The sequence below is a fragment of the Alosa alosa genome, chromosome 1 (genome assembly GCF_017589495.1).
Source record: "Alosa alosa isolate M-15738 ecotype Scorff River chromosome 1, AALO_Geno_1.1, whole genome shotgun sequence".
In the NCBI taxonomy this organism is placed as follows: domain Eukaryota; kingdom Metazoa; phylum Chordata; class Actinopteri; order Clupeiformes; family Clupeidae; genus Alosa; species Alosa alosa.
This window is the reverse complement of record NC_063189.1, coordinates 7,672,996-7,906,423: the sequence shown is the minus strand read 5'-3', so window position 1 is coordinate 7,906,423 and position 233,428 is coordinate 7,672,996. Positions and strand designations below refer to the sequence as shown.

The 233,428-nt window shown below is 41.7% G+C and overlaps 12 protein-coding genes across 32 annotated transcripts in view; 3 read left to right on the top strand and 9 right to left on the bottom strand.

Moving 5' to 3' along the window:
* Nucleotides 1-17,196, bottom strand: part of stag1a (stromal antigen 1a) — a 40,319-nt gene extending 23,123 nt beyond the window's left edge. For both annotated transcript variants that reach the window (XM_048245910.1, XM_048245919.1), the window contains exon 1: nt 17,044-17,196. The gene's annotated coding sequence lies outside the window, so the exon portion shown is untranslated. The remainder of the gene's footprint in view (nt 1-17,043) is intronic.
* Nucleotides 17,197-44,825: 27,629 nt separating this feature from the next.
* Nucleotides 44,826-48,842, top strand: slc35g2a (solute carrier family 35 member G2a). 2 transcript variants are annotated; one of them, XM_048228917.1, is made up of 2 exons: nt 44,826-45,130; nt 46,144-48,842. In XM_048228917.1, the coding sequence occupies exon 2, from the start codon at nt 46,170-46,172 to the stop codon at nt 47,418-47,420; it is 1,251 nt and encodes a 416-aa protein (XP_048084874.1). In that variant the 5' UTR covers nt 44,826-45,130; nt 46,144-46,169; the 3' UTR covers nt 47,421-48,842. The 2 variants fall into 2 exon arrangements, with proteins under 2 accessions (XP_048084874.1, XP_048084811.1); XM_048228854.1 differs by having other exon boundaries at nt 44,826-45,134.
* An 897-nt stretch (nt 48,843-49,739) lies between these two features.
* On the top strand, nt 49,740-67,047 carry nck1a (NCK adaptor protein 1a). Of its 6 annotated transcripts, none has more exons than XM_048261436.1 (5): nt 49,740-49,830; nt 53,791-53,869; nt 55,586-55,812; nt 64,674-65,398; nt 66,325-67,047. In XM_048261436.1, the coding sequence occupies exons 2-5, from the start codon at nt 53,859-53,861 to the stop codon at nt 66,517-66,519; spliced, it is 1,158 nt and encodes a 385-aa protein (XP_048117393.1). In that variant the 5' UTR covers nt 49,740-49,830; nt 53,791-53,858; the 3' UTR covers nt 66,520-67,047. The 6 variants fall into 6 exon arrangements, with proteins under 6 accessions (XP_048117393.1, XP_048117424.1, XP_048117401.1 ...); XM_048261444.1 differs by having other exon boundaries at nt 49,759-49,834; XM_048261451.1 differs by having other exon boundaries at nt 49,759-49,834; nt 55,582-55,812.
* A 14,523-nt stretch (nt 67,048-81,570) lies between these two features.
* Nucleotides 81,571-93,662, top strand: hltf (helicase-like transcription factor). Of its 2 annotated transcripts, none has more exons than XM_048247231.1 (24): nt 81,571-81,589; nt 82,445-82,667; nt 84,904-85,070; nt 85,187-85,317; nt 85,394-85,485; nt 85,616-85,687; nt 85,804-85,995; nt 86,123-86,238; nt 86,336-86,397; nt 86,479-86,517; nt 86,687-86,785; nt 86,877-86,962; nt 87,573-87,716; nt 87,823-87,961; nt 88,350-88,485; nt 88,688-88,867; nt 88,951-89,063; nt 89,466-89,517; nt 89,644-89,773; nt 90,137-90,259; nt 90,382-90,494; nt 91,846-92,026; nt 93,098-93,178; nt 93,320-93,662. In XM_048247231.1, the coding sequence occupies exons 2-24, from the start codon at nt 82,458-82,460 to the stop codon at nt 93,464-93,466; spliced, it is 2,805 nt and encodes a 934-aa protein (XP_048103188.1). In that variant the 5' UTR covers nt 81,571-81,589; nt 82,445-82,457; the 3' UTR covers nt 93,467-93,662. The 2 variants fall into 2 exon arrangements, with proteins under 2 accessions (XP_048103188.1, XP_048103180.1); XM_048247223.1 differs by lacking the exon at nt 81,571-81,589 and adding an exon at nt 81,898-82,093.
* Nucleotides 93,663-93,669: 7 nt separating this feature from the next.
* gyg1a (glycogenin 1a) lies at nt 93,670-100,847 on the bottom strand. The gene is made up of 7 exons (XM_048247241.1): nt 100,705-100,847; nt 99,854-99,989; nt 98,991-99,165; nt 98,643-98,805; nt 96,015-96,141; nt 95,183-95,405; nt 93,670-94,716 (listed from the first exon to the last, which is right to left on the bottom strand). Exons 1-7 carry the CDS (start codon nt 100,709-100,711, stop codon nt 94,549-94,551), a joined length of 999 nt encoding a protein of 332 aa, XP_048103198.1. The 5' UTR covers nt 100,712-100,847; the 3' UTR covers nt 93,670-94,548.
* A 3,316-nt stretch (nt 100,848-104,163) lies between these two features.
* agtr1a (angiotensin II receptor, type 1a) lies at nt 104,164-107,002 on the bottom strand. Its single transcript, XM_048255430.1, has 2 exons — nt 106,705-107,002; nt 104,164-105,879 (listed from the first exon to the last, which is right to left on the bottom strand). Exon 2 carries the CDS (start codon nt 105,832-105,834, stop codon nt 104,728-104,730), a length of 1,107 nt encoding a protein of 368 aa, XP_048111387.1. The 5' UTR covers nt 105,835-105,879; nt 106,705-107,002; the 3' UTR covers nt 104,164-104,727.
* An 8,650-nt stretch (nt 107,003-115,652) lies between these two features.
* rab3aa (RAB3A, member RAS oncogene family, a) lies at nt 115,653-124,044 on the bottom strand. The gene is made up of 5 exons (XM_048259734.1): nt 123,946-124,044; nt 119,596-119,823; nt 119,263-119,381; nt 117,988-118,112; nt 115,653-117,822 (listed from the first exon to the last, which is right to left on the bottom strand). The coding sequence occupies exons 2-5, from the start codon at nt 119,821-119,823 to the stop codon at nt 117,632-117,634; spliced, it is 663 nt and encodes a 220-aa protein (XP_048115691.1). The 5' UTR covers nt 123,946-124,044; the 3' UTR covers nt 115,653-117,631.
* A 152-nt stretch (nt 124,045-124,196) lies between these two features.
* pde4ca (phosphodiesterase 4C, cAMP-specific a) lies at nt 124,197-157,646 on the bottom strand. 8 transcript variants are annotated; one of them, XM_048234213.1, is made up of 18 exons: nt 157,565-157,646; nt 157,191-157,254; nt 156,186-156,412; nt 134,780-134,977; nt 134,126-134,167; nt 133,372-133,408; nt 132,758-132,831; nt 132,618-132,667; nt 132,194-132,306; nt 129,513-129,606; nt 129,128-129,300; nt 128,896-128,994; nt 128,536-128,700; nt 128,343-128,442; nt 128,044-128,198; nt 127,810-127,932; nt 127,474-127,656; nt 124,197-127,281 (listed from the first exon to the last, which is right to left on the bottom strand). In XM_048234213.1, the coding sequence occupies exons 2-18, from the start codon at nt 157,233-157,235 to the stop codon at nt 126,784-126,786; spliced, it is 2,376 nt and encodes a 791-aa protein (XP_048090170.1). In that variant the 5' UTR covers nt 157,236-157,254; nt 157,565-157,646; the 3' UTR covers nt 124,197-126,783. The 8 variants fall into 8 exon arrangements, with proteins under 8 accessions (XP_048090170.1, XP_048090333.1, XP_048090248.1 ...); XM_048234376.1 differs by lacking the exons at nt 134,126-134,167; nt 157,565-157,646 and having other exon boundaries at nt 157,191-157,549; XM_048234291.1 differs by lacking the exons at nt 156,186-156,412; nt 157,191-157,254; nt 157,565-157,646 and adding an exon at nt 154,213-155,167.
* Nucleotides 157,647-158,069: 423 nt separating this feature from the next.
* Nucleotides 158,070-161,392, bottom strand: mpv17l2 (MPV17 mitochondrial inner membrane protein like 2). Of its 3 annotated transcripts, none has more exons than XM_048235010.1 (6): nt 161,226-161,392; nt 160,695-160,965; nt 160,320-160,481; nt 160,057-160,133; nt 159,833-159,959; nt 158,070-158,669 (listed from the first exon to the last, which is right to left on the bottom strand). In XM_048235010.1, exons 2-6 carry the CDS (start codon nt 160,885-160,887, stop codon nt 158,578-158,580), a joined length of 651 nt encoding a protein of 216 aa, XP_048090967.1. In that variant the 5' UTR covers nt 160,888-160,965; nt 161,226-161,392; the 3' UTR covers nt 158,070-158,577. The 3 variants fall into 3 exon arrangements, with proteins under 3 accessions (XP_048090967.1, XP_048090880.1, XP_048091051.1); XM_048234923.1 differs by having other exon boundaries at nt 161,183-161,281; XM_048235094.1 differs by lacking the exon at nt 161,226-161,392 and adding an exon at nt 161,089-161,166.
* A 794-nt stretch (nt 161,393-162,186) lies between these two features.
* On the bottom strand, nt 162,187-166,475 carry ifi30 (IFI30 lysosomal thiol reductase). Its single transcript, XM_048250655.1, has 7 exons — nt 166,246-166,475; nt 165,712-165,891; nt 165,542-165,607; nt 165,360-165,452; nt 162,820-162,972; nt 162,662-162,730; nt 162,187-162,559 (listed from the first exon to the last, which is right to left on the bottom strand). Exons 1-7 carry the CDS (start codon nt 166,366-166,368, stop codon nt 162,494-162,496), a joined length of 750 nt encoding a protein of 249 aa, XP_048106612.1. The 5' UTR covers nt 166,369-166,475; the 3' UTR covers nt 162,187-162,493.
* Nucleotides 166,476-174,827: 8,352 nt separating this feature from the next.
* Nucleotides 174,828-206,662, bottom strand: pik3r2 (phosphoinositide-3-kinase, regulatory subunit 2 (beta)). 2 transcript variants are annotated; one of them, XM_048254546.1, is made up of 16 exons: nt 206,483-206,662; nt 196,102-196,851; nt 184,081-184,173; nt 183,548-183,631; nt 182,909-183,049; nt 182,358-182,556; nt 181,610-181,695; nt 181,384-181,489; nt 181,028-181,126; nt 180,667-180,847; nt 180,271-180,396; nt 179,855-179,997; nt 179,457-179,633; nt 178,586-178,657; nt 178,221-178,394; nt 174,828-175,946 (listed from the first exon to the last, which is right to left on the bottom strand). In XM_048254546.1, exons 2-16 carry the CDS (start codon nt 196,418-196,420, stop codon nt 175,757-175,759), a joined length of 2,190 nt encoding a protein of 729 aa, XP_048110503.1. In that variant the 5' UTR covers nt 196,421-196,851; nt 206,483-206,662; the 3' UTR covers nt 174,828-175,756. The 2 variants fall into 2 exon arrangements, with proteins under 2 accessions (XP_048110503.1, XP_048110510.1); XM_048254553.1 differs by lacking the exon at nt 206,483-206,662 and adding an exon at nt 197,978-198,074.
* Nucleotides 206,663-208,013: 1,351 nt separating this feature from the next.
* Nucleotides 208,014-232,371, bottom strand: mast3a (microtubule associated serine/threonine kinase 3a). 3 transcript variants are annotated; one of them, XM_048244200.1, is made up of 28 exons: nt 231,813-232,371; nt 229,787-229,818; nt 229,163-229,195; nt 227,061-227,143; nt 226,805-226,877; nt 225,509-225,584; nt 224,492-224,643; nt 223,945-224,020; nt 223,294-223,503; nt 221,802-221,903; nt 221,575-221,707; nt 221,248-221,309; nt 220,988-221,073; nt 220,453-220,661; nt 220,203-220,341; nt 218,510-218,642; nt 218,217-218,382; nt 217,967-218,068; nt 217,739-217,861; nt 217,512-217,621; nt 217,023-217,201; nt 216,234-216,358; nt 214,366-214,563; nt 211,863-212,083; nt 211,599-211,721; nt 211,353-211,489; nt 211,035-211,219; nt 208,014-210,832 (listed from the first exon to the last, which is right to left on the bottom strand). In XM_048244200.1, exons 1-28 carry the CDS (start codon nt 231,849-231,851, stop codon nt 210,012-210,014), a joined length of 4,128 nt encoding a protein of 1,375 aa, XP_048100157.1. In that variant the 5' UTR covers nt 231,852-232,371; the 3' UTR covers nt 208,014-210,011. The 3 variants fall into 3 exon arrangements, with proteins under 3 accessions (XP_048100157.1, XP_048100173.1, XP_048100164.1); XM_048244216.1 differs by lacking the exon at nt 229,163-229,195; XM_048244207.1 differs by lacking the exons at nt 229,163-229,195; nt 229,787-229,818; nt 231,813-232,371 and adding an exon at nt 228,251-229,147.
* Nucleotides 232,372-233,428: the final 1,057 nt, after the last annotated feature.

The window sequence follows — 233,428 nt, the reverse complement described above, 5'->3', positions numbered from 1 at the left end:
GCTTGTCTGTCTTCTCTCCAAATTGGCATTCGAGCTCAGCCTCAGCAGTCTGATTTTAAGACTATATTGCCTGAAGACTCTGTTTTGCCTTACAGAAATCTGCTCTTTCTGGACATTTCTTAAACAGCTAGCAGAGAACAGCAATGTTAGGATTGCTCTCCATAAACACAGTTAAAGTTAATCCCTCTCTAGCCGCGGAAGCTAATGGGACTGTGATTATACTCGCTCACTGTGGCGTTAAGCAGATTAGAGTCACCAACTCTCCTCTGGATGGGATACCAGTCAATCGCAGGTTAACCAACAGCCGAAGCTGCTACCCATTTCCAGCTGGGTGGACTGAGTTAGCGTAGATAAAGTACCTTGATCAAGGGCAAAACATGCAGTCTCAAGTGAATGTGCTGGGTTTTGAACTAAGACCCATTAGCTCACTCTGTCCACAGTAATAAATTAATCATTAATCTCAACGCCCCCCCTTTCATTACTACAGTATTTCTTCTACTGACCAGGGATGCGTTTCCCAAAAGCAAGTTATTAGTTGCCATTGCCCCCATTGCCAACCAACTAAGTTGCTAACAGGTTAGCAACTATGCTTTTGGGAAATGCACCCCAGTATAATCTGAAACATGGACGTTTCACTGGACTACTAGCATCTCAATCAGGTAAAAGCTGTATCTGTGTGGACAGAGATGGCAGCTTACTCTAACAAACCTGTGTCATGGACAGCAATGGTAGCTTCCTCTAACTCAGTGAACTAACTATGAGCATGTCCCTTGAGCCTGAGTCAATGAGGGAAAACAACACAGATCACATGGTTGACTTCCCCTCCTTTAACAGCCTTGTTTGGGCTCTCTGACACCCGGATTTACACACATGGCTGGTCAGGGATGGGGGCAGACGCACGAGAAATGGGGGAGCGCGGCAGTCAGGAGGGAATAAAAGAGGTCAGGGAGACCAGAGGAGAACCGCGGGGGTCAACCCATTCATCGACACCTCACTGGCACAGCAAGCAGGCAAATGCAGCCTTCAAACAGCTGAACTCTGCAGTATCTTGGTAATGGGGCAAATGTGTAGGAATGTGTGTCCTGAAACATGAACATGAAGGTTTTTGGGGGGGGTTTTTTGTCAGAACATGAGGCCATAGAAATGTGACAAAAGATGACACCTGAAGCTTGGCCAAACTTTGTTGCAAAGATGTAATGGAGAATTCTACAGCAAGCTATGGGAGTAAAGAGACTGACTTGCACTTAAACAAAACCTCTCACAGTCTTCAAAACAATGATCTAGTCTCCATCTCTCCTGTGTGTGCAATGCATCATACTCTATCTGTCTGGGCAACGCCGAGCGAGAGGCTGTTTTATCACTGGCTCATGACCTCTCTGACAGTCTGAAGTCAGACTGCGGCTGAAAGCTGTAATTTCAGCTGTCAACTTCCGCTTCAAGCTTTGCAAAGGATGCCATACAACTACCAAAGCCACTCACTAAGGCCCATTCTCTAGCTGCCGCGTCTGAAAAGATATCTGAGCCGACAACTCTCTGAACTCAAGTACACTCACCTCGAAACAGCAAAGATAGAGAGCTTTCATGTGGTACAGAAGAACATTTACTCTGTTCTATCTGATTACCCAAATCGAAATTGGTGTTGGCAATCACAGCAACTAAGAATGCAGGTCTTTGATTGTGTACATCTCCCAGACACACTCCATTAGATCAGTCATCTTGATCAATGAATCTGGCATATTTCTTAATGCCATAAAATAAAGGCTGTTCACTTGCAATAAAACTGAGTGAGATAAAGATAGCATGTAAATAGAGGGTGGTGACACTCTTTCCTTAAACAAATAAATGGTGTAGCTTATGTTTATCAGCTCCTTCCATATCATGTTGCTTCATCATTTTGCTTTCAAATAGGCCTACATCAAACAAAGAACACTTCCTTGTTGAGTTTCAAATGATATCCAAATGCTCATTCAAAAGATTTCACACTCACTATCCCCCCCCCAAAAAAAAAAGAAAAGAAAGAAAAACAACCAAACAGGAGAGCTCAGCACACGTGTAGGGCCCGTGGAGACATCTGACAGATAGATGGTGTACTCTGGCAGCCCTTCACACCTGCCGCCAGCCTTCCCTCGCCTCGCCTGACGCTGCTCGGCCAATCCAATCACATGCACAGCTTATGACCTACCCACCGTCACCATGGCAACGCCTGCCTTCTGCAGTACATGTCATGCATGTTAAGTGCCTTACAGTACAGGGCTGCGCACGCGTGGAAGCAAATCTCCCCCCCCCCGTCTTCACATATGCCAACATGCGCGTACGCACACACACACACACACACACACACACACACACACACACACACACACACACACACACACACACACACACAGAGGGAGAGAGAGAAAGAGAGAGAGACACACACACGATTGTGGAATAAGTCTGCAACCGGTCACAAAAGACAATAGAGATAATCGTGAAGCCGATGTGAACAAAGAATGAGGTCACAGATCATATAAGCCGCTTTCAGACATGACGTCCGGACAACGTCCTGATATTGGGTCTGGATCTCACGCGGACTTAAGTATTCAAACATGACCCTCACGCACAGACATGGCCCGGGTGGGTTCATACCTGAGTAATTAGTCTGGGTGGTTTAGGTGAGGAGGTTGACGCACTGTAGGCTACTGTCGGGGTATGGTGCACAATATAGGTTAAATAATGATGATTAATAATGCTAATAAGGCAAGTTCAAATTGTTGATACGAAAAGAAGGTCTGAAAAGATGTATTTTATTTTCCTTTAAAAGTGCAACGTGTTTCTGTGTCTGCCCCACTTGCCCAAAGATGCACTCGCTAGAAGATCCTGTAGATTGAAAGTTGCCCTTTTAAGACCGTCTTTTCTTTCTCCAAGTTATCATCCACATCCAAGTGATAGCCAAAAGCCTGTCTAATGAAGGGTATTGTGGCTATCTGGCCATAGCCCACAGTTAAATTGTGATGCAATGGTTGTTATCTTGGCTTGCTTTTTGACTGTATTCTGTATTTGACTCTAGTGGATGTGTGCCTAACTGCAGTAAAGTTGTTTTATTATTTTAAAGAAGCTTTGTGTTATATGTGCAGGTCTTTTATCAACATTGGTTTGACACAAAGTCGTCCCTCGTAGCCAGTGCTAAATTGATTTTTCGAATGTGTTTAATATCAAACGTCCATTATAGAACCAACTTTATTGCAGTATGTGTATAACTAGCCTACATTGGAACTTGCTGTCCTAGCAAATTAGTGCCTTATCACCTTATAAACCTTATAAACTATAACCATAACCTTATAAACTAGAGTTGGGTCATTCCACATCAATTCAACCAGGGCCAACGCACTTAGGTCTCAAAAAATTCTGAAAAAATATTACCCAGGAGACACACTGCTAAATTACTTTTATGTAAGATCAATACTTTCCAAGATACAGCCAGTTTCACGGGGTGAGGGGGGTGTCGATTTTGTTCGGCCTCTTTTTTTTGTCAAAGTTCACAAGCCCATAGCGCAAGAACTAAACCATGTAGGAGGCTCAAAATTTGCATGCTGGTACATAAATAGGAATAGTATGTAGCAAAATCGTCACGTTTGGTCTGGATGATCCTGCATGGTCATAGCTGTCCCTCAAAGTTGATCAAAAGTTTATTGGAGTTTTTGGCTGGGCTCTGTTTAGGCCTTCTCTGACCCAGTTAAACAAAGTGGACACTCATCAGCTTCGCACAACAAAGGTGTGAATTTATCCGCATCTTACCCTTTTGTGTTCAGACATATGTTCACTCGCATGACATCCAGTAGTCCACTTAGTACTAGGAGGCAGGTAGGGTAAGGCCTGGGTGATGTCTAGGTCAAATAATGCGGACAATTGTGTTCATACATATAGCCCATCCACGTGACATCTATATTGTGTCCAGATTCCAGTCTATGTCTGAAAGGGGCTATACTCCAACAATTCATAAGCCTATTCAGAAACAAATCCTGTGGTTTATCAGATTGAGGAAATGACGGCAAAGCATAAAGAAACAGAAATAATATGTTAGTGAGCGTTCCTCTCTTATGCTTACTGAAGACATTCTGAAGAAATAACAATAGACTGTTGAATCAAAAATATACCATATTATACCAAACATTCCACCATTACATGATTTTCACTATTACATGATTTCTATATCAATTTTGCAAATGTAAATACAAAATTCTTTGTTAGGCATAAGTTATACAGCATTATGGCAGATCAGAGTGGGTTCCTCTGAGTCTATTGAGGAAAGAGAATTCCATTCTTTAAAAAATAATTAGGTTGGCTCTATGCATTTTTCACTTTGAGTGTTTCTTTTCTGTGGTCCCTAAGGATGTCATTGTTTGATGATGTGATGAACGATGGGAAGCATCAGACATGATGAGAGTTACAGGCAAAAAACTTTTATTACAATAGCGTTTCTAAGCACAACACAGCTTCAGCACAGCAGTCCGATCCAATGATTGCCCAGGCATTACAATCATTACACATGTAAAAAGTAAAGCGCACTGCTTGAGTCTTCAGAGCTCGTGTGACTTGACGGCTGAGTCAGCCTTCTGCTTTTATTTGTGTGTGTGTGTGTCTGTAACTGCAGTCTTATCCTGGGAGACCGTCGGTGCCGAGTAGCTGGGATAGCGCAGCCTAAAGCCTGTTTCATCACATCAGCGAAACGATGCGAGCAGAGAGCTTAAAGGCTCTCTAATGGTCCACACACAGATGGACAAGGCAGCCTAAGAACACAGTCACTTTCTCATTTTAATCTACCCCCAGCATGCTGCTTTTGTGGAGGCTGCTTAAGTGTGTGTGTGTGTGTGTGTGTGTGTGTGTGTGTGTGTGTGTGTGTGTGTTTGTGTGTGTGCGTGCTTGTGTGCAATTGTGGGAGAGGTTATGTCACAAAAAAAGAAAATCCACAATAGAGAATCCGCAGTTGTATAGTCTTTTTCCCTTCTGATAACATCCTTTACACACACCCAGTCTTACAAATTTGTCTTTTTTTACACCTCGACAGATTCTCTTTAATGACCCGAGCTTCCTCATTCTAACGCTCTCTCTCTTTCTTCTCAGTGAGCTCACAGTCTAAGGTGCTGGGGGGAATAATGACTATAGTATAAGGATTGATCACCCACATCTCAATGCTGCAATTCCTCCACAGCAACAAATGTGAAAACCCTCTAACACAGAATCAATTTAAGGTGGGCAGATATCCGCACACCACATGCGGCCAACTTGCAAACAGAAGCAAAGCAAATTGGACCACTAACTTCACAATACTGGCAGTGAACAAAATGGCACCTTTCTGTTTATGTTCTTTTGAATTCCGCTCTTGAAAAAATAGGAAAGGAATGTGGTCCAGCGAAGGATCCACTGTGGGTATGGATTTAGAAATGCTCCTTTTGAACTTCCAAAGAAAGTCTGTGAGGACCCAAACATGAGTCACACTGCAGGGCCTACAAACCATCTAACAGCTTTGGTTACAGCTGAGATTACATGTTTAGGAATCTGGAATGATGCAAAACATAAGCTAATCCAATTGATTCAATCTGAACTACAACTATCCAGACAACTATCTAACACATCCACATCAGTTCCTTAATTCATTGAAATAAATCAATGAATTATATATAATTCATTGACTTGTAAATAAATATAAATATATATGAAATATATGTCTTTGAAAACAAATGGTTCCAGTAAATAAGTGGGAGTAAGTGGAATTACTCGGGCTGCAGGGGATTTCTGATCACCTCAGTACTGTTATACACCAAGCTGTAAGGATGCTGAACTCTCTCCCTCCTCTCCCCCCTCCACCCTCAGCTACATAACATCCTGGACATTGGACCCACAATGGCCGCCTGCACTACTCCACTTGCACACTTGAACACTTGCACACTTGTACACTTTACAACTTGGTGTTGTTGTCCTGAAAACACAACACTTCTGCTGCTCTTACATAACTTGCACCACTATGCCACTTTCTTTATTACTCAGGTCAAACAGAACTACCCAAGCCTCTTATTGGCCTGACTTTGCACTAGTTTTTTATTGACTGTCTATGCACAATTTCAACAAAATTTTGCTGCTCTTATTTTTTCATTATTATATGTGCCCTCTTATTTACTTATTTACTTACTTTTTTGTTTACTTGAATGTTATGTTTGTCTGTGGACTTAAAATTGGTAAAATATGTCTTGTCTTCACCGTGGGATAGTGAGAAACGTAATTTCGATCTCTTTGTATGTCTGGAACATGTGAAGAAATTGACAATAAAGCTGACTTTGACTTTGACTGTTATACATGCACATAATTCTCTTAACTCATGGATACTTTTTATGGTATTTAAAAAAAAAAGAAAGTATGCATCACACAACCACACAGCTTGAAGCATTATGAATATCTTCTACCAATGAAATGATGCATGTTTTCTATGATCAACAGCTGCTGATATGAACAACTAGAAATGTTAAGCTTTGTTTCTCTAGCCTGGATGGCTGAAATGAATTGGCTAGGAGACTGACCCTTTCAGTGGTGTGAGTGAAAGGGCCCATTCACCTGAGAGAAAGGAATCTCATTCAGGGGAGTGTGTGTGTGTGTGTGTGTGGGGGGGTGGGGGGTCGAGAGCTGTGGATTGGTCAGGAAAATGACTAGACCAGCATTCGACAGCAGGGGACCTGACACAAAAGGGTGATGCTGGATAGCAACAAGAAAAACCTTGAGTACCCTGAAAAGATAAAGAAATGCAGGGACTATGGACTCGAGTTTTTTTTTTTTTTACTTGATGTAGTGTTTTTGAGAATCGATGCAGTCACAGTGTTTTTGATAACTGATACAGTATCACACAGCTTAATATTACAGCTGAATTGTATCAATACAGTTGATACACTTGAAACTCTTATGCGACGTATGGTATTATTATTAAGCTAGTCCTAGCCTACCCATGAAATGTACCCATCTTGTCACAGTCAGCTATGATGGCATTGCTGGCTTGTAAAACTAGCATGCTAACTGTCTAAAAGAAATGCGAACTGGCTTCTTTTGCCAATTAAATCTTTTTTTTTTTATTATTCATGTGGTGGTCCATTCTGGCCCACATAAGTAGGCTTGGCTACATACTGATCTGCCTGATACCAAAATTACTTTAAATAATTCCTGTACACTGTAATGTTATTACTGCATACTATAATGCTAATGTAAAACCAAAACCTGAACTATCCAGAATATCCTAAATTGCTAATTGTCAAAACTCAACTTCAATTGTCTCAACTCAACTTCAGCAGGGATGGGCCTGGTGAAAATCATAGCTAAAAGGTTGTCCAACTTCTACTCTGTGCTCTGTAGGAATCCCCATTGTTTCTTGGTGTTTTATGCCCCCAGCGTTGTCTTCAAGGCAGCGCTGCCTGGAAGGCACTAGGGTTGGGCATGGGTTAGGGTTAGGGTTGGGGTTAGGTGCCTTTAAATCAGCGGTGGCAGCGCTGCATGGAATGCGACAATGGGTGCATAAAACACCATCGAGCAATCCCCATTACCCTATCATGTAGTACTAATGTTCCTGTCAGTTTTTTCAAAGGCTGCTCACACAAAGAATGTGTTTGGCCTTGTGAAATCTATCTATCTACGTATCTATCAAAATAGGTTTATCGGAAATACTTCTACAGACTACAGACTTCTGACTTGATTTGTTTCTTGTTATTTAGGGCTATTTTCTTGTTGGCCCAAAACCACTGACTTTCTACTTATGCACATTTGCAACATTATGCAACATTTTAATGGTGTTAAGGCAAAGGACAAGTTCTTGTCTCAAAAAATTATTTTCTTTGTCTCATGAGAAATAAACCAACTTTTAATGATATCTCACACATTTCTTCTAATGGACTTGTAGGAGAAATAAGCCAAGATAAGAATAGATTGAGGGAAAACAGTATTTTGGACTTGTATTGGACTACGGCTGAGACAAAAGGAGGGATAATATTTCTCTAGCTCTCCTTTTATGGTCAGCCAAGTCCAAATTAAGTTGCTTAAGTTACTTTCCTATGGGATGACATAAAAATTAAAGCCTGCCAGAGGAGAGCTCACATTAACATCAAAACACAAAAAGCAAATCGTTTGCAAGTTGAAGTTGAAAGAACAAAACAGCCCACACTACTATATATTCACTCCACAATGATTCCACCATGATTGAGTACAGTATTCCCCAGTGTTTCCAACAGGTTCTGTTTTAGGTTACCCTATGTCCAATAGTTTTACTCACATCATTTATGATTATGATATAATAATAACAATGTGACAATGCCAGTCAAATACTCTTTTCCCTCAAGCTAACAGCTAGTCTAGGCTAGCGCCAATATTATGAGGCACACAGTCTGATATGCTTCAGCTCTGAAAACAGCGCTAATATCCTCCTATGTCTGGGAGTAATCAGATTGCTAACATGACATATTTAATATGTCACATGTGCTTATTTGGCCATTTATTATGTACATTTGGGGTTAGCCTAACTACTTTTCTTCAGTAAAAAAGATGAATTTCTGGCATGTCTTGATACGTAGTTTCAAGTGCAAATGCTGTTTTTAAATGATTATTTATCATCACATTCAGCACCAGTCTCACCAGCTCAAGCCCTTACTCACTTGCAATAAATTATGAAAATACCAAGTCAAGTCAAACACTCTGTTGTGCCAACAGCCTTGTAAGCAGTGAAGGCTACACAGCCCTCGTGCAACATGCTCTTACAAAGCACGGCCTGCTTCAATGTTCAGACACCATGTTTCAGAGAAACAGGTGGTAAATGACACAAGTGAATGCCTATGCTATTACTGCCTAAGACTAAGCAGAAACATACTCTCTCTTTCAGCTGGCAGTCGCTGATAAACTGCAGTCCCATACTGTACTGTCATGTGATGATATGATCAACGGTGTGTTTGCATATGAATCAGAAGAGTTAGTCAGGGAGAGAGAGACATGGATACTGTATGTTGTGACAGAGGGGCAGATGGGTTGTATTATCAGGCTGATTCCAGTTTTCTGTCAGCTCTGGTAATGCATAGCTTGCCACAATTATGCACCTAGCGTGTCTTGGCAACCCAGCTCAATTTTTGATTAAATCTAAAATGGAATAACATCGAGGTTATGGCACAGAAAACATCTTCATGGTGTCATAAAACATAGTGGATATTAAACCATATATGACCAGCTGAGTCCAAAGAGTCTAAGATTTCAGGCAGACAGCAAGGGGACCCAGCTATGAATGAACTAATGAATAATAGATAAATAGTTGCGCATCAAACTGCTGCTGGTAGCTGCAGATGTTTGACCCGTATGTGGAGCCGCACAGTCGACTGGCCCCCCGCCCAGGAGGTGTCTCATCAAGCCGACTTGCCTCCAAATTCATTTTTAATTGCCACTTTAGCCAGAGGCCCAAGTCAAGACTACACCCAGAACTGAAGAGAGACAGCGAATGCCTGTTGGACTGCATCACGTCAGCCCCCACCCCCTTTTTTGTTGAAATGCTCAGATTGTTTTGTCCTATTCCTTTTCCCCTTTGCCTCTCTCTCTCTGTATGTCTGTATGTCTGTATGTGTGTGTGGTAGCTATGGGGCAGCAGCTGGTGTGTGTGTGTGTGTGTGTGTGTGTGTGTGTGTGTATATGTGTGCAACAGTCTAATAATCAGTTGAAGACTAAGGAGCACTGCTGGGAAATGGGATTTAAAGCGTCAGGAGAGCCGCTGGCTTTTATTTGTGTGTATCACACAGGCGCAGACAGGACCCATCTATCTTGTGTGCGCCAGCACGGCCCAGGCCTTCCTCTGAGCCGTTCACACAGAGCCCAGGCAGAGAGCAGCCGCGAGAGGCTCCAGCAGAGCACCACTACTCAGCATGGCTGCTGCCACGGAGTTCTGCACAAAATGGAGACCAGGAAAGAGGAGGGGGTGTTGGTGTTCCAGTATCTGCTGCAAGGATAAGCGAAGCAGTGTGTCAACACAGCACTGATCTCCACACTTTGCCCTCGTATCACCACATCTCCTAGCTCCTTTATTTCACTCCGTCTCTTTCTCTCTTTCTCTCTTTCCTTCTCTCTCTTTGCAGCATGCCTTTCAATTCTTGTTTGACATTTGCTCTTAACACCAGGCAGGAGTTTATGGCAAGATAACGAATGTGCACACACTTGCACACTTCCCTATACGATGGCACACCGAAGAAAAATAATTGGAAATCTCTCAGCTGACCCCAGAGGGCTGCGGAGATGTCAAACTGAGCTGCTGCTGGTTAGCCTGCCTCTTCTCCCCACACATATCAGTCTGCTCTCACTCAGTAACACTGAGCCGGCCAACCAGCCCCTTAATCTGTTAAACACTCTCCAACATGATCCCACAAGGTTACCTCAGAGCAAATGCACAGCCATAGACTTAGCATGTCAGTCACTCGTGCCCAGATACCACATACAGGCTCTGCTGGGAGTAGGTGTTTTTTTTTCTTCACATTTTGGCCTTTGATCAATTAGGTCTTGGTAAACATTTATGATTAATGAGCCAAAGCATTTTTTTTTTTCAAATAAACCAGGGCCCGCATCCTGATAATGTTAGTAATAAAATGCTGGCATGACTCCTGACAATGACCACATTTATTAAGCTTGCAAGTCGTTCTTCATTTATAGCCTCCGGCAAGCAGACCCAGGCTGTCTGAGAAAACATCAATGCAACTCATCCTCTCAAGAACCCAAAGTTGAAGCTGCTTTTTTCAGTGCAGACCATATATAATTCAATATCCTATTTATCTTGCTGACACTTTTACCCATAACTAAACTAACAATACTAGCAGAGAAAAGAAACTGGAATCAAACCGAAGATTGTTGTCTGATTGATCAGAGAATTTGGTGATTGATAAGAAATGAACTCATTTCAAGTTCCCAGATCCAAGTCATTGTGCACTGTAGGGAAAACAATTTGTTTGTTTGCATCAATTCAATAGAGCAAATTCCTGTACTGCACAGGCTATTTGTGCTGATCACTCTTGCTCAGTCTCCTCATTACTTTAACTGAAGCGCGAGTGCTCAGGAGGACATCAAACACAATCACATCAGCCTGCTGCAATTACACACCCAGGTAGGACTGAGGCAAGGCTGCTACAGCACATCTGAGCAATGCTGCATGAAACTCTCCTGCAGGGTTCAGCTCTGCCTGATTCAACAGTTTACACTGGTCTGCACTCTGCAGCCTCACGGCCGACGGCTGGGTAGGGAACACTCAGACATCACCTAAGAGCTCTGGGTTATATGATTTCTTACTGTGTCTCCAGGCAAAGACACGCACTGCCATTTTATTGACGCTTTGAAGAAAAGGGATTTATGACCATTTCATAGCCACGATAACATCTCTCAGAGGAATTGCTACAAACTAAAGAGACGGTCAGACAGAACTTTTTGAAGCTTTGATATCAACAGTTTACAAGAGTTCTACTGACTCACACAGGCTGATACTTACGTTTAGTAATACAAATGTAGAATTATTCTACAGTAGCTTTTACATTCCTATTGTTAACATCTACACTTAACTGCATTCCAATCTCATACAGTAAAGTAAGGTGCTATGTGTGGAGGTTATCATTTACAACATTTTAAAAGCTAGCATGCAAACTAGCTAGCGCAGAGTGGCTCTCCTGTTATATTTCTTTGGGCCATGTGTGGCACTGTGTTAAATACAACATTCAAACTGCAAAGCCAGTCCGGCTAAATAGTTAGATCTGATATGATCACGCCACTGCCAACTGCTCTCTCTCTCTCTGTCTGTTGATTTTGCAGCTATGATAAGGACGAGGATCAGCAGCCACTCATAATTGCCCAAGAGCTGCCTTGGGTCTGTCAAGGATGCAGCTCCTCATACTAAGAGGAGCGACATCAATGGATCATTTATGTTATGGTCGGCTACATTTTACTTATTACCAATGTGGCACTGAGAACTGTGGGATTTTAAAGGCTTTGAATACTAGAAAGCTCTGGCAATATCTGTCCAGAGTGTACCACTGCACTACATAACATATGAATAACATACATTCATCTATCACCATTCATTTATTATAGACTATGTGCATTCATAAAAGTCCAGCATCATAACTGAGGTAATGTTGGGCACCTGTAAAAGATCAGCAAACAACAAGTAGCAACGGAGCATTTGGCAGTGGTGGATTCTATAATCTGCTTTGTAAGTTAAACAACACATAATATAAGCAAGGATCCAATTTACTGTTTCAAATGAAAGACTGCATAACATATACCCATACTGAATCAAATGAAACACTGCATAATATTTAGCCATACTGTTTCCAATGAAACACTGCATACTGTTTACCCATACTGTTTCAAATGAAAGACCACATACCAGTTATGTATAGCTTGTTCTGTGTGCGGGGGAGCCCAAGCAAGGCTATTTAAAGCTGTGTTTATATACAAGCATGCAAGTCACAAGTAACCAGCAGTAGCACATTCAGTATGGAGCTCATACCAGGCATTTAAAAGCAAGGTCATTTCCATAGCTTCATGTGAAACCTAGTTGTAATCCACTGACTGATTTTAGATGAGTAGTTTTGGACTTTGCCTATTGAGATTGGGTTGGCTAATAACACATTCCTTTTATCACCATATTAAAGGTGAAAAAAGAACAAACTATAAAGTAAAAGCTTGACATTTATTGTTGTGGTCCTTCCACTGTACCCACATGGTTCCATAGTCTAGATGTCTAAGATCAGGAAAAATATACTCTGCGGTTTGTAGCTGTCAGATTACTTGACCTCTGTATTTCTGGCAACTGGGTTTCTACACAGTAAGTTTTATTTTAGATGCTTAAGTTGTCCTTGCTGTGTTGTATCTTTAAATGCCTCCAGAATTGCAATCCCTCTTTTGTTTCCTATGGAATGTCAGAGGAATGTATCTGTATAACTCAAAAGAAAAGCTGCACTCCTGGGTTGCTGCATGACATTACATAGTCATTACACTGTACCTATACCCTGAATTATACCCAGTGAATTTATTTATCTAGAAGAATCATAACAGACCCTACATCACAACTACTGGCTAGTTCATCATTTGTAGTGTGCATGTCTGTAAAGTGAGAAACAGCTGGCAGGAAAAATAACAGACTCAGACAATGGTGGCAGATAATTTAGAGTGTTTGTAGGAGGAAGGGTGCTGACGATGGCACAACCAAGTGAACCAATTTACCTCAGAAAATAACCCCCACACACACACACACACAAACACACACTGCTGTTCTCTGCTGAGCTGACTCATCAGAGGGCTTTGTGGGATGATGACAGTAAGCATGAGGGCTTTTGCAAAAAGAAAAGTCCACAGTCACAGTGTTACTGTGTAGGCTACCTGTACCTCAAAACATCAATACTGTGACATGGCATAATATATCTCCGTGTCATATTGTTGATATGTATCGATACAGAAGCTGCTGTATCAATACGACATCAAAAAGCAAAAAGCGTAGGAGACAAAAGAAAAGGTCATTTTAAGTTTTAAAGTTAACGCTAATAATACAAATCTGTGGGCCTGAAATGAAGTGTCTCTACAGCTGTCGTTTTGTGAGGTTTGCTCGCAATACTCAGCCTTACTACCTTTAGCCTGCATCTCTTCTCATCTGAAGCTTGTGTTCACTTTTCCAGGGAGGCTCATGAGAGAGAGACAGTGCCGATAGAGTATGAACACATTCCAGTGCTGGCTTTAAATACAAATTGGTGCAGCAATCAATAGAGAGGTGGCTGGATAATGCTGAGCTATTGCAAGACTGAGTTAAAATGGTGTCCTAACTGGCAACAAAAACATGTGGGCATACACTGATTTTATATCTGAGATCTTACAATAGGTTGCAGACAAAAACACACACACTCACAGAGAGAGAAAGAGAGAGAGAGAGAGAGAGAGAGAGAGAGAGAAAGAGAGAGAGAGAGACATGTGTGTGTGACACTAAAGATGGCAGTGACAGTGTAATGCTGAACAGCTGGTCAGCTCCACAAAGACCCAAACTCAAGTCTCACTGGACCTGAAGGAGTCCTTGTTGCATCTGCCTGCAACTGGAGGCATTTGGATTTAGCAAGGCAACCTTAAATGTGTGGATGCACACACAAGTCTACATCTTACAGAGGCAGAAAAAAAGAGAAGGTTCTACCGTTGACAGTGGTTTGATGCCATATGTTAGATGGAATGAGCACAAAAGAAGGATTAAACAAGGTACCATCGACAGCCTTTTAAATTGAGCTTTCAACAGGCAGACAAAAGCACACAAAAGTAAAGCCTGCATTTTAATTTGACAGATAAACTCAGTAAACTTTAGTTTATTCAGTTCCGTTTTCAACAGCTCATATTTTTCCCTCTAACACTACAGGAGAATTACTGCTTTTAAGTTTAGTTCATCATCAACCCCGAGCTGTATGCTCCTCATGGTCCACAACCTGTTCAAGGAACGCTCGAAAAAATACATGGACAGTTCAAGCTCTGCACAGTTCAAGCTCTGCAAATGGTAAACAAACATAATGGTACTTCAAAGCCCAAAAGAGGTGTGTCATTTGATTAGCTGCTCAGCTCATATATCAACAACATTTCACAAAAACAAACAAAATTGATGGCACAGTGTGTTTGGAGGTCTTCCAGTTTAGGCAATGCATTGACTGTGACTATGACTATCTAGAAAATATTTTGAATATGACTGTCTCTACATCTGCCACTGAGGTTTCACTGTCATTGTTATCACTATTCATATGAGACAATTATGCAGCTCAGCCCATCAAAGTCCAAGTCTGGTGTTTAGTCAAGCAGGGCCTGCTGCGCCCTGTGGCCATAGCTTAAGTCACATGGCACTACGACATGGAACAGAGTAGCCTATAATGTTGGAATGTTGAAACGTGTTCAAACATACCTCCTTTTTCCTGATATAATGCTACAGAATGACTTCAATTCATGAATTGGAATTTAAATTGGCTCCGCACCACAGGAAGTTGAATTTGAATTGGAATGACAGGAAATGGAATTAAATTCATGGCAATTCAAAGCAATCCCACAGTCACACAACAGACATGTGTAATAACATACATTCAGTGTTGGGAAGGTTACTTTGGAAATGTAATTAGTTACTGTTATAAGTTATAAGTTTTGTGTTTGATGCATTCATATCTGACATATACAGTGAAGCTTCATTGTTAAACACTATCCTTAAATTATGTATATGAATTTCTTAGAATTTCATTGAATTGCAATTCTACTTCCTTTAATTCGAATTTGAATTGTAATTCTAGATCCTGTTTTTGACCTCAATTCAAATTCTAGAATTTAACTGGAATTTAGAAATCATTCTCAATTAAATTCTGAATTTTGCACTAGCCTGCTTACCAGACCATGTGACACATTTAGAGAGTTGCACATCAGATTTCATGTCTGATGATTCATATAATATGTAGGCTACTTAATGCCAAGGTCAAGAGTCAAGGTTAGGTAATAATTTCAGGGTATGGATTACTCTATGTGTTATTTTTTTTATATCTGTAAGACCAGGGGAATGACATGTTTGTCACTGTGTGTCTGTGTTCAAACTTTTACTGTTAAACTGCCAGATCATATTTCTTTTGAATCAGTGTCATAAGACACTTTCTCCTCCTGTCAAATTAGTAGTGCATTTCACCAGACTACTCCCTATCTACTTAAAAGATGTCTGTGAATGCTCAAGAGAAACAATGCTTTGTCTCACTTGTTGTGCATCACTGTCAATAAAACCTTTTTGCTGTGTCTCCATTCATACGAGGTAGGCCTAAAAAATCATCATCACCAGAAAGTTTTGAAAGTGGGATACTAATTTAAGCAGCTGTAGCCTACATGTTTATGTTATCTTGACAGGGCCTATCTGAAAGAAGTGAATGGCTGAGACTCATTTCACTGTTGATAGAATTTTCCACTAAAAGCCAGAGAAAATAGGGTGCAAACTCTTTTTTCGTGTGACAAAATAAAGGAATTGTTTTATCCGACGGATTATTTAGCATGGTACAAAGTAGTTGTAATTTGTTAGCGTCACAATTTAGTTTAATAACGAATTGTTTATAATCTGTTGTGTAAGAAAACAGTAAATGTAAAAAAAATTAAATAAAAAAAAAACATACAGCATGACCAGCATAGATGCACTTAAGCCAATTAGGCCAACATCTTCCAGTTACAGTCAGACCTACATGCGCTGTCTTTCCTGTAGCCTACCCAACTGCGCAGATTTCCCGGGTAAATTTACCATAAACACGTAATTTTTTTTGTGAGAGCAAAAAAACTGTATCCAGGTAACATTCCAAAAACACAAAACAAACCATGGTAACCATTATTTTCAGTTCCAGAATGACTGTTTTGCCATGGCAACAAAGTCAACAACTAGGGTATACAAAAAAAACAATGATGTCGCTGCTTAGTTTATTTACATTGCCACAACATGCATGAAAAAATGCAGTTAACAACGTGATTGGCTATTTCATATTGTTCAATCGTTATCGGTGATCAAATGACGCTACTTGAATATTAACCTTTAAAAATCGGCTGCCGAAAAGGCTTATCTCCAGGTATGCTTCAACACAACGTTATATAATTTACGTTAGCTAGCTAGCTGGCTAATCGACACTGTTCAATGCGGCTCCCTAAGCCAGACAAGGCAATGCATAGACTTCTATTCTTGCACGCCTTTCACTAACGTTGGCTAAACAAACGTCTCATGCCTAGAATTTGATGACAAGACAGAGAACACACAGAAATGATTATTGCTGGCGCTATACGCACAGAATGTTAGGGTCGGACGTGTTGCCAGAGTGGCCCGACGAGAAATCCTCGCAAATACAGATAATGTAACGGGGAAAAAGAAAGCATTCGCTCTTTCAAGCCTCCATGTACCCATCCCCCACCAGCTCTATCTTTGCCTGTCCTCCATCTTTAATCTGTACCCCATCAAGCTTTCCACAGTACCAAAAATGCCCCAAACCGAAAAAAACTTACCGTTGTCGGTCATTGTTGTATTGATTATCGACTTTGGAGTTAAAACTGCAAAATATTATTTTTAGTTTAAAGATTTTTTAATTGAAATTTGGACCGAGAAATGGGACCGCGCCTTTCAGAAGAGCAGCAATCCTAAGCCGCCATCTGGTGGCATTTTCCTCAATCGAATGGCGCATTTACAGACCGGGACCAGAGTGCCCTCTGGCGGACACAAAGTAGTATAGCAGAGGAGCACCCCGAGGGTGGGGGGCGGGGGATCCTAATAAATGATCTGTGTCCTGCACATCATATTTCTTTCTTTCTTTCCTTCTTTCTTTCTTCTTCTTTTTTTTACTCTCATCTCATGAAATTAATTTTAAAACCGTGAGCTTGGAGTTAGACCTGAAGTTGGAGTTTTGTCTGGTTTAGCTGTTTTGGCCCAAGGCCTTAACATGAGAATAAAACGAGAGGGGGCATGTGGTAACCTCCAGCGTCTTAGTCCACAATTTTTCCACACATCCTTTGTCATCGGCTATTTTATCTTAATTAATGAAATGACTAGATGGACACAACTTGCGTGTCTTTTGGGAGAGGGGGCATATAGCCTGTGAATTTGCTAACAGGTGCGTCAGGGTTACCCAGGCTAGTGGGGGGCATTCACTGTGAATGCAGATGGGAAGACACTCCAGACCTATACCAATTAAATTGAAAATGAATGAATATGGATTGCAACATATCATCGCATTGTGCACTTGTCAGCAAGAGCTATAGATTTGTCTGGCAAATCTATACAAATTCATGAATTGATAACTGTCAGAACATCAAGTTATTCATAAAATATCAATGCGCACCACTTCTCATAACTTTTAATCATCCATTCCAAAACGTTTAGGATTGGTTCAGCCCTAGAGCCTCAATTGTCACTGACCCACAGCAATTGATTAGAACTGTCTTGTGAGTATGACTGTTAAGTCCACACATCAGGAGCTACATTAAACTTTCCATAGTTTTTTTTTTATATATCACACAGAATTCAACTGATTTAATTTAAATTATTTTAGTCCTGTACAATTGGTTCTCAGAATTATAACTCTAAATGGGTGTTCCACAGACATATAACTGAAGAAGAATCTGACTTTCTGACTTTAAGTGGGTGTTCTACAGACATAAGAACCACAAAGCTCTTATTTGGGGTCACGTGACCTGGTCTTTTCTGAAAGCAGATATCAGAAGCCAGTGGGGAGGGGTGTGTGTCAGTGTTATCTCTGAGTGGCCATGTAAAAATCCAGTGCCCTTGGTCACCTTTTTTTCCATACATGGCCAATTTTCTCCCATCATCTTTACACGGACTGGAACTGTGCCTCCAGTTCCTCAACAGATGTAAATTAACTTAAACTCTGGTGCAATGCATCAAATGGCAACATTTATGTTAAAAAATAAATTAAATTAATAAATTAAATTAAACATTTCTACTTTGCTAGCAGGTGTATGTGTATTTTTCACAATGGCACCTACACAAATATCTTTATCAGCACAAACATTGCTTGAAACTAAACTTAATTTCAAAATTCAGTAAATTTCTAGTGGGTCAGACTGAATATGAATAAGTGAGAGAAATGGTAAAGTGAGAAAATTGGGTCAAATAAGCTGGAAAAGTGCCTGTGTTTGCAAATTTGACAGAAAACCAGTGAATATATGGAATATGAGTGATTCTCAATAAATCATTATCAATCAAAATGAATGAAAACAAGTTTCATGATGCAGAGTCAAACCTGGTTATAACCCAGTCCGTGTGAAGATCATTAAGAGGAAGGAGGCCTCAGTTGCCTCAATCTGATGAGCTCCTAAAACAGGCCACAGGCGTGGAGTCACTCTGCATCCCTCTGCTCAGATTAACAGACGCAGCATGAGATCAAGTATATACTTCTGGTAAAAAAGGTGATGTTTACAAACATGTTTCCCTTTTTCCTTTATCATCAGTTTTTCTTTAGTCTCAGCACAGTAGCCTCAGCCTCATTCCCTGTTCTCTTTCTTTTTATTTTTCTCTCAGCCTCTCTGTTCCTCCCTCCATCCCTGTTTTTGCCTTGCTACTGCATACCCATTAAATGGTAATGCCCTTTACCTTGCTTGACTGGGTGCAGAGGCTGCAGTATCTGGCCCTTGAGTTTTTTTTTAAACCTGCAGCAGAATACTGGTTGGTCCCAGAGGGACAGATCTTAATCTGAGACATACATCTTCCAGTGGGAACCACACACACACACACACACACTGCAACAACATTATCTGCACTAAATTAAGGCCCTATAGTCCAACAAAAGCCATACTTTTCTGTCTGAGTCATATGGGCCTTATGTTTAAAGATGAAGTCAGCAATTGTGCAGGAAGTCGCATTTGTTTGTGTTTATATTTAAAATTATTATTTTTTTTGTCGAAATTTTAGTTTAGTTGCTTTTGTCCAAAACAACATATATTATATTTTAACCAAGGACCAAATGACAAACATCAGAGAAGTAGCTCACCCCTCCCTTCAGTATTCCCAGAAAAACAGGGTTTTGTTTTTGTTTGGGGGATAGGCTGCCCCAACTCTGTTTGTTTCCAGTTTTCAGAGCCTGGGCTGCGAGTTTTTACATACAGTGGAATGGGCAGCTAGCAGATCGTGAGGAGATGATCGCTGAATGTGACAAAAAAATGTATTGGCTTAAAATCACTAATGATAATACCAATAAATACCAATTTGCTGCAGGTCCCGGTACCAACCATGCTTACCTCTCGCCTTGACTGCTTTAACAGCCTTCTAACGGGCCTCCTGGCTTGTGCAAGTGAAACCGGTAAAGATGGTCCAAAACATGGTGGTGCAGCTGGTGTTCAATCAACAAAAAAGTGCACATGTCACCCCGCTGGAATTCCACTGGTTACCTTTAGCAGCCCGCATGCAATTGAAGTCACTAACGTCAAGTCAAGTCAAGTTTATTTATATAGCGCATTTCATACACAGAGGTCATTCAATGTGCTTTACATAAACAAAACCAAACAATAATAACAAATAAAAAGCATAGAAAGGCAATATAGTCAAGAATAGTTAAAAGGTTAAGATCATAATAAAAAGAAAACATAAAACACAAGGTAAAATATTTTAAAAATAAAGGATAATTAGTAAGCAAAAAACAAAGGCAAAAGTAGTAAAAAAAGTAATAAAAGATAAAGTAGAATAATTATCAAGGCAGATTCAGAATTTGAATAATGCTCACTTACAAAGTGATCTCTCAGTTTGCTCCCACTTACTTAAATGCTCTCATAAAGGCTCAGCCAGGTCATCCCTTGCTGCATTCCCCCACTGTCTGGCACTGCCTCCTATACACTAGGCACATAGGCAATCCAGTATTTGAGACACGAAACGCGGCCCATTGGTTAATTTTCTTGACGGACATTGGGCTAGTCCAATGACATCTCTCAGCCCTCCCCCTCCCCTCCCAGGGTTATCAAATTTTGCCATTTGAGCTGTCTGACCGCGGAGAGAAGTGAGTTTCCGTCTGTGAAATTGTGAAAATGGATAGTAGGCCTAATAAACCACAAAAGCGCAAGGGGGGCGCACAGAAGCTGCGAGACAAAAGGCTAAAAAGCCTACAAATGCACTTCCTCTCCTCTCCTAACACATCTAAAAACCCAACACGCCTAACACGCTCTTAGCATGCACTTCCTCTCCTCTCCTAACACATGTAAAAACCCAACACGCCTAACACGCTCTTAGCATGCACTTCCTCCTCTCCTTCTAACTCCTTAGCATGCACTTCCTCTCCTCTCCTTCTAACATGTAAAACCCAACACGCCTAACACGCTCTTAGCATGCACTTCCTCTCCTCTCCTTCTAACATGTAAAAACCCAACACGCCTAACACGCTCTTAGCATGCACTTCCTCTCCTCTCCTAACACATGTAAAAACCCAACACGCCTAACACGCTCTTAGCATGCACTTCCTCTCCTCTCCTAACACATGTAAAAACCCAACACGCCTAACACGCTCTTAGCATGCACTTCCTCTCCTCTCCTTCTAACATGTAAAAACCCAACACGCCTAACACGCTCTTAGCATGCACTTCCTCTCCTCTCCTAACACATGTAAAACCCAACCGCCCCTAACACGCTCTTAGCATGCACTTCCTCTCCTCTCCTTCTAACACGTAAAAACCCAACACGCCTAACACGCTCTTAGCATGCACTTCCTCTCCTCTCCCAACACATGTAAAAACCCAACACGCCTAACACGCTCTTAGCATGCACTTCCTCTCCTCTCCTTCTAACATGTAAAAACCCAACACGCCTAACACGCTCTTAGCATGCACTTCCTCTCCTCTCCTTCTACAACTATGTCCTTTCAGTGGGACTTCAGCTTCTGCACTGGCAGTCTGGTGTTGGCAAAGGTCATTTTTATTGTAACATTAAGGTCTCCTTTGCAATGTAGCTTGAATGTTTTGTCATATCAATGTCATTTTGTAAATGTCATGTAAATGTTTAAAGAAGAAGATGTATATAGTCAATTCCAGAAGAGAACATCCATCTACATTACACACTGAATAATAGACAAAAAAGCCAAAGCCACCGGCTCCCCAAGCATAGGCCTATGAGGACCATATGGCGATGTAACAGACCGGTTTGTTAGGGACAAAGAGGGGGACTGGACACAGAAGGTATGAATAAGGGCTTCTGGGTAGTAGTCCACAGTGAGGCGACAAGACTAAAGCAATCACAAGCCTATGAATGGATTACTATAGACCTGTCCGGAATAAGTCCCGCCTCCGAAACATCCGTGTCCACCCAACTTCCGGTCGTCAAATGTCTATCGGAAATAACATGGCGTTTCGAAATATCGTACCTGTCAAACTCTGTAGGTGGCAAAGTAGAAAAAGCTGGTGGGCCGATTGGCCTACATACTTCTGCCATCTAGTTTCCACTAGATTTTTTGATTGTCGGTGCCGTTAAAGTAGTAAACGATTATTAATGCTAACCTGGAGCTAGTTCTGATGTACGCGGGCGGAGGAGGGCGTTAGATCTTGCTCACAACGTGATGGTCATTTTCACGTGTGATTCACGCGTGATTTCAGTGGTCTATAAAAGTAAATTGTTTGCAAGGTTGAGCCTCTTTTCAACACGTCTTAACTTTAGTTTGACTGTGCTGAGAGTTTGTTGGCTGTTATTGAGATATTGTTGAGATATTCGATTGCTTGTTGCAGATATATATATATATATATATATATAATATATATATATTATTAGGGCTGTCAAAATAACTTCGATTAATTTCGATTCATTAATTTGAGAAAATAACGCAGATTAATCGATTCCGTATGACCTTTGACCCTGAGCCGTTGTAGTCAGTAACCTTTAGACTGTAAAAAGGAGTGAGAATAAAATGTGCTGCCTAGACCATTGATTGGAACATTTACTTTTAAAAAATGGCCTGATGGTGTTGATTAAAATAAAAATCCCTGCAATGTCTGCAGCAAGGAATTTGCATATCAGCGGAGTTCATCAACTCTAAAGTCGCATATCAATACAAAGAAATAGTATTGACATTGAGGGGAGTGTTCATTTATTTTCATTGTGTCCCCTGAAATACCTTGTAAATTAAAAGAAATTTCTTCCCGAAGCACTTTTGAATTTATTTCCTCAACATGTTAGGTCATATCATAGATTATTATGGCCATTATTAAAATAATAATAAAATAGTTTTTGAACTTTAATGTCACTAATGCTGATTATTCAATGATTCATCTGAATTTAAATATTCAAAATACTTTCACAGCAAATATTATATATGCGATTAATTTAGATTAATTAATCACAGAGTATGTAATTAATTAGATTATTGTTTTAATCGATTGACAGCCCTAATATATATCATATGGTATAAATCTAGTAGTATTTTTGATATATTACAAATTACATAACCCTTAACTTATAAACACATATAAGTTCATAACCCTTAACTTATAAAACAGCCACGAGGGTTGTGCTAACCAGCACGAGGACTAGTGATAAGATAATGATAAGCAGACTAGGAGTCAGAGGCAGAGTCATATTGAGTCGATAGCTTTATTTTGCATGACCTTGATCAGAACAGTAACATTTTCAGAATGTATTAACAACCTATCAAACATGACGATTTCACGCAGGGTTAGTGCCACCTCTGTAGACAGGCTCTGGTGCCACGAACTCCATTTCAGTGAAGACAAACTATGAAACATTGCCGTTGCTATGCAACCTTGACTTGGGGAGTCGCGGCGTCTGAAACGTGCGTTAACTTAGTGCTTCTTACTGATATATTTCTACTTTAACGGCACCGACAATAAAAAAATCCAGTGGAAACTAGATGGCAGAAGTGTGTAGGCCAATCGGCCCACCATTTGCCACTTAGAGAAGTTTGACAGGTATGATATTTCGAAAAGCCATTTCCCATAGACATTCAACGCCCGTACGGCTGTTTTGGAGGCGGGACTTATTCCGGACAGGTCTATGGAAGAAGAGAGAAACACAGTAAGATCTTTGGAAATCAATATTATGGGGGAGACGGTCCTACAGTCCTGACGATGGTATGACAGAAATGCACTAAATCTGGTTTAATATATACATTTCAATTTCACTAAAAAAAAGGTTTTGATGTGGCTTGCCATATCAGTCATAGCTATGTTATTAAACCTTTCATGATGATGGCTCAACGTGTTTCATCTCTCTGCCCAGACCAGGTCCTCTGTCTCTGTGCAAGACAGTTGCAAAGTCTACCCTCTGTTTTAGTTCATCAAAGGCCTGAATTCTCTCTCTTCTGAGACTACTCTAGTGCATTTGAGCCTCCCAGGGGACATCCAGACAGTCTCTGGATTTCACAAGGAAGGTGATTCTGTACCTCCAATCAATTTAACTTCATCATGATGGGATTAACTGCTAAAGCAACACAATGTTGTTCTCTACCTGAAATTACAGCATCAAATTCATTTTGATGCTACACTGACTTAGATTAAGGAGAACAGAGTCTCTTACTACTGTATATACGTGCTTGGAACACCTGGTATTGCGCTATAATGTTTCTCCTTTCTCACCTTTGCTATTGCATTTAGAGTTGGGTTCTCCCCCTTAGTGTTAAATGGGTTCCCGGACCCGGTACACTGAAAGTTGACAAAAAAGGGAATTCCGATATTTTTAAAGTACGCCTTTAAAAGACAAACAATGATATATTACACAAAACCAGGCCTGTTTCAGGACCAGTCTGATTGTTCGCTCCACAATCACACTCACTTTCACCGATACAGAGTGCGTGCCGAACCCATCTGTGGCGCTCTGCTCTTTTTGCTTTTGTGAAGGACCCCTCCACATGAAGGACCCCTCCACATCTTCACATCCCATGATGACTTTTGCTGGCGCCCTGACGGCTGTGAGTGACTCTAACCCAATTACACAGAGGCTGAATTTATGAGCTGTAACAGAGGGAGAGAGGGAGAGAAAGAGAGAGAGTGAGCTGAGAGAGAGAGAGAGAGAGAGCTTTGTTTCCCCCATCACAGCTGAACAGAAGGGAATGGAAACAATGAGTCACATTGAGGTTGATTGTGAACATTGCCTCTATCAAACCACACATCCTCATGTACACTGCCTGTCCATTATGGTGTGATACATCTTCTCTCATCCATCTCATATCAGGGGTTGCAACCTTTTCTCTTAAAAGGGCCATTTTAAAGAATCAGTTTAAACATCCCTATCTTTATTAGCCTCAGGCATATGGCATTACTCACCATAGTCTGCATATGCTGTATAATATTTTCACAAACTGTTGTGTGTTGGGACAGCTTGAAGCTTAACGTAAATAAAAATATTTTATAACTTCCATTTTTAGAGAAAGCCAGGGAGCCACTAGAGAGGAATTAAAGGGCCGCAGGTTGCCTACCCCTGGTCTAGATGTATATGAGCCTATAAAGCACTATCTGTACATTTTGTGGAATTTAGTCCAAAAGATTTAACAGTAAGTTCATGATATAAACCACACAATGAACGAAAACTGCAGAGTGTAAGATAAAGGCTTCTCATGGGTGTCCATTAAAGAGGTCACCCCCTCCCCCAAGACTATTAAGCACATTAGAATACCTTATGCATGATGTAATGCAATGTAAAAGTGATTGTAATGCATAATACACACCCTGTGCATTACCCATAATACCCCACCCACAATCTACTGTGTTGCCAAACTTGCCACTTTAATTCACCTTTACTAAATGCACTGTCTATAGTAAAGTTCAGTTTGTTGTCTACAGATAATTGAGATTAAGGTGTCTAGTGCTTGCAGGTAAATGTGTGTTACTGAGAAAATCAGCATGTGTACATGTCTGAGCTGGCGTGCCACGCATCAGAGAGCCCATTTTGATGCAGAACGAAGGTGACCTTTGCGAGTTGTGTGACAAAGTGATGATAGTGGGTGATTCACCCTTTTGGCGCGGCTGCTCCTCACGGGTTGTAAATCTCCAGGCTTCTGGCTCCCCCTCCGAACCCAGAGGCATGGCAGCCACCTCGGCCACCATCGCACCCCATATTTCAGGAGACAAGTCTCCCCAACATGTCCTGTCAACGCCGCAGTGAAGATTGCAGAGATGCTCATAGCACTGTGGAGACATGGGTGCTGTGGTCTATGGCTGTGCCAGAGAGGGATGCTTTTATCCACCACAGTCCCCCAACCCTGTGGTGGGAAATGGCTCAGTTTCATACTCAAACACGGGGGCAAAAGGTGGTTTAATGGGAAGAGGCGATATGCTTTAATTTGCTCTTTTATAATCCTACTATCCCCCTGTCATGTGGAGATTGCGAGACTTCATCATCCACGCTAGCCAGCTGGCAGAAGAAACTAGAATTTACAGTGACATTTTCAATGAATGGGCTTAATACCTTAGGTTAAGATATTCCTACACACAATTTAATACAAAAACTGTACTAAAACCCCACTTCCAAATCCAAATTAGGACAAAATGAGGATCCAAGTTCTTGCTGCTACAAAAAAATAATATTTTAATAATAATATAATATTACACAATATAGCAACATTGTTTCCTTGAAGTTGAAACCAAATCCTTGATGCAACCTTTATATTATGTAAAAAAAAGTGTGTAAGTTTATTGACATTAGTTCAAAATGGTGACATTTTGAAAATCATTGCAGAGAAATGTGCTCACAGCCACTTACTGTAGGTAAAAAGACACAACTTGGCCTTATTGTATTCTTAGGCATATGGGTCTCTACAATGAAAATGAACTCCACTTCTCAGACATATGGAGGTCACCTCCAGAACAAGATCTAAATTTGACATGGACCATAATAGTCTGATACTTCTTCATCATTTCTATGTCAGAAGGTCATGTCTGCAATAAACACTGATCACTGTGGTCTCCATAGCAACTTGACATGAGGGATATAATTACACTGAGTATGTGTCCTTGTAGAAAGTGTTACCCCCACAAAACAACACACACACACTCCCCCCCTCCTCCTCTGCCGTTGGCTCATCATGGGCTCTCATGAACAGGAAAGCAGGAACGCAAGACGTCTCTGACACACTGGCCCTGGCATGCCACTGATCAAAAGTGGATCAGTCACCGCATAATAACACAGGGCAACATGACAACATTCAGAATGAAACTCGGCACAATATTCACCAATGAATGATGCTGACGGTAATGCTGTGGTGGATATGGGAGAGCTAAAATGTTTATATTGTGCATCTTACATGTTATGATATGATCTGAAATCAGACATTATTGCAATATTACCCTGGTTGCCTAATTATATTCATTATTCTTCTCATCTATAATGGAGACATTTGCCACGGACAGGTGACTCTAAACACTGAAAGGGTTATTCACCAAGAGTTCATAGAGAAGTGCAAACAAACAAACCAACCGTGTGGTATCCAGATCAATGTCATCTGCCTCCACTGATGGAGCCCATTGGGCCCTGCATAAATGGGGCACATCTGGCTTTACAGCATAGGCAGACAGACAGTCCATCATCACTCAACATTGTATTACATCTGTCATTCTGTTCACAGGCCTTGAGCCATACCTGGATCGTGTAAATATTGTATACTGTCGTTACTGTTGCTATAAATTTGTTAAACTTTTGAATGTTTTCATTTTCAAACGTCTCAGCGCGTGGACTCTCTTTGTTACAGTCTGAACTTCAATGGCTCCAGCACCTGTGGTCCTAAAAGGCAAGTCAACTTTATTGTCAATTCTGCTATATGTGCAAAACATACAGAGGATTGAAGAAAATACATCATCTAAAAAGCACAAAAATCAACAAGTACTTACATACTACTAGATACTACTTACATAATACTACTAGAACTACTAGAGATGTTTTACTGACTACTTTTTTATACAGTTTTATACATTACACAAGGACAATATAACTATTCTTAAGAACTGTGGGTTCCCATTAGAACAGGTTATCCTTGTTGTTATATTTATTTATTTTATGTATTTAGTATTAGTACTAGGATGATAGGACTGTCTGTTACTGTGATAAATGGCTGTAGGTTGTGCTTTCCCCACATGTGCTCGAACAGGTATGGTGCAAGGGAAGCATGCCAAAGGAGTGTGTATTTGTTGCATGTCTTTCTTTTCCTTCACTGTCTTGGACACTGTAACAATGCAAATTTCTCCTTTGGGAGACAATTAAAGGATTTTCTTATCTTATCTTAAACTAGATGTACCGCATAGCAGTACAAAATATGACCGCCGCTCAGTCCTGTACATCCTTTCCGCAAAAATATATCACACTTCAATTTGTCTCCATCTTTTACTCCATCCCCCACTCTTGAAACTTTTGTGTATGCTTGTTTGGCATGCCTGAGTGTGTGTGTGCGGCTGTAGCCTACTGGTGCTGAAAAGGTGTATAGATTGTAGAATAGCCAAAGAAGATGTAGCATTGTTATAAAACCTTTAGAATCTCTAAACAATCACAAGTAGGGCAGTTCATCACAGTTCATCCATTGCAACTGGATTGATGAAAGGTCACTTACACCTGTAGGCTACATTGTATTTGGGAAAAGCAAAAGGTATCAGCATAATGTTATTTATGTATTTATTTATTTATTTATGAACAAAAACATCTCTGTCAGTTCCATGCCGTTTTCAACAGCTATCAAAAACAAAGGTCATTTTTGGATGGATGGATTTTTTGTGAATGTTTCTTCTTCTACATAAGATTTTAGTCATCTTTAGTTCATGTGATACTTTATTGTCAATGCACAAATTAAGTAACAGTAGTCTGAAACGTTATTGTTAATGCACAAATGAAGTAACAGTAGTCTGAAACGAAATGCTGTTTTACATCTAACCAGTGGTGCAAATAACTGACATGTCCAAATGGGCCTTGATGAAATGCGTCGCTAGACTGTTCATACACATTTTAACGGGCCAAAGTTGAAGAGCTGTTGTCCGTTATTGCTCGTGCAAATATAGGCTGATTCATGTTCCCTTGCATTGTGTAACTGAGGTCCATGGCTAGTCTGGCTTTCAACAGACCAAGCTCAATCTTTTAAGAAATCAAAAAATAAATAGCGGGCAGATCAGGCTGGGTTCACCCAGCCTAGCCCATAAGCACCCGATATTGTTTAATTAGAGGGCATGAAAATGCACTCTACTGTTATCCGATTTCTTCTTATTACAGTGCATGAAAATGCACTGTACTGTTCTTCCTAGGCAACTTCTTATTACAGTGCATGAAAATGCACTGTACTGTTCTTCCTAGGCAACTTCAACAACTTCTTCTTCCGCTTACCACTTTTTCCGTACGCAATTTCTCTTGAACAGTTTAACTTAGAAACTTAGTTCAAACTTTGTAACATAGGTCTTCAAACGGACCAAGCTGCTATGTCTTTTCAACTTTTATACTTTTTAAACTATTAAAGAAAAACTTTTTAAAAATCCCCATAGACTTAACATTGCCGATTGTGACATCATAATACGGCCGTTAAGCAATTAGAATCCTATGGCAGGTGTTCAGGCCACCTGCAGCCTCAGGCTTTAAGCATACAATCTGGGTCAATTAAGACTACACATCCTATTCAACTGTTTCCTCTGCCCAAAACTGTTTCAAAATAAAAGTCCTCACTACAATAATCCACTGTTAAACAATGTAACCCATTAAACTACTGAACTTTTTACATTCAACTTAAAAAGTAACATGGTTAGCATAGTTGGCATGCTAACATGTTAGCATGCTAGTTAGCATAGTTAGCATAACTACTAAAAATTATTAGCTAAGTTAGCTAAGTAACATGGTTAACATAGTTAGCATGCTAGTTAGCATAGTTAGCATAACTACTAAAAATGATAAGCTTGGTTAACTAAGTCACATGGTTAACATAGTTAGCATGTTAGCGTTGCTAGCATAGTTAGCATGTTTAGCAAAACTGCTAGAAAATGTTTCGCAAAACTGCTAGAAAATGTTAGTTAAGTTAGCTAAGTAGCATGGTTAGCATGTTAGCATTGCTAGCACTACTATAAAACATTAGCTAAGTAGCATGGTTAGCAGAATTACAAATCTTAGCATAACTGCTAGCAAACATTAGAGCCATTCCAACTATCAGTTATCGTCAAATATCTACCTATACACAGCCATTAAACTATTTGAATATCAACATTAATTAAACTGCTAGAAAACGTTAGCTAAGTAGCATGGTTAACAGGTTAGCATTGCTAGCACTGCTATAAAACATTAGCTAAGTAGCATGGTTAGCATAGTTAAAAATCTTAGCATAACTGCTAGCAAACATTAGAGCCATTCCAACTTTCAGTTATCGTCAAATATCTACCTATACACAGCCATTAAACTATTTGAATATCAACATTCATTCAACCTCCAGTCTGTCAACAACTTTTAAACTATTTACCTTCAACTTTTAAACGGTCTACTTTTAAACTATCATTAAACTATCTATTAAACTAGCTGTCTATCAACAACTTTTAAACTATCTACTGTCTATCAACAACTTTTAAACTATCTACATTCAGCTTTTAAACAGTCTACTTTTAAACTATCAACTTTTATTAAGCTATGCAACCACCATGTCTATCCTAGCATCACCGTAGTAACCATCTCTGTATTATCTGTTTTAACTATACATGATATTTTACATCACAACTTTAGCATTTTCATGCACTGGTAATTCCTTGGAATTGCATTTCTAGTTATTTTTCTTCTACGTATTTGTGCGTTTAATTCAGCTTCAACCGTTTGACGTAAAAACTTCGTTCAAACTGTGTTGCGTAGGTCTTACTTAGGTGACTTCAGCTATGTATTTTTCAATACTAAAAATGTCCCCATAGACTTAACATTGGCGATTATGACATCACAGTAGGGCACTTAGAATCCTATGACAAGTGTTCTGGCCACCTCCAGCACTAGCATAGCATGAACTCTAAAATATATGGTTGCTACAAGCGGCACATCCGTGCATTTATTTACTTAAAGTGAACAGCTTGTTATTTTATGTCAGCTTACATAAACAAATAAAAACTCAGACGCCTAGCCTAGTCTCCATAAACAACGTCTACCCACAAAACCATGCCTGTCACAATCACAGACCTACAGTAGGCTACACAAGTCAGACGTAGGCTAGCGTACCCACAACAGATTCTCACCAGGTTGGCAAGTCTCTGCAAATAGTTTCCACTACTTCTTGAGTGAAACAAATGCAATCATCGATACTACTCAATCACAAAAAAACGAAATTTCGCGTCGCTCTCATTGAGGTTGAATGGAGACGAAATTCGCCCTAGTTGGGCGAAATGAAAGCGAATCGCCGAGGCCAAAGTTTAACTTTATTTAAATGAGGACCATTCGAGAACCAATCAGGTCCGCGTCTTTGTGTTTGGAGGCGGGAGTTACAAAAAAGTCTGACCAAGATGGCGGAGACTACCTGAGCTGTAACACAAACATTTGTATGTGATTAGAATGTTTCTACATGAACATTGGCACTTGTATCAACACGAATTGTGGTTTATTTGCCACACGAACTTAGTCAGAGCACATACACCACTAAATAGACCACTATATATGTTAGTTTAAGCACTCAATCTTTTTAGCTAGCTGACAGGCGAAATGCTAGTATTTTAGGACATTGGATTGCATTGTAAACCTAGCTAGACAGCTAGGCTACATGCTGCAACACAGGTATGAAATATATTATGTCTTATTGACCTTGTTGTTTCTATGAACATGAATTGTTGTTTATAGGCAACATAGTCTTAGTCGAGTCATAGAGACCCCTGGATATCTTCATTAAGTACTTAAACGTTTGAATTAGCTGATTAGCCTAATTAGCTCGCTTGCCACCACTGGCTAGACACTGCAGTCAAAACAAAGATTGTTATGGCTCCGCCTTAACAATCTTTGGTCAAAAGGTTAGCAGTTTCGCCGTCACGCCCCCGAGGCGAAATTTCGCTGGCCGAAAATCGCGAGGTGTTTCGCTGTGTGGAAACACACCGTTACTCACACATGAGAAGTTCGCTCCCCCGAGTTTATTCACCAATTCATCAACAATGCAACTGCATTTTCAGGTCGCTGTAATCCACAAGTTGTGCAAGAACATCCAAACACATTATTGCAACATTATTGCAAGTTAAATCTAATTAAGTACTGTCTCTGATAGGCCTACAGGTTACATTACAGCGGCCCTTGTTCTTGTACAAACACAAAAACAAACATCAACAGAATTTGCGTAGGCATATTGAAATAAAGTGAACGTCCACTAATGGATAAAACATCCACGAACAAACGCTAACCATTCTGATGACGTAGCGCTTGCATTTTTAAAACATGGCCGTGCCCTAGTGGCGAAAGTCGTTATTGACATGTCATTTTCCAGTGAAACTACTTGAATTTCGGGTTTAATGAAAATCCATGTATCTTCAAAAATGAAAAAGCAACCAAAAAATGGTCACAGTTCTCACATGCTTCATTTCCACTTTAAGCATACAATCTGGCTCTATTAAGACTACAGATCCTGTTTAACTGCTTCCTCTGCCCACTTTCAAAATAAAAGTCTCCACTACAATAATTCCCTATTAGTCAAGTCAATTTTATTTATATAGCACATTTCATACACAGAGGTCATTCAATGTGCTTTACATAAACTTAATCAAATTAATCAAATTAATTAATCAACTTTGACTCCCATCAACTGTTTCCTCTGCCCACAACTGTTTCAAAGTAAAACTCACTACAATAATTCCATTTTAAATAATTTAACCATTTTAACTATCCAACTGTTGTTCAGCCTTTCAAACTGTCAGTTGTCATCAACTATGACTCCTGCCAACTGTTTCCTCTGCCCACAACTTCAACTTCAAAATAAGTCCTCAATACAATAATTTGCTATAAAATAATTTAACTATTTAACTATTCGGCCATTCCAACTGTAAGCTGTCATCAATTATGGCTCCCCGCCAGCTTTTTTCTCTATCTGACCTCCATCTTTTTACTTAGATTATATTTTAGACAATATTCAACAATATTTCAACAGCCATTTTTGCATTTTCATGCACTCGTAATTCCCTGGAATTACATTTTCTAGTTTTCCGATTGAGATATCCACGCTCTGGCTATTCTAAATGCAAAAATGCATCAGGGAGTTATGACAAAACTGTAACTAACAAACTAGATCCTAATAGAAAGCTGTTAGCTTCCCTAAGCTACAGGTAGGCCTATTTACAACATAAATTGTCAATAGGCTATGCTGGCGATTAACAAATAAAATCTCCTTTGAAACCAATGGCTTCATGCCTTACAGTATCAAAGCGGACTTAAATTGCCATATCGCGGGCTTAAAAGTTGTAATAAAATTCACGCAGCTCCATGAGTCAAGGAAAGCGCGAATGAAGTAGCCACTTCTAAATGTGACCCACTACACAGTAGCTTAAGGTGTGTTGCTAAAGCATTGTTTGGATACTTCACACACACGTGCTTTTTAATTTCACAGACTACAACTACCAAGCTGGAATCAAAGCACATTGATTCCCCTCTCACACCCTGCACGCACTTAAAACAAATAAACCTCAGTCTCACGCATGTATAGGCAAAACTGTATCAGACCGGTGTAATGTTGGTAAATCTTCCATTGCACAGAATGATTTTTGTAGCACGTGCAACAAATGACAGTCGAAAGATACAATTACAGTGCTGCTATCAACTTGCTTGGTAGGCCTATAACCGCATTTATAGTTTTCTACAAATGCAATCAAATTGGCCTCCATCACTCAACCAACGCTAACGGTAACATTACCTAGGTCCTTATTGATATTATATGATTAACGTACCTGCAGTAAAAACCAAGCATGTCCGATAAACATCCTCAGATTTATTTTGGCTTCAAGAAGAAATAGGAATTACATTTCATGTGAACATCGTCCTATCCATATTTTATGTTATCTGCGGTACAGTCCTTGTAGGAAGCGTCCATTGTTTTTCCAACCCACTTTTAACTTCCAACAACATTACGTCTCACTGCAACGATGCGCCATCTAGTGGACAAACGACTACTTATCGCCAATACTGGAAATGCAGCCATGATGATGATGATGATGATGAATATTTATTTTGGCTTTCTTTTCATCCTAGGCCTACTGAATTTGTAATTATGTATTGGCTGTTCTAATACCGATAGTATGTGGGTGCCTGTGTGTGTGTGTGCATGTGTATATGTGTGCACCGCCATCTACAGGGCAATGAGTGTACAGTCACTAAATGTACACATAACCTAATTTTTTTTAGACCCCCCTATGGATGAAATTCTACGAAACTTGGCATACCCCCAGAGAATGCCAGGTCAATCATACACATACAATTTGGTGCAGTTCTGAACATCTCAACTGAAGATAGGGGCGATTAAAGCAAAATAATATTGCATTTTCATTTTTTACCGGGGTGCAAATCACAAATGAGTAATTATGGGCCAGGTTGATGTGGGCCCTTGAGACCAACATACCATAAAAGATTCTTCATCCTCAGTGCCACGGTTCAGGTAGTTTTTTAGGAAAAACTGCTTTTTTTGCGGGCCCAGCACGGGGGGGGGAGTGGCCCCCGGGGACGAAACGAAATATTTCCGTAAAAGTCTAGTGGGGCTACATACCCACCAAATTTCATGTGCACCGGTGTTTCAGTGTCCCGGGTATCGTTGACCAAAAATTCAGGAAGTAGATGACGAAAAAAAAAAAAAAAACTTTGACAATCATTATATGACCATCGGACATAATAAGGGCAGCAAGGCATGTAATAGCTTTATTCACAATGAAGTGCAAAAGATTGTCAATAGTGCAAGGAGAAGATGTATTGATTTTGCAAAGTGGCTGTTTGTGTGAATGTGTGTGTCTTTATGTTGGGGGGTTTGTTTGTCCAGCCTTCCAGTATTTGCAGAGGTGGGAGAGTCCTTTGCATTATATTGTGCTAAGCAGCCCACGGTGTGTAGAGAGCTGCAATCATATTCTTGCATGTTCAGTAAGCAGAGACTGTGGACAAACCAGCGCCCCCCGACTAATCAATGTTCATACATAATAGAACACTCCAGCTCTAACAAATATGCAGTGCCTAATGTCCAAGCATCTGAGTCCTTGTCTGCGTTCAGTGCTAACAATTGCATAATCAACATTGGCCAAGGACAGCGTAAGAGTAGTGAAACCTCAACCTCTTCTATTTTTAATGTCAGACGGAGCACTTCTGGAAAAGCCCACTGCCTCTCCCCCATCCCCCCGCACCCCCCCTCCGTCTCCTCCTCCTCTTACTCCTCCTCACTCTCATTTTCACTCTCACAGTTTTTCTCTCGTTTCTCTCTCCATCCCCCTGACTGCTGAGGCGATAAAAAATGAATTAGGGGGAGGAGGGGGAGTTAGTGGGTGGTGATGGTGGTGGGTGGGGGTAGAGAGTTGCGCCGTTTTCAACCAGGGGATCATAATGTCCAATCATGGGGCACATCTGGGCAGTGTCATCCTTCAAGCGCTCAGCGTAAAGTCCCGCTGCCCTGAAGCACCTGGAGCATCATTTCACTACGAGGGCTTTTCAAGTGACATTTGTGGGGCTCTGAGCTCTCCACTCATAGGTAGGGTGGGCTAAGAGGGCCCAAGAGGCAGGATGGCACTGGAGGCTGCGTCCTCCACTGCGGGTAGGGCTTTCTTCACTGCACAGACGCGAGGGTGTTCATGTGGCTGCTATTTTTACCTCACATCACTCCGGCGCTTGTAACCAAGGACACGCTGGACTCAACATGCCTCTGTGTTACTGTAATCTCGCTTATTTGTGTCTATTGACTGTCTGTTGGCTTATGGTTTTGTAGAAGCATCACCCACTGGCATTAACAAAGAACTGTTTTATATGCCAAGTTGCAGGCACCTTCTGCCATATTCAGCTCCTCAAAGCTTAGAGTGTGTGTGTGTGTGTGTGTGTGTGCTTGTGCTTACATGCTTTGGGGAGCTGGGGGACTTGCCTGTCCTTCATTGTTCCCTTTATTTGCTGTGTCGCTGGCTGCCCTGTCAGCTGAGAGGGTTTGTTGCTGTATTGTTCAAACCAGAGTGCATCTGGCACTTGGGCAGCTGCTCTGCGAGCCCCGACTGGTGGTGTCTGCTGCAGAAAAACACTCTCATTGGCTGAGGACTGACACAATCAGGCTCATCTGGAAAGCCTTAAAACTTGCTTATCAGTCCAGATGGAGTGACAGCAACCAACCAGAACGTCATAACAAAGTCAGCAGTGGTCTGGTTTGTAGTGCTTTGTTTTGCCAAATCATCTTGACAGGGTTTAAATCCACATGATAACTCTTTTCTATATTATACTGTGAGCATGCTAAACCATTTTATTAAAACGCTTTTAAAAAATACTAGACCTTTTCTGCTGCAATAATTGATCTTTAAGCTGCTTAGTTATTCTCTCTAGAGGCAACTAAGAAAGTATAAGTATAAGTATATATACTCTTTTGATCCCGTGAGGGAAATTTGGTCTCTGCATTTATCCCAATCCGTGAATTAGTGAAACATACACAGCACACAGTGAACACACAGTGAGGTGAAGCACACACTAATCCCGGCGCAGTGAGCTGCCTGCATCAACAGCTGCGCTCGGAGCAGTGAGGGGTTAGGTGCCTTCAGCCGTGCCTACTGGTCGGGGTTCGAACCGGCAACCCTCCGGTTACAGGTCCGAAGTGCTAACCGTAGGCCACGGCTGCCCTAAGAAGTACTGGCACATCCAGTAATTGCCCATTGATCTGGGTTCTCACAGTGCCAAGTATACTTAATTGAACCACTCTCTGTTTATAACACACCCTCCAACACTTGTCTCCACTGACTGCTGATAGTTATTGACAAGCAAACTGGCCATCGCACCAAATCAATGAGGGAAGCCAGTACAATTCTGTGCAGAGAACTGTGGTGCAACTCATGAGAACGGTTCAGTCTGAAGGAACACACACTACCCCTGTTAATCCTGTCTGTGTCATCTTTTGAATTAATTGACCCACTCTGTCTTTGAATTAATTGAGCCACTGTGTCCCCCCCCCCCAGAGTTAGAGCTCTGGTACACATCCACACTGTAATCACTGTTGCTCTTCCTCGTCCCAAGTCACCTCTCTGAGGTGCAGCATTCGGAGGATCCTCGACACACGACACGACTCTCTTGTGGGTGCGTGCTGGATTCCTCTTTTTTTTCCCTCTCCTGTTGCTCCCCCTCTGCAGTGCAGTGCTGCTGTTATGGGCTGTTTAATGATCCAGCCGTGCCCACCGCTGCCGCTGTCTGAATATCTACGGCTGAGCCGGCTCACTCTGTTTACCCTCAAGCGTTCATATTTTCAAGGGTCAGCAGCAGCAGCACCAAACCAAAACATGTCCAAATCTATCAAGTTTCAGGTTTCAGTCGGGGTGTTGTGTAGAATATAACACCCTGCTGCAACTTGCTTTCGATAAGCCAGTTAAAAATGCATTTTAGGTGTTGGATGATAACACATGCCATTTAATGTGTGATTCTAAACTCCCTTATGTGCGTCACTCATGGGGGCAAGGCGAACACATTCTTTCTCTAAAAGGACGGTGGGTCTGCATATCTATGCCTATTTATGTGCACACACCACTGGCAACCACAGGAACCCTCATCCAGCACATGGTGAGAGGATGTCATTTATGTATCAAGTTGAGTGATTGAAAGTTAATGTGATTGACGGTCGTCTATAAACTTAAAAACGTGTATCCATGAGTCCATGTTTTGCCATTGTCCACAGGAGTGGTTGGTTAGACCAAGGGACTCTGCTTGGGATCAATGGTAGAATACAATGACTGAGCCAGCTGACCAGCCTTAATGTAGTCTTTATGTCAGATATGCTACAGTAAGTGCCTTGGTGAAGAATAGCAAGAATTGAAGACAAGAATCTAGCTCTAGCTATTGTCAGGGATGGGCAAAAATACATCCAACTGTATTTTAAAATAAAATATCAAATACCTTCATTTTAAGTGTATCAAAGTAAACTACAAAAAACGGTTTCTGGATCTCAATATCATGAGATCACAAGTCTGGGCAAATTACAAAGTCAACAGTCAGAGGCTACATTCATAGTTTTGCACTTTTATGTTATCACATCAACAAAAGTAGGCTATTGGTTTTACCTAAAATATTTGGCAGTATTTTTACACAAAAATACACATACAAGTATTGTGAGTATTACAAAATACGCCATTAAGCCATTCTCTACAACAAAATAAAATGACAAAATACTATTTTGTATTTGAAATATTTATTTTAAATACATGTATCAGAAATACTGCCCATCTCTGGCTGTTGGCTGCAGCCACTCAAACTAGGAAGTAGGCCCAGAGCTGGACCGCCCTATACGCGCACTACGAATTAAATGAATCAAGGCTCCTCGCCTCAGCCTTGCATCAAGTTAGTGAGAGTTATATCGTTGATGGGAAGATGAGGAAGAACTATCAGGGCATGAGAAGAGAAAAAACTCCAAGTGAACTGCAGGGACAGCAGTTGGGTAAACTTGTGTTTCTCTTCAGGTTTGATGTCAACAAATAATAATAGCTGGTCTGCTGACTTGCATATCTCAAGTCTGTAACCTAGGCAATGACATTAAGTTAATTCACTGTTGTTTTTTAATGACATATGAGTAACAGGTTATGCAACTATTGGCAACTATTTATTCTAACTAATCAAAGAGTAAACATCCTGATTTACATCCTTATATTCTTATGCACATCTCATTTCCAAATAATAGCCTACAGACATGGACACAAGTTACTCTCCTTAAAATGAAAGGCACCTAAATAGACTTAAACACCACTAATACAATGTAATCATGACATTAAAGGTAGGTATTAAAAATGTAAAACAAAAAATAAATGTGAAATATTTAAATGACAAAATATTTTAGGCATTATGTAATTATGAACTTGAATGAATATGAATAAAACTCCAATGAATATGAATAAAATATTACAATGTATATATTATAATGTATAATGTTGTAATTTATACGTTATAATGTTGTTTTACATTTATTGTGCTCAAGAGCCAGCTCAACTTGAAAGAAAAAAATAAACATAGTAATTCAATGATAATTGTGTGTGTGTGGGGGGAAACACAAATGAATATGGGACTAATGGTCACGATGTGAATGATTAAGCATCGACAATATTCAATATATAGTGGCAATAAGGTGGTAGGGTGCCCCCAAATCAGGGCTTGGGACAGCCTACTGATTGTTTTGTGTTAGTGTTTATGTCAATATCCAATTTGACTGTTTTGCTATGTTGCCCACCCAAAATTTCGAACTGGCCCTGCACACAGGTGATTTCACCAAATAAAACCTCAGACCGGTTGATCCTTTGAAGTGATTTTTTCTGTGCTACAGTGCAGCTTGCATACCATACTGTGATGCAGTATGTCAGTATGCTCTCTATATGGCAGAGCGATAAAAGGCCACCAGCAGCGTCTCCCTTAGATTGGTTTTCTTTAGAGGTCTCAGGAAGCAATACATGCCAAAACAACTCTTCATCAGATTAGAACACGTGCTTCTGCCTAGTCTGCCTAGAAATCCATTTTCAAACAGACGGCCAGAGGAGACCTTGGTTCAAGGTGTGAGATGGAGCAAACGTGTACTGCATTTCATTGGCTCTGCACCTGTACTCTGTTAAATGACAATAAAGTTGAATCTAATCTAATCGAATGCAGACTACATCAGAAGAGGCTATGACCTGCCTGATACTGGCAGACATAATTACTTCAGTCTGACATCATTCTTTTTTAATGAAGGCCATGATTTGGCATGTTTTTAAACAGATTGGTTACTTTTAAGTTCACTCAAGGTGTTCATTTTCATATATATATAAAAAAAACAGATTCACAACAACATTCACAATTAATTATGTTTTCTTATGTTTAATAATCTAACAGGACTAATACATATTTATGGAGAAGTGTCCATTCTCAAGTTAATGCATAATACCTTTTAAGAAACTAAAATGAATATGGAATACCTGTCTTTCATGCACATTTTTGCATTTGCAGTCACTGTGAGAAACACAACAATGCATGACAGTGTGCCCTGCTCCCCATGCTTTAGTTTTGAGACACAACCAGTGTTCAGGTTCAGGTTTTTTATACTTTGTATTAACATTTACACCATGATTCCTGTTTTGTATGCTAATAATGTCATTGGTTACAATGCTTGCAAAAAGCCATTAAGAGCTGCTGAAAGCATATGAATCATTTTGCGGTGCACGCCACATACTGTATATCTTTAAAGCTTTTTCTTCATTGTTCTGATTCAGTTTTAGTTTGACTGGTGTGCATGGTGGACTTGCATCGTGCTGAGAGTTGTCGGCACCTGGGCTTTCAAGAGAATTTACACATTTGTACACACTATTGGCTGCGTGGACAAAAAGAACGGCATGACGTTTGATTTGGAATCAAGCACAGGACATGAAAAGCAATTATTTTGTGCCACCGCTCCAGACGCCACAATTAAATTTCAGCCAGTACACTCCATTTTCCTCCAGTCCTACACTGACAGACTTTTAATGGGAAGTTGCAGAGGTAGAGATTGTCCCCTGATTGATCACCTCCCTACTGCATTTAGTGTTTTAGAGGAGCTCGCAGCTTTTCAACTGTCGGTCAATGGGATGGCGAAATCTGAGACGGCTTTATTTTCACTCCAGTCTCCTTTGTTCCGCACAGCTAAGATGAATACGATGCTGTGTGAGGATTTACAGCTGCTAGTTCATGTATTGGAGGTAATGGGAGGCTGGGAGAAGTCAATAGAGAGAGCGAGCGTGTGCCATGGCCTCACACTGCTTCTCATTGATGATGCATGATGGGCATTTGCAGCGCGGCTCTTTTATTTATTCTGGGCAAACACTGCAGCGCTATGGAGGGCCTGGAGTTTGACGGATGCTAAAAGTAGCTGCCACACACTCTGTCACCACACAGCTGCCCCCAGGAGCTGGCTGGAACAGCTGTTTGCATCGTCATGGAGAGTGTGTCTTTCCCCCCTTTCTCTTGGCTGAACTACCACATCATGCCATGCCATCTACTGTAGTTCCTGTCAAAGTGAAATTCTAGGCAATGGCATATTAACCGATAACAGGACATAAACAGTAATGCTCTTTATGTAATATAATGTCCTAAAGAACAGACTGCACATACTGTATGAAGGAGACTCAGAATGTTTTATGCGGTCTGTTGAGTGTCCAACGCATTGACCTTTTTATATCGGTGCTCACACTTAATGCCTGTTAATGGCCCGGAGCATATTCATGAACAGGGAAGGTTTGGTGGAGGCATACAGATGAGCTTATTATGGGATGGCTGCTGCTGATAACACTTGCATCTGAGGTGTGACATTTGGCATCTTGTCCCTTTGAACGCTAGTAAACAGTCTCATAGAAGTATAAGTATACTCTTTTTTTGTTCTCTGCATTTATCCCAATCTGTGAATTAGTGAAACACACTCAGCACACACTAATCCCGGCGCAGTGAGCTACCTGCAACAACAGTGGCGCTCGGGGAGCAGTGAGGGGTTAGGTGCCTTGCTCAAGGGCACTTCTGCCATGCCTACTGGTCGGAGTTCGAACCGGCAACCCTCCGGTTACAAGTCCGAAGCGCTAACCAGTAGGCCACGGCTGCCCCAATGGATGACTGGATGACGAGTCCCTTTGATTTTCATCATCACACAGTCTCAGGGTCTCAGGAGCAGGCAGTCTCAGGAGCAGGCAGTCTCAGGAGCAGGCAGTCTCAGGAGCAGGCAGTCTCTACCTCAAAGGAGTTCAAATGAATGTCAAAATTGAATGTGTTTCCATCTTTCTCATTTCAGTCCATTCAAGAGAGTCCTCCCCTCAACTCTAGGTTCTCTGCGGTGCATATACATACATCACATTATTGATATGCACATGCCCAGCTGAGTGAGCGCTAGCCGGCCGGACTGGGGCATGATCAATGAGGGGCCGCATACACTTTTGTTGCCATGGAGCAACAGTGACTACCTCAAGACACTAAACAAATTTCCCTCTGATAAGCACTGCTATGGCCATAAGTGATATTCAGCAGAGCTGAAGCCCACAGCGCTTTATCTCCGCCTGTAATAAAATTGTGTGTGAGTAGTGAGTGTGTGTCGGTCTGCCATCTCTCTGCCCCGCCTCTCCTCCCTCTGTCAGCTGCCTACTGCTAAACTCACTTTTATACTACTGGGAAAACATTTTCTCTTCACACTCAAACACCCTTTAGTAGTTAGTGTTTGAAATCCACTGCCTCCTTTGCCTTGTGAACAGCACTGTTTCGTCTCTGGCATCAGTCCCCTCGGAACAGTGTGTAATTAGTAGTTTGATCAAATGGCTTTTAAATGGCTTTTTGTAAAAAAAAAAAAAAAACAGGCTGAAATGTGGAAAGCAAGACACCTGCACAGCAGACCCAGTGAAGCATCCAGCAGCAGGGAGGGGCACAAATGAATCACTCTCCCTGCTGCGTGAGTCACCAGCATCAGTACTGCTTCACTGGCTGACCTGATCACCTGATGGATGTTGAAGAAAATGTATTTTGCTACATGCGTAGGTCTTGGGATGGTTGGGATGTTGACTGAAGATGATATGGTTCCACTCAAATAACACCCATCATGAATCAATAATTTACACCACATCCCAAGTACAGAGGTATTAGACTGATGTGTTTGTCTTATTAATGTTAAATTGATTGTGTGTACACCTGTCAATAAAATGTTGACTTTCAGCAGAAAAAAATGAACTCTATATCTGTAGTAATGTAAAATATACCGCTCTTTGGACAATTCTGTTTTCCCCTCAAAGATTCAACCCATAAAACATGTATGATTTCACTTCAGCTGAGAAGAAACTTGGTTTCATATCCACAGAGGTAGTGTTCAGGGTTATGTAAGCACAGCGAGACTCTGTCCTGTTTTTTTCTCCTACAGCAACAAGATGTCAAGAAGGGAATATTAGGCCTAAGTGACACATACACGTAAGAGGTTGGAAATACGGGACGGTTGGTAATAGCTGACGTTACGATACATATTACAGTAAAAGAAATATGTCAGGGAAGCCATAAAAGACACCAGCAGCTGTGTGTAATGTTATTAATATAGTTCAACTGCAAAAAGATTTTAGGAGTTTATTTCCTCCACACCATGAAGGTACGTGTTCCCATAATTTGGCAAGGTCGCTTTATAGTGGAGCCCTAGCTTTACCTCTGCGAGATCCATCCGCAGAAATGGAGAAAGGAAGACCTGTTATATTTGATGCTGTAGGCCCAGCATGACTTCATCTTTTTCATGCTTCACACTTCCTCTCCCCTACGTGCTGTATTTGCCAGTGACCTTTGCAGAATAGGATATAAATGTTGCTTCACACCCACTTTCTCCCTCATTTGTCTGATGGATCTACACCTGCGGCAGCAGGGATCTATCATCTAAAGAAGGCACAGAGGAATGGCACCCGGGAGAGCTGCTCTAGGAAAGTGTATCGAAAGGTGTACTTACTGTTATTTCAGGATGTGGTACTTTCTCAGGCAAAACTGATACAAACACCATGTTTAAATATTTAGATATTTTGGGGGATTGTAATCTTTTGACGTTATATAATTGCATCTAATGCTGGGATACATCAGCGCTTTCAGTTACTTATTTTCTAATCCTCCTCACTCATACTGTAGATCAACACTTATTTCTATGTCCCACGTTGTGGACAATGTCCTTTGTGACAGACTGTTCCACTGATGGCCATTTCCCCAGCTGCCTATTCAGCCTGTCTGAGCCCCATAATTAGCAGGGATGTTCGGAGAAAAGGCAGGCCTGCCACCAATATCCCTGCCATTTGTACAGCTGCTCCAGCATCTAATTGTTCATTCCACCCAGGGCAGCAACAGATGTGTAGCACCAGATAGCAGTCTTCACTGTTTCAGTCTTGTACTTAATGTGTATTTGTGTGTGTGTGTGTGTGTGTGTATGTGTGGTGTGTGTGTGTTTGAGAGTGAGGGAGAAACAAACGCAGTGTGTGTGTGTGTGTGTGTGTTTGCTTGAGTATGTGTGTAAATGTGTGTGTGTGTGTGTGTGTATGTGTGTTTTTCCAGGGGCCTAAACAGGGAGCTGCGTAAGCAGAACAGTGACATGGATGAGCTCTCTTCCTTTGCTAAACTCAATTAGCCCCTTTTGCTGTGATATCAGCTCAGAACAATTGTGAGAGGAGGGTCAGCAAACATGGGTGGTCCATTAACAAGGGAAATGAAGTTTCACACAGTGCAGTACTGATGGCTCATGTGTGTCTGTAGAAATCAGCAGGTGGGCCGGTGGTCTGTTAATAACATTGAGGAGAGAACATGCAGCTGGTTAATCAGTGCTCTTTCCATGTGGATTCTTTTTCAGTGTCCCAAAAAAATCATCAAATTGTAGCCTTACATAGCAAATGGCATGAAGGAAGACTGATTCAGAATGCTGATTAGGCCTATAATACATTTTATAATCCAATTTTGTTGAGACTACGAAATATTTTTTAAGCCAATAATCTTAAAACATTGGTCGTCAGAGTTAATAACGTTGAACCATAGACCTATCTATTTTCATCTATACTTTTTTAGGGAAGATTCTTTTCTTAGTTTCTTTACTTAGTGTCTTTCAAGTCCCTATTCAGGTTGCCATGGCAATGTTCCTGCTGTGGACACATAGAATGCAACAAAAGTGTGACTGGGGTTTCTTCCATTTCATGAAATTGTTCGAGGAGCTAAACAGATATTATTTGCTTGAACAATTCAGTTGAAAATGTAACCGTGTTATGTATTATATAAATGTTGTCTTATTGATGTTCGATTCGGAAGCAACTTATATGATCCTACATAGTTTGTGATTTGCCCTATTTGCAGCAATTATCCAACAACAGCCATTGGTTGAAATTATTTGACTTGATCCATACATATGCAAAGCATTTCATTTTCCCATTTCCATCACACACAGCAGCAGGCTACATATTAAATTGCCCTGGGCTGGGTGTAACAACTCAATGCAATCAGAGTGGAGCCATGGTGCCTCTATTTTTGGGTGAGAGCAAAAAAATAAAAAAATCCAGGACTTGTGTGTGGATTCTTAATTTAGTTAATTTGATAGTTTAGGATGTATTGCTTTATTTTGGTGATAAAATTAAAAAATAGTGATCTAGACTTCAGGAGTTCAGATATTAGGTCATACGTCTTCTAATGTTAACACGTGTACTTGGCACACACCCTCCTCCCTTCCTCTGCGCACCAGCATTAGTGACACAATCGGATATGTTTTGAGTAAAGATTGACTGGTCAGACCTCAGACGACGCGCATCCTCTTTCAACTCGACCAGCAGATAGACAAAGCCAAGAGAGAAAAAAAGGTACGGCAATTGTGGTCAGGGAGTAGATCGCCTCTCCAAAGGACCGCGCTTTCCGTATTCAGAGCAGAAGAGCGACGAACGGAGATGGCTCTTTCAATAATCCATTTAAAGCCCAGCTTGCATGTGTGGAATTTATGATACCACCATAACTGTTGCCAGTGGTATTCGTTTTGAGAGTGTAGGTAAGTGGTCTTTTTCGATTAACTATTGGTCCACAATTTGTGTTAATCGACCATTTACACAGGAGGAACATGCCCTTGTAAGATGTCAGAGCTGTCTCGCGCAATGGAGAGGACACACAAGGTTGCATCCCATGAAGCCGTCTGTGCTGGCGCTGATTTCTGTCTTCCATTCATAAAATACGCTGTTGTGATTAAAAGCACCACTGTGATGCCACAACATTTTTCCTTTACCCAAATGATCATTGGGGATGTAGACATTTGTCACCAGAAATTTACACTCGATTCAGGCCATTAAGGTAAACTATTATCGACTACTATGCTTTACGTAATTATCAGTAAAAGAGTTTTCCCGTTGTTCTGATTGGGTAGTGTACTGATAAGAGATGTTGGATGTTTTCTTACGTCGTGATCTTGTGTAATCAAAAATATGATTATAATTATAACGCCTAACCAAAAAGTGGTCGCCTGCCATTAGAATATTTTGCCACGTTTGATAGCCCACCATTGCTTAAAAAACCTCAACACTGCAAACGGCCGATATTGATGAGGAAGTCTTTCTCGGATACTACAGCAGGTTATATATGGTAGGCTATATTAGGATTTTTCTTGTTACCACTACATCAAACACGTCAGGAATTTTAGTAGGCTAGATGATGCAAAATGTTATTCTTGTTCATAACCTACTTTCAATGCGCATGGATATACGATAGCTAGATAAATTAGTCTATTAATCTAACTATCGTACCAAATTTGGTACGATAGTTAGATTAATATATATAGAATGTTATTGAATTGAATCTTCATTGCACCAAATTTTAACAATTGAGAGATTGCTAATAATTATGACAGCCCATCAAGTTTAAATATAGGAACAGCGTCATTTGCCATCAGCTGTAAGGACAGGTAGTGGGGCATGGAGCAAGAGGGCATTCGAGTGTAGCATGCTTTATCCTATTCTTTAACTCCAGTGCCTTTTAGCCAGTACTTAACACTGTTTCTCTTCTTCCAGAGATAATTTTCGGTCGGAGAGAAAAAATGGACCCATCTCCCAGCAAGCAACTGCTTGGCTCCAAAAAAAGAGTCAAGATTCATCCGAACACAGTCACAGTCAAGTATGCCACCCACTTTCCCCAGCCAGGGGACGAGGGTTACGATGATGCACCCTCCTTCGAGGATTTTGGCACTTTCCTTGAGGAGACCTCGGACAAGAAACGCCTCACCGAAAGCAAGCAAAGCAGGACTTTCTTTGGTGCCATCGGTGGCCAGTCTAAACCTGCCACAGAGCCGAAGGACAAAGGGGTGGGAGGGCAACTGGCGAGTTTCGGGGAGGCGTCTGTGTTCGCCTCGCGGATGACATGGGCCGTCCTGTTTGGAGCGGCCCTTGCCCACGGTTGCGTGGCTCTCATTACACGCCTGGCTGCTGACCGCTCCAAAGTGCCATCCCTGGAACTCCTCTTCATCCGCTCCGTCATCCAGTTGCTGTCCCTCGGCGTGGTCTACTACTACAAGGAGGCCCCCTTTGGGCCTGAGGGCTACAGGCTGCGACTGTTCTTCTACGGCGTCTGCAACGTCATCTCCATCACATGCGCCTACACCTCCTTCGCCATTGTGCCACCCAGCAACGGCACCATCATGTGGCGTGCCACCACCACGGTCTTCAGCGCCATCTTGGCCTTCCTGCTAATCGACGAGCGGCTGGGCACGACAGACGTGGTAACCGTGCTGACCAGTGTGTTCGGCCTGTGCCTGGTCATGATCCCCAACATCCTCGGCGAACACATGTCCCTGGGCTTCTGGAAGGAGGCCTTCGGCTACACCATGACAGTGATGGCTGGCCTGACCGCCGCCCTGTCCATGATCATCTACCGCGCCATTAAAGAGCGCGTGAGCATGTGGACAGCACTCTTCACCTTCGGCTGGACAGGCACCGTGTGGGGCGCCTCCACCATGTTCGTCCTCCAGGAGCCCATCATCCCTCTGGACGGGGAGACATGGGGCTACCTCATCGGCATCTGCGCCTGCTCCACGGTGGCGTTCCTTGGGGTCTACTACGCCCTCAACAGGTTCCACCCGGCACTGGTCAGCACCGTGCAGCATCTGGAGATCGTGGTGGCCATGTTCCTGCAACTCATCGTGCTGCACATGGTCCCGTCCGTTTACGACGTCATCGGCGGGCTCATCATCATCATCAGTGTCATCGTGCTCACTGGGGTGAAGCTCTATTGGGTTGGGAAGAGCAGACGTCAAGAGTATGAGGAAATCCTTGACTCACAATTAAATGAGTAGAGCCTGTCTTCAGGCAGTGTGCTAAGCTACTGATCTGTAAATGAACAGTGTCTTGAATGTGAAGAGCAAAGATCTATTTATTTTGTATTGTCCTGTTAACAAGTGCCAATCATGTGATGACTTCATTTTGCTCTAAATGTACTTCTCAAGAGAAAGTGACAAAGTCATTGTCATCTTTCTAAAGCACTATGCTCATACCTATTCCATCAGCCAAAATAGCTATCTAACAAACATTTGATGTTTTCATATCACAACCTTTTATCAATTAAAATGCAGTAAGGGAGAGAGGCATGTCATGAGCAGGATTATGTACTGAAAAAGCAACCTTCAAAGGGAAGAATATCAATTCTTACAAATAGATCATTCTGTCTGTCTAATGGCAGGGTATGATGGCATAATTGCTGTTCAGACTGGCCTTGTGGTAATGATTGACCCCTATGATTGCATTGGATTAATGAATTTCACTGTCAAATTACCAACATCCTGAAACAAAGTGTGGTTCAGTTTATGTACTGGCTCAATATATCCCACTCTCCTCTATGATCAGATATGCCATTAGTCAACATATCCTGTTAATACTGATAGGTATTATCATTCTTTGACTTTGTTCAGAACAGTTTTGCTTTGCAAAACAGCATGCTTTTCACTGCCAGTATTACAACAAGAGGAAGAGGAACCTGCACATGTCTCTTAGGACCGTTGAAAACAATTTGGGCACAGTTTTATGTGAGATAAAATTGGCCCGTTCAGCTACAATCCAACAATCCAAAGGTGATAAATAGAACCCTGAGTCCCTGACGGAAAAGAAACTGTGGAGTGTCAAATGCTCGGGGCATCCCCAGATTATGAGTGGACTCTTCAACTGCAGAGATGGTCCAATTTTAGCCTGGGGTCTAAATAGGAGTGATTATGCCAAGAGGACATGCAATTGGTTTTAACCCATTGCACTATAACAAAATGTTCTGAGCGATAAGGATTGAGACTGGAATATGCGCTGTTATATCAAATGAAATGCTTCAAATGATGGGTAGTAAGTACTATCCACCATATTGTTTTTTTTTTTATCTTGTGAGTTAGATTAATATATACCTCTGGGTCTACAGTAATCTTTACACTGCTTGAGTTATTCTTAAATTAAGTAATGGCATCATTCGTTTACTATGAGGATAATGCAATCACTAAATGTGTTTTTATTCATTTCTAAATATCTTTATGACTGCCAACTGGGCAAGACACTGATTTCCCAGTTTGACTGAAGTATAGATAGAGTGCAAGCCTTGTCTTTGCTGTTTGATGATTTGCATGTGATGTTTTACTGTGCAGTGATATCTGTTTTGGTGTACAGACAAATCCATGAAACTGTAAAAAAAAAACAGAGTAAAAATGTAAATTAACAAGTAAAAGATGACAAGCAAATTGAAACAGTCCTCAGTGTTTCGGTTTTTGCCGCTTTTGAATGTATATTTCATAAATTCTTATTCATTCTATCCTGTCATTATTTGATGTCAATAATTTCTATGGTGTCCACAAGATGGCAGACATGCTTCAAAAAGAATCTTATATTTACAGTTGTGTGCTGGTGACCATTTACAGGTGAAAGAAAGCTATAATCAGTCAACAGAGTACAGAGAATTCCGTGGAAATTATGTAATATAACTTCAGACTGCAAATGTACAGTAGCCTACAATAGGTTGCTGTATCAAGCAGCATATTGATTTCAAGAAGTCTGTTTGAGAGTGCAATAATGCAAAGTGATTTACATATGTCAATTACAGCGGATTACGGATTACCCCGGGGCACAACGGTGGAAGCCAGGAATTGAACCCAAAATTTTTCAGCCAGATGCAACATTGAGGGTATAACACTAAGTTTGAAATCTCCATTTGTAGTGCAATGTAAAGACCATAAAAAAGTTTTCATTGCATGCAGTAACTCCACATTAATTATAAAAAGTCATGAAGTGAAAATGCTAAGAGCTGGAGTGAACAATCAGAGGTCAATCAGAGGTAAATGGATTTCATGGGGAAACTAGTGGATAATAGCTAATAATGATCAATTATTTTTCATATTTCATAAAGTGGGAACATATCAGTTTATCAGTTACTACTCATTTTAACAAGCAAAAAAGTATTATCCTAAAGTAGTATTATGTCAACATATTCTCCTGTAGGCTATGTTGAGTTTGTTTGATCGACAGAAACACTGGCAAATTAGATAAGGGGCACCTGGCTTCTATTGACCATTCAGGCGTTCTTGTGGGTGTGTTTCTGTAAGTCAGTTTGAGCAAGTCGCGCTAAGGAAAGATATAAGTGGGGATACAGAAGCTGCTCTACTCGTCTCGGTATCACAGAATTTTCAACTAACTTTAACTTCCGTCTGGAAAACAAAGCAATGCTTCCAGCCTGATTCAGTAAGTATGTTTTTTATCATTTTGTTATCCTTACTATATTGGTGTGATTCCCTATGTTGTTTGTCAGTGCAACCTATAGTTGCCAAAACAATAGAACAGTGCCAAAGTCGTGAAATAGCCAGTAGGCTATGTTAAAGTTCATCTGGCCGCTAACACATAGGCCTACATAGGCTAATCGTGGATATGTTCTACATGTTCTATTGACTATTTTAACAGTCTAGTTTAGAATGGCATTAAAACTTGTCACTACACCAGACATAATTTCACTGCATTTCTTACTTCCAGTAACTATATGCATGTGACAATAAACTTCCTTGTATCCTTGTATCCTCGTACACTGTGGCAGTTGATCTGCTGTCATTGCTGTCTTTGGGTAGTCTGTATCTTGCGCAGTGATTCCCCCAATATAAAATGTTGATCTGAATCATGCAGGAAATTCACAAGACAGGCTTTAATACTAATTGAAAGATACATGCTCACAGGCTTTATTGACTGAGAACTCCTAATCGCACTTCCTCCTACATGGCTTTTCGCAAGCTGTCAACCACATAGCCTATGGCGCAATAGAATCATGTGGCTTAATTCTCATCTTTTTTTGTTGTTGTTGTTGTTGAATATTTAAAGAATGGCAAAGTAGTTCATACAGTAGCCTACCCTACCTAGTTGGTCTGCTTTAATGTCTCCTTGGTATTTTTTCCATTTCAAGTACATTGTATTCAAGTATTGTATTCAGCTTCTTGAGGAAGATTGCCACATTCAAGTCAAAGAGGAACTTTCATTTGGGGTAATCCCACTTAGAGGTTTCACATATGAATATTGCAGCAGTTCATTGTATTGACTGAATATGATTTATCAGTTTTCTTTGTAGTGTCCAGCTCTTGATCATTGACTGACATACTCAGAAAAGACAAGCATTCTGCGAGCACTTGATTGTCCAAACACTTGTGCAGCTCAGCGTTTTTTTTATCCTATTAAGCTTTCTTGTGACAGCCAGCTTTTTCCTTCATGCATGTAGCATGCTGTCATTGGAATGCGACTTCCTTTACTCTGTAGCAAGTTGCAACACATCTCTCTTTGCTCTCATTCACAACTGTTTCTTTTGGGCATGCTCTCAAACACGTGGGTCACAGCACACTAAAGCCCTTTAACATCAGAGCTCCTTTAACATCAGAGATCAAAGTTTTTATCTTCCAACAAGACAAGAAGAACTGAAAGTTATCAGAGGAAAAGAGAAGGGAAGGAAATGTTGTGCACCAGGGGGTTGCACCGTAATTTCCCAACTATTAGCCGCACCTTATTCATTTTGCAAAATTTCTTCAGCTATGAGGTTAATACACGGATGGGCGCAGTTAATATAGTATTAATATGGTTTTGTTTCTTTTAACTTGCATAAAACACTGTCCTGCGGCTTATAATGCGGCTCATACACAGGAAATTACTGTAGTGGTATGTTTCAAGAACATATTCAAGGGAGTTTTTTGCAGAGGTGGTGAAGTCAGTTCTTAGTGAAATTTCCTATTGGGGACTCGCAACTGTTTTAATAAGTAATGACAGGTAATGGTTGCAAAATATACAATTGAAATCATTTCACCGAAGATGCTTTGAACAGTGTAGAATATTTGGTCATGTTTTCATCCAGGACCTCTGCACATACAACGCAAACCATTCTACATTGATTCGCTTTATTGTCACCCTGTGAATTATGGCCATTGCTTCTTGAGGTTGTTAGATGGCAGTTGCTTATTACTCTGCAGTGAGTTTCCCATGTCCCTCAAGTGTTTTCCAGATGGACCTCTATTTTCAGCCATGTAAAATCTGGAAAGTTTTGCGTCCTTGGAGACTGAACATCTTTCTCACAGTGTTCCCTCTCCCTCAGCTGGCTCGTCTCTCCAGCACTGCTGCCTCTTGGAGCCATAAAGATTTATATGGATTTCTGCTTGTTGAGAGGTTGTACTACCATGACGGCTTCACTTTGACCAACATTTCCCAGAGATCTCAAGAAAAACCGTGGAAGCAAGATCAAAGTTGATTACACTAATAAATCAGCACTATTATGAAAGCATCTTGAAATAATTGAATAAAGAAGAGGGTGAAAACACCAATGGGGGCAAGAAGTGCTTTGTTATAAGCCTCACTTACCCCATTTGCAACCTTTTTGTTTCTCCCCCCCCCTCCACTTTTCTCTGCCACAATCCCATGACCCTGGGTTGTTGTGGTGCTTGCTTCCCCATTTGTGACAGGAGGATTGGCTGCAGTGGAAATTTGGAGGCAGGAAGAAGGGGTCCTCAGTGTTCACACAAATTGAGTCAGGGCACACATGGCCAAGTAATTGGAAAATAGCCGATTCAGCTGTCATGAGATTTGGTGGTGACATGACCCACCAGATGAAGAGGCTCCCTCAGCTTTGCTCTCCCGCTCGTAGTGCTCAGAAACCTCACCCACGGGACCCAGCCTCATCCGCATGAAATCTCAGCGTTCAAGGGTCAAAGCAATGTGGCTGGCCAGCTGTTGAATATGGGGGAAAAAAGCAGCGTGCTCATTGCATAGTTTGAGGAGCATCGTAACTTTACTATGTGCTGGTATCACATTGTCATCTTCTGTTGGGAAAACCTCAGATGAGGAAGGAGCGGCGCTCTCATACCACTGCAGTGTTAAGAAGTTGTCTTTTGGAGGAGGAGGGGATTTTCCATAGATCTGAAATGTTTGTCTTGCTTTAGTTCAGGATTCTTGCTGTTTCCTCCCACTGCTGACACAGTAAATTGCCACTGCATGTGTGAGTGAGCAGAGAGGAGTTGGGAGACACAGTGTGGTTCTCATTTTATTCATCTAAAGGAATCATTTTTGACAAGTTTTTACTTACAAGAGTACATCACGTTAAAAGAATAAACTAAAACTGTTAATGTCTTAGCCTGTTGAGTTCAGAACTCAGTTCTTATGTAACAACTATACATCTTGGTTTTAAATGTTTACTCTTGACAATCTGGAGGTTCCTTTAATAGGAGTAATAGGAATTATGATTGTTTTGGCGTCAGAAAGTGTCTTACCAATAATTATTTCTTGAGCGGGTATTTGGCAGTGTTTGTCATATTCCCTCATCAGTCATTTTGGGTGTGTTGAATGTGAAGCCAAATCTCTCAGATGACCGCACAACTGGCAGGCCCTAGCTGTTACGTCCGAACAAGTGGGCTCCCACGAAAACAATGTCAGACCCTTGTTCACCCCTTGGCACAAAGTTGTTCACAGTGGGCTTACCGCCTAGGCCTGGCTCAACAGCACCTGCTCCTGCACTGAGGAAGTGCACGTTTAGCCCTGAAGGTGCTGTTGGTTGGTTTTTACTGTAACAGACTGATTCAAAGACTGATTAGGTGTGACATAATTACATAACCCTACAACAACAACAACATAACTCTGATTGACTGTATCGAGTAATTTCTGACTTGCGCAAGGTACACTATGCAAGATTTTCACCTTAATATAACCTCTACGAAGCCAATATGATGGTAAACAAACTTGTAATAGGGGAATCGTTCACCATAGGGCATAGCCATAGAGCATATCCGTAGCAGGTTGTTAGAGAACCAGCAATGCAACTTCAAGTTAAGTCAGAATCATGAAACATTACCTTGTCAGTAGATATAGCTCTTTGGAGATAGTTTTTGCCTGTTGTTAGTCCTTTGCCTCCACAACAAAAGCATTTGCATTGTGCACAGGGGAAACAAGCCATGAGAAGTAGCAAGTGGCAAAGTGACTCTATTGTGACTCTAGAGTCGCCAAAAATACCTGCATACAACTGCATAGTCTTACCTTTAATATTTACTAGTGCTAAGTTTATTGTCTGATTTAATTCCATCCACCATCAAATAGCTGAACTGGAAATGATGAGGATTATCGTATATGTTGTCATTGATCTCTACCATGCTGTGAGCGCTTTGACTATTTTCCCGTCATGTTTATTTGTAGGTGCAGTGAGTCCCGAATTTCCTGTGGCTGACAAGATAACACCTTTCAACTTGGCACATACTACATTGATGTGGTGCAGGTTGGTGTTTGCATAGATCAGGCAGATAATACTATCAAACAGATCTGTATTTCTGTGACGGTTACCATGCAGCAAATGTAAATTATATCGTTGAACATTTGCACCGTTAGTGAAGAGGAAGTTTTGAGCAGATTAAATGGTGTTATTTTCATAGGAAGGGTCATGGTTACCCTCAGTGTATCCATTGTATAAGTGTGTGCTTACTTTGAGCTAAAACTCAGAGAGGAGATGGGAGCAGAGTGAATTATAGGTTAAGGGGGAGCTTTTTCCACGTTCCCGATGACCCTCAAGCCTCAATGTTTTTGTTTGACCCTGGCCTCCAATGGGTCTCAAGTCTCAAGTTACCCCTATGCCTCTGGCTTCTGCTTCAGAGCCTCAGTATAGAGAGAAATGGTCTTGTCTCCTTTTGTGCCCAGAAAATGGATCATCAGCATTTTAGCCATCTTTCTGAGTTGGTGCAGAACCATGGAAAATTGAAATCTGCATTGTAAAAGAATGAGGAATGAGTAGGCAAGTGAATGCAGATGATTTCCTCTGTGCACAACAGTATATTAATCATATCTTAATGTGAGACAGAATCGTAATAGTCAAACACATGCAGTTGAAAATTATTTCATGTTAAAGCGATTATGCAGAAAACTAAAGTTCAGCATTTAATTTCAGTGGTTTTAATTTTTTAAATCTCAAACACATTGGGCCCTATCATGCACCCGTCGCATAGTGGCGCAAAGCATGACACAAGGCTTATTCTTATCTTACACTCAATAAAGTAAGGATTTTTTCGCCATGCCCTTCACTTTTATTAAACCTTGCACCCAGGGGTGTGGCAATTAACAACATAAGGTGTGGTCTGGCGCATGATCCAAAAATCTATATCTTACACCCTTTAAAAATCATTACGCTACTGACCAAGAAAAACCTGATTTATAGAGAAAGGCGCATCACAAGCACAGCTGAAGACGCACTGTCATGAGATGTAAGCAGCAACTCCTCTGCAGGATAAATATCAGGATTTTTATTCAGTTATTCGAACATTTTTGGGGTAAGTGTTGCTTTTTTCAGGCTATGTTCTCGATGGTAACCCCTTATCAGTCAATAGTGAAAATAATTAACTCTGTAGAACTGTTGTTATTAACTATGAGACCATTCATGAAGTTAGTTTCACTTTTCACTCAGCAAGGTTTAGTGGAATCCCTGTTACATATGGTCTCGCATGCAAGCAGATTCCTTCAAATGCGCCGCTGACTATCAAAATACTGATGCGCTGTTTGAAGTTGTGCTTCTTGCTGTTAAAGGGATTGATAGATGTCATTCTCATTGGTTTAAAGGATGTTAGGCCCAAAACACACCCATGACTGATTAAGAAACATAAGAACACACCCATGACTGATTAAGAAACATAAGAACACACCCATGACTGATTAAGAAACATAAGAACACCCCTTTTGCGCCCGCCGCCCAGCGTTTGATCTCAAAATCACACCATTAAATTCGTGATTGGGGACTGGCCACGCCTTTAATATCTATACATTTTGCGCCTCTGACCATCTGTTTCTGATCGCCAAAATAGGGCCCCTTGATTTGTATCAAGAGTGGTATGTTGTATTAATAGCTCCATCTGCTGGCCATGTGTATAATCTGTAGAGAAAGTGATGTATTGATTGTTGTTGTTGCCAAACACATCATCCATCTTCCCCTCTCTCTCTTCCCAGACAGGATGTCAGAGGAGATGATCGTCATCGCCAAGTTTGACTATGTAGCCCAGCAGGACCAGGAGTTGGACATAAAGAAAAACGAGCGACTGTGGCTGCTGGATGACTCCCAGTCCTGGTGGCGAGTTCGCAACGTCACCAACCAGACTGGGTTAGTGCCCTCTAACTATGTGGAGAGGAAGAACAGTGCCCGGAAAGCCTCCATTGTAAAGAATTTAAAAGACTCTCTCGGTAAGCATCCTCAAACTGACAGCTCACCGTCTACCTGTATAGTAGTCTTTATGTGTACGGCTTGAACCTCTCCAACTAAATGCTAGAACTTTCACAATATTTCAGGGAAAACACTGAGATTGCAAGTTATTTCAGTATCTTAATTAGTCATATGTTACTGTAGGTGCAACTCTGCTTTTGTAGAAAAAAAAAGACACAGTCATAACACACCCATTTTGTTATGGTTGTCAGTTTTCCCATAACAATGTGCTGTGTAAGAGAGGGTGGCAGCCAATGCTGCTACTTGACCAGAATAATGGTTGAATCAACAGCTGAAAGATGCCTTAGCTGGAAATCTGAGTACCTCCCCATTGTAATTTTTCCTCAAACGCCAGCTGCTGTTTGAGCCATGTTACAATTGTCCCAAAGTGGTGCTGGAAGAATTTAGGAAAATTGAGAAGACTAGTATCCCTCTCAAACCCCAAGTGCTGGTCCAGATGATCAAATTAAATACCAAGCAGTGTTTTGCATGAACTGTGGGAAATGGTGGTTAAAAGTATTTTATATCATTTGGACAATCCTTATGGACAGGAACGCATGTCACTGTATTTTTGAGGTTGTTGTCCTGGCCTCTGAAGTGTAGCTCTGGCTGTTGACATTAGTCTTGGCCTCGTCTAGCTGTATCTCAGCTCAATTTCATCTCACTGAGACAATAGGTCTGGCTCTTCTCAATGCACTTATGTTTCCCTCAGCCACTAGGATAGCAGGCCAATCAGCAACAAGAGGGGATGGTGTTAGTTTTGAAATCGCAAGTGGCTGTGGTAAATGGTAAATGTAGCAAAACCTATAAACATTAAAAAGTTGTTGTCAGAAGAATGTGTAAATCTATACAGCTTGACTGGGTCTCTAAAACCTATAAAAATTACCAAAAGTACATTGTTGTCAGAAGAATGTGTAAATCTAGGAATACAGATTTGGTAGGATTTCAAAGTTATAATGCAAAGTCTATGCCCATTATGCGATGCTAGGATTGGAAACATTTCTGAATGGAGAGTACCCAGAATTGAATCTCTTCTCGAAGTGAAATAAAGTGTGCAATACCAGGCTAATAAATGATGGCACCTTTGGGTAACACAGCACAGCATCTGGTGCTTGGCCATGCCTCTGTTTACAGTTAGGGTTTGTCTGTCTGACAGTTTCCTTCTTCACACATGGTAAACAGTGGAGGATTGGATGACCGGGCCTCTATCCCCTGTACAAAAAGAACCACGCTGTCCGTTATTATGGACTCACCTCCAGTGTGAAAGATGATGGGGCCTGGATGGCTTCCCACTCTTTAAGGGGCGAGTGGAGCCGCACATGGAAGTGGCTCTAACTCCCCCATAAAGAAGTATATACGTTCACAGTAAACTGTTCACGTGGAGTACAGAATTGGTTAGTTAGCCAGTTCATATTATTTTCAATTGCATTGTACATCTCAGATGAATGAGTGAGTCAATTTACTCTTTTAAGGCCCTTCTGGACTGTTTTTCCACTGTTCCAATCTTAGTCTAGACCTGTTCATCTATTTGTTATTCATAAGACATTTTTATATGTGGTGATATGATATGAACAGTAGGCTACTTAATGCTTTGTTTTGAATGCTTTCATTGTTTTGAATTAATTTGTCGTCATGCCAGCAGTGGTCATAAATGCAGGATGTTTCAATAAATAGTCATGATAAATCATAATTTCAATGTTGAGCAAAATAATTGTGATTATTATTTAAATACCATAAAGAAGCCCTATGCATGTGGCGCCCTAGTCACTACTCTACACCCTCCACGTCAAACCTTAATAAACCTCACTTGCAGTTAGTGGCATATTAGTGGGAACAAGTTGCCTTTAGGCTGACACCGTGCTGTAGTCTGTCTGTGTTTTTGGTGTCAATGACCATGGCTACTCATCCCTTTCACACCCCCACAGGAAACGCAGTCCCTCATTCAGGTGACCTCCCAAATTACAGCCCTGTGTGGCAACCAGGTGCCTTGAAAGGTGTAATCCAAGACCTGGCTCTCTTCAGACATGGCAACAGCAGGCCATAGTGCTTGTCATCCCATACCCGTATGTTTTAATAGAGAACGGGATGGCTTACGCTTTGCAGTTTGCCTTTTTTTAACGCATGCCTGATTTCACTGGGGAACTGCAACAAAGGAATTTACCTACTATTTACTTACTTGACTTGCGAAACACATAGTGGCCACGTGGAGATAAAAGTTTGAGTCAAGTGAAAACTCCAGATTAAAATTAAGTCACTCATGTTGCCCTGCCTGGGGGAAAAAAACAGGTGTATTTGAAAGTACCAACTTTCAGGCACTCACATTCCATCGGGTGAAACCAAAACCCAAGCGTCTGCCACACCGTTAGACTGCTGACGGACATGTGGTTGCCGTAGCAGTGACCAATGTTTGACAAGTGTCCCTGCAAGACCCACAGAAAGTGTGTGGGCCCCAGGCAGCAGCTGGAGAGCTTCAAAGGAACCCCCCCTCGCAGTTTCCCATTGGCTGTCTGCAGTCATGTAGGCGGGGTGGAGAGCTGCTCCACTAATAGCTCTGGACTTTCAGGAAGTTCTCATGAACTAGTTGCTCCGCTACAGGGAGAGGGAGAGAGGGAGAGAGAGGGAGACGGACGCAGCTCCAGAGCCAGGAATGGATATGGCTAACCTTTTTAAACACTTCTTCCGTGAGTTCACAGCTTTTACGTTCTCTTTGGACAAACAGGGGTGGAGTGTTTTGTAACCTAAATAGTAAAGGAAGCCTATAATTGTTCCGCTCTTACAGTTTCACTGGGCTGTTCCAACGAAGCTAAGTTAGGCTATTGTCCTGTATGGGCCTGTGGCTGAGTGTTGAAAGTGCCAGAAAGAATTCACATAGGCAGACTTCAGAACAGCTGGAGGGATCCATTGCGTTGGCTTCAGTGTAGTTTTGTGGAGATGAGATTTTGTGTTCTCCTAGGAGAAAGCCTTTTTTCCCCCGCCTCTTGCATTCAGCTGCAAGTGGGTGGATAAGGATTTCAGACTAGCTAAAGCTTGTAATTGCACGGCAGAGACGTGGTAATCAGGAGCACAGACAGGGCTAAGGCATGGCTTTCTCTCACACATACAGCACTGTGTCCCAGCCTCTCATACCTCTGTGCAGTAACATATGTATGTAAGAAACACACAATTATCTTAAAACAATTAACAATAATAATCTGTTAATAATCTTAAGGAGTTTTTTGCCATTGTTGGCAGATGTTTACAGTTGGGTTTGGGTGTTCCTTTTTGATTTGTGGGTGGCTTGGTTGTGTGTCTGGATGAGCAACCATCTTTCTGAAATGTCACAACACACTAAATGAGTCCACTGCATTGACACACATTCTAAAGGGCAGCTTTACTGCACTCAAATGTCACAGAAACGCCTGTGCAATTTTCATTTGATCCATTTTCTCTTTCTTTGCCTTCAGGGGTGGTGAGGAGTGGCAAGGGGGGGGGGGAGTGGGGTGCCTGTCCTACTGAGAGAGTGAGAGAGGGGGTACACTCCCCCAGGGCAATCTGGTTACTTTTAAAAAATCAAAGCAGTCATGTGTTGGCTTTAAAATGGCTTCCCTTAGTGAGGCTTCAGCCCCCTCACCACACACACACACACACACACACACACACAGATGCAGTACATACACAAACTACTATACACACACTAATTTGCCTACACACACACACACACAGAAAGAGAGAGAGAGACACACACCACCCTCTGAATAACTGCTATCTACCTCCTTTCTGGAGGAAAACGGAAGACCTCTAATTCAAGACAGATTTCTAGGAGCTCCCATGGAGAAAGGCAGGAGGAAACTGAATCATTGGGGTGTGTGTCCTGCCTCCCTCTTCCTAGTTTTCTTTATGGGACTCCCCCATGCTAGCTGTTTTCTTCTCTATCAGTATCTGCTCTCTCTCTCTCTCTCGGAGAGTGTTTTAGTTCTCACTAAGCACTGGGAAGGGCGTTGGAGGCTGAGGGTGGAGGGGTGGGGGTTGTGACTTGGCAGAGAGAAGCAGGAGGAATTTTAGGACAAAAGGAGCGTTGCAAGGGACATTTTCTTTGCTAACCCTCTACTCTGGCAAAAGTTCCTCCCTGTTTGTATTTGCCTTTCTGTTCCACTTGTTCCACCCTCTCCATCCCTCTTTGAGTTCTTGGACTGGAAAATCTAGATTACTGGGGGAGAGGAGGGAAACATGGCTGCCACTTTTGAGGGCCTGCCAGCTCCCGGCCCAAGCACTAGCATAGCGTCAGAACCCAGAGGATCCTTTGTGCTCTGGAAATGGAGGGTGGACCAACTCCCAACACAATAGCAAGATGTCATCTCCCCGAGTTCATTTGAATATGCATTGCACATTTCAAGCCATTACAGAGTCATGGGTGTTTTCGTGGGTAAACTAATCTAATGGACATTTGGTCAAACGTACATTTCACCAGTGAAATTCGGTGCATTAGTAGCAAGAGGGGCTGATTCAGTTGTGAGCGCCCCAAGTCTTAGAGCACTCTCATAAGCCACATGTTGCCTCCATATTGATTGGGAGCGCATGCACTCTATCCAGTCCATGGTCATCTTTGTGTTGTAGCGGACCCTGGGATCTGGAGCGGGGTCTCTGAGTGTGTGTGTGTATGCTTCATGATGTCATTACTAGAGTGACCTCAACTCAAACAGGAACAAAGGCGGGGGCTATCGGGTTGTGTTTGCTTGGGCCCTTTTCAGAGCGGTGGAAACGAAAACGCTGGCTCGTCGCGGGTCACCTCACATCAGTAATCTGGCCTGGCTCACAGCAGAGTTGGGAGTGTGCTGTGCTGTGAAGCGCTGTCTGATGTGTGGACTTCACAGCGACTGTCCACCCACCCCCAGCCCTCCCCTTAACTGTTTAGGTACAGTAGGGGAAGGTAAGTCAATCTGAAGGCAGCAGTTTGGAATTCCTTCTCCATTCACTGGCCTTTAGTTGTAGGACGTGCTTCATTCCATCGCAGGAATTAAGGCACAGCATAAACAATGTTCTTTTCATTCTAATCGTCTTGTTGATTATTCCCAAACAATGACTTCTGTGTTTACCACTGAATGGCTTGGTTTATTAGTCCAAGATATGTTTTATAATTAGGAATTTTAGAAAAGATGTTTGGGTATTCGGTGCCAAGTGTACGTCTTGCTGTTCCAGCGGAAAGCTGGGAAATGAACTTGGGGAGGCTGAAGGGAAGCTGTTAGTGTAGCTGACAAAGGAAATGAAACAAAAGGAAGTTCGGACAGTGTGTCTCCTGTTGGGTCTTGGAGTCGTGTCTTGTGGGGTGGTATGCAGGCAGACCCTTGAGTCAAAGCTAGAACAGCTTAGCTCTGGGATTCCCCTCATTTTAAGTCATTGACAACATTGTTTTGTTACAGTGATTTGATCACAGAATGAGGGAAAACAGTTCCTCTCAGTGGTGGACTACAATAAAGCTATATGATAACTATAAAAAAGAGTGTTTAGCCGTTTTAGAATGATCACACCTATTTCTTTGTGTGTGTAAATACAATATCAATATTTTGTTTCTACTGCAAAGAAAACAAAAAGATTCCTGAATTACAGGGTACTAGTTCAATATGAGGAAGACGGGAAGGAAATGTGTCCTTTTATCTGCCAAAGCAGGAAAGCACTGTGCAAGGTCATCTTACATTAAGATGGTGGGGCATGAGATATCCACCGCTTCTGTAATTAGCTTCAGGAAGTGTGGCTGTCAATCATCGGCATGTTTGCTTTCTGAAAACAAGCGACATAAATGGCTGAGAGCTGTATATTATTCAGCACTTAGAGACGTGGAAGCCTATTACATACAAATTCCACTGCTATGTTGTTTTGTCAAACAAATGCTGTCTTGTTTAGTTCATGGTGGATTGGTAAGAATTAAAAGTAGGTCATAGCTGTAGAGTCTTGGCGCTGAATTGGTATGGTTCCGGATGTGTTAATATGATTCAACTCTACTGCTTCTCTGAGGTCCTGTAATTGAAAGTTATTAATTATAGGTTGTCTAGTAAGACACAATAGTGTAAAGAATTCCATAGAATCTCTAGAACGTAACTACATGCATAGCTGTTATTTGTGGTTTTGATAATTTGTGCAAACAGCACCTGAATGAGGGCAAAGTCCCTCTAGTTCAGTAACATGGCCCTCAGACAGGCACACTCTCTCTCCACCTCATTTATTCACTGTGTAGTAAACATCATCATTTCTATGTGGAGGTCTTGTTTACAGCCCCACGGGCTGTGCAATATCAACAACTCTTCCTTGAAATGAGGTTTTAATGACTAGCGCAAACGATTGAGAAGACTTTTGTGTCTCATCAACCGTTCACCCTTGTTTTGGAGCGTCTCCAAGCTCTCTCTGTCAGCTGAATGGGGCCCCTCTGCTGCCTGGCTGTTGTCCGCTCCTCCATCTGGCTTCCATTTTCCAACGGGGGGTTTGTGTCTCACGCTGACAGGAAACTTTCCCTCAGAAGACTCTCCTCATTTGCTACGTCTTTCAGTTTCGCCCTAACCCCCCGTTACAGTTTCGTCCAATACACTTCTCAACACTTCCTGGCTGTCCACATCATTTTGCATCACGGAGCTCACTTGATTCTGGAATATTTGAGTCAAATGACATTCTGACATTTATTCATTCAGACTTACAGTTACCTCACATAGCGATGTACAGGTTGTTTTTCTAGCCTTCTCTATTGTCCTTGTGAACACTCTTACTGGACCCCCGCCCCCTGAAATTAGTCATACATAAGCATGATTGTGAAAACCTATGCACAACTGTTGGTGGGAGAAAACACTTCGGTTACTTGGGTGACAAGCACAAGCAATGATTGTGACTCACAGCCAGTGGAGTGCCATGGTAACAGTATGCCTCTGGCCCTTACTGGTCGAAACGTCTGTGAAGACATGTACTTACTAAAGCCTATGACCTAAACTCTCACCCCTACTTATGCGAACCAAAATCTACTGTTGTGCAGGGATAAATAGGAGAACAACAGTGAATATTAATGTTCCTGGCTCTTCCTGAGTTATGTCTGACAGTGAGTCTGCTGAGGTCCTGACTCCTGAATATAGCCAGTCCACATCTAGTGCTAGCAGGGCTGTTGCTAGTCAGTAGTCATTGACCTTTTGTTTGGATTTGTAGCGTGCTTGGTAAATTAAGTTTTCTTCATGCACACAGTGTTTTCTCTCTTTTGAGAGAGTGACTATTTGCAGCACGTAGTAGTCCACACGTCACAATTTCACATTAGAGGTATGCCTAATGTGGACTCCATTTGTTTGAACTAAAACAGTACTTTGTGATTTTAAGACTGCACTTCCCAGCTTGCCCCTGGACTCTGAGCTCTGTTCGTTTCAGTAGAGTTTGTGTCTGTCTGGCTTTGCCTCCTTGGAACACTGCCTGTCCATGACACCTCTCCCTCTAATGATGTGTGCATTAGTCATCCACTGACGCTGTTGTTTTTCAAACTGCCTCCCTTGGAATTAGTCTATGAAACCTCTCCTCTTCTTCATGGAAAATCAGACCTCAATGTCCACTGCCGTTTACCCAGCATGTCTATCACTGTTGTGTGCTATGTGTGTGTGTGTGTGTCTGTGTGTTCATGATAGAAATGTTTGATCGTTTGCTTGGTGATGCATATGACCGTGCGGCTGATATTTAGCACCTCTCCATCTTGGTCATAGTTTGTCAGCAAGTTGCAGGTGTGTTGATGCAATCCTGGTCTTAGAAAAAACAGTGCATCAGCACTAGTGAGAGTGAGCTGTTGACTCATCTAACCTGTAATAACTGGATGACCATCGCACACATATATGTTGATGTGTGCAAGAGCTTTGCTGTTTATCATTTAACATTGCTGTTGTTAAGAATTCATTAAGATTTAGGCAACAAAATAGAAAACCTAGCTTGAAAACCCATATGCACACACACCATTTTAAACTGTTTCACTTAGAAGTCAGTTAACAGAAATGTATACTGTATGTGTTCTTTTGTAAAGTAAAAAGTGTTGGACGAGTCATTGTTTTAATATAGTGCAAATATAATATCCATGTCACTGCAGTTTTGATCCTATAGACACTGGATCTGACACTCTACTGATACTGACTGAGTGGCAAGACCTCTGCCCTTAAGCCATCATTTTAACTAAACTACTCTGTGATACTGTATTACCTTAATGAACTTCTGGGACCTTATTTGCTGTTAGGGTTAGTAATAGGATTGGCCATCACTCTCACTGAAACGTTTGTGCGTAGGCCATTCTATTTGTCACCTGTTTTGGTTGAGATATAAAAGAGCTACTCCATGAAGCCCCGCCACTACATTCAGAAGATAAATGTGATTAGTACTGATGTTGCAGAGAGTTTGTGTTATAAGGCCATGGGCAAGTAAAAGTGGCGCAATAACAAGGCTCACAGATTTCCTTGACACTATCATATATTCTGGTCTTAAATGGGTTAACATGGTCTTAAGATGTTAAACTCTGTACATGAAATACATTAGGTAATCTGTACAAATATGTTGGGTAAAGAGTACATGTACATGCCATGCCTATCACCATACCTATATGGTATGGTGATCTGACCTAGAGAGGATCGGGAGTAGTTTCTTAAAGCAAGCAGCTAAGACTGTCCCAAGGATTATTTGATGAGAACTAAAACAAATATGCATTGGCTGGCTTCAAAATTATGTAAACTCCAAGAAATACCTGTTGGTGAAATACAAATTGTCAAATTGTTAGACCATAGTTAAACGATATGAGAGATGGGGAAATAGCGCAGGCATGTGAAGCAGCATAGTTGCGTTCTCTAATCATATGTACTTTGGCCTTCAGGCATTGGGAAGGGGAAACGAAAGGATGGAGGGATGAAGGACTCGGCCTCCAGCGCAGACGGCGACATGTTTGCAGACAACGGCGAACGCCTGTACGACTTAAACATGCCCGCCTTGGTTAAGTTCAGCTACACGGCCGAGCGCGAGGACGAGCTGTCGCTGGTGAAGGGGACGAGGGTCATCGTCATGGAGAAGTGCAGTGATGGATGGTGGCGAGGGAGCTACAATGGCCGCTCGGGCTGGTTCCCCTCCAACTACGTGACGGAGGACGTGGACGGGTCGGCGGGCGGCGACCTGGCCGGCTCGCTGAGGGAAAAGCTCGGGTCGGTGGCGCCCATGACCAATGGTAGCAGAGTGCTCCATGTCGTGCAGACGCTCTACCCTTTCAGCTCCAGCAACGATGAGGAGCTCAACTTTGAGAAAGGCGAGATCATGGACGTGGTCGAAAAGCCCGAGAACGACCCGGAGTGGTGGAAGTGCCGCAAGCAAGACGACCAAGTCGGCCTGGTGCCTAAGAACTATGTGACGATCCTACAGAATTCCCATCCTGTACCACTGAGTGCAGGGCCCCCCACTCCAGACTGTGACAACATTGGACCCTCTTTGAGTGGGAAGTTTGCAGGCAGGCAGTGGTACTATGGCAGGGTCACGCGTCACCAGGCAGAAGTGGCCCTCAACCAGCGAGGGGATGAGGGGGACTTTCTCATCCGGGACAGTGAATCATCGGTAAGCAACACACTTCTCATTTCACATAGCTGATCAAAACAAAATGGGGGTCGTCATGGGTTGTCTTGATGACTTACTAAAAATACTTTACCATGAGCATTACATTGTGCCTTCAGACGATGCAGTGTATCCCTGACATTCTCAGCAACTGTCCTTTCTAGGTATTTCTGCAGGCCGTTCATTTCAGTACGGTACATTTAAGTTTCCAAACATTCCAAATTGATCCAAATGTATATGCTTGGTCATTATTTTCACACACAGTTAAGGCCTGTTTATATTTTAAGAACAATGATTAGACTAATGGACATTGCCCACAGATTCAATTTCATGATGAAATAAAGATGAAGATAGATTGAGAAAAGGCTAGAATATACCTTTAAGAGAAGACATATTAGGTTTGTTAATTTTCCCCTTCCTCCTCCCAAGTGCATCCCTTATCAATGGCTGGTCTGTTTGTGTCTACTTTCAATGACATCACTGCTCCCCAAGCAGCCTCTCCTTTATGAATTGCACAAGTGCCAGAGAGAGACAGCCATTCCTTGCATAACAGACTTTCTCAGAGTCACAAGGTTACCATGAAATAGTTTAGAGGGCACCTACATTTTTATATTAAACAGTTAATATCAAAATAACATTTTTGGTGCAGGCATGATTTATCCTTAGTTGGCTTATTTAGAGGGGAAAAAATCACTAAACACAATAGTCTAAAACAAAAGATCCGCAGAGAAGGTGCTCAGGGTCATTGTGTCATATTTCATGTCAATGTTAATTTCACTAATTTCATTTAATAGTGAAAGTTGGCACTTAATCCAAGACTGTTGCTGCTGTCAGTGATCTTTTGTTCATGCTAAAGGTACCCTGAAAACACTATTGTTAAGAAATCCTCTTGCACTTACCATGCTGCTGTGTTTTTTTGTCCTTTGCAGCCAAATGACTTCTCCATTTCCCTGAAAGCACAAGGCAAGAACAAGCATTTCAAGGTCCAGCTCAAGGATGCATTGTACTGTATCGGGCAGAGAAAGTTCAGTTCTATGGAGGAGCTGGTGGAACACTACAAAAAGGCCCCTATTTTCACCAGTGAGCAAGGGGAGAAACTGTACCTCGTAAAACCCATGTCCTGATCCTGTACTTCACCTAGCTCAACTCTTCTCTCCCTGGCTGTAATGAACGGGGATTTCCACCATTTTTACAAGATGGGAGAAACAGACTCTCCATTGGACTGCCATCTGTCAGCATCCAATTGGATGACATTCAGATATCCCCAGTCCTGTTTGGGTTGGGTATATGTGTGTGTATGTTGACCTGTACTGCAAATATGTTTCTCTTAATATATGTCTAGTTACTCTTCCCTCAATCTGAAATCAATCATATTTCCATGTGAATTTGTTTTATTTATCTGTGATTGAGTATGAGCAATTTTCTCCTCAGTCTTATTACTCCTAATTACACCTTAACAGCAGAGCCAGTCTGATCAAATAATGGACTCACAGACCCCCTGCTTATAAATGGACATCTGAGTGAGTGTATCTGCTAGCCTGGGTTTTCCCATGCTGCCTTGCGCGCGCGATTTTATTCACGCTGCTAGGCAGCCTGGATTCTGTGGACTTTGTTTTCACCTCAACGAAGGAACCAATCACAGAACGGAGGGAGGGCAGCAAGACGATGACGACACACCAAAGTCGTTATGAGCTACGTACAGACGCATTTGATAGACATTAAGTGGCCCAATAAACGGCTCTGGGCATTCGTAAACCACGTTTCAAATACGAGAAAATTAATGTCTAGTTCCCAGACCCCATCTCAATGGGATGAGGTCTGATGTTAGCCAGGTATCTGCAGTGGCTGTTTTTGATCTCAAACCACCATCTCACATGAACTGTTAAGTTAAAACCTTTGTTCTTCTATGGTTTCTGGTAATCTTAAGATGATCTATAAATAGTTTTTAGATGTCCTACTGCAATTACACTATTTTGTTACAGTTGTGGCCTACAAACTTGTGCTAAACCAAATCTTAATCGCTTTCCCATGATCTGCACAAGACAGCTAATTATATAGATGTTGAGGAAGTTGGCATATACTGTGAGTGTATATTTTTATTGGTTCTACATTTGTTAGATGGAGGGTGCCCACAGAATATGGTTTTCATGTGCTGTTGGGTTTGTCATGCTTAAGGATGGTGTTAGTGCAGACAAATGTCTGGTGTCTTCGGGTATGAATGACAGAAGGAATGACTTTGGATGTCTCTGACAATGGTGTTGTACAATGCTCGTCAGTCTTTTCTACATGCACCAATGGGTTGGCAGAACCATGCTGGTGCTGTTTTAAATCAATGGTTGGTGAATTCACAATCGTTGTATAAGGCCTGGTGACATGGGAGGGGCAAAGTGCAGTGGAGTATTACCTGCTCAGTGGAAGAAACTGATTGTTTGAGGATAAAGCTACATTATGAGGAGCAGCTGAAACGCTGAGGGTCAGTGGCCAAATGTTTTATGAAGGTAATGAAGTCATGCTTTTAGAGGCAGGCTTATGTAAACTGCTCCATGTTACTGTCATTCAACATATCTTAAATCCACAATGAACCAAAGCACGCCAGTCCGTTTTTTTACTATCAGAAGCTTTAACATTCAGTTTTTATGTCCTAGATGCTATAAAAGTAGCATCTATTGAAGGACACTGTTTCAATGCTTAGTAATATTGGAGTTGGAAAAAAAAAAAAAACTCACTGTTGAGAATTTTGCAAGGGCACAGATTGTTTTAAAGCTAGAATAGTGTAACAATAGATTTTATATTTTCTAAGATATAGACATGACAAAAACATGGCCTTAACTTATTTTAGATGATTGTATTAACCAGTTATGTAAACTTTTAGACAACCTTTGAATTGCTTTTAATTTAGCACTTTCACAGATTGTGTCTCTGTATTACATTTCTCTTCCCTCTAGTGTCACTGATACAATGGTGTTTTTTTTTTGGTCATGTTGAGATACTCAAATTCAATAGCCTACTTTGTATATGTCACATTCTATTAGACAGCAAATCAGCCCAGACATTTCAGTGAACCTCCCAAAATGAAAGGGATTATTGATACTGTGAGCAAAAATGCATTTACCTTTGATGCTTGCATATAAGTGTGGTCAGATCTTTCTACATGCAATGTCCAAAACATTTTCCTCCTACATTTCAGATTAATAAATTATATCATATTATTTACGACATTTATGAACATGTGGCATTTTTTTTTTATTGTTAATAAAGCAGTTGAATGAAATAACATCACTGACCAGGTCAGTCGTCTTTCATCTCTCTCTGTCTCATTTCACCACAGTAAAGTTTACCACAATAATCGAGACCCACAGACTGCTTTGTACATGTTTTGTTTTTTTTGTTTACATTTTATATCTCATCCTCAACCTCTCACACTAACGCTCAACGGGCGTCAATGGGATCCTTTCCAGACTTCAGCACAAATTCAAGTTTGCTCAGGTTACTAAGTGTAGAAGCAATTATTAATTTCATGTGATGGGCTAACTCAGCCACAACAGTCTACATTTTTCAGATAGCTTACCTGAGAGAACCACATGTTATCTTTTATCTATCACCCCTGATCATAGCCCTAACGATCTTATCATAAATTGGAATGAAGTATACTTATTCAACTGTGAAACATAAAGTTTTAACTATTTTTTCTGCATTTTACCCATCCGGGGGCACACACACTTAGAGCAGTGAGCTCACTACGAGCACACCCACACGAAGGGGTTAGGTGCCTTCCTCCACCTCATCCGTGGATGTGGGAGCGCTGTTCAATCATTCCTCCACCCACATTTTTCCTACCAGTCAGGGATCAAACCGGCCACCCTTTGGTCACAAGTCCAATGGATTAGTTGCACGAAAGGCTCTCGGTGAGCTTGTTTGTTTCCTGTGGAGCCAGTTGTGTTTGAACCTGGCGCTATTCTGAAAGTAATTAGTGCCTACTATTAGTGTCCTTCTTTATCTTAACATGCTGATTCTCTAGGTGCCCCAACCGGGTCCATGTAGACACTAATTACATTCAGAATAGCGCCAGGTTCAAACAAGTTGACATTATTACAGAGTACCCAGAGAAAACAACAACATGTGTGGTCTCTATCGATTTCTATCCGAAATAAAGCTTAATAGCACTTCATCGTCTGTTCTGTCGCTAGGTTCTGTGTAAGGGACCGTATACAAATTACCGTTTTGGTAGATCGGCAATAGACCTCTGAAGTTCGCCTACAAAAAAGCTGCCATCCATGAGATCCGGTATCTTGCGATTTTTCCCATGGGAAAATAACATGGGGGTTTTGAATTATCACACCTGTTAAACTCTTGCGGGGATGAAGAAGTCTGAAATGCAGACGTTTTGCTCAACACACTTTTGTCCTCTGCCTTCGAGTGGCTTCTGTGATCTTCGGTAGGCCTATGTTAAGACGGCAAACTTAGATTTTTGTTACCTCAGAGCTAACTTGCAATGCAACTTGCCATAGGTAGCTTCAATTAACACCCGGATCTCCTTATATGGGCAAAGATGGCAGATTTTTTTTTGTAGGCGAACTTCTGAGGTCTATGGCACTAGGATGCAAAACGTTGGCTATTTCTTGAAAAACTATTCACTAATATTTTGTTTTCAATAATGATACGCCCAATCCCCTCTACCCCAAGGAGCAACCAACACCTGTCAATAAGGTCAGAGAGGCCAAGGATAAATAGAAAAAGGTAACACTTTACTTGACAGTATCGACATAAGAGTGACATGACACTGTCATGACACATGAACCCTAACCTCTAACCCTAATCCTATAACCTAACCCTAACTCCAACCGAATGACACTTAATGACAGAAATGTTATCATAAACGTTTATGACTTGTTTATGACACATTCATAAACAAGTGTAACCTAGAAAAATATACAGTTTTTATTGAAGTTTATAAAAGTATAAAAAATATAATCTCCGCGACAAGGGTCATGGCTGCAGTCCCTAGTTCCGTGTGTGTGTGGGGGGGGGTGTCCTGCCATGCTCCCCCACTCAACCCAATCACCACCCAGAGTCCTCAATGTTGCGCGAATTAAGGCCCTGTTTACACGTACATGGTTATTTTGAAAAACTGAGACATTTCCCTTCATTTGTGCCTTTTGTTTACATGCAAACGGAATGGGAGCAGCTAGCTGGGGCTATGAAAAGCACAAAGCAATGAAGCAGGCTATAGATATTTCCAGTGTGGGAGTAGCTAGCTTGTGGCTATGCAAAACACAGAGCAACGAAGCAGGCTAGTAGATATTTCCAGTGAAATGCATGCCTAACATGCTGCTAATATCTCGGTCTCGTATCACCTGGTGACAGTTGTCATACTCAAATTCTAGTCAGAATATGAGTCTGATACTGCTCCATTGGGATGTGATTATGGGCCATGTTTCAACTGGTACAGGTAAATCCCTGGGAAGAACACCCAAACCATCCTTCTTTTCCACAATTGCCTTAACATTGGAAAACACTGTTTTCTGAGTTCAAAGTTAGGCTGGCATCCAGGCTAGCAATTTACTACAGGTCACGATTTCCTGAAACAACAAGCAGGACTCAATTTCTCTGACAAATATTGTCACACACATAGCTTCAAGACTGCGTGCAAACACTTCAAGTATGAACCCAGTGTGAAAGAAGATCATGCTCACATCATTCCTCAGGAAGACATTGAGCGATCAAAGACTATTGTTGGCAGATCTCCCTTTTTCTGCTGTCTTCCGAGGTGTTTATGAAGAGGCTGCAGTAGCCATTACCACAGAGGAGTCACCGGAAGAGGACATCTATCACTGCCCTGGGATCAGAGTACTAATGGATAACTACATGGCCATATTTCCCATGTGGAGTGGGATAATGTTGGGAGACTTGAGAAGACATATGGCTGACATCGGCAAAAGGTGATTTAGGGGACTACAGGAAAACAATTGTCATGTGGAAGGATGGTTCGGAATAGTGAAGCAACACATCCTGCGGGGAAAAAGCAGATGAGACCAGCAACCTTTATTCACATGATGTACACATTTCTGCATGGAAGGGAGTCACCGGAAGAGAACATCTATCACTGCCCTGGGATCAGAGTACTAATGGATAAGTACATGGCCATATTTCCCATGTGGAGTGGGATAATGTTGGGAGACTTGCGAAGACATGTGGCTGACATTGGCAAAAGGGAGGAAAAAGGTGATGTAGACTAGAGGACGACAGGAAAACAATTGTCACATGGAAGGATGGTTCGGAATAGTGAAGCAACACATCCTGCGGGGAAAAAGCAGATGAGACTAGCAACCTTCATTCACACGATGTACACATTTCTGCATGGAAGGTACATAGAGCACACAATGCAGCATGACTTGCCAGATCAAGGTACATAGAGCACACAATGCAGCATGACTTGCCAGATCAGCTCATCACTAATCCACGGACATAAAGTTTTCAGAGGAGACATGGGCCAAAAAGAATGAGAAACCTGATGTGAAAGTGGGCAAGTCCAAGTACTATATTGTTCCTGACACAATGCCTGCCCCTAAACAGAAAAGGGGACAAAAGGAGCACAAAGGCAAAATAAGAAGTGTTGGTAACAAAACTGATACAAGATGCTCAAACAAGCTCTCAGAACTCCCTTCCAGCCCTGAGAGAACACCAGAAAAGGCCAGTGATGGTGATACTAGCAGTCATGATGAGAGCACTGATGCGGAAGGTTCAGATGTGAAAGTGGACAAGTCCAAGTAGCCTACTATACTGTTCCTGATACAATACCTGCACCTAAACAGAAAAGGGGACCACAAAAATGCAAGAACACCAGAAGAGACCAGTGATGGTGTTAGGGCTGTAACGATATGCGTATCGAAACCGGAATCGCAACACTCATATCCAAGAACTGTGTCGTGATATGAAAAAGCAGAATCGTGACACAATCGTAGTATGTTGTCCAAAACTAAATAAATAAATCATAATTTCATAGCTCTCGTAATTTTCATTGTAGACTATGAATGCAACTTTACCAAACAGTATAGAAGTAAACCCCCTGTCCTTGCCCCGCTCTCTCTCTTGCTCTCACACACGCGCTCAATGGACAATATTCCACTGCTTGGTTGAATTTCCCTTTGTCCTACGTAATTAAGAACGACCATTATAGTAGGGGGGCCTATGTGTCTAATTTGGGGGCTTGTGGGATTCACATGTTAATTTTTGGAGAGTATTATATCTTTGTTCTAGGGGTTCTTAAGAGTAAAAAAAAAAACATGTCTCCATTTTTTTTTTAAGGTTTTGAAGGACCCAAATCAAAGGTCAAATTCAGAAAAGGTCAAAATTGGTGTTTTGTCCATAAACCTCACATTGCTGGTATTATAGCATAGGGTTTGGTGCCAAAAAGCAAAGATATTCTACAAAGTAGTGTGCAGAAGTGGACCACATAAACAATACAACATTTTTTCAGAGCACAAAGTGCAGAGATCTCTGTTAAATCAAGTTTAATAGACTTTTACATAATACCAGCTGAAGTCTGTAAGGCCTTCCGAAGCCTATGTAAGTGTGAAGAAAAGAAAGGGTAAAGGATCAGCTAGACAAACAGACAGGTGTGTGTGTGTGTGTGTGTGTGTGTGTAAGAGAGAGAAAGAGAAAGAGAGACACTACCAGCATGGACGGATTATGAACTTTCAGCCCCCTGGGCCCAGATGTATTAAGGGCCCCCCCACTAATTGTTGCGGGGGACATTTTTAAAATTTATTTGATGTGATTTCCTGTATTCTGGTGCATTTTGGGGATGGCCAATACTTTATTTCAATCAGATTCATAGCCTATGTGTTGATATGATGTGTTGATATTGAGGCAATGATTCCATGCAATGGCTTGGGCCCTCTGACTCCTTGGGCCTCTGGGTTTGGGCCCGGTAGGCCCGTGCAGTAATCCATCCCTGACTACCAGTGACAGTTGACTGTTGATAGCTGGCAGTGATAGAATTTAGAACATCGAATAACTTGAAGCACATAGTGCTCTGTTCTTCATGGTTGGTGATATTAGTGACCTTCTAGCCTTCTACATTTGAGCAAGCACATTTTCATAGTTCATGGTGGCACAGTCTAGTTTCTGAGGTGTGTCTTTCTGTTAGTCAGGTGATGGCACACATATTCTAAAAGAAACAGATTTTGGGCTATGTATCCAGTGGCAGATATGTGGGACTGGTGAATGACCCAACACTAGAGACATATGCCAAATTTCTTGTTTTTGTCCATGAGAGAGTATGGAGATGGGTATCACAGATCACCCAATGATTACATTGTTACAGTGCAGTTATTTTACAACAGAACAAAACATTTTGGCACAGGAACAGCTACAAATCCACCTGTAACAGTGAGCATCTGCAGCATGCTAAGATTCACTACTAGAAATCATGTGAAGCAGGCAGGACTCAGTGTCTTCAGAAAAGACGCGGTAGACCATCTTCTGAACCTGCAGCAACACCTGCAACTGCATCCATCTAGAGGGACACTTGTTCAGCAGCAGCTGCTGCCAGCATAGATAAGTGCTTCTTCTGTCAGAAGCAGACAAAAGAGCGTCTTCATGAGGTGTCCTCTTTCAATGCAGGCAACCAACCAAGAACTATAAGTAATATTTGGAAGTCAAAGTCAATTTTAACAGGTAACCAGTGTAAAGATGCTAGGATGGGGGAAATATGTTCATATTTTTGTGTGTGTGAGCAGCTGCATTTTGTATAAGCTGTAAGCTCTTTAGACAGGTATTATTACAGCCAGCATAATAGCATTGCAATAGCATTGCAATAGTCTATCCTTGAGATGACAAAACATTAATTTCTCGGCATCTGGTAAGGCATCTGGTAAGGATAAGGACCTTATCTTTAACTCCCAGAAGAAGGCATGTAGCCGAAACGTGTTGGAGTTTTTTAGAAGGTTAACTTTAGAAGGTTAACTGTGGGGTGTATCAGGGACGAGCAAAAGGAGTACAGGAGCCTAGTGGAGGACTTTGTGCAGTGGTGCAAACTCAATCACCTTCAACTAAACACTTCAAAGACCAAGGAGATGGTGGTGGATTTCCGAAGGTCTAAGCCCGCTCTGCTACCAGTCTCCATTGATGGGGTCAATGTGGAGGTGGTAAGCCTACAAGTATCTGGGTCTCCATCTGGACAATAAACTGGACTGGTCAGCCAACACTGATGCACTCTACAAGAAAGGACAGAGCAGGCTGTACTTCTTGAGGAGGCTGCGGTCCTTCAATGTGTGCAGCAAGCTCCTCAGGATGTTCTATCAGTCTGTTGTGGCCAGCGCCCTCTTCTATGCAGTGGTATGCTGGGGAGGAAGCACAATGAAGAAGGATGCTGGGCGACTTGACAGGCTGGTAAGGAAGGCTGGCTCTGTAGTGGGAACTGAACTGGAGTGCATCACTTCAATATCTGACAAAAGGACCCTAAACAAACTGATCAACATCTTGGACAATGAATGTCATCCGCTCTACAGCACTATCAAAAACCAAAAGAGCTTGATCAGCTGGAGACTTCGCTCACTGCCATGCACAACTGAAAGGCTGAGGAAGTCATTTGTTCCTAGGGCCATTGAACTGTTCAATGCCTCACTAAAGGGAAGAGGAGAGATAGACTAAGCAGAGAAGTCTGTCTGCCTCTCCACCCTCTCCATGTCCATGTTTTTTGAGTACTGACTGCCCACTACTGCTTACTACTGTTTTACTACTATTTTACTATTGTACACAGCCTAATGTTTTCACTACTGTTTTACTGCTACACTGTTTTTCATGTTTTTCATGCTATATTAGCACACATGATCAATGGCTGCGGTCAGGCTTCTGATACAATACTGAATGAATGATTGGCTATAACCCTATTACCTCAACCTGTTCTTGCACTGAAATAGTTTTTTATTTTACCTTGTCTACATTATACTTTCCTCTCCTATTTGTCTTTATTATTTTATTTATGCTGGTCTCTAGACCTTACTCTTGCACTGTTGCACTGTTGGACTAATGTTGGACTACTTTTTGCACCTTCACCATGACACTCACTCTCTTGAGCACCTTGCCAGGCACACATAACTAAGGACTATGCTGTTTGCACCTTCACCATGACACTCACTCCCTTTAGCACCTCACCAGTCCCGACCCTGTCACTACAAGCGTCTTATGCTTGATCACCCTCAAGCACATTGGACTTTCTTAATTGAACCTATATAGTGTATTTAGTATTTAGTTTTTTTTTAGTTTTCTTGCACCTTCACCATGACACTCACTCCTTGACCCTTGTCACACATAACTAAGGACTATTATGTTTGCACCTTCACCATGACACTCACTCTCTTAATTGAACCATATAGTGTATTTATATTTGTTTTGGACTTTCTTAATTGAACCTATATAGTGTATTTAGTATTTAGTTTTTTTAGTTTTCTTATCTTTCTTATCTTCTACTGTCTTTATTGTACAGTGGAGTTTAGTTATCTGTTTATAGTTATACTTATGTTTACCATTTCTTCTGTAAGTGCATGTTGTGTGTTATGTCTGTATGCTACTGAGACCCTTGAATTTCCCCTTGAGGATCAATAAAGTATCTATCTATCTATCTATCTATCTATCTATCTAACATTTTTCAATAGAGAGTGCCTTGGAGTTTCTTGATTCTAAGGACTTCCTTATTTTTTAAATGTTCCTTAAATGGTAAAATTAAGTTTTGGTGATCTGTTTTATGTGATTATTTAGTGCTAGGTCCTGGTCAATTATAACTCCTAGGTTTTTAACACTTGTGGATGAGGTCAGTGGAAGATCACTATATGTAGCCTGTGATGTGGATAGGATATCCCTCACCATGACTTCTGTTTTTATCTGAGTTCAAAAGCAAGAAATTATTAGTCATCCATGTCTTTATATCTCTTATACGTGTGTCAAGTTTGGCTAATGGTGTTAATTCATCAGGTTTTATGGAGAGGTATAGTTATGTATCATCTGTTAAACAACAGGGGCCTCAGGACTGAGCCTTGAGGCACTCCACATTTTACCATAACCTTTACCTGGGTAGATGGTTTATTATGGACCTTGTTGACGGTTAGGAAGGTATGATCTAAACCAGTGTTTTTCGACCTTTTTTTGTGCCAAGGCACACTTTTGACACTTAAAATGTCCCACGGCACACTAACACACTAATCCTGTGTGAAGAAAAAAGAAACATACCATAGCCTAAAATTTCAAATAATACACAGATATGGCCTTATTATGGCTTCTATGCAAGACCTGCTCAATATAACAAGCACCCTCTGTTTTATTTGTAGGTGACTATATCTAATTTAATTGTTGTTTCGAACTGGATATGTGATGATTCTGTGAATACTGGATATGTGGCCCCCGTTGTACAATGCCTGCATACCACAAATAGTGCAATCATACAATCAATGAGAGTATGTGGTTATAAATTCTTTGATGCAACAGTTGCTTTTCTGGACCAGCGAGTGACATTTGAGTAATTTTCTGCGGCACACCTAATGATCTCTCACGGCACACTAGTGTGCCCCGGCACAGTGGTTGAAAAACACTGATCTAAACCAAGCAAGTGCTTAGTCTTTGATGCCTATCAAATTTTCAAGCCTAAGTAGTATGTCATTGTCAATGGTGTCAAAGGCAGCGCTGAGGTCCAGGAAGACCAGTATCGATACAAGGCTAGGTTTTTTGAGGGAGGGCTTAATAACAGATGTCTTAAACGACTGCGGTACATGCCCTGATAGCATTGAATTATTTATAATCTAGAGCAAAACATTATCCAGGAAGGGGAGAGCAGTCTTAAGAAGGTCAGTAGGAATAAGGTTTAGTAGACTAGTTGTAGATTTTGATGAGGAAATTGTGGAGGTGAGATCTAATATGTTGTGTATATTTAAATGAATTAAATGTTGTTTGAGGTGTCATCTGTGATTCTGTGATTTTGCTATCTTTCAGCAATGGAGTATGTGTTTTTGGTGAAACTGATTGGTTATTGATCTTATCTCTAATTGTTTGACATACAATCATAATACTGACATACAATCATACTGTTAAAAATAAGAAAATAACTGTTTTGTGAACTTTATTCAACATAGCCAGTGATTTAGGCGAAATGTATGGTGTTAATTATAGTGAAATAAACAAATTCACAAAAATAGGGTTAAAACAGGTAAAAAAAAATGGAGACATAATTTTTCTTCATGTTCAATGACCTCTAAAGACAGTCCAACCACTCTCCAAAAATTAACATTTCAATCCCACAGAAAACACATAGGCCCCCTGACTATTAACCGTATGTTATTTGCACACCTATGAAGTAGATCCATTTTTTTGGCCGTATCACACTTGTATATTAATCCGCCGAACTCCTTGTGACGTTTAAATGAACTGTCACGTTGCATCCGAGTTGTAAAATGCAGACGTTCAGAACATAGCAACATTGTGTGCAAAATACAGCCCTTAATCTTTTTGATTTGGGTCTGGATTTCCAGGCTAGGTTGCCCCCTCTTTATTTTCCAAATGTCACATGTGAGATGTCACTATTAGTTCCCCACCAATCCTGTTGTAATCCAATTCTATGTATTTTTTTTTATTATTAAGTGTGCTTGCTGCAAAGCAGCACACTTATTGTTCTTCTTAAGTTTTATTATTATTTTTCCCATCTCCCTAATTTTTTGTCAGCCCTAGCGCCTAGGCCCTTTGAGACAGAGACACCGTTCCAACTTTAAAACATCCGGTCAGTACCGGTGTAAGTTGGTCGCGAAGATGACGTCAGGTGGGCGTGCCGTTCATCCGCCATATTGGATTGAACAGAAAGCGAAACTAAATTTTCACAGGTCACAAATTTGGTCCGAACGCCACGAAACTTGACGTACATTATCCTTGGACCAAGCCTCACAAATGTTAGCGGAAGGATTTTATTTGATGTCGCCTAGCAACACAGCCTTCAGAGCAAAGATTCTAGAACAGGGCTTCAGAGAGACACGTTTTGAGTTTGTGGCCAAGAACCTAAAATATCGGTTTCCATGTGCTGGATAAAAAGCGCCCTTTATGAAAGTAAGTGTTTTATACAGTTAACGTTACAGACATAATGAGTCATTGTAGTGGTCACCATAAATGTGCCCCTTCTGTTATTAGAATGCTAAGCGGAGAAGCATGCTAAGCAGAGATTTAGTATCATTCATTTCTTGTGTGGCTAGCTATAGGGAGGAGATGTATGTTGCTAATTGGGATTTATGTTGTTTAGCGTAATGCCATGGTCATTTGATATGAGATGCTTGCACTCGTAACTTCGTCACGTGTAACTTTAGGACTGCTATTTTTTTTACTAACAGTAATTCACGAAGCACTTTAGCCCTAAAAGTACAGTAGCACCTACGTCTGTGACAGCTTAAGGGAACTTGCATTGTAGGCATAACTAAGGGATGCAATAACACCACCAACAACCAAAACTAGCCTACTCATTGTCAACATGTACATGAAATGTAACGTTTCATGTGAATCAAATTCAAATGTTTTCTTTGCAAACGTAGGCATAGGCGTATGGTGACAGATTAATTTAATAATGCTGCTGTGTGAATCACGGTGAGCGTGCAGGAAGTGGCCACTTCTTAATGGGACCCACTGTATGGAAGTGGGCTAAGTAAAATAGAGATGTTTTAAATAAGATAAGGTTAATCAGAATTCTACGATATGCCCGCTTGACAACGGCAGAGATAGAACTGGCCTTTGGCCATAGCAACCATCCATTTAGAACGACTGGCCTTCATAGCAACCAAAGATCTGAGCTGTGTTGCAATGTGAGGCAAAGTATAGAACGGTCATGAAACATACAGAGACAGGTCAAGAAATATAGTGTAGACAGTAGTATACAGTTGATTTACAGACGGTGGTTTAGAGTAATATGAAGTATTCCTTTATTCTGAGATAGGCTACATCAATAGGCTCTCAAAACAACCCCAGGCTCACAAAACAATCCCAAACAGACATAAGGTCTTTATAGAGCAAATCCATATAGATAATTTGTCAAATAAACCAGTAAAACATAATTTGTGGGATGGAATTTTTAAATAAATCAGTGAAAAAGTATCCTGACAAACAAGCAGCTTTTTAATGCCTTGGTCATATTTCATAATTTCAATTCCTCTGTAGGTTACCTGATAGCCCAGTTTGAGAGGCGCAAGACGCGTGACATTATGTATTTTTTGCAGCCAATCACTGCTGTAATTTTATTTTATTGATTTGATCTCAGTCATAGAAGCTAAATTCGAAGACAGGCCAAAGGTAAAATCCAACGAATCACATTCAACCCGCAAGGCAATAGTTGAATAGAGCTTTTGAGGTATTGCCACTGCTCAAACACTGAAAGGCACTGTTAGAATGCTTGGATCAAGCCAGGTTCAGCATAGCGTATGTCACCGTCTGCTCACGTTGGTGACTGGACCAGGGCAAGCACACTTTCGCAGTTCCCGCCGGAAATGCAGTCTAGTTATTTGTTGTGCACCTGGCGCTAGAATGACAGCCACTAATGATAGCTACTTTCCAAACTTTTGAGTAATTTCTTATTTTAAGAAATTAACATTTTATCACAGTTCTAGCAAAATACCATCCTTTAATATATCTGGGAAATTGGCAGGCTAGTTACCTAGCTAGTTCGTTTTGAGCACACGTGATTTTCTACATGCAACTTCAAAAAAGTTATAAACAGCGGTTTATTGTTTTAAAACCTACCTGGTAGTAGCCTACATGTGTTAGCAACTTCAGCACTACAATGGCAATTATCTTTACAGGTAAATTCTGTGTAAAGCCAGAGAGATGGGCTCTGGTAAAGCACAGCTGAGCTAACAGGAAAGATAGCCTCATCCTTGAAATACATATCGGAACTCCCCCTATTGTCGGTCCCGTATTTCCGCCGTCTTGCGTGTATATCACTTAATATCAATTTCTATACAAACCAAGACGGGCGGTTTCCTAAAGAAACGCAAGAACCCACACAATATGTGTATCTAAATTAGATATGTACCAAAAATGACATTTTACCCTGACTCGAAGAGCTGTGTGTAGGGTAGACTGAGTACAGTTGAGACATGTGTACAGTTGAGACACCTTAAATATCTTGCTTGCACAGCAACCCCAAGTTCTGATTCTATGCACATGCGTATTAGTGCCCTCTTTGATCATGGCAAACGACAAAAGTAGACATTTGAACGACAAAAGTATCTCCCATCCAAGGATATCGGCACATGTTTTTTTCCAAAGTAAGAATTTCACTTCACCATGCACCTTCGACAATGAATAGCTCATTACACTTATGTTACTGTTAAACGTAACTGGTATCATTACAAACATTATTCTGTGTCCTAAAAACTGGCATATTTTATGGCATTGTGTCATGTAAGGTCGTTGCAAAATCTAGAGAAATGTGTGAGGTGGTCAGCGGGGTACAATTGAGACACACATTGGATTGTGTTAGGCTACTTGAACATTCCATTTAGGCTACTGTTCGCTATCTGTTCCTGTGTCACATTTTGTTCATGAAGTTCCTTTTAACCAACGCTAATTTAAATGAAATGAATGAATTTGAACTACAAACACTTTGCAATTGCTATGTTTTATTTATTAAACTTTCCAACTAAGGGTTAGTTAACTATACATCATTAAAGATGGGTGTCTCAACTGTACCAGGTGGGTGTCTCAACTGTACTCTATAGGGTACAGTTGAGACACAGTCAAGACAAAAAATGCACCTTATGTTTATGAGCTAATTGTGGAAAATATAAACTACTTATGGGTATTATTGATTTATAATATTTTAGTCTACAAGCTAAGGAAATGGTATGTGGAATGTTGTGTGGAAAATCACTTCTTTTCATTATCTATTTTTTGTTTGATTTTGTGTGGGCAAAAAGTGTCTCAACTGTACTCAGTCTACCCTACACATCCGCTTGGATGGAGCTCCAGTGAAATTTTAATTTTATGACGAGAATTCTTGGTCTAGGCTAACCGTTCATGAGCCGTTGAAACAGCGTAAATAGGCGACCAATTAGGCCAGCACTATAACTCCAAGCGTGGTAAACAAAATCGGATATTTCAGGCAGTAAATGCTCCCGTTAAGAACCAAATCAGATTTTGTTCAAATCTACACACCTATGGCTACTGAAAAATGTAAGGTTCATTTAGCAAATGTTATTTTGAAGTGTTAAAAAACATCGTTGTTTTTAGAATTTACGAACCAAACTGGTGATAATCGGGGGTGTTATAGTCAGATCTCTCGTTTATTACTCTATGGAAATAATGTTAATATAAAAGATTTACTAATTTTAGTAATAAGGATATGAAGAAAACTGTTATGACTTTTTCCTCTGATACTGTGCATTGCTGCTTTTTAATGCAATTATTTAAAATTAATTCACATATTGCAACCACGGGGTTAAATCATCTTTGTGATTGGTTACTCAAAGCGGAAGGCGGGTATCCATGTGCCCTATGGTCAAAACAAAGCCAGCATTGCATGCTATATTACGAGTTGTAGGTTACAGAGTACACAATAAGTTGTAAATCAAACTGTATACGTTGACAAAAACTTAAGTGGTGTTCGATGGTCTGCTGTCAACTGAAAAGATCACAACATCTCTCATTCTGACGTTGTTTCAGCAGGCCTGAAGCAAGGTAAGTAGCCTAAGTTAACGTTAACGTTAGCTGATTAGCTGCTAGCTAAAATTATGTTCTGCTGCACTGCACGCTACTACTACTGCGAACGTTAACACTTCTGACTTCTCCATGTTGTGCCGATTTAATTTGACCACTGGTTGCCCGATAGCCCAATCCTATGGTGGAATCTTGATTATTCAAAAGTTGTCGTGCAATGGGTATTAAATGTTCACACATGCCCTGCCAATTCTTTTAAGTGCATAACCTCTCATAGTGTTAACATGCTGTCATCTCAACGGTGTATGCTATTTGTCAGAATGCACGTACATTGTATGTTTGTTTCTTAGTTTGCATGCTTCTTTTGTGCAGAGCCAAATGCAACATGCAGTCTAACTTCAGACGATTTGGAGGAATAGGATTAACCTTTATAGATTTCCTGGACGTTGACCACACGGAGACGGTGACCCTGTCCCAGGCAATACAGAATTCCTCAGAGGAAGTTTCAGCCAGCCAAGACCTGGAAAACGAAGCAAATGTCCTCTTTGGCAATATTCAAGGCACCGTAGTGGGCCTGCGATATTACACAGGGGTGGTAAGTCCAACTGTGGTGGTGACGACCTTGTAACCTCATTAGGTGACGTGATGAATTTTGAACAGACTAACCTCGAGTAAATGCATTGCAACCTGTTTTGGATTAATGTAATAAACTGGAAATTCATTGGAAAATTTTAAATAACTAGGTCACATCACAACATCCCTTCATGTCCACATCAGCAAGATGCCTAATTAGAGACAAGAATCTTAGAGTTGATATGCTCTCATTTGAGAGCAGGAAGGTACTGATTTATCACAATGGGCAGCCGTGGCCCACTGGTTAGCACTCTGGACTTGTAACCGGAGGGTTGCCGGTTCGAGCCCCGACCAGTGGGCCACGGCTGAAGTGCCCTTGAGCAAGGCACCTAACCCCTCACTGCTCCCCGAGCGCCGCTGTGGTTGCAGGCAGCTCACTGCGCCGGGATTAGTGTGTGCTTCACCTCACTGTCTGTTCACTGTGTGCTGTGTTTGTTTCACTAATTCACGGATTGGGTTAAATGCAGAGGCCAAATTTCCCTCACGGGATCAAAAGAGTATATATACTATACTTATACAATGTTACAACAGCTATAACATAATTGCCACTGTGAAGTTAATGGCATTAATTATTTCATTACAATGGCACCTGTCAGTGCACATTTTGTTGGAAGGAGGAAAATGGGCAAGCATAAGGATGTGAGAACATGAACCAAAGTGTGGCATCTCTGTCAGAGCAGCTCTAAAACGGCAGCTCTTATCAGATGTTCCTGATCTGTGGAGGTTAGTACCAAAAGTGGTCCAAGGAAGGAAAACTAGTAAACAGGGTCATGGACGACCATGGCTCGTTGATGCGCATGGGGAGCGAAGACTGCCCCAGTGAGGCTTACCTGGGAGAACATAGCACGAAGATGCATTGTAGGAAGCACTGTTATGCTTTTGGGCAATGTTCTGCTGGGGAAACTCAGGTCCTGCCATTCATGTATACGTTCCTTTGACATGTACCACCTCCCTAAACATTGTTGCAGAGCAAGTACACCCCTGCATGAAAACTGCATTCCTTAAAGGAATGCACAAATAGGCTGACACCAGACATAATTTCACTGCATTTATTACATCCAGTAACTATATGCATGTGACAATAAACTTACTTGTATCCTTTGATTTGAATAGTTTGAGTAACTCAACGAGTTGAAGGTATTGACTTGGCATCCAAATTCCCCAGATCTCAATATAATCGAGCATCTATGGGATGTGCTGGACAATAGGTCAGATCCATGAAGGCCCCACCTCACTTACAGATAGGGATGTAACGGTATAAAAATTTAACCTCACGGTTATAGTGACCAAAACTATCACGGTATTTCTAAAAGTGTGTTCAATATGTTCAGAAAGCACTGATAGGCCTACACAAGCTGAAATAGTTTCAAAAAGTGTCCCGTTTAACTGGCTATGTGCTTATAGCTTAACTTACCCTACCATAACTTGGAGTTTGCTATTTCTGTTATTTGGATCCAATGAGTGAGACCAAAGTAAGCGTTCAAAATAAAACTTTAGGCCACTGTTTTCTCCTGATAACGTGAGTGGAATGGATTTAATGTGGACGTGAACATAAAAAGACGCAGAGTGGCTACATGATACAGTGAACATTTTGCGGTTAAAATGTTACAGGTGTAGCCTAATCCGAATTGTAGTTAAAACCATCAATTAGACAGAATCAGTAGGGTACCAGTTTTGTTTCATTGTACCAGGCCTACTGTATGTCAAAATCAGGCTCGGATGAAGCTGGGAAGGATTAAACACACGGTTTCCACACCGCGGTAATCAACAGTGATAATCATGATCTTTGAAATGAAAACGGTAATTGTTATCGTCAACATTTTTATCGCGGTTTACCATTATACCGGTAATCGTTACATCCCTACTTACAGGACTTAAAAGAACACGCCACCCAATGTCAGTAGTAATATATGTTCTTACCTTAACTTTCACGAGTTGAGTCATACCTCTCCCATGTCGGTACGTGCACTCAAACGCTCTGGTGTGCGGCGCGAATGTGTTGGCATGTTGCTATGCTAGCGGGCTCAGACGTAGCCATAGAGGGAGGAAGATAGCACTAATCAAAAACATCCACGTTTTCCCTACTTACTGTAAATACAGTTGCACGAGTAGTTAATAAAAATTTGTAAGGTCACACAAGATATATATTTAATATCTAGAAAGAACATAACCTTAAGGGTTTTTTTTTTCTGTTCCAGGTCAACAGAGGAGAGATGGTCTCTTTGGTAAGAGAGCCTCAAAATCCATACGACCGAAATGCAGTAATGGTTGCGAATGTGTATGGAAGCCAGGTGGGACATATTAAGAAAGAGCTTGCAGCTGCAATGGCTCCCATCATAGATGGCAAGTTGGCGAAGATCGAAGGGTATGTTTAAATTTGCATTGGGGCATTTCTGACATTGACATTCTGATATTACTCATCTTCAGTGGTAATGGCAATCTTAACCCCTAGTAAATAGTATGTCTTTCTTTATTTCTCAGGGTAGTGCCCTACGGAGAAACAAATAAATTTTCAATGCCTGTCATACTTTCCTTCTGGGGAAAAGAGGAAAATAAGAACAGTGTCTTAAATATGCTCAGCCGTCATGGTTACAAGCTTGGACCCTCATCAGGTACATTTAAATAATTTATTTTGCTTAAAACAATAAAATAAAACTGTCTTTATGCTGAGGTCATTTTTGTTTTTAGGTGGTAAGGCATACCTGAGTGGCGGTCAAACACCCCAAGGATTTCTTGCACCTTCCAAGAGACTGAACGCCGTTCCTTTGACGCCTGAACAGGTAGCCTGGCATGAGTGGACGCAGACCAAAATAGTGTGGTCACCATTAGATTGTCATGTGCGGTTGCTATTGTTCTAGACTGTTCTGTGAACCAAATTGCAACCAGGCCTCTGCTTTGAACTCTCTCTAGCTGAAGGGAGCCTTTGACAAACTGTTTGATGACCTGATGGAGGACAAGACGCGAGAGATGGAGCCAGCAGAGGTGAGACGCATTCCATTTTTTATAATGCCAGTGCTGCCAGTAACTGACTTGAACTGTACGCAGGTACACAAGTGAGGGAGTGGAACATCTGACCTGTGCTGTGTCTGTCTTCCCAGGCGGTTCATACTCCCCTGCTCCCCCATCAGAAGCAGGCTCTCCACTGGATGACCACACGGGAGAACAACAACGACTTGCCCCCCTTCTGGGAACAAAAGAGCAACCTGTACTTTAATGTCCTCACCAACTTCGCCGTGCGGGAGAGGCCAGAGAGAGTCCGCGGTGGCATCCTGGCTGATGACATGGGACTGGTCAGTGAACACATGAACAGGAAAACAACTCCTCGTCCAACCACCTAAGATCATTGATTACAAATGCACTGGAGTAATCAGCACTCCTGATCATGTTTTTTTTACGGATTTGAAATGTCTGTCTCAGGGCAAAACACTCACCACCATTGCACTGATTGTGTCCAATTTCCATAATGGAAAACCCTTGCCGCTAGAGAAGAGTGCTACTTCAGATGGACATTCAAAGGCATTGCAATCAAAAAGGTAAGATCAAGCATGTTCTTTTACATTTTTTCTGTAGTGAAACATGTGTGAACAGAGATAAGTCACTGATGCTGAAGCCACGTGTTCATTTTCAAAGACCACACGAAGATCCTGCCACTGTTGAAGATGTAGAGCAGTCAGCTGTTCCAAAGAAGAAGGGTAAGAGTTCCAGCCCACATTTTTTTATATCTGAATTAAGGCATTTTACAGTTTATTTACTGGCTCTTCTTTTCCCTGCAGCCAAGACGACCAAGAAAGACAAAGCTTCCACCAGCAAAGGTAGAGCTGGTTTGTTTTTGCATTTAAGGTATACCGAAGAAGTGTCAGAACTGATTACTTCATGCTGGTAGCAAAAGTCATGCTGATACTTGGGTCTTTCAACTATTTACAAAAAAAATTAAAAAAAAAACATCTGGGCATTGGTACGGTGTTCTGCGTTGGCATCTAGGCACAGTTCTGATGGATGATCTGGGCTTCGCGGCAGCACTAGGAGGCCTCACCTCGGACGGAGGCTCGAAGAAGAAAAAGGCAAAGAAGAAGAGCTCAGGTATTCTATAACATGCATCCTGTTTTTGTGCGTATTGAATTGTGCACAGTTGTGTAGCTTTTACACTGCTGTCCCTATGATCTTTATGCAGCTGTGGCCAGTCTCCCACTGGAGAGTAGCAGCAGTGCCAGGGCCACCCTGATCCTTTGTCCTCTATCTGTGCTGAGCAACTGGTTGGTATGTATGGGCTCAAGTATGGCTGACCGTCTCCAAACAGCCAGGCCGGACATAAGGAAATGGAAACAGTCCCAGGCATTCTTATCACATGCTGTTCTTGACCATATGATTCTGATTGGGTGATGGAAACATTCACAGGTCCACTTAAAGCAACACCAAAGAGTTTTTTTTTACCTTAAAATAATGTTTCCAAAATCGTTCCAGTGGTTCATCAACTTGTAACAGGGTGACCTGCACTTCGCGGCCCTCTATCGGCTATAACTGCACTAAGTAAGTTTGCCAGATGGGGTTGCGGATCTGTAGTTCGATGGAATGAGACATAATAAACTACAAATTTGACTTGCGTCTGATGCCCAATATATCGTACTTTCATAAATCATGCAACATATTCTACGTTGTCTGTGGGCATCATTATTTGCAAAGCCGGTGCTGGATAAACAAATAGCGTGCGTGCGACAGAGGGAAAGTTCTTTGGTGTTGCTTTAAGTGAACTCACCTATTCGTCTGTTGTTGTTGTTGTTCTTATTTGGATGGACCAAACATCAATTCATAAAATTACGGATTTCAATGTGCAAAGGCCTTTATGCCATATTGACCTCTGCCCTTTCAGGACCAGTTTGAGCAGCATGTGAGGGTGGATGTGAAGCTGAATGTGTACCTGTACTACGGTGCTGAGCGCTGCAGAGACACAGACTTCCTGGCTGGACAGGAAGTGGTTCTCTCCACCTATAACATCCTCTCTTCAGACTTCAGCGTGAGTTGCTCTAATTAAATGTGACTCCTGCATGAACGCGTGTTTGTTGGTCTGACTGTTACATGACGAGTCTGACTTCTTCTCCTGGTCATGTGACCTAATGCAGAGCAAGGCCAGCAGCCCTCTGCACAAGGTGAGCTGGCTGCGGGTGGTGCTGGACGAGGGCCATGTCATCAGGAACCCTAACGCTCTCCAGAGCCGGGCTGTGCTGAACCTCACCACAGAGAGGAGATGGATCCTGTCAGGTGAGACAGACCCTGTGTGTGTCTGTGCGCATGCCTGCATGCATACGCATTGTGCACGCAAGCAAAAGTCACGGACAAAGTGTCTAATGTATGAGCTGTTGTGTGTCATGTGGGAGAATTAAGCCAACCAACCAGTGGTTATAATTAGGATCTTAGGGTATTAAATTGGTATTAATTGGTGTTACGTTTTTAAATTTGCTTTGGTTAGACTTTGCCTTGATTTAAATCAGGACTCTTGAAATGGAATCCGATGCGGTTGTTGATCTGTGAGCGTGACTGTTTGTCTCTTTCTTTCTTTCTTTCTTTCTTTCTTTCTTTCTTTCTTTTTTTCTTTCTTTTTTTTCTTTTTTTTTTTCTCTCTTTCTCTGTGTCTGTGTGCGATGGACAGGCACTCCCATCCAGAACTCCCTGAAAGACCTGTGGATGTTGTTGTCCTTCTTGAAGCTGAAGCCGTTTGATGTGAAGGAGTGGTGGAACCGTGTCATCCAGAGGCCAGTCACACAAGGGGACAGCGAGGGTCTGCAGTACGTACTCACAGGGTCCACCCAGACAACAGGACAGTTTGGTCACACAAGCTTCGATTTACTCACTTTGATTTCCACTGAGCTCCAGGTGGTAATTCAGCCAGGGCTGATGTGATCATTTATTGAAAATAGATAATTTCTGAGAACTTTAGACTGGACTGGGCGGACTGTGGGTAAAAGCATGTCTCTGATTGGTGATTAGGAACCTTCAGGCGCTGGTGAAGGGGATCACCTTGCGGCGCACCAAAGCCAGCAAGGTGGCGGGCAAGCAGGTGGTGGAGCTGCCGGACAGGAAGGTGTTCGTCGAGCATGTGACCCTGTCCGAGGAGGAGCAGCGGGAGTATGACCTCGCCAAGATGGAGGGCAGGAACGTCATCGGAAGGTGCGCATAGGCCCTATGCATGGGGTATATAAATGGATTCCTTTTTTAGGGTTGTCTTGAGGCTCATCTTCTTTGTTGTGCAGGTATGTGAAAGAAGGGACCGTTTTGACAAACTATGCAGATGTCTTGGCCATTCTGGTTCGACTACGGCAGCTCTGCTGTCACCCTCGGCTGCTGGGGTCATACGCCGGAACAGGTGGGAATGCTATGGCCATCACAGTGCTGTTGGTCAATGTTTGGAGATCCAAAGATTTCTGTTAGGGCTGAGAAAACTAAAAATGAATCATAGAAATAATTTCTTCTGTGCGATATACTTCAAGACTTTTGTTGCTGTGGTTTCACATTCACCCCACCTAACCTCTGATGGATTTGATGTCTTCATAACCTTCAAGCCCCACCAAATGTAATTACAAGCAGCAATTTAAATTTCACACCCATTAGCATGTACTGGCTCGCATTGCCTTGTGCTGGCCGTCATCACGTGTGTGTGTGTGTGTGTGTGTGTGTGTGTGTGTGTGTGTGTGTGTGTGTGTGTGTGGCGGTCTGTAATCTGTATAATTAGCCGCTGATGTCACCCTTGTGTGTCTGTCCATGGCAGGCGAGTCGTCCACACCCAGTGAGCTCCGCGAGCGCCTCGTCAGCAAAGTCAGGTGCGTCCGCCTCCAGCACCGCACGTGCTCCTACTGTTCCCACGCACTCATGCACACTCCCCTGGTATTAGGAAATGGCCCTTCTGAGAATTTGGGGTTTTGACGTGGGTGTGATGTGTGATCCAGGCTGGTGCTTGGCTCGGGCTCGGACGAGGAGTGCGCCATCTGCCTGGATTCGCTGCGACAGCCCGTCATCACATACTGCGCCCACGTCTTCTGCCGACCCTGCATCTGCGAGGTCATCCGCTCTGAGCAGGTGAGAACACTGACGTCCGTCCACTTCTGGGCTCCTCTCTATTATTATCACAGGCGCCTTCACACTGATGTCGGCGTGATGTAATTGTGATGTACTCTCTAACTGTCTCCACTGCACCAAAGTATGCACCGATATTTGTGAATCAGTGAAATAATAGAAAGGCCTATTTATTTAACCTAGTAGGATCCAGGATTCTGATTTTTTTTTTTTTTTTTTTTCCTAACCCTTGAATTTCCCCTGAGTCAGAACCCTTTGACTAACTAAAATCGACGCTCCTCCCAGGGTAAGGCTTGGCAAGTCTGGAGAGTTATACCTCTGGTTTCAGTCTGGAGATTTATCCCTCTGGTTTCCTCCATGTTACAGGAGCATGCCAAGTGCCCCCTCTGCCGATCCCAGATCAAGACCCGGGAGCTGGTAGAATACCCAGGAGAGGAGGAGGACTCTTTCTCAGCCGATGGCAAAGACAAGTGGCAGTCCAGCTCAAAGGTAAGGCTGCCATGTCCATGCTGCGTCTGTCGTAAATATCCCTCTGGCGACAGGCGATGTCTCCAGTGAGGTCATTTGAGCCAGTTATGATGAGCAGCTGTGATGGGATGTCTGGTCTGCAGGTGAACGCCCTGATGAGCAGTCTGCTGGCGCTGCGCGGTGAAGATGGCAGCATCAAGAGCCTGGTGGTGTCCCAGTTCACCCGGTTCCTCACCCTGCTGGAGGTGCCACTGAGGTGCGCTAGGGTTTTCCCTCTGATCATAATTAATAACCTGATCCAGCTCAATATGTGGAGCGTCAGATCTGAATGGCTAAAACATTTGTGTGTATGTGTATACCCTCACATGTGTATGTGCAAGTGTGTATGTGAGTGTAGGACTGGGACCTCTCATCATGAAAGCAGTGAATGAGTCGCTTGTAGGGCTGGGATAAACGATTATTTTTTTAAACGATTAATCTAGCGATTATTTTTTTTCGATGCATAGATTAATCTAACGATTCATTTTTTCAGTTCGATTTCGATTCGATTATCTCCCCATTAATTGACTAATAGCAATTTATACATGTTGATTTATATATCTGAATGAAAAAAACATGAATTCCTTAACATTGCAATATATATTTATTGCTCTTAAAATTCCAAAATAAAAGACTAAAGTAATGCATTCTTAGTCAGAGGTAGCATTCAATAAAGTTCAGTAGAGTAGTGTATAGGTCTAATTGAGTGCCTGTCACTTCAAGACGTTCGTTTCCTTGCAATTGTAACACTACGCAGTTAAAAGACTGCTGATGTATGGATGCAATTCATAACGTAGTTAGTTAAAATAACAGTTTGTACTTCTCCTTGGGACAAGCACTTCTTGGAGTCTTGGAAAACACTTTTCCATTTACATCGGGATTTTGCAAACATTCAGTGTCCGAGTCAATAAAACAAGCCCTGAGTAACGAAATCGACAAGCAGCTGTATAAGCATGCTAAACTCAACATCCAAACAGTATTCTAACATTAGCTTTGAGATGCTGCTTAATTGCATAACTTAACTAAGTTTAGTCTCCTCAATGAACTATGTTGTGATAAGACCTTAGCAGAGTTAACTTGACTGCAGCAGTTTTGGACAAATTTGCACAGCATGGTCATGATGCTAAGCGGATTTAATAGCAATTTAGCCAGCCGTGTTCTATGCAATGCTTCTATGTCGCAACAACAATCCTTCAACATTCGTGCATATTTTGTGTTAAATGCACATGCAGAGGAGGGGCAGCGGACTCGTTACGAGAGAGAGCGGACGGGGCAGGGAAAGGCTGCGTGCGTAAAAAGTGCAGCTCAATGAAAGGATTTTATCTTATCTTTAATTTTTAGTACAACATAGAACATCAATGTGTGACGGTCTGTTTTGATTTTGTGGCGCCCCACCACAGATTAGTCAACGTATGGGAAACACTGAAGGTGTAAAATTCAAAATATTTGGCAGCACGCGTTTAGGGTCTGACAAATCGGCGCCCATATTTTGCGTCGACGTATTTTTTGTATTTCGTTGTCCCAGCCCTAGTCGCTTGTCATATTGCCCTCTGAACCCTGTGTTGCAGGGAGCACGGTTTTACCTTCACACGGCTGGACGGCTCCATGAACCAGAAGAGCCGTGCCAAGGCCATCGAGGAGTTCCAGGATGCCTCTCCTGGGAGCCCATCCATCATGCTGTTGTCGCTGAAAGCTGGAGGCGTGGGACTCAACCTGACCGCCGCCTCCCATGTATTCCTAATGGATCCAGTGAGTGCCCATCGAGAAAATGTTTAAAGGTGTTGGTAGTAGTTTTTGGTGTGGAAGAGCTAAAAAATCGTTTTATTTCAAGAGGGGGAAAAAAGTGTTCTTTTGCTACTCACCATACCACCATGGTATGTTATTTCTTAAATATGGTACATTTGTGGTAAGGGAGTGTTTTTTTTTTTTTTCCTTGTTCCTTTTTGAAGAATGAAGTCTGTCATGGCCTCATGAAGTTCTCCTCTTCACCATGAGGGGGTGATAAAGGGTCTCATTTCATCACATGGCCATTCATCACTCATTCATCTTTCTTCTTAAGAAGACATTATGTACATTTGGACTAAAACTAGTGAGCTGCCTACCCAAAAGTATCCAAAAACATTGCAACAACTTAGTTGGCACTGCCATTGCCAAAGGTTTGTTAACATGTGTCGTGGAAAATGTCCGCTTCCATAATATAAACACTTATGAAACCCATGATTACAACCCTTAAATCATGAAAATCCAATACATGCTAACTGGTACATTTTAGTTAGCGATGTTGTAGTGTTAAGGCTTCTTACATTTTTACAGAGCTGTTTTAATTGATCCTTTATGATCCTTAATCTGAAGAAGATACCAAAAAGAGTTGCTAAATGTGGCAATTGCATATTAGTTATATGCTGTTCATGGATTTGTTGGTTCCTTTTTTCCTAACTAATGGGAGAGGGAGATGGTAGCCTGGATAACGTCAGACCTCATCTCATTGCATTCATTTTCTCGTATTTGAAACGTGGTTTACGAATGCCCAGAGCCGTTTATTGGGCGCTGTGAATGTCTATCAAATGCGTCTGTACGTAGCTCATAACGACTTCATATGTTGTCATCGTCTTGCTGCCCTCCCTCCGTTCTGTGATTGGTTCCTTCGTTGAGGTGAAAGTGTGAATAAAATCGCGTGCGTAAGGCAGCATGGGAAAACCCAGGCTAGGGAGATGGATTTCTAGGAATTTATTTATTTTCTTGCACTAAAAACACTACTAGACACAAAAACTCTGACAAGCAGTCTTGTCCCCTCAAACTGTGTGTGTGTGTTCATCCCAGGCTTGGAACCCGGCAGCAGAGGACCAGTGTGTTGACAGGTGCCATCGGCTTGGCCAGAAGAGGGATGTGGTGATCACCAAGGTGATTTACAGGCACACAATGACAAAACAATGTGTTGACATTCTACACCTGTCATGACATGTGATGTGTTCACATTTTGAGTTGTAGTTTTATGTTGTGTTCCTGTCTGACTTGGAATTCCTCTGGTCTCTTGTTGTGCAGTTCATTGTGAAGGACTCGGTTGAGGAGAACATGGTGAAGATCCAGAAGAAGAAGAAGGACCTGGTAGAGAAAGCGTTTGGAGCGAAATCCGTTCAAGACAAGAGGCAGTCGCGAATCGACGACATCAGGGCCCTGATGGAATTATGATTTTGTTTCTTTCCGCTAAAAACAGCATCAGTAACTTTTCTGTAATGAAAGGGCAGCACAGTGTTCAGGATGTCCATTTTAATTGTTATGCTCAGTCTCATACCAATTTCATTCCGGCCAGCGTCGGCCATGTTTACAACCAAAATGTTTCTGTTCCAACACAGTTTTGTTAAACATAAAGCACACATGTAATACACCAGGGCCTCAGTCATTGCTTGTCTTTATTTCAGAGCTTGCAGATGCAGGGCTTAGTTAGGGGGTGGGTTACATTACCAAACAGTCATTACCACACAGTCACAGAAAAGACAAACCAAGGACTGAATTGTGAGAAGACAATGCCTTCACCCACACGCTGGATGGGAAGATGGAGTGGCTGTGTGCTGGGAGGCGATTGCATGGTGCAAAGGACTACTTGAGGGGTGTGCTTGAGGCAGAAGCAGCATGGTGGCTTCCTTGTAAAAAGTACCAAGTTAAGGCACCTGTTAAACACGTGGAAAAACATCTAGGACATTTGTATCATCTTCTAGGACAGAACAGCAAGGCTTTCAGTCAGTAACCTTCTCACCCCAGTGGGTGTTAGTCATGCATACCATGTACAAAATGGCTACATTATGTAGACATAAGCATTCAATGTATTAATTTAGGTTCCTAGACCACTGGAGTAAAAAAAAAAAAAAAAAAATGCAAACAATTAGTTGAGGAGTGTTGTTTCACAAGATCCCACTGTAGGTGCTGTTAACAACAGAGAGAGGTACATTTCTAACTGACATCAATGGGTTAAGGTTCATCAGATGTTTAAATTGTGCATCACAGTGTGAGGCGTCTGGGATGAAATCTAAATGATGAGAGCTGCATAGTCGTGATGAGCCAATAGAAACATGGCGGGAAGATTCAGTCTGTTCTTATTACACTGTTGTGCCTATTTAAGGTTACAAACACCCGACCGAAGGAAAGGGAGATGGACACATGGATCTCAAGACAATTCTAACACTGGAACTTGAACTCTTCATTTATCCTGCTGGTGGAATCCTCCATCACGCCACGCTTTTAAGACGGAATCTGTAGACCACCACGTCCTGTCCCTACTTCAGGAAGGAGTCAAGCTTTCTCTGAATGTTGTCGAACGAGTCCATTCCCATGTAATCTGCCTGGCCCTGTTCCCACTGCTGTTTACGTTGCTGACTGGAGATCTGAGGGGGCGCGGGAGGCTGGAACACATGCACCTTTGGGGTCACGTCATGGACGTCTTCCTGCAACACAAAATAAAGACGGCGCTCAGAGTTTGAGCGGAGTTCACTTTGACGAAACATCCGCAGGGACAGTAAACGTTCTTGACTCGTGTGCGTTAAGTCTTTTTCTCAATTCCGATAAATTACAGAGTAGAGCAAACCAAAGCTTCAGTTTAATCACAGATTTGCAACATTGAGGTGGACATTCAAGCTTTCAAAATACCATGTATTTGTTCCAACAAATTAATAATATCGCTAATTAGTGAGATCACCTGGGACGTACCCCTCTGAATGTATACATCACATTGGGTATGATTATAAATGGAACACAATGCGAGACTAAAATCTAAAAATGCTGTAAAATACCACTGCCCTCTGTATTTGAAGGATTACATGCCCTTTTGAGTGTTATAAGCCTTTGCAACCAAAACAAACACAGTGGGCAGATGGCCCACATCCAAAACCAGTAACCCCAGTGCCCACTTACCCCTGCTTCACATCCAGAGTGGAAGGGCTTGTCGCCGTACTCCTCCTTCATCAGGGGCAACACTGACGTAGAGAACAGCTCCCACCACTGCAGCAGGTAGTCGGGGTGCAGGGTGGAGGGGTCCTGGGAGTGTCCCTTTACAGATTTGCTCTTGGTGTCAAAGGTGTGGTTCCATGGCTTCACTTTGCCAAGGAAGTGAACTACTTTGGCTTCATGCCCATACCTGAAGGGGGAGGGGGATCAAACAGCAGGATTACGTTCACTGTTCTTACATAGTGTAGATGTTTTAGTCAGAAAGTTCTATGATAACATGTAATATATAACAAGCACAGAAGTGATACATGATATTGGAGTAGTGAGTGTCATTGTCATATTATGAGTAATTAATCTGTACTACAGTGATTAACACTACCACAGCGGCCCATTGACAAGAGGGCAAGCTTTAGCTTTGCCATGGTGGAAAATACAACCGCTGTCCAGCTCTGTTCAAAAGGACATTTAGTCTTAAAATAAACCGTGCTATTTTAGGAGGCTGGTATCTGCGTAATGGATGCTGAGGTAGAAGGCCAAGAACGGGGGATTTTCACCTCCCCCTCAGCTCAAGTTACAGTGTCACTGTGTGACCTTCGCTTTATTTACCCAGGAAAGAGGAAAATGCCTTGATACCACATGGGAACATCAAACTTAATGATATGGCCAGACACAGTTTGTAATCCTACAGGTTAATCACAAGCAATGTGGCAAAACTGCCAGGGGAGAGAGAAAGTTGATCAAAGACCTCAGACCTGAATGAGATGTCAAGATAATCAACTACAAAGTCTGTGGCACTTACTGTTTAAATGCCGGAAGATAGGAATAAATGGCAATGCTACTGAGATTGTAGATGAAGGGAAGGTGCTTGGATATATCTGCTGTTGCCCAGTCACTGTAGTAGCTGTTAAGCACTCCTTGGTCCCCACCTACAAAGACAGAGTAAAACAAAAGGCTGTCTTATTGGCGGTCTTCATGTTGGTGTCTCATACGCATCTTCTATCGTCGCCAGAAAATGTTAGCATCAGCAATTTGGATTAACCCTTTGTATTTCACATCTATTAGATTCTTGACATGATCAAAGAGGAGTCCATTAGGGGTTATTAGATTACCAGTGAACTAATCAGCTTTAGCACAATCCCCTTTATCCTGTAAGGAGTGATCATTTCACAGAGAACACAAACAAGCATCAAGATACAAATGAAAAGGGGATAAGGTTCATTTGACTTAGACTAAACTCTTTTCAACATTTAAAAAAAGATTACATCAGATAGATGGGAAATTCTTTGTGTAATCCCTGGTGGCTTTTACTGGTCTTTCACACCCGTCGGTGTTGTGCGACACCACAAAGGAGTCATCATACAGGAAGTGCTCTGGCTCTTCCACTGCTACCACAACTAGGACCATGGCACAGTGACCGAGTGAAGAGGCCGCAGTAGCATTTCTAATGTAACATATACAGGGGTCATGCTCCTGTGCCAGGGGCCTGGCTGCTAGCAGTGGATGTGTTACCTTATGTTTGACAATCACAAATATGGCACCAGCTGCTCAGACATAAACCACCTACGGTAAATGTTAAATCTATCAATAACAAAGATGCCCCTCACCCGCCAGCCGTCTATACATTGAGACATACATAGAAAGATAAGACTGATGTGGAAACACGGACCCTTTAAACTTTAGACAAGAGCTGTGCAATATGTGGGATGTTGCGACAGACACATGCCTTCTTGCACCAGTGTGGTGCCAAAGACTATATATTTGCACTGCCCCTTTAACAAGAGAGAGGTACACACACACACACAATGTAAAACATAGTTTATCTTAAAGAAATCTATACATTAAATAAAATCTATACATAAAATGCAAAATACAATGATCTGTTAAATGATCTGTGAAATAGTGGTATTGTCAAAGGTTAATGGGGTAAATGTCATAGTTCAAGTGTTGTACTGGCCCAGCAGATAACGCCACACCTTAAGGTCCCTGTGAAAGCATTTGTAGCAATAACTCCCATTACATACTCCTGGTCAGTTCTGCCTGTGTAGCTTTTCTGTGATCCCTTTTAACCAGTCCAACTACATATGCAGGCAGGACATATCCCAATCATAAACATGTATCGGAACTCACCCTATTACCGTCGGTCCCGTATATCCGCCGTCTTACGTGTATGTGTCACTTAATATCCATTTCTATACAAACCAAGACGGCGGACTCCTAAAGAAACGCAAGCATCCACACAATAGGTGTATCTAAATTAACTATGTACCAAAAATGACATTTTACCGTGACTCGAAGAGCTGCAAACAGTGTTGTAAGGTACACATTCGCTTGGAGCTCCAGTGGAATTTTAATTTCATGACGAGAATTCTCGGTCTAACCGTTCATGTGCCGTTGAAACGGCGTAAATAGGCGACCCATCAGGCCAGCACTATAACTCCGAGCGTGGTAAACAAAATCGGATATTTCAGGCAATAAATGCTCCCGTTAAGAACCAAACCAGATTTTGTTCAAATCTACACACCTATGGCTACTGAAAAATGTAAGGTTAATTTAGCAAATGTTATTTTGAAGTGTTAAAAAAACATTGTTTTTTTAGAATTTCCAAACAAAAGTGGTGATAATTGGGGGTGTTACGATAGAAAGGTCCGATTGCTGCTAAATATGATTTACCTGAACCATTCAGAAAGCCTGGAAGAGGGCACCAAGGCTGTGAGTAAGTGTGGATTCACCAACAGCAGCAGGTCATAGAGGTGTGTGTGGGACAGCCAGTTAAAACCACTGAGTCAAGCATAGAGTTAACCTAAACCACTGAACCCCCACTAAAATAACTTTAGACCCTAAACACACAGCCACTTGTGTTTGCGCACCAGAACTGCTGAAGAACATACTTGTAATAGTGGCATAGGTATTACTGTAGACTGTTTTTTTAAATTGGAACACAGACACTAACACCCATTGTCTATTCGAAGAAGCAGGCTAGTTTTAGCTGTTCCTCTGTAATGCACACGTCAGAGAGAGAACCATATACTTGAGGCAAAATTCTACATTCAACAAATATGCAACCACATACTCTCAGTCTCTTGCATGCCAATGCTTACTGACATTTCAGAACGGATTATCTAACCTCAGCTTTAAAAGAATGTGAGGGAAAAAATATACTCTCTTAGGGAGTCGGCTACTGTTGCAGCTACGACAAATGATACACCCTGCACCTCAAAAAAACTGAGTTTTCAGGATCATGTGTGAGGTCAACTTGGACACATGAGCTTCAGATAGACTACTGCTGTAAATAGAATATCAAGAATATATGGAAAACATATAGAGTATGTCTGAAGGTGTCTGCTTAAAACATGACCTGACACCTACATTTCTGTTTTGAATATCAACTTGTAGAGAGGAACATGTGACCTTACTTTCAGATACCTACCATCAAAGCTGCCTTTCTCCTCACAGTGTGTCAGGAGCTTCCCATAGGTGTCCTTAGAGGGCCGAAACACAAACACACCAGAGTTGAAGCAGTCTGGCCATCCAGGGTCCGGTGCAGCAGATAGCTCCTCCCGCTCAAACAGCTCGTCTATATTTGCCAAAACCTTGGAATAGGAAGAACAGTCACACCCCTGTCCTCATGCCTACAGTACAGTACAGTAGCCTACATGTAGTAGCACACATACAATGGCAAACAGCAGTGCAACAACAACTGGAATGAAGCCCACTTTTGGTGCACTCTATAGGAAGTGATGAGATACGTGGATTTATGCCTTATAGTAGTACTAACCAGTGTGTCGGCGTCCATGAACACGCATTTGGAGTATTGTGTGAGATTCCAGCAGTGCAGCTTTGTGAAAGTGATGCCCAGATCAGGCCTCTTCATGAGGGAAAGGTGCGCCATGTCCCCGCTGTCCAGCACATCCACCTGCACCACCTCGTCAAAGAGCTTATGCAGCACATCCCTGTGAGGAGAGAAGAGGAACTACATTGCACGCTCCTTGATTCTGATCGTTAATGCATCACTGGCCACTGCTGATTTTATGTTTTTGCAGAATCCCATTCTGACCCAGAATCCCATTCTGTGCTGGAAATACATAATAAAGTGAGCTGGAACCAATTAGTCTGCAAACCAATCGTTTAATACAGGGGTTCTCCATTTTGTTTCATACCAAGGTCCCCTTTGGGGAGAGAAACATTTCCGAGGACCCCCTCTTAACCGTAACAATTAAGCATTTGTATTCTCTGAAGTTGTGGCCAGGTCCACTATACCGCGTTTTCAGGTAGGTGTGTAACTTGGTCTTTTGTCAATTTTGGATTCTACATCACTTGTCGACATGGACTGACTCAAACATTTCTACACATCAGCTAGCTAGCTGACAAATAAGCCAAGATAAGCAGCAGTAGGAAAGGTTCTTAGTGACCTGAGTGAAGTTTTTAAAGTTAAATGTTAATGTGGGTTGGAGCATCTATATGTGTCTATACAGAATTTGCTCGTGTTATGGGTAAAAAGGGGCATCATCTGTAGATATTAATTTTTAAAATGATAAACTTCAACTGTGATCATTTAAAGCAAATTACTTTGCGGACCCCAAGGGTTCCCTAGGCCCTACTTTGAGAACCACTGGTTTAATACATGAGAGGGAAACATACCTGGTGGGTTCTGCAACATGTGGGCCAATTAGAACAACCAACTTTCTTGAGGTGTTGTGGTTTCTTAACGATTTGCCGAGCACCATTGCACCTTTGGCATAATTGTCGTTGGTTGCAAGGGTTACAAATGCCTGGTCTGCGGAATGAAAAACATTTTGAAACACATTTGTAACAGACATTTTTGTAACAAGTCCGTATTTCATGCTTCTTCCTGGATTGCAGGTTAAACGTGTGATATTGCGACACAGTCATGCTTGTTCCGTCCATTAGCCTACGTTCCATATGGCTGGAACGTGTGGAACTTGACGGGGGTGTTTCAGGATCTGCAGGCTCATGAATGCAGTAGCCTAGACTAGGCTACAGCCTGTGCAATCGACACAAGGGTAGCCTACATGACAAACTCACTTTCGCTAATGGAGCATTGGCGAACTTCGACCATTCGAAATCCATGCAGTGATGACATCCTGACCTATAAACATCACTTTATTTGCTACATTTGCGATTAAAAAAAAAGGAACCACATACCAATACCAACACAAATTAAACGCCAATGAATATCTTGTAAAATAGAGTGCGTAGGCCGGTGCATGTCCGCAAATGTCAACACAACTGTGGCATCTCTATATTCCTGTAAAAGCACACGATGTTCCCTTAGCCTAATATCTGCTAGGCAGCACAGACGAATTCCCGGATCTTAACTTAGCTGTTTATAACATAAAATATTGAGGATTTGTGTGGCTCCACCGATGTGTAGGCGAAATACCAGATGTTGCATTAGCGTAAACGGGACTACAATAAAAGCTGTATTTAACACAGCAGAGAAAGTGTGAGATTTCGTAGCTTTTCCGTACCTGCCATGATTCCTTTACCAGACGCAGGACTTCAGGGTACTAGTTGGCTGAAAGCGCACAGTGCAAGGAGAGACAGCTAGTGGTAAAAGGGGTTTATGAGCACTAACCTTGCTGTTTGTGATAAATGGGTCACATGACCCTTGGCAGCACACGCCCACAAAGATGTCCTAACTTCCTAATGGCCACCGTACACCAAACAACTTTGACAAGATTTGGGAAAGATTCTACTACTTTTAGCCTAACACAGGGTGCGGGAAGCCCTGTAGGCTGTGAAATTGATTGGTTAGTAGTTTTGAACAGACTATGTCAACAGATTCCTTGGTCTTACGCTTATTATTTAACTGGGTTGCACTTTGTCCATCTATTTGTCCATCTAATTGGTCAATGTTGCATCTGTGCGTGCAATTTAAAGCCAATGGATGGCTGACCACAGTAGGCTTAGTGGAGGCTAAACGCAGTTTGCCCAACTCTGAAATTTCAGAAATAGTTTATCTACCTCTTATTCGAGTTTATCCTCTCAAAAGAGTAAATTCACCAATTGCAACTTCTAACATTTAAAAATCATACTGTATTATCTACATTCACAATGTATAGGTCTAGGCTCATCAACCACCGGTTATTGTTATGAACATTGGACAATAGCCTAACCTCCACCATCATCAATGTTCTGAAATAAATCCGATACCGCATGGCGCAGTCCACCTTATACCTTAATCATAGAATTTATACCTCTTATTTTACCACTACCCCTGGCTGACCATGAACCTTAGCTTACACCATTCTTACACTTTTTGTTTGGCACCCCCCGATAGCCTAACGTTCAGTGTCAAACAGTGAAACAGTCTATGCAAATGTCTTCTTTCTGATGGCATAGTAAACTGCCCCCTAGCGGTGATAAAACTGATCTGCACCTAACAGTGAAATGTTGCCAATGATGAGTCCATCTAGATTTTGGACAAATGCCAGAAATGCTACCCTCCATAGAAAAAAGAGTTTGCAGAGGCACTCTGAGGTGTGAAGGAAAAAGTATAAAAAGCCTTTAATTCATCATGGCAAGAACTGGTTAAAAGCACATGGGCCTACGCGTTGCGGCCATATTGGCCTTCATCATCTCGGCTTCCGTACTTTAAAATGGTTAGGATACTTTTTACTTTTATACTGTAAGTACATTTCAGGACCTTTACTTTGTTATTTTTACTTGAGTAAAGAAGTCAAATCAGAACTTATATTTTTACTACAGTCTTTTTTTACACAAATATACTTGAGTGGAAAGTGTCTCTTTTACCATCTCTGGTGGCCCCACAGATGAAAGCAAACCATCTTCGGTTTCACGTGAGTGTTTATTAGGTCCTCAAAGGAGATTTTCTATTAATTTTAACTACTAGTAAATTATTAAAAGTTTAGCAATTTATTATAGCTAAAGTTAAGCAAGCAATAGCCTATACAGCTGACCTTCTTTCTTTACATGAGTTGAGCATGTGTATCAGAAGATGAATGAAAAGGTGAAGAAACTGAAGATCTAAAAAATTAAGCTTAGAGAGAGGAGTGGGAGTGGGGGAAATAGTAACAATCAACAATATTCCAAAACAAGCACTTGTAATCACAAGCTGGGAAATGGCTTTGGCGTTGCCTTTTCCACATGCATAATTATTGTCCAAATAAAAGGAAACAAGGAAAAAAGGAAAATGGAAACAACCAAATTTTGTCCAGAATCATTATCTCTATACATGTATATGATACAGGGGTGTGTAGGGGGTACTTTGGTGGTGGTAAAGTAGGAGATTTGTGCCTGATAAAAAAGGATCTTGAAGAAAGGAGGCTATTAAAACACCCTGTGGCTGGACGGGGCAGCCGTGGCCTACTGGTTAGCACTTCGGACGTGTAACCGGAGGGTTGCCGGTTCGAACCCCGACCAGTAGGAACGGCTGAAGTGCCCTTGAGCAAAGCACCTAACCCCTCACTGCTCTCCGCTGTAGCAGGCAGCTCACTTCGTCGAGATTAGTCTGTGCTTCACCTCGCTGTCTGTGTGCTGAGTGTGTTTCACTAATTCACGGATTGGGATAAATGCAGAGACCAAATTTCCCTACTTGACTGGAGCCAATTTCCTCATGAAAGAGGACACTGAGGCCAAGGCACAGCTCCAATCCTATGTGGATTTATTTACAAACCGGCTAGATAATTTCTGAAGAGCCATGTTGACTGACAGGATTTTTTTTTTTTTTTGAAGCTGTTATATTAAGGTAAAAAAAAAAACTTTGAAAATGTGATAAATATATTATAATATATCAAATAGAAATCTCTTTTTCATTTAATCATTATTAACTTGCACTATTAATTCTTTTTATATATTTTTTGTCATGTAGCCTATTATTTTGTTTAGTTGTAAATCACTTGTTTAATTGTAAAGCACTTTGGCTTAACTTATGTTGTTTAAAAAGTGCTATATAAATCGAATTTGATGATTATGACAATGACTTTGTCACAAAAATGCAACACCACTGAGTTAATTCACTTTCACTTCAGTGGGTTGTATAGGCAGCTCATCTGCATACCATTTTGATTATGGTGATTTTGTTTTTAGTGTTGTCAAGCCAAATGGGTATTATTATTTTGACACATTTCTGAATGTTTTGAAACAAATATAGACATTTGAGAATATAACATTTATTACAACACTTCACCTTGGTTATTACATTTTACATCTTGGTTATTACTGCATTTCATTGGCTCTACCTGTACTCTGCTAAATGACAATAAAGTTGAATCTAATATAATATCATCTTTTTATCACAATCAGGTTTGATTAATTGAAATTTCATTTTTTTTATAATTGGACTGTAATTTAGTTTTAAAGTTTGAAACAGTCCATCAAAGATTCAAAGCACACAGCAATCACTTGGTCACAGTGGATCACAACACATCAAATTGACTTAATCTGTAACATCTGACAACAGTCCAATCTATAAATGCCTTTACTAAAACACAAAATTAATTCTCATCATGAACTGAATTGGCCAAGGTAAGTTAGGGGTGGAAGTATAGGCTGACTGGTTTGAATTTTGTTTGTTCTCTTATGGATGTTTTAGAAAGTAAATGTTTGTGATGGTATGTCTAGTGGATGAAGAGATTGGATGGATGACACAAAAACAATATGAACTCATTGTGGGGTAACATGAGCATTGTGGTTCAACCTCAAATATAATCACTTGACTGTCTGTCAACATATACAGAGTTAGTTAATCTGACAGAGCTAGGGGGTATTCCAAGTATGTGGTTTAGTGACAAACCTGGGTAAGTTAACTCAGAGTAAACGGTAAACCTCCTACAACAAGAGCCCTATGGCATTGTTTTGTTAGGAGAATGAAGCCATACAGCTCTTCTATTAGGAGATTTACCCCTTACTGAGTTAACTTACCCAGGTTTATCACTAAACCACGTACTTGGAATACCCTACTGAACTCAATGATTTTAAAAGCTCTAGGCAACATGAAACAACCCTGACAATAAATGCTTAATTTTGTTTGTTGACTCCATCTGAATTATGTTGAATTACAAAGCACAGACTTGCAGCAATATCATTCATTAATAATCAATGTCATAAATACTTTGCAGTATTGCAGAGTAAGTTGTAGTATGATGATGGAATAATTTAATTCATTTTCTTCAGCTTACTTGGTCATTTTGTCAGTTAACTTTTTCTCTTCAAAATCAAATCAAGAGAAAAGATTGTGTAATAGTTCACAATCACAGAAGGAACTTCAAGAGTATTTTTAAACATCTGAACATAAGATATTCAGACTCATCATACACAAATATTTTCAGTGCCTTGTTTTACTAGTAAAACATATCTTAAATACATAATATGCACATCTGTCTCTTTCTGCAGTCTTTAAATGTCCCTTAGTTAAAACAATCTTTTAGTGCACCAAAACAACAGTGTGAGATATTTGAAGCAACAACATTGTTTTTCAAGTGGTGGGCTCTGCTTTGGCACAGCATGGTGCTTGTTTTCCCTTCAGCCTGTTATTTCTTCTCCACGCAGTGCTCACTTCGAGACAGAGAGGATGTTTTGGCAGCTGTGAGGAGCAGGCTGTTGGAGCCGCGGTATGACAGGGTGCTCATCTTGGTGGACAGGCTGGGGTGGGACTGGGAGGACACCGGCATGGCCTGGGCGCACCTCAGCAGCCTCAGCAGGCTCCAGCGGAAGTTCTTCCCCACGAAGCCGTACAGGATGGGGTTGACGCAGGTGTTGAAGAAGGCAATACAGACGGTGAACGGCATGGCCGTGTCGATGACGTCCAGCTTGCGGCAGTCGCTGATCACTTCCAGTTGCACCAGCAGGTACAGCAGGTTGAAGACCTGGTGGGGACCCCAGCACAGGAAGAAGGCCATCACGGCCGCCGCCAGCATATGCAGCACCTCGTCGCTATGGCAACGGTTGCTCCCCTGGATGCTGACCTTCGGCCCCTGCAGCGCCCGTCCGATCAGGCAGTAGCAGGTGAGGATGACTCCGAGCGGCACGAGGAAGCCCAGGACGCCCTTCATCAGGCTGAGTGGCACCAGCAAGCGGTTGGACTCGTCGCCGCGGATGGCGCAGACGGTGATGTTGTTGCCCCGGATGTGCACGGTGCTGCGCGTGAAGGCGGTGGGGAGGCTGAGCAGCAGCGACACCGTCCACACCAGGATGCAGGTGAGCCGGGCGTAGCGCACCGTGCGGTAGCGGCGCGACTCCACCGGCCGCACGATGGCCAGGTAGCGGTCGATACTGAGCGCCGTGAGGAAGAAAACGCTGGTGTAGAGGTTGAAGAGGACCAGCGCGGCCGTGGCCTTGCACACGAAGCTGCCAAATGGCCAGTGGTAGCCCATGGCCGTGACGGTGGCCCACATGGGCAGAGTGATGAGGAACGTGAGGTCAGACACGGCCAGATTCAGCACAAATATGTTGGCCACTGTCTTCATCTTCATGTAGTAGTGGATGACCGCCACCACCATGCTGTTGCCCACGATGCCAATGACAAAGTTACAGCTGTACACGACAGGGATGAATGTAGAAATGAAGTCGTGAGTGCCTGTCATGTTGCAATCGAGTGTTAGTTCGTTTGAGTTTTCTCTCTTTGTAGAGTTCTCCATCTTGGGTGCAGACCCTTGGACCAGTAAGACTTAGGAATAGGCTTCCTGTGAGGAAGACAAATAATCATGCTGCAGATCTGAAACTACAAATGTCAGAAGACAAATATCAATCAAGGACAGATTGCACATGGAACCAATCCCATATTGCTTGCTTCAGAATCAGAAGATATTCTACTTGTCTTGCTTCAGGCTCCAGAGACTGCAAGGTTGTTTTGAAGATCAATTCATATGTTTAGCTAAAGCTTGACAGCCAAAGCTTGTTTAGAATTAAATGAGCATAGATCTCTAATATAATTCTTAGTCACTTCATGTGGTACTACATCATTCATAGTGACTCGATTGAACAGGACCAAAGCCTTTTTGAAGGATATTACTCTCAGGTCAGGTTAAAGTCTCACTGAGACTTTCCCAGACAAAGTGCACACTCAAGGCTGCAGTCACGGTAGTGCTGAGAAGAGGCGGATATTGGTGCAGTCGCTCAGATTATTGACCTAAAACAACGAGTCTCCTCTACCATAATGATTTTAACCAAAAACCCAAGCCAGCCATATCACAACATTGACTACAACTGCCATAAATCTGCTGGACAGTTATTTCCGGAGAAACAGGTTCACTGACTTAATCTAATTAATTCATATCTGTTCTTAAAAATCAAAAGGCACATAAAGTTGTTGACTTAGTAAATAAATCACATTGTCAGATATCTGTCCAGACTTTTTCCTTGTCAATTGTTTTGAAATGAATAACACCCTAAGGAAATTACAGTTTTGAAGCAGTTGTCAGAATCCACATTCAAGTAAAACTGACAAAACATTCAAAGTCACAAAAACAGTCTCGACATTCCATCAAGAAAGCACTGGGAGTCCTTACCTTAAAAACTGTACAGAGAGACACCGTTCACAAATGCTGAATGCTGTGACAAGCAAGCCCAAATAAGCAGTATATGCACAGAGATTGTTCAGCCCAAACCAAGCAGGTACCAAACACAGACATTATTTACTTGATTCAGATTATATGTCCTCCCATTTTCTGAGTAGTTCCCACGAATCAAGTGATACCAAATTCAGTGTCAACTTTGCCTTCAGATACCCAAAATACGCCTCAAATCCCTGCTAGTATTCAGTATCAATGATGTTTGACTAATGTACTTGAACTTAACTTAACTGGTACACAGTGAAGTGCATATCTGCCAGCTCTGTTGTACAACTGCATCCTCTTGGCTACAAGCCCTCATCATACAGCTCTTATAAGCATGAGGCCCCACGGAGGGGGCTGAGGACTGAGGTGATTGGCCAAATCTACTGGGGGGGGTGGTGAGAGAGACAGAGCGATAGAAACGGAAAGCCAGGGAGCATGGGGACAGAGTGGGAGACAGAGAGAGAGAGAGAGAGCATGAGGAGAGGATATGAGGGAGAGGGAGATTGCAAACAGAGGATGAGAGAGTGAGAAAAAGTCTCAATGAGAATGTTACCCTTTAGGGAGCAGACATTAAGGAAGATTGGACAACTCTGTCTTGGAAGACCAATGTTCCCCAGTTGTTTCCTAAAGTTGTTTCCTAAAGGAAATAATAATTAGTCATATAGTAGACATGATAAATATGACTATTTTGATGCAAAATGTGGAATTACTTAGTGTAGTTATGATTTATTATTATTTATCTGATTTTATGCTATTGTATATGAACGTTTTATGTAACTTCATAGAGATAACAAGGAACATGAGTACCAGGAAAGTTAGAGTTACTGGACATCATTTAGTAAAGGCCTGTTTCCTGTTCACTGGCCTTGTTTCCCATATTATACCATGCAAGTGGACATATACCAGAAGTAGCTCAGTTGTACATCAGCTGATGTCTGAAGGGCTAGTAAACATTTCACTAGTGAGTCTATAATACTGCTGTGTGAAGGGATGACGCGATCCAGTTGTGTGACACGGATTTTGTTCCCTGTGCTTGACGTTGTCTGGTGCAATAGATGACTCAGTTTATTATGTTAGCAACAAAAACATGGCATTTCTGGTAAACATGCCAGCCACTGCCACTTTAGGATCCCAGGCAGACGGTCTGGGAAGACTTGCCTGTCCCCTATGACTCAGTGAGTGCTTCTTGGTGCAGGAAGCAAACAGTCCTGGCATGTCCTGTGAGAACATGAGAGATGTCATGAGATGTATTCTAGCAGAAATTCTACAAGTACAAAACAGCATTAATTTAGTCTTAGTCAGCCAGCCCTGGCCTCTAACCTCTCTGCATACAAAGCAACATAAGTAGCCTACTTATTTTCTGATAGCTTTAATATGTGGATGCCCGTATATATATATTAATTCTCTTAATGAGACAAGAAAGCACTTTCCTTTCATCTTCCGAGACAGTATATTTGTATTGCTGATGTGTTGTTTAAAGAGCAAGGAGCAAGAGGGCAAAGACATCATGTGCCAAGCAGCTGTGCTATTGGAAGAGCTTTGCTGGTCGGCACTCTGTGGAAGCTAAAGCAGCACTAAGGAGTTCTATATCCATGGCGTATGCAAAACTCCATACACACAACCCACCCACAGCACAGCACAGCTGACACTGGTAAACATGTGTCTTTCAGCATACAGCTTCTGATGATGTGAGAGCTTTTGTTATGCTGTATTTCAGTGTGGGGATCTGAACTAAAGAATTGCATACTGCATGTCTCTGCTCATGACTATATACTATCAAAATTAATTTTGAGGTGATACTAGTTGCTTATTTCCAAAAGTGACAAATTGTTGCATATTGCTGTTTTAATATAAATAAATGGAGGAAGATATCAATCATCCCACAATTAACTGTACATAATGTGCCAAATAAAAATGTAGTTTGATCAATCTGTTTGCAAGCTTTGCTGCTAATATAACATTTGTTCTTCACACTTGGGACATTTTTCATTCCCCATTGTCCAGTAATTATGTTATCTAGCATAAAATCCAACATCCTATTTATATCAACTCCACCTCCCTGTACATGGGGAGTTTTGTATGAAAGAGGCATATCCGGCCGTGGGAGATTTCAGCCTTTAATTCCAGCTATTGTAAATCACAGGAGGAGTTAGCAGTGTCAGAGCAAAAATAAACAACTGTAGGCAAGAGTGCCTTTTTGCAGGTCCCAAGAGACACATGTGAATAAGAGAATGAGAGAAGGGAGTCATAAAGGACGTCAAGCACAGTAAGCCCATCCAATGAAATGTCCCTATTCAACTCATATGAATGTATGCTTACGTTCTGAACACTTATCGCTCAGCATTGCCCCAAATGTGGACTATGTGGTATACATTTCATGTTCAATATTTACTCAAACAACAACTGTTGCTACACATAGGTTCATGGGGTACTGAACGAAAGAGTGAGCGGGAGCAATGTTTCACGCTAACCACATTACTCTCACACACTTGTCTCAACAGAACTGTAATTGAATGATCTCTTGGCAAAAAGGTAATGTTGCCCTCTGGGTGTGTGTTGATAGTGATGCCTGCAACTTGCCAAGGCTGGAACGTTATTACGGCCATTTGTTGCACTTTAGATCTGACTAACACCTTTTTCAAAGTTTGGCTAAACTTAGTTTTAAAAGTCACAGTCATCAAGGTGGAACAGAAGAGCCAGTGACTAGAAATCCATGGCAGGGAAAACCAATCTGTATTTCATTCCTACATTCACACAGACACCAGTGAATGCAAGGCTTGTTGCTGTCACCGAAGAATGATATACAGAAACTGGGTCTATTATGGACTACAGCTAAAACTGTTGTTCTGCTTTGATACAGAACAAATGGTGATAATCTGTCTCCCAGACCCCAAATGTGCAGATTTTATGATGTTACATAAATCTGATGACCACAGGTAGCTAAACTGTGGGGGCAAAGGAATACACACACGTATGCCCCCTCTCAGCGTCCTCCAGTCTGAAACAGCCTCTCGGGCAGCGCTCCAGACCTCAGCGTAGCCCTTCCCATGGTGTAGACCCCCGGACAGAGTGGAGCAAGACGGACCCCCAACCTGACCAGCAGGACACACACTACCAGCCTCCCGCTGAGACCCAGCTCACATTCACACGCAGCCCAACATTTATTTATTTACTTATTTTTTACTGTTCTCAAGTGCACAAACATGCCTCTTTCACCGCAAGCCACAGGAATAGGATGGAATTGAGATAGCCTGCGCTTATTTTTAGTAATTTTCCATTTGATCGATAAGAGAGACCACTGACTTTGTAGCGATGCTTTGATTTGAGGCCAGCATTGAGACCCCTCCCTTGCCTCTCTGAGAGATAGATTGAGAAGGTTTTGGTTCGTTTTTGGTCTTCCAAATGTCAATACAACATGATTTGAAAAGGGCATTGCTGAAAATGGCAGGACTCTGTAAGGCAAATGGTTCTTTGAGCTAACGACATCATCAGATATCAGCTTGAAGAGTAATCTAAACATATAAAATGATTAAATAACCCTTAGCCTAAAGTGTTCTGATATAAATCCTGACTCTGCTGAGCCACCTATTGGGGCACTTTGCTATTGAAGCCATGCTCTTGTCCATTGTGTCACGACGGAGTGCTTACTCTCACTAAAAGTTCCCTTTGAACATATAGCCTATAAAAGGCTTAACTCTTTGTGCATAATGGCTAAAGCGACCATGTTAACCTCGCCAAGTGTTTGATTTGGATGGATGTAGGCCTACTCTGCAATCTGCCCTGAAGTCATCACTTAGGCCTGCCGCCAGACAACGAGCAGAGCCCCCACCTCCTCTATCTCTCTCTCTCTCTCACACACACGCACACACACACACATGGTCCCCTTACTGATAGCTATTCTAATAGAGGATGGTGTCTAGTTGTGTAAATAGAAGTGCATGCTGTTCTGCATGATTTTGAAGAGGTTACTCAAGTACAGTAAACCACTGCATACTGCATGAGATTATTTGTTCACACAATATTGTGCCATCCAGAGCACAGATGTCGTGCTTTGGTTTCATATGGACTGTTGATAGATAGATAGATAGTTTACTGTAATACAGAAAGTAGTCAGCACCACAGGGTAGCTGTGAACTATTAAGGCTAAGGGGTGTGGAAGGGAGAGCAATTAAGGTTAACCCACAATAATTTGTTTATTTTTACATTTACATTTTTATTTACATTTATCCTCATCTAAAATAGTAACCTTTTCAAAACCTACAGTATATGTACTTCATTACATACAGTATACCACCAAGAAACCATCACATGTGCATATGTCCAACTCAGACTACAATACAAACTAAGGGCCAAATTTAAATAACGGGCAAAGTGCAAAGTCAGCCAATGAGCAGCCAAGTGTCTCCTGCCTAAACTAAAGCTATAGCGTGTGTGGGAGCTGCAGAGCATTGAGCTGACCTACCAATGTTTGCACTTGCGATTGTGCTCATGGTATTTGAGTTAGCAAATAGATTTTACATAGTTATTAAATTAGTTGTAGAGTTTATATTCTGCACTTTACCCTTCATTTAAATCTGAGCCCTTAGTGTTTTGACCAAATGAACAATTATTATCTGCAAGTCTCAACTGACAATTAGGCTTATTGAGAACTAACATCTGAATAGCTATGCATTAAACATAACATAACTAAACAGTGTTTAAAGTTAATCAGATCCCAAGTGCTTGTGCTCAATGGTCTTCACAAAGTGTGAGAGGTGTTCAGCCTCCTCATTGATATTTATTTATTTTAGCAGACACTTTGAATCCAAAGCAACTTACATATGTATTACATTACAAGGACCATTGTCCCTGGAGCAACTCAGGGTTAAGGGCATTGCTCAAGGGCACAACGGTGGAAGCCGGAAATCAAACCCACAACTTTTCTGGCTACATGCTAGCCCAGGTCTTTAACCACTACGCTACCACTCATACTATCTAAATCACTTCCTGAGAGACCTCACTGACCAGCACTCTAAAAAAAAGTCAAACCTCCCAAAGTCGGCACACTCCTTTGAAATCTGCAATGGTCGTCCCATAGGAACACAAATCATATGTCCAAATTCTCTTTCCACTAAGATAATGTTTTCACATGTAATTAATGTTGGTGTATGCTCTCTTCCCTGGAGTTTTCTGGTGTTTATTCTATGTTATTACATACCAAGTTTTTCTCAAACGCCTCTTAACAGGACTGTGGGAATGAAAGAGTGTTCTCACTTCTACCTCCTCATCAGTGCTGAGCTTACCCGCATGCAGGAGTACAGTTCCACTTCTCCCCATAGTACCACTTCATGCTAATAATGACATCAGTTTTATTATCTTTTATTGTTTGGCCAGGCCTGCGTCCAAACATTACATGTGCAACAGTCTCCTAAAATATAATCTGCACACCCACTTAGGCCCTAATACAGAAACTCATAAATTCCATTTTGTGAGGATGCCTGTTTAATGTGTTGACACACACACAAACACTTTAAGACTGCAAGCAAATCTCCGAGGATGCCCTGTCTGCAATGTTTGTATCAGTAGCAACAGACGGAGGCAAGAACAGTCACTGGCCCTGCTATCGTCTGCCTGTGCTGGTGGAGGTGGATAGCAGTAACGTGACATAATGACACCCTATTGCATTTAGGGAGGCTTCTGTGAGTGACACAAGACACTGGACATTGATGAGAAAAAAAAATGTTCATCACGTAGGCACTGCCAATTACTTTGAAGGAAAACGCATCAACCCTGAATTTGACTGCATTAGCTCACATAATGGACACACTAATGGTGGAAAAGAAAGCCTGTATCTTCAGACAAGGCCCCCCTATTAATGCTGTATAGACAACTTATGGTTCTAGAGCCTTATTATGACTATAATGGCTCTCATTGTAGAAAACAGACCCACTCGTCATACTTTGTCCAGCTCAGACTATGGCAGTTTCAAGACCATACTGTGGTAAATAACTTTATAATAACCAACTGAGATATTGTGTTTCTGATGTCGCTTATGCATCTGAGGTTATCAGCTGAGGTGATGTACAGTACATTAGGATAATAACCATATGGCACAATAACACGGTCATCTCCTTGGTCCCGGTGCCTGCATGGGCTAATAATTCTAGAAATCATTTGCGCCATCCACTGGCCAAAAAACTCACAAGCATCAAAATATCCATATGTCCTGAATACCTGAAAGTTCCCATTTTCAAACTCATGGGTAGTGTCTGGAATTTCGGAAATGCTTTTCTGATATCCTATCAGATACACATAGCCCATTGTAATAAAATGAAACCAGTGAAACCTGTATTTTAGAGATTGGTTTGTCCCTAACTCCGTTAGGTAAATCCATACATTATGAGCACTACATCCACAAGGAGCCCTCAGCAGTGGGGACAGGGACACTGATGACCACTACTGTATGTATAGGAAATTGAGAAAAAGCCAATGTCTTGGCTTCTCTGTTCAAAATATTGTGTTATTGTAATATTGTGTGTTAAATATTGTATTGTGTTACATTTATGTTTCTTTTTTCTTTCTTTCTTTTTTTTTTAAATGTATATTTTTAGTTTTTTTTTCACCTTTAATCCGTTAGTGAAGAGAGTGACCGGAAGCAAGTGGGAGAGAGAGAGATGGGGTGGGATGGGGAAATTGGTCGGACTCCAACCAGGGTCTCTATGAGCACGTGGCACTTGGGCCACACCGTCCCCTTTTCTATCTTTCTTTGGGAAAGTATAGAAAGAAATACTAATCCTAACTCTACTGCCAATCAAAGTAAATATAGGAATTCCACCATTCAAAATATAACATCAATTCTCAAAATAATGTTTTCCCAAGTCTTCCTTTGCTAAAACATACCAGATGTATATGGATCACAATTTTGGGTCATTTAAAAATCTGTGTTGTCAAAGTAAAAACTACCTTTTTGGCCATTAAACTGTAAATCAATTGGAAATACAGTGTAGATGTTGTCAATGTGTAAATAATTAGTGTAGCATGAAATGGCTGATTTTGAATGCAATATACATTAGCGTATAGGCCCATAATGAGCACCTATCTGTCCTGATTCCAATGGCACACTATGTTGCTGATCTCAATTTGTTATTTTATGCTTATGGAATTTAGCAAATGCTTTTGTCCAAGGAACTTACAAAATATACCCATAGTTAAAATTAATAGTAAACAGTTTTTTTTTTTAAAGTTGTTAAGCCTGCATAAAGCAAATTAGTAATAATAACAAATTAGTATGATTATTGCTGTTTGTAATCTACATATGCATTTTGTATTGTATTATTATTATTATGTATTATTGTTATTTTATTATTTGTAAAGCACTTTGGGTCAGTAATGTTGTGTTAAAGGCGCAGTCAGGGATTGTATTTTGACTTACTTTACTTTGACATAAAATGATTTGACTTAAAATAAGTATCTTTATACTTAATACAATACAAACTATTTTTTGATGTTAATATAAGATCAACACTTGGTTGGATATCAGTTTTTGCAGTGAATAAGATTATGGGCAAAAGAACAGAGTCAATAGAGTAAGACGGGGGGTGTAATGAACAGACAAAAGGTGTTCAGACTACATAGAAGAACATTCTTAACCCTTAAAGGAGTACCGTCACACTGGTGTGACAGGAATGTTGAGAAATGAACGTTCTAAAGAATATCTGGGTTCATTGAATTCAACATAGAATTTTAGAACCTTCAATTGTTGCGGAACTTAGAACGTTCAAAAACCTACACCTTTAAGGGTTAAGACACAGACCAATGCTGGAGGCATGTTCCAAGCATGGTGGAGGAAATGTGATAGTCTGGTGGTGTGCTTCGTTGCTGGTAAAGTGGGAAATTTGTACAGGATATCATCTTGAAGAAAGGTGGCTATTACTGTTGATTTAGGTCAGTTTCCTCCAAAAAGAGGAGTGTCTCAAAGTCTAGCTCCAAACAGAGCAAGAAAGACGTAGGGAAAAAGCAGTCAGCTGATATTCTGTCTACAATCGAGTGGAATCAAAATGTCTAAGTGATTCCAAACTTTTGAGCAGCAGTGTGTATAGCCAAGCCAATCAATGTCAAAAGGACTTGCTGTCCAGAGATAGTCCCAACCAAGTCTAAGTCAGGGAGAAGCCTATGGAGGGCCGATCAATGAAAAGTCTAAATGCCAATGAACAGGCTCTGCCATGGCTATATCAGTGGCATCTATTAAGCCACTGAAGGCCACCCAGGCTATCTAAGGTGCTTAAAGTGTTGCCTTCACTCTGGGAGCCCATCTGGCGAGGATTAAAACTCTTTCCTCTTTCTCCTTAGAGTGTAGTAGTGGAGAGTGTATAGTACAGCACATTTGTTTTTATACATTTTATCTTTGGGAATGTTTTGATGTTAATGAGAGTACTATCACACTGGCATACGTCCTCTACATACTAGAAACCTATAGAGCTGTAGTGTTGCGTGACACTCATGACATGGACATGGGTGTTTTGCGAGTTTATGATATCGGAATTACCCAACCTCGCCCAAATATATCTATTCAGTCAACACAGCTAAAGATAAAGTATGAGAGAAGCCATGCATTTTTTGCAGATTTTGTACTTCATTGATTTTGTGTGGTTGTGTCAGTCATCTTGCTACAATAAAAAATTGACAAACATCATGATAAACAACTGTCTCTGTCATTGCTGCAGTGAGGACCTTCTGTGTGGCGTCTTGTCCAATTCGATAAAAAATAATTACATTTTATGTTTTATTTAATTTAATTAAACCAGTGTTCTGTCTTTGTCAGTGGGCCAACAACCACATTGTTTTTTTGTTTTTTTTATTAAATAAGGATGTTCTTCAACAGTGTAATAGTTACTTCAGCAACAGTCATCTTACCCAAGTGATATTGTTTTCTTCTTTTATTTCTTCCTTCCAGAAACCTGAAGATACATTACAGCACATTTCACACATACAACAACTTCACCCCCCAGAAAACGCATTATTTACAGAAAGGAAGACGGCATAGTCAAACTTCAGGGAACTAGGGCAAGGCATGTCTACAGCTGTCAAAATACACCACCAATACACTAACACAGACCTAACGTGATGAGCAACGGACACTCTTGGCAGTTTGAGCAAGCATCTCACGCACCAGCATACATTTACGGTGGCCAAAGACAGGATTATGAAGAAGAACCCAATGAGACATTTTGCCCATTTGGTAGCATTTGATCCCTGGGACCTAACTATTTTTGGTCATAACATTTTTGTCACCAGGTGAAACCAGCTTGTCTTTGGAATGGAGAGGAAAATGGAATGATGACAGTGACTCACTTGCTTTGCTTTGTTTCAGAGTTTGCCTTTAAATGTTTAACATGGTGTTATTTTTTGTTCTGTTCAGTTTGGGGAATCCACACTCTTAAAACAATGTGTTTTCAACGTAAGTTGTGTTATTTTCAACACAAATTGTGTAACAAATTTTAAAAAAAGAAAACAACACAAACTGCGTTGTTCCTATCTGAACACACAGATGTGTTAAAAGAAGTTGTTGTTTTCAACACATTTGTTGTAAGAGTGCACAGAATTCTAGAAAGTTGCAGCCACAAAGGATCAGATGTCCTTAAAGTCCTTTCACAACTGTAAGAACACGCCCACTGTCGTTTTTTAAAACATGAGTGCAACTTTACACAGTGAAAATAAATGCATACAAATAAATATGAATATCAATAAATACATAAATAAATAAATAAATACTTAAATAAATAGAGTGTAGAAATACTGTACATAAAAATATACGGATAGCTTTTGTATGCCACAAGTGATATTCTCATCTGTTTAGTGTCCCTATGCTCAGAAGCTTCCATTTCACCTGATGAAGCTCAGCGAGCAATTAGTCAAGTTTCCAGCGCTGACATGAACAAATAAAACCCTGACACGATTTCCATACAAACAGACATGGGTAAGGGAACTACACACATACAGACGGGGACCTTTGGCAGCTGTGCATCAAAACGTACAGTCTGCACACCCTCTGGGTCTTTGTGTACGCCTGGAGAATATGGACTCATCCATGATCCTCAAGTGCCACTCACATTGTCACGTGATACATCCTAACAGCACAGAAAGCTCCACTACAGGGGCAGACAGAGGTGTGGGTCAGTAAAAGCTTTGGATAATTATTCACATAAAAAAAAGCAAGAGTAAACAAATTAACTCTAAAGTCGTGCAGCATTCTCTCACACACACACACACACGCGCATACACACACGTGTAACACATTAAACCCATCTCTTCTCAGTGTATGCTTATTTTTCAGTGGCCTTTCCATACTGTATCAATAATATTTTTCTTCATCTCTTCATCTACTTCATTTTGCACATTTATATAAACTCCTCTACTTTACAGATAAACTTTTCAATATTTTTTGCCTTACTAAAGAAGTAGGTTAAAAAAAAAAAAAAAAAAAAAAAAAAAAATAGGGAGAAGAGGGCGCACAGCAGTTTAAAAAATTGCTCTGGTAACGTGTAACTCCATGGCCCAAGGCCAAGACAGAGAAAACAGAGAAACTGATTAACACCTGTGGATCTGCAAGAGTGTCTGATCTCTCATGGAGGAGGAGTATGTAGTTCTGGCATCTGGTTGGCTACATACACAGACCTGCATTCTCTACTCCCGGGCACGCTACTAAGCTTTCAAATTCCAGTTTCCAAAAATAAATAAATAAAAAAGACAGACAAGTTTCTATGTATGTAGAACACCTAGGGGATACTGGGGCTGAACCTTACCCAGCCCCTCCAACCCACATTTCCAGCACAGGCCTGGTCTTCAGGTATCAGATTGGGGGGGGGGGGGACTGGTTGGAGATGGTGGTGGTGGGGCATTTTCAGCAGGCGCAGTCCGAATGGCTGCGCTGAGGCTGTTCGGTGAGACTTGGGCCTTGCTTGACCCCTGCGACCGCGGGGTCGTTGCCATCGAGGCTCTCCGACATCTTGTCGCAGATGACATCAACCAGGCGCTCAAAAGTCTGCTTGACATTGATGTTGTCCTTGGCACTGGTCTCAAAGAACTCAAAGCCTGAAGGAAAGACAGCCAAGGAACGGTTTAACACATAAAATTATACAGGAGCACCCCCAATGACATTCAGGAAGCTCATTCCAACAGAAAGAAGAATTACATGCAGTAGTACCTCTCTCAACATCAAAAGGCCGACCTCAGCCTAAGAACATGTGTCCATCTCACCTAGCTGTTCTGCCAGCTGCCTGCCCCTCTCTCCAGCCACGATCCTCTCGTCCTCCATGTCACACTTGTTCCCCACCAGCAGGACCTGAGCATTGTCCCAAGAGTAGGTCTTGATCTGGGTTGACCTGCAGAGACAGCCAAAAGTAGCATGAACTGAGTAATTGAGGTCTGGATTCTTTTTTTCCCCCTTTATAAAATCTGTTCTTACATCTGCAACTTTAACTCATTGAGTGTCAAAAACGTAATATTATGTTTTTCCTTCCCATGCGTTGAGTGCCAAAAACGTAATATTACGTTTGTAGCTTTTTTTTTTAAATTACGAAACTAGACACTCTAACACACCTTATATGTGATTTTGGGAACTCTGTCATGAATGGAAATTAAATATATGACGATCGAAAACTCATGAAAACGCACAATCTGGACATTTTATCATAACACGGTTGCCGCTTTGGGTCGAATCAGTGACGCATGCACGTCAGGTCAAAACCAGGCCATTTTCGTGGGTCTATCACTAAGAGGCAGTCTCGCCAGGTCTCGCTGATCACTTCCCGAAAAGTTTACACAAGTAAGTAACAGGCAACACTTCATATTTCATGAAAGACGTTATATCTCCATTTCTAGAAAAAAAAAAACAGCGATTTTGATGAAAACTAGCCACTGTTTAGCTTGGGATTTCTCAGGAACAGAGGCGTGTAGAAATACACGGTTTGCACCCACCGAGAGCTTAAAGTCTCACCTTTTAAACGAGCCATTGTATGTGTTCATAGCTATAACACAGAATATGCTGTGTCTGTACAAAAATCATCAACAATGGTCTAGATTGCTGACACTCTAGGACAAAGCTGAAAACAGCTTGGCATTCAATGAGTTGTCTCCCTCAGAAACACTTTACTCGGATAGTCCACCCACGGAGACTTGTTGTAGAACAATGACTGAACACCACCTTAACCAAATCCAACCCCTGGCCTTCATCATAACCAGAAACTTAACAGAATGTCAACAGATAGTTTGTTAATATTGTGTGCATATGTGGGCAGACTATCCAAGTAAAGTGTGACCTCTCCCTTTGGTAAACAAGCTCTCCATAAAAGCAATCCCTTGGTCATTGTGCAGAAAATTCTATCGTAGCCAATTAACACTACAGCATGGAGTATACAATCAAATGGCTAATGGCTACCCTCGCTGGCAGGGATACTATTGACCTAACAGTGAGCAAGTGTCACATTTGAGTGGTGGCACTAAAGGCCATCATCCAATCATTGGTATTCATACCAGTCCTGCACAGCGTTGAAGGACTCCTCATTGGTGATGTCATACATGAGGATGAAGCCCATGGCTCCCCTGTAGTACGCGGTGGTGATGGTCCTGTACCGTTCCTGACCAGCCGTGTCCTTCAACACACAAGGTCAACACTCAGTAACACTGCTTGGAGACTATCAAACTAATGGGTGTGCTATGTCATAACAGGTTTCATGACGTCTCACACAATCACCCCGCAAAAGACAAATCCAATGTTTTATTCCTCAGTCTTAGATATTTATTGTGCCAGACGGCAGTGTGTATTGTGCAGCATATCTTAGGCAAAACACAGAGACAGATACTCACCCAAATTTGAAGTTTTATTCTCTTGTCATTCCTGTAGATTGTTTTCACCTTGAAGTCAATTCCTACAGTGCTTACAAAGGCAGGGGTGAAAGAGTCGTCTGCGTAGCGGAACAGGAAGCTGGTTTTGCCAACACTACTGTTGCCAATGATCAGGATTTTGAACATGTAGTCAAAGTTTTGGTCAGCAGACTCCTTCTGTCCATAGCGTGCATCTGTAGCTGAGGCCATCTTTGAAAGGGAATAATGAGGACATTAAGACACAAAGGTTAATTTTTATTCAGATATAGAACCTTCAAATACATCTTTAAACAAGCAACAGAAATGGTTCTCAAAGAAAGCTTAGAAATGTATTATTTTACCACAGTTCAGTGTTATACAGAAGTAATATGGCAAACCAGAATGTCCATTCTGTACAACACTATGCTGCTGTTTCCTACAGATGAAATACTAGCAGATCAGAATTCAACACTCCAGAAACCTCCGTCAACACCTCCCCCCACACCAAAAGACACTGAGCCACCCCCTACAGTACACCCCCATCCTCTGGTCTGTTTCCAAAAACCAGATGAAGAATGAATGCACAAGAAAAAAACTGCAGGTCTGAATGGCATCAGCTCCAGGGTCCTGAAGGTCTGCACTGGTCAACTCTGCGGTATTCTACCGCAGGGTTTCTCAAACTTTTTCAAACGAAGGACCAGTTAACGAATAAAAAAGAAATGCACGGACCACCTAGCTAAAAAAAAAAAAAAAAAGCCTACTATTAGCCTACACAATAGGCCTACTCACTGAACCACCTTGATTATTGTCTTTGCACTTTGGTTATTGTGTCAGAGGACTCATATGATTTAAACTGGCATATCTTACATAGACAGTGTTGCAGAACTGTTTGGATTTACATTCATGTTGGTTCAATATTGCAAACCACTCATCTATATTATATCTTACCAGGTCTGCTTGCGGACCACTTGGGATAGCTTGCAGACCACCAGTGGTCCCCGGACCACACTTTGAGAAACACTGTTCTACCGCACCGATTTACCCTTAGCTTGAGCAGTGGTGGAGTGGAGACTGAGTACCGGGGAGTGGTGGGCCAGTTTATGGCATGGTACAGGAAGCACATCCTTATGGTATATGTAACCAAGACGGAAGAGGTGGTTGCAGACTTTAGGAGGAAAAGTACTAATCTGACCACAATTTCCATCAGTGGGAAGGAGGTGCAGGTGTTGGACAACTACAAATACCAGTGGGTTCACCTGAATAACAAACTGGACTGGAAGAGCAACTCTGAGGCCGTCTACAGGAAGGGACAGAACAGACTCTACATCTTGAGCTTAGGTCTTTTAATGTGTGCAATTATGTATATGTTCCATCTGTCTGTTGTTGCAAGTGCAGTTTTCTATGCAGCCATCTGCTGCAATGGCAACCTTGACAGGGACAACAAGGAGGTGGACAATGTGCAGACTTTTGCCCATCAACAGCCCCCTCTCCCCCGGAGACCACCCGGAAACCAACTGTATACTACTGTCTACACCGCACTATTAAATCCTGTCCTGTCAATACTTTGTATATCATATTGCACTTTTGGTTAGAAACAAACTGCATTTCGTTGTCTTTGTACTTATAGCCTCTGCACAATGACAATAAAGTTGAATCTAATCTAATCCGAGCCGGGAACCAGACAGAAGTAGTATAGTATAAAAAAACAGCAGGGCATGCCGACAACACACTACTCCTACAGGTTGGTTGGATAAGTAACCAAGGACTCTAGGTCAGTAGCCAGTGGAACAGTGTTGGATGAACTTGATAATCATTAAACGTCGTACATAAAATGCTTAGAAGAATAAAAGACATTGGAAAATATTGCTGTTAGTTAACAGTAGCTTTAAGAACAGGGACAGAAGCCACTGAAAGGTTCCGTAACAACAGCATCCCTTTAACTAAGATATGCGTTGTGAAGAAATGGTCAAGAAAATTGTTCGACTACGAAAACAGGCAGAAACACTGGCTTAGCTAACTAGAGCTTCATGTGCACGGCCCCTAAGACACTTAGCTAACGTCAGCTATAGGTTAGGATTTGTACGTTAGCATATTTCCAGTCATTTAGATATCGCTACCCAACTTCTCTGGCAAGATGGCTTCGACCATGCATAAGGCCATCCTTAAAAATATTTTCGTTTGCCGTAACCCGACCGACCCTGTCAATTTAGAACCGACCCAAATATTTATTTTTTTCCCCCTTTTAGTCCGACCGACTTGCCGGTTGTAAACTTGCGTTAATACCGACCGATTGTTTTTTTTTACTCTAAACAACCAATACAAATGCAATAAAATAATATTTCTTTTAGTAAGCCCAAGTATTGTGAATATAAATTGCCTACATGCAAACGTGGCTCACTTTGCGTGGCTCACTTGGCGTCATCTCTACACCATTGGTTTTACGCATGTCACACTATGGCCTACGCTTCGTTTCATTCACACAAACTGATAACGCTTTTACTTGGCACGAAGTTCTGGAAGAACTGTGGCCAGATCTTTTCTCATCCCTTCTCCCCCTAGTCTAGCGGTGACCGTGTCGGAGTATTGAAATTGGTTGTGGTCTATTCAGCATTTCTCGAAATATGGGTCCGCAACATGGAGACTGCTGGTTCGCGGAGTCGTGGAGTGAAATTAGGCCCGATGCTTCATCTGATAATTTGCTGCGCAGGTGATCAAGAAACCGCGGATCGATGAAAAAAGAAAACAAACGTTTCTGTTATCGATGTCATTAAACATGGAGCCCTACAATTAAGTGGTGGTATGAGCATTCATTCAATGCGCGTCTGCGCGAGAGAAACTGAAACTAATCGATAACGTTGGTATCAAAGCTCTGCTTCAACCTGTTGGAAGGCTATTTATTTATTTAACGAAACTTAATAGAACGACGTTGTTTTTTGGAACTTCCTTAGAAACAGAGCAGAGACTGTATAATATACTGTATAGCATTGAGTATTGTATAGTCAAATTTCAATATAACGTGGCCAAGAGCTATTGTAGCCTTCTTTCTGGGTACATGTAGATGAGCCCTATGACCCAAAAGTCTGCCATGACCGGGCCTCAGGTCAAAGAAGTTTGAGAAAGGCTGGACTATATAACCTGCATCAGAATGATGTTTGCAATGGTGCGCCTGAAGGCACGGGTTGAAGACCCAGTCAGTTACGTCACGATATGCACATTTGTGTAAATTCATTCCTACGTAATCACCATGACCAAAATTGAACTTTTTTTTTTACTTTCAATCTTGAAAAAAAAAAATATTGACCTACCTACCGACCCATTTTTATTTTTTTTTGGCTGTTACTGCAAACAAAAATATTTTTAAGGATGGCCTAACGGTTATGTTAGTTTCCAAGCATCAAGCTGCTCAGACAATCGTACTACTCGCTGCTAACTAACGTTAACGTTATCTGGGGCAGTCGGAGCAGGGATAACGTTAAGTTAGATACTAGGTAATGTTAGGTAGTTCTAGCCATCAGCTAACGTTAATGTTACTGACCATTTTCATCCAAGCCAACTGCCAACATTATCTAGATAACGTTAGCTGTCAAACAACAGACATTTAGTATCTAATGATTCCAGTCATCTAAACACTGATGAGCGTCCGTCAAAATATTAGAACTACCACCTGGCCACTTTTAAGAAATGTTAAGACCACCGGTGAGTCTATAACGTTAACGTTATGTTGACGTAAGACAAGCCATACAACGTGATAAACGTCATCCCTCAAAATTAGCTTTAATGAGATGTATACTTGTTTGTTTTGTACTTTAACGTTAACTGTACCAATTTATTGATTCAATAATTAAGAAGAGATAATGTCAAAGACAGGCAAGTTAACGTTAGCTGGCTAGAGTAGGAGCTACAGAGGATTTAACTTGTTAGTTAGATAGCTAACGTTAACGTAGCTGTAACGACAACGTTAACGTTAATCGTCAATTCTACATAGAATAAATTCCAATCAAGCGATAACGTAACAGAGTAGAACTAGACTACCACAGTTATGTCCACATACGCCCTTTGCATTTTCACCAAGAAACATTTAGCAAAATATGTGGGACACGTTGCCTGAATTGCTTTAGCTTAACGGTAACGTTACGCTATCCAGATACTAGCCTCCCTTGACTTAGCTACATCTAGCTTCTAAGGAGTAAATCTGTAGTGCTATGTAGTACAGCATCCTATGTCAAATGAAGGTTACTCTCCTTTATTGAACTTGAAATATCTTACATGATTACATATGATGCTGTAACGCTCAGACCAACACATGACTTATGAATGCATTGCTTGAGATGTCAAATAAGAGACATAGCTTACGGTTTTAGATATTTTCCCCCTGATGCAGCTCAGATACAATCCCCACTTTAGCACCTGCAGAAGCTTTTGCGTCACTTGACTGACAGTTGCTAGAGAGGCGTGGACTACTCACGATGTGCAGAAATCCTATCACGTGCTGAGAGCTTAGGGTGACGCTATCATATGATAGGCCCAAAGTCAGCTGCTCTAGCTTGTTTTCTCCTACATTGTTATTCTGTTGAACATCTCATTTAAATATGACATAAGTCATATTATGCATAAAGAGTCTTTGCTTTTATTGGCATAGAAGAACGAGTACAGTAACATAAATTACCAACATGTAGTAAACAGTTGTATTTGGATTGTCAAGACTGCAGCAGATTTTAGACCAGGGTAGACATGGGGACAGCAATTCATGGTCTTGGAACAAGTTTCCATCCTACTTTACTGGAGTATCTTTCTAACAATGACCTGAAAATTTGTGAAGGTGTCAAGCACACAAAGCAACTGGTGGAACTGTAAAAATCTGCCCTGTTTTGGCCCATGATGGAATTCTCAGCATTCAATAAAATCTACACACATAACAGTATAACTGACAGATTTATATATATAAAAAAGAATAAATACTTAGTATCAGAGTGGTTAGGATATATAAAATAATCAACAGCAGACAGAAAACACCTTTTTTACGGAAAAAGAGTCAAGGATATCCCTTTCATAACAACAAAGTTCAGAGCTCAGTTTCAGGCGTTGTACAGGTAGTACTGAAAATCCCACAGTGCCACAATTAAAAGCTGCAATGATCATTCAAGGCTTATATTAACAGTGATGAGATATAACGTTAAGACAACAAAAAGAAACACTGTTACATAGGCCTATTAGGCTACCTTGACAGAGCAGTTTTGTTCATGTCATGTTTTCTACACACTTACCTTGCTTTATTTCTGTGTGAACATTTCAACAACAATGCACAATTTCGCTGAGAAATAAAAAGCAATGTCATAGTCGTTTTATTTTTTCCAAAATGAGCCTTAAGATGTATAGCCAATACTTCATAATGTAGCCTGCTTGTTATCATACGTGTTTTAGGTCCTAAAGCTGAATGATCAAGAGAGCATTTATCTTTCATCTGAAGCTACATGTCATTGTGTAGACAATTAAGGTATATGGCTGTTTTAAACAGAGGTCAAATATAATTTGAACACACAGATATTATCAACATTGCAGTCATTGATGGAAATTAGCCAGTGGCAAAATGGAAATTACAGTACAGTTTGTGTCATGCTTGCTTGGCACTTGTACTGTCATTGGCTATGTCCCTGTGAAGAGCAGAGTATTGATCAATGGCCAAAAGGGATAAGAAAAAAAGTCTGGCTCTGAAAACAGCCCTTGCTTTAGTTTTACGCCTTTGCAATTAGATTTATTCATATAACCTTGTATAACTTTATGCTTCCAATATAGCTTCCAAATGGATGCATAAGGAACTGAATTGGTACTACCACCAATTACCAATGGTCATGTCTCTTTTTTTTTTGCAGATAGATACAACCCTGAAGAGAAATGTGAAAACCAATTTTCCCTGAATTTTCCAATACCCCTTCCAATATTCAATATTCCGTATAAAAGAGCCTGTACCCATTCAAGAGTCTACAGAAAACATTTTAATGCTAATGTTGTAAGAGGTGTATAAGAGAAGTGCTGGTTATCTATGGTAATTGCAACCGTTGGCACCATATAAGTGTAGTTTGGCTCCAGCCCTATCTAGCAGGGTGACTTTTGGCAATGAATAAAGATGTAAAGTGCTACACAAGGAGTCAAGCTGATTACATGATGGTAAAACAGAGCACACAGAGCATAGTTTTTTTAAATAAATCAAAATAAAAAAAAATAAACAGATCATAACATCTGAACAAGATGAAATAAACAAATAAAATCATACAAACACACACTTCAGAGTGTTAAATATTAAGAAGAGATTTGGTTTGTGTGTCCACTTATGCAGGTCTTGGCTGAGTTAGCAGCACAATGTGCAGGAGAAATGTCCATAAACGGTCTATGGAGGTCAAATCATTTGGTTCGGCATTTTATTTATGGTGTAAGTCCAATTCTTAACCACTGGGTGGTGCCACACACACAGTAGAGCTCAATCACAAGCATGGCTAGTCAGTAAACTGAAATTATCACAATACAGGACACCACTAAGAGTGGTGTTAGAGCCGCCACAACATGACAGTATCTGTCCTCCTTGTCCTGAGTTTTGAGTTATGCTCAGTTTTGTTTTCTATGATCAGGCAAAGCTAAATAAGTTTGTAGTGTTTTGATCAGTTTTAAAACCCCCCGTGTTCAGATACACACTGACCAGTAAAAAAAAAAAGAAGCAAATTCATGCAAGTCTTTTACATCACCCAGTTATCTCAGCAGACTAGTATAAAATGGTTAAGGTTCTGATGGTGTTATCAGGTTTATTACTTTTTTTTCTTTGTAAGCTGTCACGGAAAGACATTTCATCAGAAATCCTTGCTGTGTTCAATAGACCTTGATGTGGCTTATTCACACACAGCTGTACTCATCAACTGTGTGAAATATAAGCCTTATACAGTGGATTTTTTTTAAACTTAGAAGGAAAACACAAAGAAAGGCTTGAAGAACACTTTCTGTCTCAAGAAGACAGCAGGCCGACTCCAGTGCAAGATGACTACGGTGTAAGTGCAGATATCCTGAAGGCAATCTCTCGCTCCTTTGTGCTCCTATGCTGTGGTACCACTTTGTCCCAGGAAGCCAGGAATGTCCGGGAGCGGACGGAGATACAGGAGGGGAAGGGAAGCACAGACATGAAGCAATGCAAAAGTGCACTGGGTGTTATGTTCCCATCTTCAGGCATGACAGACCTTTCCCTTCTTGGTCAAGTTCTCTGTCCTCCTCGCCCTCGTCGCTGTCTGAGGGGTTCTCTGGGGACAATGTCCGGCAGCTGGGGCTGATGGCCATGCCAGCCTGTGCGTGCCTCACGTGGGGAGACTGGTGCATTCCTTTGGGCTCAGTCCTGGAAGACTCCTGCCCTGAGGCCACAAACTCTGTGTCCTCACTGGGACTTTCAGCATCCGACTCGCCCTCTTCCTCTAAGGTCAGTTCGAATTGGAACTTGTCCCCGGCTGTGGCGCCACATCCCCCAACAGCACCCGCGGCCATGGGCAGCCCGTCCCTCTCCTCCTCGGGCATGGGGGACGGGCTGTGGAGGATCATGCTCTGGTACCACTCACGGTTGTCCTCCAATGTGTCTAGGATCTCCTGGGCGTCAGGGTGAACCAGGTCCGCCCAGGTCTCCCAAAGGGGATGGACAATGTAGTCGATGAAACCAACCTGAAGGAAAACAAGTTTAGACTCAACATGCAGTGCTGAGGTTCTCTGGTAGACACATAATTTCCCTATGGCTAGAGCAAATCCAAAATATTTTTAAAAGCTCACTGGAATACCTTTGGTATCCTCTGGCATAATTATGACAACAGGGATATTTTTCATGTCTAAATAAAACTGCTCCAAAATGTGATTTACCTGGGATTTCTCAATGGAAGCATTGTGTTTGTCACACATGGGACTAATCTCCATCCCCTTGTCCCGCTCACGGTCTCCCTGGGTGAAAAACTCCACCATAATACGATCCGTCCACTGACGGTACAGCTCGAGAGGTTTGGTTGGGTTACTGAGGTCGGCGCAGTGCACCATGTTTTGAAGGACCTGTCAAGATCAGCACAAGATAAGATATACAAACTTAACTACTGGGAAGAGGTCAACTCAATTCTTCCAGAACTGTTCCAACAAGCCACAGCAAAGCGTATGATTTTCCTTTCTATTTCTCTCACATGTGATAGGAATTTCAATCTCTCTCACCTGGATGCGATCTGAGTAGTTGTCCAGCAACAACACACCCAGACTGGTCACCTTCTTGGTCTCCACCATGGTTTTCAGGTCTGCCAGCAGGTTCATGTGCTTCGACATGTCTGTCGCTAGGACCTACAGAAGGGGATACCCAGAGTAAGTGGAAGACCGTGACAGACACCTGTCCACTGGCTCTCTGATGGAATGTTGCAATTCAGTTATGGCTCACTCTGGTGGAAACCTCACCATGTCTATAACGATTTTACGAAGGGACTGTCTCTGCTTCTTGCTCAGATTCATGAAAATGTCACAATTCTCCTCCTGCAGCAGCTTGAAACCCACAGCCAGGTGGTGATTCTCCAGGACAGAGACATCGTTGTACATGAGAGCCAGCTCAGAGTCTAGAGGTGACAAAAGGAAATCATGCATTAAATTCCATGATGCATTTATCAGCTTTCGTTTCATGGCTCATCTGGACAATGCCTATTGACATTCATGCTATTTTTTGGATCTGCAGTAATAAAAACTATAATTTGCAAACGTACTTGTGTTAATGAGAAACTGATTGGACACTCCAGGATGATCCACATCATGTATTGCACTGGCAAATAGTGCTGCCAGAATCTCAAGGTCTGTGAAAACAGCCTGAAAAGGGAAAAAGACCAAGACATGACTGATAATCCTTTATCTTTCAGATGGAGAGGAAGGCTATGCTCAAGCATGCTCAAGTGGGGATACCTCAAGTGCTGGTGTGGAGAGGAGCACGTGGGTGGACTGGACTACGTCAGCCGCATGGATGTTGTTGTGGTAAGCGACGTCAGCGTGGTAATTCTCCTCCAGAGTCATCATGAAGGTGATAAAGGTGTCTGCAGGGATCTTGAAGGACTTAAGAAGGTCTCTCTCCTGGTAGGAGGGGCAACGGTCAACTCAATTTCAGAATTGATCAGTCAAAAGCACATTAATACTACATATACATACATACATACATACATACATACATATTCATAAAGTATATAAATCATAGTGTGTGTATAATGTGTGTGTATGATGTACATAAAATCATCCAGGAGTAAATATCTGTGGCTCCAAGTTACATACCTGAAATATACTGTACATGGTCACCGTCAATGGTCTGTTCCCGGAATATTCCGATATCTTAAATATGTCCACACCCCATCTGTTAATGTCCTCTAATTCCTGAAAACAGAGCAAAGAGCACTCTCAAAAAAAGACACTAATAATGGAGAGCGCAGAGCTCAGATACAGAAGACAATGCACATCACAAAGATGAGCAATGGCTTCATGGAGCCGCTGAGAGTAGAGGCCTCACCTTGGCCAGCAGTTCCTCCTGCTTGGTGCTGACCCCGAAGCGTGGGATGCTGGACACAGCGAGGCTGGGGCTGTGGCTGGGCTTCTTAACGCCACTGATCTGGGACATGGGCCACTTCCTCTTGTCCTTGTCTTTGGTTGGTGGGGACATGATCTCCATATCATGTTGCTTCTCTGCAGCACAGAGACAGCAGAAAGGGCACAGTGACATGATGCACATGAAGGAAGGTGGTTTGATTTGAAGTACTTCATTCATCATTTGTCATTTTGCTAGATATTATTGAATTGCCTATGGAAACCATTTCAATATTTCATTGGATACTATATGCAGTGCATCATGAACAATAATTTAGTTTTCGAATTGATCTGGAATTTACAGTATTTACCTAGGAACGTGCTCGAAATAAACTCTGACACCTGGTTTCCTGACTTGCTTGTCTCCGATAGCTGTGTAAGCTCTCGGTTGAGCATCCTTTTGAACTGTACGGACACAAAAATAAAGACACAAAAACAGCTGTTTAGAGTGGTATCACATTTGAGCAGAATTTGAGTACGAGTGCTACAAATAAAAAAAAAAGGGTGGCTAGAACTGTGAGGTGTGAGGACGTTTTCAACAAATGTGCGTCTCTCATGACTGGTCCAGTGCATGTACATTTCTGATCCACTCAATTTGAACCGCAGCTTAACCATCTTCAGCAGAACACCACTAACTGAACTGACAGTACTTAAATGAATAAACTATAATCTTAATCAGGAGATGCAGCCCAGGCATAAGCAGCATTATTGTTATTTAGGAAACCCTGACAGAAGGATACTGTTCCATAGCATTCAACACACGACTCACAACACAACACAACACAAGTTCATGAGGCACGCTGTGCCAGCATACTGATGTGGCATGTCAGCATCTCATTGAGGGAGCCAGTGGTGCTCCGTGGAGAGAGCCAGGCCCTCATTCAGCACAGCCACAGGCATCCCAGATTAGAGTGTGCGCCCTCAGTGGGGAGTGGGGCTTAATCTGAGTAGTGCTATTATGTAATCATACACAAACTTACTGAATGAAACGCTGCCTATGCCTAGTGAGTCTGCAAAAATGTACACTTGGTCCCCACGCTTGCACGCACACACACACACACACGTGCACACACATACACAGACATGACATGCATGCATACGCACACACCTTGTGTCTGTTCATCACACACTCTCTCTCCATCTCCCTTTCCTCTCTCACACCCGCACACACACACACACACACACACACACACACACACGCACACACACGCACACACACTCGCACACCAAAACATGCTCTTTTCGTCCATTTCTCTTGCATGCACAACAGCATGTTCACAGACAAACACTTCTGCCACTCCCACAGCTACACGTGTAAACAAAATGCAGCAACAAACTGCCCGGTGAATTCAACCGACATGGCTGAAGACTCAACAACAATAACCACAACATGCATCCTCCCCTGCCTTACCTGAATGAGTGTCCACGATAGTGAGAACAAGTAATTGACCTCTGGCATGTCAGCATGAAAGAGTGGGCAGAGGGTTAAAGCATGAGCCTGTCTCGGTCCACACCACATGCTAAGGACACGCTCAGTGCTCCTGCCAAGATTGCCAATACCTCTCTTCTCCTCCCCTCTCCCTTGCAACCACCTCCACTGCAACCTGGCAGTCCAAACACAGCGTGTGACAGCTTCTCCCAGGGACCCCCTCTCCACGGACAGTCCCTTCCCGTGACGCTCAGCCTCTGTTCAGCTCCTGCTGCAGCTGGAGAAGGGGGCACCTGTGGAGGGCTCGCTGAGCCTGCAGAGAGACGGCGGCGCAAGGCTGCATCGCTGCCCCAGCGAGCGATCTCACCGCCTGCTCCTTCCTCAGTCGGTGCTCTGCCTCTGCCTGGTGTGTGTAAACACAGAGAGGCACTCTCCTCCCTACACGCTCAGTAGCCCCCCCATACACACACACACACACACACCCTCCTTCCTCCCCACCACTCACCACCCACATGCGGGAGGCTCTCCAGCCAATCAGATGCCGACTGCAATAGGGGATGGATTGGAGGTGGCGCCTGATTGGTGCAGCCTACTACAGAGTATGCAAACGCTGGTTGGGATGGAAACAGGGCTGGGGCTGCTCCATGTGCACCAAGTTTGAAGATGAAGCGATTCATGGATTCGTGGCATGTGCTCGGCAAGCACCTGGGCATGTGCCAGAGTGAGGCAATGAATGGGCATGGGTCTAACTGGTCTTACTGGCGTTGACTGGCATTGGAAAATGACATAATATCTCACATGAGTATTTTAAGGTTGCTTGTTCCTTTGGAATTGCACATGTCATGTGACAACTATGCAACTAAATTTCTTTGTTCAGCTAAATTGAAAAATAAAAATGCACAGTACATGACAGTCCAGTAGCACATGGCTGTCAAGTGAAATGAATTCCTATATAAAAAACAACAACATCAGCTCAGCTGGAGGTGTTACGTTTAATATGTGTGTGCTGGGTGCATGCTGGGCCAGTGCGCCTGATTCTCTCCAGTGAAGCACCCTGCTGCTGCTGCTGCTGCTGCGACTCCAGCGAGAGGCTCGTCATACGTACACTACAGTACATACATCCAGCACACACGTGGCTCAGTGTGGGAGGGCTAATCACACCATCACCCACGGGCCTGAATACCCAGACTGGAGAGAGAGGTGGGATGGGCTGGGGGATGATGCTGTGTTCAGAACATGCATGCAACCGTTCCATTCAGAAAAGGAAAGTCATATTATTCCATTCAAGGAAAAAAGGAATCTGGAAACGAGCAGGTTGGTCTGGGTTTAAAAAAAGTGCATCAAAGCCCAGAATGATGATGTTGGTGGCTCAATCACGAGTGTTTAATATATGCAATGTGAAATAATACTATTACTACTAACTCTACTACTATTACTACTACTACTAATAATAATAATAATAATATTGATAATAATAATAATAATGGCTGTTGCTGTTATTACTGTTAAATGAACAAGGTTTATGATGGAAAAGTCAAAGTGTCCCTGAGCGTTGCCAATTACCTTGTTGGAGGCCATCTCGCTGACGGAGTGGCGTGTCTTCAGCGTCTCCAGCTGCTCCAGACACCAGTCCAGCTCCTCCAGGGTCTCCACAGCCAGCTTCTGACAGGGCTCCTCTGACCAACACACCACAACACACCACATCAGCAGTGGGCCCACCATGCTGGTGTTAAAAATTAGCACCATTAAGCTAGTGATGGCTATACAGTTTGCATGTGCACCTAAGTAAGCATTGGTGTGACACTGTTTGACAACAAAAATGAGCCCATAGATATATATGTGTCCACAATTGAAACAAGTGCGTAATTTCCTTTTCAATTGCAATGGCCGTGACCAGGACATACATCGTGCACAACCACATATGTGCATTAATTTATTCATTGAAAGTGTATGCACTGTGTTGTAGACACATCAAGTCCATACTAACCTGGAACACTTGTCTTGCATAGGGATGGTGGGTTGCTCCCTGAGGACCTTCTGTTAAACAGACCAGCGTAAATAGTAAAACAACACAAATGCACAGTATTTGTTTCAAGACAACATGACATGGCAAAACAAGAGGCTCACTTGCTAGGCACACGATCCTGTTGGTGTGTCAACACAGCAAAGTTGCTCCGAACTGTCCTCAAACTTGCCAGTACCTACACAAGTGGATACATTCAGTACATTACCATGTCTGTACAAATATGGATTCACTTCTGTGGTGATGCTTTCATGTAAAACAGAGTGATCCTACAGTAAATATTTTAGTTAGATGTTGCTTTGATGATACAAACATATAATGACAATTTACATTATTTTGAGATAGAGTAAAAAAGTTCAGCATCTTTTTGTAAATGAGAAGATATGGACAAGGCCTTCAAAAGCGGCAACGATCGTCAGGAATTCAATGACCCCTTGAATCTCTAGTCAGGACATAAAAGCTATCCTGTTTCCAGAGCCATGTAGGTTTTTCATTTGTCAGCACGCGTATCGACAAATGTGGTATTGGATTCCTGGTCTGTTCTGTAAACTGAGCACTGTAGTGACGCAAGTGCCACGCAATGTTAGCCACTGTGTGCAGAAGGGCTGTCCTCAGTAAAGTCAAAGCCGCATGAGGACAGACTACACAGGCTTGTTATGAAGTTAGTCTATAGGAATATAGTCTATAGAAATATGTATGTTTTTTTCCTCTTACAAACCTGTGCAAATGGTGTGACAATCATGTCTTCTCCATGCCTGAAACCGCAAGAGAGGAAAAAACAGCCTTTTTTCAAAGTTTGAACAAAGCTATGAATACTGTACAGTATTAATTTAAGGGTTGCGGTATGGTTTATTTAGCTGCATAGTCACAACTGATGTCCACCTTTAATGCAGTTTCACTTACATACAAAACAAATAGTTACATACAAAAAAATGCAGAGATAATAAGCAAGCAAAGAAAAACACAGTTTTTAAAGCAATCATCTTGTTATATGTATTACCCACTGACTCACTGGGCTTTGTTCAAATTAGACAAATTGGTCAAGAGTGAACAAATGGAATGAACTCCACACAGGGGAGAATAAAGAATTTCATGCAGGATTTATGAAGGAGAGAGCTTGATCAGTCCTTTCATAGAGTTAGTTAATTTAATCAGAACAGGGACAATGGCAGATTTGATTAATTGGATTAATCCAACGGTAGATTGAAGAAATCTTTTTCAGTGGGTCACTCCTGTGGTTACGTGCAAAATTTGACGTGAGTCTAAGTCCCGTTAGCAGGCTAGTGTAAGAAAGGCTAACCAGGGAGCAGGCTAGGGGGAGGAAGGTTGACCAGGTGTGTAGATAAGCCACTAGGAGTAGCGAGGGAGAGAGAGGGAGAGAGGGAGGGAGGGAGATGATGTAAGACTTGGACACGCTGGGAGGGGTAGTCCTGGGGAAGGGTGAGCTATAGGGGTGTAACAGCTCTCCTCACCGAGTTAGCCAGTTGACTTCCCAGTGCTTCAAACTCTCTTCCCTTCAAAGAAACATAAGCAAGTTGTGTTGACCTGCAACCAATTTTAAGTACAAACTAAGGTGTTTAAACAAGGGAAACTGGCTCTGGCATGGCTGGAAAAGAACTCAGGAAAAACACAGAGGAGCATTTTTCCATTTTCTTGTAATCCTCACATAGCAGAGATGACAAGCAAGTGTGCGAGAATGGAAAAAACATCTGGGCATGGTAATAAGAAGGCTCGGTTTTTCCAAACCCACAGAGCAATACGATTTGATGTAATGCTCTAATAAAAGTCTTCAACTCGAGGGAATGACTTTCTAACAACAAACAAGTATCTTGGGACATTCTCTGTGTGTGCTGTATGTTCATGGTTAATATGATGCCAATCATACAAACAAATAGAACTTCTCGAGAAGCAGCCTGAACGATAGAGCATGATTTCTCCTCATATTCAGCTGTTTGGATTATAAAATTAACTCTATCAGTACATACAAGGATCTGTTGATTGAGGCATTGCAGTGACGTGACAGGGCTGGAGCCTAGATGTCTAAGTGCAGCTTTAGATATTCTGACTGCTTTCAAGGCCATGATGGTGGCAGAGCGTGAGATTCCAGTGGAGGCGGCTGAACTTACAGTTCACTGGCGGTGGAGGAATTGCGCGACATGGCTTTGGGTGAGAGGTCAAAGTCGGAGTCGGAGCGGTACAGGAAGGACTCGCGGCGCTGGCTGTGGGGGAAGTTGGCCTGCAGGACCAGGCCGGAGCCGGAGCCAGGGCTGGTCTGGGCCTCCAAGGGACTGCGGCCCACCGAGAGCCCATTTTCCACATCGAAACTGCAGGGAGACAGGAGGGGTGGGGGAGACAGTGGGTGAGGATGAGGAGCACACAACTGACCTAGGAGGTGAAGGAGCAGAGGCCTCCTGCCCAGTGCAAAGTCTTACAGAGGAATGGACACTTGCAGAAAAACTGCAAAGAATGGCATGAGCACACAATGGCCTGCAGTCATCGTGCATAATGTGAAATCTGAAGCACCAGATTTCATCATAACACTTTTGATTTTATAAAAAGGTTCAAACATGTCATCAGTGCATTGTTTCCCTGCTAGTGCAAACTTTCTCACTGCAGTCTGAACTTCGCCCTAAAGGACCTGTACCTCCTGCTTCAGTCTCTCTGCATGTCTCTGCAGTGGAGGATTCTATCGGTGGTATCTGTGATGACACCCTGAAGGCCTGCTGTAAGATCTACAGCGAGATGTGGAGGAAAGATTGCATTCTTTTATGCCAGCTCATTTAACACATAACAAAGATTGCTGACATAACTTTATTGGCAAGCCTTTTTACACTATAGTATATGCACACACAAGTCAACACATGCATGTAGTCAACGCAGTATCCGCATTTCTTACAGAACAGAAATGCCACACAAAATGCTTTCTGAACAACCTCTCTATTTCATCAACTATAGGGTGGGAGGACAGGAACTAAACCCATCTCCAAGCTTGCTTTCAATTGGCTTTTGAGTCCTGCCACAGGCATCGCAGCTCCAGCAGTGGGCTTTCTCTCTGTGTGAAAAGGCCTCATAGATACCGATGAGAGAGATGGTGTCTGCATGTTTATTAGCAGGGAGGGAAGAGCAGGGGGGATGTGAGGCTGAGGCTGAAGCTGATTGGGTGATGGAAACGTGTCCGCCCCCCTGCACAGAGACAGCGCAGCTACTGGGCCGCCCGAGTGCTGCAAGGTCGTCGTGATGCAGAAGCCCTCAGCTAAAAATAGCTCCGACCATCTCACTGACGTGGGAAAAATGTGCAAAAGTGTCTATAAATAGCTAGCGCACTTCAGGTGAAGTGAATTCCTTGCTGCCTGGGGAATGTGCCTGACAGCGTGCTAATCAATACCTCCGTCTCCCCCATTTATTCCTGCTTTCTACCTGGCTTGCTAATCTTGATTTCCCACTTGATTTTATTATTGATGTGCCACTGCCAAATTAGAATGCAAATCTTGCCAATTTTCCCAGTAACAGATGCAATGTGCTGATTTCACTGTTTGCATACAGCAGACTAAAAACACTGATACTTGGCATAGACAAAACCAAGACACTCCCTTCATAAATGACTCCTGAAGACCCCGGCAAAAGGACAGCCTCTTTCCACAGAGCATGGGTTGCATTAGCATTTGGGTCATTGACAAAATCCTTGAAGGCTCGGAGGTGTCTCTTTCTCTATCTCTCCTTATTTACACTTGATGGAGGAATTGACGTAAAAGCTACACTGACACTAACAGTTGACATAGCTTTTAACATCCACAGCCTCATCAGTGCATTTCATACACTGCAATATAATGGAATTGCAATTGCGTTCACAATGTGTTCACATGTATACTGTAAAGTTAGTTAAAACTGCTGAAAGTACAAGAGTGCAATCCAAGAATGTGTTTGTTTTTTTTTTGCTATTAAAAGCACTTCTCCAAGTCTTCTGTTGAGTTGAGCAAACCCAGCCCTCCCACTCATTCATGTTTCCCCAGCAATGCTGCATAAGGACAAGACGGAGGTCTCTTACACTATATTACATAATCCATGCAGAAGATCTCTCCATTCATGTGACAGAGGTACTGTACATGGCAGAGAGGGAGGGAGTGAGAGAGAGAGATACAGAGAGAGAGAGAGAGTAAGCATCTGCTTGCAGCCAAGGAAGTCACGCATTAAATTTTTTTAACGCTCGCTCGAATGTACAGTACATTTTGGGCAGGAGGTGTGAACACTGCAGAGAGAAAAAGGTTTGAGTAAAAGGGAGGGGGTTCTCTCTACTGCGCTCTGGAAATACCTGAGTTCCAGGCTGACGCCGTCCCTTCCAGCTGGGTTCTGCTTGGGTCTCTCATCTTTTAAGGCTGCGCGTCTCCTCTGGTTGTTTCTGTGAGTTCTGAGCAGTGTGCTGCTCCTTTCTGAGACTGCCAGCTCTGCCCGCGTGCTAAAAATAGCCTCTCCCTCGCTCCCTCTGTGCAGGGAATCCGAGCGCGGAGACTAAATTTAGTCTGTCAGGTAGCGTGGGTACACTGCGCCACTGCGCTTCACTTCTTCCCCTCATTCATGAATATTTATGGAGGGTTCTATTTAAAGCTCTCGCGCGCCTATTTTTAGATGCCATATGAAAACACCCACCCACACATTTTCCCCACTGCTATTTTCCGATGTTCTCCTCGGTTCATAGCATTTTTGATGCCTTTTTGTTTTGATCGGTGTGCTGTTTTTCCACAAGACTGACTACACTATACAGGAGTATGTTCCCACAGTACAACAAAAACATCAACGAAAACACACAGGAACAGTACATAGGCAACAACATGTGCAGGTCCACAGGTATGAAAATATGTGCACACAGTTACAATATGGACTTGCATATGGACTACAATGGACTTGCATATGGGCTACAAAGCGTAAAATTGATTAATCTCATTATGGCCCACTACTATTCAAACATTAATTATGACATATCATTCATTATTGTATTGCCTGAAATGTAATCAATGAAAGACATTTCTATGATATTGTTTACATTGCAACAAGAGCGAGTGAGCAACCCAAAATGCACACTCCCACTCAATGGAATCAACTGACCATTCTTGTCATCAGTGAGTGTGAGTTGCACTTCTACCGCCTCCCTTAGGGAGCCCCTCAGAGTGCTGTGAGTGCAGTCTGGTGCTCAGGCTGATTTCCTTAGGAGAGAATGGCCTAAGATAAAATCACAGGTCCACTTTTACCATTCATGTATTTCACATGCAAATGAGGCCAGATGACCTCTTCCTTTAGTGCGTTGTGATTCTAACACTATTCATGAATACCTTTTGCAGCATCCCAGTGCGCCAAAGCAGGTGCAGACACACTTGACAGTTCCCCGAAATGCCACTATATAAATGTCACAAACTCATCCCAGCAACAAGAGGGCTCTGACGAGGCCTGTAAATGGCAAGAGTTATCTCAGCAAGCGCATCACTGAAATGCATCCAGACGCAGGTACCCCGTCAGAGACCCTCTCAGCTGACACCCGCCGCCGGGCCACATTTAAGAGTGCACTGGCAAGGAGGAGCACCTGTCAGACGCGTCACCAGAGGGATGATTTGTGGCGTGTCCAGCCATCTTCGTAGGAACACTCGACACCAGCCCTGCGTCAGAGCGCTGCCACGACTGCGTCAGTCCCAGGCCAGGCCCACTACGGCGAGCCCCAGTCGGGTTACCGACGTTACCCAATCTAGAAAAGCTCAAAAGTGGAGCACGGGACTGCTTTTTTTACTGGACAGTAAACAGTGCTCAGGCGACACCATCGTGTCCAGCACATACGAGGCGCAGGAGCAGCAGGGGCGTATACTGGCAGCACTCACATCACATCGAGCACTTTCCCCAACAATCATTATCTGTCAATACCCAAACAGACATATTTTACAGGGTACATGTTTGTGTGTGTCTGTATTTGTATTTGAGTGAGTGAGTGTGTGTGGGTGATGGGGGGGGGGAGAGAAAGAGAGATGGGAAAAAGGATGCAATATTGTTGGACAGTTTCCCGTGCATGGATCAAGCCTAATGTCCATTGAAGCTTTCTTTTAGTTGAGAGCTTGCATTAATGCATGTATGGGAAAGCAGCCCTTTGTGTTTAGAATAATAACCCACTGTGTGCCTGTTTGCATCTGTGAGAAGAGTGAGAGTCTGTCTCACACTGACAGACCAGAACACTGAGAACATACCATACACCTTAAACATGGATCTGGTGAGCAGGACATACCATACACATTAAACATGGATTTAGTGGGGTCAACATATGGCACACGTTTAACATGGATTTAGTGGGGAGAACATATAGCACACATTTAACATTTATGTGTTGTGGAGCCTGGTGCTGAGGGGAAATGTGAACAGGTTACATTTGATATAAACACCCTCCCTGCTACAGGCCATTACCCAGCCTACTAGGGCACAGTTCCTGCCTAACTCAGGCTGGTGTGTCCTGCAGACTAGCCATTGTTTCAAATAAAGGGCCTTTAAGTAGCACAGACCACTGCACGTATGCACAACCACCCACACACCCCCACCACCACCACCACACACACACACACACACACACACACACACACACACACACACACACACACACACACACACACACACCTGTGCCTAAATACAACCAGATGGGCAGATTAAGCTGCACACACACACCAAGTCAATGTCAATTCACAAACGGTAATTTGTAGCACCTTAATGCAGATCCAACATACTCTATCCTTACCTGCCTGGGGGTCTCAGGAAGGACCATGGGACCACACACAATAGGGAGATACTGAGGGGAAAGGATGTGTCCTCAGTTGTTAGAATAACCACTTCCATTTTCTAATTAAGCAAGTGAGCCAGGATAATGCAAGGTATGAGATCTTGCTGAAAGATATGAACCCTTTAATTAAAAGAGCATCTCACAGTGATCAAAGAGAAGGTCTGCTCTAAAGCTTAGACCACTACAAAACAAACCTGGTCTCACAAACATAACCAGAACAGGTCAGAGACTAAAGCACTGCCGGACTTATTAAAGTTGAGCATGGGATTGCCTTTGGTGTCGCTGTGCCAATTCAAAGTCAGTCATCCAGTTAGTTCTTTTCATGACTTCAAGTTGCCCTTTCACACATGGCACCTGGCACATTCTTTGCAGACCTGCAGCTCTCTTTGATCCAGCCCATATTGCAGCATTGGTACGTGTGTTATTGTCCTCAGTTATGCCCTGTCTGACTGGATGTACCAGAAATTGGTGTTTACAATGGCCTGGGGAAAATCTTTAAACATTGTACACTTTAGGGTCATAGCATGCTCACTCTGTAGAGTGTCAAACTTTGTCAATGACAGCTCCTTAATCTTCACATGTTTACTGACCAGGAGAGGCCAGGACATTAACTTGCCTTGTTGTTTGCCACAATGCCACTGCTCGAAAATAATCAAATTGAATAGAAAAATCCATACTTTTTTTCTAACATAAAGTAAAGTAAAATTCTGACAAATACAATTCCACGTACAGCCTGAGGTTAAACAACTCTGGTTCCTGTAATCTAAAATGGGATCTGTCTTGTCAGATCTTCCCTACAACATCTTGAAATTTGACCTGCAGAGAAGCCGTCTTGGCAGCTGAAACCACAAAGACAAGCTATAACCCGGGAAAACCTCTCACTACAAACAAACGCCAATGAGCCGCATCAGGCTTTCCATGGCGGAGCCCAGCACTGGGGCTGGACAGTGCTGTGCAAACAGCTAAGGGTGCTTCAGGGGGCAATGACATTTAGAGGGCCTGGCTGTTATCCTAAGGGATCGCCTTGCACGCATATGAGAACTGTTTAGAGGAGCACAAGTGTCTGGAACACATTAAATGAGCAACAAGGCAAATCTAGAGGGCAATCTAGGGGCTTATATGTGAATACAGTAACTGTCCTCTCTCAGGCATTTGGGTGTTCATGGGTTCCAAAACATAAGCTTTCAGGATAAGCAAAAGAGCTCCTGCAGTTCTTAGCACTTTAATGAGTTTCTGTTGGAAAATGGCGTGGTGTGGATGAATAAATCAGCTGGTGCTGGACCCAAAAGCTATCATTCAACCTTTCAGACATGACAAATCTCATGATATTCAGTGAACTGTAAAGTTCCAAATGGATGCAACCCCGTTTTTACGGGACTGCAGCTGAGATGGTGAATAATGATTGGCTCCAACATGCTCTATTACCAACAGGACCCAGGAACGACTACACTTGACACATTTATCTATGTGCAGACAGTCCTCAGCCAACTATGTGATATACTGCACTAGAAAGTGTTTATAAGGGTGCTAAAATGAAATGGAGTTCTATGAATTTCTCCCCAGATCTGCTAAAATTAGTACAGCACACAGCGTGTTACTGACACCAAACTCATCATCCTTTAACGCCTACAATCAATCTCCACAATCATTTCTTCTGAAAAATTAAACTGGAGAAAGCCCTGAATAGATTCCAAACTCTGCGGAAAACTTAAGGAAGACAGATGACTCTACCAAACATGACAGAAATAATGTGTTAATTCACTTAAGTTAACACATGCCAAAACCTACAAAATGTCATTGCATCAGACTAATTCAATTACCTATGAGCAATAAGTACAGGTCTAGACATAGACATCGCTCTTTTTGTACAGGGAGATAAGCAGTATCTAAAGCATGCTTATCTGCAATGCTTGAATAAAACAACAATATATTCCATTTTAGTAAATATACTGGGGGAACTGATTTGACTATGGCCTTTCCTTCTCTTGTAACTGCTGCTTGGCTAGGTAAGGGATAATGTATAGAACGCCAGTCATTATGGGGAAAATAAGTCCCGACAGGGCGAACCGGACCCCGACACGCAGCGGAAAGGTCTTGTTCCGCCCTGAAGGGACTTATTTTCCCCATAATGACTGGCGTTCTACATTATCCCGCTTATTACACGGCTACTTGCCAACACAAGAAAAATAAACTTCACACAGTAGTCTACTTTTATGAGGTCCGAATGATTTATTGCGATTTCGTGAAAAGAGAAAAAAATAAGAGAAAATAGTTCTTCAAAAGTTTAGATGTTGCTTGGCAACGCCTTGGATTTCTAGTACCGCCAGGGCTAGGCTACTTGTTGAGGTTGAATTGGACATTCCCGTTGAACATATAATTGGAGAGGATGAATGGTACTACGTTCTACTAGCATTGTGAAGAGTAATAAATATTGTAATAAATATTTTTAACGTACAAATAACTTCCCTATAGTTCAGACCAAATAATTACACTCATTAGGAATACTGCAATGGCCTCCTGCCCTTCTTAAGCAGCCCATGCTCAGTACACTGTCTCAATAAATTCAAACCCACCTCATTTTCTCGGTACTTCCTCGCCATAAGGATTTACTGCATACTCTCATTGCTAATACTTTACAGAGAATGACACTGGGACTATCTCTGTGCAGCTGTTTGCTTTATATTCCTCCACGTCCTTTAACTCCCCCAAGTACCATACTCCATCTGAGAAGCGTAGACATTGCATAAAATATGGAGGCCCCAAAAAACTCAAATGAAAACAAACCATAGTGCTATTATTATTATCTGTGGCGCTCCCTTAGGCTCCCAATAGACACAGATGATAACATGCCTGGAAGACTATGTGTGTTCATACATAGGTTACCCTGTAAGTAGCTGTGTGTGTGTGTGTGTGTGTGTGTGTGAGAGAGAGAGGGAACCTCTTGTCCAAATAAAGTATTTACATGTGTGTTTGTAGATGCATGTAAATCTATGGATCTTTGTGGGAATGGAAGCTGGCAGTATGACATGTGGACATATGTTTGTGTGCATAGTAATGCCTGTGTGCAGCATCATGTGTGTCTCCCTGAGAATATGTGAATGTTTAAATACTGTCTGTGTGCATTTATGTATGGCTGGATGTATGGATGGATGGATGGATGTGTGTCTGTGTGTGTTGGTTCTCTCTCTCTCTCTCTCTCTCTCTTTCTCTCTCTTGCTCTCCGTCTTTCTCTCTCTCTTTCTCTGTATGTGTGTGTGTGTGTGTGTGTGTCTCTGGGTGTTTCTCACTCCCATGCACGCCCCAGACGCTGACTGACAGAGGGAGGACAGAGGCTTTGCAGCTCTGTTTAAATCACTGACCACTAAGCGATAAAGCAGATATGAGCCTTGAAATGGATCACATAAATCCCAGCCGCCTCACCAAACTGAAAGCCTCACTCTTGTCTAGCACACGGCTTAGGTTTTTAGGTTGTAGCACAATTAAATCACAGCAGCTCAGCTCTGCTGCTCTGTAATGGTTGGAGGACAGAAAAAATGACACAGAATTTCCACATGAATAAATGGGCACACACAGTGTGTGATGCATATTAATTGTCAATCCCAAAGGAGTCATTTCATTTCGACTTTAACCCTACTTTCAAAAATGACACATTGAGGTATGTTTTGTCAATTTTGGAAAAGCATAAAAACCAAACTAGAAAGAGAAAACTTTGTGTGATGAAGGATGCATTACCGCCTGCGTTTTTGAACAATATCAATGGGTCTATTGACAGCACACGGAGATCCATAGGTATTCCTGTTGCAGACTTTGACAGTGCGTTCGGCAGAGGACAGGAATCCAAAGTTGGTTGGCACACTCATTTTCATGCTTCTCAGTCTTTATTCTTCTTTTTGTCTCCAAAAAGCTCCTAGGAGGTCGTCATTTAAATGTCTCGACAATTTGAAGCAATCCTGGTATCCCAAAATAAAAGAAGGCCACCAGACATAGGTAATCATAGACACAAGAATGATAACAAATCACAATGACATCCATGACTCTTGAAATGTTTTAAGGAGGCATCCCACCATTTCTCACGATACAGGGGGATATGAATCTCGAGTTGGGTATCTGTTGGCTGGGCTCAAGCTTCAGCAGGCAAAACTCCATCTTCTTGCACATGACTCACACATATAAGGAACACGTGGTGGACATGAAGGACCTCACACAACTCAGCCCTCCTCCGAAAGCTCCCATCATTTGCAACGGCTCACTCTCTCCTCTTCCTCCTACTCCGTCTCCTCCTCTGCACTCTTACTCTCTCTCTCTCTCTCTTCCTTTCTGTTTCCTGAAGTTGTTCAGAGGAGCTGTTCCTCTCGCAGAGTCTCTCAGCGTGACAGCTGAGCCGGTGCTGTGGAGCTAGGAGACGGCGCGGAGGAAACTCTAGCCTGTCCGCGTCTGCTCGGGCCCCTGACTGACTGACTGACTGACTGCCGAGTGTGAGCAGCTGCCTCTCTGCCTGCCTGCCCGCCTGCCTGCTTTACTGCCTTAGTTACTGTGAGCTCAGCACTGAGAGGGTGGAGAGGGTGGGGTCACAGACGGCGTGGTTCCTGCCCCCCACCCCCTCCACTCTTCCCCATCCACCCCCACGCCTACTCAGTTAACCCTTAGTGTCGTTGCCTGAGGAGGCTAACTTAACACTCGTCGAGTTGCTGTAGGCAACACTTTTGAAAGTAATGGCAGAGGTAATGGTATTCTCCAGCTCGCTGGCCTCTGGTTCTGATGGCTGATATGAAAATACGGTAAAACCCAGTGCTTTGGAATCCACAGCTGAAAAATTCAGTGTTGTCCAAATGAATAATCAGGAAACTTCCAAAGTGCTTTGCTGGTGTCTGTCCTGGCCGGGCTGAGCGAGCGTGCCAAACTTTCTGTCCAGCACTGAAACTGATGTTCATTAATGGCAAGTGGCGGACACACACCTAGTGTTTACAACAGGCTGAAAGTGTTTACCTGATGAGGACGCAGTCTTGGAGCTCCATGTTCTTACATGGCTCCACACAGTGCATAGCATTTAATTCATCAGTGTAGTCTAGAAGGAAAGTGCCTATGCAAACACGGCTAACTATGGCACTTCAGATGTTGCAAATGGCTTGCAAGTACAAACATTACGAACACTAACAATCGACAGATGATCATCACAAAAAACATATCTCTGTCCACATTCCTAAGGGATTTTTTTGTTATCAACAGACTGCCTGAAAATCTAAACGATGTGCATTTTAACAATCATGTAGGTGTCCTTGTAAAGTTGTGATACTGAAATGGTTCTGTACTGACACACAGATTCCACATCCAACAATAACCAGATGGTGGTGTCTCACTTTATCACTACACCAAAATATCAGTACCCCAAACAGAACATCTTAGTGTCACATGTTGAAACTTTTCATTGCGTCCTGAGAGAATGCTGAGGAATTTCACCTTTTACATTGTTTGCAGTCCAGAAAACATGATGGCAGAAATGGTCTGAAACTCACAAAAAACCTACACAGAGAAATGCTTTCCAGCTCTTATCTTTCTTTGTCCTGATTAGAGCAGAGTACACTTGAATATCTGCTTTTCAAGAAATTCATCCACACTAATATTCAATATTTAAGTAATGACAGACACCAGTCCTTTAAGAACACCAGAGATCATGTATCTCATCTACATGCATAAAATAACATCATATCCATGTAATCCACTTATAGACAGATGCTGAAAGCAGAGGACCCCTGGCTCTCAACAACTTTTCATAATAATGATATGACAAGGAACATGCTCACTAAACACACATACAGTTAATACCAGAGATATTAAGAGTTTGCACTCTACAATTACTTAAAAAAGTAGGATTGTGCGTGAGACACTGAATGAAACAAGACAGAGGAAACCATAAAACATATCTGATAATGGAATTGGGTGACACATCTTGTTTGCCAAACATTTACAACTAAGCCCATATGGGTGGTTCCCGAGAAGAGACATAGGGTCACATTCTGTGAATATGAACTCTTCCTTTTTCTTCACAAAAGAACAAGTCTAGTTCTCAAAAAAACAGACTGGAAAGCTCATGTGAAACAAGCCTCTTTTTGAGCGTGTTAAGTACAGTAGCAGATCATGGTGTCTACAAGAGAAAGAGTTGAGAAAAAAAAAAAGCCTCTTCAAAACATTTATAAACATGTCTCTTTTCCAGTCGCCTAATGACACCACTTATATGGTCAATATACCAGACGTGGCAGTCTGCGAGGTTATAAATATCTGACTCCAAGTCGAATAAATCACAAAATTATTGTGATTGATTGTTCCCCTGAATGCAACTGAGAGTGAAATAGCCCAACCGCTCGTTGCATGAGGAATGAGAGAATGCGTCAAGGTCATGTGTCAAAGATATTCTGGCTGGCCTCTCCTTGCCGTCCACCTCCTCCTTCACTTCAGATTCATTACCGAGACGCAGAGGGTCTATGGAAAAGCCCAGGGCTCCGCCAGTCAGTGTATGAAGGCAACCAGACCCTGACGTTCACGTCTGGTCAGCATCTTTAAGGCCAGCACTGTAAAGCAGCTCGGAGGAGGAAAATAAATTTCAGAGGAAAAACACTCTGTGAGCGGCCATCCATCTCTCACGCAAACATATTAGTCGCGTGATCTCTTTTTAAATCTTACTTGAAATGAAGCATCCCCCCACCCACCCCCACTGGTGTACAAACACCATCTACTGTACTCAAATGAGAGAGAGAGAGAAAGAGAGAGTGAGAGAGAAACAACAGTGATGACCACAAGAGTTTGCCGGGGGAATGACTCACTCCCCTGTGTCTCCTTCCCTCCTCTGGGTAACTCTAGCCAGGCTGCTACGCGTCACTGCCGTGTGTGCTGCAGTCACACTGCTGACGTGAGTGTGCACATACCACACACCTCCAACCCCCTCCCCTAGACAAGTGGACATGCTGACGCTGTCTCCATCTTTCTATTCTTGTGGTCTATCTCACCTTCATTAATGTCTCTTTCTCTATCCCTTTGCCCATCTCTAATGTACTGTATGTGTGCACAGCATAGCAATGTGGACACTGTAAGGGACAAAATACTAAATAGTCATAGGTGAGATCATATTTCTATCCCATTTCAACTGGGCATTGAGAAGCAAAACAGTGCGCTGAGATGCCAGCACCCTCTGCTGGTGCCCGTCTGCCATCGAAAAGCAGGTCAGCCACCAGCTGAGCTCTGGCAAGTTTCTCTGCAGCACCAACCTTCCTCTGAGAGACAAAGAGCAGCGCCTGGTTTTATGAACACAATGTAAAAACCACACTCATCTCAAACAAGTTTAAACATTAAGATTAAATAACATAACAATACATTTGTATTTCCAACCACAACATATTAGATAAGCCAAATTCTCATCACAATTTTATTTATTAACAACTCACACCGTACCTTCGACACTTCACAGCACTCCGAGGTGATTCCATTCAGGCTATGGGCAGCTTCTGTACGACAGTGATCAACCAGCAGAGGTCCCACATTACTCACGCGAGAAAGAAGGATTTTTTTTTAAAAGTGCATCCTTTTCTCCGCTCACACGAAGCAGGTATGTTCAGCGCTCTGGTGCACCATCGGAGACAGTTTTGGCAGGCGAACAGTTAGTGTGCGTTCAAATAGGCCGGGCCGATCAATGCGCTTTGTTGGTGATTGGGGAAACCAGTCATGCTGAAAATATGGAGCAGTGCGCTGACGCACACAGTCACCCTAGCCACAGCATCCGCAGCTATCGACTGATCTGGAGCCCAGAGACGGTATTTTTGGGGCCCACTGTCCCCTGATTGGGTTACCTTGCTTGACTCTTGATCGCAAGCACAAAGACCCCTCATCATAAACACACACACACACACACACACACACACACACACATTTTAACAAACATGAAGGTGTCCTTGTAAAGTGATACTGAAATGGCTCTGTACTGACACATAGATTCCACAGACATCCAACAATAACCAGATGGTGGTTTCTCAATTTATCACTACACCAAAATATCAGTACCCCAAACAGAACATCTTAGTCTCACATGTTGACACTTTTAATTGCGTCCTGAGAGAATGACACACGAATAAACACACACACACACACACACGCACATGTTTGTCATAGCTTTCACTTACTGACTGGTGTTAGAGAAGTATAGAGAAGCTTGAACAATAACACAGCAGGAGACCATGATAGAAAGAAAAAAAGATGGATAGATTAAATGTAGAAATGGATGGATAGAGAGAGAGAGGAGGGAGGGGGGGGATAGGACCAGTGGCCTGGTACAGGCTGGACTGCTCGCTCGGTACTCAGCAGAGACAGTGTGGAGAGCTGCATCTGCAGGACAAGCCAGTGCTTTGTATACACCAGCAGCAGGGGGTGGCAGCAGAGGGGGCGAGAGTGTTGTCTTTGGGTGTCAATGATGCCCTTGTTCACCACATGACACTGAGCTATGCGGTGGGAAGTCGCGACAGGTCCATTACAGAAACACTGATTTGAAGAACAGCAATGTTTTGGGGATGCTGCCAAATAGTGTCGGTTTACAGAGGGGTTTACAGAAACGTTGACAGAGCTAATACTCTGTCGAGTAAAAAAGTTAACAGTGTGCATTTAAGTCTGACACTTGTTATGACCACCTTCTAAACAACTGACAAACCTCACCACCAAACGTGTTTCCCCTTCAGTATTTATAACAGAAAAAAGTACCTAGGTCGAACTAGGTAACACATGGAATACTGTTAATGATATTCCACTAAAGGCAGAAGTTTCATTATTTCATTATTTCAGTATGATTTTTGCATAGACATGGTCAGCTCAAGAACATTGCGTTCATCTATACATGCTGTAAATAAACAGTGAACCACATTTTTTTTATGTGCATTGTAGCTGTTAAATATGAATTGCTCAAATCACAATGCAAACAGTAAAATGTAATTTAGACTTTTTCGTTTTTAGATTTTTTTTTGTCCAAATTGAGTTCTCTGCAATATCTGACAATCAAATACTGGAGCATTAATATACTCATATAAGGTGTGTTTTATGTAATTGTAATCCTCATGATATTAGCCGTAAAATATATATTTAAAACATACACATTGCAAAGACAGATTATATTACAGTGGTGGCAGATTGTTTCTATATCAGCTTACACTGATGATCTACATAAAACCAGCAAACAGAGGTGGCCATAATTTTTCATTTATTTCTGTGAACAGTCAAGAAGAAATATAAGCAGATGTCAAGGGCCATATCCAACTCTGTCAGTCCACAAACTAGGGCCATTTAAAATGTAATATATCAGGCAAGAGCGGTGTTCCTCTATCTATCTTTGGTCATTTTGTAGCTCAATCTCCAAACAGGATCATGGCATGTCTGACCATCGGGATTCTGCCTGGCTCTTTCCCAACATCCCTACGGGGGGACGTGTAGCAGTGGGCACGGACTGTGCCATCGATTTGTCAGCTCTGAAGGCCTCGGGCCGTCCCGGGCTCGGCACAGGCGACCATATGAAATACACAACACCAAGACCAAATAGAGCTTAAATGTCAGCATACCACACACCATCTGTTCTCTTTGCATCCAGACAGGATGAAATCCTACACACACTCAGCCTCAACTGTGGTTTGGTCACATGGTGCTTCATTTCTAAACTGGGGAAAAGGCAGCATTTGTACAAACCAGCTGCATCAAGTTAGTCTGATAGAACAAGTTACCGGGTACAAGCTCTATGCATAAAAGACACCAAAAGTCAGATTGTACCGCATTCAAATGAAGTAAAAAAGGGCATTACTAGTTTGTCATTACATTCTGAAGAAATACACATTCTGATGAACAAGCAACAAAATAAAAACATGAAAGTTAATTCACCTTTTAAAAAGCTAACATTTGAGCCTTGAAACTCAACTGCATGTTTTCTAGGGCTTTTGAAAATATTCAGCTTGACTACACTAAGTTTACATCCACTTACAGTTACATAACTCGCTTGCATTATAAAGGTATACAGCAACCATCAATAAGCAGTTCCGGCTATGACAGCGCAAGGCAATTACATCTAAATATACAAACTACATTCAATGAGGACACAACAGCTGCAATTAAATAAAATCAAATCCACTGTAGCTAAAGCGTGACTATATGGTGATGGAGTAGAAATGACATAATATCATTTGCCAAGTTGGAAATCTATGCTGGCAAGATGATAGCATTTTACATTAGATATAACAATATATAGTACATACCCAATGCATGAGTGCCTTCTCGTTGAGTAATTCATCTGCATAGCCTTCCGCGGGAAGCGTGAGTCTTTATTCATTGTGAAATTACTTTATATGGGCAACGAAATTTACTGAGGAAAACTAGAGATTCAGTTCACTCCCAGAAAAGATGGAATTATTGAAATGGAAATTGAGTCCATAGATTTCTCGAAACGGCCACAAATCCACATTCTGTTGGGTAGATGAGTCAAGTTCTGCCAGAATCTGTAGCTTCCATCGGCTGTAGAAACAACTGCACAGCCACCTCCTCTTTGACAACTTTCACTAAACAAAACCGCAAGAAATCTCTGCCACACAGAGGAGCCTGAGTTACTATGAGCACAGCATTAGACAGTCCATGGCATCTACAAGTGTTCAGGGTGATTCTTTTTTCACAGAACCTTCATAATACAACATGCGGTATGTTATATTCAGATAATGTATGTAATCACCACCTGGCGAGCCTCAGTCATCTGTCTGATTACATCAACTGAACAAACCTAATTTCTCCCTCAGGGAACTGAGGCCAAAGTAATGTTGAAATCAGAGCTAATATCAGTCGGCCAAGCAGATCTGTTGCAAATGTTCAGCTTGTTTTGCTTGGCTGCAGACCAATGAGCTGGCAAGATAATCCTATAATATGAGTTAAACACATTCCTAAATAGGAAATGCCAATCAAGAAACTCTTAAATAATTGTTGAGAAGGATAACAATGGAATCCTGTCCAAATAGGGTTCCAAATTCTCCTAAAAATATTGTTTCACAGCTTAGAGCAGAAAACACACTCTCTCCGTGGAACAGAAAATAAGATATCCAAGAACATTGGCAGTGAGGGAAGGCTCTTATAATCCCATCAGGTGCTCCCTGAAGTGTGCAGCCCCATCAGCCTTCCATATTTGACTTGTCTCTCTCTGAATCCTGAATGCTGGAACCACAAATAATATCTTGAAAAAGAGAGGGGGGGGGTGAAAGAACGAGAGAGAAAGACAAAGAGAGAGAGAAGTAGAAGTGTGAGGCAGCGTCAGAGACCAAGCAGCCAGATTCAGAGGGAGGCAGGCAGAGTGAGACGGGCGTCTGGAGGAGGGACAGAGAGTCTCTGGTGCTTAGGACCACGCGAGGCGTCAGAGGAGTCCCCCGTTGTGGCACTGCCCTCCTTGGTGCGTCCACGGCCCTGTGCGCCTGTCCGATTCCCCTTCTGCCCACACCAACAAAGTTCCACACATGGAACTGACCTGCTTCTAAGCGAGGCAACCACTTGAAACTGCCTCGGGCGCAATCCAATAGATAAGGGGGGGCTGCATTGGAATGCGGCTTATAGGGTATTTACCAACATGGACAGTGGCTTTGGGTTGCCATTCCATGTAGATTGATGGAAAGTCTGAGCTTTGTGAATGGCCTGAGCCTTGTCACCAGTGGGCCACCGCAGGTTTGGTGAAGAGGGGAAGGAGTTCTGAACAAGCCAGGACTGATTCTTCAAAAGGTTAAGATACCGCATCTGCCTGTCAGCTGCTTCAACAATGAAGACTACGTAAAACGAGGAAGACAAAGGGAGATTTCAGAGGCAGCTCTGAGCCGGTCAGAGTTGACATGTGTCTTTGGGCAGCTCCATGCCCTACTCTGACGCAAAGCCTCTTCATCACCTGACCTGGGTGATGTGTCAACAACATGGGAAGCATCAGCCCCTAGTGGATGAAAAGGCAATGGCACGTGGCTTCTGTTCTTCGCTTTATCAGCAAATAACCTGCAATCTACAAACCACAGACGTAAGTAAAAGATTTTTAGCACCAAATTAATTGATTCCAATATTGTTACTGTTAATGGCTAGGAAAGTAAAAACAGAAAACTGTCTTGTCTGTTTGCTCAAAACATGTAAACTACTTGTCTAGGGTGATACTTCAAACCATCAAATTTAGACAGCTCACTGCTGTTATTTAGTAAGTGCTTCAGATTTGGCATCCGTTAAGGCAAATCAGTCGTAAACGTTCTCATGCCTGTAAAGTCTCTTACAAAGCTCAAGGTTGTGAGTGCTAGAAAATCACTAAAAACTATTTAGAATAGGCCCTGCTAATGTATTTACTGGTATCATGTGCGGATGTATTTAAGAATTTACCCCTTTATGTACTTAACCCGACACCAGGACATGATATGCCAAGCATGCAGTAGAGCAGCTTTCTTACATCGTTCTTAGTGATAAGTGATCTTATCTGTTCTGCCACTCACATGTATTGCTCACTCACGTGCATTAGAATTCAGTTGAAGTGAACTGTAACTTTACTTCATTACTGTAACATATTAGGGCCTGATTGTGTACATATAACTCATATATGAGTCTAATAAAAGACGAGAGATCATTTGTATTAAAAATATGAAGTGAACTGTAGCTTTACTTCATTACTGTAACATATTAGGGCCTGATTGTGTACATATAACTCATATATGAGTCTAATAAAAGACGAGAGATCATTCGTATTAAAAATAGGAGGAATGCAGAAAAGCACAACAGTCCAGTATCCGGCAGTCTGATGTGTGTTTACAGCAACATGCAGTAGTTTGTTATGGGTCAGGCAGCCGGTGAACTCACACGGCTCTGGAGCTCTGGCTGCTGGAAGCACTCGTGCTGGAGCGGATGACTCCAACCCTGGATGTAAACATTCTCTAGAGGCACCGGGCCACATGACAAAGAGTACAACCCCGGAGAACTGTGGGGCCAGAGCGCAAGCCAGGGAGCCTAGCAACACCAGTCGCTCCCTTTCAACTCGACACCTTTGGCTAACAATATAGATCTACTGTAATGCTAACAGTTACAACTCATTCCAGAGGCTCAGTGTCCTCATAAGACACTTCAGAAGTACACTTTAAAACCAAAGAACATTCCACTGATTAGCTTGAGAAATTCTAAAAATCGGTCTGAGATCCTTTACACATCAGATTTACATTTGCAAAAAATCTATCTGTTCTTTCTCAAACACACAACAACTCTATTAATCTATCTTGACACAAGAAATAGAGACTTCGTCTGTCCTGATTCACCCAACTGGCAGGGACATTTCCTGACAGATGTACCGTTAGTTTAATTCCTTTACTTTTTACCTCCATCCTGCCATTTCTCATCTTAACGGCGGGTTTTGTCTCCTTTGTTTAAAACCACATAGACTCTTTCCAAAAAGAAACCATGTTAACGCTTCTGTCAATCCAAGCAGGAGCTTCACAGACATCAATATTTACAGAATGGGAGACAATAGGGGACTCTGAATCTCTATATTGTCAGGTCTGAAAAAAACAACTTGCAAGTTTACAAAGTTGCTAGCATAACAATTCTGCTACATTATCACAGCAACACATACAGCAGTCTAAATATGGATTTATATTTATAGACTAATAAATGTACCTGCTTTTAAAACTAGGTATGCAGAGCCCTTCAACACTTTCATTTTCATGTTTAAGGCAGTGTCAAGCTTCAAACACAGCTTGGCCCTGGATTTAATTTACATGTACCATAAGATTATATGTACAATTCACAACTCTGTTGCCACATCCTCAGTTTATTGCAACACACTACCTGTAGTCTTTTTCTGAAGGGAAAGCACATGTGTACAGAAACACATTGTATTCCTGTGAAGGGCAAGCAAGAACAGACAGACAGCTTATCAGTATGAGGTGCTATATGAGTTATCATCTTAGTGCTATAAACCACGGACCAAGTGAGGGACTGGCAGGGAGAAACTGAGAATCTTTATCTAACTCTATGTTTGGCAGCTGTTTCCTTCAAACATATTGCTCTTGTTTATCACACCTGACAAGTAAGGCCAGCCAAATGATATTTAACGGCATGCAAATACTGCAAGTCACCTGAAACATGCAGACAATAATGAGACTGAGGCTTCATCTTTTTACATTTTTGTTTTTCTGAAGGTTAATCAAGTTGTGTGGATATCAGGTAACCATAGAATCCCTGCACATTAAAATGGTGCTTTATATGTGTACAGTTGTTTGCCTTGAGATACAAAAACACCTAATCTTGAGCAGTTATGACAAGCTCAAACAGGATTGCTGTGTAAAAAGTAACAGGCAAAGCTAAGAGGTTCAATATAATACAAACAAGCCACAGTGACAATGAAGACCTCAGGCCAACAAACCTCACAGATCATCCTCCCAAAGAACAAAGGGGTTATTCATGATTTAGCACAGATCATCTCTTCAAATGCAATTGTAAGCTACACCAACCACTAGACTCAAACTTAGAATCACCTTTCAGTCGGGTGGGCATCTTCAGCTTTGAAATCTGCCTTGTGATGTTCTATTGCGTAAGTGGCGAAGAGAACAAGATTCTTATGGCTGGAGGAGCTCAGCAAACAGATAAACAACGCCACTGTCTAGACTCGACTGGCTCCCTGCTTGTCTTGAGGTGAAAGTTACAGGGACTCTGGCCTTCACCAAAGCGCAGACACCATGGAGGTCTGTGAATAACTACCTGGGTGTGTGAGCCAAGGTGAAGCGCCTCAGCTGGGTGATGCTCCGGTTCATCATCAGCCGCCTGAAGAGCAGAGGGGAGTTGCGAGGGGAGTTGCGCGGGGAGTTCCGGGGGGAGTCGCGAGGCGACATCCTGGGGGAGCCGGTGGGAGAACTCCCCTTCGATCTGGCCTTCGGCTTGGGCAGTGCGGCTCGGCTGACCGCGCGCTCCTCCTCCGAGCTCTCCGAGAACAGCTCACTCATGGCCCCCACCGCGTGCGTGTGTCCGCCCGTCAGCCCGTCCGCCCGTCACCCGTCTCTTGTCAGACCTCTGACACCAGCGACCTGTCCTCAGATGGGCCCGTCAACAACTGGAAACCGGCTGCTTTGTCTTCGTCACACTGACACGGGCTGTGGGAGAGTGTGCTCCTTAGGTCCACTTACGTAACTGTGTTTATCAGAAACGCAGAGCCTTAAACATGTCCAGTCCTTCACTGCTTTGATTACACACACAACTTTGGTCCACAGTTAATGGACCAGGCCATCAGTGGAGTGGAATCCCTCCCTCTGTGAACCGGCTTTGTTTACATAACTTTAAGGCCCTTCCCTCTCACCGCCTAAATATGGCAGGCCCATTTACAGCACTCAAGTACCATGGCACAACCACGCAGCCATCCACTCAAAGCTTTGCTTGCTAATTACTTCCTTTTTAAGTCCCCTGACATGTAAATATTGAACAATAGCCCTCAACAAAGGCTCAGAAGAGAGCACAGCAGAATGATTGTGCCCAAAATTTGCTCCAAGAAATCTGTTTGCTTTTCACATACTCACAAGCCTACCAGTCACATGAACAGGCCTCACTATAAAAAGAAAAGAAAGATAACGTTAGAAAGCACACAGGCACTGTCACGATGGTTCTCTATCACCGAATACAAGCATTCCCCTGTGGGCTTTGTTTTTCTGCAAGGGAAAAAAGTGCTTTTTTCCCCCAATCTTACGACTCCCAGCTGAGTTGAGTCCTGTACAAAATAATCTCCACCCCTGACATCTGACTTGAAGCAGACCTACAGTATGACATACTGGTGGAGAACATCAGACAGCTGTGAGGTGATTACTCAACACTTCACAAAATGTAAATCCCCGCGAATGGAAACATTTTAGTGTTCAGATATTTTGGTGAGGGTACTGTTCTCAACAACCATATTTTGTTGACAGAGTGATAGAAAGATCTGCCTGGGTTCCCTTTCCTTTCGCCAGATCTAGGGACAGTTGTGTGGTAATAACACTTTTCTCCAGGATTCAGGAATGTTTACAACTTCCCCAATATGTGAGGCACAGCCCTCCTGTCCCTATGTGCTGTTGTGGGGATAGGGTCACATGGCTCCCCCTGCTGTTCTTTAATTGCGTCATCCTTCTGACCTTTAACTTGTTGTGCTTTGCATCTTGCATGTCCTTGGCATGTCACAGAACTTATAAGGGATACGTGCCTTACATGCACCACAAACATGTTATGTATTTGGAGTTAGATCTTAAATGTTTACGCTACTTTCACTTTTTCAAAAAAAGCGATCCTCTTTTACAATTCAGGCGACAAAACGCAAGACTGTCTGGACATGATGCATGAAAGTAAGGATCTTTGGAACCATTAGTGAATCATTTTCAAAAACAACTATTACATGTCAGCTACATCACGGTTATCTCCAAATTTACCCAGCAAATACTTTTCACTGAGGTTAAAATAAAACAAATATGAGGGACTGATTTTTATGAATCACAGAGACAAGACTCATTCATGTCTTACTCTCCAGACAGAAAAGGTGTAACTTAGATAAAGGTCTCCATCCCACCAAAGCTCCGTATGAGCGCCGGATGCATCCACTCTACTAAAAGACTTCATCATGAGTGTTCAAAGAAAGCAGTCTGAGTTTCCATTTACTGCCACAGTGGTGGATACAACAGTCTTCCTCTGAGGCAGGACAATGAAAAATGGCTTACCATGTGTTCTGAAGACAGTCTGAGCCGGTGTCCTGGTCCGCTACATCAATGTAGAACGTTGGCTTGCCGGACAGGGTCTCTAGTAGACTCCCCAGCCTGTTTTTGACACACTGGACAGTGGTCCGACATGACAGCCGCGGGAGCTGCAGGGGTCCGGAGAAGGTTCTCTTCACTGCACACTGCTGTGTGGGCTTGATGGGGCACCTCTCCTCGGACTCCCACTGCCTCTGGGTAACATAGGGCAATATTCCAACTCATGGAACGTCTCTCGGCCAATCAGAAACAAATAAATAGTTCCATAGAACCCAATTGTTGTATAAAGGTCACTAAATCACCTGCTCCATCACTGTGTTTGTATGTATGTTTACTGAACTGGTGAGTTGCACAAACGTTCATCTGAATCAAATGTCAACCAAAGTCATTCAAAAGAAACATAACTAATGTGGAGATGGAAGATATGATTTGTAAGAATGAGACAGCAAAATGGTTGCCTGCCACCTCTTCAACAAGCTTTAGCCACACAATGACATTGGACAATGTCTCTAGCTCTATTGCTACGGTTTTCTGATGATAGTGGTTATCTAAACCGTCAATCTGGTCACACTTCATTCCTAACATTGTTCGGTGGTAGAACACCACTAATCTGTGTGGTGGTTGTGATGGTTTCTTTGCATATGGGCAGCTGAAAACCCGACAGAAGCATAAGACTGACCCTTTCAATATCTCAAACCTAATGCTTCTTGAATACTTTCTCACAGCTAAGGGCAAATCTATGCTTTCAAGTATAAATGTAATTTGCTTTTATTATACATTGAATTTTTTCTCATCCTTTTTGGTTGCAAGACAAAATCAGTTTTGGGACCAATATTGCAGGCAACTATGTTTATAATTATGTTTTCTTATTCTATTTTTGATATGATGGGGAATGTATAAAAAAAAACACATCAAGCTGATGTGTGGTTATTCTACAACTGGTCCATTAAAGCAAATTACACTGTACAGTACCTCTGCAACTCCAAAGAATTGTGACAGAGAGCTACTTTGCTTCATCGTCTATCGACTAGGAATCCTGTAGAAAATGAACATTCACATTAATGACTGAACATGTGACTGAATAACCGTGACAGGACACAGATCATTTACATACCTGAGTCATCACCACAGTAAATCCAACTCCAGTAACTGTATTAACAACTATCTTAATGTGTCTATTTTGGTAACATATGTACAAAGCAAACTGTGTACTTGTTATGAATTTGACAATGACTATTTATAATACAATGAGTTATACCTATTTTGTTACCAAAAAAGTAATACATAGATGGTAAAAAAGCAATACATTACCAACACAGTTTAACTTTTTCTGTATAAGTCCTTACCTCTTTAAAAGATTCCTCCTTAGGTCAGAAAAAATAGACAAATTAAATCCTGTAAGAATTTAATGAAAGACCCACACATTTGGTCAGTACAACTCAAAGAAAGTGTTTTTACCAAAATAACCTCTGACCATTTACTGCATATGAATTAACTGTGTACCTCTAAATACTGAGAGCAACAGTATCATCTTGATACAGCTCACCTAACAGGCTCAACTGCGGTTCACACATCAACAGTGACTTGCGTCTGTAGTATCTTTAAATACTGAGAGGAACTCTGCCATCTTCATACAGCTCACCTAACAGGCTTGACAAGCGTGCATCTGTCACAATTTGCTTACATCTACAGACAAAGTTCAGAGCAATGCAAGAACAAGCATTAAAAACACTTTTAGTTCATATTATTTCACGTTTTATCATGCTGAAAAATAACGCCAAACCAAAGGGCAGCATGAATGCATTTTCACAAAATATCTAATATGCTCGAAGAAGAAATTCACAACTTGGCAAAAGTCATTGAGTACTTCATTGGTAATAAGGCAATCAAAGGGTATCAAGCAAATGGTTTACACAAGATAATACAATTCATTATTAACATTGCAGTAGGTGTGGTCATAGACAAGAGTAAGCTGGAGTTATTATAGTAAAATAATTTCTTGGATCTCTTTGAAAAATACCTTCTAAACCACACAGTTACCCATCATAACATTAATACATTATAAAGTACAAAATTACTCATAAATAATAAACCAAAACCAGTACATATAAAATATATTTTAAAATGAATGAGAATAGTCTGTTCTGAGTCTGTTCAAGAGGAGATACTAGGAGTGCCAAAAATACAATCTCTCTCACACACTCTCTCTCACACACACACTCTCTCTTACACACACACACACACACACACACACACACACACACACACACAAACATACCTCCTTCACAGTGATAACAAACTACTGACAAGGAAATGTTTGCAGAATTTCATAACAGATAAGCAATAGTACTAAAGCTTGCTAAAGCTCTTCAGCTAATGGATTTACAGGAGTCAAAGGTCCATCATCTGCTTGTTCCTCACTTGTCTCTATAACTGCTTGGACAGATTCTCCTGAAAAAAAGCATAACAGAAATGTGTTTGTCAACACTGCACAATAGTTCAGGTCAATCTATTTCACATCTACATGTAAGGCTCTACCGTACTTCTGTGCTCTAAATGTGATTTGTGCAAGCTGTGAACCCTAGGCATCCTTCATTTTTGAATGCCTGCAACTAGCCTAACTTTATTAAACACAGCAAACACACAGATATGCACTGGGCACGGATACATATAGACTAACCGGTGGAATTACATAGACATTTCTAAACTATTAGCTACAGTAGTTATTTAAAAGACACTCAAGGATTATACAGTACATCTTGTACTTTCACATAGCCTTCCAACTACTCCAGATGAAACAAATAATACAGAGTAGCCTATTGCCGCCTATTACACAGACAAAAACATTTTAAGGATGCCATGGAATGCTGGGTGATGATTCTTGCCATATTTAGGGGCAGAGTTAGAATGAAGCAATGTGGAGATGCATGTATTTGACTATAAGTGCAGAGCACACTAGGCTGACAACACAGTGAAGTTCTTTCAGTGTTGTTTGCTTCACCTGGAGTGGGGTTCTGCTGATGTGCAGTCCCAGCGTTCTCAATGCGCTCAAGTTGTGCAATTTCACAATTTACATGGGTCATCAATATTTCAGCTAGACTCTTACACTGACAGCACTACCATCTTGCATCATTAATAATCTTTATGATTGTCTGACTGACTGATAGCTTCAACATTTCTGATGACAAACTGAATTCAGTAAACAGACTCAACAACAAATCAGGTCTGGCATTGTGACTCTGGTTCTATTGGAATTTTTTGTCAAGTAAGTGCATCAGCCACTGTTATGATTAGTGTTGCAATAAGGGTATATAAGTAAGTATAAATACATACTCTGCATTTATCCCAATCCGTGAATTAGTGAAACACACTCAGCACACAGTGAACACACAGTGAGGTGAAGCACACACTAATCCCGGCGCAGTGAGCTGCCTGCAACAACAGTGGCGCTCGGGGAGCAGTGAGGGGTTAGGTGCCTTGCTCAAGGGCACTTCAGCCGTTCCTACTGGTCGGGGTTTGAACCGGCAACCTAGCGCTAACCAGTAGCCACAGCTGCCCTAATGTGAGAGAGACAATGGCCTACTGCTGGTTACTGTGATGGTAAATGAACTTACTATGTTTCAGGTAAGAGAGGTAGGTGTCCCATCCCAGAGTGATAATGTTCACGTAGATTACACGGAACTTTGCAGGCAGGAAGTAGAAATTAATCATCTGAGCAGCTGGCCAAACACACCAATCAGCCTTTAAAGCAAAAAAGATACACAGACATTAACTAAAATACTTCATGCCATGCATATTACATTTATTACAACATGTATTACATTTATTTGTCACTAGCCTTGTAGAACTCCCAGAACTTCCCCTTGAATTCTTCAAATCCCTCTATCAAAGTATGACCCTCCATCACACCCATACCTGAAAATAAAGATTAGCAAAAGGACAGTTCACAAACACTTAATTGTATATTGCTATTTGGCTAACAGTCTGTTCACTTATTGGTAGTTTATTGCATACAATTTAACCTAACACCTTCCTCATTTGTTTGACAGGGAAAAACTACATCAGCTTGCCCTTGTGTGTGCATTACAAATATATTCTTACCAACAAAATACCATAAACCCATAGTAGGAGATGCCACCAGCTGGTCGATCAGAACTTTCTTGCTTACAGTGGGCAACGCGTTTCCCACGAAGACCTTGTCTAACCACCCGTACCAAAAATGCATGAACGGACCCATTGAGCATCCCACAGCAAACATACAACCTGTGGGGGGCGTATTTCAACACAACACATCATAACATTCTTAACATGGTCTATTGAAGTCACATCAGACACAAAGAGTAGGAACACCTCAGAGTTAACTGATATTTAGCAGACATGCTGGCATTTTTATGCCATTCCCCAGATCGTGCTTACGGTACTTCAAATGTCATAGGGGCTAATGACAATTAATTGTGTGTTTCCGCCGGTTACCACCTGTCCGAGTCCAGTTGTTGCGAGGTCTGTCTGGATTCCCCCTTCTTTCTCTTGATTGTTGAAGTAAGTCCCCAGCAGCAAGCATAGCCCCACAACTCACTGTGTTAGTGACTATAAGATATCTGCCTTTGAAAAGAGGTTTCCAATACCCGGCTATCCGGATAAGGAATTGCCTGCTGGACTGAGAGATCATAGTAGTAGCAGCTAATTTAGTGATGACTTAGCTTCTCCTCAAACGATGTTGGCTAATGTGCAGAGTGTGAAGTAGAGTCTGTAGAAAACAGATGGAAATTAAGTTAAATAGCAGCATTATCTGTCTGTCCAGGCTAACATTAACACATTCACGTTACCTAACGTTGACTAGCTTAAGTAAAATTATATTTGTTTAACGTACACCAAGCACAGCCTTAGAAATGTAAGACCGGGTTCACAATGGCAGTTTCTCATAATAGCCTTCCGGTAGTTTTTTTTCTTTCTTTTCAACTTACCCATACCATGTAATCCAACATTATGAATATGAACTATCCATACCCTGTCATTTAAGCCACCAATGCTGTCATATGTCCTTGCAACCTGCTTGCAACCCACACGTAGTGACGAAACGTTAGCTATGCGTTTACAACGTCAGTAATGCTGTAAATTGCGCAGAAAAAGTTGAGTCGGCGTATCCTCGCAGAAATAAAATTATTATATGAACAACTTACAAAATAGTCCTATGCGAAGTGCGTTAATATCCTCTGCTAAACTGCTGGTAGGCCCTGTCCCTGCTTTTAAACCATGACCTGACAACGAAGAACCATACAAAATATCTTACACATGAAATCAAAGGTCATTTTACCATGATCTACAAGCAGTGTTTTTTTTTTCGGTCTGGCCTGCACTTTCAATCTCCTTCAAAAGACCAATTCGGAGAGTAGCCTACTGCAGATTCTATAAATGTGAGTTCCTGTGTAAATGTTGGATTCCACAGAGACAGAGAGAGCACAGAATAACTTTAAAATATGCTGGAAAAGGAATATTCTGGGGGTACTTCCAGACAGTGCAAACTGTAAGTTTCAGTTCTGAAAAGTGACGAGATCATCTGCGGTAATCTGTCACTTCTCTGAATTTCATTGACTGCACATCACCAGCACCTGGAAATCAGATGGCTGTGCATGTCCTGTTTCAGTTCTATTAATTCATTAATCTGGCACTGCAATTGATCTGACTGTGGCCTTTAGCTCATGTCGATAACAATACAGAAACAGCACTCCAACTTCCTTGTTTCGAGAAGCGGACATATTTTGTTCCTGAATCCTACTGCAGGGGCAACCCCACCACATCATGTTGGTTATCCCTATCTACAACATGTCTGGACCTGATTAGGGTACATTTCTGATGCAGCAACTAAAAAGGGATGGGGAAATGTAAAAGCTAAAAGCACAGGCCTATTCTGTAATGCAATTTCCAATCAACAATGAGTCAACATGAATGCAGATGCACACCATTTCAATTACTTTTCATTTAAAGTATTTATTGTTTTTGACAGTGTTACAAATAACACAAACATTGTCAGCGTCAAAAATTGTTCATGTGTAATTACTAGTGTTTCCAACACTGATGGTTGTAACTGTAGCAATCTTTTTTTTTTTTAAAGTGTCTCATGTCCCTTTAATAAAATGAATTTAGCCACATCATCATTTAAAACATTGTTTAACAGAACTAGAATATATTTCAATATTCAGAATGTCTGACATGATGAGGCATTTGAAAAGTGTGTATGTGTGTGATACAGTACTTCACAATCAAGGTATCACTGACTAGTTGAAACAGTAACTTCTGCTTTTGTTCTGTACTGCAGGGGCACAGGCCGGTGGTTTCTTACCCTAAAGACACAAGGGAAAACATGAAGAGTGAATCATGGCTGCTGAGGTTTTGGTTTGTGTCAGCAAATCTTAGAGCATCTTGAACCACAGACTGTCACTGACCTTAAACAAGCCGCAAACCAGATTGAAAAGGGAACCCATTGCTTTGTCCTGAAGGTCTTCAGTGTGCTCCTGGACAAGCAGATAAGCATATTAGAAATGAACAATCAAACTATGGTTCAGACCAGGATTGCATGACTAGAGCTTCATTTCATGCTTACTCCATTGATGGTGATCCAGGGCACATATTCATGAGGTGGCTTCAGTGCCCCAGTCTTGACTGCATTCTCATGCATCAGCTTGGTCCCTTGGTCTCCCTTCACACAGGTCATGATGGACTCCCAATTTGATGTAGGTGAGTAGAGTCCAAGACACTGGCATACAGGAAGGAGGGGGTCAGGCAGCCAGGAACGGCAAGATTACAGAGGATTGCTTTGCTATACTCATTTACTGTGTACTATGCTGGTCTTGTCTTACGGGTCATTCTGGATCAAATCAAAAAGAATCCAGGAAAATGGCTGCCGCACCATCTTAGAAGTTTGTCTACACAATGTTTAGGTCTCAAAACTAACAAATGTGAAATATTTTGGTTCAATTCCAATTGACCATTAATATCTTAAAAAGCAGTATTCCTCCAGTAGTCTAACAAAACCTTGTAGGAAGGCAGGCATACATGTTAGTATGACTTGACCATTAAAAGTTTGTACTGTAAGCCCATTGATTTTATTGAAGGTCCTAGATTCAGAACAAAGTGTAATAATAATAATGAAGGGTGATAATAAGGGTATTGAGGGGTTGATTTGTGGCAACAAATACAATACTTAATGTTACGTTCTGAGAATATTTTAGGTCTCCACAACATATGAACATGAAGATATTAAAGGGGTGGTTCAGGATTTTGGACATAGGACCTCATTTCCAAGTAAGCAAGTGTGATATTTATCAGTGGAGACCGTTTTCAACACGTTTCATCCAGTCCTTCTAATTGCAGAGTTCAAGAGGTGCTAGGCTAAGCTAAGTCAACGGTATGTGCTAGCCTGCCACTAAAAACAGTCTTACCCACTCCAAAGTACACCCAAGGCAAATAAATTATAACGCCAGACTATCGATGTAAATGTCTGTATTGATAGTTTTATTTCTAACATTATTCTATCCTTGCATTTCAACGATCGTGATTACATTTTGAGGGACTAGTGTCTTAGCAGCGGCGGAATTATACTTGCTCCAGTTAGTAGTACTGCGCCAAAAAGTAAACAGTAAAGCGCACTCCAATGGGGATACCTAGTAGTAGCCTTGGTAATATCAGTCCGCCGCTGAGATGCAAAATGACTACTACCAACTTCAGGGAACAAAGTATAACTATTGCAATGCGATGCGAGGGTAGTTGTATTTCTTACACTATTCTATCAACAGACATTTACATCGATTGTCTGGAATTTGCCTCAAGTGTCCTTTGGAGTAGGTAAGACTGTTTTTAGTGGCAGGCTAGCACATACCGTTGACTTGCGCTAGCCTAGCACCTGCGAACTCTGCAATTAGAACGACTGGATGAAACGTGTTGAAAACGGTCTCCACTGATAAATATCACACTTGCTTACTTGGAAATGAGGTCCTATGTCCAAAATCCTGAACCACCCCTTTAAGGATACAAAAAAACTTTTGCATTGTTTTGTCATTTTCGTGGAACCAAAATGGTATGTGGGGTAACTAGGACGAACATGAAATCTATGTGAGAATATATTTACATGTGACAAGTTAGTGTCCAATGTCCCAATGTTGTACATTCACAAATAAACATAGTTAGTTACATTGTTATACAGTGCTGGCCAAAAGTATTGGCACCCATGCTAAAGTTGACTGAAAAGAGGAATATAAAATCATCTTTTGGAAATTGATCTTAATGCCTTAAGTGAAAAATGAGGAAATATCTAACCTTTAAGGACACCAATTGTCTTAGTGAATGAATAATGTATCATAAATAAATAAATACAGGGGTCATAAGTATTGGCACCCCTATGTTAAATTCCCATAGAGACAGGCAGGCCAGTTATTTCATGGATCCAGAATACTGTGCATCCTGATAAAGTTACCTTGGCCTTTGGAATTAAAATAGCCCCACATCATCACATACCCTTCACCATACCTAGAGATTGGCATGGGTGTTATTTCAGTTAGCCTATTAGCTGGTTTGATTTGCATTGAGCTCAATGAGCATCAAACCAGCTAATAGGCTAACTGAAATAACACCTTATTTCCTCATTTTTCACTTAAGGCATTAAGATCAATTTCCAAAAGATGATTTTATATTCCTCTTTTCAGTCAACTTTAGCATGGGTGCCAAAGAGAGGCAGCTGTGGCCCACTGGTTAGCACTCTGGACTTGTAACCGGAGGGTTGCTGGTTCGAGCCCCGACCAGTGGGCCACAGCTGAAGTGCCCTTGAGCAAGGCACCTAACCCCTCACTGCTCCCCGGCCGCTGTGGTTGCAGGCAGCTCACCGCGCCGGGGATTAGTGTGTGCTTCACCTCACTGTGTGCTGTGTTTCACTAATTCATGGATTGGGTTAAATGCAGAGACCAAATTTCCCTCACGGGATCAAAAGAGTATATATACTTATACTTATAATACTTTTGGCCAGCACTGTACCTATGCATATATGGTACAACATTGGCACCATTAAATATCCATACAATGAGTGACATCCACATATATTTTCATGTTCCTGACTAGCTATACAATTTTAGTCCTTTGTCCTCCACTTACGGTCTCGGCAGACTTAACCACATTTGCAGAGGACTCCATGCAGAAGAGGGTAAAAAAAGCTGTTCCAAAGTCAGTTGAATTCAGTATGCATGTCTAGGATCAAGACAAAAAAAAATGTAAGCAATCAAATCATGGGAATTCTGCCAATTCAGCCATGGGAGCCAATCAATGAACAGTATTACCTCAATCATGTTGCCCAGGCATTCCTCCTCCCCATGTTGGCAAGTGAAGTGTCCAGCAGTAGACTCCTGATATTTTTGAGGGAGCAAACATGAAAAAAAAAACATGACAACAAAGTCCAGACCTTTCAATTTCCTAAAAAGCATGCTAAGCACATTCGTTTTTACAACACCTGTGCGTTTCCAAATGGGATGAGCTGAACGTCCATGATGTCACGTAGCATGACCCATGTGGGAAACAGCTGCAAAGCGAAGAATTGTCTGCAACCAGGGCACAGAGATTCATAGTAGAGAGCCACTTCCACTTTAGAGTCAGCCTTCGTGTTATTGAACTCCGGACATTGCCGAAGGACCTAGAATATAAAAATCAAATCAGCTGTGCATAAAATGTTGAAAATGCACTTTTAAAAATGAATTCCAGTTTGATCAATCCTTGAGGTTATGCTTAACTGTCTGATCAGACTTTATGCACGATAGAACAGCCCGATATTTCCTGTCACCACCATATCATGGTGACATGATGACTTAATTTATCGATTTTTTTTTAAGCCTAATGCGGACGTGCATTACTTAATTCAGGGTCAGGGAAACATGAGAATACACGTACAAATGCTAGTGTAGCCTAGCCTATATACCAGAGAATTTCTAAAGAGTAATGTTAGAAAAGTGTTACAACATTAGGCGACTGCAGGTAAAGACTTACTTACCCCACATTCAGTCGCAATTTCCAATGAAGAGCACCAAACGGATGGCGGATACTTGCAGGATAGACTGAAACTAGCTACTACAGCAATACAGGCTGTGAAAATCAAAAGCGCAACCCCTCTCATGATTAACTGAAAGACTTACAGTGTAGTAATGGTACAAACCTGTAAACTGACCTGAATAAGAAAGCCAGCTCGCTACCTGCCTTTAAACTCAGAGCCAACTTCTTCAGAAAGATTTGTTTTGTCGTCCTATTATATGATTGGATGAGAAACCACGTGACTAGTGCATCGTCATTAAAATCCGGCAAAATAGTACTCCCAAAGAGTCAAAGATCATTATAATACGGTAAGTTGATGAACTCTGAGTTACAGCCACCCTCACTTCACGAGACTTATGAATTATTACCAAAGATACTTAAGTTTAACAACTGTAGGCATTGTACCTCTGTGAAGACAGGTGCGCTCGAATCATTTGCTTGTCTTTTAGCAGCCTAACGTGAGCCTAGCTGTTAGGATACAATTTGGGGTCTCTCCCCCCCACCCTCCATCAAGGAATCCCAGAATCAACACCTTAAAATAAAGTTAAGCTAGGCCTATACTATACTTTTATTGTCCTTAATTACCCCTTTAGTCAGTCACACCAAATAAAGGGATTTGTAAGATTAAGGGGTCACACCTTAAAATGGCATTTTAAGGTAAAATTGGGCCTGTTTTACAAATTTAGATTAGATTAGATTCAACTTTATTGTCGTTGTGCAGACAAGTACAGAGGCAACAAAATGCAGTTTGCGTCTAACGACCAGAAGTGCAAAAACGCAGAAAAGTGCGATGTTATAGGCGGGCGGTGTAGTAACAGTATAATACATAGTGCAGTGTAGACAGGGCCTAGTGTAGGCTACAATTAAGAAAGTGGTATGGTTACAGTAATAAAAATTCAATATAAATATGTGCAATGTATTAGCAGTAGCCTTATAAGCAGGGGTGTAGTGGTAAAATAAGAGGTGGGTATGAATTCTGTGATCAGGCATTCAGAACATGTTTGATGATGGTGGAGGTTATTGTCGAATGTTTAAAACAATCAATGGTATTGAAAGTGTTGTGAATCAGAATCATTTCTGTAAATGTACATACTGCGTACTTCTTATGGTCATTCGTGATTTTTGTACCCATGTGTACCCTGTGTGTGTTTTTGGTCTGTATGCAGTGTATCCATTGTTTATCCTTGAATGATTAGAATTCAATGAAAGCCTGTCTAGAGGCCTTTTGCTTATCACCAGGTGTGAAACGTTAATGTTTGTAGAAACAGCATGTGTCCAGGCCTCTAAAGAACTTCCCAGGAAATGGGGTAGTTTTAATTAAAAGACAATAGAAGCTGACCAGACTTGATGGCACCAAAAGGCCACATCCCCTTCCACCACACCTTTACATTGCATATTCATACTAGAGGTCACTCCTTCTCTTTGTGTGTAACTTAAAGGGACACCAGGCAACGTTTTCGTGTTGATTAATCATCTTCGTAAGTCAGTATATGGTTAAATGACTCATTATGGGGCGAATAAAAGCTCTCTCGCCCGCCCCTACTGCCTGTAGGAAGAATATCCCACTTGCAAGTTCGGTGTATCCTACCCGCCGACCGAAGCAGGATCAGTTTACAGCACATATCTCAATTACTGCTACGCAATTACAGCTATATCTCAATTATTTTTCAGCCTACAGGGGTGTCATATTAAACAAGAATATGATTTTAAATGGTAATATTGAAAATGTTTCAATGCTCTACCTTTTTCAGCTATATATTAAATTCAATGTGTTTTAATACAGAGCAAATGCAATACAGGATTATGAACCATCTCCATGGCATGGAGGAAGATGGGACATGTCTTATCTGGTGTTTTATCTCATCTGCAGGTTATATGCTTTCAGAAAATATATAGTTAAGGGTGTTTAATCTGATTTCAGACAATATAAGTCAACATGTATCCACTTTATACTAGATTTGCCTATACAGAATAGAGGGCAATGTATTGTTCATGGCATGGAGGAAAATGGGACATGTCTTATATCTGGTGTTATATCTCATCTGCAGGTTATATGCTTTCAGAAAATATAAAGTTTAGGATGTTTAATTTGTTTCCCCTGGACTGTACATACCAAAATGTATCAGCTGCACACTAGATCCGCCTATACAGAATAGATTATGTATTATGCAAAGTGTGGTGGAAGATGGGAATATAAGTTGATTGATGTTATATTTCATGTACAGGGTATATATGCTTTTATAATATATATAGTTCTGGCAGTTCTATGACTTTAGTGAACCATAACCCATGCATAGGCATGCATTATATATTTGTGTGCATCAAATACATGTTGGCATCTATCATAAGGAGGAGCTAATTAAACTTAATATTAAACTATATCAGAAATAATTACTATATCATTATTCATCATCATCCATCATCCTCCTGTCTTGCAGAAATGCACACAGTTACAGCGGATAACTTTAAAAAGCTGTGAAGCTTACTAGCCGATTCAGTTGGAGGGAGACGTTCTGGAGTCACAAATAATGAGGCAAGGACAACCTTCCTACTCGGGGTGTTGTGCCGTAATGTTGTATGAGAGTCTGTGGACTTCCAACCAAAAAGTACAGCCATCACTTGGTATCTTAACCTTCTAACACTGTTCCGGTCAAAAATGACTGATGTACACATTCCCTGTACCATAAATATGTCATTTTTTTCATCAGATTGCCTCAAGATCTTATGATATCCTTCACAAAAGGCGTTTGAACACATAGAATTGATTAGGACTACTTCCTTTGAATTTTAAGTGATTTATTCAACTTAGAAACACTTTTTTTGTTCACGGTCAAAAATGACCGCCATAGGAAATGATTGGGAAAGAGTATCATTTTCATCCAGGAGATAAAAGACATCTCTCCACACACTCCTACAACTTACCACCAATGTTCCCACACACATGCATGCATGCACACACACCCACACCCACACACACACACACACAAACAGACACACATAAAGCACACACACATGTACACCCACTCACAGACACACACACACACACACACACTCAGTACATGTTGTCAGTTCATGTTGTCATGTTGCCACTCGTGCGTGTGAACCACCAATGTTCGCACACATATGCATTCACGCACATACAGAAACACAACCACCCACACACACACACAAACAGACACACACACACATGTACACACACACACATACACACACACGCACACACACACACACACACACACAGTTTATGTTGTCAGTTCATGTTGCCACTTGTGCATGTGAATCACCAATGTTCACACACACATGCATGCACGCACACACAGAAACACCCCCACACACACACAAACAGACACATACACACACATGTGCACACACACACACACACACACATACACACAGTTCATGTTGTCAGTTCATGTTGTCATGTTGCCACATGTGCATGTGAACTACCATTGTTTGCACACACATACATGTATGCACACACAGAAACACTCACACCCACACAAACACACACACACACACATTTACACTCTCTCTCTCACACACACACACACACACAGTTCATGTTGTCATGTTTCCACTGTGCATGTGAACCACCAGTGAGTGTTTGCACACATTCACGCACATACAGAAACACACACACCCACACACACAAACACACATGTTGTAGATGTTAATTATCTAATAAGGTTCTGTTTACAATAAATGTTCTATTAAATAATACTTTTTGTCATGGTATTGGTATTTAAGAGCAGTTAAAACTGTCCGGTCAAATTTGACCGTGAACAGTAAATTAAGGAGGGTAGCAACGAACAGTGTTTAAAGGTTAATTCACCAATCACCTCTGTTGTCTGATTGGGAGTAGTGAAGGCATAGTGAAGGCATAGTGAACACATGACTGAAGGAAACAATCTCCTCTTCTGGAATGCTGTCTTTTGCTGACACCAAAGATCCTAGAGATTAAAATTGACATGATATTTCAACTTCATTCACAAAATGTTGTGTTTAATGTTGACATGTCGATTTTTAACGACATGTTGGGGCTGGCTTCTCATCATGGCAAAAATATTTGTCTTCTTCATGTGTGGCCCTAATAGTCTGTCGTATGTATGTGACTGAACTGACAGAAAGTCGTGAGAAAAAAGTAGAATGAAATTATGTCTATCGTTCTCTATGCTTTAAGTAGACTGAATTGGCAGCATGGTTGGAAAGTTGTGGAAAAAGAGGGACTAATTACAATTCAATAGATTATAATTAATTCATGACCTCTTGTTATGCCACAACCATCTTTTTAGGGTGGCATGATTTAATGAAGGATTGTGTGACATATATGAATCAGTGACCTCTAAATCTGATTAAACACGAAAAACACTTTCCTAGGCTGAATAATGCGTCTGATATAGCCAAAATTAGCTTCTGGTGGCCATCTTGAAAATTACAAGTCTTTGAAAATGATGAACTGATACTTCAGCCTGACATATATGAATCAGTGACCTCTAAATATGATTAAACACGAAAAACACTTTCCTAGGTTGAATATGCTTCAGATATCCCAAATTAGCTTCTCGTGGCCATCTTGGACGGTATCTTAAAAATGACCCCTTTACTGGGGTCAGATTTTACTAGATTTTTAATATGTTATTAAGTACATCTAAAGGTATCATAATCAGTTGAAAAACCTTTTGTATCAATTTTGAGGTTAAATACCCTTCTATTTATCGTAAACCTGAGACCTTCTCTTAAATTTATTACCCTTCTATTTATCGTAAACCTGAGACCTTCTCTCTTCAAACACAGTGTCTGAAGCAGAACATTTTTATTTGGTGTAACATGTTTGGCTGAGAAACAAACCATGTGACTTGTGCATCAACTCTGACAAGATATCTGGCCAGTGGTGTCTTGCAGTCACACATCACAAGCCCTAGAAATTATTACACAGTCATAAGACATCTCTCAGTGAAAACAGGTGTCGTTTGTTATCTTTTAGTACATTCTGTAGATTCCCCGATCAGGGTATGGTTTAAACTAGAGAAAGGTGTCTGTTTATATCAACATTTCTACAAATGTCTTGAATTTATTCTGATTGACCAAACATGGTGCCAGTGGCCTACAGTCAAATGCAAATGCCTTTTAATGCACTATATCAATTTACAGATGCAACAATATTGGTCACTATGGAGAGACCTTTGGGGAGCATTTGTCAAAAGTATATTTAGGGCTTTTATTAAGTCTTTAGCAAACAAAGTGAAAGAGGTTACACATGTAGACCTCTTTAGATTTACTCATAGGTCTGTGTGAAAACCTACTATCTTGCTTTTAAAACACCAGTGCCTGATGCATGTGACTAGTGACACATTGCCAGAGTTCCTCATGGCTAGTCTGAGCAGCCACACAGTATGCATTTCCCTTTTCGCTGCCACTCACTCACTCACTCACTCAGTGACCAATAAATTACCAACAAAATGAAGGTTTGTAAGGCAGGGTAATTCCCTTGGCAGATTCCACATAGCCCTGAGGTTTTACAGAGAAAAACAAAATGTCTTTCAGATGCAGGGGAGATAGAGCCAACAAAACCTTAAAATACAAACTGATGACACGACGAATAGCCAAGTATTGTATATATAAATCTTCCCTGCATACATGCTCAGTTCTATTATAACCCCATTTCCAAAAAAAAAAAAAAAAAGTTGTGACTTAAAATGTAAATAAAACCATTACCAATACTTGGTTTTACATTTTAAATAAAACCAAGTACTTAAAATAAATAAAACCAAAATGTTTTGATCTGCAATGTGATGACATAGACAACTAATGAAATGTTGAAATGAATGTTTAAAAGTATACAAGGAACATTTCGCAACTAATTTAACAACAGGATGGGGTATGAGAAGACCATCCCAGAAAAGCAGTCTCTCAGAAGTGATGACCTCACAGTGGTTTCATTCAAAGCCCACGACAATGCTAAATTAAGGGGCCGTTTATACGAGAACGATTGCGAAGGAAGACAACAAAATATTTTATCATAAGTGCCTTTCGTTTACACGGCGACCCCGCCATCGGGGCTTGAAGACGCACAAATCTGAAGACTCCTTCCAGTGTAGAGTTTTGAAGACGACCCGGGTTGCGTCTCCGTCTAAACAGCTAAACCAAAGATCCTTGATTACCTCTCTGGCTAAACTGTCAAATTAGAATGTCTGCGCGTGGCGGACGCCGGGTTCTATCACACCACCACCCAGCGGTCTGGAATGCATATCAATCAATATCACATACTCTTGCGTCTTCATATAAACAAAGATTTCCCCTGAGGATGCTTTCGTCCTAAACGAATAAAAATGAAGACGAGACACCACTTCTGCGTCTTCTCTTTTCATCGTCACCGTATAAACGTCGCCTAAAATGTAAATAGCCAAAGAATGGCTATAAACCCCCTTGATCACCATTTTAATTTTCAAATTCCTGTAGATGATTCAAGTATACTTCAATGTGGACAACCTACTGTATGTTATCGCGGTTGCAGCAGCTTATCACATGGATCCATGTGAGGCTGACCTGTCTCCTGGTTCCGCTCATCAAGCAGACCCAATACAAAAAGACACATTAGAATAGAGGAGCGCATTAGTTGTTGTAAAAGACGTAAAAGAAGTAAAAGAAACTCAGTCAGTTAGTCAGTTTCCAAGTTCTGTAAACATTGCAAGAAACATCACAGACCACTTTTCCCGGGTAATTTGTTGTTTAATTTTGTTGTTTCAGTTCATACAGACACAACAGTTTGTTGTTTCAAATGTTTTACTGTGCTGAGAGGTTGCACCACGGGAACAACTGAGAACACAGACAAGATTAAAAAAAGACAGTTCAAGTTTAATAAAACAAAGACACCAGAATAATCAACAATTTGTATCTCAACAGGTAAACTGACTTTGAAACACATCTGCTATTTGGTTCTTTAGATGTAAACATTTTGTAAATGTACAAGTGGGAAAAAATCTGTCTAGCTTATTTTCGGACCTGTGGAGATTTCAGTAAAACACAGATGTAACATAGGTTGATTCCTCCATTTGAGATCCTTCCTGGTGCCATCCATGGAGAAAAAAAAACGTATAGATATATTCATCTTATGATAAAGAGCCATTGGTCAGCCAAACCACCAAAATGTGTATCTCTCAAGGATAACAATCATGTTATATACTGTACATATAACTAATAAAAAAGAAACCACTAAACTTCAGTTAGTTAAAACTGTGCTTTGTAGTGCATTCAAAGAATTCACGGCTTAAAATCTTTCCTAGTACCAATCAACAAGCTTTCAAAATGATTTCCTTTCAAATCACACATGCAAAGAGATACGTGTTAAGGCTTACTGTAGATTCCTTGCAATACTTAAATGTTTTCTTATTCTTTTAGAAAGGCAGCTTTTTTATGACAAAAAAATAATCTAAGAAATTAATTGGTTTTATTGCTTAAATTTCTATCTAAAATTACAGGTTATAAGGAGAGGGAATACTGTGGTTAGGTAGATGCATTTGGCTTTTGTGTATGTTTGTGAACAACCATGGGCCCTCAGGTACCTGTGTAGCTTAAAGGGGTGGTTCAGGATTTTGGACATAGGACCTCATTTCCAAGTTAGCAAGTGTGATATTTATCAGTGGAGACCGTTTTCAACACATATCCTCCAGTCCTTCTAGTAATGTGTTGAAAACGGTCTGATAAATATCACACTTGCTTACTTGGAAATGAGGTCCTATGTCCAAAATCCTGAACCACCCCTTTAATACACATTATATATCTCTTGATCGTTTCAAAAAGGCTTTGAATACCATCAACAATACATTGGCTTTGGGCTGGTAGTTCACATTTACAGTCTTCCAGATGAATGTTACCATAAAGGAAACTGGGTGTTGATTTAGTCAGCCATGACAATCCCATGACCCTGACTCATGTCTTTCAAAATAGGGAGGGTAAATTGGCATAGTGCTCTCAGTAACAAGTAACAATGACCACACCTATATCCCTTCGAAAATCTCTAAAACAAAATCCACATACAAAGTCATGAAATACGCCTCGAGACTTTTTTCTCTGAGACTGTACAAAGGCTCAAGGCACTTTATGAATATCTCACCTTCTCTCAACCCTAATCACTTGCTCAGGCCTCCAGGCAACTAAAATGACCAAATTCTATGCAGATCTGACTAAACTACCTCAATCAGGTATTTTAGTCTGTTTATTACCATTATTCTAAATTCGAAATTTTATTTACCAAAAGTGCTGCAATAATTCAGATGAAATCTTGAGGACAAGTATTTTTAACACCTGTCCTGTATTAAGCACCAAAAATGGTCATTAGATGACTATTCGTAATCCAAACTTTCACATGTGACATAAATGAAGCTCAATAGTTCTATAAAACTGACTGACTGTATTTTTATATAACTCAACACAGATCAAGACAGGCCACCTACTGCAACAAAGTTAAGATCAACCGGTGTGGTGTACCCTCTTTGTCAGAGAGAAATTAGACTTTTCTGGCCACAAATGTAATCCAAAGAGAATGGGGGACACACTTCTCATGATGCTTCAAAAACTGCCTGTTTCCATGGTGGTCATGCAAAGCTACTAGGCAGTAGACCTAAATAAACAAAAACATCCTCTTCAGGGTATATAACACAAATGAATGGATATCTACAAAATATGGCAGCATTTGTTTCTGAGTAGCGTTAGATTATACGCATATTAAAAAAGGTGGGTGGGTGGGGCGGGGTGTTGGTCGACACATGTGAAACTACCGTCATTCACCCTTTTCACATCTTCATGAAATGTAAGGAGTTCACTACTAAGGTGAACAAAAAACATCACATGTATCAACCGGTGTGTCCACAGACACACACAAATGCACACACTCAAAAACCCACAGCAGTGTCAGAGTTCAAATATACATTTCATTCTAAAGCTGAAGCATTCTCTTCTCCTCAGTCTCATCCATTCACCAAACTGTCCCATCCATGCCCGTTTCATTCACATAGTAAGTCAAGTCTAGCTTAATGGCACATAATCAAGCTTTTACGGAATAGGAAAACAAACAAGCCCCAAGACGGAGCACAAAAGACATAGAACTGTCAGTCTTTCGGAAAAAGTAACATACTGTATGATAACAGTTCTCTCTCTGTAAAAAAAAACAAATGCCTGCAACTGTATTTTCTATGACAACAGAGTACCTCAGCCAGCACACATGCTAGGATTATTGCTGCGGCTGCTTTTGTCTAAAATAGAACATGATGGGCTGGAATAAAAGCCACACATTTATCTTCACATTCACTCTCTCTCTTTTTGTCTACAGATAACTATGTTCAGACTTTCTTTTGTGCTTTGTCACTATTTCTTTGCCAACATAAGAGATTTTGCTATGAACTCTTAGCTACTGAATTACTGTGCACTTTGCCATGCTTGTGTGGGCCACCCCTCTCAAATGCTAGGTACCGTGTTCATCTTGGCTGCGGCGCAAGCACTGGGTAGGTGAGCATTACATTCAGCGAGTCGTTGTGCTGGACGAGGGAGGTGTGCCTGTAGTGAAGCACCAGGTTTCTGAGGGAGCTGTACAGGTTGTAAGGCTCGGCGAACCCGTAGCCCGTAGCAGTCTTGTAAATCACGCAGTGTTTCACCTCACCATCCATCCTGCAGGAGGGGAGAAGCAAACACACAAGAGTCACTTAAGGGCAGATCAGGCCCTTCTGTGTGTGTGTGTGTGTGTGTGTGTGTGTGTGTCAGAGTTTCCGCTAGAAAAAAATGGTGCCGGTCAAAGTGACCGGCAGAGGTTTCGTTTTCCGGACATTTTGATGATATGCCGGTCAAATACACAAGGATACAAGGATACAAGGAAGTTTATTGTCACATGCATATAGTTACTGGAAGTAAGAAATGCAGTGAAATTATGTCTGGTGTCAGCCTATTTGTGCATTTATGGGGGGGGTAAAAAGTGTAGTAGAAGAGGGGATTAAGTGGCAAGGGCCATTTAGTAGATTAAGTGGCAAGGGCTGCATAAGAAAGGTGGGGGAGGATTGGGATTGGGGGCACCAACAAGGAGCACCCAAGAGCAACAGGGGCAAGGAAAAGCTCCCTTACCAAGGAAGAAACCTTGGGCAGATCCACGGCTCAAGGGGCTAACCCAACTGCCAGGGGTCTTGGTGTGTGTGTTGGGAGGATGACAAGGGAGATGGGATAGTGTGCTGTGTATGTGGGGAGAGGGCAGTGTGCAATATGTGTGTTGGAGAAGCTTCCTCATGAGACAATGTGCTGTGTATTGGGGGTGCGCAGTGTGCTGTAAGTATGTTGGGGATGTGTGTTGGAGAAGCTTCCTGATTAAATAATGTGCTGAGTACTGTATGTATGATAGCAGAGTACTGTATGTATGATGTATGTGAGTGATGACAGTGAAGATGTGTGTGTGGGCGGGACGGGAGTGGAGCAGTGACTGTGTGTGTGTGTGTGCAGTGTGTGTGTGGGTAGGTGGGGGCAGTGTGCTGTTAGTATGTAGAGGATGTGTGTTGGAGAAGATCCTGAAGACAATGTGCTGTGTATGTAGGGGGGGGGGCAGTGTGCAGCAAGTATGTAGAGGAGGGTTACTGTAGCAAGCAGTGTGCTGTATGTATGTGTAATATCCTTTTACACATTAATAAATATCCTATTATCCCTTCTTAATTAGTTAAATTGAGGAAAACTGGAGACAGGCTATGTAGCTTAAAGAATGACATAATCAGGCTGTATAAAATGCAACATGTTTATTAGCCTAACTTAAACATGCCTAACAAGATCTAGCCAGTATCTTTTCAGACAGCAAGAGTCCGCTTCGTTCGTTGTTTTAAATAGGCTACGTTGTTTGTTGCTGCTACCCACGTTATCTCCAGTGGTTCCACTGTTTAACTTGCACAGATGCGCACACACAAGAAAGAGTGCTCACACCACTACCCCCTAATGCTATGCCTCTTCATTTGATAACAATAAATTAAGAAATGTTTCCTATTCTGGGAAATGTTTAGTTTTTTTTTCTTTTCGGCCGGTTCAATGATACCGTTTAATTGTGCCAGAAATTATCCATGGACCAGTGTCGCCTCGTCGAGGAGGCCCTAGCCCTGCAGATCATAGACAGAGAACGATAGGCCTACTGTATGCTTTGGGTAAAGAACACTTTGCATGTCCAGTGTACACGGAGAATGACAGTGTCTTGAGCGGCCGCACCCTCGCGAACTCCACTTCCAATGTCACTGATTCCGACAGATCGCCCGCACTTCTGCTTTTATCTGGTGGTGGTGGAGTTGACCGGACATTTGAGGCTTCAGACGTTATCAATTTATCATCATCCATCGCGTCTGGCCTAAAACTTTTAAGGCTAGTCTGCTTGGGCCTGGCCATGTTTGAACCGCCTCACTCATTTGTTCTTTGTTTAACATGGACATTTTAAGCGTGCGCTTCCTATTTGAAATGCTATGCGTGTTGTTTAATAGCTTACTTTTCAAACGGTAGAGCCTGTTCATTTAAACACATAGCTAGAGGACGTACAATATAGGCTTACATATTAAGGCTTATTCTCAAATTCAGATTGCGTTAGGGGATGGGATTATTAGCCAATTTCAATCGGACAATTTGACCGGAGAGATTAAATTTTTTTAATATTTCATTTTTTTTCCGGCCAATGGAAACCCTGGTGTGTGTGTGTGTGTGTGATGGAGAATGTTGTTTACTTTTCTCTGATAACCTGCAACCTTCAAGCAGTGGAATGTCCGAATTTCTACTGACTTCCTGGTTGACTTCCCCTCCACTGCACAGGTGCAATTTGATGCAGAGACAAAGGAGAACTACAGTGCCGCTTACACGTGACCAGACGTGACCAGACGTGACCAGACGGAGTACAGACTGATTAACTGACAAGTGTCAGCCTGGTGCTTGACTTACACAACTGAGCAAGCGAGCGAGCCCTTCTGTGTCTGACTCTCGCGGATCAGGAAGGTTCCATCACACTTGCCCCGAAGCAGCTCCTCTGCGTACGAGCGTTTGATGTCCCCCACGTACCAGGTGCGCTCATCCTGGTGAGGCTGGTCGTCCTCGTCATCCACCAACGAGTAAAAGCTGAGTGCATGACAGGGAACAAGGGTGAGCAAATCATACAGGTCACCCAAACTGACAAGAAATACGACAAGAGTGAGAGTGGCTGTGGTAAAGAACATCCCCACAGGAAAACAACACAGGAAATATATGTATATATATATATATATAGAGAGAGAGAGAGAGAGAGGCAGATAGCAAGAAGAGGCACTCACTCCTCAGTTTCATTCCTGATCCCAAGCCACTCGTTGATCCTCCTCTGTCTTGCGCCTTTCTGCGTGAGCCAACTATGAGACCAAGAGAACACATCATCAAGATCATCAGCATCCATGGGAAATGACATGACCCTGTACCTGTCAAGCAGCTGGTAAGGTCAAGTTTACACTACATGACTTTCAAAGTTGTCCAAACACTCTACAGTTCACACTACTCAACTGGTTTTCAGTTTCAAAGCCTTTCAGTGAGCCACTTGGATCAAGACTTTGAAAAATATAGACATAGCAAAATCTGTAGGCGACTGTAAAATCATGTAGTGCAGTGGTCCCAAATTCCCAGCCCACCGGGCTAAATCTGGCCAGCAACACAGCTTCTTGCGGGCCCCTTGATTTGTTGTTGATTTATATTTGTAATGATATTCGGTCTGCATATGAATTTTGAGATCGCTTTCCTATTTGCTTCTTAAGAATGCCCAGAATTTGTCTACATAGGTTTGGGACTGCAGTTGGATAGACTATGGTCAATTACATCAACGCTTTTGTAGGTTGGCCTGGCGTAGCCGGACTCAAATTGTTATCAGAATTTCCCGAACTCAAATTTTGTGGGTGGGTTAAATTTGGGCTGGCTTCCTAACTATAAATCAGCCAATCAAAAGAGCTTACCACAAAGTAATCGAGTATTTCTTTCAAATATGTGATAGTTGGGGTGTAGGTAGTTTGAGTTTGAGAGTGACCCCTGGTGTAGTGTGAACTAGGCATAAGGCTTGGGTCATGCTATGCATGCATACCAGGGCAAAGCATTACACAAATACACATAAACCTCCCATTTACACTAGTGTGTTTGGGTGAGCAAAGGCCAAGAGCCTCTTACACCAGGTACTGGTCCCGTAGCTTCCTCAGCTGCATCAGGTCAGGCTTCAGGCTGTTCATCTTCTTGTCGATCTCCCGGTAGTCCGTCGCCTGTTTCTTCAGGTCCTGCTCCAGCTTCATCTTGCTCTCATGAATCTCTGTCACTCTGGACTTCAGCTTCTCAGAGTTGCTCTGAATTCTGAAGGAGAAACAGAACAGAGATGTTCCTGAAACTTCTTCCTGACACAGCAACAATGGTAATTGCGAGAGACATGCAAACAGAATGGCAACCGACAGCACGTGTATATGTTAAACTTTAACTGTTACTTACTTTGACCTCAAAGTCACAAGCTTCTACCAAGATGATGAACTGAATTGTCAGTGTTATATTGTAAATGCGTTATCATCAGCAGAACCCACCTTTGGATCTCCTTTTCATTGCCATCACACATCAGCTTCTCGATGGTCTCTCTGCTGAAGCGCTCTTGGGTCTCACACTGTTCCTCAAAGATTTTGATGGTTTCGTTGAAGGCCTCAATGGCTGTACGCTTCATCTGAAGCTCCTAAAAGAATGAGAGGAACAGCAAGATGTTACTTCACTGTGTCCAGTGTACCAAGCCCTATTTTGCAGGCCATTTCATTTCCACAACTAATTGTACACTTTAAAATGACTTTTGGCCCTACAATGGAAATGAAAAATGCATCAAATTGAATTTCTGTCTTCAGAGTTTCTACAGTACACACTGAATTTCTAAGGCCTGGTTTTTGACATTTAGGTCTTCATAATGCCTCTGTGTCTTTGTCTTTGGTGATGGAAATAAGCAGGCAACCAATACCTGTGAGGTGCGTGTGTATTCCTCGTACAGGACGTCATACTCGCGGCTCTTCTCCTGATACTGCTCATGGTAGACCTTCAGCTGCTCGCCCACCGCCTCCACACTGTCCTCCTTCACTAGCTGCTCCTGAGAGACACACAAAGCCATCAGCCATCAGCCTCAGCATCATTTACCATGCCACCACAGGGGGGCAGTGTTTTACACAGCCCAGTCAGCTTTATCAGTGTTCCAGAAGGCTATTTGTGGAGTACAAAGAACAATATGGCAAAATGGTGTAAAAAAAAGATGAAATGTTATATTTCAAAATGTGTATGTAAATAAACGTGTTTTCCGGACCCTAAGTGTTCAATAGAGTTTTGGGCAGTAGAGGAGTCCCACAGGAGATGGCTGGCATACCTGCTGGTATTTTGATATGGGAAATAGCAGCCGTGAATCCAGTTTGGCATTGTACTGGGCAAGAGACTCATGGCGATAGTGGTTGATTAATTCCACCACTGAGTTGAAGGTGAGGGGCTCAGAAAAGCCGTACTTTCCTGCTCGATGAAATATCTTGATCAGCTTATTGTTTCCCCCTTTCCTGTAAGAGACACAGACCAAAATTCAGTTATGACATTAAAGGTACAGCACATCCATCCTGGACAAATTCAAAGCATATTTTTAGTCGTGTAAGCCAACCCCTTCATTTAAAGCTTTAAAGCTAAGTCAACTAATTGCATCATTCAAGCTGTTGCTGAGTGAGTTAAGAAGTATCTCTCACCTCAGGGTTAGTGTGTATTCTCCTCTTACTTTGCTTGACGCGTCCCGAACTAAGAACGTACCGTCGGGGGTGTCTCTCATTTTGTCATTCACCTCCTCTCTATGAAACAGCAAAAGGAGGCAACACAACTCAACTGCATGAACAGCGGTCTTTTTAACATACAACTATTTTACTTAACATTTCTTCAAAGTTGTATTATTATTTTGTACACTACAAAGACAACGTGAAGTAGTCCCTTTGTTCTGAAATCCAGAAAAGTACGCCATTCATGTCTGAAAGTACAGCCCTTTAGTTCCTACAAACAGTTTCCTAGCCTTTCAGTATGACCAATGTGAACCATGTGGCAAAATATTTACCTGGAGATGTCTCCCCAGTACCATTCTGCATCACTCAAAGAAATGTTGTTTCCATTTACAACAGGGGTAGAGGCACTTTTGGCTTTGGCAGGTTTGGGGGGAAGAGCTGTTCATGGAAGACATCACATCAACATGTATTTTTGTTTTTTGTTTTTTTACACAGGGAAGACAGTTGTGCAAGCTGAAAGCAAAACCACAGCAGTGTGTGTGTACAGTATGTGTGTACCTGGAGGAAGTGGCTCCTGCTCCCAAACCCTCTCCAAAAGAAGTCTCTCCAGCACAAGTGCAAAGAGTTCTGTGTCTGCCTCCGACCTGCCAACCCAAGAACAAGGAGCATAACATAACATGCAGACCTACCAGTAACTAAGGGTTAAATAGATTTACCGTCTCCAACAGCATTACAGATGTAAGCTTATTCCCTCCGATAATTTAACCAATAAAGAAAAAGCTAAAGTAATAAATGCTTAACAGTAAGGACTGCTACGCCCTCACGATGAAATTGTTTCTTAACACAACATGCCTTTAACACAAATTGCAAGAATGTAATGAAAGTTACAATTTCCTTCCAAGTGAATATTTGGAATATTTATATAATCTAACTTGCATAACTATAGTGCACTGAATCTACAGAGACGTTATGCATAATTTCGTGAGAGCAAGTGCCCATGTAAGGAAGGCATTTGTGGGGAATGCAAGGGAAATTCTGCACGATTCTGCATCAAGGAAAATTCCAGAGAGCGAGCCAAATTCCGGGGATGAGCCCTTTAAGCGTGAAAAATTCAGTGATTGCGGAAAACCGAAACACTCCACCTAGTCATTAAACCAGGGTCAATTACATTTGATACTCACTTTTCTACCCAAATTTCTACATACAGTTTCTCAAAAAAGACTAACTTGATCTCGATTCCACAGCCGAGACCACATACTAAAAAAAAAGGAAAAAGAAAAGTAAAGATTTAGAAAGCACAACTCACGGTGTGTCTGAGCCTCTGATGAGCAGAGGGCCAAAGATCTGTCCGAGTGTGTGCGGATCCAGCCCGTTGCTGTCGGCATGCTGGGCCACCTTGTCCAGGTGCCGGAGCAGATAGTGCAGAGTCAGGCGGCTGTGCAGGGGCACCGCCGGCCCCTCCAGCAGATCCCGTAGCGGCCCCCTCCTCTCTGCTGGAGCGCCACCTGGGACAGGAGACAGACGGGTTTCGTCACTCATACATGTGTCAAGAGCTACTGGGTCATACTGGGTCATACATGTACACGCACATGCAAAAACAAACTATACGTAAACACATTTACACACGCACGCACACACAAACACATATGCACAGACAGACACGTACACCCACACAGAGTACACTACCAGCCATTTTTCCCACGGCCTTACTCAGCCGGTTAAGTGATTTATCTGGGTAATTGTGTTTACTCTCTGGAGTCTCTGCACTGACGTGTGAGAATGTGAGTGGGGATGAATGACTGGGAGAGGAGGAGTGTGGCTGAGACGAGGCGAGTGCGCCAGTGACACGCGGCATACCGGCTCCACGCTGCACCGCTGCCAGAAGCTCCGCACAGACCACCGAGGGGACGACCGGCGGGGGAAGCTCCTGCAGGTACCGAACCACGGCCGCCGAGAGAGCGTCGGCGTCCCACTGTCCCATGTCCGGCTCCTGCGGCTCTGTGGCAGCAGAAGGGGCAGAGAAATCCTAGAGTCAGATCACGGTGCTTCCTCTCGCTAGCTCCAAAGGCAAAACTGGCCACCGCTGTAGAGCTGTTTGTGCTTCCAGCATCTCAGCTGCCCACCAATTTACTGTGGTGATTTTTGACCAATTTTCATTTCACACCCTCACTAAAGAGACAAGGTTGCAAACTGAGAGTGTTGGACACAAACCAGCAATGGAAGATTTTATTAAGTAAGTGAGAACCAAGCGTAAATTTGTCTGCTATACATATATTTCAACACTTGCATGTAATGGAATACAACACAAACCACCCTCCTAAAATACACTGCTACAGATCAGGTTACAAAGAGGTTACAAAGGGCAGCACGTGCAAGAACCCCAGCAAGCTATAACTTCTAGGGAAGGATTCCAACATTAATGATCATTCATGCACCATAAACCAAACCGATATTTCATCAAGCACATTGCTTTGGTAACTGCAGTTGAGAACTCACCACTGTTAAGGGTGGCTGTGGGAGCTGGCAGACCATCAGTGGTGGAAGAAGTGGAGGTCCTGTACAGTGTCTTGCAGTCTAGACCTGTGAGACAAATCAAGGCATTAACTCATAACACCAAAATAGTCTCGTCTGATAGATAAACCGAGTGTGCGAGAGGTTCCCATGTGGACGACACTCTCTGTGCACGAGGATAGGAAGATTGGAGGAGGGAGGTTGGGGAAGGGGGGCAGGTGGAGTGTGTGTGTGTGTGTGTGTTGGGGGTGTAGTGGAGTGGGGAGTGCTGCTGAGCTGGGACAGGGCAGGCATGCAGGCTGAGCTTTCTGTACCAGGAAATGAAAATAATGTCCCCACACATCTGTCCCATTCCACCTGGTGGAATGTATGAGGCTGTGTCCAGATCCACTGATCTTACGCAACTACAGCCAGATCAGACAATATGACCCGAGAGCTCGCCTCCAAATGCCTTGACAGAGGGATTGTTGACACAGTAAAGGGAACAACATGCTGTAAAGAAAATAAAATCTTCATACCCGTCCTCTCAATGGCTTCCACCAGTTGTATTAGTGTAGGAGGAACAGTGTCTGGAGGTGCAAACAGTCCCGTCAGGTCTTGGGGAGATGGTGCTGCATAGAGGAAAAAGATCTGAAATGTCAGTTTAAGTTTTTGCACTTGATTACCGAGTAGGCTGCAACTGACAATACTTCATAACACAAACTACTGTAATCTGATCAATACCTAAAGAAACGTAACCTCTTTTCTTTCTCCTGTTGTTTCTCCTGAAGTATAGAGGTCAAGATATTTCAAATGCAATTCTGTGTAGTCTCAAACTTGATGAAAATATACAGCTGATATGCCATAACTACTAAGAGTTGTCTAGTGAGGATGGTATTGTAAAACAACCCTAAGCACCAGTTGTGCATCTGCTACAAGGTTTTAAAAATTAAATCCTAACCTGTTCATTCTCTATCAGTCCTTTACAGAGCTGGTTTTTATAGGGAGCGTTGTTGCTCCATGCGCACTGAAACTATTCCTTTTTTCGCACTGTTTGCTTTGCAGTGTTAAGTGCTGCCTTGAGAGCTGGTTGATCTCAGATTCTTGGGATTTCACTGCTGAGGGGATATCTCTCTCTGTTTTCCTCTACCTCTCTCACCCTCTCTCAAACCAAAATGGAGTAGTCTTAAACTTTTTTTTTCCGTCTCACTCTTAGTAAAGAATCATCGGTATCTTTAAAAAAAAAAGTGTTAAGAAGCCAACATTGCAAAAAATGCATGTGTGAAGATTTTTGTGCAGAAAAGGGCCTCAATGCTTCTTGTCGTTTTCTTCTAGTCCTTTGCTCACAGCGGCAGGAGCTGCAGCCGAGGCTGCCCCAGCCCCTTGCGTGAGCAGAGCACAATAAAGGATTTAATAAAAAATCCTGAACAAGCAAAAAGCCCTGCTGGCACTGTGCCAAGGCCTCCTTTTCAGACTCACCACAAAGAGCCCAGGGTTTGGCCGCCAGAAGCCTCCTAGCAGTGCAAGGCTAAACCGCGTCTGATTATTCATTTTGGAGTTCAGACGAAAAGCCTCGTCAGCACATTCTACTTTTCCACTGCACATTAAACATGGAAACTTTGCTTTTTCTGCCTTGACACAAACACAAACCCAGACTCTTCCGCTGTCTTTTTCCCCCTGCTCCATGCTGTGCACTCATCACTGGTCTAGTATATACATACAGAGCATTTGCTTTTCGAATGTATAATTCATGAACTAACTTTTAAAAGAAGATTAAATCGTTTAGCAAAAAAGCAGCTATTGGCATACGACATACAAAATGTTCAAAATAACCGTTTTCTCTCAGATGCCATAAACAGTTTTGTACAGTCTATCCCCCCAAAAAAATAAAATAAATAAATAAATAAAAATAAAATAATAAAATAAATAAATAAACAGATTTGGACATTGATATACCCTTTTTGTCAACATATGTGAACAACAGAAATAAAACTCTGTATTCAGCCAGCAGGGTTTTATAACATAAGCATAACATACACAAAAGTGTTTTACAGAGTTTTGCTTTGGTTATATAACATTTATCCACAAATCAAATAGATATCAGATGGGATAATTCTAGCAACACTTTTTCCATTCTGAAGAAGGGCACCCTGTCTCAACAAGCAAACACACCAAAAGTGGGAGCAGGCTTTCGTGCAAAGGAACACAGCTTTGGGGAAAAACAGCTGTGGCCCTGAAGTCATCCCTAGTTTTTTGGAGAGAGAACCAACTAATCATTACCCAATTATGGCTGCCTCGGTAGTCTGCAGCTTGGCTGGCCTGCAACTGTGAATGCCCTGGGAAGAAACAACTATGGGCATTATAATCATGTGATCACGGCAGTAAACTCTATTCCCAGAGAGCCAGGCTGTCTGTGGGGGTTTATAGGTCGGAGGCTTGGCTGGGCTAGATCAGACAGACAGAAGTACACTCCTGATATCCAAGCATATACATGTATGCAACGCTTTCCAACAAAAATCTCAACTAGGATTTTTTTTTAAAAAAGCTAATAGATCTCTTTTCTCTAATGCTATGTCACAATGCAACATACTTCTATTAGCAATACAATATTGTTACAAGACTGTTGAGTTCATACTAATAGCTTATTCCAAGCACCAATACAAACATACTATACAAAATTCATTATGGCCATTGCCATGTCAACAAATTGATTAGGCCCCATCTAAACATTTCAACTATTTGTATTGGTGTCCACAACACAATCTCTGTCCTAATGCACATTTTCCTATTTTGTTCATCAGTCAGCCATTCTTGTTTATCTCAGCTTTCTCAAACATGCCATCATGTTTTAACTTTCGGCTTAACATTGCAACACTTTAGGGAATTAGCCATCTAACCCAGAGTTAGAAAAGAGGATACTCTCTTCTCTGTGCCCAGTAGCCCAGTCTGACACCATTATCCTAGCTTAGCATAATCAACTGGAATTGGGTTACACAAGTTAGCCTATACCTAAAAGTAAGCTATAGGCTAACTGGTGTAACCGGGTGGGTTGCAGGAGATTTTATTTGGGTCGCCAGCACAATTTATGTTGTGTAATAGGCCTAGCTGCTAGCTTATACCATTTAACCAGGAAAGCTATCAGTTTTCTATTAGGATATAGTTTGTTAACCACAGTCACGGCCAGTGATGAGTGATGCCAGTAACGCGTTAGTCTATTTTGACCACTTTTTTCGGTAATGAGTAATCTAACGCGCTACTATTTACAAACCAGTAATCAGATTTACAAGTTACTTAACTAAGTCACTGTGCGTTACTATTTTTGTCATTTTCCTTAGTAAAAAGATATATTCTTTGCTTTCTTCTTATCTCGGGGATTAACATCATGTAGGCTATGCACACGTTTTCAGCATGAGGTAGGGGTGGGCAGATCGATTCAAATATCGATAGTATCGATACCGACATTGGTATCGGTATCGGATTGATACCAGCGTGATGGGATCGATACTTTAATTTCAGTTCACTTCCAATATCTCTCAATTTGTTTAAAATGCATTGTTCCTGTTTCACCAAGGGCTAGCCTACAGTCATGCAAACACCATTCCTTTCACATCTTGCATGCCCGCTTTGCAATGTTTCGTAGCTGAAATGTTTGTAAATTATTAACAGTGGAAATCATAAAACCATTAGTGGTCATGGAAATGTATCCAAATTTAGCATATTGATGTTTTATTCACGTCATAAATCATGACACACTGTTCTCCCTTACATTGAAGTATATAAACTGCTTTTAGTTACAAATATTAGTATTGGTATCGGTATCGGCAGTACTTGCCCTATATTTAATTGGTATCGGATCCAAACCAAATTTTACAGTATCGCACACCACTAGCATGAGGACAACACACGTGTAAAACCACGCAGCGACACAAACGTAAACAACAATGAGAGAGATGCACATTTTATCTAGTCATTATTTTGAGTTTGTGTCAGCTAAACATGACAACATTAAGGTACATTGTACATTCTGTGCTGGCGACAAAGTGCTGTCTAGCTAGACATCCCAAGTCTCCCGAAGGTTTGGGAGTCTCCCACATATTGAAAGCGGCTTCCTGACGCTCGCAAATTACATAAAATCTCCCGGAACCTAGAGCGAACAAGAGCACGCAAGCCAGACCGGACTTCAAATCACGTGTGCATCTGAGTTTAACACGCACACAACGGAGAGGGAGAGAGAGAGGAGTGGTGCGTGTGTGCCTGAAGCGCATCCAAGACAGAGAACATCCTGGTCTGTTTTGCTAAATCAACCAATCAGTTTTCAGTGTAGGTGGGCTTATATCTCTTTTCTCCCGAACTTAATTAATCAGTTCAGTCAGTGTATCTAGAAACAGGAGCGTCATGGCAGAGTCAGTGCCCCTCAAAAAGGAACATTTAAGACCCATTTCACATCAGACTACACAAAAGTGTACCCAATTGTCTCATAAGAGTAAAACATAATGATAGTCTTGCACACTGCACTGTTTGTAACAGTGACTTTAGCATTGCTCACGGCGGGTTAAATGATTGCAAAAGACTTGTTGAGGTGAGTTTAATAAGTGTAATTTCATTTGCATATTACTCAGGCCTATACTAGATGGCTATTTGCCAAGGCTACATGAAAAGGCCAAACTACCAAAATCTACATATTTTACTATCACAATTTCTATAAATAGGCCTTCCTTATTTGGTGTACTGACTAGGCATTATTGAACAAACATCTGAATTTCAGTATCTAAGTAGGTTAGGTTGGGATGTCTGCTATACATTGTTGACATTACTGTTAAAATGCACTTCCAGTATACAGAGTATTGGCAAAACTGGTTATCATTTTTATGTTGAGGCAGTGGGGGTGTTGTCGGCAGTTGCTGAAAGTAACTAATAAAGTAACTTGTAATCTAACTTAGTTACTTTTAAAATCAAATAATCAGTAAAGTAACTAAGTTACTTTTTAAAGGAGTAATCAGTAATCAGATTACTTTTTCAAGGTAACTGTAGCAACACTGGTCACGGCCCTAGAATAGCTCTGAAACTGGGGGTGAACACGTCGCAGAGGGGGCAGCGTGCATCTCACGACACTTGCAAAATGAAACATTTCTGTGGGACGCCTGCTATGGACCTCGCAGTTGCAAAATGCAAGGGACATGAATCAGCATGAACATTAACGTTGACCGATTAAAATCTAGTTACCATAAAAAATAAAATAGTGAAAAGGCATAGGGTAGAAAAAAATCTATGATGTTATTAGTTAGCTACTGACATAGCCTGTATTATTTATCTTGTACACCAATCTTAGGTTCAAGTGGCAATGTGTATAGAAATCACTGCTATGTAACATTACACTTCTGCCACTGTGGTTAACTTAGAAGACCATAAGGAATTCTGTATGAGTTCATAAGGAAACACTCTTAAACTTTGAGACAGATTTGGAAAGCCAACTGTCCAAACGATGAGACAAAAGCAAAAAACATCACTAACCAAAGCAAGTCTGAAAATAACTGGAAAGGCCAGGGTCCTAGCATAGCCTCCCACAAATTCTGTGAATGCCGTTTCCTAGTAAAGGAGCAAATTCAAGAGGCCTCTCCTTTCTGAGAACTGTAGCGAGTGGATAGTTTATAGCTGCCTAGAGACAGTATCAGAAGTGCATGTGAAACAGAGGAGAAGGAGGAGGAGGGGTGGAGGAGGACGACGACGAGGAGTGGAGGTAGGGAAGGCAAAGGGAGGGTTTAAAAAATGCCAAGCCATGGTTCACTTCAGGCAGTAAAAGGGAGGCCAGAAAGGGAGGGGAAAACAGTTCTTCCTGCTTTACTGCTGCAAGCAATGGCAGTTCTTTATGATTATTTCAATATCTGTGCATGCAAGTCTATCATCATCTTGGCACCTTACTACTGTTATTTATGCAATGATACCAGCATTCATTTGTTTTTCTTTAAAACATCTGTCTGTATTATATATTAAGACTACAGAACATGGTGGACTCGCTCAAGAGCAATAGCAAGTGCACTTAGAACTTTAAAATGATCCAAACAATCCGCTTCAAAAAATAATGGTGCTTGGACAGGGGCACAGAAAGTCATGGTTCACTTTATCTTCATTTTGCCTGCTGGCAATCTGGAACTGGAATAGTGACTGGAAATATTACTGCACTAACCTTGACAAACTGCTTATCATACAAAGGAAGCACTGGGTGCACTGCTGCTCTGACCAGTTAGTTGAGCTGGCAATAAACAGTCTCTTTCAGACATTTTAGGGCTTCTTCCAGTCTTTAACCATAGCCCTAACTTTCAGTGGAAGGGAGGTTACTGAAAAGATTTTCCCTTAGGCTTTCAAGCAAGGTCAGATTTTAGGGCTTCTTTCAGTCTTTAAGCATAGTCCTAACTTTCAGTAGAAGTGAGGTTGCTGAAAAGATTTTTCCTTAGACTTTCAACAGTGAGTATTGGAAAAATTACTTAATCATAAATTACCACTGCTCAACTCTATGAGTAACCAGTTGAAGACATAGGTAATTAATTGTTCAAAAATTTCCAGCGAAAATGCATGACATGACACTGGCGCTTGTGCTGAATTAAATGTGTTTGCATTCGCGTTTTAATACAGAACGATTCGGTGCGATTCGATCCAATTCGATTCAATGTAATAGGACCCCAAAATGCAATACAGTTCTTAACATTTGTTTATTTTCAAATTCTATTTTCCATTCTATTAGTATCCAAGTCTATAAATAATCAGGGAGAGGGGAGGCTATAAAAGACTGCAGAGTAGGGGGGGGCGATATGGACAAAAAATATCTCAATATTTTTGGGGGGTTTTTGACGATAACGATAATTAGTCGATATCCTTAAAAACATTTTTTGTAAAAGTCTGAGTTACTTTACAGCTCATTATTTATAATTAATATCAATACAACTAGATGTACCGCATAGCGGTACAAAATATGACCGCCGCTCAGTCCTGTACATCCGTTCCGCGAAAATAAATCACACTTCAATTTGTCTCCATATTTTACTCCATCCCCCACTCTTGAAACTTTTGTGTATGCTTGTTTGGCATGCCTGAGTGTGTGTGTGCGGCTGCACAGAAAGTACCCTACTGGTGCTGAAAAGGTGAATAGATTGTAGAATAGCCAAAGAAGATGTAGAATTGTTATAAAACCTTTAAAATCTCTAAACAATCACAAGTAGGGCAGTTCATCACAGTTCATCCATTGCAACTGGATTGATGAAAGGTCACTTACACCTGTAGGTGTAATTTGGGAAAAGCAAAAGGTATCAGCATAATGTTATTTATTTATTTATTTTTTATGTATTTATAAACAAAAACATCTCTGTCAGTTCCATGCCGTTTTCAACAGCTATCAAAAACAAAGGTCATTTTGGATGGATGGATTTTTGTGAATGTTTCTTCTTCTACATAAGATTTTAGTCATCTTTAGTTCATGTAATACTTTATTGTCAATGCACAAATTAAGTAACAGTAGTCTGAAACGTTATTGTTAATGCACAAATTAAGTAACAGTAGCCTAGTCTGAAACGAAATGCTGTTTTACATCTAACCAGTGGTGCAAATAACTGACATGTCCAAATGGGCCTTGATGAAATGCGTCGCTAGACTGTTCATACACATTTTAACGGGCCAAAGTTGAAAAGCTTTTGTCCGTTATTGTTAGTGCAAATATAGGCTGATTCATGTTCCCTTGCATTGTTTAACTGAGGTCCATGGCTAGTCTGGCTTTCATCAGACCAAGCTCAATCTTTTAAGAAATCAAAAAATAAATAGCGGGCAGATCAGGCTGGGTTCACCCAGCCTAGTCCATAGGCACCGATATTGTTTAATTTTCCCGATTGAGATATACACGCTCTGGCTATTCTAAATGCAAAAATGCATCAGGGAGTTATGACAAAACGGTAACTAACAAACTAGATCCTAATAGAAAGTTGTTAGCTTCCCTAAGCTACAGGTAGGATTATAAGGTAGGCCTATTGACAACATAAATTGTCAATAGGCTATGCTGGCGACACAAATAAAATCTCCTTTGAAACCAATGGCTTACGCCTTACAGTATCAAGCGGACTTAAACTGTCATATCGCGGGCGAAAAGTTGTAATAACATTCACGCAGCTCCATGAGTCAAGGAAAGCTTGAATGAAGTAGCCACTTCTAAATGGGACCCACTACACAGTAGCTTAAGGTGTTTTGCTAAAGCAGCCATAATGAAATGAAGGTGTCATTGTTTGGATACTTCACACACACATGCTTTTTAATTTCACAGACTACAACTACCAAGCTGTAATCAAAGCACATCGATTCCCCCTCTCACACCCTGCACGCACTTAAAACAAAATAAACAGGCGCCTCAGTCTCACGCATGTATAGGCAAAACTGTATCAGACCGTGTAACGTTGGTAAATCTTCCATTGCACAGAATGATTTTGTAGCACGTGCAATAAATGACAGTCGAAAGATACAAACAGTGCTGCTATCAATTTGCTTGGTATAACCGCATTTATAGTTTTCTACAAATGCAATCAATCAAATGCCTCCATCACTCAACCAACGCTTAACGGTAACATTACCTAGGTCCTTATTGATATTACAAGATTAACGTACCTGCAGTAAAAACCAAGCATGTCCGAAACATCCTTAGATTTATTTAGGCTTCAAGAAGAAATGGGAATTACACTTCATGTGAACATCGCCCTATCCTTATTAGATGTTCGCCGCGGTAAATTACAGTCCTTGTATGAAGCGTCCATTGTTTTTCCAACCCACTTTTAACTTCCAACAAAATTACGCCTCACTGCAACGATGCGCCATCTAGTGGACAAACGACTACTTCGCCAATACTGAAAATGCAGCCATGATGATGATGATGAATATTTATTTTGGCTTTCTTTTTAATCCTACTGATTTTCATTTTTTTACCGGGGCAAATCACAAATGAGTGATTATGAGCCAGGTTGATGTGGGCCCTTGAGACCAACATACCATAAAAGATTCACAGAGAACTGTGTCTGCCCTACCCTCCTTTCGGGGTCCAGTCCACCGAGGGGGGCTGCAGATGAAAACTAAAAATGACGGTTCCATGCTATCCATGTGGGGGTACATGCTCACCAAGTTTTGTGTACCCGGTCTTTCAGTGTCGAATCCTTGTTGGTGTACGTCACTAAATGTACACATAAAATATTTTATTGTAAGGCCCCCATGAACGAAAGTACACAAAACTTGGCATGCATTCAGAGGGTGTCATAATGATCCTACTCTTTTAATTTCGTGCAGTTTTGACCTTGTCAGCCAGAGATATTGAGATGAAAACACCTCATTTTTGCTTTTTAATTTTTAACTAGGTGGGCTATACATGAAATAAGTGGTAATGGGATGGGTTGACATGCCCCCTTAAGACCAACATACAAAAAAAGGTGGACCTCCTAGGCCCCTCACGGTTCTCGGGATATTCACAGAAAACTGTCTCCGCCACCTACAGGCCAGTTGGTGTATAGTAACATAAATTAATTTATTGTGTGGCCCCCATGAACGAATTCCACAAAACTTGGCGTGCATACATAGGGTGTCATAATGATCCTACACTTCCAATTTTGTGCAGTTTTGACTATGTTAGGTCACAGATACCTTCAATTACACCACCTCATTTTTACTTTTTTGTGTTTAACTAGGTGGCTTATACATGAAATGAGTGGTTATGGAATGGGTTGACATGGCCCCTTGAGATCAACATACAAAAAAAAAATGGTCCTCCTAAACCCTCACGGTTTTCGAGATATTCACAGAAAACTGTGTCTGCCCTACCCTCCTTTCGGGGGTCCAATTCAGCGGAGGGGCTACAGATCAAAACGAAAACGATGGTTCCATGCTATCCATGTGGGGTTACATGTCCACCAAGTTGCGGTACCCCGGTCTTTCAGTGTCCCGGAATCATTGACGGAAATTTGGGCATCGAAAAAAGAAAAAAAAAAAAAAAAAAAAAAAAAAATCTGACTAAACCTATATGACCGCCGCTTCGCTGTGCGGCGGTCATAATAATAACCAATAACCTAACCTGTGACTTTTTAACCAAATCAACCAATGCATTGTCACTGTATGACACATTCCAATTCTGCGCCCACTTGAGTGTGTGGCGATGACATGAGAAAGTCTGAAGTTGAAGTTCCTTTCAAAAACCTTTAGTTAGGATTCACTGTAAAATGTAGCAGACCAACAGAGTACATCTCAGTTATTTCCTTCGATGTTTTGTTTAAGAGCAATCATGTAGGCTAGCATTCCAAGTTACAGAATAGAAACTAATGCGTTAGCTTATGGCTAATGTATATGAGAAATCCCATAGAGATGCTAACGGTTAGCATAATCGATAAACGTATCAGTCCATTTACAAAAGGGTAACATGAGAAGAGTTCTTTGCTTACAACTGACTATTAAAATACTCAAAGGCTAATGTTTTCTCTCCATATAATACCATGTAGGGAAAAACGTGACTCATCAATGCTACATGAACAGAAGTAGCCGCACAAAATCCCAAGTAGTCTAGCTGCACAAAATAAACATTAGGCGTGCGTGTGACAACGTGGACCCACTAGCGATCATGTGACGCTTGCTCTGCAGCAGCCAGGGGCTTCTCTCGCATACACCTCCTGGATTTACTGAATGTATGGGGTTTCAATGCGTGATTTCGAGTGTTATTTCACCATAAGTAATTCAAATACTTGATAATGTAAATTTGCACATCGTTAAAACAACAATCACAATATTATCGCAGACTATATCGCCCACCCCTACTGCAGAGTTATTTGTGGCATGAGAAAAATTACAATTGCATGTCACTGGGTTTGTAATTTCTCCAAAAGACACAAAGATTTGATTGACTGAACAAACATTTTGATATTAAGAACTTTGCCAAATGTCTCCAAACAAAATCACAAGGCCAATTAACAGAGATCTATACATTCATGTCATCCTTATAGTTAAAATCGGGCCATCGACCAGTTCATGGTAGCCTACATTTAAACCAATCCAGGGGTTCGCCTTCCGATGCACTCGCATCGTTAACGTTAAAATCGGTTACCGATACGTATCGGTGAATCTTTACACCCCTATTGTGTAGACTATGAATCAGGCCTAACCTTCTGTTTTATTCAATTGGGTAAGAAGGTTTAAAGGTGCCATGTGTAATGTCCGCCAAAAAAATCAATTCATACACCACATTCCATGAAAGATGGGGGCAGTATACCTCCAGAAAGTGAGTTGGTCTACCGCATACGCCTCCCATGGCCGAAACTGGTATTATGACACCTGTCGGGCTGTGGCTAGTAATTTAGCATGCTAATTCAGGTTGATATCTCTGCAGCACTATACCATGTCATTTTTTTAATGACATCATTAAAAAAATGATCATCATTTTGGATATTTTTACGTCAATTCTTACACATGGCACCTTTACTTGATGAAAAAATATTGTTGTCAGTAAGTCACCCAGCAGGCTTTCATTAATCAAGGGTTCAAATCATGATTCAAAAGTAAGTTGGTTTGGCTTTTGTGATAAATACTACAATAGTTTGGCAAAAACACACGCACACATTATGAAATGGAGCCAATTGACATTTGCAGATAAATAAGCTACTTTAGTTGCCAAGCTCAACACTCTACAACTGCAACAATCCATCACACACTTTCAATCAGTAGCTCAGATGATAGGCTACTCATTTTGTGCAACTACATTACTTGTGCAGCACACTATACAGGGTTCCTACACATTTTCCATTTCAAAATTCCATACTTTTTCCATACTCAAATGATCATAATCAAAAACTTCTCGGTAGATTTTTCTGACCTTATTCTAGATATTGTCAATGGAGTGTTCTACTAGCATTGTGAAGAGCTGTATAATAATGTTTATTATTAACTTGTTAGCCCTCAGAAAACACTTGCCCATTGTTGGATACTTTTCGATGGGGAAGTGCTGTGTTGGAAGGTGCACTCACATTTGATACAGCATACTACATATGTTGGAGACTAGTGCACTGCTGGCAGAGGCCTCAGAAATCACTGTAAACAGTATTATTTGTTTGCAATAACAGTTTATCAGATAATGCAGTATCCATGTCTTGGTAACTTTTACAAAATCAAAAAAGTCTACCAGTGTTTTAGCCGAAAATAGCAGAGCTAGGTATAGGGCACGTGCATAGAACTGGGGTTTTCGATTTGGTTTTGGTACCAGGGTCCCCTTGTGGGAGAGATTTTTTTCTGAGGACCCCCATTCAATTGTATCTTGATGAGGTGGACTGACATCTTAAGCTACACAACAGTAGGAATGGTTTATTATGACCTGAGTGAAGTGATTAGTACTGTAGATGCAATAGTCTGGAAACACAAATATTTCTCCATACCCTTGTTTCTTTTTTCCATACTTATCCAGACCTGGATTACTAAAATCAAATTCCATACTTTTCCAGGTTTTCCATACTGCGTATGAACCCTGACTATAGGATATTGTTGACGTTTGCTGACTGAACTCTTACCTGGCTGTGTGTGGGGTGGCTCAGGCCTGGGGGCCGGTGGAAGAGGCCTTTGGGAGCGTGGATGGCTGGGAGTCATCTTCACAGGTCCGACATACTGCACATAGGTCCCGGGGAAATCCCCTCTCTGCTTGGTGCGCTCGTTGTACCCCAGGATCCAGCCAATACACTCAGGATGCTGTTCGTTTCCCTCTTGGATGCCGGGCAACAGCAGAGAGGCCTTGTCCACAGTCAGGATGTCATCGGGCTTTAGGTCAATGTCTTCCTCCCGTTCTTTCTTGTACTCATACAGACAGCGGTACTGGAACCCATCTGAATCCATTATACTCACCACGTGGGCTTGTTTTTTTTTTTTTTTTTAAACTGATATGAAAAAACAATGCCAAAACAATAGCAAAGGCCGACTGCAAACAGGAGCCTGACCAAAGCTGATGAGCTGTAGGTGGTGGTGACGCGGCTGCTATCTGAGTCTGGTGGTGTTTTTCAGCCGAAGCTCAGGAGCATTGTGGCCGTTGCTGAGGCAGGGCAGGCGGCTAGCAGGAAGTAATGAGCCTAGATCTGGCCAGTGTTGGCAGCGCAAAGGACTTTCCTCAGCTTGATTCCTCGGTTCAACCAAATGATGGAGCAGAGAGACAAGAATGGAAACATGCTCGTTTAAGCAGGAAACAAACAAAAAATGATGAGTCCTAAACACAACCTCCACTTCTGTCTTCTGAAAAGGCTAATGACAGATCCTTTTCAATACAGCACACCCTGAAATGGACAAGAGTACAGGAGGGTAAATGTTTTGAAATCTTACAGAGACAAAATTATAATTATGTTTAATCTACTATATCTGCATCAGAAATCAGCTAGGTACAGCACGGACAAACCACACACAAACACAAGAACAATAATTAAATTACAAGTATTTATACAATCAACAACTAATGACGCAAAACATTCTGACCATTCAACTAAAAGTCTCTGCCACTGTGAAACCAGATCCAAGTTTAATTTGCCTGTGTCGTAAATCAAAGAGAAATGTTAGTGCACTTGTTTTTGTAGCAGTTTGTTAGTGTTCAGGATGCTAGACCATTTTGCCGCCATTTTACATTTACCTTTATTCATTGAGCAGACACTTTTATCCAAAGTGACTGACAAAATGAGGATTTAACATTCAAGCTACATTGCAAAGGAGACCCAAGGTAACAATGAATACTATTATACAAACACCACAAGGCTACCAGAAGAGGAGCACTTCCGCGCAGGATCACCACAAATGTGAAAAACTATTTTTGCTTTTTCAGCAGTGGCTTTGTCCAAATGTTACTACCTGAGAGAGAGAGAGTACTCATCTGACATCAACATTTTCTCCTTATGTAGGGTCACATCCTTTTTACGGATCACAAGTTATGGTAGTACATAAAATACATTTCAGACATTTCGTCATACCCTTATAACTGATAAAAACACTTACAACTTACTAAACCTTTTAAATAATATTACCATCGTGCCAATGTCAGCATCAAACAGGTAGAAGTAAACCTCAATCACCACAAATCATGCTTATGTATCCCCTACCCCCTAGATGTCATTGGAAGATACTAGAATTTTCCACTTTGAAATGAGAGGCATCTTGCAGTCTGACAAAATACACCTATTCATCCACCTAGAAACAGAGCAGTGTCACATTGAATGGGCTAAATTATAATGAATAAAAATCAGTAAAGGACTGCCAAAATAGGTTACACCAGTATTCCATACCCTTGCGACTCAGACAACCAACAACGAACAACGCTCAGCGATTGGAATCGTCTGACAACTCATCACTATCTGTAGTAAAAAATGTATCAAGTGGTCATCACAGCAGTTTAACACATCACAGGGCAGCACTCACCCCACCTTTGGCCTGTGGAACTGAACAGGCGCACAAGGCTCTCAATTCCACATCCTCTGTGTGAATAGCGGCTCTGCCAACGTGGACACGTGGCACTGGCATACCCAACCGCAGCCCGCAATCCTCACACCACCGAGACAACCCCCCACCCTGCCGGCTCCCGCCCCTATCTTCTCCTGCAAACCACCCTCTCATCCTCTGCCAAAATAATAAAATATCCTCTTTTTCCATGCCATAAAAAGTATCAGGATGCCCGTTTGCAGCAACAGTCTTACTTCTATCCATTTGTAAGTTTAAAAATATATTTTTTAAAAAGTCCTAATAATGAAATACAGTAAAAGTGGATGGAAAAAAGAATAATCATAGCAGCAATCCCAAACAGAGAAGGCTGAGCCTCTTTCTCATGCAGGCAGCTAGGGAGCGAACAGATGTCGGGTGCATCCTCTCTCCCGCTAGTCTTTTATTCCGTCTGAATCAGAACACTTTACTTGCTGTCAGCTACACCACAACGGCAAAGCAAGAGCACAGAAATAATTAATGAATAAGTGCAGTAAAAAAGTCGCTGTTGCTACAGAGGGGAAAGGTAATCCTGCATTCCTATTGGGCGGCCATCAGCCATGTGCTTAGGAATCACCAGATAAGCTGGGGCAAATCAAGAAATGTTCTAATATTAGTAAATGTATCTAGGCAGTGATCAAGATGGTGAACTTGCATTAATGTGCATACGATCTCACTAATTTTCCAATTAGCAAATCCAAAAATTAAGGGAAACATCATCAATTTAGAATAATGTAAGATTAAGACAGCAACAAACAAAGGGAATATGATACAGGCATCCTTCATTTCTGCAACCAAATGTGGAAGTACAATGTTAAAAGCACATTTCATCTTGAAATGACTACTGCATTTGTTCATGTCCTGAATATTAGTCCAGTGGTTGGACTAGTAGATAACTGAATGCTATTGCTTAATAAACTGGCAAACTCTGTTCCATTCCATGGATGCCTGCACAGAGAGACACTGAAAACATCTACTGATGTAAAAGCTAAACTGACCAGAGACAAAAAGGTTATGAAACAAACTGGAAGCAGTCTGGGAATATCCCATTAAAAGATTACTTACAAGCTAGCTAAACATCAATGTTCTTTTCTCTACTAAGTTTGCATTTAGCAAACTGCTCCCATCTGAATGATCTCATCATCTAAATGATGAAAATCAAGATTAAATTCTGTAATTCTCTCACATGCTATTAGTTTACTGCACAGATTACAAAAGAAGGATAAACAAACCAAGCTTTCATACCATTTGGATCAAACTAATCAAAATCATGTACAGAGTATTATTTTTCCATGGAACTGATACAAAGGCAACTGTCATTTAACAAGCAAACTGAAAAATAGACTACACTGTAGCATCACAATATTTCAGTATGTTTCAGCACAATATTGTATCGCTACAGCCAGGGCCTTTGACTGGGGGGTGGGGCTTTGACTGGGGAGGGTGGGACTCGAAGATAATGTTGCCCCCAGGTACTGGAAGACACACGGCGGACTTGACTACAGCCACGCCATGCCACCTAGTACGGAGATATTTATCTTTATGACAGAAAAATAGTCATTTGGTCAACAAGAAATGTAGAAGGTAGAGCCAACTGTACTGATTTTGTAGCACCACTGTTGAAATTTTAAAGTGTATTATTCATGACGAACACTATTCCATTTAAGATTAATATATTAACCAGTTTACGGCTACAGGCGTAATCTACAGTAGGCCTGTTTCCACTACCGGACCTGGAACTTGATTTTACGGGAACGGGAATGTTTGTGTTTCCTAAAGAATGAATGCGTTTCCTAAAGACGAACGGCCCCGTAACGAGACATTCCACAAACTTCTCGTAAACTTCTACGGGGCCGAACGGAGTACCTCCCTCGGGAGTTGGGTTGAGTTGGGGTAGCCAACACTGGATGAACAGATGTCCTGATGTGCTGATTAATAGCTCGTCAGAAACGCCGACAAAACACTGCCAAAATTTGTGTCCGTAAAAAGTTTTGTAGCTTTGTACATCCAGTGTTGTACACAAACCATAGATGTCGCACTTCTCCCAATTTCTGCCTAATTGTATGCGCAAAGACATACATTCCTTTATTGCCTGTAGCTATAAAGCTGTTACACACACGTCCAACTAAAAACAGTGGACAAATGTTTTTCACATGTGCACAAAATATTTCTGCAGGTAGGCCTATTTTTTATTTTTATTTTTATTTTTTTTTTTGTATACAGACAAATTAATTCCACAGCTACAAAACGGTTCTACACATGTGCAAGTCACATCCTCGAAAAACTATTTTTTTTCGCACATGCACACAATATATAAGTACAAAGTTTCCGTGCACAAGCAGAAATTGTTTTATATAGCTACAAAATATGTGAATAGCTTTCCAAGGGTACAAAATATTTATCACGTTGTTTTGATTCCATACTGATCCAGCATATTTTGTTCATCTTTAGCTTCGCCTCTGCTTGAAAAGTGTCTCATTACACGTAAGCCTTATCATATTGTAAGCTAGCCTATAGCTTACCAGGCACTAACAGACACTAATGCGCTCGCTCTATGCTTAAGATAAATTATGCGTAATTATGCTGCGCTGCATTCATTTAATGTCTCTATCCCCAACCACGTAAAATGACGACGTGGCAAATAGTCTTGATATCATCAATGTTCAGTTTATTCAATAGGCTATACGTCCAGAGTGTGGACACTCGTATGCCAGTGCCACCGCAACCCTGCAAAAACATCTGTGGACATGCTACAAGCTAATTGAGTTGAGGTAGCCTACACTGAATGAACAAATGTCCACTAAAATAGGCTTTATAACTGGTTAAATTTGGTAGGCTATATTGTAGGTGATGATAATGAAACATATAATGTAACATTTTATTTGGTACAGCTATTCAAAGGTAGTGTATGGTCTCTATTGACTTCAGTTCACTCCATTTGAAGGTATGCCTATTAGCGTTTAGGCTTAGCTACCGTGGCCTGGAAGTGCCTATTGTACCTACCCTTTCCTAAAAAACGTGTTTAAAAAATTTGTAAATTTGTTCACTCATTGTCAATTTGTTTAAAAACTTGTAAATTTGTTCAGTCATTGTAAATTTGTTCACTCATTGTAAATTTGTTTAAAAATTGTAAATTTGCTTAAAACATTGTACATTTGTTTAAAAACTTGTACATTTGTTTTTAAACTTGTACATTTGTTTTTAATCTTGTAAAGAATTCATTTACCATTGTTATTTTTTTTTTTGCACTTCCAGGCCACCGTACTTAGCTGATGCAAAAATGTTTATTTTTCGCCTCCGAGGAAGACACTAATTTAGGTAGTAAGAATGTTTAGGTTACTGTCTCTGCGTGTAAGTAAAATGAGAATCAAGGCTTTAGCAAAGGTGTATGAGTGTGGGGAGAGTATTTGCTGCAGCTGCCATGCAATTTTAGTTAATCTAATCAGTGTCGCGTGTAATGCAGCAAAAGCTGCATATGGGTAGGTCCTCTAACGAACTTCCAGAGGCTGGCAAGTTCGACCAGGGTCCTTTAATTCTAATGGAAACAGTGAGAGCAGGTTCCTGGACAAGTTCCCGCTTCCTAGGTTTTACCCCGAACACTCACAATGGTAACGGGCCTTATGGGCCCAATAACTAAACACCCCCCCAAAGTTTAGTCAGTACTGTGAGTACTGAGTAAGTGTGGCCTATTTTAAATTTGAGAATTCTGGACATTCTGGACATTGAGAAGTCTGGATATACTTGGTTCACCCAGAGCCCGTCTACGGAGAGCCTTGCCACTCCGTATTAAGTCCCATTGTACCGAATTTTGGATGCAGTTCCACCAGAGTTCCACTGGGGGCGATCGCCATGAGTGCAGAATGAATGGGAGTCAATGGAGCTAGACGGCTAAATTTGTCTCTTTCACCTGATTGTCGTTGACAAATCTAAGATTTGATTGTAGTTTGTATAACTTCAACATGGGTTATAGGTCAAAAGTTGAATGAACGAGTACTTATGTCCTTTTGATTTCTTACAGGTTGGGTCGTTGTTGCACATAACACGCTAGCATTGTGCTAATGAATGACGCCATTGACACGCGTTTGAAAGGCTTTTTAGAACAATTAAGTGACTTTAAAAAATATAATACTCAACCAAGTGTATTGTCTTTGCCTCCCCTTTCGAATACAATATTCAAACTTGAAAAAAAATTATATCCCGAGAAAAGTGGATTTTGAGGGGTACAGCTCCATAGACCTCCATTCATTCTGGACTCGCCCGCGAGCACCCCTAGATGGAGTACCACACCGGAAGCGTTCCGAGAGTGAAGGTTCTCCCCTTATTAGACATTCTCTGCTAATAGCTAGCACCGCACCCATTGACTTTAAATGGCAGTCTGCTAGCTTGCCAAATAGCCAGCTCTAAATCTCTGTAAACACTAATTTTGTCGGTTTGACAAATTATAAAAACACTTGGTCCATAATCAGGTGGTAGAGCATTTTGTCACACAGCAGCTTTTAGGCATTTTTCTGTTTTTTGTTAGAAACCAAAAATAACGGACATCTGTTCACGCAATGCAAAGCCAATGGAGCACAAAAGGTTGTTTTCCCCTCTGGTAGGCTATGGTAGATTCCACATAACCCTTTGTAGGTCGGCTCAACCATTTGGTAGAGCACATTTTGACCCATCATATTAAAAAAAAAAAAAACTGACTTTAATCTAGCCTCATGCAGCCATTTCTACAACGCAGGTGCTACATATTAAGCACACAAAAAATTGCCAGGTAGCCTTAAAATTCTTTAGGCCACATAATTTCAGTCTGCATTGTTGAAAGACATAAGCGTTCATGAATTCAGTAATCACATATACTATGTTTTCAAAGTACAGCAATATTTTCCTGCACAATATTGTTAAACAGAGGTCATAGAACACACATACTCAAAACACACATAAAGCATGTACCTTGAGGCGTTCTTGAGGTATCTCATTCACGAGCATTGGACATAATTATGTTTACATACAGTGACCTTGAATTTTGACCTTTGACCTCCAAAATCACACCAGTCCTACATCAAGTCCAAGTAAACATTAGTACTAAATTTGAAGCATGTGCATAAAGGCAATATTGTGATATAAGCTTAGTGTTTAGTTTAGTCACGTAAGATAATCCAATGATAAATTCTGCTACCCTTAACGGTCATCTCAACATCAAGTAGATCTGGAAATCAAGAAAAATTGTTTTTCATAGTTTTTTTCTGGGTGGGACCTACAAAGAAATAAGCACAGACAGCTCTGTGGGGGGAAATTCCTGGGGAAACACGAATGAATAATCATCTTTTCGATGTTCACCAAAATTATCCTGATTATGATTTTTGCCATAATCAAGCAGCTCTACTTCTCAGTGCTGCATAAATGGAGTTGTTGAAGTTTGCTAACTTGAGTAGCGTAGCATTCTAACTGATTACATCACACAAACATTCATAATAAAAGTCAGGAAGAACTGCATTTTTCATTTCATAGGCCTACATGACTTTAACTCCAACTATGAATCCCCATCTCCCACCCTCCACGTGAGCTAATGAAACATTACGTAGAAAAGTAGATATGCATAATATGTTTACATAGTATACAGTAGTATTTCTAGTCCATGGTACAAGATATTCCATAATTCTAAGTGATTTCTTCGATGCTTCTCCTGAAGGGATTTCTCTTGGATATTTAAGTTGATAAGACAATTTCAGCAATTTTGTTGTACAGTAGATAAGCTTGGATTAGCACTGAAATCAGCAAAGGTATTCTCTTGATAGTTCACACTCCTTTCGACTCTATGAATGGACAGCAGTGCACCATATGAACAGTGGTCATTCTGTGTCAAATCAGACAGAATCCAGGAAAATGGTTAACACGCAGTCTGCATAATATAGGTCACAAAACAGAGACCTGTAAAATATTTTTGTTAAATTCCAATGTTTTCATAATTTTTACACTCTCATGCCTTATCTTGGAGGCCATGTTTGGACATTACTAGAAAGTATTATGCCTAGCCTGCCCAAACATGTTGTCAGCACAACTGGACTATTAAAAGTTTGTACTGCATGACCACTGATTATACAAGACCCTACATTGGGGAAAAAGTGCAAAACAAGTGATATTTAGCCTAGAGTCATTAATAAATACGTTATTAATGCTGTGCCAATATTTGAGGTCTCCATTACACATGCACATGAAGATAATAAGGATAAAACGAGTTGTGACTGCATTTCATAGAACTAAAATGGTATGTGGGGTAGCAGGAACACGAAAATCTATGTGGGAATAGCTCAATGTATAATCATTAAGTGTACAAAGTGCAAAATAATGTACAATAATGTGCAAAATAGTTTAAAAAATAATGTACCATGTTTCATACACAGTTAATTACATTGTATACCTCTGCTTTTTCATTCTTGTCCCTGAGATAAAACATTGCCATTGTACACTCATTTGTACACCTATACATTGAGCAACTTCCACATAGATTTTCACTTGCCTAGCTATTAGCTATCCCTCATACCATTTCAGTCCTTTGAAAATGACTGAAAATCATGACCCCCACCCCCCTCCCCCCCAAATCTTCATGCTCACTGAATGTGAAGGCCTATGTGGAGAACTCATTGGCATATTGATAAAACATAAAGTGCATTTAATGAAAGATAACGAATGATACCATTTACATTTACATGTATTCATTTAGCAGACACTGTTGTCCAAAGTGACTTATATGTCAATTATACTACAAGGGATTACATTGTCCCCAGAGCAACTTGGGGTTAACTGCCTTGCTCAAGGGCACAACAGTGGAAGCCGGGAATTGAACCTTCAACTTTCAGGCTACTGCACGCTAGCCTAGCTCCTGAACCACGACACTAGAACCGCCCCAAATGAGTCTAGCAATTTCAATGGAATGATATCAATGTCAAGTTTTTCTAAATATAGGGCCTTATAGAAAATCAGTGTGCATGCCATACAACCTTTAAATGGTTTGGTCATACTGAGAACATTTGTCTTCCTTCGAACAAAGTGGCTGGTCATGAATAATACCCAATGTTACTGCCCAACATCAACATTACTTCCCAGATAATATACAATACAAGGTTATAAAACTAAACAAATATCAACCAAGAGCTGAAAAACAATTGAAGAAATTGGATTTGAACAGAAATATTTTGCATGCCTTGGTTTAGGGGCACACTCATAATCTAGACCTAAATCTGAGGCTATGCAGCACACCCTTGTCTGAATTGACAAGGAACGACCCACGGACCACTTAGGAAAAGATACAGTATGGCTTACTCCTACCATGTATAGTCTTCACAAAATGTGTCAGTTATAGCTGGCATACTATGGTCACTCTCGTACTTAATGCAGGTCACTATCATTAGGATCACTGGACCTACAATCAACATATTGAGAAAAATAATTACTCATGGTGAAAATGGTGAAATACTCGCAACTACGCAAGCTGTAACTTAGCCTACGTGGTTTATTGTAACCTACTGCGTAATTCGCAATCAAGACAATTTTTCATCAAACTGTTTTCTTCTCACTGAAATTACAAGACTCATACAACATAACTTCCGTTAACTGCGCATTCAGTAAGAATTGCGTGAGAGAGGAGAACGACTACAAAGATATTTCAGCCCAAACCAACTGCAACATGTGAGTGTCAACAAAAACACAAATGTTACACAAAAATCATATCGACCATCTGATTTTCTATAACAACTGATTAGCTGAGAGATAGACATAAGACATTAAGACATGAAAGACATTTACAGAGTTGAACGTAATTTTAGTAACTTTAGGTACTGCGTTAATGAAAAAAAAAGTTAGGCTACCTTTATAATGTCTGTTAAAGATTATTGTTATTGTAACATTAACATTACATGCAGCCTCAGACTCCCACATGTAAAACCGAAACTGCTCAACCACTGTAAAAATGTAATCACCGACCACCATTTCCTTTCAATTATAAATACACAATATATAATGGTAAATACATTTGCAGATGCAGGTGTTTGCATAGTCAGTGACATAATGCTTATTAGACATTATCTGATGCTGGCCTGTTTCTGATTTTAATTAACTTTGTGTCGTACAAACCACTCCGTATTATCGAGAGCTGCAACATTAGCAAGCAGGCTAACTCTGCTCAAGCCAGTTTAAAAGATACTATCAAAATCAATGCCACACTATAAGTAAACATTACCTTACTGTCTGCATTGCCATGTATAATTTAGGTTTACCAGATCATTTTCTATTTTTTTCATAACACGACAAATTGCATAAAGTACTAATGTGGTCTATGTGTAAGAGTCGAAACACCACTCTGCAACTGAGGAGAGCCATGTTGTATGCGTGGAACACATATTTCAGTCTCCAGTATGATACAGTAACATGCTAGCTTCGTGAGACCAGGGAAAAACTTACCAGTGGATATTCTGCGCTTTGTAAAGTTGAGACTAGCAGCTACTTGTTGTATTTTTCTGATGTCGGTGATTAAGTTCCCTTTGGGCGTTATATTATCAAGTGTTATTTCTACACACTTTAAGTCCAACTTTTCCCTTTCCATGCGCTGCACACTTTTCAAACACCACCGACGGCACTGTCCTGTCCGCCGTTCTGCAGAAAGAGGACTTGCCTGCGAAGGGATCACTCGTAGCCTACTGGAGATCAATGTCAAAATAAAAGTCACACTGAAGAGATATGAAATAAGCTTCTACATGAAAAGACACAAAGTTAATCTTAAAAACGTATGTAATTTGATATCAGTTAGGCTTTAAATGATGAACAGTGGGTTAGAATAGAATGCTTTCTATGGTCATAGACACAGAGAGAGAGGGAGGGAGATATTAGCCTAGTATTCAGACATTATCCTATTCTATTCAGACATTATCCACACAGACAGAAATGTTGCTGATACAGAGGGCCCCAACCTAAACTTGAGTCTATGGGCATGCAAGTGATCATACTTTTGATTGTGAAATCTAAATATATTGTTCATTTCAGTGAATTGATAACCATCTTGAACTGCTTTGCAGACTGTTTGTCTGGTTGACTAGGCTATGTTTTTAAACCTAAGTAGTTATCCCAGGTTGAGTGGACATAACAAATTCAGAGTTGTTAGGTTTGCCAAAAATGCTGTGTCTGCATGCACTTTATGAGACCGATAGACATCTAGACAGACAGTGCAGCATGAACCTGTTCCCACATGCTACTTTTAGCCGCTGTACAACTGACAACCCATGTCCAAGATTGTGACCGATTGATATAATCGCCATATACCCTCTCAAAATGTATTTCTGATCTTCCGAAATCGACAGGAGAAAAGACAGAACTTCAGAGATGTTTGACAAAAGTGGGTCAGGCTGGCATCAGCATAAAAACTATTGACTAGTGTAGAATATCCTCACAGAAGGTGCTGTAACTGCCTGTGAAGTTGCAAATACACACTAGCCTTGACCTGGTTGTACCGGTCCTGGGGCCAGACATGCATATTGTGCAGTCCTGGGTTTGAGTGAGAGTTGTCCCCAAATCTGTGTCTGCATGTCATATTGGAGAGGAAGACACTGCAGAGCTCCAGCAAGCCACATTACCTACCACTAATCTGATTCTGTGCAGTTGATAATTTCAGTCCACGATTCACTATGGCAGTAATGATTCATCAGTGTGAGAAGTCTTGGTGCAGTGCTGTACTTTGCCATTATGCTTTTCTTCCCTTGCAGGTCAACATTCATCGTCCAAGCTGCTGTATACTAAAGAAACTTCAGATCTAATGTACATTTACGTAATGAATTCAGAAAGCAAAAAAATCCAAAGAAAGTGCCATTTTTCAGGGAACTGTCTGCTCCACATGATTGATCATCTATGAATCAATAGATTCCTTCATTGATGTCGAAGATTTATGCTTAGTTAGGTGAAATTTAGGCATTGTTAATAAATAAAACAATTAGTGCTGAACTGATTTTGGGGTAGTTCATTTATTGTCAGCATTGTTCAGACAAGGAGACAGAAAAACACATCACCTTTCGTCAGGGCACAACACACCTACAAAGGCTAGTGTATGAGACGGACGTAAACATTACATAGATGTACTAGTGGTGGATAAATATCTCACACTGGAGCAGGTGAGCCTGGTTGCTATAACCAGTCAGACAGAGTCAACTGCAATACTCCAAGCATTAATAGCAGTTTGTGTTAAAACAGTTTCCATTTGTGCATCACAACATGACAAACCCAAAACTCAGACAGACATGATAAACAACTTAAAAAGTGATTAAACCAACATTCATAAAGTTCACTTAACTGACCCCAGAGTTAGGCATACTTCTATATGGTAAGAATACACCTGTGCACATTTTCTAAAATATTCCAAACAGTGAAACAAAGTCTTCACCACTACAGTTTACATTACACGTAACCCAAATCTCCATGGTGAAATAACCACTGTCAAACAAAACATAATTGTGCTACATTCCATTTTCAGATGGACAGAAATGGCTAAGAAAATGGGAGTGACTGATTATTTTTAAAATGTAGCCTCATAAATAATGCATAGTTGTCACACAGGCAGTGAATCCATTCTAATGCTGGTGGATCAGTTCTGCATATGTTATTGAGTCTTAACATCTTTTCTGATGAACAAAACTGTGAGGACAATTCAGAGGGCATCAATAACGGCAACAGAATTTAGAGTGGAGTGAAAGTGGAGAGTATTTTCAGTTCAATAATTCAATGACAAATACTGAACATAATTATGCAGAAATGTGTGTAATGGCCTACCACTAAAAACGGTTTGTTATATATGCATGTTAAACAAAACCATTTAAATAACCATAAAAACAAAAATAAAAACAAAGTCCTTGTTAACAATTTCAAGGTACTTCAGGTAAAATGATTAGCATCAAATTTTACATTAGAATGTAAACATTTACTGACACCCAGTAGTTACATAGCTAAGGACATAGTCATGCATGTCTTGTTCTAAATAGTTAGATGCAGAAGGAAGATGCACAGGAGATAATTAAATTACAGATAATATTACTACAGCAAACATAATCAGTTCTTAATTCCCCATTTTACCACCTAGAACATTTGACTGCCACTAACAATGTTCTCAAAACTATGTTTGTGCCAGCAAAATATCTGCTGTCATCAAGCACATCTGACTGAATTAATCATGTGCTGAGGGATTGGTAAGGTCATATTGGGTTTGGCTCAGACATGGCATTTCATGTTCTTCATATTCACCTAATTTAACATTCTGATACATCTGGAGCATTTTGTATGGACAAATGTCACATCACACCACCCTATTTCATAGGCACCTGGATTTAACACTTAGAGATGGGATACATACAAAAAACCTACAAAAGAAAAAGGAGAACAACTATGCTAGGAGGGTAGTCATTTCATTTGCTAAATCAGAGTGGAAATGGATGGAAGACATACCTGCAAACAGAGTTATTGGTATTAATACGTTTCAAAATCTTTCCATCATTTGTTATTCATCTTATCTTTCTGATGAAAGTCAATATGAAAGACAAAATGCAAACACCCTCATTAATTAGTCATGTTGATGTTAATGTAGCCATGAAAACAAGAATAGAATGACCTATGAGCAGGACCATGGGCATGTGTGCAATTTATCAACAAGAAATCCACATCCCTTTCACTTCCCAGTTTTAACGATTAAGGTATTAAACTGTTAAGAATAATAAATACATTTATTTTATTTTCCTTAAAAAAAGTAGGGAAATACAAAAATGTATTCTATATGCTACACTTCCACTAATCAAAACGAGTAGAACCCAATTTTGGCACATCTTTCATTCACTGTGTTGTAACAAACGTTCAAAATGACCTCTTCTATTATCTACCTAGCATCCCCTAAAAGTAAGCTTTGATGAAGCCCCTGATTTAGTGTGTCATAGTCTGATTTATCCCCAAGCGCTAAGCTCTACCGGCTGCCCTTGGTCGGTCCCTGTATTGCACTCTTCTGGAGTTTGGTACCACGGTTTGGGCTTTTCTCTGTACAGGTTTCTCCCGGTCGGTCTGAGGTGATCCACGCTGCTGCATACCGTGGCAGACTGCTTGGAACGGCGGCGGAGGGCATGGTGACCAATTCCTCTTCTTCCTCTTCCTCGTTGGGGTCGTCGAAGCAGACCTCCCGAACGGCCTCCTGTTTCTTAAAGGAGTCCCGACGATCCGACAAGTTCAGTTTTTTCATGACGACCACGTCGCTGGAGCGCAGCCTCTGGCTGCCCAGGAACCCTCCCTGCCGGGCGTGGTCGCCCACGCAGACGAACCCGGAGGCCACGTCGCCGCCACAGTCGCTTAGGCTTTCGCTCTCGGCCAGGGGGGCATCCATGGTGTGCCGCCGCGTGGCGTAGGCCTTCTTGTCTCCATAGTAAGCACCGGAGAGTTTCTCGGCTGACTGGACCCTGTTGAGCAGTGGCGAGCGAGGCGGTTCCGCGCTGCGGGGACGCACCGGCTGCCGGGGGATGGTCGGTGGGGAGAGGGTTTTCCCATGGTGGGAGTGGAGGCTTTTGGGAAGCCCTACAGGGAGGGACGAGGGGGAGCACTGTGGGGAGAGGGGCTGTGTGGACGCCGGGTTGCAGGCCAGTGGCGAAGGGGGGATGCTGCTGGTCGACTTGCAGCGGCCGGCCTTGTTGAAGCGGATCTTGGAGCCAAGGACGTGCAGAGAGCTCGGTCGGCTCTGAGGTATGGGCGAGTTGGGCGAGCTGGAGCCTGGAGAGGAGCTCTGAGGAGAATTGGAGTCTGGAAAAGAAATCACAAAAAACACAGGCACTCACAGACACACCCCAAACACTAGCAGACATTAGCTTTGTAGTGGTAACAGTTCATGCACAAAACGCAACTCAACATAACAAAAATGACCTATAACAGAGTAGTTGAGGCCTCCACTATATTGACACATTTCATCTCTTGTGCAGCACCTCAAGACCGGTCTGCATCTTACCAGCGGAGTAGTCAGGTGCTGGGCTCCTGCACGGTGTGTTGGGTCCCGGAGACAGGCTCTGCGTGGGAGAGTCCGACAGGCTGTCGCTGGGCGACGCAGAGTGATGGAAACCAAAAGAGAAGCTGCGGCTGTTCTGGAGGGTGGGGTTGTGCTTCGGGAGCTTTTTCAAGAGGCTCCGGCGTTTACTAGCACACGCACAGAAAAACAGGTGCATTGATGGAAATGTGAAGTGCATTCTGTGCAAATGATAAACCACTATTTCACAGAGCTATGATTACAAAAAAAAAAAATGAGAATGTGAAAGCTTTCTTAAAATACCTTTCTTGACCTTCCTTCCTTCTGCTCTTCTTGCTGCGCTTCGCCATCTTGCCTTTGTAGCTGGCCTTTCTGGCTGGCCCGACCTTGATTGAGGTATTCTCCAGAGCAGTTGTCTGCAGTGTAACTTTACTCCCACTCTACATGCACATAGACGTGAATATAATCAATTTGTTAAAAAAATGTATTCTTCTAAAAGAAAAACTCAAATCAGGCCACATTTTGTTTGTCGTGACTTTGCTCACGTACCTTCAGCAGAAGCTCTACCACATCCGTATGCACCAGACCCTGGATGCACTCTCCATTCACATGAGTGATGAGGTCCCCAGCCTTCAGTCCTGCTTCATGGGCTGGGCTGCAGTCTTCCACACTCTGGTATCACAATGCAGAGAGCAAGACACAACCTCAGGCAGAGGACTAAAATACACCCAGTTCAAAAAGAACATATTGTACACGATGCATCTACCCCAACAGTAGCAGTGTTGTTCCCTGCCGTCCTCCAAGGACACTCACCCAGACCATGTGGTGAACCGTGTACACGTCAGTGTCTCCCATGTAGACACGGATGGCCCGCAGAGCGAAGCCGTACTTCCTGCCCGAGCTGTGGATGATGATGGGCGGGCGAGGACAGACCGCGCTCAAGTCCCGGCTGGGAGAGGAGTCCCGTGAGGATGGGTTGGAGGAGAGCGAGTGGGAGGACATGGGGCTTTTCGGGAGGCCTCCTGCCATCTCGTCTAAAGAGAGAAGCAGGGTGAGACGACAGCATGAATGGCATGGGTAGATAGGTCCACACTTATTGTGTACGTATTATTGCATGCAAACCTCCAAACAAACATGGTGCGTTGCAGATGTACTCGGAGGTCGTAATTCATAAAGTAGGAAGGAGTTTCAATTGGATTTTACGCTTTTTCAAGCCAATCAAATTTGTCACATTCAGCGATCATCTCCTCACAACCACTAGCTGCCCATTCCGTGAGTACACTCTAAATAAAAAAAAAAAAAACGGTCTCTATAGGCAGCCCAGGGGCCTATTGCACAAAACTAGGATAAGGGATTAAGCCGGGATATCTTGGTTATCCTGGCTCAATTTATCCATGATCCGGTTGCACAAAAGCGGGATGGGGGCAGCAGGATATGTTAATAAGTCACCATGGCATTATTCTGTGGAGCTAGCCTGCTCCAGACCAGGCTAAGTTCCAATATCTATTTAATCTCATCCCTTATCTCAGTCAGCAGTCACTACAAACGGAAACCAATAGTTATTCCACTGTCCACTACACATTGTTATCACATATAACTAGACCCACTGTCATTATTTCAAAGTTTGTGATCATTAATTAACTTTTATATACTCGCCATTCCCGACCTGTCATGCGACAATGTGACGTCACGGGAGCGCCGTAACCATTTTGCGCGTGGTGGTCGCGACACTAGTTGCAATATTCTCCTAAACAGAGGTGTTGCTGTTTGTTGCTGTTGTGAAAAGGCTATTGCTACCTACTTAACACCGTATAAGAAGCAATGAAGCCGTTCTAGTTGCCATGGTGAATCAGTGAATCTGATCGGTGGCGGGGTCTATTTGAAGGAGCTGTGAGCGCGCACTTATCCAGGATAGATTCATCAAGTCAGGTGAAACCTGTGTCTGTTCATCCTGGTTTGGTCTTTGTGCAACCAATTAAGCCTGTACGCTCGTGTTTTTGGATTCATTGAACGCAGCTCAGTAACTTATCCCGGATGTCTTAATTCTGCTTTTGTGCAATAGGCCCCAGGCTCCGAAAACTGGAAACAAACAAAGTGTGGGCAGCCTGTCCCCCAAACAAAAACAAAACCCTGCGTGGAATATCTCTGGGAATACTGAAGGTAGGGGTGAGCTACCTTTTTGCTGTGTTTCGTTTGGACCCTAGTTAAAATATAAAAGTATTTTTTTGCACAAAAGCGTCTGTTAATACATTTAAACATAAACACAAACACTTGCGACTTTCTGTGAAATCCCTGACTGCACCTTTAAGTCAAAATTCCAACTTGGCAAGTTGAAGAAACCAATATGGCTACACCCATCAATAATAAATGAAAGCCATAGAAATGTACTGTTCATTACCGATTCTGTCATATTTGTATTTAATTAAATCAGTAGGTATAATAATGTCCAACTTCTAGCTGTAATCATGTTGCTACAACGCTTGTAAGCATTAAAGTGTAATGCATTTTGAAATGTCATCGCTAATCCAGTAACAACCGGCAACGAACAACTCCTAAGAAATGGTTAGCATCAAATGGTAATGGTTACAACTGGAATGTGGTGTGTGGAGTGTGACGCAAGTCCCCAGCTCCCAGTAATCACTTTTGAGGCAAATGGAACAGGGAAACGTAAGCTTATACCAGCGACCATAACCAAGACAACAAAAATAATCTGACATTTTTGTCAGATTCCATTCTATTTATTGAGGGGCAGCCGTGGCCTACTGGTAAGCACTTCTGGTAAGCACTTGGACTTGTAACCGGAGGGTTGCCGGTTCGAACCCCGACCAGTAGGCACGAGGCACCTAACCCCTCACTGCTCCCCGAGTGCCGCTGTTGTTGCAAGCAGCTCACTGCCTTGGGATTAGTGTGCGCTTCACCTCACTGTGTGTTCACTATGTGCAGAGTGTTTCACTAATTCACAGATTGGGATAAATGCAGAGACCAAATTTCCCTCACAGGATCAAAAGAGTATATATACTTATACTATATCTCCTGACAGCAGTGTTAAATATATGTGAAAATGTGTTAAATGTATTTAATGTTATTTAATATATTTACACAATGCATATTCATTTTCTATTCTCCCATCCAGTCAGGTGTTGCTAATCACTAGTGCAATCTCATTCCATGCTTTTCTATTCCAAGACATGGGGTTTAAAGATCATTTAATAACTCTAAAAACATCCACACTAGAGATGTTAAATTTTAGTTCTTCATGTCGGTAGTGGGGCCCAGGTTCATGCCCAGGGGGGAGCGTGACAAACAGCAAGCCTACCTGGTGTGACAATGAGAGAGAGGCCAGATGCTGAGGCTGACTTAGGAAGTTTGCATCCAGGAGGGAGTCTTTGTTTTTCTGGAGTCTCCAGTTGCTGGCCAAGGCGGCGAGGGCCCCTATTATCTCGACGAGGCGAGGGCCTAGTACCGGTGGAATTGCTGCGCAGACGGATGCGGCGTAGGTTGGTGACAAGACCCTCTAACAAAACAAAACCCAAATGTACAGAAAACACACACAGAAAACAAAATGGATTAAGACAATTAGTATTCCAGGCAAAACAAGAAGAAAACCCTTTGACACATAGGGCCCTAATTTAAATGAGGAGCAGTGCAAGGACATGTGTAGGAACTAAAGCTATCGTGTGGTTTTTAAACTAAAGCTATCGTGTGGTGTGTGGGTACATTGAACTGATCCACTGATGTTTGATCTCAGGATCTTGCTCATTGTATTAAATTAGCAAACAGGTTTGGCCACATTATCAAATTAACTTCAGTAAGACTTTAGATTTCGCTCTTTACCAACCTGATAAATTAGGGCCCACAAGAATGATTTTTTAATAGCCTGGAGTTGAAAAACTCATGACAACATATGTACATTTTCATCTTTAATTTTACCCCCATTGTTCGTTTTTACCAACATCTTTTATTACAAGGCTAACCTAGCAACAACTGGGCAAACCAGTTGCTACACAAACCAATCAGAGCCAAATCAGTCCTGCACAACCATCCAATTGTAAATTCTGTTGTGTAAGAATTCAGCTGAAACTAAATCATGTGGAGGGGCCATTGTCAGGGGGGAGGGGTCCCTCTCTCTCACACACACACACATTACTTCCAGCTCCACGAACAGGCACAGCTTATATAATACCCCTCCCTCGTCTAGATTCGGTCAGTTAAGTGACTAACAATAAACATTTTGTCAGTTAAGATATGAGGATTTCACAAGACTATGCATTGCTCACTATGCACACTGCATTGAAACACTCTTTTTCTAGGTGAAAAACACATTGGAATAGAAAAGGTCATTTCTGCTAGCATTTTTTTTTTTATTATTATTTTACATTAGGCATTTGCTTTATGTGTCAGATGTTGAGGACCCACAAAAAATATCCATTACCATGGGAATTCTCGCAGGAGACAATATCAATTGGCAATGAGTAATGATGCATGTTACTTTTGCCCCTTGCATTGCGGGGAACCAATCACATCTGTGTATCTGATCAGCTAAACAGATGACAGTCGTAGTGTTATCCAATTGCATCAAATTCTGCAATCAGTCAGTTAACATTGGTCATTGGTCCAATTGCGTGCAGTGAGATTTTCAAATGAGTGCTTGTATAAGTAAGTATATATATATATATATATATATATATATATATATATATATATATATATATATATATATATATATATATATACACACACACACACATACACTCTTTTGATCCCGTGAGGGAAATTTGGTCTCTGCATTTATCCCAATCTGTGAATTAGTGAAACACCCTCAGCACACAGTGAAGTGAAGCACACACTAATCCCAGCACAGTGAGCTGCCTGCAACAACAGCGGTGCTCGGGGAGCAGTGAGGGGTTAGGTGCCTTGCTCAAGGGCCGTGCCTACTGGTCGGGGTTCGAACCGGCAACCCTCCGGCTACAAGTCCGAAGCGCTAACCAGTAGTCCACGGCTGCCCCTCCCTTGATGCACCCCGAACCAGTAAAAGAAGTTCAAAGTTACATTTTTGATTTTAGAATAAAAACAAAAGTGTGCGCTAATGCTTCTCTCTACATCTCTCATTACCAATTCAGAATAGGCTAAGCCCATGTGCACATAGAAATGGTACAAACTGCATAGTAAAGAGTGGCCACTGACCTTCATCCTCAGTTGCAAGTGGCAGGCGTGTCGGCGTAGTGTCCAAACTCTGACTGTTGTTCATCACCTTTGGACTTCCACTCCTCTCTGACGGAGAGGAACTGGATGCTGCTCTGGGACGAGGGCTGAAACACAGATGGGATTCACACAAACGCAAAACAGTTAACAAACATTTGGAAATTCAAATTCAGAAATTGGAATGCTTACAAAAGATTCTTGCTGACTGCTTTCTAGGGATGTAACGATTACCGGTATAGTGGTAAACCGCGATAAAAATGTTGACGATAACAATTACCGTTTTAATTTCAAATATCATAATTATCGCAATTGATTACCACAGTGTGGAAACCGTGTGTTTAATCCTTCCCAGCTTCATCCGAGCCTGCTTTTGACATACAGTAGGCCTGGTACAATGAACACGCGTACAATGGGTACCCTACCGATTCTGTTGTCTAATTGATGGATTTAACTGCGATTCAGATTAGGTTACACCTGATTTTAAAAGGCGAAACATTTTCACCGCAAAACGTGTACTGTATCATGTAGCCACTCTGCGTCTTTTTATACCGCAATAATACCAAAAAACTATAATTTTGGTCACTATAAGCGTGAGGTTAAATTTTCATACTGTTACATCCCTACTGCTGTCTTGGACAAACAAAACCACCCCATACTTGTGTGGCCATAACAAACAGGAGTCATGAATCCACAACACAGCAGAAAATGCCCCTTAATAACAGTCCTTTATATAACTTTGAAATGTTGAGATTCCCACGTCTTAATACTCACCCTGCTGCTTTGGGTCCACCCTGATAGGCATCACTGGAGAGGCCCAGCAGAGAAGCGTCTCCTCTGAACGGAGAGGGCTGACCATCCCACCGGTCCTCCTTCTCCTCACTGCAGCTGCGCTCCGAGGAGGACAGGCTGAGATTGGATGGGGACGCCAGGTATTCGGAGCTGCTATACACCTGAGAAACACACACGTGCGCACAGTCGGTCTCTCAAAACGCACAAAAGATGCCTGCTGAGCTGCGCGAATTCAAACCACTAGTCAAACAGCTGTGCCTGGACATTGTTGACAGTCATTGAGGATTTATGGGAAATGATGAAGACCAGGGGTGTGTTTCCCAAAACCATAGTTGCTAACCTGTTAGCAACTTAGTTGGTTGGTAATGGGAAATTGCATTGCAACCAACAAAGTTGCTAACTTAGTTAGCAACAATGGTTTTTCGGAAACACGGCCCAGGATGCGAGTATCACAGAGGATGACCATCTCACCTTGAAGCGATGGGAGCATGATGAGAACTTCTTGATCTCCTGGGAGGACTCGTCGTCATTGGTTTCATCGTCATCGTCTGAGCCGGTGTGCTGGTATCGGTCTGACCGAGCTGTGGACCGGCACAAGCAAAAAGTGTCATGGAAGCAGCAACTCAGCAACACTGACAAATGCCCACACACACACACACACAAAATGGTGTCATTTACAGGTCTCAGGCTCCACCTACTGTCAAAATAGCTTGTGTCGTCTTCGGTCTCCAGCTGTGGAACAAACTCCGCTTTCTGCCGCAACAGTCCATTCCAGTCCAGGCCCCGGAAGAATATGTGATGCTTCACCTCCCCTGTTCCTCCTGCCGGCCACACACAGATAGAAGACACTCCGTCAGGGCCAACACAAACAAACACACACACACACTTCAAAGTGTTGGGGCTGCCGTGCTACCAGTGAAACTCACCAGTTCCCAGGCGATCGAGGGGGCTCTGCTTGAGCAGTTTGGTGATCAGATCTTGAGAGTCAGCAGGAAGAGAATCATCTCCCTCTGGCCACATGATATCATCTACGTGCAAAAGATAGTGCAGAGATAAATGCCTTGACCATACGCATGTTTCCGACATGACACCATGAGGAGGTAGTGAAGCTGGTACTTGGTTGGATGGTTGCTGAATGGGGTTTAAATTAAATGGAACATCAGAAGTGTTACTCACCACTGACAACCTGCCCAAACAGTTCCTCAGGTGTGTCTCCAAAGAAAGGGACACAGCCCACCAAGAACTCGTACAGAATGATGCCCATCGACCACCAGTCCACCGGCTTGCCATAGCCCTGCCTAAGAATCACCTCTGGAGCGATATACTCGGGAGTCCCACAGACCTGCCGTGTTTAAGGCGAGAAAGAGGGTGAGAGAGAGAGAGAGATAGATAGAGAAATAGATAGAGAGATAGATGTTTTTCTATGCTATGTTTCTGAAATATACAGCATGCACAGGGCAGATGCTCACCTGTTTATCAATGAACTCCCTCGTGTCCTTCTCGATATGTCCTTCATACAGGTTTGTAGTCATGTTCATCAGCCCGATTTTTGACAAACCAAAGTCAGTGAGCTTGATGTGTCCCATAGATGTGATCAGTAAGCTGAGAACAGAGTGAAAGGCATCAGTGTAGTAGTGTTAATTTCGTCAGACGAGACGAGAGGAAATATGTTAGTCAACAACCTTTTTTTTCATGACTAAGACGAGACGATGACGAGACAGCAGTAATGTCCTGAAACACTGACTAAGACTATCTTAAGATGCATTATTGTTGACTGAAAAAGACGAGACTAAAATGTTTTGCATGAAATAAAAACTAAGATAAAATCTCTTCATTTTAGTCTACAAAATGAGAAGACAGAATATCTAGCTGTTACGTTTTCAAAATATTCGAATGAGTTCATACGCTAACAGCTTTCCTGTAGGCTAGTCGTGCTGTTGCTGCAACCCTGTGGCTGCAACACCTAAAACTACATGGAACAAGAACACTGGAGATTTCTGCCAGAGTTAGCAAGCTAACTACCTAAGCTGTATGCCACAATGCTACATACCCAGAAGTTGAAGCTTCTCTCATACAAATTAACATCCCCAGAATGTCCATACGAAAATGTTCATCATGTAATGTCAACTATTTAACTAGTTAGACTGATGATGCAAAGTTTGCTAGCAAGTAAGCTAATATGGAAAGTTAAGCAGCAAGTTAGCTATGGCTAAGATGGAGAGTCTGTTTGGGGAATGTGTTGTGTTTGACGATATCGCCATCTAGTAGGAGTAAAACATTAATACTTTATTCACGACAGTGTTTCTCAAACTTTTTCAGTTTCAGGACCACTTAACTAACCCTAGCTAAAAAAAAAAAAAAGATTATACCTTCTTCAACAGTAGCCTATAATTAGTCTACACTATAGGCCTACTCACTGAACCACTTTGGTTATTGTGTGGATTCATACTGTATGATTTAAACTGGCATATCTTACATAGACAGTGTTGCAGAACTGTTTTTACATACAAGTTGGTTCAATATTGCAAACAACTCATCTATATTATATTTTACCACGTCTGCTCGCGGACCACTTGGGATAGCTTGCGGACCACCAGTGATTCCCGGACCACACTTTGAGAAACACTGGTCTACGAATATGACAGTGGTCCATTCAAATCTTTTACATCTATGGTCAAATCCCAGCCGAGCTATAACTGTAGCTCGACTTACCTGTGCATGTAAACATACTGACTGACAAAAAATCAGAATGAGTAATTATAACAGACGAGTAGCCCTGTGGACACACAATATTGTTGGAAAATTGAGATGTGTGAAACACTATTTGACTCAAATGGTAATCAGAAATAATTTGTTATAAAAAAAGACTAAAATTTGTTGACTAAAACTGACTAAGACTAAGATACCTTTAGTTTTCTTTTGACTAAAACTAGACTAAAATGACGAGACTTTTAGTCGACTAAAACTTGACTAACAAAAATTATATTTGAATGACTAAATATGACAAAGACTAAAAATGACATTTCGTCACAAGACTAAGACTAGGACTAAATTAAAAATAGGTGACAAAATTAACACTACAGTGTAGAGCAAGCATTCCATCACAAAGATAAACTGTAGCTATACCATTTCACCACATCTGATGTTCCACTCAGAACTCACTTGTCAGGTTTTAGATCCCTGTGCACTATGCCATAGTTGTGAAGATATTCCAGGGCTAGAACAGTCTCTGCAAAGTACATTCTAGCCATGTCGACAGGGAGAGGTCCCATGTTCTTCAGCAGATTGGCACAGTCCCCACCTGCAAATGCATGGAGACAACATGACTAAACCAGACCGGTACCCAAGAGATGGTCCTAAAGAAGAAATGAGAAGTGAGGTGGGTCCAGAGGAGAATGAAAATGCTGCTTGCCTTCCACGTACTCCATGACCAAGCAGAGATGCCGCCGGGTCTCAAAGGAGCAGAACATGCTGACCACAAATGGGTTCTCCGCAAACGTTAGGATGTCTCGCTCCACGAACACCTGCTGGATCTGATTCCTCAGGATCAAGTTCTGCCGGTTTATTTTCTTCATGGCAAACCTCTGCCGGGTCTCCCGGTGACGCACCAAGTACACAGCACTGTTAAAAGAGAACATGTTTATTTATGCTCAAATGTGAGGGGAAGTGAGGGCAAAAGGAAATTAATCCAAAGGATGGAATAGCCGAGGTACCACACAAACACTTTGATATTTTATGATCTCTGCAGCCCTATAAAATGACACTTCTATGTGCGCTCATGCTGCTTTGCATCGCTGTGCTGCATTGACTTTATTCAAATCTTAACTGACCAACACACAGTGGCTACATTTCCCAAAGCCCTCAACCGACATGACTTGACCAGTGCTTGTTGTCACTAGCTCTCCAATAGGTGTGCATACACAGCAGTGTCAAAGGAGTGGTCTTACCCGTAGGCCCCATTACTGATGAGCTTAATGGTCTCAAAGTCCCTCTCCAGTGGTTTTCGTCTGGGAGGGGTACAGCCGAGCCGGTTCTAAAGGCGCCAAACAGGACACAAAGGACCCCCTTATAGTGATGCATCACTACAAATAGCCTAGCCTACAAATAGCCTGATATCTGAACAAGAGTCTGTCTTCATGCCGAGTCTCTGACTGCCACTCTTGAATGTCAGACACATGACTCACGTCTTTATCACTGTTCCTCTTACCTCCAGAGTGTCACTGGACTCCTTCACAGTGCTTCCCGAGCCGTCTTGAAGATGCACCATTTCTAGAACAACAGCAACAAGACCACACCGTGAGGAACGTGCACCTGCTTCACACTGGCCAGCGGGAGTCACCATGAACCGCACAATCTGATTTTGATCTAAATTCAATTAATCTCAGTTTACATGTCCCTCTCCAACTCTCAGAAAATGACATAACCTTAACCACCTACTACAGGAGTTGGTGTGTCAACACTTTGGACTGGTACAGTACATCCTCATAGGTCATCTGCAACATGAAGGAGAGCAACCAGAGGTGGCTCATTTTACCTTCCAGAGGGTCCCTGGTGAGGCCGAGCTGGCTGATGATGTAGCGGGGTATGTCTGTCTTCACTCCTTGGCCCTCTTTGGCATGGTCCTCAGCAGCCTCGAGGCGCTGGTAGAACTCTTCCGGGTCAAACTCCTGTCAGTGAATGAGTAATATTGTGTCAGGATGTTGTCAACGCCAGACAGCCAAGTCCACAGTGTATGTGAGCCGATCATTTGTTTCCACATACCAGACATTCTAGTAATCTTGCAGGTCTTGATATGATGATGAGAATCTTCTTCACAAGTTTACTGATGATGCCCACCTCTTCACTTTCAGAGCGTTCATAAGCCTGAAAAGAAAAATGTCAAATCCAAACAATCAGCTACCAGTAAACCCAAATGAGTCACCATGAGCAGTTACATAAACAGACCTAAACAGACCTAAATACAAAGGAACAGGTCAGTGATCAGTTGACTTGAAAGACCGCTTTTACCAGATACAAGGAACTTAAAATTATATGTCTTCCTTGCCAACACTTAACAAGGAAGTTATGTTCAAGAGTAGATGAAGAACCACTCACAAGACTGGAAATAATCAGTGATATAGTTCTCACATGGAACAGGAACACGGAACATCAGAGGGGGTATTCAGTAAGAGATAACGTACAACACGGCGTTCGGTTCACAGAAATATATGCGCGTTTGAGGCTGTAAAACGGCCCTGACGTGCAGCGGAGGGGCGTTTAAACCTCGTAAGTGCATTCATTTGGAGTCCATTATCCCGCTTATTCCACTGTTGCCACTTGTGTGGTGTTCATTTCCTGTTACAATTTAAACGTTTTAATCGCTAACACTGTCTGGTTTGTAGAACTACTTCTTTCAGACACATATCAACTAATTTCTCAACTTGAAGGACAAATTGCCGTTACTAGTTCTAAATGGATGGTTGCTATGGCCAAAGGCCAGTCGTTAGTTCCATCTCTCCAGTTGTCAAGCGGGCATATCCCAGGATTCTGATGAACCTTAACTTTGAAACATCGCTATTTTACTCAGCCTACTGCCATCCAACTGGCTAAAAGCCACCTCCGTCATATGCTACAAGGTTGCCATGTTCTGAACGTCTGTATTTTACAGCTCGGATGCATAGTGACAGTTCATTTAAACTCCACAAGGAGTTTGGCGAATTATTATACGAGTGTGATATGGCCAAAAAAAAAATATGGATCTACTTTATAAGTGTGCAAATAACATAAGGTTAATACACATTCTAAAGAACGCAGAACAATGGGAAATTCAACTAAGCAGTGGAATAAAGGTAAATATTCAATGACAACAAAGCCTGTCTGTTAGCTGTTATAGATCAGCTTTACTACATCTTTAGCAGTCTTTGATGCATTCCTACTGCAGACTCTTCAACACACTGAAAGGCACTAAAAGCCTGATCAATCCAGAGAGAGGTACAAATGGAGAGAAGGAGCAAATTTACAAACCAGTTTAAGCTGTAATAGATACTGCATGTAGTTCAAAACTATAAACCTATTTGATCCGGCAAAAACACCCTCTCCCACTCTCACATACAGGCAGATTCAAAGCCTTCCCTGACTTTTCACAGTGACAATGCCTTCATTGAGAATGATGCTCCCCAAGTTGGGGGGAGTGTGGATGTAGGGGAGTGTGGACGTAAGAGTGTGTGTGTGTGTGTGTGTGTGGGGGGGGGGGTCATCACCCTGGCTCTCTCACCTCGTGCAGGAGCCTCTCCAGTTTCTCCTGGAGCTCCACAAAGTAGCGGGAGGTGATGAGGCCCTCCTGGGACTTCTCCAGGCAGTCTCTGACCAACTCCACCAGCTGGTGCTGGATGAACCCCAGCACGCCATCGGCCAGGGGCAGAGCGCTGTCCGGGCAGCAGTCGGCGAGGACCGCCAGCAGGCGACCCTCCATCTGAGCCGTGGCCTGAGGGAGAGGGCCACACTCATGTGAGGCATCACGCTGCAGCACCGACACTTAACACAACACTGATACCACCAGCTCCAACAAAAACATCAGCTCATGTGCTAACTGGACCATTAACACTACAACGCTATTTATCATGTAGCAAACATAATAGCTACAGTGTTAAACCATTACAATATTGAAGAAATGCTTCTGGTATATCACACTGCTAGCCATTATACGTTTCTACTTTACCTTTAATACTCTGAATTCAAACCTTCAGCAGAACATTTTCAACTTTTTAGATTGCTTACTCTTTCTTGAAACAGAGACTATAAATGGAGAGTTGACAAAGCTGTTGTGGACCAGGTGGATATGGGACCAGTGTTTCAAATACTAAGTGCACTGACGCAGTAAAATGCAATGCTGTATCCCAACTAGCCTGGGGTGGTAGCCCTTTACCTTTGGGAATCGCTCCTTGTAAACATGATTCATCATGACAATCTCATTATCGAATGACCCACATGTGCGTCCAGGGCTGTAAAAAGGACAACAAAAAAAAAAAAAAAATCAAATATTTCCAGCAGGAAACAACTAATAGGAACAGGATCTTCATCTTATGTAAGGTAGGAGCAACATCTATCCTGTTATTTCATTCTCAGTTGTGTTTACAGACATAAAGAGCATGAGGTTCTGAGGATCTGGCCCTTCTGTGTTTGAGCATGTGCATACAGTCCTTCTCATGAAATGTTTAACCAAACAGGAATGCTGGTCGTAATGATGTCAATACCCCTCCCTTACAACAGACTGGTTTCCCTTTCTGATTTGTCAATCACAGCTGTAGGCAAAATCACTAAGCCAAACCAGAAACCTTTATTACACTTGCTAAACCTGTGTAATTTAAACCTGAAATTCCTGATCCAATACCAATACCCTAGCATCAACAAACTAAATTTGCTTAACTGCAGCACGGTACTATGGGAGATCCCATGTCCTTGAACGCACTGACCTGAGACTGCGCGAGCGGCGAAGAGGTGGAGGGTGCTGGGCCTCCTCATCGGCCACACTCTCATTGCTGAAGTGCTTGGAGAGGAAGCGCAGCTCGTCCAGAGTGGGCTGAGAGGGAAACTGGTGGAGCAGCTCCTGAGAAGAGGACAGGGACTGGAGGAGAAAAAGCAAGGGGAGAAGCATGCATCACTAACAGCAACCACTCGTCAAAATGCTTGACTGCTTTTCAGAATTGTCGTTAGACAGTCACAGAAACCCACATTCATTGGGAGTTCTTTTTTGTCTCTTGTGGTGAGCCATATGGCATCATGACATTTTCTTTTGGCAAGTCAAAATTGTTAAGGTCTTCATTGCTGTGCTCCATGAACAAGTCTCGAAGCAGACATGGTGGATTTAAAACACATTAGCAACATGCTAAACCTTCCATGTATAGATGCCTATTATTTTGTGGGAACCGAGTCTAAATATGCCGGAGGTTGAGATCATCATTTTATCCATAACTGGCCTCAGGTCTCATGGGATGCCTGCCACACAGACTGGAATTTCAAAACAATCCCTCAGGCCCAAGCTCAGATATCACCAGAGGAGAATGAGAGGCAGTGCATATGACAGGATAACAGCTTGAAGGAGGAAACCAGAGAAGACTCTGTGCTTCCCGCTACATAAAGACTTCACTGACAACAGCTCAATGGCACATTGTTGAGAGATGGTGACCTCATTGTGGGTTCCATGCATTACGATATAAAACTGCAAAGCAAAGAGAGGGCTTGTTTTTGGTCAACTTTCTCTCGACCATCATCTACTATATTCATAGCTGTTTAGCACATAGGCCCTTGTTTTTCCTATAACATTTTAAAAAGTTCCAGATTTTCACATGGCCCATGAAATGAGCAGGCAATGGCAATAACAAATTGCCTCTTCTTGGTAGAATGAGCATTGTCAAAGAAACCGATTTCTGAGTTCACCTTAACAATGGACAGTCAAAGAGGCTACACAGAGATCACCACATTCCACTCACAGAAACGGAGGAGCTGGTGGGGTTGGTTCCATAACCCGAGGACAGGGAGGCCACTGACCATCTTCTTGCATCCGCTCTATAAGAAACCACATGAAGATAAAAAAAATAGAGTTTAGCCTTCAAGCACTGGGTCCCCTAAAATCTACACATCTGAAAGGAGTCTGCTTCAATGGAAAGCTTGCAACACTAGTGGGGAATTATTATCAGTCATCTAAATAGAAATTAACAGATATGACGAAGCACTTTCTTAGCAGGAAACGCCTTTCTGTTAGCATGTGTGAACAGTACAATGAGAATAACATACAATACTAAAGTACAATAAAAAGACACAAAGGGTAGATAATCATTATTCAGTGAGTCATGGCAAACAAGAGTACACCTGTGTGCCCTCCAGTCTATATGGGCCAGAAGCGGTTGTTTTCCTGCAGCCAGCGTCAGTGCTAATGGATGGTGGTTAAGCTCCTCTCATGTAACCGGTTAAGTTAAGGTGTGGATAGCAAGTGGCGTTAATTCCACTACAGAGCCTTGTGTAATATGTTTAGAAGTGAGACATCGACTAACATTTCTGTGAATAAACATAATGAATTGAGTAAGGATGGATATGATTTTCAACATATTTCTCATGTACATGGAATGGATTGAGTCCATATCAAAATTACTGAGAATACATCTGCTTAAGAAACCTTCGTATGTAATGACATTTACTGTTGCTTCAATTATCTTCAAGTACAGAGAGCTTGATACAATTAGTATTTGACTCTGTCCAACACTTTTTGAGATGTTATGTTTGTATATTGACATGCTAAGGGATTAATCAACATAACATCTGACTGAGGTTTGGGAGCAAGGGCCTGAGAACTACTGCAATTTCCTGTTACATGGAACTGATAACAGGGAATGAGTTTTCGTCCCATAATCGCAGCAGCCTTGAGTAAGTAGGCTGTGCACCGATTTCTGGGTAATTGCTACAACAAATATCAAGTCCCTAGGTCCTCAGGGTAATGTGGTGGCCTGCTTCAGTTTGAGATGCAAAACCTAACACAGAGGATGTTTCTGCTGCACTGCTCACCTTCAGAAAGAGCAGTGGACACCTCGGGATAATGCCACACTTACTGTAAGTGGAGAAAGTCTCCTCTAAAATGTACACTGTGGTCCTTACATCATTCCATGTTGGGCAATTTTGGAAATTTAACATTTTAAAGTATGAAATAATTGATTTAATACTGGTAACAAGCTTTTTAAGGTGCAATGCCGCTACAATAAAGTAAACAAATAAAAGTACAAAACACATCTTACTTTCGTATGAAGGGGAAGTTGACTGATGCGCTGCTTGAAACATTTCTTGGACTGTCTGATGGACTACCACCAGCTGAAAGGAAACATAGTAAGATTCATAATTGTGGGCCTAATAGACCATTTACATGTATGAATGCAAAGCTCTGTTTCAGGCACATACACCTAAACTATAAAAAGGTACATCTTAACACTTTTTAGTGAAAGACTTCCAAAGTTTTATTTTCCATCTTGACTGAATAGATAGCATGATCATTACCTGTTTGGAAAGGTAGAGGAGACAACGGCCGAGACAGTGTTGGTGAAGGGGTCCCAACTGCCAGGCTTTTCCTTTTGTTTTTACTGTTGGCCCAAAAGGTACACATTTCAGGATACTCTTATGTCTACTATGTCTAATCCCACACATGAGCAAATTAGTAGACTGTTATGTAGTCCCCATAAGAAAATCTGTACACTGTGCGCTGTGCCATCCTTGAACTCATGCATGCAATATCAAAGGGAATGACCTAAAACTAAGGAGATGGAAGATTTGACAGAGCTTGACATTTTTAGGTCAGCATGAAACATACCAAACAAGCAAACTCTGCAAAGTCTAAAATCATACTGAAATAGGGGAATTAGAATTTTACAAGACATGCATGAAACTAAAGAGAGAATCAGGCTGAATCTGGGCAGAAAAAAAATCTAAAGGGGGCCTTTAGCGATCGCCTAAGTTGATTTCTCTTGCCATGTAAATCATTGGCGATTGGCCTTTTTGACTATCCAGTGATCCTAATGTCTAATAACAGGACAACAAAATGCCTGCTAGTGCTACGTAAAAAAACATATTGTTAGAGCAAAGGCTACAAGTGTTTGTAGCCTACACCATGTAAAGGCGAAATTATCGCCGTCCCTTACCCAAACACCATTCAGACAAGGTGAGCTTTGTGCAACATATATGGTCGCATTCAAATATGCAAGGTGACCAACGCACAAAATAGCCTTACATAAGAAGTGTTTAAATGGAGCATTGGTTTTGTACGACTATGAAATCCTTCAGAATGAACAGTAAAGCTTTTTGAGGAGGGTGGGGTGGGGGTGAGGCTGGCCACCCCAAGACGATGCATACAAAAGCGCGTGTGCTTGCAATGGCCACGTTTACTCGTTTGGAAACAAAACAGGGCGGATGTAAAATAGCTATTGGTAAGGCGCACAAAGAACATCCACTCGAACTCGCCACAGAACGAATTTTCGTTTATTCAACATTCGCAATGAATAAACATAATAACGTTTGTTAAAACGTAGGTCAGCAATTATTATAATCTACTTTGTTATCTAGGCTACCCAGAACAAACTTCAGGTCTACGCGCAAGTTAGCCAGCCAAGCTAAAAGCAAGCGCATTTCAATTTTAATGAATAAAATGGTGGTTAGTAGCATGGTATGTAACTGATAAAATAGTGGTTAATTACCCTTTATTGCGTTTTAGTAACGCTCCCGTCACCAGCTGGCTTTTATAACTGGAACACACTGTCCAATAATTTCGATCGGACATGCTGTCGAATGGGAAGAGGCGACACTTTTTCCGACGATTTCATAAAAATACCATTAATTATCCAGGTCCAAAATTAGTAAATCCAGACAGAAGATGGGAGTTTTGTAGTCAGAGTTTCAGAACTCGGACGAGTAGACTCCATCACGTAAGAAATTTGAGTAGACAGGCGACTTGTGGCAAGAGATGCCATCATCGCGTTATTTCTTTCCAATGACACATAGCACCCAAACTGCAAAAGAAGTCCTAGTTCTCTCGTCTGACGCTTTAAAAAGTATCCTCTGAAAAGTTACAAAACACTGTATCACCTTTGGCGGTCTCAATATAGTTGCATGACTATTACAGTAGGCTTACAAACAAGACGATTTCACCAGCTAACACTAGAAAAACATGTAGGAGGAAGTTGTCACCGAAGGATGTTGCCTTTGAAAGGAGATCATAGAGTTCATTCGGATAGGCCCTACGTCACATGCCAAATTTCTGCTCAATGGTAGTGTGTGTAGCATGTGTTGCATGTGTAAGCCTGATACATTCGACCATAAAGTAATCACAACTGTTACAAGTCACATTTCCTCTTGTTCTTCTTCTTCACTCAGTATTATTGTTTGGGGTATGTGTGCATTATTGTGTCAGTAAGGCTGAGAAAATGAATCGATTAATCAATTAGTTGTCAATTAATTGCCAACTGTTTTGGTAATGGTTAATCAGTTTGTGTCATTTTTTTAAGGACAATATCTATAAACCCTCTGATTGCAGCCGTTTAAACTTGAATAATGTCAGCTTTATTTAAGTGCTCCGCAAATAGGCGCCAACATGAAACACGGTCACTTACCACGCACATGCCGAAATGTTTAACTGGCAAGCCCTGGATAAACAATAGATTTTATTGAGTGGCACCAACAAAATAGACAGTAGACCTAAACCAAATATCCCGGCAGTATGGACAAAGCGCTTTACTCTTCTAAGACAGTAGACCTACACCAAATATCCCGGCAGTATGGACAAAGCGCTTTACTCTTCTAAGACAGTAGACCTACACCAAATATACCGGCAGTATGGACAAAGCGCTTTACTCTTCTAAGACAGTAGACCTAAACCAAATATCTCGGCAGTATGGACAAAACAAGGCATTTGAGGACATAATGATTAGTTGCAGCCCTAAGTATCAGGAAATGCTGCCCCCCCCACACTTAATTTTGCATAGTCCAAAGTGAGGATGACCATTTCAGTGTGATATCCTATGTTAAATGTTGGTGATCAAACATGATTAAATGAGGTGATTAAAAACTGGTTTAATGTCTACCGTATCATTCCCAAGTACAACCATAACATTTCTTTTTTTATTTGAATAAAAATACAGTTTCACCCACTTTATTCAAATTTGTAAGCAACATACAAATCAAGGCAAACAGATTTAGTGGACCTTAGTGATTGGGTTCATTTGTAATATACTCACATATTTCCTCTTCGTGGAAGGCTTAACTCTTTCTGAAAAGATAAGAAACATGGCCTGATTTTACTATATCTCAAAGAGACAATAAAACATAATGCCTGAAACAATGTTGGTCAATTGTTATAGGCTCTCAAGAATGTAGACGCACTAATGAAGATGAGCTATATTGTGAATGGCCTAGACCTACCAACTTTCTTTTTCCTTCAGGGTATGTAGTAGAGGTAGACTGATTAATCGGTCGATTTTTGCCATTTTTTTTTTTAAATAATCGCATCGGCCGATATCCGAGTATATTAAGCCAATTACCAGTCTGGCGCATCCGCAAACAGCCTAGTGTGGAACACATATGACGCATACTGCCCATTTTGTCAATTAAATTACCAGCAGAACTTTTGGGTACAATGTTTTTCCTGGGAGAAAAGTGAAAGGCTTAGATTCCTCTTATATCATTCTTGATCATGGAAATAGAGGAAAAAACAGCCAGATATTGGCAAAAAATAAATATTGGCTGCATATATCGGCCATTAGCTGACCCTGATTTCTAAAGAAAAGATTGGCATCGGCCATTGAAAAACCTGTATTGGTCAACCTCTAGTCTGTAGATGCTGAAAAAGTGCCAAAAAGTGAGCCAGTCTTAAATTCTAAATTTAAGTCAATAACCAGCAATTGTATGCTATAAATCATGTTGAGCCAAACATACATGTGACTCTGTTAAAGTTAGGAGCAGCTAATCCTGTCCAATTTAATTCTCCTGTTAATAATACCTCCTAAATAACTAAATCATGTTTTGCCAATAATGCTTTTAATGGGCCAATTCGATAGTGATACAGCTTTGCAAAGTATTGCTTAATTGTGTCGTTACAACACTAACTTTGAAAAGCCAATTACACAACTCTCTCATTAGTCCATCTTAAGGTTAGCTAGAGAGTAAATTACAGGTTACAGTGAGACAGTGAGTTTATACGTGCATCATCAGTGTATTTGTGAAACAGAGGCAGAGACATATGGTGGCAAACCATAGAATTGGTTAAATTCACTCACAATAGAACAGGACAAACTAGTTCCACATGTTACAACCCCCCACACACACACATAGAGACAGACTGAGACAGAGAGAAAAAGAAAGAGAGAAAAAGAAAGAAAGAGAGAGAGAAAATGAAAGAAAGAAAGAAAGAAAAGTATGGGAGAGTGTGTTCTGAATCTCTCACCACATGTGGCCACTCTTCTGCATCATTGAAATCCTTGTGATTTGGTTCTTCAGACTATGGCCTATAGTCTACTTTTTGTTCTAGCCTACAGTTAACACTATTATGAACATCTCAGCTGTAGCCGAGTTATAGGCGCCAACCTTTAATGAGGACCATACATAATATTTTTAAAAATCTCTGTTAATTTCAACTGTGTGTAAGGACTATCTGTGGGCCTAGCATTAAAATGCCAACTAAAAGAATGCAAATCAAAGGGGATAAAAAATAAAATAAAATCGCACATCACCATGGCAACTGGAAATGGGAACAGGCACCTAATACCTCATTATTTCTATGGATATAATTTGTTTGGAGAAATTGGGCTACATCATAGTGAGCAATTTGTAGGTCAATCTTATGATTCATCTGAGTCAATTGCTCAAGAGGTACAAATATTTTCATATTATTAAATGTGTGTTCTGAACGTAGCCTATCCGCTGAGATAGTAGCCTAGTGGTGGTGCCACCGCCTTGCGCTTTTGGGTCTTGGTCTTAATTAAATGGGCAACTACACATTCTGAAATATTGCTCAATGCACAGAACATTTCCCAGAATTCCGTAAAGAAGCAAGATTAATCGGTGCTTTCTGTAGCCAGGTAGACCTAAGATACACACACAGTAGCATCATTCACGAGCAACACCGGGTGGAGGCTATCGGGAAATGCAGCGAAATATTAAAAGCAGGTGTCTTAAGACGGATGGTAAATAGCATTCTAGCAACTGGCTGCTGAATTAATTTAAAGGGCGGTAAGCTGCAAATATGCGACAATCTTTGCGCCCTACCTGGAGTCCACGCCGTCTGAGTATGTTTGGTTCGTCCATTGTAAAACAGTCAACCAATTGTCTCCTTTCAAAATCTAGTCCATTGCCTTCCAATGTTGCACATCAATTTGGCTGAAAGCAATCCACAGTTCACTGCACAGCAGCATCTATAGGCAACCGGAGAGGGTCTCGTTATTTCGAACATGCCGGAGTCACCTGACCTCATGAGGATTTTAATTGGTAGACCAATTCAGACGATTCCTCCAATAGCGGCCGAGCAAAATTATTTTATGACGCATGAAAATGCGCACAATAACATATAATTAACACGGAATGGTTGTAGGTTTAGATCAAGATAGCACGTGTGCTCTAAGGCACCTGTCATATATCTTAACTGCTAACTGGGGCATTACATTTGGTGGATCCGTTTCCAAAAATATACTTCAGCTCCTGTGTCACTTTATTCAGTTGCTGTCGCTACAAATAGACATTTCTTTTTTAACATAGACTTCACTAAATACAGTAGCCTACATTCATTTTTAAGTGTCCTGAGGAAACTATAGGCTAGTCCATTCTTATCTTGTTGCAGACTTGGTCTTTTATGTCAAACGTCAAGAAAGCCGTGTAGTGACCAGAACCTGGTCACATGATGTAAACAATGGCCTGGTAGGCTACTGGAGCTGAATAGCCCAATTGATTATTGCCTGTCTCCAAGTGGTACGATACAGCTTTGATGTAACAATGCAACATTGATTTAGCAACATTGTAACACCGAAATAATCCTCTGGCTTTGTCTCACTCTCATGTTCAGACTGGTTACACACATTAGAGGAAGGGAAACTAAACCATGAGAGAATATTAAGATTCTGTCATTGAAGCTTCCCCCTTTTCTAAACACTTTCTTTTCTCTTTTCTTTTTCTCTTACACATTTTCCATCCCCCACACTTACCCCTTGATCTGATTAGCCTATATTGGACTGTACAGAGTATTGAGGAATGCATAAGTCACAGTTCACTGCATTTCAGATCTCTTGTTTAATGCTCTGCAAGTTGCTCCAGGCAGACCAGAGCAAACAGCACTCGTTAGCAGAATTGCGTGAGCATGACGACTATAGCTTAAGACTTTGATTCCCCAATGTATTCGCTCTTTGTTGGAGGACATCTAACAATATTCCAAAATGCTCAGTCTCATTGCCAGTAACACTGTTTTTCACTGTTTTAGAATTAAATGCTTTGTGTGCACTTTGATATCTTTGTTTGAAACGTAGGCCTAAGTATTTATTTAATGTTTACAATGCTGTGATATGAACATTGTATATTTGGAAGGCCTGTAGAAATATTCGATCAAATCATGGAAATCTGCATTTGATGGCATGTTCAAAAGCAGACTGCTGAATGGGAAGGCCTGAAAGGGCTGCAGTGTTGAAAAATTGACACGCATTCGGTGTCTACCACTAGAGGGACCTATAGGGCCACAGTAGCCATCAGAACAGACAAGCAGGCAGCTGTTGTTCTTCACATAGTCTATGGTTCTTCATGCATGGGCTACAGAGGCTTTTCCTGTAGATAATGAGTTTACTGCTGAAGAGCAGGTAATTAGCCAACATACAAATAAATACAGTTTTGAACATGGGTGC

Bases quoted from the DNA above. Each gene is read 5' to 3' on its own strand.
- slc35g2a (XM_048228854.1), top strand. From the start codon at position 45,074: ATGTGTGGAATTTATGATACCACCATAACTGTTGCCAGTGGTATTCGT. The intron at 45,135-46,143 runs GTAAGTGGTCTT...CTCTTCTTCCAG, and splicing joins TATTCGTTTTGAGAGTGTAG to AGATAATTTTCGGTCGGAGA.
- nck1a (XM_048261436.1), top strand. The intron at 55,813-64,673 runs GTAAGCATCCTC...TTTGGCCTTCAG, and splicing joins GAATTTAAAAGACTCTCTCG to GCATTGGGAAGGGGAAACGA. The intron at 65,399-66,324 runs GTAAGCAACACA...TGTCCTTTGCAG, and splicing joins TCCGGGACAGTGAATCATCG to CCAAATGACTTCTCCATTTC.
- hltf (XM_048247231.1), top strand. From the start codon at position 82,458: ATGCAGTCTAACTTCAGACGATTTGGAGGAATAGGATTAACCTTTATA. The intron at 85,071-85,186 runs GTATGTTTAAAT...TTTATTTCTCAG, and splicing joins AAGTTGGCGAAGATCGAAGG to GGTAGTGCCCTACGGAGAAA. The intron at 87,962-88,349 runs GTGAGACAGACC...TGCGATGGACAG, and splicing joins GAGGAGATGGATCCTGTCAG to GCACTCCCATCCAGAACTCC.
- gyg1a (XM_048247241.1), bottom strand. The intron at 95,406-96,014 runs GTAAGTGCCACA...CTCCCCCTTCAG, and splicing joins TATCTTCCGGCATTTAAACA to GTATGGGCATGAAGCCAAAG. The intron at 94,717-95,182 runs GTAAGTGGGCAC...TTTGTGTTGCAG, and splicing joins ACTCTGGATGTGAAGCAGGG to GAAGACGTCCATGACGTGAC.
- agtr1a (XM_048255430.1), bottom strand. From the start codon at position 105,834: ATGGAGAACTCTACAAAGAGAGAAAACTCAAACGAACTAACACTCGAT.
- rab3aa (XM_048259734.1), bottom strand. From the start codon at position 119,823: ATGGCCTCAGCTACAGATGCACGCTATGGACAGAAGGAGTCTGCTGAC. The intron at 119,382-119,595 runs GTGAGTATCTGT...TGTGTGTTGAAG, and splicing joins GAATAAAACTTCAAATTTGG to GACACGGCTGGTCAGGAACG. The intron at 118,113-119,262 runs GTATGAATACCA...CTGTCTCTGCAG, and splicing joins TTCAACGCTGTGCAGGACTG to GTCAACCCAGATCAAGACCT.
- pde4ca (XM_048234213.1), bottom strand. From the start codon at position 157,235: ATGAAGCAAAGTAGCTCTCTGTCACAATTCTTTGGAGTTGCAGAG. The intron at 128,995-129,127 runs GTGAGGCCTCTA...CTCTGTTTTCAG, and splicing joins AGGAGGAACTGCTGGCCAAG to GAATTAGAGGACATTAACAG. The intron at 127,657-127,809 runs GTGAGAGAGATT...TGATCTTGACAG, and splicing joins ACTACTCAGATCGCATCCAG to GTCCTTCAAAACATGGTGCA.
- mpv17l2 (XM_048235010.1), bottom strand. From the start codon at position 160,887: ATGATCTCTCAGTCCAGCAGGCAATTCCTTATCCGGATAGCCGGGTAT. The intron at 160,134-160,319 runs GTAAGAATATAT...CTTTATTTTCAG, and splicing joins GGGTTTATGGTATTTTGTTG to GTATGGGTGTGATGGAGGGT. The intron at 159,960-160,056 runs GCTAGTGACAAA...TTTGCTTTAAAG, and splicing joins AGTTCTGGGAGTTCTACAAG to GCTGATTGGTGTGTTTGGCC.
- ifi30 (XM_048250655.1), bottom strand. From the start codon at position 166,368: ATGAGAGGGGTTGCGCTTTTGATTTTCACAGCCTGTATTGCTGTAGTA. The intron at 165,453-165,541 runs GTAATACTGTTC...TCTTGATCCTAG, and splicing joins GCCTGGGCAACATGATTGAG to ACATGCATACTGAATTCAAC. The intron at 162,560-162,661 runs GTCAGTGACAGT...TTGTGTCTTTAG, and splicing joins TGGTTTGCGGCTTGTTTAAG to GGTAAGAAACCACCGGCCTG.
- pik3r2 (XM_048254546.1), bottom strand. From the start codon at position 196,420: ATGGATTCAGATGGGTTCCAGTACCGCTGTCTGTATGAGTACAAGAAA. The intron at 179,998-180,270 runs GTATTGGTTGCC...TCATTCTTTTAG, and splicing joins AATACACACGCACCTCACAG to GAGCTTCAGATGAAGCGTAC. The intron at 178,395-178,585 runs GTGAGTGCCTCT...TCATGCACTCAG, and splicing joins ATCAGGAATGAAACTGAGGA to CTTTTACTCGTTGGTGGATG.
- mast3a (XM_048244200.1), bottom strand. From the start codon at position 231,851: ATGGACGAACCAAACATACTCAGACGGCGTGGACTCCAG. The intron at 226,878-227,060 runs GTAATGATCATG...GTTTCCTTTCAG, and splicing joins TCCTCTACCTTTCCAAACAG to CTGGTGGTAGTCCATCAGAC. The intron at 216,359-217,022 runs GTGAGTATTAAG...TCTGTGTTTCAG, and splicing joins GGTGGACCCAAAGCAGCAGG to CCCTCGTCCCAGAGCAGCAT.